At 46.5% G+C, this 243,793-nt stretch overlaps 7 protein-coding genes, 3 long non-coding RNA genes and 1 pseudogene across 27 annotated transcripts; 3 read left to right on the top strand and 8 right to left on the bottom strand.

The window, feature by feature from the left end:
• Window positions 1–1,121: 1,121 nt before the first annotated feature.
• On the bottom strand, window positions 1,122–2,426 carry LOC109549740 (uncharacterized). The gene is made up of 2 exons (XR_002176133.3): window positions 2,063–2,426; window positions 1,122–1,525 (listed from the first exon to the last, which is right to left on the bottom strand). It is a non-coding gene; the product is annotated as an uncharacterized lncRNA (long non-coding RNA).
• Window positions 2,427–11,296: 8,870 nt separating this feature from the next.
• Window positions 11,297–13,824, bottom strand: LOC141279590 (uncharacterized). The gene is made up of 2 exons (XR_012334132.1): window positions 13,008–13,824; window positions 11,297–12,730 (listed from the first exon to the last, which is right to left on the bottom strand). It is a non-coding gene; the product is annotated as an uncharacterized lncRNA (long non-coding RNA).
• Window positions 13,825–13,925: 101 nt separating this feature from the next.
• On the top strand, window positions 13,926–29,200 carry EPHA1 (EPH receptor A1). 4 transcript variants are annotated; one of them, XM_033863399.2, is made up of 18 exons: window positions 13,926–14,079; window positions 15,111–15,178; window positions 19,409–19,690; window positions 20,683–21,091; window positions 21,545–21,700; window positions 22,293–22,367; window positions 22,492–22,619; window positions 22,883–23,033; window positions 23,555–23,651; window positions 23,883–23,950; window positions 24,783–24,908; window positions 25,774–25,959; window positions 26,120–26,181; window positions 26,301–26,507; window positions 26,687–26,836; window positions 27,083–27,276; window positions 28,627–28,782; window positions 28,866–29,200. In XM_033863399.2, the coding sequence occupies exons 1-18, from the start codon at window positions 13,998–14,000 to the stop codon at window positions 28,942–28,944; spliced, it is 2,676 nt and encodes an 891-aa protein (XP_033719290.1). In that variant the 5' UTR covers window positions 13,926–13,997; the 3' UTR covers window positions 28,945–29,200. The 4 variants fall into 4 exon arrangements, with proteins under 4 accessions (XP_033719290.1, XP_033719286.1, XP_033719289.1 ...); XM_033863395.2 differs by having other exon boundaries at window positions 22,023–22,367; XM_033863398.2 differs by having other exon boundaries at window positions 14,061–14,079; window positions 19,345–19,690; window positions 22,023–22,367.
• Window positions 29,201–29,277: 77 nt separating this feature from the next.
• Window positions 29,278–38,886, bottom strand: ZYX (zyxin). Of its 3 annotated transcripts, XM_033863401.2 has the most exons (11): window positions 38,746–38,886; window positions 38,534–38,646; window positions 37,667–37,880; window positions 36,984–37,183; window positions 36,741–36,833; window positions 36,101–36,625; window positions 31,994–32,114; window positions 31,679–31,848; window positions 31,353–31,531; window positions 30,451–30,571; window positions 29,278–29,855 (listed from the first exon to the last, which is right to left on the bottom strand). In XM_033863401.2, exons 3-11 carry the CDS (start codon window positions 37,866–37,868, stop codon window positions 29,751–29,753), a joined length of 1,716 nt encoding a protein of 571 aa, XP_033719292.1. In that variant the 5' UTR covers window positions 37,869–37,880; window positions 38,534–38,646; window positions 38,746–38,886; the 3' UTR covers window positions 29,278–29,750. The 3 variants fall into 3 exon arrangements, with proteins under 3 accessions (XP_033719292.1, XP_033719291.1, XP_033719293.1); XM_033863400.2 differs by lacking the exons at window positions 38,534–38,646; window positions 38,746–38,886 and adding an exon at window positions 38,011–38,268; XM_033863402.2 differs by lacking the exons at window positions 36,741–36,833; window positions 38,534–38,646; window positions 38,746–38,886 and adding an exon at window positions 38,011–38,271.
• Window positions 38,887–54,402: 15,516 nt separating this feature from the next.
• On the top strand, window positions 54,403–63,672 carry FAM131B (family with sequence similarity 131 member B). Of its 2 annotated transcripts, XM_033863392.2 has the most exons (7): window positions 54,404–54,618; window positions 57,149–57,258; window positions 57,562–57,597; window positions 57,911–58,004; window positions 58,317–58,514; window positions 59,961–60,104; window positions 60,322–63,672. In XM_033863392.2, the coding sequence occupies exons 1-7, from the start codon at window positions 54,591–54,593 to the stop codon at window positions 60,792–60,794; spliced, it is 1,083 nt and encodes a 360-aa protein (XP_033719283.1). In that variant the 5' UTR covers window positions 54,404–54,590; the 3' UTR covers window positions 60,795–63,672. The 2 variants fall into 2 exon arrangements, with proteins under 2 accessions (XP_033719284.1, XP_033719283.1); XM_033863393.2 differs by lacking the exon at window positions 57,562–57,597 and having other exon boundaries at window positions 54,403–54,618.
• CLCN1 (chloride voltage-gated channel 1) lies at window positions 63,321–96,652 on the bottom strand. Its single transcript, XM_033863394.2, has 23 exons — window positions 96,439–96,652; window positions 93,147–93,267; window positions 92,618–92,749; window positions 91,891–92,019; window positions 91,523–91,656; window positions 90,251–90,328; window positions 89,151–89,229; window positions 82,881–83,006; window positions 82,466–82,550; window positions 82,142–82,243; window positions 81,726–81,810; window positions 81,302–81,451; window positions 76,845–76,914; window positions 76,548–76,658; window positions 73,916–74,129; window positions 73,548–73,681; window positions 71,055–71,293; window positions 70,659–70,770; window positions 70,162–70,238; window positions 69,889–69,927; window positions 66,079–66,183; window positions 65,891–65,977; window positions 63,321–65,352 (listed from the first exon to the last, which is right to left on the bottom strand). The coding sequence occupies exons 1-23, from the start codon at window positions 96,616–96,618 to the stop codon at window positions 64,981–64,983; spliced, it is 2,961 nt and encodes a 986-aa protein (XP_033719285.1). The 5' UTR covers window positions 96,619–96,652; the 3' UTR covers window positions 63,321–64,980.
• A 4,654-nt stretch (window positions 96,653–101,306) lies between these two features.
• CASP2 (caspase 2) lies at window positions 101,307–118,597 on the bottom strand. Of its 5 annotated transcripts, XM_073810027.1 has the most exons (12): window positions 118,431–118,568; window positions 116,970–117,827; window positions 115,060–115,210; window positions 114,567–114,755; window positions 114,349–114,430; window positions 113,662–113,756; window positions 113,212–113,388; window positions 107,477–107,605; window positions 107,237–107,327; window positions 104,132–104,281; window positions 103,882–103,991; window positions 101,307–103,721 (listed from the first exon to the last, which is right to left on the bottom strand). In XM_073810027.1, exons 3-12 carry the CDS (start codon window positions 115,189–115,191, stop codon window positions 103,590–103,592), a joined length of 1,287 nt encoding a protein of 428 aa, XP_073666128.1. In that variant the 5' UTR covers window positions 115,192–115,210; window positions 116,970–117,827; window positions 118,431–118,568; the 3' UTR covers window positions 101,307–103,589. The 5 variants fall into 5 exon arrangements, with proteins under 5 accessions (XP_073666128.1, XP_019789420.2, XP_004314997.2 ...); XM_019933861.3 differs by lacking the exon at window positions 116,970–117,827 and having other exon boundaries at window positions 118,431–118,597; XM_004314949.4 differs by lacking the exon at window positions 116,970–117,827 and having other exon boundaries at window positions 114,588–114,755; window positions 118,431–118,597.
• Window positions 118,598–118,868: 271 nt separating this feature from the next.
• Window positions 118,869–123,134, bottom strand: TMEM139 (transmembrane protein 139). Of its 5 annotated transcripts, none has more exons than XM_073810028.1 (3): window positions 122,163–122,845; window positions 120,690–120,939; window positions 118,869–120,472 (listed from the first exon to the last, which is right to left on the bottom strand). In XM_073810028.1, the coding sequence occupies exons 2-3, from the start codon at window positions 120,920–120,922 to the stop codon at window positions 120,079–120,081; spliced, it is 627 nt and encodes a 208-aa protein (XP_073666129.1). In that variant the 5' UTR covers window positions 120,923–120,939; window positions 122,163–122,845; the 3' UTR covers window positions 118,869–120,078. The 5 variants fall into 5 exon arrangements, 3 of the variants coding, with proteins under 3 accessions (XP_073666129.1, XP_019789425.2, XP_004315000.3); XM_019933866.3 differs by lacking the exon at window positions 122,163–122,845 and adding an exon at window positions 121,908–122,092; XM_004314952.4 differs by lacking the exon at window positions 122,163–122,845 and having other exon boundaries at window positions 120,690–121,409.
• Window positions 120,982–121,913, top strand: LOC141279589 (uncharacterized). The gene is made up of 3 exons (XR_012334131.1): window positions 120,982–121,007; window positions 121,288–121,336; window positions 121,475–121,913. It is a non-coding gene; the product is annotated as an uncharacterized lncRNA (long non-coding RNA).
• An 11,065-nt stretch (window positions 123,135–134,199) lies between the features above and the next one.
• On the bottom strand, window positions 134,200–138,818 carry GSTK1 (glutathione S-transferase kappa 1). 4 transcript variants are annotated; one of them, XM_019933859.3, is made up of 8 exons: window positions 138,664–138,818; window positions 138,059–138,140; window positions 137,731–137,859; window positions 137,319–137,419; window positions 137,125–137,160; window positions 135,230–135,346; window positions 134,803–134,952; window positions 134,200–134,524 (listed from the first exon to the last, which is right to left on the bottom strand). In XM_019933859.3, the coding sequence occupies exons 1-8, from the start codon at window positions 138,733–138,735 to the stop codon at window positions 134,312–134,314; spliced, it is 900 nt and encodes a 299-aa protein (XP_019789418.2). In that variant the 5' UTR covers window positions 138,736–138,818; the 3' UTR covers window positions 134,200–134,311. The 4 variants fall into 4 exon arrangements, with proteins under 4 accessions (XP_019789418.2, XP_019789417.2, XP_004319394.3 ...); XM_019933858.2 differs by having other exon boundaries at window positions 138,595–138,750; XM_004319346.4 differs by having other exon boundaries at window positions 134,265–134,524; window positions 134,803–134,896; window positions 138,664–138,817.
• Window positions 138,819–194,529: 55,711 nt separating this feature from the next.
• Window positions 194,530–195,608, bottom strand: LOC101321509 (taste receptor type 2 member 39-like; annotated as a pseudogene).
• Between the last annotated feature and the right edge of the window lie 48,185 nt (window positions 195,609–243,793).

The following is a 243,793-nucleotide window of genomic DNA, read 5'->3' as shown; positions in this document are numbered from 1 at the left end:
ACCTGTGAGGACAACTCAGTTGAAATCGCTTGGGGATCTATCTTGCCCCCAAGACCTGTTCTGACATGCATGTAAAAAGGCAAATATAAAGATAGTCTTTGCTACTTTGTTTATAATAGCAAAAAATCTAGAGAAAAAAATAAAAGCATAAATGTCCTCATTAAATCATTAGTTCTCAGTGCCACCCCCCAAGAGATACCTAGGAAATTTATGCAGGTGTTGACTGTCATGATCTTTGGGGTTACCACTGGTATTTACTGGTTGGTAGCCATGATGTATCTCATGCAAGGAAGAATTTTCCCCATCCAGCAAGGACTCTTGGTGTCCTGCCACATTACTGTTGGTGAAAAACATCTAAGCCAAGAACTTAACTCCACTATATATAAACACAAAGCAAATTTTGCACAGTTTTAATATATGTTGATTTCTAAGAATAGAACCACCAAATAAACTGGGGCACATTGGAACTTTGTTTAGTTTGAATCTTTACCACGAGTTGTTCATCATCTCAGAAAAATCATGCAGTCCATGGCAATGTCATCCAGGGTGTTTAATTCAGCAACAAATCACACCCAGATCTGTCTGCATTTGGGAATGTAGCACTCACTTGAGTCTATATTGGTACAAGCATCTGTCTACTTGATGATGTCATCTGCTGCAGTGTGCCCAAGTCATTTATATATCAAAGTACATGTTAATTTATTATAAATGTTTTTTCTTTATATCCTTATATTACAATTAGAACATTATATTGATTTTTAATCATATTTTAAGTAATTTGTATTGTTTATGAATTTCATTTCAGGACAGTATGGGGGTATTCTCCGATGTTTTTATAACAAAGAGTCATTGGTCCAGACAGAGTATCTTGAATAAAATATGATACATTATATTATGGAAAACTCTGCAACACTTAGAGGAATTAGCTAAATCTGCATATATTGATATGGAAAAATCGTTAAGACAGTTGAGTGAAGAAAGCTGATACGGTATGTACAGAGACATTGATACGGTATATGTACAGCTAATACCAATTAAACAAAAATACACGCACACAAAACCACACTATGTATGATGACACGTATATACAGAGAAAAACTACATGGAGGAAACATCTGAAAGTCTGTAAAATAAACTTATATTTTATTCAGCCACGGGGATGGAATCAGGAATGGCAGTCAAAGTGGATTCCCACTTTATTTGTAACGCTTAAATGTGTACAGAGAATATATGCAGGTATTCATTACATAATTAAAAACTGCTAACATTAAAATTTTGGAAAGAATTGCTGGGAAAAAAAGCTAAGCTTGAGTTCTCACAGTTGTCACTCCCTATTCTTGGCTTGAACCTCAGGGAGGCCGTCTGCACGAGCAGCCTGGGTATAGCGAGGCCACTGCCCCTGGAGCCAGCTCTCCTGCGGGAGGAACTTCACCGGCGCCAGGCAACCCGAAGGCTCTCTGAGCCCCACCTGCAGTCCCCCAGCAACAGTCAGCCACGTCTGGATTCCTGCATCCTGCACAGGAGACTGGAATAGAAAACACTTTGACCCGGGTCTCCACTGAGCGCAGGTGGAGCCCTCCACTGAGCGTGACACCCTGGGAAATGGGCTTTCCAATTCAAAGGTCTGCCACTCCAGGGAACAGCCCTGCATTTTCACCATCAGCCGTAAAGGTGGCCCTTACGTAAGCCTCCTTGCTTTGGGGCTTTACACGCAGGAGAGGAGGGCCAATTTCATGCAGCCGTCAAGACGGGACTGCGCCAAACTGGGCTTCCTCCCTCTGTTTCAGACCAAGACTCAGTGAAGCATCAGGATACCCCAGTCCCATAACAGGAAGGAGACAGGAGCATCAGAGAAGGGTTACAGTGAACCCCTGGGCCTTCTGCCATCACCATAGGATCAAGGGCTCAATGTACTCTGAGAAAGAAAGTGGGTACCTGATCCCACAGTGCCATGTGACTAAGTCGTAATGATTCGTGGTTATGGTCAGCACGAAGGGCCCCCTCTCTGAAGTTCACTGGGCTTACTGTCCATATTAAATACAACAGAAAACTTGGAACTCACCTTTTGGAAAGGCAGCTATAGCAGTAGAAGAGTACATTTAGACAGCCTAGTTTGGAGGAAGACGTTCTAAACATAACAGATCCATCTACATGCATGGTAACAGTCATTTCCCCAAGTCCCAGCAGCCTGGAGGACAGGTGACGCATCACAGTGGCACTAGGCTCCGTGTGCCCCAGCCTGCTCTGAGGATCTCCACACCCGGCCCCCCAGGCCTCCACACCCCCACACAGCTGTGCAGGGCTCTGCTCCCACGGCTGTCAGGCTCCCCACTGTTGCTGTCCATCCGGTCGCTGCTCTGCCTGCCCATGTCCTCACGTCACCACCACGCCCTGCGGTTCCCAGAGGAATGTTCCTGCCTCAGAGGAACATGCTCTTTCCTTCAACCTTCAACCTTAGACACACCTTAGACAGATAGGTCAGGACCAGAACACCTGAGAAAACTTCCCTGATGGCAAGACCCGAGTGCTGTGAGAGGTCACACACCTTCACTCTCTCCAAACCCCAATGGGAGTTCCCTGCCTTCCAGGCATCCAGTTAGGTGACATTCTTTACTGCTTTATTTTTTACCCTCAAGTCCCCAGAACCTAGCCATCACTAACAAACTCTTCACAGACATAAGATTCCTGGTGTCTACACAGGCAAGCATTAAATGTGATTTAGAGTGTGAGTTCTGGCGTCAGGCCCACTAGGTTTGAAGGTCACCTTTACCATCACTTAGCTTGAGCTAGTTAACTTCCTGGATTTCAGCTTCGTCATCTATAAATGAGCGCACCACACGTTTCTTCCAAACGTTAAATGGCAATATACGCGAAGTGCCCAGCACAGTCCTGGTTCACATAAGACTCCAAAAGAGCATCAATGCTCTGTCCCGGGGCCACCTGGAAAGAGTGCAGATGAAACCCCCACTACAACTTCCCAACGCAGAGATGCACATTTTAGAGAACTGTATTCTGATGTATATACTATCTCCTTTCTTTAGCACTGTTTTCTTATCTCATAATGCTTCTGTGGAGAGTGGGAATTCTAAAATTATGCTGGATTGTGACTTTGTTTGGGGGACTTCTGAATTAAGAATATTCATAGGATTGTAGCTCTTAGTACCCAGGGGCCTTCAGAGATGATGTGGTCCTGCCCCTGACTTCAGGTAAGAGCTTATTAGCCCCAGTGGAAGCCAAGAGAGCTCAAGAGACCTGGCTAGGGTCTCACAGTAAAGGATGAGGGATCAAAGGCAGAAAGAAGTTAGAATCAATCCAATAAAATTAGGATATTTGGTCACTTCCATTGTATGTGAGTGTCCATGGTTCTTGGTGTCAAACCCTCAACTTCCTAAGAACCAAGGGCATTTCTGTACAAAAACTGTGCTTGTTCACTGCTGTCCCCAAAGGCCAGTTACAATTAGATGCTTCCTCCAGACTTTGCTATAAAAGGAACAATAATTATGACAATATTAGGTTAATGCCATTTTTCTATTTTCCTACTGGTTTTCTTTCCAGTTCTGAGAATTGCAAAATGACAGCGAGGGATGTATTTCAAGCTGGAAAAGTGACAAAGGAAGAGGGAACAGAAACAAACCCTCACCAGGAAATAAAAGACAAGTAAAGGGGCTTCTCTGGTGGCGCAGTGGTTAAGAATCTGCCTGCCACTGCAAGGGACACGGGTTCGAGCCCTGGTCCGGGAAGATCCCACATGCCGCGGAGCAACTAAGCCCATGCGCCACAACTACTGAACCTGCGCTCTAGAGCCCGCGAGCCGCAACTACTGAAGCCCGCGTGCCTAGAGCCTGTGCTCCGCAACAAAAGAAGCCACCGCAATGAGAAGCCCGCACACCACGAAGCCCACGCGCCGCAACGAAGAGTAGCCCCCGTTCGCCGCAACTAGAGAAAGCCCGCGCGCAGCAAGGAAGACCCAACGCAGCCAAAAATAAAAACAAATTTTTTTTAAAAAACACAAGTAAAGAACAAAGTAAGCTTTGGTGCCTCTCGGGACAAATCCCCGCTCGGGGCAGAAGACCCGGCCCACGGGGAGGATGCTGAAGACCCGGCCCGACGGAGCGAGCTGGAGGGCAAAGGGGCGGCAAAGAGTGACCTTCATTTTCAATCCAGCTGGGCTGCTGGGAGACAGAAGCAAAACCTCCGCCGCAGAGCAGCAGCAGAACAGGACACATTAGACACAGAACATATCATTGTGTGCCTGGAATTTCCACTCGCTTCATTCTCCTACCAGGCGCACAGCAACACGGCAAACAAGACTGGCCTGCTCACGGGTAAGCGTCCTCGGCACCGGCACCCGCTCCTCCCAAGAAAACTGAGGTCTGACTCCAGAGCCCCACAGCATGACTTCGTTTGGACAGAGCCTCTCTGGGGAGGCAGAGGCGGCGGCTACATCCCCCATCACACCTCACTGCACAGCGTCACAAATGTCCCCTTGAAGTATCTGGGCCGTTTTTAACCAATGTTCTGCCCCAGAAGTGTCACGTTAAGCTCATTTACTATTTCCTGGCAATAAAAATAAAATCTGGGTAATAAAGCCTCACCTTTTTTTTTTTTCCTTTGTGCTTGGTCGGGTTTCACTTGCTCACAGGGGACTACGTGCTGAGGCCTCGCACCCGGCCCTGCGGAATGACTGCCGCCGGCACCTCGCCTCAGGCGGGCGTGTGCAGAAGTGAGGCGAACGACACTGCATCCAAGATGGCGCCCGGGGCCGTGTGCAGAGAGGCTGCACGTGACGGTGCTATCCAAGATGGCGACCGGGGCCGTGTGCAGAGAGGCTGCACGTGACGGTGTCATCCAAGATGGCGACCGGGGGCCGTGTGTAGAGAGGCTGCATGTGACGGTGTCATCCAAGATGGCGGCCGGGGATGTGTGCAGAGAGGCTGCGCCTGGAGCTGATATCTGGAGCCGTGAGCATCACTGCTGCGCTGGAAGGGGGAGAAGTCTGTCCCGTCCCCTCTCCTCCCCGCTGAGGACATCCCTATAAAGCAGCCCCACCCACGGCCTAGGTGGGGAACACTGTGCTCTAAAGCAGAGCTTGCATCTCTCCATTTTTTGACCAGATAATAAAGCTTTCCTTTGTTTCTGAACCAAACTTGGTCTCATTCTATGGGCTCGAGCGACACCAGGCAGGAGGACCCTTGTTGGGTCCTGACTCGAAAGGGTCAGTAACAGAAGGCACCTGCCGCATGTCCGCCAACTCTCTTGTTCTCTCTCGAGCCACCTTCTTCCAAGGCCTCTCTGGTTCTCTGCCTCTCCGTCGCCACCGCCAATCCCGTTTCTCAGTTTCCCCAGCCCGCACGCCCCACTCAGCCAAACAAAATCCTCATTAATGATTCTGATTCCAACTACGGTCCTGTTCCCAATTCCTATGTTTTTTGCCACAGCACCAAACAATTCCTCAACACTGGCTGAGCATCCTACAATTCAACAGAATTCTGACATTATCTACCCCAGGTTAAGGGCTCATTCCCACCAGACTGCCCCCACTTCCAACACCAACAGCGAGTCTATAGATCAGAGGCTCCCATGACCCCCTCCTCGGGTTGGATTAATCTGCTAGAGCGGCTCACAGAACTCAGGAAAACAGTTTACTTATTAGATTACTGTTTTATTATAAATAACAAAAGACACTTTTTATCATTCTCATCAGAAGAAATTCCAAGAGTTTTAGGTGCTGGTCAGAAACAGGGACAAAGACCAAATATATATTTATTAAATTACAATATCACATTGATTCATCACCATTATCTCTAAAGCATTTAACCCAGGGGGAGGGGGAGGAGAAGAGCAGACATTCATTCCAGAACACCTACTTCCACAATGAGATATGTCTTAAAAATCAAAAATATGGGACTTCCCTGGTGGTGCAGTGGTTAAGAATCTGCCTGCCAATGCAGGGAACCCGGGTTTGAGCCCTGGTCCGGGAAGATCCCACATGCCGCAGAGCAACTAAGCCCGTGCACCACAACTACTGAGCCTGTGCTCTAGAGGCCGCGAGCCACAACTACTGAAGCCCACGTGCTGCAAATACTGAAGCCCGCACCCCTAGAGCCCGTGCTCGGCAACAAGAGAAGCCACCACAGTGAGCAGCCCGCGCACCGCAACGAAGAGTAGCCCCCGCTCGCCACAACTAGAGAAAGCCCACGCACAGCAACGAAGACACAACACAGCCAAAAATAAATAAATAAATATATACATATATATATATTTTTTTAATTCAAAAATATGCCTCGGGCTTCCCTGGTGGCGCAGTGGTTGAGAGTCCGCCTGCCGATGCAGGGGACACGGGTTCGTGCCCTGGTCCGGGAAGATCCCACATGCCGCGGAGCGGCTGGGCCCGTGAGCCATGGCCGCTGAGCCTGTGCGTCCGGAGTCTGTGCTCCGCAACGGGAGAGGCCGCAACAGTGAGAGGCCCGCGTACCAAAAAAAAAAAAAAAAAAAAAAAAAAAAAAAAAGGGAAGGAAGGAGGAGTGGGAGAAAGAAAGAAAAAGAAAAGAAACAGTGCTGCCACCTTTGCTTAGTCGGTGCTCTGTCCAGATGATGGGCAGCTTGTCAACAAGAAGGCTTAAGCAGAGTGAAGCCTCTCTCTCTAGCTTGTATCAAGAGACACTTTCAAATAATGGTCATTCTTTTTTCCCAGCCAGCACCTCCTAGACGATTTGGTTTCTGCTTTTCTGTCTGTGTCTAGAACTGAAGCCAGAAGGTAAGGCAAACCCTTCATCATACCACTATGAGCCCCTCCGTCTCTTCCTTTCCCCCCAGGGTCTTACCTTCCCTCCTCTCAGAGGCTGTCATTACTGGGATGACACCGACAAGCTAAGAGAGCTACTTTCTAGCCTAAAGCCTACCCATTATCATTATCATAATAATTAGAATTTTTAAAAAATCACTGTCACCTTCACATCATGCTGATGAATATCCCCAGGACATTCTAAAATTTTATAAACAGTAATTATCTGCTGATAGCATACCTGGAATTTGAGGATACAGATGCAGCTACCCACTTTCCTCACCAGGTGGCGCTCACACTTTATGACCTGTGGCCTGGGTACCTTCTAAACCCAGGGCTGTATTTGGAGAAGTGTACATTAACGTTTTAACAAAGGTGGTTGGTATCTACCATTCAAACATGTATGTTTCTGTGTGTATACATTTATAACAGTAATCTCCTAACTAGAACTTGCTGGAAGAAGTTATAGATTGTCCTATTAGAATCCCTTTATTAAAAACTTCAGGGTTTCCCTGGTGGCGCAGTGGTTGAGAGTCTGCCTGCCGATACAAGGGAGACGGGTTCGTGCCCCGGTCCGCGAAGATCGCACGTGCCGCGGAGCGGCTGGGCCCGTGAGCCATGGCCGCTGAGCCTGCGCGTCCGGAGCCTGTGCTCCGTAACGGGAGGGGCCACAATGGTGAGAAACTTCTTCAAAGCAAAATTTAAAAGGAATCAAATTTATGCTCAATTAAATAGGCCCCATACTTATCTAATACTTCTTTTATAAGACAACAATAACTATTGCCTTCAGACCATAGGACCAGTAAATGAAAACTGTAAGTGTGGGTTATAACCAGCTACATCTCAGCCCTCTCTAGAGGTTAGTTCCCCAGAACTCCCAGCCTAGACTAGCAATAAAATTGGAAGCTTTACAAATAATCTTGGTTAACCAAAGCTGACGGTTTATTTCGACCTTCTCTTCTCTCATACTAGCTAAACTAAAAATGACTTGGAAACATAGCCACTTTACCTCTTTCGCTTCTCTTCCATCGGTCTAATCCGCAAACTTTTTTTTTTTTTTTTTTTTTTTTTTTTTTTTGCGGTACGCGGGCCTCTCACGGTTGTGGCCTCTCCCGTTGCGGAGTACAGGCTCCGGAAGCACAGGCTCAGCAGCCATGGCTCACGGGCCCAGCCGCTCCGCGGCATGTGGGATCCTCCCGGACCGGGGCACGAACCCGCGTCCCCTGCATCAGCAGGCAGACTCTCAACCACTGCGCCACCAGGGAAGCCCCCGCAAACGTTTTTTGATGAGGACAAAGCGATCTCTCTTCACCCAAGGAATTCTGGTTTAACAGTTGTCTCAACTTGTTCTTATTAAATTTCTGACATGCCTCAGTTCACTGAGACTCATTTGTTCTCTTCCTTCTTTTCCTCCCTCCTACCTGCCCAAGCATTTATGCAGCGTATTAATTTCTCAGGTCAGCAAAAGCAAACAGGTTAAGGTAGAAACACAACAATTTCTCATGAGACACACACAAATATCAGTATAAGGAATTCTGAGTCTTCATGTGACTGACCCTTCCACAATTTCATGTCACTGCTCCAGAAACCAAAGGAAATAACAGGATGGTTGTGAATTGGTTTTATTTTTACTTTTGAGTGAGATCAGTTAAGAATGGGAATGAGGAAGGTGTGGTCAAGCTTGTACCTAAATGCATGCTTGGATGTAATGCATAACCCCAAGAGAATTCCCATTTCACCCCCTTTGTGTCTCCCATCAGCACCAGAAACAATCTGACTTCCTTCTCTGTGTCTGCTACTACCCATTCTTCAACTCAAGTTTCCACTTCTCTGTGGCCCGTGCTGCAATGCAATGGAGGCTTACAGCTTCTCTGCCACCTTCTTGCCTCTAAGACAAACAGAATGCTTTGGAGGATGTTAATATTGCAAAGAGAGACAGGATTTTTTTAAGTGCAGGGAGAATTGCAATATGACCTTACAGTGTTAGAGTGGTTTTATTCCCATAGTGCCTCACAGTCTAAATGGCTCCAGAGCGATTTCTCCCAGCTCTTTCTTTACTCTTCTCTTGCTTCTTCTTGAGATCTGAACTTCCACATAACATCCCTTTTAATTCAGGGGCTGATGCTACTCAGACTCCGCCATCCTTCAGCAGACTTTTCCTTTGATTCTCCCAAATCTGTCTTGCAAATAACACTGTGTAGGAGGACACGAAAATGAAAAGGAAGTGGCATTAAGTTATGTGGGGTACCAGGAATATCTGTTTGCACACTTGATCATATTTATACTCTCATTTACCGTGAGGTAGGTGTTTAGGACCAACATCATTCTCACCATTTCCCCCATTTTGTAGATGAGGAAGCTGAGGCTCAGGAAAATTAGATGATTTGCCCAAGCTCGCACGGCTATGAAGTGACAATATTAGAGCTTTCTAATAGCCAGCTTTGCTCCTAACATCTCAGAGAAAACTTCAAACTGCCTTTATCTCAAAACAGTCCTACTTCTGGTATGAAGAGTTGCAGCTACTTAAACATCAGGTGTTTTCCTCTTGGCAAAGTGACAAGGAAGAGGGGAGGCACATGGTGGGGGGGAGGGAGGTAACCAGGTCGGCAGCATTGCTCACAGGCCACCTCTGCACGTATTTAATTAAGGAGCCATGGGGCTAGCAAAAAGTCTCCTTAAAAAACGGACATACCGGGCTTCCCTGGTGGCGCAGTGGTTGAGAGTCCACCTGCTGATGCAAGGGACGCCGGTTCGTGCCCCGGTCCGGGAAGATCCCACATGCCGCGGAGTGGCTGGGCCCGTGAGCCACGGCCGCTGAGCCTGTGTGTCCAGAGCCTGTGCTCCGCAGCGGGAGAGGTCACAACCGTGAGAGGCCCGCGTACCGGAAAAAAAAAAAAAAAAACCGGACATACCTTCTGGGCAGGTTAAGCAGCTTTCAGAGACATCCAGACAAGCCCGATCAACTTCGGGGGGTGCCCAGTAGATAATTCAAGGACAGTACTTTAACCACCAATCAAGAGGTCTTTAAAAATAAGGTGTTCTTTATACAATGGAATACCACACAGTGATAGGAATGAATCAGTACACAACTACGTGAATAAATCTCACAAACAGCAGAGGAAATGAAAGAACTCAGACACCAAAGAACACATATCAGGTGATTCCATTTTATGAAGCTGGAAAAAGGCAAACCTAAACCATGGTGTTTTAAGGGGTGGCGTGGGGAGTAGGGGGGGTAATAAAATAAAATGTAGGTGTCCCTTACCTTCTTTGCTTCTGGAAACCCTGAGTAGAGGCCACGGGCCCCCGAGTCAGACAGACCTGGGATCAAATCCTAGTTCTGCAACTGAGTGATTTTAAACAAGTAACTTAAATCCCTGTGCCTCAGGTTTTTGCATCTATAAAATGGGACTAATAATACCTTCCTCAAAGGGTTGGTGTGAGAAGTAAATGAAATAATGTATGTGAAATGCCATGGCAGCGTGCGTAGGTGCTGTAATTAATGGTAACGATGAAGATCCTGCCCCTGTCACCTGATGGTAAAGCAGGATCAGAGAACAGTTGGGTAAGAGCACAGACAGAAGGAAAGGGATCAAAGATGTGCAGAATCCACTCGAACGCCACATGGACAGTGCTGTTTCTTCTCTTCCCACTGCCCACACAGTCTCCTGGATAGGGCTGCCCGCAAGTGCAGGCCAGCCGGATGCAGCCAAAAGAAAGCTGCTTTGGTCCCATCCATGCTGGCCCTTGCTAGGGACCTGATACTAATCTGATAAACCGAATTGTATTGATGCTCTCATAGTGGTCGCTGGCAGCTTACTGGGTTACCCTCCTGGTTAAGCTGCATGTTATCCAGCGACTTATGGATGTACAAGGCCCTGACCTAGGCTGGGTGGATCTCATCTTATGCCAGGTCAGCAAGGAACCGGGTGTGATGGGGTGCAGTGGACAATTTCAACAGGGTAGTACTAAGGTTGGTGCTGCAGGAGAGGAGCCAGAGCCCAGAAGCTCCAGGATGTAGGGATGTGCAGGCTTCCCTTCCTGACTACAGAATGAGAACAGAGCCAGAGAACTTGGGTTCCCTCCACCTGAGAGGGGAGACAGCTGTCCCTCTGGGAAGGCCTATCAGCTAAAAGATCTATGGCTCCTGGGAGAATAGAGCTGGGGAAAACTCTTTGATTTGCATTTTGTATTGTCAACTGACATCCAAGGGCATCCCTACAGGAGAAGCAAACCGCAGTCGCCCACAACATAGATGGACTTGGGGGCGTCACGCTGAAGGGGGAAAGCCAGACTCAGGAGACTGCATGAAGTTCTGAACCAGGCAAAACAGAAAGCCTGGGGCCAGAGGTGGGATTGACAGCAAAGGGCACGAACGTTTTTGGGTGGTGACAGTGTTCTGTTACTTCACTGAGCCAGTGGTTACCAGGGTGTATGCATTTGTCAGAACCCACTGAACTGTACACCTGGGATGGGTGCGATTTATGCAAATTATCCCACAATAAAGTTGCCTTTTTTAAAAATACATTTATTTATTTATTTATGGCTGTGTTGGGTCTTCGTTGATGCACGCGGGCTCTAGGCACGCGGGCTTCAGTAGTTGTGGCATGTGGGCTCAATAGTTGTGGCACGCAGGCTTCAGTAGTTGTGGCGCATGGGCTTTGTTGCTCTGTGGCATGTGGGATCTTCCCGGACCAGGGATCAAACCCGTGTCCCCCGCATTGGCAGGCAGATATTTAACCACTGTGCCGCCAGGGAAGTCTCTAAAGTTGCTTTTAAAAGAAAAAAAAAATTGATATCTTAGTCCTCGTGGTTGTTCCACTCTGGGAGTAACTGGGGAAGCCTGTAGGAGAAGGTCAGGAAAGTGCTGGCCTCTATCATTCTTCCAGCACATTAATGTTTGCTGTTTGTTCAGTACCTTACAGTTAGCAAAGCACTTTCTCCTCTTTTGACCATCACACTCTCCCTATGAGGCGGGCGTGATGATTAACCCCATTTTGTAGCTAGGGAAACAGAGACACACACATGCTAAAAGGGCTGGCCTACGTCTTCTAACTCCGTATCCCAACATCTTTCCTGGAAATGGCCTCGGAGATCACCTAGGTCCAAGAAAACTAAGGTTCAGAGAGTGGAAATAACTCTACAAAGCTGCACTCTTCGTTAAGGAGAGAGGCCAAAATTGAAGGCGTGCCCCCTCCTACAACAAAGGGAATGAGGAATTGTCCAGTTGGGCTCATCCTGAATACAGGTGGCCCTTTCCTTCCCCTTCTGCAACACTTCCAGACCCGGCACAAAGAGACAGACGGAAAACAAGAGCCAGGCTCCTCTGGGCTCCACCTCTCCCTGCATGGGGCTGCCCCCGCCCTACCCCCTTGAGTCCCAAGGGCCTTGTTACTGTAACGAAGCACAGCACCGAGCCCATGCATTACCTCACCACAGTCTGGCTTATTTCCTAGGACGATTGTCCAGAGCTTGCTCCATTTCCCCCCTCTGTTGGCTGGGCACCCTTAGCCCATTCCTCCCTGCTGAAATCACAAAGCTCTGCCCTGAGTGAGCCTGCAGGAGCCTCCCCCTCCTTCCCGAAGTCCTTTACTTTAGAAAGAGGCCCATGGGGCAGAGCCTGTGTATCCTACCGCCCCTCTGTATATACATTCTAAAAACATGCGTGTGTGTTGGGCGGGGGGAGAGGGGGTTAGAGCGAGACATATATGATGGTGTGTCCATAGGGGAAAACATCCTGGGTGAATCACGATAGACGATTGATGGTGTGTAACTTTGGGGACAGGAATTGGAGGGTGGGAGGAGGGAGGATTCTACTTTCCATTTTGTTTCTTTGCTGTTCAATGTGAATTTTCCAACTAATGTACTTGGATTACATTTATTTATTTATGCCAGTGAGGCTAGTCTGGGCCGGGAAACTATGAGCCATTTTCTTCTTATACTTATCTGTATATAAAAAAAGAAACACGAGAAGGATTAATTTTTGAAAATAAAATAAGCACCTAAAACGCATCACCTCCCTTCCTCCAGGGTGACCAAAACATGCAACAATTTAAATGAGAGAAAAACTATGAATAATTCACCCAAATGAGATGGAGCCAGAGAGGGCTGTAGGAAGGAGAGGCCCCAGGAGTGGAGCTGGCCGCCGTTCCTCAGTGGACGACCACTCCCCTTGGAGCCACTGTCACCCCTGATTTGCACCTCTGCTGGGGTCCTCTTCTACCTGTCATTTTAGCCATCTGTGTGCTTGCCTTACGCCCTGGCCCCCGACACTCCTCAGACAACAATTTGTTTAGGGCCAAGACTGTCGTACTCTTCTCTGAAGCTTTCAAAGCTTGCTGCACGCAGGGTAGAAACTGAAGAAACATGTATCGAATATACTGGAAGCCAGTCTCCAACAGGTGGGAGGGCCGTGGGGTCTACACCACTAGCTTCTCTACCACTCGCGCTCGGAAGCCCTCACCCGTTTCTCATGTTGCTTCGTAAAGGGCATGGTAACGTTCAAACTCCTTAACATGTTTACCGAGACCTTCCCTGCCCCGGCCCACACCTGTCTTTCTGCCTGGTTCCCAAGACAATCCTGAGCCCCAGCAGTCAAACTGGTCCCTTCACTCCCGGAGGCCCCTTGAGGCTCCCTGGCTTCAGGCCCTTGCTCGCGTGTTGCCCAATCTCTACCACCGAAACCCGGCTCACACAGTCTACTCCCTGGAGACTCAGTGTGCGCCCGGCTGGGCCTGCTTCCTCTGCCAACCAACCTCGCCTTGCATTATGGTCATCCAAGCCTCCCCGACGGGAACATCAAGATGTGTCTCTTACCCGGCCTTCCCCTGAGTCTATTACAGTGCTGGGCCCTGAAGAAAGGGAGAGGGAGGAATACAAATTCGAGGTGGAATTAGGCGAAAGGCTGGATCGAGACAGGGTTGGGTTTAGGGTTAGAATTAGCACTGGGTGAGTCAGTTCCCGATCCCACCCACTAGGCGGCGCCCGCAGTCTCATTCCGGTCAAGACGCCTCCACTTTTTGAAGTTTATTACCTGTTTTACAGGTTTCCTTCCTGCCCTACTGTCCCTTTAAGAAGGTGATCCAGGTGAGGCCTGGACTCCGCCCCGGGCTCTGGCCCCGCCCCCCGCCCCTGTCCGGCCGGCCCCGCTCGCCCAGTCCTCGCACCCAGGCCCAGCCGTCCGGGCCTCGGTCCCAGATCCCGACCCCGTGCCATGGAGCGGCGCTGGCCCCTGGGGCTCGGGCTGCTGCTGCTTCTCTGCGCCCCGCCGCCCCCGGGGGCGCGCGCCATGGAAGGTACCGACCCCCGCCCCGCCCCTCCCCCTCCTCCTGGAGTCGGCATTCCTGAGGAGGCCCTCTCCAAGAGCCCCTCTCCAGCGCTCTTGTTTTGCCCGGCTGCCAGGCGATCGACTGGCCAGGCCAGTCTTTGGTCTTTAACCCCAAACAGCTGCTTTCCCGGGTCAGTCACCCCCGCCCCTGCTGGCCAGCAGTTTTCTCCTGGGGGTGGGGAGTGAGTTTCTGGCGGAAGCAGCGTCCAGACCTCCTACCCCAGCAATGGTGAGGACCCCTCATTCCCAGGCAGCCCCGGCCTCAGGCGCCCAACCCAGAGATCTGAACCCTCTGAAGTCAGAAATGGAAGTCGCTTTATGCCAACCTAGGCTGGGGGACAGAGGGACCTGCCGCTGGGGGATGGGTTAGGACTCGGGAGGCAGGGGCTCCGGAAGGCAGGGGTCAAGCCTTCCATGTGGACACTTGCATGCTCTCTGACCCTACTACCCCCGCTTCCTGGACTCTCCGCTGTGTCTCTACCCCCGGTCCACACCCCCAATCAGGGGCAAGGCAGGCCCTTTGCCAGGGGGAGGGAGCCCCTGCACCCAGGACCCCCCTCCCAAGTCCCCTGTCCACACCCAGCCCACTCATGACCCCCAGAGGCTGAGCTCCTCTCTCGCCCATCCGCCCTTCCAGTTCTGCGGCTGATGGGTCCCCCAGGCTGCACCAGCCTCGCCGAGTGAGAGGCTGCCCGTCCTCTCTGGGGCTGCTCTTCCTAACGCTTCCTGCGTTGACTTTGGTCAAAGGTCCAGCGCTCCAACCCTTGCCCCACTCTGCTTTCCTCCCTTCACACTCGGGAGAAAGACAGACTAATCATCGTAGCCCTTCACTCCTCCTTCCTGGGCCGGTTTCCTCCCCTAAATCTCAGGAACTCACAGCTGTTAACGGGATGCTGAAGGCTTGGGGCTGGGGGGGCCCAGGAAGAGGAATGTGGGTTGCACGTGTGCGGGGGGCCTTCTCCCCCAGAGATGACAGGCTCCCTTTCTCTCCACCTTCAGTCACGCTGATGGATACTAGCAAAGCACAGGGAGAGCTGGGCTGGCTGCTGGATCCCCCAGAGGATGGGGTAAGTGTCAGGGGAGGGAAGGACCTAGGGTGGCTCAAGGCTGAAGGCCAGTGTGAAATGGGCCGGTGAGGTGGGTGGAGGAACGTAGAAAAGAGCAGGAAAAACTGGAAGTGTCTCCTCTGGGAGGGGGAGGGGAGGGGAGGTGAATCAGAGCCTCCTGAATGTGTGGAGCCTTGGGGGGGGGGGGGTGTCAGGCTTCACCCCCTGGGGACCGATTCAAAGCCTGGCTCCTCCTCTCCCTGTCCCAGCGAGGGAGGGCTGAATACTTGTGAGGACCTGGGGGAAGATGAGAGTGACACCTCCTGGGAAGAGAATGGACCATCCCTGGGATGGTTGAGAGCTGAGACCCAAGCATAGAAGAGTGTCCTCAATCTGGGGTCCGTCCATCCCAGTGGAGTTGCATAGACAGGTTTCAGGGCGTCTGGGAGCCCCATAAAAGAGTATTCGAAGTTGTGTGGCTGTATGTGGACTTTTTTGTTTTTTTCTGGAAAAGAGAGCCAGAGTTTTCAACAAATTCTTCAAAGGGTCTTTGACTCTCCCAGAGTTAAAAGCTGCCCCATTAGAGGTCCCTCAGCCCTTGACACCTCCCCTGCCTTCCCCAGCCCAGGCACACCATGCGTTTCAAGCCCCTTCCCTCCTTGGATATTCCAAAGACCCAGTGAGCAGAGGTAGGATCTTGTGAGTCCCATAGAGCACCTTTCTGTCACTCAGCAGAGCTGGCCCTGGAAACACCGGAGCCTCCGCAGGTGCTGCAGCCTCCAGGACTCTGGCCTCAGGCCTCTTCCCTCTGGTCCTAGACCCTGTCCTCTGGGGGTTCCCTTTTCTCTTTCCTACTCCAGGAGGAATCCAGCCTGTATTTCTGGGGTTGGGGTTACTTGCTTTCTTTCCCTCGGAGTCCCAGGGCCCTGGCTCCACTCTCGGCTCTCCCACGGAGTGGCCTGTCATTAGAATGAATAGACTAAACCATAATGTATCCCACAGGAGGGGCTGCTCAGAACATCCTGGATTAGGCCAGCTCTGACAGGCACCTTGTCTCATAAAGCAGCTGATCACTCCACAGTGAGGGCTGCAGGTCCGTCTGCTGGCTCCCACAGGCCTCCCCTGCCACCCCACCCACATAGCTCTTCCCTAATTGGGCTGCAGTGGAAGCAAGGCCCCTTTTGCAGCTCAGGCTCAGCAGCTTTGTACTAGGAAGGCGAGGAGACAGCAGCAGTCACATTCCCACTGTCTGCCTTGTCCCCCCCTCCCCCTCCCCATCTTTTCAAAACACACACACACACATTCAGATTCACGCTCCCCAGAATGTATCTATGTAGCAACCAGAGCCGTAAGTGAAAGGATCCTTGTTGCTGATCCTGGGCAGCTGCTTCTCCCCCATCTGTCACTGCTGGAACTGGGGGAGGCGAGTCATAGCTGGGAACATCTGCTGCCCCTGGTCCAGCTGCAGCCCTGGTGGTCTAGCTAATGAGCTGCGCATGAAACCCCCACCACCTTTCCACCTGACCTTCACCCCAAGCCTTCCACTCCAGCTTCCCCGTCCCAGCTTCTTCCTAAGAAGAGGCTCTAGGTGCCTTCTATCACTGCAGCCTGGACACCCCTTGTCTGATCTTTGAACTCCCTAACGTAGTACAAAAATACGTGCCTCACAGCAACATATACTTCTGCCCCTGCCCCCATGCCACCCCAGACTTTAGTTAAGGGTGCTTTTTCTCGCCTTTTCCCAAAGCTGCGAGTAGCAATGAAAACCCTTGGGAAAGTGAACTTTCTATGGGCCTCAGTCTTTTCTTTATAAAATAAGGGGGTTGCAACCAAAATATCAATGGAATATTTTATAGAATTTGAGAGCTTCTTAAGTTCATCTGGCAGAGAATATACTTAAGAATGTCTGAGAATTCTTTTGAAAAAAGAAGAAGAATGAAATAGGAAACTTGTCCTACCAGATATCAGAACGTACCATACACTACATCAATTATAATTAAAACATTTGGCATTGCACGAGAATATTCAGGTCAATGGAACAGAATAGAAAGTCCCCAAACAAACCCGCATATTAGAGATTTTAGTATGTGATAACACTGGAATTGCAAATCAATGTGGAAAGTATAGAGTAGTCAATAAACTGACAATTTGGTGTCCATAATTTTTTTTTTAAAAAAGGAAGAAGGTCAAGTTATATCTTCACACTCTACAGACAACAAAATTAATTCTAGGAAGATTAAAGTCTAAACCTAAAAACCAAACCTAAAAGAATGTTAGGAGAAATATAGAAGATCTTTATAAGTTTGGGATGGGAGAGCTTCCCAAGCAAAATACACAACACAAAAAGGAAAGAAGATAAATGGTATTATGTAAAAATTTTTAAAGTATGTCAACATCACAGACATCATTAGCAAAATTAAATGGCATGACGGAGAAAATATATGAAATATGCATTTCGAGCAAATGATTAATGTCTATAATGTAAAAAAAAAAAAAGATCCAAATGAACACTCAGAAGATAGCAGTAGAATATCAGGCAAAGTTATAAATACATAACTGCATAAAAATACAAATAGATAATGAACAAAAGAGAAACGCACAACCTCCTCCTCAAAGAAAGGTACATTAAAATGGCCAGAAGCTGTTCTGTCCATAAGATTGCCAAAAGTAAAAAGCTCATTAATATCCCCTGTTGATGAGGTTTTGAGAAAATGCGCCCTCCTGCATTGTGAAAGTGTAAATTGATAAAGCCTTTGTGGAGGACAGTCTGGCAGTATCTTCTGATAAAATTTGTACTATATTTACCCTTTGATACAGCAGGTCTATAGAAATCGTACAGGAATCTACATGTTTACTTAAAAAGTAAACAATCACTAGAAGTTACTTAAATGTCCAACAATAGATGAATGATTAAATAAATTATGGTACATCCGTACGGTGGGATACTAGTTTATGGATTGCTAAAAAAATTCGGTAGAGCCATATACTCTTGTGGACATCTTTCAAAGACTTTTTATTCGTTAAAAAAAAAAAAGTTATAGAAGAACACGTATATTTTTTAAAATTATGTTAAAAACACACGCACACGAAAAAAAATTCAAATGTTTCTCTAGAGGCACTGAAAATGATCTGGAAAGTTTTACTCCAAGTTGTTAAGAATGGGTGGATGGATGGGAGGACTTTCACTTCTTGTTATATGTAAGTTTTTGTTCTTTGACTTTTTGTAATAAGCACATAGAGGCATAATGATTAAGAGCATAAACTCTGGAACTTAGAGTGTCTGGGTGCACCTCCCAGCTCCTCCTCTTAATAGCTGGTGCCTTGGGCAATGTGTCCTTTAACCTCACTGTGACTCAGTTTCCTCATCGAAAGTGCTTAGAATAGTGACTGGCCCATGGTAAGCGCTACGTTAGTGCTGACCGTTATTATTATTAAGATTAAATGTAAAAGAAGTTAAGGATGGTCTGGATGGTATCTAGGGGTCCAACCAACTCTTTCCGTTGTTGATTTTTAAAATTTTTTTATTTATTTTTATTTATTTACTTATTTTTTGCGGTACGTGGGCCTCTCACTGTTGTGGCCTCTCCCGTTGCGGAGCACAGGCTCCGGACATGCAGGCTCAGCGGCCATGGCTCACGGGCCCAGCCGCTCCGCGGCACGTGGGATCCTCCCAGACCGGGGCACGAACGCGCGTCCCCTGCAACGGCAGGCGGACTCTCAACCACTGCGCCACCAGGGAAGCCCCCGTTGTTGCTTTTGATAGTGGCTGTAACTGGAAGGAATTTTGTAGAGAGTGAGATTCCCTCCTACAGAAGAGTTTTATGCTTGTTCTCACCCTCCAAAGGTCAGAGGCCTTAATATTAAACGCAGTCTCCTCGTCTCTGAACAAATAGGCAGAAAGTTTTTGTGCATGAGCTTTTGCTACAAAAATCTGCCTTTGGGGTACCTGACAGCCCTGCTGAGGGTAAAAATGGTGTTCATATTCTTGCAGTTGGAGGGGCTCATTGAAGGGTCCAGAGCTGGCCAGGGTTGTCAAGCGGGTGTTGTCTTGCCCATGCTATATCCGAAGAAGTCTCCGACCCTAAACATTTAACCTACTATCCTGGGGCCGTGGGGTGGGGAGAGGGCAGGACAAGTAGCGTGAACCTGGGCATCTCTGACACCAGCTTCCTCGCCATCCATTCTAGAAATTGAGCATTTGGGGAACAGGTGATGATGGCTTGGAGGCTGACGCTCGTTTTCCTCTCACAGTGGAGTGAGGTGCAGCAGATACTGAACGGGACACCACTGTACATGTACCAGGACTGCCCAGTGCAAGAAAGCAGAGACACTGACCACTGGCTTCGCTCCAATTGGATCTACCGGGGGGAGGAAGCCTCGCGTGTCCACGTGGAGCTGCAGTTCACTGTGCGGGACTGCAAGAGTTTCCCTGGGGAAGCTGAGCCTCTGGGCTGCAAAGAGACCTTCAACCTCCTGTACATGGAGAGTGACCAGGATGTGGGCATTCAGCTCCGGCGGCCCCTGTTCCAGAAGGTGCTTCTACCCCTCGGGGCCATTTCAGCCCTGACACTGATCCTTGCCCCACTCCCTTCCATGACCCCACTCCACTCAGAAAAAGAGAAGGTGGCAGAAACAGGAAGAGAGCGTAGGCGTGGAATAGTGGAAAGAATGTGGGACTAGAAACCAGAAGGTCTGGATTTGAGCACCTTTTCAGCTGCGTCCTGACGTGGGGCGTGTCACTTAACCTCTCTGGGCTGTTTTTCCTTGTCTTAAAGGAGTGATAATAATATTTTATTATTAATAGTATGACTGTCAGCCTCATCTACTCCAGAGGCTTTTACAAGCATCCACTGAGATAAGAGCAGGGCATGGTGGAGGCAGGGGAGAGGTATTTGGACTTTTCCCGTCCATGCTCACTACATTCGTGTGTGACACACGCCCATAAGTATCCCTAGAGTTGTGTAGGAAGACAGTTCTCTGCAGGCTACTTTTTAATCCCTTCCCTCTCTTTCCTACTCAAGAAAACATACTGGAATGCAAAAGAGAAGGGAACATATTATTATAGGACGGACTCTCATTTTTTTCCAAAGAGCAGCTGTTGTGAAGTTTGTTATTAGTCATAAATGAATGATGACACACTTTATAACTGATCACCTCGTTGGCACTGAGGTTGGGAACACCTTTGAAGAGTGGAAATTATCTGGGCTGTAGCATCCCACAGCTGGGCTCCAATCCCAGCCCCACCATGTAGTAGCTGTATCGTCTTGTTCGAGGTCTTCAACTTCTCTTAGCCTTAGTTTCTTTATCTGTCAAATGAGGAAGGTGATGCATCCCACCTTGTAGGATTATTGCACGGACTCGACAGTGTAATGCACGTAAAAATGCTTGGCTCGGTAGCTCCCGTGTAATCAGCCCTCTGTTTATGCCCGTGTAAACTGCAAAGTATTAAGCAAACAGTCGTTTCTGTTACGTGGGAAGGAAGCACGACTCTGCCATTTTTCCCTCTTCCCCACCCTTCTTCCCAGGTAACCACAGTGGCTGCAGACCAGAGCTTCACCATCCGAGACCTTGCGTCTGGAGCCGCGAAACTGAACGTGGAGCGCTGCTCCTTGGGCCACCTGACCCGCCGAGGCCTCTACCTCGCTTTCCACAACCCGGGTGCCTGTGTGGCCCTGGTGTCTGTCCGGGTCTTCTACCAGCGCTGCCCTGAGACTGTGCACGGCTTGGCCCAATTCCCCGACACTCTCCCTGGACCAGGCGGGTTGGCCGAAGTGGCAGGGACCTGCTTGCCCCACGCCCACGTCACCCCTGGACCCTCGGGTGTACCCCGCATGCACTGCAGCCCCGACGGCCAGTGGTTGGTGCCAGTGGGGCGGTGCCACTGTGAGCCTGGCTACGAGGAAGGCGGCAGCGGCGGTGTCGAGGGCTGCCTCGGTAAGGAGACTCAAGAGGTGGTAAGAACTTGGAGGGACCACTCGGGGGAGGGTCTACCGGGTGCCAAGGGAAGGAAGGAAGCCGACGCTCCATCTCAGTTTTTTTGTTTTTTTTTTTGCGGTACGCGGGCCTCTCACTGCTGTGGCCTCTCCCGTTGCGGAGCACAGGCTCCGGACGCGCAGGCGCAGCGGCCATGGGTCACGGGCCCAGCCGCTCCGCGGCATGTGGGATCTTCCTGGACCGGGGCACGAACCCGTGCCCCCTGCATCGGCAGGCGGACTCTCAACCACTGTGCCACCAGGGAAGCCCATCTCAGTGATTTTTAAACGGAGTGTCCCAAGGCCCTAGGGAGACACACGCGGGGGTGTTCCCAGCACAAGCGATTTGCGGGAGGGGTGTGATTCTCCCAGTAAAACACTGGACAACCTTGGCTCTGTGTCATTCTCTCTCCAGCCTGCCCGAAAGGCTCCTACAGGGCGGACGTGGACACACCCAGTTGTCTCAAGTGCCCCCAACACAGCACATCCGAGTCTGAAGGGGCCACCGTGTGCACCTGCGAGAGCGGGCACTACCGCGTTCCTGGGGAGGGCCCCGCCAAAGCATGCACGCGTGAGTCCGGGGCCGGGACCTGGCCGCCCGTGACGAGGTGCAGGACCTTGGCTAAACCTGTGTTGGGGTCCGAACTTTCCAGAGCCTATCAGATATCGGGGACCATCCAAGGTGCCGGCCACTTAAAGGCCCCAAACACGCACCACTGCTCTCCCTGGAGGAACGCAGAGATGCGGTTAAGCTACCTTTTCCCCACTAGGAATCGAATCTCCGGGCAAAGGCCGCGGAGGACTTGGAGAATCGGGGTTGGGAGAAGGCTAGGGGCCAGCAGCTCCGGTGAGGGCCGTGCTGCTTCCTACTGATGGCCTGTCTTCTCCCACAGGCCCCCCCTCAGTCCCCCGAAACCTGAGCTTCTCTATTTCGGGGACTCAGCTCTCCCTGCGCTGGGAGCCCCCAGTAGACCTGGGGGGACGCGAGGATGTCAGATACGATGTGGGGTGTTCTCAGTGTCGGGAAGCAGCGCCGGACGGGGAGCCCTGCCAGCCCTGCGGGGAAAGCGTGCGCTTCTCCCCGGGGCCCAGCGGGCTCACCACGGCCGCCGTGTGCGTGGATGGCCTCGAGCCCGACGCCAACTACACCTTTAACGTTGAAGCCCAGAACGGAGTGTCGGAGCTGGGTACCTCCAAGCCCGCCAGCGCCTCACTCAGCATCAGCATGGGGCGTGCAGGTGAGGGGTCTGGGGGGCCAGCAGGGCCTGGAGGAGGCCAGAGGGCATAGGACCCCAGGAACACACTGACCAGCAGGAAGCAAGGAGAGGCTTCTTAAGTGATTTCCTCCCTCTGGACTCGTAGTGACCCTGTCAGGCTTGTCCCTGAGGCTGGTGAAGAAGGCGCCACGGCAGCTGGAGCTGACCTGGGCGGCGTCCCGGCCTCGCAGCCCCGGGGGGAACCTCAGCTACGAGCTGCACGTGCTGAACCAGGTGAGCTCACGGCGGAGCACCTCCAGCGTTCCTCTCCTGGGGCGCCGGATGGGAGAAAGCTTCCCGCAGTGAACCGTGTGGCTTTCTCAGGACAGAGCCCTCTGAGGAGCCCTACCCCGATCACTCCGCAGCCCACCCCAATCACTCCGCAGCCCACCCCGATCACTCCGCAGCCCACCCCTCCCACGTGTTCCCAGGGCTGCCCTTCTCCTCCACCAGGTCTGGTTTGGCGCGGCCCAGGTAACACGAGTCCCCATCCACAGGATGAAGAACGGTACCAGATGGTTCTAGAGCCCCGGGTCTTGCTGACTGAACTGCAGCCAGACACCACGTACACCGTCAGAGTCCGGATGATGACCCCTCTGGGCCCTGGCCCCTTCTCCCCTGACCATGAGTTTCGGACCAGCCCACCAGGTGGGTGGGTTACTCCGTGTTCTGTCCCAAACACACATACGACTGTCATCCCCCTGAGGTTTCTCAGACCCTGTTCCAGTCAGTGATCTTCCTTCCTCGTCCACGCACACACACACACACGCACACGCACACACGCGCACACACGCACGCAGGCACACACACACGTAGACGCTGCCTGGGCGGATGGCCCCGTGCAGTCACACCACACCTCCTCCTCAGACGCACATTCTGATGCCTATACCGCCAGCCAGCATCCTGTCCCATCTCCTAACCCCTCAGGTTAGTGTCCATTGACAGACAGAGCAGGTTGGTGCTCCCTGGGTGGGGCCCTTTCCGCGGGCTCTCTCACCCACGCTCACACCCATCTCCCTGGTTGGGGAATGCACACCCAAAGCCACCGAGAGACCGCCTCACACACACACACACACACACACACACACACACCCCGTGTGCCCTGCCAGCCTCCATCATCCCTGGGGGCTCTGAGCACCTCCAGACTTCTTCACCCCACGTGCCTATAGTTTCCAGGGTCGTGACTGGAGGAGAGATCGTGGCCATCATCTTTGGGCTGCTGCTGGGTGTAGCTCTGCTTCTCGGAATGCTTGTCTTCCGTTCCAGGTGCTGTTCCTGCCCCCCCACCCCACCCCCTGCTTCCACCACCCTGGGTCCCTTTGCCCTGGCAGAAGCTGCTGAATGCTGCCCAGCAGCCCTCCCACCCCTAGTACCAAAGTGTCCCCGCACCACCCGCTCCCCACCCCCTGCCGTTTCTGGGGAAATCTCAGCTGCAGCACGTCTGGGCCCCGGAGGTGGTCCTGGGCCCCTGAAAAACCTGGTCCCCAACCCTCACAGGAAAGCTCAGCGGCGACGGCACCAGAGGCGGCAGAGGCAGCGTGATTGTGTCGCTGATGGGGACAGAGGTGAGTCAGGAGCACCTGTGTGTGCACACGTGTGTGTGTTGGGAGGCACCACTGGGACGGGACCAAGGGACCCACATTTGCTAGGACAACTCTGGGGGCACAGGTGGGCTCTCTCGTCCCCAGGGCTCTTGTGTTTTGCTACTTAATTAACTTTGGTTAATTAACTTCGTACTGACAGTCCCCCGGAGGCTCTGTGCAATCGCCCGTTAGCTGTTGGTGCCACTGCACCGGCACCCGGGCTCCGGGCAAGCCTTCCTCATCCTCCCTGGCTGGGTCTGTGGGCTGAGGCTGGCTGGGAGGGTGACTGCCCGCAGGCTCCCTGAAGCCCTCCCAGGCATGTGGGCTTCCTGCTGGTCACCTCTTAGGTGCCCCACAAAAGGGGGAGTCTAGGGGCCGTCCAAGTAACAGAGCGGGAGCGAGGCTTGTCTGGAATGCGAACGAGCTGTGAGTGACCGAGCTGTGAGTGACCGGAGGGAGTGACCGGAGGAGTATGGTGAGCAGCGGGGGGGAGGGAGGCGAGGAATTAGGGTCAATGAGCCATGGGACGATTGGGTAACTTGAGGCTGTGAACACTTTCGGGTCTGGGTTCCGGGCCCCAGCTCTGGGCCCTGGATGGTGAGGACACACGAGCTTTGCATGTAGACGGCAGGAGGAATGACTGCGCTATGCAGACGTCGTTGCTGAGGATAGAGACTGTCTTTCACTTCAGCCAGGACAGGACTCCTCGGGGAACAGAAGAATGAGCACCGGGGTCTGCCGGCCCCTCCCTCCCCCTCCCCCCAGTACTCCTGAGCCCTGGAGTTGGGCTGAGCCCTCTCTGTTCTCCCCGCAGAGGACAAGCTGTGGCTGAAGCCTTACGTGGACCTCCAGGCATATGAGGACCCTGCCCAGGGAGCCCTGGACTTCACCCAGGAGCTCAACCCGGCCTGGCTGGTTGTGGACACCGTCATAGGGGAAGGTGAGCCCTGTGGTCCCCTCTGCCTGTGTGGCAGCGCAGAGCGGCCAGCAGGCCCCTTCCTTCCGGCCCTTCCCAGTGGAGCCCAGCCGGCCTCTCCTCTGGCCCAAGAGCTCCCAGATGAGTTTCCTCCCTGCTCTACCCCGTGTCCTGCAACCACTGTGTTCATGTTTTAACCCCCTTATCAGGTGTCCTGGAGCAGCTCCCGCCTCCTGCACCATCTGCTTTTGTGGTTATGGAATTTCTGATAAAGAGCGTTAAACACATCATCTTTGTCAGGAGAGGGGGTCGCTGTGCCCAGGCTCAGGCTGTTCTCAGATGGTTCCCAAACATGGGAGGGACTCAGAGCCTCCCTAGCCCCACATTCCACCCCACCAGGGGCCCAGTGTCCTTGGGCTGCCCCGATCCCTTGGGTCACCAGGGAAAATGGATCTGAACAGAGAACAAAGCTCAGCAGTGTCTTTGCCGATTGTGTGGCCAAGTGACCGGAGGAGCTTGCGGAAGAGAGGCGGCAGTGGTCAGCCTCCCCGGCCACTTGTGTACTGGCCCTGACCAGCCTGCCCTTCGCGAACAGAACCTAGCCCCACTGCATGACCCCCACTCACCCAGCACCTCCTGAGTATCAGGGCTCTGCTAGCTGGGGAGACAGTGCTGAACAGTTTGCAAAGCTGCACTCCTGTTCCAGACTCCCGGCCCCTGGCCCTGGGAAGTACAGCCAAGCCCTTGTCTCAGGGAGGAAGGTACACCATGTTTCTGATCCTCTGGTCCAGAGAAGAAAAGGGAACTGGAGGACTGGAGATATCGCTGCCTCTCCCCCTGGGGAGCCTGACCATGCATCTGGCCATGACCCTGTTTTCTTTCCACCCAGGAGAGTTTGGGGAGGTATATCGAGGGTCCCTGAGAACCCCCAGCCAGGGTTCCAAGACTGTGGCCATTAAGACCTTGAAAGACACATCTCCCGATGGCCAGTGGTGGAACTTCCTTCGAGAGGCAACTATCATGGGCCAGTTCAACCACCCGCACATTCTGCACCTGGAAGGCGTTGTCACAAAGAGTACGACGAGGGGTGGTGTCCAAGAGCGTGCGGGGAGGGAGTGGTAGAGGAGGGGTGAGGCCACCGGAAGTGGAGGGAGACATGCTGTCAGAGGCAGGAAGTGTGGTTCTGGGTGGAGACGGGGTGGAGGCTGCCGTGTGATGTGTGCTTTGTGTCTCAGGAAAGCCCATCATGATCATCACGGAGTTTATGCAGAACGGAGCCCTGGATGCCTTCCTGAGGGTAAGGAGGGCGGAGGACCAGCTTGGAAGGGGGATGAGCCACGGAGCCCTGGGCATTGGCTCTGGGTCCAGGAAGAGGAGACCCAGCCCATCCCCTCACTTGCCCACTCCCTGCTGCAGGAACGGGAGGACCAGCTGGTCCCTGGGCAGCTGGTGGCCATGCTGCAGGGCATAGCATCTGGCATGAACTACCTCAGTGACCACAGTTATGTCCACCGGGACCTGGCCGCCAGGAACATCTTGGTGAGTCAGAACCTGTGCTGCAAGGTGTCTGACTTTGGCCTGACCCGCCTCCTGGACAACTTTGACGGCACCTATGAAACCCAGGTTAGAGCCTTGTACTAATCACATACACACACACACACACACACACACACACACACACACGCCGTACATACGGTCAGTGTGTGCACAGTACATGATGCATGCTCACGTGGACACAATAACTTCCCATGCCCTTCTGTGCCCTGAAACACATCAGCCTTCTGCCCCACGTGCCCTATTAGGGAGGGAAGATCCCCATCCGTTGGACCGCCCCCGAAGCCATTGCCCACCGGATCTTCACCGCAGCCAGCGACGTGTGGAGCTTTGGAATCGTGATGTGGGAGGTGCTCAGCTTTGGGGACAAGCCCTACGGGGAGATGAGCAATCAGGAGGTGAGCCCAGGTGTTTCCCTGCCCAAATCCTCCACGGCCCTTTCCTGCCAATGGCCTCATTTCTTCTTTCTGACCCACAGTCTGTCTGCATTCCTATCCACTCTCGTCCCCTTCACCTCATGCCCTGTTGTCTTGACTATGGCCATCCTGGTCAGGGGGTCTAGAGGCTCCACTACGATGATCTCGTGTGAACAGAGCTTCCTCGTGGCCTGCCGGGTTAGCTTCTTACCCTCTTCCTCGCTGCAGGTAATGAAGAGCATCGAGGATGGGTACCGGCTGCCCCCGCCCGTGGACTGCCCTGCCCGCCTCTATGAACTCATGAAGGACTGCTGGGCCTATGACTGTGCCCATCGGCCCCCCTTCCACCAGCTGAAGGCACAGCTGGAGCATCTGCATGCCAACCCCCACTCCCTGCGAACCATTGCCAACTTCGATCCCAGGTAACCACCCCGGGGAGGGCAGATCTAGGAGAACGGAAACGGACATTAGGCCACATCCACCGAGCGCTGGGCCTGTGGAGCTCCCAACAGAGTCAGGCATAGGAGGCAGCCCCAAATCTGCACCTTTGGGAAGACAGCGCTCTGATGGAGGAGATGCAGTGTCTCGCCCTCGAGAGCTCTGGTTTGATGGAAGATGGGAAGCAAACACGCTAAGATGCAAAGTACATATAAGAGCTACCAACCTGATACCCGCTCCAGTGAGCTTGGCCACTTAGAATGGGGTGGGGAAGACAGAGAAACCAACAGGAGGCAGACGGGGGGTGCGCGTCGTGACTGAGAAAGGGCAACCTTGTGGGATCTGGGAAGGCGCCCAGATGCCGTAGCCATCAAGGGTTGGGGAACTGAGGGCATGCCAATTGCAAATAGCGCAGGGTGCAGAGAAGTCTGGACTTTATCCTGAGCCTAGAGAACTACTGACCAATGTTTTAAAACTGTCCATGGGAGGGACATGATCATTGTGTTTTACCAAAAACATTGCCAGAATATGGAGAATCAACTGTTTGCGGGGGGGGGGTAAGATGGGAGAGACGGGCAAGGCTTCAAATGCTTTATCGGGTAAAGCAGCCCTGGCGTGCTGGCCTCTGTATGAAACCACCATATATAACCTTGTTTCTGGGAGAAAATGTGCTCCGAGTTCCAACTTTTGGAACTATCTTTTGGAGCACAACTCCCTTATCCACTGGAGACCGCATGTGCTAATCTTTCTGGAATGCTGGATATTTTCCCCCAGCAGATTTACTTTACTAATGGTTTCTGGCTCTGGCTGGCTTTAGGACAGGAACACTCATTGTATTGTCGGTGTCAGAGAGCAAGAATAACAGCCAGGGTTGGAGGTGGCGAGCAGGGGGCTGCTCCCAGAACTCGGGGGGCCACCCTGAAAAAAGCCGAGACCACGCTGGCCTTCCAGGGCCTCTGCTCACCTCGTCTCCCTGCTTCCTCTCAGCTGGGATAGTCGATACTTCATGTCTTTATTGGCCCCCATCGGTTGCCCAAAGCTGGCCACTGCAGTGCACGTGGGCTGGTGGTACCTTCCGTTTGGACCTGCGAGGCTGCCGCTTGCCCCAGGTCTGTCAGCGCAGCGGGACTGTCAGCCTGCCCGTTGCTGTTGCCAGGAAACCGGCCAGGAAGTGGGTTCACTGACAATGGCCGGGCTAATCCACAAAGTCTAGATAATCTCTGTGCTCAGACAGCCAACTTGAATGCTGCCTGCAGATGCACAGAGGCAGAGCCCCGGGTTCAGGAAAGCCCTGCATCCCCCTGCATGGGACTGAGGCAGCCCATGTCCCACAGGGTGACCCTTCGCTTGCCCAGCTTGAGTGGCTCAGATGGGATCCCCTACCGGAGCGTGGCTGAATGGCTGGAGTCCATCCGAATGAAACGCTACATCCTGCACTTCCACTCCGCCGGGCTGGACACCATGCAGTGTGTGCTGGATCTGACGGCCGAGTGAGGACCCTGGGGGCCCGGGCGGGGGACGCCTGCTGGGGCTTGAGGCCCAAGACTCACCGATTCCCCCTCCTTGCCCACAGGGACCTGGCGCAGATGGGGATCACACAGCCCGCACACCAGAAGCGCATTCTCTGCAGTATTCAGGGGTTCAAGGACTGAGCCTTCCCCTCACCCACCCTGTCCTCAGGGAGCACGGAGGGACCCTCGACCTGTAGGACTTTGGTGCCGCTGCTGTCCACCCTTCCCTGAGGAACTGCCTCTGGAGCCAGGAAGCCTATTGTTTTAAAAAGGCTGGGGTGGGGGGGCGGGTAGAAGTAAAAAGATAATTGTGGGAGCTGGGGGAGGGTTTAATATATATTATATACATATACATATATATTTTTGTAAATAAACAGAAGCTGAATTTTCAACTTTACCCCAGGGTTTTTATCCCTCTCTCTCCTCCATCTCACCCTCAAGGGCTGTAGGCACAAAAGAGTCAACTGCTAAGAATTCTGGAAAACACCTTTTATTTGTAGCTGTAGCCACAACCTGGCAGCACAGGGGTGGGTGGGAACGTCCAGGCTGGTGAGCCCAGCCCAGCCTCCCAGCAGGTCAGGGCGTTTCCTGGCCCTCAGCAAGCAGAGTAAGAGGCTGCTCGAGGGCCAGCTGAGGGCATCGGTGCAGCAGTGAAAGCAGCAGCGCTCAGTCTGGTGCCCCCTCAGGTGGGGTACCTAGACGATGGTGGGTGGTCCCTGCAGGATCGGGGAGGACTGGACCCCAGGGCTGGGACTCTGCAGCCCTAGGCCATGTTGGGTGGGGCCCTGGATCAGGGCACAAGGGATACTGGGGTGGGGTCCGGCATGGAGGGAGGGGCTCGACATCAAAAATTAACTGTGGGGAGGGTGAAGGGGGGAGGTGTTCTCATTGTGGGTGGTCTGCTAATGGGGAATGGATTTGCAGTCAAGAAGGGAGCCAGTCCTCACTCAGGTCTGGGCTCTGGTGGTGTGGCATTTCCGGCAGAGCACGTGGCCATCCAAGGGGAAGCAGCCGTTGTCGTCCGCCTCGATGGACAGTGGCTTCCCACAGTCCTGGGAGAAGGAAAAAGAGTGCACTGGCGGGGAGGCCCCCTAAGCACCCCACCTCCCCTCTTTAAATTAGGAAGGCCGGATGCTTCATGGCTCAGCCATGCCCTCATTGTCTGTGTCCCCCAGATCACAGCCGCCTCCACTCCTATCCCCGCCTCCATCACCACACTTTCACTGTTGTCCCCTAGGACTCTCCCCAGGAGGACGGGCAGTGGGTAGAGCCGCTTCCGAGGCGCCCGCCCCAATAAAGGATGTGCGGCCTCTCCCACCTGTCTCACCTCTATTCTGACTCTCCTTTAACCTCACTGAGACCCCCAGCCCTACCAAAACAAAACAACACGCTTCCCTCCCATCGTTCCGTCCCCTTTCTTAGTTTATCGGCAACTCAGTGACCTCACACCTGTGGGACCAGAGGACCCACACCCTGCAGTCCTGGAGTGACGGGGAAGCATCTCTGCTGGGTGGGCGTGGATGCCGTCTCTGTCGACCCTCAAAATTGCAGCACTGATTTACTCCAGCGCCCGGTGCTGTCCATCGCTCAGTTGGTGAGCAGCGTCCCACCACCTCCCATCCCCAGGGGGCCGGGGTGATGGCCGACCTCACACTTGTAGCACTTCATATGGAAGTTCTTGTCCAGAGCGACCACACGCACGGTCTCCTCTCGGCCAGGCTCGGGCATGATGGGCTCTGTGCAGACGGAGCACCTGGGGGCATACTGCCTGCGGGGCAGAGAGCCGGGTGCGAGTCAGAATGGGGGCGAGGGGCACCGGCGCTGCCCCCAAGAGTGCAGGGAAATGAAATGGCAGACTGGTCCTTACCTCCTGCCACACCCACCCTGCCGCTCCTGCAGAAAGCACCCCATACCTGGGACCCCACACCTGGAACCCTGCCCCTCGCCTACCCCGCACCACGTGGCTGCCTCTGCCCAACTGCTGAGGGGCACAGAGGGGTGTGACGTGCTGGCCACCCAAGGTGGAGCCCCGAAACGTACACCTCCCACACACTCAGAGGTGGGAATCCGAGTCTGCAGCGTCCCTGCTCCCGCCCTTTAGCTACGTCACGGGATCCTGCCAGTGGCCTGAGCAAGTCGCCACCTTGTAAACACCGTTTCTAAGGGGAAACCCGAGTTCCAAACAGCTGATCTCCAAAGGAACTTTCAGAATCCAGCCTGTGTGCGAGGTGAAGTCACTGCAGCACACAGTGCTGAATGCAAGACCACACCCAACATAAAGAGCTGGGCCGGGGGAAGGGGACGAGCCGGGGGAAGGGGACGGGCCGGGGGAAGGGAACGAGCCAGCTGCAAGGCTCGCCATCCAGGCCAAAGGCCGCCGGACAGCTCAGTCCAAAAGAACTGGTGTCTGCTGTCTACAGACAGGACGTGGGGACAGAAAGCAAGTCCAGGCGTTTGGAGCCGTCTTGGGGTCAGGGGGCAGCCTGGCTCCCAGAAATATGGGAGCTGGCGCCCAGAGAAGAGCCCGGCGGGGGGCGGAGGATCCCCACCTGTGGTAGTCGGGGACGCAGTGGGGCCGGCTGGCCGGGTCCACGATGAAGGCCGTGCCCTCGAGGGGGCAGGCGCAGACGACACAGGTGAAGCACTGCGGGTGGTAGGCCCTGCCCGTGGCCCTCAGCATGCGGTCAGTGATGGGCTGCCCGCAGGCGCTGCACTTCTCCAGGGTGTCCTGAGGAGGCAGCAGCAGGAGGCTGGCCGGGAGCCGGCACCCACGGGCCGGCTGCCAGGGCACGGCTGCCCCACGCTCGCCCCCCACCCCACCCCCACCCCCACCCCGGGCTGAGCCCCGGGGGTCCCCAGCCCGACCCTGACTCACAGTATAGCAGCCCTCACAGTACGGCGCCCCCTCCAGGCTGTAGAACTGCTGTCCCTGCAGCCGCTGCTCACACTGATGGCAGGTAAAGCAGGCGATGTGGAACAGCTGCCCCAGAGCGCGCACCGCGGGTTGAGCACGTGCCAGGGGCTGGTGACACCGGCCACAGGACTCTGGGAAAGCCGCAGAGACGGAAGTGAATGGGACGAAGGGCGTGAAGCTTGCAGGGGCTGAGCTGGCCTGGGCAGGGAGTGGAACCACAGACAGCGGAAAGCACGGGAACGGAGGAGATGTCCCTGCGGGCGGGCGGGGGCTCACCGCTGGCGGCCACGTTCTGCCTCTGAGGATGCTCCATGTCCTGCATCAGCTGCTGCGTCAGCTGCTCCAGCTCCTCTACCTCTTTCAGAGTCAAGGCTCCTGGGGCCCCAGAGGAGCGCACCTGCAAGCCCAACACTTTCCTCACACTCTCTGACGGGTCATGCCCTCCAGGGACCCGCCCCAGCGGCCTTACCCACTTCCTTCCAAAAAGGACCAGCTCCCCTCCCATTTCCCAGATACTCAAGTTGGCTGGACCCAAAAGGCTGCTCGTCCTCCCTCCCCAAGGCCCAGCACCACACAAGGAAGGGGAAGAGGACGAGACTTCCACCCGCTTTGCCCGGAGCCCCTGGGCAGTCACAGGCAGGCCAGAAGGACGGAGCGGACGCAGGCCACGCACACAGCAGCGCAGGTCACCGAAGCACTGAACACACCAGGCCACGCGTCAACTCCACAGAGCATGCTGGGACATGGCCCCCGTGAAGAGACCGGCACGCGAGGGCGTGTGCACCCACACGCGCGCACACACCTACCCGTCCCGCCGGCTGCCGAGCAGCCCCTGTCAGCGTGAGGATACAACACAGGCGGGAGTCAGGTTAAACCGCAGGGCTGTCTGCAGGAGCCCAGCCCGCAGCTCCCACGAAGAGGTCCTGGGGTCCCTCCTTAGAGGGGGTCCCTCCCCAGTAGGCCTCAGAGAAGGGCCACTCTCTAGGCCAGCCTAGCCCTCCTGTTAGGGGATCCTGAGACAGCTGGAGACTGGGGGTGGGGGTGAGGTTAGGGGGGCAGTGCCAGGAACCCTGAGATCTCCCGGGAGGAGGCGCTGCAGGGGCTGTCCGGCCTGTAGCAGCATTTCCAGGACATGGTCCCACGGGAATGCTGGGTGGGTCTCCATTACTAAGTCCACCCGGGACCGAGGCCCCCGATACTGAATGCTCTACCTGCCCATGCCTTCACCCCCCTAACACCCGGAACTCAAAGCCTCCCAGCCCCCTCCTCCCGTGGCCACCTTCCCCTCAGCCCTGGCTCTACCACCCTCACACCTGTCTGCGTGGAGAGTTGCATCCGCCCGGGGAAGCACAGATCCATCGATGCTCCGGCTCTCAGCCATTTGCCCCGCGGACTCCTGCTACCTCCTGCCTGTAGCTGACTGTGTAAGTCCCCTGTAAGCCCCCGCTTCTATGTAAGCTTCCCCTTTTCCTCTCCCGGTCATCCCTTCTCGGGGACAGACAAAGAGGACACAGCCAGCCCTTTCTCTCTGGTGCCACTTAAATGCCTCTTCCATTCTTTGGAAATATGAACCATTCAAGCATCAGCCCTCCTTGGGTACCCACGCTCCCCCACGACACACCAGTCTGGCCACTGTTTTCCCTCTCTGCCTGCGAGCACCGGTGTCCCAGCTTCAACATGCATGGCACTCAGACCTCTGCAACTCCAACAGCTCCCAACGTCCCTCCAGCTCAGGCACCTTCCACCATGGGACACCCTGGACCTGAGATTTCTTGGTCTCTGCCTCCAAGACCCTGGGCGTGACCTCCCAACCATCACCTCCTCCCCCTTTTCCCATCCACATCTACTGAACGAACCTGCTCAGAAAGGCTTTGGTTCCTCTGCCTCGCAACCCTCTCCACGCGCCTTCTACATCCAGCCATTCTGGCTTGCCTCCCCTGAAGCCCAGCCCCTCAACAATCGACTCCTACAAGGCTCTCGTGGCCACTCTTGCCACCTTCAGCCACCACCACTTATCTGATCCAATCTCAACCCTGGGTCACGCCACCATCCGCTTCCTGCTTCTGCCTCCCAACTGCAGAAAGTAGGTGGAGAGATCCCTGAATGCTGCAGAGGGAGTTCACCAAACACGGCAGCGCCCTCCGGCCCTCCAGCCTCAGCTCGGCTGTCTGGTATCTGGCTCCTATGGGTTCCCAGTCGCCTTCCCCATGGCAGCTGTTCCAAACCCTTGCATCTCCTCCAGCCCCCAACTGCGTCGTCGCGCCCTGGCTCTCACGGATGACCTCACCTCCTACGTGAGCGAGGAACTGGGAGCTGGCCGGCTCGAGCTCCCTCTCGCTCCTCTCTGCCCAAGACTGCGGCCACACAGTCCAGGGTCTCTGGGCTGGGAAAGCCCTGGGGGCGGGGCGGTCACCAGCAGCGCTCTGCTCCCCGCTCTCAGGCAGAAGAACCCCTCTTCCACGGGCTTCTTCCCCCTGGTTCCCCCCCCCCCCCACACACACACACGCCTTCCCCTCCCTGCCAACCTCTGAGAACAGGCCACTCTATCTCCGGCCTTATTTTAGTCATCATGCTTCTCAGACCCCCACTGAAGAGCTCCTCGGCCATCATCCTCTTCTCTGAGATGCCACCCTGATCTGTGACTCTCCTCCTCCTGCCATTCTTCCCCCTGGTCCAAGGTTCTTCCCAGGGACCCGGCCCCTCCTGTGTAAGTGTCCCCGGGCCTTCAGTATCACCACATACAACCAACGCACATATGCGCACCTCAAGCCCAGGCCCTCTCCTGCCACCCATCCCCCATTGCTAACTGAATGACAGTTCCAGCTGAAAGAAGGTCCTCCTGGAACCTGTTGCTCAACATGCTGACAGCTGGACCCACCTCTTCCGGTCCACACCATTTCCCCTTCTGGACTTCTCTATTTTGTCAGCAACACTGTCATTCCCCAAAACACCAGGGCTTTTTTTTTTAACCCCTCCCCCTCCTCTGGCAACTGTGTCAGTTACTGAGCCTGGAGGCTCTTCCTCCTCTCCGGGCCTTATTTTTCATTTCCACTAATGTTACTGCCGCCCAGGAGTGAATCCCCACACGTCGCTGACCTCCTGCGTCTAGGCCACACCTCTGCTGGAAAAACTTTTCCAAAAGCACGGCTGTCACCAGACCTCCCCACCCAGACACACACCACCTCAAAAATCATTACTGCCTCTCCAGGACCCACAGGCTCCCTGGGTGCGCTATTTCATCTCCTTCCCACTAAGCGCCCTCCCACCTCTCTAAGCATGGCTCTGTAATTTCCCCACAGGGACCTTCCACTTTCTATCCTCCAGACACCCCTGGTGCATCTGTGCCCTTGAGTTTTGTTCATGCTGCTCCCACCCGAATGCCTGTCCCTCTCCTCTCTGGATTCTTAAGTCCCACCAGCCTTCGAGGCACAGTAGCACCATGATGCCTCTTCCTAACTTCCCAGCCTCAACAGTGGCTCCCTGTGTGGAGTTCCTGTAACGTAGGATTCTGCACAACTCATTGGCACTTAGCATCTCTTCCTACCCTGTGCCTGTACACACACAGACATCCATGCGGTCAGTTAACTCCGTGGCTGGCTGGACTAGATAGATGACTGGCAGGGTCCCTTCAACCCAGAAGATCAGCCTCCTGAACTGGAAGGCAGGAATGGTCAGGCAGGAGTGATAACTGTTCTGCGCTGGGCGTTCCTGTGCTGGATACAGACCCACAGCACTTTCCACACTGTAGCTCACTTAACCTTCCCAACCATCGTAAGGATGGATAGTGAACTGAGGCTCAAAGTTCACCTAACTTGCCTGGGGTCTTGGGAGCCACAATTCTATTCCAGGTCCACTGACGCCCTCGGGCTCAACCTCTTTGCCATCTCTTCCCTCCCGAGTACAGAGCACAGTGCCTGGCACTGAGCAGAAGCTGGCTGGCTCAGCCAGTGTTTACCAGTGGCTCTTATCACCAGATGGGCCCTCAGGCAGTGAAAGCACTCAGAGGAGCAGAGATTAACTCAAGACTCCAAGAAGGGGGAAGATCTGAAGTTGGACTGCTGATGATCTCATCCCTCCTCTTCAACTTTCTGGGGCAGGGCGCAAGGGAAGGTCGACCAAATCCTCCTCCTAACTCAGAGCCTGTGTGCTCCCCCTGACTCCCAGTCGGGCCCCACCCAGCCCCAGACCCTGCCAGGCTCTCCTCCAGAAGCGCTTTCTCTTGCCATTGTCCCACCATTCCAACCGCAGAGGCTGAAAACTCCTATCCCACCACCCCACATCCACCCCACTTTCCAGGACCACCTCCCTCCTCATTCTCGGGCTCCTGGCTTAGCCATGCCCCCAGCCCCCTGGTGTCAGCCTGGTCTTCCCACCCTCCCTCACCTGGTTTTGGTTTTGAGCCGGTGGGGGCACTGCGTGCTGCTTCTCCTGCACTTGGGGCTTCTCCTTCTGCTGAGCATAGGTGAAGCTGGGGGGCTGAGGGGAGCCTGTGCCAGTGGAAGAGGGAGCTTCAGGGGGCCCCAACTTCTGAGTGGGCTGTGACCCGGGTCCACCTGGAGCTCCAGCGCTGAACTTGGAAGCCACAGGAGTAAACTTGGGAGTCACTGGAGAAAACTTAGGAGTTGGAGATGGGGCAGGGGGACCTCGGGGCTGGGTGTTAGCCAAAGGCACAGGCTGCGGCTGGGGCTGGACATGCATCTGGACCTGAGGCTGGGCCTGGGCCTGGGCCTGGGGCTGGGACTGCACGTGAATATGTGTCTGGCTCTGAGGCTGAGCCTGCGACAGAGGCTGGGAGCTAGCAGGGGACTTCCAGGGAGGCAGGGGAGCTGTGCCCCCAGTTGCAGGCTTAGAACTGGACTTGGAAACGAATGGAGTGGTGACCGGTGGGAGTACATATCCAGATGACACCTGCAAGGGAAGGCAGAGGGGAGAGAGGAGTGCCTTAGAGAGGCTTCTGCCCTCCATAACTCCATCCCCATGCCCTTCCTCCCTGCCCTGCCTTTCCTACTCTCCTGCCCCTTACCCGGGCTTTGAAGGGATCATTCTTGGTCATGTCATCCAGCAATGAAGACAGAGAGTCGATCTCCAGATCAATACTGCTCACCTTCTCCCTGGGCTAGAGGGTCAGGGGTCAGAGCACCCATCCCAGTTCTCCACTGCCACCCCACCCCCCATGAGGGCAGAGATGCGGGGAGGTCAGCGGAGAGGATCCTCCTCTCCTTTCCTTGGGGTGTCCACTGTAGCTGCCTCTCCCAGGCCTCCATACCTGTGGTGGGAGCTGTATGGGGGCCTCAGGCCCTCCCTCCTCCACTAGCGGAGGCGGTGGGGAAGGGAAGATCTCCTCCTCCAAAGGCGCAGGGGGAAACGGTTCCTCGATCGGGGGAGGGGGAGGGGGGAAGGCACCTCCCAGAGCGCCCTCGGCGTCGTCGGCCTCCCCAAGCACAGGAGGAGGCGGTAAGGGAAAGTCTGGTGTTGGAAGGAGAGAGAGGACAGTCAGCAGGGACCCCTCTACGCTTCCTTCAAGTTCCCTTCCTTGAAGTAGCAGCTCTAACCCCCAACCCAATAACTCTCTCGAGGGTCCTGGAGCGTACGGGAAGTTAACGGGGTGGGGGGCTGGGCGCAGGACGCCCTGGGAGCACTGGGTCAGGAAAGGCCGGGGCTCAGCCGAGGAGTGGTACATCTCCCATTACACTTCGGAAAACGGACCCAGAGGGGAAGATTCGTGCCCCACATTCCCGCCTCCCACCCCTAGGCGGGGGACCTGGAACAGTCCCAGGAGCCCTGGCCCCCAGCCATGAGCTCCACGATGAGGTAAGAACATCTGCTCGGGACTCGGTGGCTGCGCCCAGCCCCCTCCGCTGCGACCTCTCCAGACATCCCCAAATTCCCGAAACCACTCCCCCCAGGCCGGCGCCCGCCGAGGTCCAGCCCCCAAGCTCGACCACATACCTTCCGGGGGCGGCGGGGGAATCTCGCCCACGCGGCCCATCTGTGCGCGTTGGGCCCCAGCGGCCGAGGAAGGCTCGCCGTCCCCGGGCCGGAAAGGATTCACTTTGGGCTTTGGGGCCACCACCGGGCCGAACTTCTTCTGCGGGGCGTAAAAAACTGGAGCCGAGACGGAGATCGCGCGAGGCGGGCGGGGGGCCGCCATGGCCAGGCCGTGCTGCGGGGGGTGGGTGGCCGGGTTACGCAGCGCCGAGCCGGGCAGAGGACCCCCTCGCCGGCCCGGCTCCCCTCTGCTCCCCCGTCTCCCGACCCCGTGGGCGGCCGCGGAGCGGCTCCCCGCGCCTCACCGCGGGTCGGAGCGTGCGCGCCGCGTCTCGGGTGGCCGCCTCGCAGCCGGGTCCGCGGACTCTGCGTCCCGGTCCCGAGCCGCCTCCAGCCCGGCGGGGAGGGACGCGGGAAGAGGGAGGGAGGGAGAGGGCGGGGAGAGAGCGGCGCCGAGACCATACAAGGAGCGGCCCGGGGAGGGGGCGGGGAGAGGCGGGGAGGGCGGACGGGGCAGGAAACTCCCCCAGGAAGGGGCCCTGATCCTGCCCCGGGGCCGGAGGCTTCAGCAAGGTCCTCCCGCCCCCGCCACCCCCCCCCGCCCCCGCCGCCCCGGCCGGGCACGGACCGCCCCTCCCCAAACACAGGCCTCTGATGTCATTTCCTGACTTGACCCCCTCCACACTCCCGCGGGTGCCCGAGATCTGACTCACTGTCCCCACTCCGGGCTACGCCGGCGGAGGTCGGGCGGGGGCCCCAGAGGTGCCCAAGCAGCCCGGTGGCGCCTCCGCCCCGGCCCAGCCCCCTCCTCTCCGGGCCTGCAGTTACCTGCCTCCGCCACCTCCAGCGGCTCCTCCGCCTTCCCAGCCAGCGGCCAGCCCCGCGCCCCAAATCCCCTCCGGGTCAGCCCAGACAGGCGGGACTGGGATGGAACTGGGCTCCTAGGTGGACGGGGATGGTGAGTGGGGGGCGTCCTCCCCGCCCACGGCCCCCTAGGCCCTCTGTGCCCTGGGGCAGGGGTGGGCGGTGTGGGCACGAACCTCAAGGATCCTTTGGGGGATCCTAACCAAATCCTGGGCAGCTACTTAAGGCTTCGAGGAATTCGCATCACCCGCGACCCGCCTGCGGATCGGTTAAACATTGCAGGAGGGAGAGTCGCGGCGGGTGGGGCCGGGCAATGAAGGTGGGAGGGCGGGGCGGAGGCGAGCGCGGCCAGCGCGCTTGGGGCGGGGGAGAACCGACGTGGGCGCGGGCTGCAAGTCTGCGCCCGTCCTTTTTCGCCCACCGTGACCCACCCCTCGAGGAGGCGGTGCGCGGCCGGGCGGCCCTCGGGGGATTCGGAGACTGCGCTCGGTGGAGCCCCCCATTGGTCCGACCGGATTCCTCAGCCTTCTTGTGTCCTAGGTCACAGGAAAGGGACAAACCTGGGTTCGTTCTTTCTTTCTCTTGTCTTTTTTTTAATTGAACATGGAAACTTACCGAATTGCCTCCTGAATCCTTCCACACTCACTACCTACAAACTATGAATTCACATGGCCTTTTGGCTTGTAAGTCCAGCGTATCACCCTCAGACGCTTCCTTTTCTCTCACTGTACTGCCAGACTGCACTGCCATCTAAGGCAGTCCCCTCGTGCACACTCTACTCAGTGTTTCCTTCCAAATTGGCTACACCCTACGGTCAACGAGCATCTGTGCTACGCTCTAGAGATTGTCCAGACTCACTCCTTACATTTCCCATGAGAAAACAGGCTGGGAACTTAAGAGGTGGGCCCAGGGTCACGCCCAGTAAGCTGCAGGATCTAGACTAGAACTGTGTCTCTTTGAGGGCTCTGATGTCAGAGCTCATTCCTCTCCACCCTGGTGTCAGGTGAAGCAACCCTGGGTACAGGAGAGCAACGTGAGGCAGCCGGAGTGCCCAAACTAAGGGACAAGTCTCTTTGTTCTCTCCACATCATTTTCTCCATGGATAAAAGAGTGATGATATTTAATCCACGTACCTTATTGAATTATATAAAGAAATAAATGCAATATCATATCTGAAAATGCTGTGTAATACCCAGTATTATTATTCAATTCGCAGTTCTGACAGGTTAACCTAAGGCCATTTTCCCCATATGTCCCCTTCCAGGTTTCCAGGCACGTCTCTCATGGGCCCTGGTTTATGCATGCCATCTCCTTCCTTCAACTTGATCAAATATTTAATCACACCTAAGACTACCTCTTTGTCTCCTTCTCAGACCCCACTGATCTTTCTTTTCTCTGGTGTCTTATTGCCTTTGTCACCGGTATTTCTCACAGCCACAAGCATGTGTAGCCATGTGTAACATAAAGCATGCAGTGCAGACCTTCTCTGACACGTATAAGCTGGTCCTGGGCCTGTCCCTGTGAAGATCTGCTAGAAATTCGATACTAGATTTCCTGTGAGACCAAAAGTCTCATCGCCAATCCTTCAAAACATACCCACTTAGGAAAGTTAGGAAGATGGTTTCCAGAAAGCATCACAACAGTAAAAGCCATCTGCCCTCTCAATGTCTCCTTAAGGAATGTGCATGTGCAAAATATAGTATATTTAATTGTTAGGCAGCTGAACCTATTTATAAATCAAGAATAGACGAGTGCATAGGCAAGCGCAGTTTGACTGACAACTAAGAGCATTCGGGACGCAGAATGCTATTCGGGAAGCTAAGAGTTTTAAGCCAGGCATTCTAAATACAGGTAGAAACACACAGAGTGTCCCAGAAGGACAGATTCACTAGGCCAGGATGTCTCAAGTGGAGTTGCAAGGTCAATGCTTTTAAAATGCACACGACCAAAATAAATTAATTAATTTAATTAAGTGCACACAATGAATAAGAGCAGTCCTGATGATTTTTAGTTATTTTTCTTTTTTTTGTTTTTTGTTTTTTTGTTTTTTTTTTTAGTTATTTTTCTTAAGTAAGCAATTCTAATTGATCTCCTCAGGTAGTGTGTGTAAAGTGTAGTGCATAAGTACACGTTCTGCCTAATCGTTTCCAACAGCTTGAGGCCAGACAAGAGAGAGGAAGAAAATGGGCAGTGACCTTTGCTACTTAAAACATCTCTACACACCTCCAAGGATTTATATCCACCAGGTGCCAGAAAGTCTTCTTCAAGGGCGCACAACATAAAGTAAGAAGTTAGAAAGTAGTAAAGAAAAAGAAGAAAGAAAAAAAAAGGAAGGAACAAGGGCAATGGCAAAAAAAAAAATTCTGAAATGAGAAGAGGGATGCGATCACGAGGTTCTTTCCATATGCTGGCTGCAGACGGACTGAGGGTCAATTATGTGCCAGGTGCTGTGCTAGGCACACAAACAACAGCAAGGACAGCAACCACCGTAACAACCACAACAATAACAGCACGCACTTAGATAAAGCTCAGCATGGGGTGCTAAGCACAATACCTATTACCCCACTTAATCTTCACAATAAACCTGTGAGGAATGTACATTATTATCCCATTTTTCAGTTAAGAAAACTGAGGCCAACTGGGTGTTAGATTTTCCACCTCCTAAACTGCAGAAAGTTTCTTGCAATGCAAGTATTTTATTATTTGAATACAGCCCTGCCCCCTACTTACGTCCTTGCAGTGCATCACTTGCTCCCTCAGGAGCCCCCGCTGGTGCATCTACAGCCTCTTCAGGTCAGCCTCCAACTCCATCCCCCACTTTAAGTCCTTGGGCCACCATTTTCTTCTTCCATTACATCGTATCATCAAATTCTGTCTGTCTGTCCATCTGCATATGTGTATACACACACACGTTTTGTGTATGTGAGATATATATATGTATTATATATTTGTGTAATAGAACATTTCCAGAGGCTTCTCTAAGAATTGTTAACAGTGGTTGGTGTTAGGACATAGAATTGGGGGAATGCAGAGGTCTTTTATAACTGTCTTTTTCTCCATGAATATGTATTACTCTTATCATTTAAAAAAAAGGAAAAGAAAGGAGAGAAATGACAGAGACATCATCTCTTTTTCCTTATATCAGAGTGTTTTCTTGCACTGAATACTGGGTGCAAGTGGTCTACAGCTTTCCCAGATTTACTCCTCTCTTAGTCCCACTTGCATCTGCTTGTCAGGACAAAAGAATCTCTCATCCATGGGACTGCAGGCATGATGGAGGGTAGGGTGGGAATGGAGGTGGGGGTGGGTGAAGTCCCAGCAAGGCCCAGGGATGTTTGTGGCAAAGCCAAGGAAGAGCAGCTCCCTGCTCTGCCCAGGGGCACCCACACCCCGCGCCCCACCCCTCCAGTCTACCCCTCATCCCCCTCCCTACGCCCACCTCCACAATGGAAGGGATGAACTTAAAGCCACAAATAACCCCCCTTTTCCTCCTTTCTTCCTGACATCAGAACATCATCGTCTGTGCACTTTCTCTTCCATTCCCCAACCTCAGTTTAACCAATATTTACCAATAACGTCTATGTTATAGGCACCCGGGATATAGAGATAAATAAGCCCAGTTCTTTCCTTCAAGGTACTCGATCTAGAGTAAAAACACTTGAGCAGGTATTTTTAGTATAATCAAGTAAGTGCTAAGATGAGATAACAAAGTTTTCACCCACCCAGTAGTGCTGGCTTGGTGTGGCTACACTAGCTACAATAGCTGGGTGGACTTCTCATTATTTAAACCTCATTATTATACCTCACCAGGTCTGAAGCAGCAGTGAGGATTCCAGGACTAGGGGAGCAAAGCCTGCATAGGGCGTTTAGGGAACAGAGGTCCAAAGAGACACGGGGGCTACCCTGGTGGCGCAGTGGTTAAGAATCCGCCTGCCAATGCAGGGGACACGGGTTCGACCCCTGGTCCGGGAAGATCGCACATGCTGTGGAGCAACTAAGCCCACGGGCCACAACTACTGAGGCTGCGCTCTAGAGCCCATGAGCCACAACTACTGAGGCTGCATGCTACAACTACTGAAGCCCGCGCGCCTAGAGCCCGTGCTCCACAACAAGAGAAGACACTGCAGAAGCCCGCGCACCGCAAGGAAGAGTAGCCCCCGCTCGCCGCAGCTAGAGAGAGCCCGCGCGCAGCAACGAAGACCCAACGCAGCCAAAAATAAATAAAGAAAATACATTTTTAAAAAGAGAAGAAGAGGCACAGAAGTCTCCATACACCCCAAGGTCTGAGCCAGATGGGCACCCAAAGAGCCTGCCAGCATCAGTCAGGCAGAGATGTGTGGTGGTTACAGGGGCAGAACGAGGCAGATGGTCAGATGGCAAAGAGTCAGCAGCCAGGGGAGCTGGGAAGGGCAGACAGGAAAAGAGGCCCAGGGTACCAACAGTAGCACAGGCAGGTTGCTGGCGCTGAGGCCACCGCTAGCGGAGCATCTGCTGCTTCCCTTCCCCCTGAACCCAGGGGAAGCCAAAACATCAGAGAGAGCCAGGGCTAGAAGCTAGATTGTTTGTCACTGAAAATAGCCGACTAAGTCACTACAGGAAGTAGACATGTCAGGGAGTGGGGACGTTAAATACAGATAAATAACCTAGTTGCCTCCCCACCCCGGTCCCTTTAATAAGGTGGTCCTAATGTAAAGAAACCCACCAGGCTAGCCTGACGCAGGAACTGAGTGCCCCTGAGCCAACCCTCAGCGCTCACTCAAGGTTCCTCAAGTGCCTTCCTGCCACCCATTTAGTTGTTGTTGACCTCGCCATCCAGATATATGCTGCTTCAGAACGTGGCCAATGGGTGCCCAGTCTCAGATAAAGGGACGGGGACCCACCCCGAACAGCGGGTGGCTTCATGACGAGGCTTCTCAGCATGCTTGAGAGAGCTGGAGACGGGCCTTCTGTTCCCATGTGTGAGACGCTCCCGGAGGACACTCAGGCCACAGAGCAGCCTACCCATTTCCAGCACAGCAGAGGAGGCCTGCCACCAAGCCAGGACCTCAGATACACTTACTGACTGAAATAGAGTTCCAGAACCATCGAAATCTCGTACTAGATCAAGGGAGATCCTGCGTTTGAGAAAGCTTAAAGGCTTTCTATAACATCTTCGATCATTCGTTTACTCAACAGGTATTTATTGAGGATCTACTAGGTGTGGGACACTTTGGTAGGTGCTGGAAATGTAATATTGAGCAAAACCAGACGTGATCTCAAGCTCTCACGGAGGGTCCGTGCCCTCAGGGAGTCGGCCAGGGGAGATATTAATCAAATAATCACAAACAAAATGTAAAACTGCCACTGTTACCAGAACCTCAGGAGAAAGATTGATGATGCAAGTGCTTGAGCACATAACTAACTGGGAGATATGTCCTGGCTGGGGAGCTCCAGGGAGGGATGTGCAAGCTGAGATCTGAAAGATTAGGAGGCCTTAACCAGGCAAAGTGGGAGGGGAAGCATTCCACGCGGAGGGAGCAGCATTTGCAAAGCCCTGGGATGGCGATGAGCACAGCCTGTCCCTTGCTTGCACTGAAGGAGGCAGGCATGACTGGGGTGTCTGAGAGCGAGGTGTAGACACAGGCTGCAGCAGAGCTGGACAGGTGGTTGTGCAGATGCTGATCGCGTTAAAGCATTTTGACTTTGTCCTGAGAACAGGGAGGAGTTGCTGCAGAGTTTCAGGTTGAAAAGAATGGCATGAAAAGGCTTGAGAGCTTTGAAAATCTCCCAGGATTTCCAATCTTGGGACAGTGTGGAGAATAACAGAAAGGTCCAGTACAGATGTGGACAGACCAGTTCAGAGGCGATGGTAGAGCTCTAGGTGCAATGGGGAGGCTTGTGGAGGTGGATAGATTAGAGGGCTATAGAGGACATGAAATCGTCGACGGAACCGAGTGATGGATTGAGTTCGCGGCTGGGGGTTGGTAGGCGGGGAGAAAGAGACGTCAGGGATCCAGCGCAGCTGCTGGCTCAGAAGGTGGTGCTCTCTGCTGAGAGGAGCAGGTCTGAGAGGAAGACTGTGTGTTTGGCTGTGGACGTGCTGAGAAAAAGAGGGTGTATGGTAAGCAGTGGGATATCCAGGTCTAGAGCAGAGAAAACAGGACTGTGCTGAGAATCCACATTTATGAGTCATCGGCCTCCAAGTAGTTGTTCGAATCTGTTATTGGATGACAAAGTCGCCTAGCGAGTATTACCTGCGAAGCTGAGAAAGCTTAGGATGGGCTCTGATGGATGATAGTGTTTGATGGATAGCTGGAAGAGGTAGGCCTGACTCTCACAGTAAGGAAGCCCTTCCGCAGACTCCACAGACTACGCTCTCCAAGCCTCCGTGTCTCCTCCAACAGGAGTGAAGAAAGGACCCCTCTTTCCCTCTAATCCTCTTACACTCACTGCCTTGCCTCCATGTGCCCTGCTCCGAGACCACCAGAACTAATTACATTAAGCCCCTTAACCCCGATTTGTCAGTCAGCCTTTCCCTCTCTACTTGTTCCTTCTCATCAGTATACTGATAGGCTATTGTTTGCCCCACCTTAAAAAAAATTTTTTTCCCCTCCCTGCCACTCCATTTCTCTGCTCATTTTTGCACAAAACTTGAGTTTTCTATACTCGCTATCTCTGGTTTCTCTTCTCTCATTTTCTCTTAACTTGCTGCAATTATCTTTTTTTATATAAATTTATTCATTTTTGGCTGTGTTGGGTCTTCGTTGCTGTGCATGGGCTTTCTCTAGTTGTGGCGACTGGGGGCTACTCTTCGTTGCAGTGTGCAGGCTTCTCATAGCAGTGGCTTCTCTTGTTGCGGAGCACAGGCTCTAGGCTTGCGGGCTTCAGTGGTTGTGGTGCGCAGGCTCAGTAGCTGTGGTGCATGGGCTTAGTCGCTCTGCGGCATGTGGGATCTTCCTGGACCAGGGCTCAAACCCGTGTCCCCTGCATTGGCAGGTGGATTCTTAACCACTGTGCCACCAGGGAAGTCCTGCAATTATCTTTTACCCCTACCACTTCACCGAAATTACTCTTCTCAAGGTCAGCAATGACCTCCATGTTGCTAAACACAATAAACGCTTGGTTCCCACTTTTCTTGACATATCAACTATATTTGATTCAGTTGTTTGCTCTCTCCTTTGTGAAACAGTCGTTGGTTGCCTCATTTTCTGCACATCACATACTCCTACTTTTCCGTCAACCTCACTGGTCCATGTTTCTCAGTCTCCTTGTTTGTCCACAACTTCTCTGCTAAGCCTGTAAATGTTGGGGTGCCCCAGGGTTGAGTCTTGGTACCTCTTCTCTTCTTTTACTCTTTCTTTACTGATTATACCCAGTCTTAAGCCCCTAAATGCCATCTATATGCTAATAATTCCCAAATTTATATCTCTGTGTTGGACCTTTCCTATGACCTAACAACACATATATCCAAACTCTTACTCACAATTCCCACTTGATTATTTTTTTTAATATTTATTTTATTTATTTATTTGGTTGCACCGGGTCTTATTTGTGGCTTACTGGCTCCTTAGTTGCGGCTCACTGGCTCCTTAGTTGTGGCACATGGGCTCCTTATTTGTGGCATGCAAACTCTTAGTTGTGGCATGCATGTGGGATCTAGTTCCCTGACCAGGGATCGAACCCGGGCCCCCTGCATTGGGAGCACGGAGTCTTAAACAACTGCTCCACCAGGGAAGTCCCTCCCACTTGATTATTGAATAGACATTTCAAATGAAATATGTCCAAAACTTAATTCCTACTCTTTCCCCCTAAAACTTGTTCTACCCATAATCTTCTTCGTGTCACTACTAGAAATTCTATTCTTTGGCTCAGGCCAAAAACTTTGGAGTCATCATCAACATCGCTCTTTCTTTGGCGCTCCAAATCCATCCCATCCTGTTGATTCTGTCTTCAAAACATTTCCAGAAACTGACCACTTCTCACCATTTCCACCACTGCCTTTTTGGTCAAAGACTCCATCATTTCTTCTGATTTACTGCAATAGCTCACATCCCTACAATCTACTCTCAGTATAGCAGCCAGTGTTATCCTTTCATCTTACTTAAGAGCATGTTATTCTGATCAAAACTCTTCTTCCCTATTTCACTCAGAATGAAAACCACAGTTGTTTTTTTTAACATCATGTCTTTTTTCATTTTCATTATTTTGGAAATAATAGGTATGCATAAGTGCTTTGATGTATATTTTCTATAATATACCTATGTCATATATATTAGCATATATATAAACATATATATGTGTGTATATATATGAAGTAAATATTTTAAGTATGATTCAAATTTTCAATGTCTGTTTTAAATTGACTGCAATTTTTTTCTTTGCCTTTTGACCTCCTTCACCCTTTTCTCCCACTCCTTACCCCCCACCTCTGGCAACCACCAGTCTGTTCTCTGCATCTGTGAGCTTGTTTTTTGTTTTGGGTTTTTCTTTTTAGAGTCCACATATAAGAGAGTTCATATGGTGTTTGCCTTTCTCTGTCTGACAAATTTAACTTAGCATAATGCCCTCAAGATCCACCTATGTTTCCACAAATTGGCAAGATTTCCTTTTTTTTGGCTGAATAATATTCCATTTTATATATATATATATATATACACATACCACAATTCTTTATCCAGTTATCTATTGATGGACACTTAGGTTGTTTCCATATCTTGGCAACTGTAAATAATGCTGCAATGAATATGGGGGTGCAGATATCTTTTTGAGCTAGTGTTTTCATTTTCTTAGGATAAATACCCCGAAGTGGAATTGTTGGGTCATATGGTTGTTCTATTTTGAATTTTTTGAGGAATCTCCATACTGTTTTCCATGGTGGCTACACCAGTTTACAGTGCTCAGGGGTTTCCTTTTATCCACATGCTTGCCAACACTTGTTATTTCTTATCTTTTTGATAATAGCCATTCTAACAGGTATAAGGTGATATTTCATTGTGGTTTGGATTTGCATTTCCCTGGTAATTAATAACGTTGATCATCTGTTCATGTACCTATTGGCCATCTGTATGTCTTCTTTGGAAAAATCTCTATTCAGATCTTCTGCCCATTTTTCAATCGAGTTTTTTGTTTTCTTTGCTATTGAGTCGTAGGAGTTCTTTATATATTCTGGGTATTAGACCTTATCAGATATATGATTTTCAGATATTCTCTCCCATTCCAGAAGTTGCCTTTTCATTTTGCTGTCTGTTTCCTTTGCTGTGCAGAAGCTTTTCAGTTTGATTGACTGAAGTTGACTACTTGTCAGTAGTCCCACTTATTTATTTTTGCTTTTGTTGCTTTTGCTGTCAGATTCAAAAAATCATCTCCAAGACCAATGTCAAGGAACTTAAGACCTGTGTTTTCTTCAAGGAGTTTTATGGTTTTAGCTCTTACATTCAAGTCTTTAATCCATTTTGAGTTAACTTTTGTGTATGGTGTAAGACAGTGGTCGAGTTTCATACTTTTGCATGTCACTGCTCGGTTTTCTCACCACTATTTATTGAAGACTGTCCTTTCCCCACTGTATATTCTTAGCTCCTTTGTCAGGGAGCAAAGTTACAGCAGAGTACAAGGCTCTCCCCAGACTGGCCCCACCTATTCTCTGAGCTCATCTCCTATGACTCATTCTGCTTCAGCCACATTGTTCTCTCTGCTCTCCTTCCAATGTGCAAAGCACACTCCCACCTCTGAGCTTTGCACTTGCTGTTCCCTCTGCTTGGAAGGCTCTTCCCCAGACATCTGCCTTGATCACTCTAGTATCTCCTTGATCATTCTATTATCTCCTTCTTGTCTTTCTTCAAATGCCACCTTCTCGGTGAGGCCATCCCTGACCACTGTATTTAGAACTACATATACCAACACGCTTTACTGGTTATCCTCCTTTCCTTCACTTTTCTTCATATCATTTATCACCTTAAATATATTATTCAGTCCTGGGTTTCAGCACCAAAACCCACTACATCACTTATCTAATTTGTTTATTGCTGTCTCCTTTCCACTACTTCTCACTAGACCCTAAGCCCCATAAAGGTATGAGTTTCAGCCTCCACCACCTAGAATAGTACTGGTATATAGTAGAAGCTCAATAAATACCTGTAATATAGAATGAATGAATGGATGGAATGAACTAATGAGCAGTCAGAAAGGCAGGTAGAAAACCAGGAAAGAGTGGGGACAAGGGAGTGTGGAATGCTCCTGGTGTGCAAAGATTAGAAATGAACAAAATCTACTGACATAGAGGATAGAGCCGACCCCTGTGCGAGCTGTTTCAGGAGAGTGAAGACGCCAGACTGGAGTGGGATGAGGACTGAATGCAGGTGAGAAATTGAAGATGAATGTCAGCAGCTCTTTCAAGAACGTTGGCTGTGGAGGAAACTTGAGAGATACAGGGAGAGAAAGATCAAGTGGCAAATTCCAGCTCTTACCTCAGAATGCAGAAATTACTCCTACTCCTTCCCTAAACCCAGTTTTCTGGTCACTGTGGCTAGAAGAAGCGACTGCCTGATGTTACCTATTTGATTCTTCCTTGCTCTGTCAGTGGCTCTGGGATGTATGAGTGCTGAGAACTCACTTGATCTCCAAAGATCCCATCTGGTCCAGCTCTCTGGGATTGATGAACTCCAGTGTTGATTGCCTACCTGGCCTCTGACTTATGGTTGCCCAAACTCTAGGCCTGCTTCCTTGGTCCTGGCATCCTGCCTGGTCTGCTGCTGCCTATGACCAGGACGTGATGATGGTACCCTGAGCCCCTGCATATGCTTTGGGGCAGGAAGCAGTAAAGCACTGACACCGTTCCAGGTCCTCTGGGTTAAACCCTCCCCTTCTCTGAGAGAGACGTAGGAGCCCATCAGCCCAGAACCCAGGCTTTTCTCATCAGAATGTTTGGATAATACCCCCAAATATGAAGTGATTCTGTTCCAGACTTTCCCACAGTCCTGTTTCTCCAAGAAAAGACAGGGCAAATGCATTCCCTTGATAATCTAAAGAATAGACTGTTAGAGTCACCGGGGAAACATTTGTTCAAGCATTCTTCTCTGCTGAATGGGAATCTTAGGATCCTTCCTTCGAAATGTGTACTCAGGCATGCTGACCCGCCCATGGAAGCTTTAGCTCATGCGTGGAGGTGTATATCTGGGGACAGAACCAAGGTGGGCAGGGGTGAGTGGGGAGCCACCACTGCCCACGTTACTAAGCTTCCTTTTCGTACTCCACACTGGAATGAGCTCACCTTAAATCCCTAATATTTTGCAAAGGTTTCAAACCTCATCTAAAAAGTCAAACGCACAATAACCTGTGCTGGTGTAAAAGGTTTTATCTTCCTTGATTGATTGATTGATCAAATTGATTGATCAGATTGATCAAATGAGACCTTTAGGCTCATTGGAAACCAGAGAATTTCTGCTATGGAACATGTCATTCTGCATAACTAGCTGCCCTGAGAAGTCCTTCCTTCCTCAGTAAACTTGTTCTGCTCAGGAAACCCCCTGCCCCAGCATAACAGCCAGGAACCTCATCTACTAATTACATTGGAAATCCAGAGGACGGTGGGTGTGGGAAAGAGAGCTCCACAGACCACCAGCACAGCTTCTGTGGCCACTTCCTACTCTGTGGAAATACAACTTACACACTACCAACATTCCCACCGTGGACCCATCCGTGACTTAAGTCTGAGTCTTCCTTGATGTGTCAGCAACCCAACGCCCAAGCCCCATTCTTCGTCTTCCTGTTCACCGGGTATTGAGGAAATTAATCCCTTTTAAAAGAATACAGACTTCCATCACCTTTCTTAGACTCTTCTGATTTCCACCCAGACCCCATGCTATTCCAGGCAACTCAGTGCCAAACAATCTACCCCAGCCCTGTTACAGAGCTCCTCTAGTATCAGCACACCCACTTCTGGTGTCTTAAGCAAATAGGGCCTCCCATGAGCCACTAAGGGCTTCCCACAAGCTGACTAAATTTGGAAGCAGCCTGAATCACCTGCTTGTTGCGTCGAGATACAGACCCAGATACGATACACAGATGTTTCTGTGATAGTACAGGTCTTTGCTGTCATGTTTTAGAGCTGCCTCTCCAGTTTTGGGGGGCAGGCCTGCCTTTGGTGTGTCTCTTTCAGTCCTGCAGATAAAAAGGGACATATCTTTGTTCTTGGGGACCCAGTCTTCAAAATGGGATGATGAGTATCTTGCTTGGTCCTTTAAGTTGGCACTATTAACCAGACTATTAAGCTCTTGCAGAATTAGAGACTTCCACCACCACTATCACCACCAAATATGTACTTAGAGGCCAGGGGTTCTTAAATTTTTTGTGCCCTGGATCCCTTGTCAATCTGGAAAATCCATGGTTTCCCTCTCAGAATAATATTAAATGCATAAAACAAAATACAGATTACAAAGGGTACCAATTATATAAAAATAGTTATAAAATTGTGGTATAGTAGTATATCTGCTTCTTTATAAAAGCATTAAATAAGTAAACGTAGAGGCAGGTTCAATACTACTATAATTTCAAAGTAGTGATGAACATAAAGAATGTTGTAAAAAATCTGCCACAACTGTTGTATAATAGAAACATCTGCAATTTTCATGGCTGATAAAGACACAGTACAATACCTCTGATACAACTGTGGTTTGCTGCCTACGTGCCTAATTTAAGTGGATGGGGAATTTCGGTTACAAGTTAGTGAACGTAATTTTTTTTCCCATCCAAGGTTATGGATTCTGGATTCCGTCCATGAATCCTGGGACAAGAGTCCCCATTTTAGGCAGTACTGGCTCTCAGCTTGGTTTGTCCTTCTGTCCAAGACCTGTCCACAGGAGATTAGGAGCACGAAGCAGCAACCACAGAGAGGATGGAAGCATAATTTCACCTTGGTGTTGTGTCCCAAAGAGAGCCAATAAGGAAGATGCCAGTGTCATGCTGGGGCACTCTGCCAAAGTCCTATATTTTTAGACTTTGGAAATGGACTGATTAATATTGTAATTTCATTGAGAGTCAATCTGTAACTGATGAGTGGAACTGGACGTTTGTAAAATATAAGCTTTCTTCAAGGAATCCCATAAATTATTTGGGATGGAAAGCCTGACAAAAGGCAGGAGAAGAATCTATGTGTGTGTGTTCGTGTGTGTGTGATTTTCAAACAAAAATTGATACACTGTAATTCTTATAGCCTGCTTTTTTATAATATCACAATGTATCATGAATAATTTTCAACAAATACAGTTATAAGATAGTATTAATGGCTGCAAAATATTCTATTATAGGCATATAGCATAATTTATTTAATTAAGCCCCAGGTTTGAACATGTGGGCTGTGTTCAAATAATCTGTGTTCATAATAATCTTTATAATTATTATGAAATTGTACTCTGATGGATGCTGTAGATTTCATCTTCGTCCACATTCTATTTTTATTTTCTTAGACTATTTCTATAAATGGAATTGCTGTGTCACAATTTAGTAACAATAGTAATGCATGTTTTGAAGATTTTTTGATCTGTAGTGTCAAATTGTCCTCCAGAAAGGTTGTTCCTGTTCATAACAGAACTAGAATCTTTGACCTTGGCTCACAACACAGCAAAGAGACTGGAAGAATCTCTCTAAATGGTGAGAAGTAAGAAGATTCAGTACAAGAAGCAGGAAGGAAGCATGCCAGTGTTGTGCCTATGATAGTCTCCTTTTCTCTGATGCTGGAAATACCTTTAAGACAGAATATGGGATGGGACTGAGTCTTCCAGACCTGGGATCCCTTGTGTTGACTTGATTTAAACCATTTGGATAAATCCAGCCTTATACAGCTGTGCTAAGGGGACCCAAGGAAGGGTTTGTATCCATGTTTGGACCAGATTAATACTGAGAATAGTGGAATCAGAAAGCACCCCAAGGGCTTCCCTGGTGGCGCAGTAGTTGAGAGTCCGCCTGCCGATGCAGGGGACACGGGTTCGTGCCCCGGTCCGGGAAGATCCCACATGCCGCAGAGCGGCTGGGCCCGTGAGCCGTGGCCGCTGAGCCTGCGCGTCCGGAGCCTGTGCTCCGCAACGGGAGAGGCCACAACAGTGAGAGGCCTGCATACTGCAAAAAAAAAGAAAGAAAGAAAGCACCCCAAGGGAAGAGCAGTTTCAGGTGAGAAGGCATGAGCAGAGCTGGCCACCTGGTCCATTACTGCTGACCTGGAGAGTCAGCGCCTTCTCTGCTCACACAGTAGGGGTTTGGGAGCATTACTATAGTAATGGAGGCTGTTTCTTCCTTTTATCTTTTTTTTTTTTAACCATCTTTCCATTTTCTTTCTTTTGCAGCTAGACGCTATATTCCAGGAGGGCAGAAACCACTTAGTACCTCTTTTGTATAGCCAACAAAAGCTGATCTGGGGGGTGGAAAATACTTTCTAATTCCCTCCACTGTCAAAATAAGAGAGCAGATCCTGCCACAAAGTGTACTGGACAATTAAAATCTAAGCCCACCCGCCACTGACCTTTCTCTCTTCTCTCTCATGGTTCTATAGATGTAGACTTGGTTTGTTTCTTCATGCACAGAGACCAAAGATTAGTTCCCTTTCCATCATCCTATCTCCTAGATCTGCAATTAAATTATTAGTATCTCTCATCTGGGATTCCACAGAAGGCAGTGGTTACCACCCTAAAGTTTAGCTTCCTATTCATAATCTAAAGATCAAAAAATTTCATCCGTTAAGACTTGGTCTCTCTCCCTGTTCCAGGTCCTCACCAGGGCCCCCTGGCCCACTGCCCTACTACTCCCTGTCCAACCTCAGGAGGGACATAAGATCAGGTGGGCAGCAAACAGATCCTAGATTAGCATTTGCTTCTGACATTGGTGCTCACCAGGTAGGCTCCCTCGACCTTTGGGGTACTGCTTAGATAAAAGGGTCTCCTTTTCTCATGCGACTTTTCTGGATTCCACTTCTTGCCTGCTGTAACTGTAGTGCCCACCTAACCCTTGCCACTTAGATGTCTCTCCGTCTCTTACCCAGGGGGCCCTTGGTACCTACCCCATCCGACCCCACTAGCCTGAGGGCAATCCACCCCGCTCTTGCCCGCCTCTGACATCCTTGCGCTCATTTGTCAGAGAAGGTCAAGGCTCAGAAAAGTTACACTGGATATAAAACTGTCTCCTAGCCAGCCTCGGGCCCTGACATTTTTATTTCCCTCGAGATGGGATCGAATTATCTTCTATCCCCATCCCCGATCAGAACTGGAGTAAGATTATCTGCACCATCCCCACACCCATGCCCGATTTTCCCGCGAGCGCCGAGCACCGGCAAGTCTAAAACACGATCCACTTGCGAAGACTTCGCGATCTGTTTGGGTGGATAAAACAGCGCACAGGAAACGCAGAGCAACCGGAGCTGCATCCAATCACGCTCCCGTTTGGGTCCCAGATGCAGCCCCAGGAAGAAAACAAGTGTTTGCGGAATTTAGCGGCCAAGGCCCTTCATCCAGGCTTTATTCTCACTCCTGCCCCACTTTCTCTCTAGACATCCCCAACCCCGAGCCTCAAAATCAATCCCCCAGATCCGAAGGGTGGGCCCGGGGTTCTTTACCCGGCTCCTGAGACCCAAGGCGGGCATCCTCCGGGTCTCCAGCAGCCCCCGGGCGCGAGCCCAGCGGGGACCCGGCGAGCAGCCCCCGAGCGTCTCTGGGGAAGGGCGAGAGAGGCAAGCGGCGTCAAGGCCCCCAGACAGCCCGGCTCCCCGAGGGAGCGCCGCGGCGGGGTCAGGGGCAGGGCGGGGAGGCGCCGGCGCAACCAATCCCCGGGCCGCCCCCTCCACGCCGCCGCGAGCCGAGCCGGGGCGGGGGAGCCAGGCGGCGGCGGCGGCGGCGGCGACGACGGAGGCTGCCGTGGGGAGGGATGGAGAGGGGAGGGGGGAGCGGAGCCGAGCGGAGACAGCCGCGGCGCTGCAGAGCGGCTGGGGCGGCGGCGCGGCTCCCGGTGCTCCCCCCGGCGCCCGCCCCGCGTCGGTGAGGGCCCGGCCTGGAGGCCCGGAGCCATGGGCTGCATCGGCTCCCGGACCGTGGGTGGGTACCGCGGCGGCGCGGGCGCGGGCGGAGGCAGGACTCGGCGGGGTCCGGTCCTCCGGCCCCTCCCCCACCAATCCCCGCGCCCCTCCGGGTCCCTCTCTCCGCACCGCCCGGCCCCGCCGCGCTCCCTCACTTTCCCTCTGTGCCCTCGCGGTCCCTGCCTTCCTCTCTCCTCCCCGTTCTCCCCTCGCGCCTCCGGGCCTCGCATCCCTCTGGACTCAGTTCTCTCCGTCTCCCTCCGGCTTCCTTCCATTGCCCTTGCCCAGGCGCGGTCCCTCTCCATCATCTCCCCGCCAACCTTCTCTCTCCTCCGTCGCCCTCCCCGACTCTCCCGTTCCCACACCCTCCATCTCCAGGCCATCGGCCTCGACTTTGCCTTCCCCAGCGCCTCCTCGCCCCCCCTCCATTTCTGGAGCAGCCCCCGTTTTAAGGACCCCCAGTCTCAGTCTCAGCCCCGAGTCCCTTTCGCACGCCCCCGCCCCCGCTCCGCCTCCATCTGGCTTGGGTGTTTTGCCCCCATCTCTTTCCCTCTCCGTTGCCTTTTTCGGTCGTTTCTGCCTCCCCCGATTTGCTTTGTTCACGTGCATTTTCCCTCCGGGGCGGGGGCGGGGTGAGCCTGGTGCCTCGGGGAGGGGAAGGGGTTCCACGGCCGGAGGCAATGGGTCCGGGCTGGGTTGGGGTGGAAGAGCCGGGGACGCCGGGGGGAGGCCGGGGGTTCGCGGGCTGGAGAGGGGTCGGGAGCCCGCTCCCAGGAGGGTGGGGCTGGCCGAGCGAGGGAACCCGGGGACCTGGCTGCACCTGTCGGCGGGGGCTGGCGGGGCGGGGCCAGCTCTTTATTTACCTTTGACGGGGGGAAGGAAGAGAGGCGCCTCGGAATTCTTCTCCCCTCAGCATTTGCCTTGCTACCCAGTGCCTTCTCCTGCACCCCGTACACCCACTCCGCTCTCACAGCTCAGCAGATTGATTCAACCCTCTCCCATAACCCCCAATTTTTCCCATTCCGACTCCCAATTTCTCCCGCCTACATGCCCCAGTGACCTCAGGCGGAGAGAATAATTCGTATTATTATCACAAACAAACTCACTCTCCGGAAGCCTGATGTCTCTGAGACCCGATTTATTTCCATGGATACCCCCACTTCCTCCTCTGCTTTCACCTCTTCTCTGGGTTCTTTCCCTCCCCCTCCCTGCCCCCCATGGCTCTGACTCAGCTCTCCCTCTTCTACAAAGGCCACCTCCCCTCACCCCTCTCTCCCACTCTGCCCTCGCCATCTCCCTTCCCCTCAGAGGTTGTCCTCTGCCTGCCCATTCCTGCTCTGTCCGCCCAGATGTCCATCTTTCCTCTTCCCTTCCAGCCACTGGTCTGACCCATCTCACCATTCCCCTGTAGCCCCAAGGGAGAGTGTGCCCGCTTCGGAGGGGCCTTACCTCTCTCAGACCTGTCAAGCACAACCCCTTCCTCTTGCAGCAGCTATGCTGTTGCATGCCGAATGCCTCCTGGTGCCCAAGACCCCATTCACTTCACCCCTCCTCAAGAGTGGACGCCTAATCCTAAATTCAGAATCAAAAAACTTTATGTGTAGAAAAGATCTATAAGGTCAGGTGGTTCACTTGGGTCTACCACCCAAGTGATTCTTCCCCAAGGCTTCCAGCTGGCATACCCACCCCTCACGGCAGCAGCCCCCCTTTATGAGGAGCTGTGGCCTCGGCTGCAGAATTACCATCTTCCTAGGTCCTCCAGTTTGCCAGTCAGCCCTCAAACCCTGTCCACCCTCTCCCATTGTCTTTTGTCTTCTCTCTGACTCGAATTCCTATTCTTTTAGTTCCTATTTTAAAAAGTCCCCTGCTCTCCTCCTGCTGTCCCCCTTCTCTCCTCTTTAATCCATCACTTGTCTCCCAAGAGTCAGGTAAAATGATTCCATCTCACTCTTTGCTTTCTCTGCTTTCATTGCTTCTAGGTGTACACACCCAGCTCTTGCCTCTATCCCCACCAAACCTCCTTCCTGTCAGACGAATCCACCAACTCCTCTGGGGGATCCACTAGGGAAGATGCAGTCCTTGCACCTCACAAATAATAAGGCCAACACTTAGGGAAGCTTGCCCCTGGAAAAGTTCTGCCCTTATTTGTAGGAACATAATAGAGGAAAAGCACAGCTCCCGTGCACTCCCATACAGAAAGCCTCAGAGATTCCTCAGGATAGAATGGAGACCTGTTTTCCTTCTAAAACCCAGCCACTGACCCTTCCATTTAAACAACAACAAATGAGGCCATAGAACACTTTTTCCGAGTGTGCTATTCCTGACTGAGCTCAGATTATTATCTCTCCTAACAAAAATTTGGGGCGAGTGGGGATGTAAGTGAAAATAGGCAATCAGAAGAGGGAGTGGTAGTGCGAGGGCAGGGAGGGGTCTGGAGGGCCTGGCCCCCATCTGTGGCCTCAGCGTTGTGAAGGAAAAGGACGAGGACGGGCCTTCGTGTTGGGCATAGGGAGGTGAAAGGGAAGCAGCTAACCATCTGTCCATCTCAGGAAATGAAGTGATAGCCGTGGACTGGAAGGGCCTGAAGGATGTGGACCAAATCAACATGGACAGCACCAGCTCGCTGCACGGGAGCAGCCTCCACCGGCCATCCACTGAGGTGAGGCCCTCCGTGCTCAGCCCCCCTCCCAGAGGACCTCGAAAACACCCCCAGAACCACCATGCATAAGCCTAGTCCTTCGGCCACCTTCCTAAATTCCAGGACAACCTCCCAGACACACCTTCAGACTGACGCCCTCACAGAACATTTCTCCTCCTTTCCTCAAACACAAGCCAAACGCTCCACGCGGAGATCCCAGTTCCCTGTGTTAATCTCAGGAAAGCCCTCTCTACCTCACGCTCTTCTGGAAGCCCCTCTGAGGAAGTGCCCCGGGTACCCACTCCCTCTCCTCTTTCCTCACAGCAAACCCGGACTGACTTCTCCTGGGATGGCATCAATGTGAGTGCAGCTCCCCCCAGGCCTCTGCAGCCCACCCTACCTCCTCTTCCTTGGCCTCTCCCACCTGCTGCCGTAGCACACAGCGCCCCCTTCCTCCAGCGGGCACTGGGAGCCCTCACATTCTTTAGCCACCCCCAAACTCTCAAGGGTGGTTGGGGGATAGGCCTCCTAGGGACCCCCCGGGTACAATGGTAGCCTGATCGCCCGCCCTGGCTCATATCCTTACTCCTGGAAACCGTGGACTGTCCTCCACATATAAAGCACCTCATAGCCTCTTATTCCTCTGCCCCTCCTCCCACATTCCCTGTCCCAGCTCTCCATGGAGGACACCACTTCCATTCTTCCGAAGCTTAAGCGAAACTCTAACGCCTATGGCATTGGGGCCCTGGCCAAGTCATCGTTCTCAGGTGAGACTCCGACCTGGGGATGCGTGCAGACAGGAGACTCCCTAGGGGCTCATGCTTTCAGTGTCCCTGCCCCTTCAGGCCTGAAGAAGACCCTCATCCCCAGACCCCGGACCTATTTGCCCTTTCTGTCAAGCCTCTCCCATCCTCCAGGCGGCCCCTCATAGACAGAGTCTTAGGACATACCTGCCCCCTTCATGGGGTGGAGTCCCACGGGGACTAGGGTGGGGGTGATGGCGGGGGCGGGGGAGGGACAGATCTGGTGCAGGTATTGTGTGATGTTCTGGAGCACCTGGGGAATGTCTGGCCCCTCAGGGATTTCGCGAAGCATGAAGGACCATGTGACAAAGCCCACAGCCATGGGGCAGGGCCGGGTGGCTCACATGATCGAGTGGCAGGGCTGGGGGAAGGCACCAGCCATTCAGCCGCAACACAGCCACGAGGCCGTGCGCAGGGATACAGATGCCTACTCCGACCTCAGCGATGGCGAGAAGGAGGCACGTTTCCTAGCAGGTACTTGTTCCCCAGCCCCTCAAGAGACACATGTTCAGGATGGCCAGAGACTGACCCTTCAGCCTGATCCCCTATGGCAGGATTGGCTCTGTTCATGTGATACCATCAGACTTAATTTCCCAACTAGCTCTAATTTCAAGGACTCTGACTTGTTTATTCTAAGTACCCTCAAACTTATTTTTATTATCGCCTCAGAAGTTGAGGGGAGTTAACACGGGATTGTGGGTCCACCTGATGCCTTCTCTCCTACATGGTGGGACTGTCCAAACCCTGGGTTCCCTCAGTACAGGAGGAAAAAAAAAAAAAGGCAGGTATCTTAGGCTTCAAAAGTCTGTGCTTCTACTCATGTTTTATGATGAAAATGAAAGAAAAGCCTTGGGGTTCTCTTCTCGCCTTTGCCCATCAGCACACTGCAGTCATGAATGCAATTACAGGTCACATTACTCGTGACAACCACCAGATCAAGGGACCTGGGTGAGGAGAGGGTGTGTACAGAAGAGCTTTTAAAATTCAGTATAGGTACGAGACAGGCATACGGTGTACCTACAACCCTGCCTGAGCCCTAGTGGCAGATCTCGATAAGATACCTAGGAAAAATGATAGATCTGGAATAGACAAGAGGGTTCTTTGGTTGGTGGTGTGGGTGGTGGAAGAAATATCAGTGGGGAGGGGAGACAAACATGTAGTGGGTAGTGTAGGGCAGCTAGCAATGTAAGCTTCAACTTACTCATGGCTTTGACCAACATGGGAACCCCAAGTCTACCCATCTTCATTATTCTATCCTTCCTCCCTTGTCCTTCCCAGACCTTGAACTTGATACCACTGTGGACCTACAATCCCTCCCATTTAGACTCCTCTGGCCTTGACTACCTAGCACTAGCTACCATTCCTAAAAAATTCCAAAGCTAAACTTCTGGAAATCCCCAATTTCAATCCCTTAGGATATCTCACCAGAAGACCCCCCCAACTCTTTCCCCTAGGAATCCTAAATCTGACCTTCTGGGAAGTCCCCCACGATTTTGCCTTGTTTCGGGGCATATACCAAGGCTGTGCTGTCCAATACAGTAGCCACTGGCCACATGTGGCCATTGAGAACTTGAAATGTGGCTAGTCCGAATGGAGATGTGCTGTAAGTGTAAAATATCGACTGGATTTCAAAGATTTCGTATGAATAAAAGAATGTAAAATACCTCAATAGTTTTATATGGATTCTACATTGAAATGATAATGTTTTATATAGATTAGGTTAAATAAGATGTATTGTTAAAATTAATTTCACCTATGTCTTTTCATTTTTTTTTAATACGGCTACTAGAAAATTTAAAATTGCATAAGTAGCTTGCGTTATATCTCTATTGAACAGCGCTGCACTGACGTCCCCCTGCCCCATGCATGTGTCTCAGGCTTCCCCGAGGTATCTCGTGCTAACTACGTTTCTTCTCCCAGGCGTCATGGAACAGTTTGCTATCTCCGAGGCCACTCTCATGGCCTGGTCCTCCATGGATGGTGAGGACATGAGTGTCAACTCCGCCCAGGAGCCATTGGGCTGCAATTACAGTGACAACTACCAGGAATTGATGGAGAGTCAGGGTGAGGGATGGTTCCAGAATCCGACCCCAGAGGCCTAAGAGGCCTCCTCAACTATCCAGGCTACCTCCATGCACCTCTGTTCTAAGACTTTCTGTTCATATAGGCTTTCCTACTCCCCCCCCCACCCACCGCCCCACACCTCACCCTCAATTCTCTGTGCTGTTGTTACTGCCTTTGATATTTGTGACCCCACCAACCGCCGTGATTCTCTTTACAGATGCCCTTGCTCAAGCCCCAATGGATGGATGGCCTCACTCCTACGTGTCCCAGGGCATGTACTGTCTGGGGTCATCGGATGCCTGGGAAGCAAGCGACCAGTCCCTCATTGCCTCTCCGGCCACAGGATCCTATCTCGGCCCCGCATTTGATGACTCACAGCCTAGCTTGCACGAAATGGGACCTTCCCAACCTGCTTCGGGATACGCTGCTCAGGAGCCTCCAGCCTTGCTGGGGGGAGACACTGACTGGGCTCCAGGGGTGGGCGGGGTGGACCTGGCCAGGGGCCCCGCCGAGGAGGAGAAGAGGCCATTGGCGCCCGAGGAGGAAGAGGATGCGGGATGCCGGGACCTGGAGTCGCTTTCCCCACGAGAAGACCCCGAGATGCCCACCGCTCTCAGTCGGAAGGTGTCTGACGTCACATCCTCAGGTGTGCAGTCCTTTGATGAGGAGGAGGGAGAGGCCAACAACTAGCTTCCTCCCACTGAATGCCCCACCTTCCACTCCCACCTGAGGGGCACGGCTGCAACCACACCCTCCCTTCCCCCAGCAGTACGGCCGAAACCTGGGCAGAAGACTCTCACGAGCCCAGGAGTCCTGGCCAGCAAAACGGAGGGCCGGGGTAGGATTTTATCCAGGCTTGCACTGTAGAGACCACAGGTCCAGGAACTGAGGCCCAGGCAAGCAGATGGCCATGAACTTCGCTTGGCTGCGGGCTTCTGGGTCTGTGGTGGTGGAGCTCCAGTGTGTGTCCTGAGCACAGGAGCGCAGAGCGGCCCGTGGCCGGCCCCTGGATCTCAGTTCTTTGCTCCCTGATCTCGTCTTCCAGGAGCCTTGACTGTAGCTGCCTGAAGGCCTCCTTTGTCCACGTCACTCTTGCTTTTCCCAACTCTGTTTTCTTGGCTGTGGCCCAAGCTCATCCCTCCTATGAGGAACAGACCTCAGGGGCTGTGGGACATGGTTCGATGGGCACAGGGGAAGCAACGTACAGACCCCGTCTCCTCAGAGTGAGGTGGCTCTGCCCTCAGAGGTAACTTGGCTTCTGAGACCAGGAGTCACGGAGGAGGTGGACGTGGCCGCCGGGATGCACAGGGGCACAAGGCCTGTCCAGAGACCAGGCGGTCACTGGTGAGACCGAGGACAAACATGGCCACTTGTTCTGGGATCTTGACTATCCTGTGGCTGGAAGGAGGACCCTAAGGATATGGGAAAGGACCCCGCCAGGGCTGGCGACTCCAGCTCTTGCTTCCTTTTTCTGCCTTCTTCTGTCTCCTGCTCTGGGAGCCCCGGGGCCCCGAGGCGGTGGGGGGGGAGGGGGGTGACACAGGATGCAGGTGTCTTGGCTAGATGGGGAAGCATGAGGCTGTGTCTCCCTCCATCTACCCCTAATTCTCTGGAGCTGTTTACACTTTTCTCTCTGCCTTTTCTACATTTTTATAACTTCTTGGGGACTCAGGGGTGAGTAGGGTGGAGGGAGGGGTCCGGTGCTGTCAGGCCCCCAGCCGGGGCAGGGTGTCTGCCAAGGAGGAGCGTGGGCTCTGGGCTCCCTTGGCCCCTCTTCACCTCCTCCCAGGACTCCCAGGAGGGCCTCACAGGTGTCCCCCCACCCCCGCCGCCCTCCCCAGGCCTCCTGAGGAGAAGGAGAGGAGGATCTGGGTATTCTTCCTTCCAGGATGTTGTACAATGAGGCATAAGCCCCTGAAACTGCTTGCCCTCCGCACCCACTCTCCATCCTGGTGGGGACTTCTGCGCAGCCCTGGAGCCCCAGCACTCCTGTAAGACGTCCTGAGGGCAGAGAACAGGGTCGAAGGGTAGAGTGAAGAGACGGCAGCACCCTGCCCCTCCCCTGCTGCAGTGGTGTCCCAGAATGAGGAGGTTGAGAGTTGGGGTGCTTCTGTCCATCTGTGACCCCGCTTCCATCAAGCCCACAGTGTCGTACACTTGCGCCCCTGAAACGCAACCGAGGCCAGGTCCACATCTTCTGGGGAGGGGGAGGATGGCTACCTGAAGTTGGTTCTTGGAGGAAACAGAACTAGGCATGGCGAGCACAGGTAGCTGAAGTCACCTCATTTAAAACTGTTAAAGGGTTGTGCGTGCTCACGTGGCCTCACTCAGGCCCTCGCTGCTGGCCTCGCCCTGCACTCCTGCTGCAGGTCCTTGGGGTTTTGCATGTCACAGTTCCCTCCTCTCACGGGGTCTCCGTTTCCTTATCTTGTGCAAACTGCCCTCTCTAAGGCATCATCCTTTTCTCTTAATCTCACCCCCTTCGTGTCCCATATTCCGCCCCCGGACCACAGCGGACGTCCAGTCCAGGGAGCGGGTTCACGCAGCACGGTTCCTCTTTCGCTCAGGGCTCTGTGGAGTTAGGAAAGGTCATCTAAAGCAGTGTTCTTTCCTCCCACCTTCACTGCGGAAGCCAAACGGTCCCTGCTGGTCCCTGCCAAAAGACGACTAAAACTCAAGGGTTCTAGCAGAGTTCGGACGTGAGCGTGAGCGTGGCCCAGCATCCCTGGGTGCTGGCATCGCTGCTGACCAGAGGTCGGGCGGGGGTGGTAGGGGGAGGCGTCTCCACTCTGAAGAGGGAGAAAACCTGAGGAGCTGGCCTGAGACCCTCTCAGGACTCTTCTGGAGGGAGGAACTGCCTCTCTGGTGCTGGGGGGGGCCAGGGTGCATGGGGTTTGCTTATAGCCTATTTTAGGGGGAGGGGAGGGGCATGTGCAGGAAGAGGCTGTTGGGGGATGGGGGAGGGTTGCTTTTCCCTTGGGGTTAAAGGCTGTGCCGCACGTTTTACAGCAGTCCCAGAACGGGGCTGTTTTCATATCATGGTGAATGAAACTTCTCTTGCTAAATGATTTTCTTCTGGTGTGTGGGGGGGGTGCCCTTTCATTTTGAGTTCACTTTATTAAAGGAAAATCCAAATCTTCCATCCCTCCCCTCCCCCCACCCCCGCCCCCCCCCCCCACCCACACCTTCCTTCTTATCCTTGTGTCAAGGAGGGAATCTTCGTGAATGAGTTTATTACCTCTTCTCACCCCCACCTGTACATCCCATACTCCGTCTTCCAGGTCTAGGGAATATCCATTTTTATGGCCAGTCTTAGCATGTTTTCTTAATGTGACATTTCCACCCCAAGCCCAAGAGAGATTCTATGACATATATTACAGAGAGAATTATATATAAATATATATATAAATATTATAGATTATATACACATGGGCTTGGGCTCGAAGGCCCACTGCCAGCCCCCCTCCCCAGGCTACAGCCTCTCTCTCTTGGCCTGGGGAGGCGGAAGGGCTGTATTGCTGGAGAGGGCTCCGGGCTGTGTTCAATGGCACTAAACGACGTGGTGGCACCTTCGGCTATGAGTGTCTTATTTGGGGGATGATGGAGGCCGGGCACAGGGTGGGGAAGGAGGAGAATGCTGGGGAGGGGGCACAACTGCAGAACTAAACGAGGCATAAAAGAAGGGATGGACAAAAGCCCTGGGGGTGGGAGCAAGGGTCTCTGGCCGCTCAGAGCACCTGGGACCACTTATAGAAAAGGCAGGGTGATGGCAGTCTCCCTGTCGCTGGCTTGGGGACGATAAGGATCTGACTTCCCAGGTGTGGGAAGCATGAAAAAGGTCTGCCATCTTGACGCTGAACCCCTAGAAGAGAAACACAAAGAACCAGTCCCTAAGAAGGTATAGTCTCTGGGTGAACCAGCGGCCCAGCTGCCCTGAGCTCCCACTCTTGGAAGGAGAAGCCCCAGCTAGAGCACCTCAAGGGCAGAGCTGACCCTTGGGCAGGACAGATCAAGGACTACAGCAGAGAGGGAGTGACCTGGAAACTGGAAGCTGTGATGTGAGATGGGAGGAATTTCTGCCAGAGGGAGTTAAGTAAATCCATTGGCCGCAGGACGGTTGGGTACTGCCCCTTTCACACAGAGCCTTCCTGCGACCTTTCCTCTTCCAGGCTGTTCCCCACAGGCTCTTTATCCATGCCTCACTGCTTAAATGGAGGACAAAGGAGGGGCAAGTGGGACTGGCCTTTTCCCGCCCTGGTAATGCCTCTGCCCGGGGACAGATAGTGGGAGCCAGGATGGAGTCTGGAGGCAAATTTCAGGGAATGGCTGTGGGCAAGTGGAGGACGGGGTGGGGGGCTCTGAGAGAAGGGGCTGTGGACAGTTCGCAGGTACACTCTGGTGTCATCAGTCCATGAGGCCATGAGGTGACCCCGTCTCCTCCTCCCACCAGTCATCCTGGGCCTGCGTTAACCCCACCCGCCCCCCGGGAAACTGATGGGGGATGGGCAAGGCCAGGAAGACACTGGGACAAGAACACTGGGGAGTGTGGGGGAGTGAGGGGGGCCAGGCAGAGGCAGGCATTCCCCACCCGCACACAGGCAAACTCAAGAAGCCCGTGGACTACCAGGGGCCCTTCGCAGGGGTTACAACCACCGCCTGTCTGGGGACGGGGGGACACGCCCAAATGATTGACCAAGGCTACTCCTGCCCAGATCCTGGCTCCTTCTCCAACACGATCAGGATGACATTTAAAAATTCCTAGCAAAGGCCGGATATTGGTGCGATCTCTCCGGCTTCAGGAAATACCCTCTTCCACACAGGTCCACCCTCTAGCCTGGGTCTCTGGCTGGTCTTTATGCGGCGGTCTGGGAGGCGCTCAGAGGACCATTTCATCTTCATCCTCATCATCGGTGGATCGCAGACTGGGGCCCTGCAGGATGTCGGCCAGCTCCCCCTCCGGCCCCGGAGCCCCCGCCAGCTCCAGTTCCTCCAGCTCACTCTCTGCCTTGGCCGGAGCCCAGGAGAGAGGGGGCTCTGGGGAGGCGGATGGCACAGGGGTCTCTGGGGAGGCAGGGGCCACATCCCCTGCCCCAGTGGCCCCACTTCCATCCTGAGGCAGGCTCCAGGCCTCTGCAGCAGGGAGTGGGCCCCCAGGAGTCTTTCGAGTCGAAGTTGCACTCCGGAAGCTGGCAAGGGGAGGGCGGAGCTGCACCCCAGACTTGGTGTGCCCCTCAATGGCCTTCTGCAGCTGCGGGGCAGAGGGAAGGGGAGAGAGGGTACAACATGGGGAGGAAAAGAAGAAAGGGGCAGTGAGAGAAACAGACACGAGAGAGGAGCAGACGATAAAAGGAAAAAGCATGGGAAAGCAAGGTGCACGGCGAGGATGGATCAAAAGGAGACAGAAAAAGGAAAAAAGGGGCATGATGGACAAAAAGCCCCACCTACAGAGCAGTGAATCTCAAGACCCCTGACACAGGACCTCCTTCAGCCCCTTCCTAGCAACGCTCAGGCCTTCTTCAGCCACTTCCCATCTCCTCCCCCTTCCATGCACCACCACAGCGCACCCCTATGAAACCATGACTCGGGCCCTGAACCCCCATCCCAAGCCCATGCCGTCCTTAGAAGGGCACAGGGCTGCACTTCCGCCCCCCTCCAGTCTCTGCATGAAAAACAGGAGGGGAATCTGGAGGAACTTCCCGGATGTTAAGGCCACCCCTGCCCCCCCCCCCACCCTGTATCCTGTGCCCCACTCTTCCTCACTGCTCAAATGGGACCATCGCTCTTACCTCCTCCAAGGCCAGCACCCCCGTGAGCTTCCCCATGCTGGTCACATACGCAAGGTGGAGGCCGAGCAGGGAGAAGAGCGTGTGAGTCTGCGAGGAAAGGGCGGCAGGTCAGCACGCAGAGGCCCCGCACGTCCCGGCCCTCCCAGCAGCCCTGCTCGGCGGGCGGTGGGCATCGGGCAAGGACTCGCCTTGTGCAGCGACGTCTGCTCCACCAGCTGGAAGGGGGACTGGTCAATACAGCAAGAGTCAAAACAGACAGGCTGGCTCAGCTGCTCTCGTTCCCAGGCCTCAATCTGCCGGAGAGGAGGGCCGTCACCCAGTATCAGAGCCCCCTCAAACCTCAGATCTTGACCCCAAACAGCCCTCCTCGCCCTGGCCCAGAAGCCTGAAATATACAGTGAACCGTCACAGCTCCTCCAGACCACTAGCCCTCTTCCCTTTCCCCCAGGGAGCCGCACTGCTCTCTTCCCTCCTCCAGCCCCAAATCAACCTTCACCCTCAAGGTGCTCAGAACACGCTCCTTCTTCCTGGTGCCCCAAACACTTATTTCCAACCCATCTTTCCAGCCTTATTTTCCACTACTCCTGTAACACCCACAGCTCCAGTGAAGCCAGATGTGCTTCTGCTTCTGCGACTGCTGTTCTGGGTTTCCCCAAGAACCCCACCCTGCGCCCATACCCTACGCCTGACACTCCGGGTCAGACGTGCTCTGCCAGGCTCTCCTTTTCATCTTAGCTGGCGTTTGTCTTAATTCTGCCCCCTGGGCGGAACTCCTGTGTGCTGTGTGCTATCAGTTGCTGTGTGTCATGGAGAAACCAGTACACTGACCTTTTACACAGCAGATCATGGCAAAGATTTGTTGGATTGGAAGAGCTGTCCTGGGTCACGTGGCACTTTGTTGACTGAAACAAGCCGTTTCTGTGTGTTTGGTTTGGTTTACATTGTTTTGTCTATGACCGAAGCGTTAAGGCAAAAGTTGAACTTTCCTCTGGATTTTAGGTGTGCACGTCAAAAATCCCCAAGGTTCTGAATAATCCAGTATCGCTCTGGTTCTCATAAATGACGTTTAAATTTTCCGTAATCTCTTTTCAGGCAGTCCCTTCCGAATGAGGTACTACTTTGTTTTCCTGTTTGCCCAAATCTATACGTTTCAAGCTTCAGAGGACGTCACCGAAGGCCATCCCCTAGTTCTCGTGTCCCGTGTTTGGTCCACAGTGCTGTGCTTTCCATCTGTCCCGTCCTGCTCTTTCTGGACTGCAATCACACCTCCTCTAAACTCTCACCTTCCCTGACTATAGGTTCACACAAAATTCTCACAGGATGGATGACCACTTAGCAGGTATGTTGCAGAAAGGATTTACTTATAGGACGGGGGGCAGCCCCTTGCCAACCCGGGTTTGGCTTGTCCTGTCTTCCTGGAGCATTCTATGATCATTTCTGGCCTCCCTGGTTCCTTTTTTGCCTGCCCTTAGGGAACAACACTAACAGAACCATTTCCAGTGCATATGCACCAAGCCCTTCCTCGGTGCCAAGCATTATTCTAATTGCTTCACTCATTGAATCCTCTGCAACAACCCTATCATTATCCCCATTCTACAGATGAGAAAACAGAGGCATGGAGTGCTTAAGTGTCTGCCCAAGATTACACAGAGGTGGGCTTCTGACCTTGACTGCTGATCGTGTTCCTGGGACCCCCAGCTGTTTTCTGCTCTTTGTCTGATGTGTTCCATGACTTGAAAACTCTCAGCATCAAATACAAACCAGGGCTCTAACTGTGTGTATCCCTAACAGAGCAGCAGAATTAAACAAGACAGAGGACTTCCCTGGTGGCTCAGTAGTTAAGAATCTGCCTGCCAATGCAGGGGACACGGGTTCGAGCCCTGGTCTGAGAAGATCCCACATGCCGCGGAGCAACTAAGCCCGTGTGCCACAGCTACTGAGCCTGCATGCCGCAACTACTGAAGCCCGGGCGCCTAGAGCCTGTGCTCTGCAACAAGAGAAACCACCGCGATGAGAAGCCCATGCACCACAACGAAGAGTAGACCCCACTCGCCGCAACTGGAGAACACCCGCGTGCAGCAACGAAGACCCAACACAACCAAAAATAAATTAAAAAAAAAAAAAGCCATAGCAAGGACTTCTGGCAACCTAGAACGGAATTCTTTGACTATTCCCCAAGGTATCATCTTGATGTTGTCAAGGGTGTCATCTTGATCTAGCCTGAAAACTGTGTTAAAATATCCTGAAGTTTGACTCCTACTGAATCTTATCCTTTCAAAAAGTCTTGGTGGTTCCCATGGGAGTTGAGAGCTGCTTAAAATCTTCCTTGAGAAAGATATCACCTAAAAATGTATGATCTATCTTCTTTTGATCCCTAGTTGCATTTTATTTCCAGCGGTCATTAAATAAGCTCACTGATCAGCTAGTTGGCTTTCTTCAGTGTATTAAAAATAAAAAGTATTGGGCTTCCCTGGTGGCACAGTGGTTGAGAGTCCGCCTGCTGATGCAGGGGACACGGGTTCGTGCCCCGGTCTGGGAAGATCCCACATGCCGCAGAGCGGCTGGGCCCGTGAGCCATGGCCGCTGAGCCTGCGCGTCCGGAGCCTGTGCTCCGCAACGGGAGAGGCCACAACAGTGAGAGACCCGCGTACCGCAAAAAAAAAAAAAAAAGTATTATTGGTTTGAGCACCCTAGTAAGGCACTCCTTAATTGTAGTTATGGCCTATCTGATTCCTGCTTGTGGGCAGAAGGAATAGTTCGATTTTTTCCTTCTGTGATCATCCATTTGATTTTTTAGGTCATTTATCAAAAATGTGTGTGTCTCGAGGGGTGTCAAGGGGAGAAGGGGAAGACTGCCTTTCTCTCTTGTCACTCACCACCCCCTCCTCCAACCCTGAGTACTTTTAATTCTTAGCACATATATATTCTGGATATCCAGTGGATGTTTATTTAAAGATAATACACATTATGGTATTTTGTCAGCTACATACTTTTTTTCTTTTTTTGCAGTACGCGGGCCTCTCACTGCTGCGGCCTCTCCCACTGCGGAGCACAGGCTCCGGACACGCAGGCTCAGCGGCCATGGCTCACGGGCCCAGCCGCTCCGCAGCATGCGGGATCTTCCCGGACCGGGTCACGAACCCATGTCCCCTGCATCGGCAGGCGGACTCTCAACCACTGCGCCACCAGGAAAGCTCAGCTACATACTTTTAAAGCTCTACCTTTCAGCCTTCGAAGCAAGCTGCATTCCTTTACTAAGTGGAATAGTTGCTAATGGATGCTGTCGGTGTCTCTCCACACGCCGGGGTAGTTCTGATGGGCACAGCTCAGCCACCTGCTCCCACTCACTGTGCCACGTTCTGTTCACTCGGCACAACCAAACCCACTCAGTGCTTGATTTTCCCTCTCATGGATTCTATAGGGGATAGTGATTTGTCCCAATGAGGCGCCACTGTCAAAATCTGCCCTCAGTTTGTGGTTCTTCCCAGTCTCGCTTCCTGGAATCTTCTCATTGTCCACTGTCTCAGGACCCTGGTCAATCCAGCAGAGTAACCTCACCAGACACGGAATGCCCCATCTTAGTTTCAATGCTGTTCTTCCACATTGGTTTGCGTAAGTGCTGGCAGCCAGGCGCCATTTTCCTGCAGGTAAATCTCACCCATCCCGCATAGCCTCTGCCTGGTCTAGAACTTCCCTAATGTCTAAAAGCTCTAAGGGTCATCCTAGCACCACGGGCGCATCTACACACAGAGGTTCAAAACTTCCCTCTCCTGAAATGACGCCGGTCCCCATGAGGACACCGCCATGTTCCCCTACCTCCGAGCAACGTGCTCAGTACTGTCTCCATGGTCACACCTCATTTCCAACCTCTCAGAACGCTTTCCTGCCTAGACTCACATGTTACTCTTACAACAACACAATGAAGAAGGTCGAAAAAAGTGAGCAATGTGTTCATGTGACAAAACAACCCACCCCAGGTTCCTGTTTCCTTTACTTACCTCTTCAGGTGACATGTTATCCACTAAATCCTCTGAATCCTAGAGAAGAAAGACATAGGTCCAAGTTCCTTCCCTTTTCTTCCAAGTGGAACCACAGCCATCTCTCCCTGGCCAAGCCACAGATGCCTCTTTCCAACCCATCATCCCTTCCATATGATGAAGCTTCTTCTTGGTGGGACCTCTTCTCTCCTGATTTAAGGATCATGGGTTTCTTGCTCCTCAAAGACAAGCTCCCTGTCCCATGTCCCCCGCCCCCAACACATCTCCTCTCACCTGGGTCATTTTCTTTGTGGGGCGAGCTCTGCCCAGCAAGCAGCGTAGCAGGGACTGAAAGATGGAGGGTCTTTGACCTGAGAGGAGTGGTGAGTGAATGGAAATGGAAAGAAAGCAATATCCATCCTGGGAGGAAATGGTCAGGGGCTTCAAGTGGTCCTGACACTTCACCACAAAAGGTCCATACTTCTAGGTGCTTCACCTCCACAGGAACTCTCCCCTTCCATCCTCCTAATCCAGCCCTTGCCCCCATGCCTTGGGATGGTAACACGGAGACTCGAAGAATAGAAACCCCCTCCCACCATCCTCAGGCCTCACCCCTCCTCATAGTAGGAGCCCTTAGGTTGAGGAGTGCCCAGACACAACCACAAGGCATGAGGCAAGGGTGAGGTGCATGATGGGAGAATCTTTACCTGCAGTCTCAAGGGTGAGGTGCATGATGGGAGAATCTTTACCTGCAGTCTCAAGGGTGAGGTGCATGATGGGAGAATCTTTACCTTCAAGCTCCGGTGCTTCCAACTGCTGTTTGTGGCCGGGCAGGGGCCCGTTGGGCTCTTCGGGGGGCAGTGGAGCAGTAGGAAAGGAGTGAGGAGGAGGAAGAGGAGGCAGCTGTAAAGAATAGAAAAAGTTCTCAGTCCCAGAGAAGAGGCTACCTTTTCCTGTCTTTACCAGGTGGTGTCCTGGGAAACCCATCTACCTCTATTCAGTTCAGAAGTCCTTATAGCACTTTGAATTCTCACGGTACCATCAGTTGCAAATTTATCTCCTTCAGTCCCTGGACCCAGGGGCACTTGTCTCTTTGACTTTGTCAATAATCAGCATCTTCCCTCTCTCTTCCTATTTTCCCTTTGCCCCATCTATCCTGTTCACCCGGCCCCTCCCAGCCCACTCACCTCGGGCTTCCCATAGAGGTCCTCATCTTCATCCTCATCCACAAAGGCAAAAGACTCAGGTCGACCCTGGACGCCACGGCGCCCCTCCCCAACCTGCCGCACCTTCCCGTCGAAGGGCAGCTCTGACAACTTCCTTGCCATGTCCTGGGCTAACTGCAGCCTCCGTTCAGGACACAGGTGATGCTGCAGAAGGGACTGCAGTTCTGAACGCTCCACGGAGCCCAGCAGGATCATCGAATCTGGGGGAGATCCAAGCTCAGCCTGAGGGCCCGCTCAATTACCCTCCACCCCCACCCTGCTCGGCAGGATGGAGTCAGGGACAGAAGCCCAGCACCAATCTTTTTTCAGCTCTTACCCTCTCTTCCTAAAAACTCATTTCAAAAGTCTTCCAGGATTGATCTCACTCAATCCCTATTATTTCACCCATTTAGCACTTAGAGCCCCAACTGGTAGTACACTAATTGGTGCTAATTTGTACTTATTTTGATGCAGCCCTTACATAGATTGTTTGTAAATAGGTGAACCTGGTATTAAAATAGGCTAATCAATACTGTCTCCAAAAGAAGACACATTAAAAGCCATTCATACTGAGATGAACGAATATACTTTGAAAGAAGTCTACAAGGATATCTGATGTTTAATCACTTAAAGACTCTGGGTCCTTGTAGGTATAAACAGAATGCCTACTTTTCCTGGGAAGGTCTTTTATGTATTTATCAGAATTCTGCTACTATAATTAACATTTTCATTAAGTTTTGAGGCCATAAGATCGCAGCAGTGTTACTGAGACAAATCTTACCATGAGGTCTTAGTCATTATTATGAAAACCCTGCAGCCCGTCGGCTGTACCCCTATTCCAGTGAGAAACCACTGCGTTAGAGGCCACTGAAAGGTGTTTGGGATTTGGGAAAATATTAAAACTAAGCTAATTTGAGTAGTTTGGATACTCTGATGATCTGAACTCAGAGCTAACAAGTTAAATGGCTCCAAATACCCCTAAATGATTCTATTACACTAATACAATCATTAGACACGTATTTATTTAATATCCAGTAAATACCTATAAGGAGACAGTCTGAGTGAGACAGGTGTTATAGTCTCTGCCCTCAAGGGATACACAATCTACTGAGGAAGATAAGACACAGATATAGAAACCACAATAAGAAATAATACAAAGCAAGATTAAGTGCCAAAGGTGGGCAGAAAGGATGGTGAAGGAGGTGAAATCACTGCTCATTAAACACGTTCACTCCTTCATATGGAACATCTGCTCCTCAAATTGGGCATTAAAGAACAGCTATCACTTAGCTAGGTAGCAATGAGAACCACATAAGGGGCCGTAAGATTTCTAGCCAAGCCTCATTATTCTCGGATTCCCTATTTGTGAATTCACCTACGGGCTTAAATATCTTTGTAACCCAAAATCAATATTTGCAGTACTTTTCCCATCATTCATAGACATGTGCAGAGCAGCAAAAATTTGAGTTACCCCATGCACACATTCCAAGCTGAGTCTGAACAAAGTGATGCTCTGCCCTTTTTTTTTCCAGCTTTCATATTGTAAAAAATGTTCTTTCGTGGTCCATTGAATGCCATGTTTTTTGCATTTTTTGTGTTGGTGATTTTGCTGTTTTTTAAGGGTTTTTGTTTTTTAAATTTATTTATTTTATTTATTTATTTTTGGCTGCATTGGGTCTTCATTGCGGTGCGCAGGCTTCTCATTGTGGTGTTGCGGAGCATGGGCTCTAGAGTGCAGGCTCAGTAGTTGTGGCACATGGGCTCAGTAGTTGTGGCTCATGGGCTCTAGAGTACAGGCTCAGTAGTTGGGGCACACAGGGCTTTGTTGCCCAGCGGCATGTGGGATCTTCCCGGACCAGGGCTCGAACCCGTGTCTCCTGCATTGGCAGGCAGATTCTTAATGACTGCGCCACCAGGGAAGCCCAATTTGGCTGTTTAAAATAGCCCCTAAGCAGGAAGGCTGTGCTGTGCCTTATGGAGAAAAGAAGTGTGTTAGATAAAAGCTTTGTTCAGCCATGAGCTAACCTTCTGTTGGTCATGGTGAGTTCAATGCTGATGAATTAAATAAGGTGTCTTTAAGGAGAAACACACCTAAGACAAGTGTATGCTTTGATTACTTGAAGTAAGTGTTGTGACCAGAGGCTTGCAGGAACCTCACCCTCAATTTCCTCTAGGAGCAATGGTTCAGTATAGTGTCCCTAATTCAGTGTTCTTGGAAACTTTATAGAACATAACTACAAGGACTAATGAGAATCAACTGTATTTCTTTCATTGGCTTTTTTAACTGTCTTCTTGTGCTTGTGTTATGGCTGTGTTTTTCCTTCCTTGAAGACGACCATGTTCCCTAAGGCTGAGCGTTCTGCAGCAGCCTGGGTGGCCCCTTAGACAAGCCCACACCACAGTGCCGCCTCCACTTCTGTGGAGCCCTTGTTCAGGTCACTAGCTCAGGAATCTGCTTCCTTCCCTCCCACTGACCTTTTGAATCGACCAGTGGTAAAGTCTTGACTGTGGTGGTCTGGAGCAAGTTTCGCAACTCCCCATAAGTGCAAGAAGCTGAAACAAACTTCACGTCCCGTACCATGATGTCCTCAACAAAGACTGTAAATTTGCTGCAGAGGGAGAAAGCACAGGCAGGGTTAGCCTTACCCCATGCCTGTCCCTTCCACTCCTCCTGTCAGGTCTGCCATGCATTTGATCACTCATAATATTTATGAAGTGCGTGGGAATATAAAAATAAGTAAAAAGCAGTGCTTCCAGACGTTGACCTTAACCTCATGCTCAATCTCAGAACCTCCCACACCAACCCCATCAAATCTGAACTAATTCCAGCTGGTGCCTCTGACCTGAGCTGGTTCCAACCAAGGTCAGGCAAGTAGGGTAGCTTCTTGACCTGGATGATGCTGTCATAAAGGGAGGGCTGCAGGCTCTGAGCCACCATGTTGGCCAAGATAACAGCCACCATCATGGGTAGGATGTGAGCGATCTGACCCGTTAGTTCGAAGCAAATCACGGCTGTGGAGACTGTGTGGGATACTGCACCAGTCAGCGCTGCTGCTCCTAGAATGAGACACAGGAGCGTACCGGTGGGTTAGGGCTCCCTTTCTTGTCATGGGGGCTTCATGGGGATGCGACGGGAGTGACACAGGGTGGGGACACATGATCCTGGGCAGTGCCAACACTCCTGAGATAACCATTTGTCAGGAGTAAAGGGTTAGAATGCTGAACTGTTAGAAACTCGTCGTTTTGATCTCATTCTATGACCTTCGGCAATTTACAAAAATTTTGTGTGTGGCCAAAGTTTCATTTATAAAATAAAGATGGTGATGTGGCATCTATTCCTTGCTTTGAAAAGTTTGGATCACTCTTAACTGAGCATTTAAAAACCCATTTACAGTGTTTTCCCTTGGACCTCAGGTTTTGTTCTGTTTTGTTTATAAGTTTATTTATTTATTTTGGCTGCGTTGGGCCTTTGTTGCTGCGCGGGCTTTCTCTAGTTGCGGCGAGAGAGCTACTCTTCGCTGTGATTCGCGGGCATCTCACTGCGGTGGCTTCTCTTGTTGCGGAGCATGGGCTCTAGGCGCACAGGCTTCAGTAGCTGTGGCACGCGGCGGGCTTAGTTGCTCTGCGGCACGTGGGATCTTCCCGGACCAGGGGTCAAACCCGTGTCCCCTGCGTTGGCAGGCAGGTTCTTAACCACTGCACCACCAGGGAAGCCCAGACCTCAGGTTTTGATGCCAACAATTTATGAGTGGATAGAGTCAAAATTCAGGAATCATGCTGTAGACTTGGATCAATGAGATCCTGATTCTACTATTTCTCAATTGTATGAATAGAACTTAATTCTTCTGGAATCCTATGCTCTCATCTCTAAGGTGAAAGGGGTCATTAGATAAGTTCTAAGGCCCTTGCAGATCTAAATCATTATGATTCCATAAGCTCTTAGACAATAGAATCTGTCTTACTTGTTTTTGGTTATGTTTTCCCACCAACCAAAATAGTCCCTAGTGCATTAACTATATTTGTTATTTAAATATGGGAAGAGGGCTTCCCTAGCGGCACAGTGGTTGAGAGTCCGCCTGCCGATGCAGGGGACACGGGTTCGTGCCCCGGTCCGGGAAGATCCCACATGCCGCGGAGCGGCTGGGCCCGTGAGCCATGGCCGCTGAGCCTGCGCGTCCGGAGCCTGTGCTCCGCAACGGGAGAGGCCACAACAGTGAGAGCCCCGCGTACCGCAAAAAAAATAAAATAAAATAAAAAAATAAACATGGGAAGATATTCTATGAGAAAAGATGCTGGGGAAGCCATACATCAAAATGGAACAAGAAAAAGTCACAAAAGGGAAATATTGGGAGGAATGATTCTCCTGGATGGTATACCCAGTATCCTTCAGAACATAAACTAACACAGGAGCTATACTGGCAAAGGTCCACCAGGGAGATTGGGGGGATACCTGAGAGGCATGAAGATGGGGAATAAGAGCAGATGACTCTTATTGATGAAGGAGGTTTTTGTAAAGAACTATGACGGGGGAGTAAGGTCCCTGTATGCACTATAAAGCTGGTTAGTTCTAAATCAAAGGGAGGCATGGCCGTAGATGTTACAGGATTTCAGTGAGGAGGGGAGGGAGGGAGGAAGCATAATAATTCTGGAGCATACACTGGTCATTTTGTTAGACATGGCTTTTGGTTGGAAGGGACTATAGATTTAACGGAAAAAGATTATCTCAGACTCTCAAAATGTTAGGGCTGTAAGACACCTCAGAAGTCATTTTAGAATAAAGAAACTAAGGTGCAGAAAGGCCACTAACTTGCCCCATGGTTATCCAGTGACAAAAGACAGGGATGAGTCCAGAGCCCATGTTTCTTAGCTCTTAGTCATGTGCTCTTAAGTCCCATTAACAAGAGCACATCTGCAGGTTAAGAGTATTCAAGCCAGTCACCTGCACTGTTGTTTCCACGATTCTTTGGGGAAAAAAAAAGCCCTTACCAAGCATTCAGAGGTGGTCCTAGGTGCTCTCACCCTTGTTATCTCATTTAATCCCCATAATCCCTTTTCTACATGAAGAAACTAAGGCTCTTGGGCTTCCCTGGTGGCGCAGTGGTTGAGAGTCCGCCTGCCGATGCAGGGGACATGGGTTCGTGCCCCAGTCCGGGAAGATCCCACATGCCGCAGAGCGGCTGGGCCCGTAAGCCACGGCTGCTGAGCCTGCGTGTCCGGAGCCTGTGCTCCGCAACGGGAGAGGCCACGACAGTGAGAGGCCCGCGTACTGAAAAAAAAAACAAAAAAACAAAAAACTAAGGCTCAGAGATGTTTAATAAGAGCTAATGAGAGTCAGAGCCAAGGGTTGATTATGTGAATAAAAGTTGAATTAAACAGCATTAAATTAAAACCATATTGTGTAGCCTGGAATACAGATATCATGGGAGAGTTCGAGTGTGGGTATTTGGGGTGACAGGAGGGTGGAATGTGTCTCACCAATTACTGCATAGCCCCCAGGTAGGATCTTGTAGATGATGTCATCAAATAAGATACCATCTGGGAAAAGAATGGCCATGATCTCTCCTACCAGCCTTCCAAATGCAGCTCCTAGGGAGAGACAAAAGGAAGGAAGGTGTTGAGAGATTCAAGGTCTTTATCCTCTTTCTTCAGAGCCATACCTCCTTGGGCGTTAAGACTAAATACAAACCCCCAGCCTTCCAGGCCTTTCCTTATTTTCTCAGTACACTAGATTGCAGCCATCAGTAAGATCCCAGGTTTCCCATCAGAACTTACCGAGCACAAACACAGGCATGAAGCCTCCGCAGGGTATGGGCATAGTGGTGGCCACGATGGACATCCAGAACTGGGGTAAAAAGAGGCGTCAGGACACCCTCTCAACTCTGCCCAATACACACACACACACACACACACACACATACACACACACACACTCTCAACCTCCTTCCCCCTATCCTCCTCCTTCTTGCTTCAAGAGTTACAGACATCCTGGGATAGCTAATCCTTCTGGAAGCCATCCTGTCTGTCACCCTTCCTCCAGAACCAAAACCACATGGGGCGCTCAGGCTAAGAGCTCACCAAAGACAACACTATAAGAAGGTTCAACCCAAATTGTTCCTACCTGGAGTGACAATATTTGCCTTTAGGCAATAAAAACAAGGAGTGAGGCCCCAGAGGACTCCTCTGTCACTGCCCCCAAAAGGGCCCTAGCCTACTGTATCCTCTTAGCCCACAAAGGTCACCTCAGCTAAGCAGCCTGAGCTCTTGAACGTGGAGGATACCTTTTCCTGGCCAGACTGTTTCTGAAAAAAAAGCCCCAGCTCTAAGTGGCAGACACCTTAAAGTCATAGTGACTTACTGCATGATTGCTTTAGTTCACTATGAACATTTACAAAGCCATCTATATGGCAAGCCTCACAAGGGAACCCGGAGTGAAGAGAGTCCTGCCTGAGCATTTCCTTTAACATCAAATCACCTTCAACAAAGGATCAGAAAATCAGATCTGTCCTGACCAACCTGCAAGAGCCCATTGAGAGAGCCAGCTAAACCAGCCAGCGTGATAGAAAGGACCTCCAAGGCCAAGGTAGTATTCCAACAGGAATTGGGATGATTTGAGCAAAAGCAATATGTACATTCTGCAGCAAAGAACGCAAAGGAACTGAGAAACCGAATGGAAAAAGGAGGAGTGGTTGACCTTTTGAAATATCTGTAAAAGAAATAAACATATGAGACATGATATGAAAATTAAGCAACAGGTTTACATATCATTTCCCAAATAAGTAAGCCGATCTTAGAAAATGGTCTCAAACTAATCTGGTGAAAGATGACAACAGCTAAAGGTCAAAAAAAAATTCCCAGGCTCAAAATATTTACAATTTAAACACTGCACGAACTTTATTGTAAACTAATGAGAAATAAGTTTCCTAATTTTCTGAACCTTAGAGAGAGAGTCTTTTGAGCCAGGGCTGTCCTCAAGAGACAATCTCTGAGAAGAGGCAAAATACATATGTCACCATTTCAGAATAGGACTGTTTAAAACAGTGGAGAGCAGCAAAGTTAAACGTACAATTGAAGAGGATACAGATTGCAAATTCTTCGAGTGTGTAACAACAGTGTATCTTGTTGTGTTTGCCTTCTCTCAGCACTGGCACAGTGCTCAGTAAATGCAGGCAGGATGTAGGTAGGTAAGTTAAGTAAGTAGGTAGGAAGGAAGGAAGGATGGAAGGAAAGAAGAGAGTTTGGTCAAACAGTATTCATGCAAAGCAGAAACATGTAGAGCTAATATTTGCTTAAAACATCCAACAGTAATGCTTTCAGGGGAACTTGTTTAAACTGCGGATGACCAGACACCACTGGAAGCTACCCCATCAGACTGTCTGGAGACAGAGTTCTAGGCGCTTGGAGGCGTTTCTTAAGTGATCCTGACATACAACATTTTGAGACCCCTTGAACGATTCTGTACTGTCTCTTAGGAATAAGTACATGAAAGCCATAGGGTTTTTGTAGGCTCAGGTTAATCTGAAAGCTCCAGTAATAAAGACAATAGGTGGCTGACTGGTCTGATTTCAGAGGATGAACTTCAGATTATCCTCCAAGATAAGTGTAAGAATAGCAACAGGATCAGGGGACACTGAAGTTATCAACTCCTATAGCACAGAGAATGACCCGAGACTAGCATTCTTTTTGAGCTGTTAGCACATGAAAGGGAAGATCCAGAAGCAGGGTAAGTGATCTGGAATACCAATAAGTCCCAAGATTTTAGACAGCCAGTTCTAGAGAACTGGGAAACTAGAGACCCCTTATCACAGATTCTACTTTATTTAAACCCTTCACAGGAAGGAACCATAGGAAGATTAGGCAAGAATGCTACAGAGCCTCAGGCAGTACTGAGAACTCAGGGATCTAGGTAATAATGTTAGACTTATTAAAAAGGAAACTGAGATGTTGTAATTATATTCATACTCATTAGAAACACTCCAGAGTTACAACATGGTGATGCCTTCCATGTCTTAAAATTGAGAAGATGGAAGTTCCCTTCATCAATGTTATAAAGAGCTGAACTGAGAATCTTATCCGTGAGCACTGAGACTGCCAGAAGACCACATAAGCTAAATTTCAAATCAAACTGTGGACAAATAGTTCTAAGTCACTTGTATGTTTTAATGTGCCTACGCACCCTATTGTCCACACTTTGGAAATAACAAGGGTATGGTTATGCGTCCAATGAGAAGACAGTGAAAATGCTGGAAACAGTGATTACTAGGTAATATCATGGATTTATAGCAGTGAATGGTTTCACATTTAAAATATTATAGAATAGCATAGGCCTGCTTCAATCTGTTGGGCTTGAAATACAGCCCAAGAAATGTGAGTTTCTTCTCGATTCACTTATTATGTAGACATTGTTGAGGATGTGATTCAGTGAGAAATTAATAAGAATGACATAGAGTTGAGTCCTGCTATATAATCCAAGTAGGTTTCTCAGAATAAATTTTAATCTGTACGGTGAAATCCAGAGATATACTTGGGAATCTGAGGAAATGAGGTCAGGTGGGAAGGAAATGTTGAAAATACATACAGAATTTTGTTTCTCCAAAAATTTTCAAACGCTTAACATTTCAAAAGTATATATGATCCCAAAGTAACCATACAGCTCAGTCTAGAGGAGTATCAGAAAAACACCATTGTTATCATTGAACAAGAAATTCTGAGATGCCATCAAAACTTGGACTTGGTTACTGCAGATGGGTTTGTATGCTCAACAACCAATTACAGGAAGCCGGGGTTTATAAATTAGAGACGATAAGCTCTATAACGAAAGTCCCAAAATCAGACCCCTAACAAGACACTGAGAACTTCTTTATGATAAAAATATCAAATCTTTTGAAGGAAGAAATGAAAATGATCTAATTAATAAAGTGGGTGTGCAAAATATGGAAGCCACAGACCCAATTAATCCCCCTGGAATGGAATGAAAAAGAACATACATAAATACAGCCTCCAGAAACCCCACAGCAAATCCTGAGAACGTAAGTGACAGAATTGGAACCTGGTATGTCAAGCACCTGGTATCTCTAAGGATAAGACCATTGACAAGCACATTAAATGAGCAGCAAAAAACCATGAAGGAAATTTTAAAATAATTTTTTTCAACCATAAGCGTTAGATTCACCAAAGATCAATAATCAAGTATTACATATTTGGCACACAGTAGGTTCATGAGAACATTTATTGAATAAATGAACCCACTACAGCTATTACAATATAAATATAACTTAGTGACTCATATCCTGGGGAAATATAGATTCACAATAAATATCAAGAATAAGTTAATAGCAAGGTATGAAAAAACATGAAAGATTAATGTGGACAGACTTTCAAATGAAGGCCCTAATATATAGAGGAAAATGTTGGGTTATTCAAGCAAGACATACTATGAATAATCAGGCAATCATCAAAAAAGAGAAAAAAAAGGCAATCAGCAATTATAACAGATGTCACAACCAGTGATGGAAATAAAAATATACTTGTATAAGGCAGTAATTGAGAAGTCTATAAACACGTGATCCTTAATGGGCAAATATGAAAAAGAACTGTTATAAAAGAGATCAGCTTTTGTTTCCTAATTGAAGTTAGAAGAAAATGGTTTAAGAATGGCAAAATCCTCACAGCCTCACTACCTAAATAGAGAATAATAACATTTATAAAAATTATTTATAGTCACTAATAAAGTGGATTTAAATATTTTATCCCTTTTGTAATTCTAGAAAAGAGATCATCCACTAGACTGGGGAAAAAATGGATATGCAAATCATCTGAAAATGGATAATCAGATGCATGGAGAATGAAGTACCTAATTATCTAACATGTGGGGGGATTTGGTTAATTTATCTGAGGTCTTTGCACAGCTATCTGTATTGCTAAGCTCTGTATCGCTAAGCTCTTGTCCTTACTTCCTTGGCTGCTGTCTCAATAATTTAGAAAGCGGAACCTTTAGAAGGGTTATAATAATTATGGCAACATCACTAAGCTGACATGAATGGAACATTAACCCAGATATTGGTTCACTTCTCTAGATGAGCAACTTACTTACGTTCTGGTTTCCAAACTGTTTTTTTTTTATTAGGTTGGACGAAGACCAAATGAAGTTTTGCCGTTCCCTACCCTATGCACACCCCGGTTCCTAGGTTGAAAACAGAAGCCCAGGGAGCCAGGAATGTAGGGAGAGGTACCTTCATGATGAAGAAGAGGATGATGATGATGACGACATTGACTTTTGGGTGGATCCACACAGCTGACTGGCCCAGGCTTTCAGGGTCCCCTTCATGCTTTACCCACGTGTTGTTGTCAAACAGGGTACTGATGGCTTCGCGAGGCATCAACTGTGAGAGGAGGAAGCAAAAGGGAGCAGTTCTCCAGGGATGTTCGGTACTTCCATTTTCTTAAGAGAACCAATTCCCCAGTTTCATTTTTCACGGGACCCTTTTGCTTTTTTCTCAGGGAGAGAGTCTATCCTTGGGCAAAAGCACATATGCTCAGAAGCCTGAGGGACACCTGTGCTCTTTCCTCCTTTCCATGTGGCCCCGTCCTGGCTTTGTCCCAGTCATGTGCTCAGTGACCTGACTCCCACCCTCAGAGGTCACCCTTGGAGCTGACCTCTCCAGCCATGAATTGTCCCATTCCTGGTGGGAAGGTGAAGGAGGCGATGACAAAGGTAACAATTCCAGGATAGAGCAGGCGGCTGAAAAAGAAACAATTAATCCTCACCCTAATTTAGTCAGGCCATAGTGGACAGCTCTCTGGACTCTGGTAAGCCAAAGTTTTACTGTCGTCTACTACAGTAAAACTGGAGTCTACTGTAGTCTCAGGCCATTAGACAGAGAATTCTCTCCACCAACAAGCAATCTTTAAAGGGGAAACTACATCATTTGTCCTTGTACAGTATCAGGGCTTCTATATTGTATCACAAGCCACCTAAAGGCATTTAACGCCTTCCACAAAGATTAAAAGGGAGGAACTCTTGGAGAAACCACAAGGTAAACAGGTAGGGCAGAAGACGGGCGGTGACTCACTGCTTCGCCAGAAACTGGCTGAGGGCCTTGTGCTTTCGGACACCGAGCATGACTTGGCGATGCAGGTACACAAATACAGCTCCCAGGAAACCACAGCAAATCCTGAGGGTGTAAGTTATGCAGAAATGATACCGTCATCCCTCGGACCTGGCTACCGCAGGGAAACAAATACCAGGCACACACCTTCCCTTTCTACCCACCTCCTCCCAACAGTTTACACTTCACCCACACCAACCCCCACCTTCCCAATTGGGTCCCTTCCAATGCAAAGCCACGCCCCAGCCCTGGTTCCCCACTGTCCTCCGAGCAGACAAACCCACTGACCCGATGGCTGCAAAGGCTGGGAGCTCCTGCAGGTCAAAGGGGAAATCCATTCGGAAATTGGTTCTGAAGAGAGCTGTGATGGTGACTATAGGATGGAAAGGCCAAGGATTACGGTGGGAGCATCACAGAAACGCACCGAGAAGGAACCAGGGTCACAGGTTTTAAGGATTAAAGCTTCCTCCCATCCCAATGTCTCCTCTTCTATTTGATTTCCTTTTTCTAACACTCCTGGCTGAGACACTCTCCCCTATTCCATGACCTGTATCCTTGCCCTATATATACGCTTGGGCCTTGGTCTCACTTCCCAGATGATGCCATCCACTCTTTTTCTGCACTGCCCCACAGAACTTCCCTCCACGCCCCATTACCAGCCTCCCTATTTCACTCCGCCTCCACCCCAGGGCTCCCCTGTTACCAGCATCCTTGTTCCACACGGCTAGCACTCGGAAAACAAAGGCGCTGAACGTGGCCGCAAAGAACCCTCGCCAGTAGTTCCTCACGGCGAAGTAGGTAGAGGTGACCTCGATGCTAAACAGCACTCCTGTAGGGGCCAGGAGGTAGGGTCAGGTGCAGACAAAAGTGCGAGGCTGTCTCCCGCGCTCCCACCCCGTGGACCCAAGGAGCTTTTGCTGAAACTTCAATGACAGGGGGAGCAGAACTGGGAAGTGATGATCTCTTAGAGTGCACCATGCTCTAAACCATATACCTGCTCATGCTAGCAGTTTTCTGCAGGCCAGGGATGTGGTTCAACAAGATACAGAGAGGATGGGAAAGGAGGGGGTTTAACCCACGAAACCTGAGGGTCAGGTGGTCGTGCCCTTTCCATCCCTTAGAAAGCAAGGTTGGGTGGGATTCACAGTTGTCTGGTATCCACAGGGATTTGAAAAATTTCTGCAAGAAAAGTTACAGAAGAGAAAGCTTCCAGGGCAGGTGCTCACCGGAGTGCCAAGATTTACAGGGACTCTCCTTAACACCCCCCTCAATCTCTCCTGCCTTCTCCCATGCACCACGTACCATGCAACTTTTAGGGAAGAAATGAGAAAAATGAATAGGAAAGGGCTTTGTGAGAGCTGACAATACTCAATATTGCAAGAAAGGAAAGAGGATTCATCCACATTTTTTTAAAAAATTAATATTAAAAACCTGACTGAAAAGGACCAAATCCAGGGGGAAAACCAAGAGGCCAGAAGAAGCTATAAACAATTATGCTTAAGAAAGGTGGGTGATGATCCCCGGTCAGGGAACTAGATCCCACATGCGTGCCGCAACTAAGAGTTCGCGGGCCACAACTAAGACCTGATGCAACCAAATAAATAAATTTTTTTTAAGAAAAAAAGAAAGGTGGGTGAGGTAGAAGGAAACCTAATTAAGAGTCCTAAGTTGTACTGTTTCTGAGAGTAGTTGCTGGAACACAAATGAGAAGGTAAATAGATAGAAAAATAGCAAGAGTTGGTGGAGACAAAGTAAGGAAGCTAATAAGGGTATAAAAGATAGACTTAAAACATGCAAAGAGGGCTTCCCTGGTGGCACAGTGGTTAAGAATCCGCCTGCCAATGCAGGGGACAGAGGTTCAAGCCCTGGTCTGGGAAGATCCCACATGCCGTGAAGCAACTAAGCCCGTGCGCCACAACTACTGAGCCTGTGCTCTACAGCCCATGAGCCACAACTACTGAGTCCACATGCCACAACTACTGAAGCCCGCGGGCCTAGAGCCCATGCTCCACAGCAAGAGAAGCCACCGCAATGAGAAACCCGCGCACTGCAATGAAGAGTAGCCCCAGCTCGCTGCAACTAGAGAAAGCCCGCGTGCAGCAACGAAGACACAAAGCAGCCAAAAATAAGTAAAGGAAAAAAAAAGATGCAAAGAAAATAGTCTTTAAACATACCAAGAATCAGGGAATAGACTGTGATTAGATGCAAAGAAAAAACTTACAAGAGAATTACCTAACACCTGGCTAAGCCTCATTTTTATCGGAAATGAAGAAGGAAAACAAGGAAATGCAGCCCATAATTCGATGAATGGAGAAGAGGCCCAGACCTAGGAAAGCCCGTGAACTAGATAAGGTTCGTCTCCCCTTGCTCTCTGCGAGAATGGCTGCTGGCCAGCCCAAGACCCCCAGCCCTCTCCTCCGTAGGTGACAGTCAGCGATGATAGGAAGTCATTTATGCCAAGGGAGTGTGGTTACTTCCTCGTGGAGGAGCTGCTGCATCTGGACAGGGATCCCTCATGGTTAGCTCAATGGCGCCTTCTCTGGGAAGGTATCCCCCATCCCCCTCCGCAGGTAAAAACAGTCCTTCCCTTCCCTTGTTCTCTCGGAATTCTGGACTATCAGAGCACTTAGCACTTTCAGGTATAGTTATTTATTTACATCTCTGAGTTCCCCCAGGATTGAAAGTTCCTTGGAACCCAACACCTAACACAGTGCCTGGTACATAATCAGGGCTCGAGGCCTGTTCTACGGATGCACAGAAAGGAGAGGGGAGAGGGGGACGGGAAAGGAAGAAAGAGAGCAGAAGAGAATAGATGGGGGGCATTTCAGAAAGCAGGGAATCTGAGGGACAGAGCTTTGCTAACCACCTCTTGCCCCTGCTCCCCAAATCTTATCCGGTAAGGCAGCTGTTTCCTTGGCCTAAAAGGACTTGACACAGTGGGGAGTCAGGTAGAGCAAGTCTCTCCTTTTCTTTTCTTTCTTTTTTTTTTTTTTTTGCGGTACGCGGGCCTCTCACTGCTGTGGCCTCTCCCGTTGCGGAGCACAGGCTCCGGACGCGCAGGCTCAGCGGCCATGGCTCACGGGCCCAGCCGCTCCGCGGCATGTGGGATCCTCCCGGGCCGGGGCACGAACCCGCGTCCCCTGCATCGGCAGGCGGACTCCCAACCACTGCGCCACCAGGGAAGCCCCTCTCCTTTTCTTTACCAGTAACAAAACCAAAGTCGGCTTTGATTTGTCAGATGTAAACTATCCAACTCATGAATGGTTTACGACCAGTTTTTGAAATCCTAGGCTAGATTTTCTTTCCTGCGATGTGGTTCTGGGACACCTTCTCTAACAGTCTGTCACTGTGTACTTCGGAGCGAGAGCTCATTTTCATATTCGCCTGAGCCAGACAGAAAATGTGCTGCTAAGAGGAAACAAAGCATTAAAAACACAAACAGCATTTGGAAACTCTCTAGTCTCCTAGGTTCTGTAATATTGCTCTCTTTCCCACCCTGAAGGCTCCTCTCTGCCTTCTCCCTGGCGCCTTTGCCTCTGCCCAGCCAGCGCCTTGTCCTTGGTCTCCAACAATTGCTACTCATAGACACACTTTCTCGATTTCATTCATGCCCATGGCTTCAACTACCACCTCCATGCTAACCTACTGGTTAACAAAGCAATGCTTTCAGCTCAGTTCCTGAACCTCAGACTCATCAAGCCAGCTGCCTATTTGGTATCACTTGGAGACACCACGGGAACTTCAAATGCAACGTATTCAAAGTGAAATGTATCAGCTCCCCCAGACCTGTTTCACTTCCTATATTCCCTATCTTTTTTTTTTTTTTTTGCGGTACGCGGGCCTCTCACTGCTGTGGCCTCTCCCGTTGTGGAGCACAGGCTCCGGACGCGCAGGCTCAGCGGCCATGGCTCACGGGCCCAGCCGCTACGCGGCATGTGGGATCTTCCCGGACCGGGGCTCGAACCCGCGTCCCCTGCATCGGCAGGCGGACTCTCAACCACTGCGCCACCAGGGAAGCCCCCTATATTCCCTATCTTGCTTGCAGCATCACTATCCACACCATTTCCCTCGTTGTAAAATTGGAAGTTAGCGTAGATTCCTCCTCCTTTCTTACCTTTCACATCCTCACATAAATCAGCCACCAGGTCCCATCGATTTTATTTTCTATCACCCATATATATCATCCTGTTCTCTGTCTCTTCTGCCTCTGCCCAGTTCAGTCTCTCATTATCTAGCATCAGGACTATGACAATAGTCTTCTTGTTAATCTTGGATAAATCCTGTTAATCCACAGGCCAGTTCTATCCTGCACAGATTTGCCAGAGTTGGCCACGTCACTTCCTTATTTGAAATTCTTCCATGGCTCCCCTTCACCTGTGACAGCGTTCCCCAAAGTCAGGTCCATGAGATACTATGAGTTCCATAAGAAGGTCCTTGCAAAAAGAATTCTGTGGGAAATGCTACACTTGGGATATTCACAATACATGTCAGCATATCAAACGTTCTGATAACTCTTCCAGTTTAAAAAACTACCCTTTGGGGTTTCCCTGGTGGCGCAGTGGTTGGGAGTCCGCCTGCCGATGCAGGGGGCACAGGTTCGTTTCCCAGTCCAGGAAGATCCCACATGCAGCGGAGCGGCTGGGCCCGTGAGCCATGGCCGCTGAGCCTGCGCGTCCCGAGCCTGTGCTCCGCAACGGGAGAGGCCACAACAGTGAGAGGCCCGCGTACTGCAAAAACAAAAAAACTACCTTTTGAACCCAGTATTTTTCAACTTATCTTATCTTGGAACACTGTTTAAGGGTTATGTCTGTTAACACCATGAACTGTGTTCCATAAAACACATTGGGGCTAATTCTAGCCTAGAGAATGAAATTGACATTCTTGTGCATTTCCTAGGAGGACCTTCATGATTCGGCCCCCAGGTACCTATCCAGACTCATTTCCTGTCATTCCTTCCCCTGTATCCTCTAGAAATGCACATATATGTTAATTTTAGTCCCTTACATCTTGACTTTGCAATGCTGTCTCCTCTCTCTCCAGAATATCTTCCTCGCACTTTGCCCAGGCTGCCACTGGGACGCTTCTTGAGTGAAGTGTGATGGTCTGCTTGCCTTTCTGTCCACCCTTTCAGCCGTGGGTACCTGAGAGCACAGGAACCAGCACAGCGCCCAGAGGGCTCACGGCAGAGGGCACATATGGAAGCTAAAACATATTTGCCATTTTAGCCAAACAGTGAAGCAAATTTCTTTCATCGGTGTAAGGAATTAAGAGTTGAACATATAGTGAATAAATTATTCTAATTTTTAAATTTTAGAATTAGTCTATGTTCATAAAATAAAGGCAATCAAGTAATGTTATCTGCAAATTCATTTAATATTTGCCACTTATTACAAACATCCTGAAAACAGCATTTTGACTTTTCAATGCTTCACATTTTCTCAGGAGCCACGTTTTATCTGTAACTTTTCTATTTGCCTCTCCCGTTCTCTACACGGGATCATGAAGAACCTTCCTCATTCACCCCAGAAATTCTAGTTTTATGCAAACAATTCATATTCTCTTCACTTTAAAAGAATCTGATTAGAAACAAAAACAAAACAAAATGCTACCTTTCTAAAAACGTTCTTCAGACCTTCTGGATTTGTAAGACAAAAGACCAAATAAAGGTGAAAGCGGGTATAAATGCAAGTGTGAACATTTAACGTGTGCAGAAATTCAAACACACGACCCTTCACTGGCTGATGACTATGACTTTAATGACAAGAGCTGACAACAAAAGTGCAAACAGGATGCCAGCTGACGTGTTCGCTGACATTGGTTCAGTGTCAGTTCAAGTGAGCATGGTACGTTTTCATTAACTGTACACGTTTATCCATATATCGTTCCTGAGCCAAGTCATCTTAGTTTCCTGAAGACTCCTCTGTGCAAGGACTGATTACGTGTTCATAATTGAAAGACACCTCTAACAGCTGGTGCGTTTAAGAAGCATATGCCTTTCCTGCAGTTTTGCTTCTCAGATTGTCAACATGATGTCTTTTTTATCACCAATGAATCCAATGAATGATCTTTATAATCCTTGCTCTGTTAATCTGGTTATAACTGTTATCAATGAGTAAATAAACAGATACAACAGCTTTCTCTGACCATGCCCACTTGTTAGTTATTCAAGACAAGGAAAATAATCTGAAAGGTTACCCTATGTCTAACATTAGTAGAAAGAGCTAAACTCAATCTTAAATTGCTGGCAAGGAAAAACGACACTTTACTTCCACCTGTAGTCCTCATTTAAAGCTGATTATTGGGACTTCCCTGGCGGTCCAGTGGTTAAGACTCCACGTTCCCAATGAAGGGGGCACAGGTTTGATCCCTGGTCGGGGGACTAAGATCCCGCATGCCCCAAAGCGCGGCCAAAAAATAAAAATAAAGCTGACCATTAATCTAAGTAAGGTCCGCCTAAACTTCTGTGTCATTAACAACATACAACCAAAGGTAAGTCTTCCCTTGGAGAAGAAAATACACAGAGGTGTCAATTATACTTCAATTAAAAACAATGACAAAAATGAATTATTCAAGAGCAAAAAACCAAGAGGAACATCCACAGGAGTCCCCTGTTAGAAGATGTAATAAGTGAAAGGCAAAAATATCCAACAATACGAAGGGTTTTAATATAAGTACGGGACCCATAAAGGCTGCCTCGTTTTTCCTTCCTGGCTCTACCACTTATTAACAGGATGACCTTGCTCAAGTCACTAACTCTCCCTCTCTTCCTTAATGTAGATCTCATCCAGCTTTGGACAGGAAGGGATGTAAAGTCCTTAGAACACTGCCCGCGCATAGTAAATGCTCACTAAAAGCTATTCTTGCTTTACTCTTGTTTTCACTGCTCATAATAGAACTTGGGGATGCTGACGAAAACTGTTTTGGGAGTAAGACCAGGCAAGTGGACAGACGCAGGCGGGGGTAAATCACTTGCCTCCAAGCGGTGTCCCAAAGCAACAGCCGACTCCTACTGCACAGCCCACGGTCAGCATGTCAGTGTAATAGTATGGCTGCTACTGGGGGAGACACAGACAAAGAGCCAGATGGGAAGGATGGGCAGGGGGGCAGAAGAGGAAAGGACAACAGGCAAGGTGGGGAATAAAGAAGGAGCGGCTTAAGTCACAGGGAATCACAGTGGCCCCGTCTCCCCCCTGCGATCCCAGGCCAAGAGAAACTCAAGTTAGTTTGGCAAACAGGAAGTGATCTCCTAGCACAAGGTCAAACATAGAAAATGAAATAAATGTTAGGCAAATATATGGAAGGAAGGTCAGCCAATCAATGGTCACCAGAGAGGGGCTGGAGATGGGGACAATCACGGCAAGAAGTGTCAATAGCAAGAGAGACAGGAAAGGACTTCAGACAAACAGCACCAATAAGGCCGGCAAGAAACAGCCACCAGCCTCAAAAGAACAGACAGCTCTCTGGTAAAAAAAAAAAAAAAAGCGCGGGTGCCTGGAGTCCAGGGCCTGTGATCCAGGGTCACACCCTGAAGGCCCACCCACCAGTCCCTTCCGCGAGCACCCCTCTCCACCCCAAAGCTTGTGGCAACCGCTCCAACCCCTCGGGCCACCGGGGTAGGGAGGAAGTGGGACTTGCCTCCGACAGGGGCTGCAAAGCAGCATCCCACGCCCACCGCGCAGGCCGACACCAGGAGATCAAGCTGCCCAGGCACAGTCTGCAACAGAGAAGCTCGCGGCCAGGGCGGGGGAGCGCGCACGAGACGGGGTGGAGGGGCAGAAACAACAAAGGGACGGGGCGGCACCGGAGGGGAACTGACACCCGGGCGGCTGAGGAGCGGACCACGTGCCGAGCCCCGATGCGGGGGCAGGGATCGGGGTGGGGGTGGGGGGCGTCAAGGAACGGGTACAGGCTAAACAGCGGCATCGCGTGGCTGCAGTAGGCGGGTGGCGCCACGTGTGTGGGGACGAGGGAGCGTGGGTTAGCGCAGTGCCCGGCTCAGCATCACGGCCAAGGCAGCCCTGCCCCACCCGCCAGCGCGCACAGCCCCAGCTCCTTTTGCCTTCTCAGCCTTACCTCGTACACCCCACAGAGCACGGACATGAACTTGCTGAGGACAGCGGCGCAGATGCTGGCAATGTGGACAAAAGGGCCCTGAGAGAGAGGAGGGGGACGAGGGGTCAGGGGCAGGGGGCCGGATGGGGGGCTTGGCGGCATTCTTGGACAGACATTGGTTGCTCCAGGCACTGTACCAGGGGCTGGAAATACAGACGTGAGCAAGATAGAGGTTCTGCCTTCGCAGAGCTTCATCCCAGGGAGGAAGGGGGGTGATACACCAGCATATTATCATTTCAGAAGATGTCCCCCGCTCGCCACGAGAGAAAGCCCCCGCTCAGCAACGAAGACCCAACGCAGCCATAAATACATATATACATACATACATACATTTGTTTCAAAAAAAAAGGGAGAAAAAGGAAATGCTAGGGGCTAAGAAGAAATTGAGGGAGGGTCAGAGGAGAGAGACAGAGACAGGAAAACTGAGGGTGGGATGGGGAAGGTCACAACTGAGTAAGGCCTTGATGGAAATGAGGCATGAGCCGCTTGGGCACCGGGAAGGAGAATGTTCCAGGCTGAGGGGACAGCAAGTGCAGGAGCCCCACGGGGGGGGGGGGGGCAGGCTCGAGCAGTTGAGTGGCAGGAAGTGCCTGTCACTCAAGTTCGGGGGAAGAGGGGCAGCCTGATCCCCACAGCCCCCCTAGGCCCCAGGAATAAGTGTGGACCTCATTTGAAGAGGAATGGAAAGCCATTCAAGTTCCTGACCAGAGGGCAGACATTCCTGATTCCATTTTGAAAAGATAACTCTGGCTGCAGGGGGGGGCGAGAAGGTACAGGAGCATAACCTTGGAAAAAAACAGCCTCTTTTAGGTCTCAGTTTTCACAGAATGTGTCTGGATTGTCTCTAAGGCAGTGGTTCTCAACTGGGGGAGATTTTGCCCCCAGGGGACCTTTGGCAATGTCTGGAGACATTCTGATTGTCACAGCGGGGGTTGGGGGCGGGGAGAGGACGGCTGCTGGCATGTAGGGGGTAGAGGCCAGGGAGGCTGCTAGTCGTCCTACAATGTACGGGACGGCCCCCCAGAACCAAGACTTACTCAGCCCCAAATGCCCACTGTGCCCAGGATGCGAGATTCTGCTCTAAGGTGCTCCCAGCGCTGATGAGGACCTTCCCATGTATCTCTCCTCCGGAATCCCCATGGTCCACGGCTGCCCCCGGAGCTCCCTCTAGACTCAGTGCCGCCCTCTGCCTGAGGACCTGCCTAGCTCACCCCACAGTAACTGGAGTCCTACCTCTTTCCCCACAGGGATGCCACTGCCCAGCCCCGCAGTCAGGGCCACAACCTTGGCCACGAAGGCCTTGAGGGTGAGATATTCCTTCAGGACAACCCCGCGAAGTATTGTCTTCATTTCAGGGATTCCAGAGCCTAAAAGGGTTTTTAAAAAAACGATTGTGTGCAGGTTCAAGCTGGAGGTTAAGGGTAGACGGACATCCAGATAGTGGACATGGGGGTGGGGCGAGAGGTCTATGGGGGGAGGACAGTAGCAAAGCGGCAAAAGGACTGGCAGGGGGGTGGGGGAGGGAGGGAGGGGAGCGCGAGGTCTACAGGCCAATGAGATTCTGCTGGATTATGTTGATGGCATGATGGGGAAGTTCTCACCGACAGCCTGGGGAGAGATGAGGTGGCAGAAGAGGGCACTGAAGAGGATGAGGACGAGTGGGAAGCTGACCCAGACCAGGAACTGCAGAGGCAGGTTGGGCTGCATCTGGTAGTAGGTCCACTTGTAGGCTGCAGAGACAGGCGTCTGGGCTTAGTCCTATGTGGATGGCATGTTGCTGCCATCCCACCCTCGCGGCATGGAACAGCGTGCTAGGAGCGTGCTCCCGCCATGGCTGTCCCGTTCGACCTCAGAGATGGCACTGTTCTCATCTGACACAGTGGGGGGGGGTCTAAGCTGGGGGATGAGACGTGACCCGTTCAAGTTCCCACCACTTGTAGGAGGTCAAGTGGGCGCCAGTGCAGCAAACCACACTCTGTGGGCACGTCATTGGAGGCTGTGGCTCACCCAACCACCCCGGTTAACCTGGCACTGAGCGGCTCCTGGGACTCCAGGTGTTTCCAGTTGCCTGAACTGAAAAGTCCTAGGAGAGCTAGGACAAGTTGGTCACCCTGTGAGAGGGGTCCCCACAGCTTGGCTGGTAGCAGGTGGGAGGGGCAGAAAAAATGGATCTGGGTCTGGGTCTGGTCTCATCCTGGGCCAGAGCTACACCTGATCTCCTCTGTGCCCCATCCTCCTCCCAAAGCCCCCCCAGCTTACCCTAGGTCGAAACTCTAGAACAACTGCAGTATGGGGAGGGCTGAGGGCAAAGGGCCAGGTTAAACCTACCCTGAAGGGTTTTGGCACTGACATAATCCATGCACCAGCTAACCAGAGCCATAAGCAGCCCCAGAAGCAGCAGAAAGATCCAGTCTTCCCCTAATTTTCTTCTCATCACGAGTCCCAGACGGTGGATACAACCTAGGAAAAGAAAGTAAAGGGGAGCAGGTAACCAGTCACTACTGTGTGTGTGTGGCTGAGGACGGGACGTGCAGGGCCCTCGGGGTCTTGTCTCTATGTCTCATTCCCTGAGTTTCTTCTCACTGCTCTGCCCTTCAGAAGGCACCAAAGTCCAATTCCCCATTGGCTACTTGATTCCTTTCTAAACCCTAGTTTCTTGGGGCTGCGTGGAAGGGATAGTAGGAAGGCAGAGTGAGAAGGACATGGGAGCCATGTCTTCTCCTTAATACCTGGAGGAGGGCTTTGGTGTGCGTGTGGGGATGGCGAGCCAGAAATATGCAGCACGTCTTCTGAGCTAGTGTCCTAATCCCTGTACCTCCTTGCATTGCACATTCCTTTATCCCCCGGTCCCCATCACCTTGACATTTAGAATAGTGATCCTCTTCCGTGCTGTCCATGGAAGCACTGGAGTCCATCGTCTTGGGCATCCCCGTGTCCTGCTCGTTGTCTGAGAACTGCGCTTTGTGATGGCCATAGATCTGGACAGAGGGAGATGGGAAAGGTCTGTCTTGTTGAAGAGTTAAAAGAAATAGAGGGAAGCATATAGATCCACAGATAAAACAAACAAACAGCTTTTAAAAATCCTGGGTGTTGGGCTTCCCTGGTGGCGCAGTGGTTGAGAGTCCACCTGCCGATGCGGGGGACACGGGTTCGAGCCCCGGTCCGGGAAGATAACACACGCCGCGGAGCGGCTGGGCCCGTGAGCCATGGCCGCTGAGCCTGCGCGTCTGGAGCCTGTGCTCCGCAACGGGAGAGGCCACAACAGCGAGAGGCCCGCGTGCCGCAAAAAAAATAAATAAATAAAAATAAAATAAAATCCTGGGTGTTGAGGGCCTTGGGCAGGGTCACTTTGTGGTTATCCGTGCCCTCCACTCCCCATTCTCCGCCTGCACTTTTCCCACTCCTCACCCTTGTCTATCCATCCACACCTTTGCACATCTGTAGTCATCTTGGTCAACAGCAGCCTTCATCAAGGGGACCAATTTCTACTCTGAAGTAGGGATACAAAAACTGTGCTGAGGGCTTTCCTGGTGGCGCAGTGGTTAAGAATCCACCTGCCAGTGCAGGGGACACAGGTTCGAGCCCTGGTCCGGGAAGATCCCACATGCCGCGGAGCAACTAAGCCCATGCGCCACAGCTACTGAGCCTGCGCTCTACAGCCCGCGAGCCGCTACTACTGAAGCCTGCGCGCCTAGAGCCCGTGCTCCACAACAAGAGAAGCCACCGCAATGAGAAGCCGGCACCACGACGAAGAGTAGCCCCTGCTCGCCACAACTGGAGAAAGCCCGTGCACAGCAATGAACACCCGATGTAGCCAGAAATACATACATACATACTTATATACATAAATGTATTTTTTTAAAAAACTGCTGATACTGGGCATCTGCATCAATTACATGTTTTTGTGTCACTGCTTCCTGTGTCTCAGCCTCTCTCTTGTTTCCCCAGACCCCTCACACTGATGTGGACGGGGTAAGGAAAGACCAGCAGGTGACTCTTCGTTGCTCTTGGCCTTGCTGTGTCTAGCTTCAATGAGGCCCCTCAGTTGCCCTGCCAGGCTTAGAGAAAGCCCATCTACCTCCCCTTCCTGTGCTCAAATGCACAAACTGGACTCAGCCCGGATAAAGCAAGGCAGTCCGCTTCCTCCTGAAGTAGAGCTTGCGTGTTTGGGGTGTGCGTGTGTGTGTGTGTGTATGTGTGCAAGGTCTCTAACTGCCCCACCTCCACTGCACTAACTACGTCCTCTGGAGCCAGGGTCAGGCCAGGCCATGTTGCTGGTTCTGGGAGAGCCTGGGTGGAAGAGATCTGATTTCACAATACAAGAAGTAGAGTTTATGCCTGAGTCCTGGACAGGCACGCACTAATACCCGGCTCATGGCTCTTTCGTCTTCTGGGATGTGACTGAGAGAAGCCGTGTTTCCCTCTGTGCCCTACCTGGCCCCCGAGAGAAGACATTACCCACGGGGGGCCAGCACACGGGCTGCCTCAGCCCCCTTGGTTCCCAGGCTGGCGGAGACGAGAAGAGGGTGCTCCATGCCAAACTGGGCTGGGAAACACTGAAAGAGCCGGATCTGTGCTGGCTGGACCAGTGTGCACCAGTCGAGCAGGGCTGGGGGGGCAGGGAGAAGGCAAGCCTGAAAGCATTCGCAGCGTCCAGATTCCTTAACAAAAACACCCGTGTGTGGGGGGCTGGGGCTGGGGCTGGGAGGATGGGTGAAGCGATGCTGACAAAATACTGATGACTGACCGTCGGGCAAGGGGTACTTGGGCATTCATTACGCCGCTCTTTCTGTTTTTGTATGAGTGTGAAATTTCCATAATAAAATTTAAACAGAGGAAAACTTAAGTCCAAACTCCCCTTCTTTGCTTTCAGGGCCCTTTGGAACCCTACTTCCCAAGTCACCTCAGCATTCCGTTGCAACAGGAAGCTTCGCGCTAGTGTACCTGGTTTCCTCACTGTCACCAGAAGATCCCATAACTGCACCTTTACGCAAGTCGTCATCCCACCCAGACCGCCTACACGGTGACAGTGAGCCCAGGGCCACGAGCAGAGGTCTTTCTGTCCAACCCCACACAGTGTTCCAGGGTCCCCTCCTCCAGGAAGCCCTCTCTGACTCACCATTGGAGCCTCTGCTGGCTTTTGTGTCCCGGTCCCCACCTGATTCTCCGGGGCTGCCCTTACCCACCACCCTCGGGATGGATCCGGGCTGAGACGCGGATCCTCTTGACCCCGGCGCTGAGATCACCAGCCCAGGCCAGCCCTCAGTTTCCCCGTCCTGTCTAGACCCCGTAAACTAGAGGAACCACGGTCCACCCCCTCGTTGGCTAAAACACTGTTAAATCTTGATTTCCTGGTCCTCCTGACAGGTTCCATCCTGTCGCTCTCTGCATGCACAGCCACTCGCTAATCCTAACCTGTGTATTTATCTGCGACAAGCTCCCAGCCTGTCTTTCAGCGGTGCTCATCCCATTGCCCATTCCTAGATGTCTAGAAGCCCTGGGGGATATCTATCCCTGGACATCCCTAATTAGTTCACAAGCCCCTCTCTCTGGGTACAGATCTCTGTACCTGTCCAGGTGCCTGCCATTTCATTGGTTCTTAATTAATCCTCCCACCTGAAAGTTTGATTATATTTCTTCTGCTCGTTTGACACTGGTCTACCTTTGATCACTGATATGCAATTCAGTCCATTTTCTCCACTCATCCCAACTCTTCTGCCTTCTGCAGAAGTGCTGATTTGTGTGTGTCCTGCCGAGGGTGGGGAGGGAGAAATCCGGTGGTGTCTGCGTGCGGGTGAGGGTGTAAGGACAGCTCACGCACACAGAGGTGTGGTCCCCTCTGCCACTCACCTCGTGTGGGTTACGTAAGCACGAGCTCGTCATGCATGTGTGGCTCTGCCCTCTCCCCCCAGGATTCGGGGGTTCTGTTAGTAAAGCTTGTGTTAAAGTACCCGTGTATCTCTGTATAAGGAGCTCACAAGGCTGAACCCAGACTTTTGAAGAATGTTCATATTTTGAACACATGACTGTGTACTTTTTCAAGTTAAAAAGATCACAGTGCTCCCTCTTTTCACCTGATTCCTCTTTGCCCCCAGTCCATGGTACCACCGTCTCCTCGAATCCACCGCCCCCTCCCCTTAGGACTTTACCTGTGTGGGGCGGGCGTTGGGACGGGAGCCTGCATCCCTCCGGAGCCTGTGCTGCAGGCCGCCACTCTTGGAGGGCAGTCCGTAGCTGGTGCAGTGTTCAAAGGGCATGTACTGGTACTGGGGGGCGCTACCCCACCAGCTGGGCTCGGCCCCATGCCTCTGGGACCCAGATGGCTCCATGCTCCCTCCCCCAGCCAGACCTCTGCCTGCTTGTCCCTGCCCTCCCCCCAGTACAGCTCCTTAAGCCTGCCCTCCTGCCTGTCCCCAAGGCGTCTGGGGCAGCGTGCCCACCCCCAGCTATTTATAGCCATCTCTCCGTCACATGACACCCCCCCCCCCCCAGCCACATTTGATCTGCTTGGGGTCGAAGCAGGTGTGAGAGCCGTGTGGGGGAGGGGTTGGGATGAGAACCTGTGGGACAGCCCCGCAGGGAATTCCCTCAGCAGGGCCAGCACTGTCCCCCTCCTTAGTCACTAGGAGGCTCCCAGCCCCAAGCCACTGGTCCGGCTGTAAACACTGCCCAGACCAGGATGGAAAACGGCTTCGCATGCTCTCAGACCTGTGTGCTGCCCCGGGTCTGCCTCCTCTAAGCAACCCACCTCTTTTCTTCAGTCTGTGGGGACATGAGGGCTGAGGAGCTGGATGGAGTGGTCCTAGGGTCCCGAAGCACCGGGGGGCAGCTCACCTGGCAGAGTAACCGGCGCCTCTCTGCCATCTTTCCCTGCGGGCTTGTTCCCGGCTCTGTGTCTTCCTGAGGTTTAGTTCTCATCTGTGGAACCAGCTCTCCCCCAACCCAGCCAGTGTTCGGCTTTCTCCTCCAGCTCTGCCTTTTCTGTCTGCCAGAGGCTGCTGGTGATGCTTTGGGGTCATCCCCTTGACCACACCTTCATCACCCCCTGGGTGTGGGACACAGGGGTAATAGCCTCGCGTTCTGGCATTTCTCCCACGTCCCAGACTGGTACACGTCAGCCACACCAGCAGCCTGGATGTACAGGGAGGGACTGAGCCTCCGTTTAGACCGTGGAGCATCCCTCGGAGGTCTATCAGGGCAGGTTAGATAACGGGGGAGAAGGGGAAGTGGGCCAGGGGAACGAGGGAGGCCGAGGAGGGAAGGGAAAGGGCGTTTCTCGCGATGAGCCCGACACACGTAAAAGATGACAGGGAAGTACTCTGATATTCTTCCCTTTTCAGGTCAATAAATAATTTTTGGCCAAGGCCAAACTACTCTATCTGGCATCACACTTTTTTTTAAACCAGTTTTCCTAGTACAGTCCTTCCCCTCTGAGCTCTTCACTATAGAAAAAAATTGATAAACGTGAGCCAATGTGTGGTTTAGGATTCATCCCCAAGTGAGGTCTGTCCCAGGACAGCCAACGTTCAGGGGCTGCAGGGTAGGCACACCAAACATCTGGGCTGCAATTACATTTTGTTCTAGGCTGAATGGGACTGTCCAAAGCAGGTGAGAAAATGAATTCCATTAAAAGTACCTTTTCTAACATAAATCTGAAGGCCTATAATCTACCCACGAAGATTAAAAATGTGTGATTTGAGGGCCTGGAGGTTCTGTAATATCTCACTCCTCTGCAGGCAGAATGTAAGAAAAGAGATCTAAGGGGATGGCGTGAGATGAAAGAAATACTTTCTTCATAAAGAAGATAGAATGCCGAAGTGCAATTATATTCTTTGCGGGGGGCTTCAGAAACAGAAAAGGTTTCCACGCCTTTGTGGAGTATGGCTCCCCTGAAGGTAGCCAGTTTCTGTAGGGGCGTCATAATCCTAAGAAACAAGTATCTAGGGCAATTGCAATTTCTTCACCGTTCCTGAGAAAATCAGGTCCTGGTTGTGGATTCCAAAATTTGAAGGCAGGGTTTGTTGGCACTGAGAAAACCCTCATACTCCACCAAGCCACCTAGAAGAACGAGCAGCAATTCTAAAAACCAGATTCTGAAATCACGAGGGTCGAGGAAGTCTGTAGCCGCTCGTGCTGGAGGGCAAGGATTTGAGAGGAATGATCTTGAGTCTGAGATTACAGCTAGTTAAAATCTCATGGGCTATCAGCCTGCAAGAGAGGAAAATAAAATGTAAACGGTGCCCCCCTCCATGCCAACACCCCATGGGTGACAGCGCTTAGGCTCTTAGTTGGAAGGCCAAAGATGGGTTTCTGGGGAGTTCTTTGAAAAGCTCCTAAATTTGGAAACAAATTCATAAGCATGCATTTATCTATGAGATATGTATACCGTATATGTATTCTTTTGGGGTTTTAAGTAGACTTTCTTGAGGTCCATGAGACTAGAAGGTTAAAACCTATAGGCTTATAGAATTTCTATTTGAAGAAATGTTGTTGAAATGACCATCTGGGTCACAGGTGCAAGGGAACGTGTGTTAGGGTATAGGTGGTCATGAACAAGCCAGCCCCTTGGCATCCCCACATCAATTTAAGCAGGAACTTTCTCCCTGGGTTAAACCCTTGTTTTCAGACTCCCACCTCTTCAAGTCTGGCCTCTCCAACCATTGCATGATACACCATTACATTCTCTCTAAGGCGCTTTCGGTCATGACTTCCCCTCTGCACATCCAGTCTAGCATGGAACCCATGACCACCTACTTGCTGAAACTTCACCTAGGCAACTGCAACTTCCTCTGAACACACTTTCCCTTTACAGTTGTCCTCACTGGCAGTCATTTCTCCTCTACTGCTTCTTGGACCTTGCCTTCCAGATCCTTCAAAAATCCCTGGTCCCTTCCCATACCTTGCATATGAGGCCTTCCCGAGAGCGCTGGACAGGGCTCTTTCTTTCTCCCCTTCTGTATTTTTGAACACGATACAGTACACTTTTTCCCTATTCTCTACCCCAAAAGGGCTAAGATGGAATAAAGTCTTTGGTCTCAGGCTCCTTCTCCCAGCTCAGTGGGAAAAATCTCTGGCCCCAAAAAGTGAGGAGGGAGAAAATCTCATGCTAAGAAAAAAGTCACAGAAGCAATATTGTTAGCTGAGAGCATGAACTCAAGTTGCCAGATTGTTTCCCATCCTGGCCTCCGTTTCCTCAGAGAGGCAGTAACTTAACGGGGTTACAGAGAGAAAAGAACGCACGTGAAAGTCATAGTGCCTGCCCCAAATGTTAACTTGTGTCATTAAACTGAAGTTTATTCTGTGAGATGGTTAACAGCCATCTCAGATGTCCAGAGAGGTAGGTGTACACATGCAGGTGGGCTATGGGGTTAACAGATGGTTAACAGATGTGTAATGTGCTAACCCTGTGGGATCCACCATGCATCCTCATAGGGTAGCATCCTTCATCCTTTTAAGGTAGCAATGATTTCCCTGTGTTTAGATAAGGGTGAGATTAGGTACCTTAGCCACGGTCTCTGATACCTTAAAAGGCCAAGCCACCATTTGCCATCTATTTAATTCTAGAGTCCATGTCCTTAAAGCTACATCTTTTTTTTTTTTTTTTTTGGATAATTGAAGTCTCTGAGCCTCATTTTCCACTTCTGAAAGAGAACCAGGGAGATGACGCCCTCCTGGCCTGTGGGAGGATGGTGTAGAGCTGCACAGCGCCTGGGAGATGCACTGAGCGCTCGGGCAACTAGAGCTGTTAGGAACCTCTTTGCCTCAGACCACTTTCCCCCTCTGCTCATATCCCATCTGCCCCATTTCTTCCTGTTTTCCTCTTCCCTATTACAGGAAACAGGATGGGGGAGGGCAGCAAACGGCCACCCCCAGCTCAGGGATGGGGTATAATTTTAGAAAATCCCCTGGCAGAGGGGACAGAGCTCTGAAATTCAACCTGATACCCTTATTCAAGGGTGGGGCAGGACGGACGTGGAATCCGGCTCAGCATATGCTGCTCTCTAATCCCCAACACACCGGCCTCCCAAACTGTTTCCTCCCACTATTCCAGTGCCCCTCCCTGGGGCTGTGTCTCCACCTCCCACCCCTGGAGAAGGTCCCTGGGTCCAGCCCGCTCCGCAGGTCAGTGCCCCTCCTCCACCCAGTGGTGTTTCAGCTCAGCTTCATCCCTGTTAACCCTTCCTCCTCTGGATTCCTGGACAAGCTTCCTTCCCCCAAGGTCCACGGCAGCTTCCTACCACAATGCTCCAACAGGACGTGTTAGCCCCCCGTAGCCCATCTGCATGCGTACACCCACCTCTCTGGGCGTAGACACACCACACACCAAGAACTCCCAGGTTACACAGCCCACTACTTAGACCTCTTCCATGCTGCCCGAGAATTCTCTTACGACCTATGCCCACCCTGGAAAACCTTAAATCCAAATCGGATCACGTGAGATCGGAAATTCTAGGATCCTCATCCTATTCTAGCTCAACCTGTTTCTCCAGCCTCCATCCCATAATCTAAGCAATCCAGAACTAACACTGCTTGCCAGTGACTCTTCCATCTCTTCTGACCATGAGGAGTCCCAGTGCTGGTAGCCATATTTTGGGGTTGCCTGTGGCCATGACAATGGAGATGGGCTCATCCAAGGTGTGGATCTGGTTGTATAAAAAAGATGTGGCAGGGCTTCCCTGGTGGCGCAATGGTTGAGAGTCCGCCTGCCAATGCAGGGGACACGGGTTCGTGCCCCGGTCCGGGAGGATCCCGCATGCCGTGGAGCGGCTGGGCCCGTGAGCCATGGCCGCTGAGCCTGCGCGTCCGGAGCCTGTGCTCCGCAACGGGAGAGGCCACAACAGTGAGAGGCCCGTGTACTGCAAAAAAATAAAAATAAAAAAGATCTGGCAGCAAAACAAGAGGTGTTCGGCTCTGGGTATGCCTTGTGAGGTGGTGAGAAACGCTGTAAGCTAAGGCAATGGAAGTAAGTGGGCTTTAGACACAGATTATCTACAGCTACAGAGACGTCAGGCGCACATCGGTAATAAACATGAGCGTTTATTTGGCACCAGATGGCAATACAAAATCCTGGCAGTGGGAGGAGGAAAGGTTCTGTCACCCAAACACTTCCATACGATACCGAGCCCAGGGCAGGACCTGGCACCAAGTCTCCGACGCCCTGCAGAACAAGTATTCACCGAGCACCTGAACCACGAGAGGCTGAGCAGTGTGCCCAGAACCACACGAGGTGTGGAAAAGGTTGTCCTACGTGCGACTTCTGTCTTCAGGAGCTAATAATACGAGTGGAGGAAACAAAACATGTGGGAAAATACAGAGTACAAGTACTAAACTGGGTATTTTGCCAAAAGGGAAATTTTGTCAAAAAGTAGGAGTCTAGCTAGGGTCGCTTCCTTCCTTCCGCAAACATTTATTGAAGATCCAAGACATGTCAGGCACTGGGTACATGTTAGTGAACAAAAGAGACAAGGTTTCTGCTCTCATGGAGCTTAAAGTGGAGACGGGAATGAACAAGTGAAGCACGCTAATTGATGATTACGCACTGTGATAAGTGCAATAAGGGGGATTAAACAGGACACAGTAATAAAGAAACATGATTCTTAGAGACAGAATGGCCTGGGAAGGCCTCCACAACAAGGTGGCATTTAAGCTCAGACTTGAAGGATAAAGAAAGAAGCCACCAGAGACAAGAGTGGACTCAGTGGACCCAGGAGTGTCTGATGGCCTTGGGCAGGAAAGGCCTCAGAATGTCTGAGAAACTGAGGACAGCAGTGGGTTACGGGGAAATCAGCACTTAGTGAGGCCCTGCAGGCCAAGGTAAAGAGTCTGGATTTTATTTGAGGTGTGATAGGAAACCAGAGGATTCCAAGCAGGGGAGTAACAGCATCAGATTTATACTTAAAAACCCAAACCAATGGGCTTCCCTGGTGGCGCAGTGGTTGAGAGTCCGCCTGCCGATGCGGGGGACACGGGTTCGTGCCCCGGTCCGGGAAGATCCCACATGCCGCGGAGTGGCTGGGCCCGTGAGCCATGGCTGCTGAGCCTGCGCGTCCGGAGCCTGTGCTCCACAACGGGAGAGGCCACAGCAGTGAGAGGCCCACATACCGCAAAAAAAAAAAAAAAGAATAGGGAAGTTTCATAAAAGCACAGATAAAGATGGCTTCTAGGGTGAACAAATAACATATACAGCAGTGGTCTCCCTGAAATGGAAAGTCATAACAGGAAGGGGAAATTGGCCACATAAAATCAAGAAGGGATTTAATACTGAAGCAGAAAGAGGGAACAAGGTACTACATCACATCCTTGAGCAGCCAAATGATCCAATTAAGCAGTATTTTAGACAGAGCTGGTGGCAGCAGTAAACAGGATGAGACGAAGGTGAAGAGGGGAGAAACAGGAAGCAGGGAGATAACTAGGAAGCTTTTATAGAGGGGACACTTCATAGGAAGAAAAACGAGGATAAGGTGACAGATTACAGAGTATGAACAAGCGTACCACTCTTATCTGCCTCTGCTGACACTCCCTGCAGGGCTCATTTCAGGTACAAAGCTCGGAGAAAGGACAACCAATTAAAAGATCTTTGAAACTTCCGTGGGCAAAGATCAACAGGCAACAGATACAAGGCATCCAAACCCTAACCTCTGCTGAACGCTGGATTCCCTGAGCCCCAAGGAGCCAAGAGTGGAGTTGAGAAGACAGTCCTTCCGGGGGGTGACATTCTGGAACCGAAGGGAATGAATGCACAGGTACGGGCCCACCCACAGCAGCAGAGAGTGACTCCTGTCCTGCTTGGCCTTTTGAAACCAAATGAAAAAGGTCTATGTTAAACCAGGACACCTTCCAAACTCACTCTGAGACAAATGGGGCTGGGATGTGACAGAAAAGATGGGAGATGACCTCTGAGACATCTCAACTAAAGTAATAAAAGCAATCACCAAACGCTTCCTACAAGAGCCCTGGGGGCAGAAACTGAACACGAACATGGAGGAAACCCACATGCCCTCTCCCCACCCATCGAGACACTATGTTCGTAACATCACTTGCCAGGTCCCTCAACTGAGGCCAAACGCTCCAGGCAACAAGTCCAGCCGGAGCTGGTTCCACAGGGAGAGAGCCTCCCATGGGAGTAGCCGGCCTGTAGTCCCAGGTCAAAGATGGAGACGATGGGCGTGTGAAATGAGCCTGGGATATTCCCAATCCCTGAGGGGGAGGGACAGAAACCGTGCGTCCTGGAGACAGGAGGCTCTATCACACCTCCCGTGGTCCAGCGGCCTCCACGTGGCCCAGGTGATGGGAGGTGGCATCACGTGGGAGGGTGTCCCGGGAAGAGATAGAGGTGGCGGCACAGAGTGCTACAGTACTCGGACATCTCCTTGCATCGGTGGAACTCCGTGCCCGGGGCGTAGCCTTCACGCTCCTTGATGAGCGCGTTCACCTGCAAAGGCAGAAACCCAGGGCCCATGGTTTGAGAATCAGGTGTTTCCATGATCCCAGAAGAGGAAGGGTAGGGAGACTGTGAAAAACAGGGCAAGGGCGGAGGAAGGTAGAACAGCGTGGGGACGTAGAAGGTTCCTGGCACCACTGAGCCGACTTACCTCCACGAGCATGTCGGCCACATGCTTGTCACAGGCCCTCTCACAGAACACCTGAGTGAGGGCCTCCACGTACCAGGAGCCCCGCTTGGTGTTGCGCATGGCAGCGGTCCCTGCAACCAGGACAGCAGTGAGCACACAGGGAAGGTCCCGGGCACCCTCACACAGCTGGACGGACCTCGCCGACACCCGCTCCCTCCGCAGTCAGAGAGAGACACCACCTTTGGGATCTCTCCTTTGGGACTCACGATACCTCTGAGGCAGGCGTAGCCACAAATCATGTCCGAGCGAGTGGGCAGTCGCATCTTCAGCCCCTCCTCTTTACTGGCATCGCTCTCCTCGCACTCGAGGGATCGCTCATGGTTCTTCCCGTCTTGCTGGTCGACCCCACGATCCGTCTCATCTGTACAAAGGCAGACAGAGTGGACAGAGATGTTATTTCCTCTCTTGGGCCTGTCACAGGCAAGCCCGAGTTCCCTGCAACCTTGACTGGGAAGAACCATTTCCAGCTGTTGCCTCCAACCTGTGGCTGATGAATTAAAAAACAAACAAACAAACAAACGAACACCATTACTCCCATTCCTCCGCCAGAGTACACCGATCACACAGAGGGCGCCCATGACAGGCCGGACACCACGCCCAAGCACACGCACATACACACAGTCCGAGCTCTGTCCACGCCGTGTAAGACAGGGCAAGTGCTGAATCAAATACTCCTCGTAAACAGAGTGAAAAGCCATCTGTGTCCATGATTCACTTGTTCAATTGTCAATATTCCTGGAAGTCAAAGTGCTCCTTATTGCAATACACAATAAAATATTGATATATTTCGTTTTATTATGTAAAAAAAACCAAGAAACCAAAAATATGATTACTACATTTATGCCATATGAAAACTACAACCTCAAATCTATCAATAAACAAATTATAAAACTAAGCATGATCAGCTGTTTTCAGGGTGTTCTGGGTATTTTTAAATCATTTATTGTTTATTAATTTCATAAGCCAAGTTGTAGCTGGCGTGCAAAATTTGAGAAATTTAAAGAAACTTAAAATTGGGATAATTTGACTATTTTCTCCTACACAATGTAAAAAGAACACTATTATTCAATATTAGCAGTAGATTCTCAACATACCCTGAGCACATGTCCAACCTCCTGACCTAGGCCTTATCTACCCCAAGACATGTTCTCTTTCTGATGCTGTTGTCGTGGGGGTGGTAGGAGAGACACAGGACACACGGCTGTCACGCCGAAGGTGAAGGAGTAAGTATGCTTTCTTATACCTCCCTCTCCATAGGACCCCCAAGACAGCCTGAAACGGGAGTGAGGCTTGAAGGTCTGTGCAGAAAATGACCAAGGTTCACTGATCCAATAAAAATGTACTGAGCAACTTCCATATGCCAGGCACTGTTTTTGTTTGAGGCCCTAGGGATATAGTGAAAAGTCCCTGCCCTTCTGGAGCTTACACTCCAGTTTAGGAGCCAGTCATCCGGGGTGGGGCGGTCCTTCTAACAGGCATCAATTATGTTAACTGAATAGAGCGGAAGACAGTTGAGCTCAGGCTTTCAAAGGAAGAGCTGGCTACTGGTCATGCCTTGAAGGATTTAATTGTAGAGAGAAGATTCACGTTAGCCCAGAAGAGCGCAATTCTCCCCTATCCAGGTCTAGTATTTGTATATAATCTCTGAACACAGGAGGAGAAAATGATCATGAACATGTTTATTTCCTTTTACTTTGCTAGTGACACCTCCTAAAGGAAATCGGCCAAGCTGAATGTGTCCCTCAAGAGAAAGGAGCCTCCTCCCTTGTCTTTGTGTCTCAGATCTGTTAATCAATAAATGTTTTTTTCACAGTATCCCCATATATGTTTTTTATATCATTGCTACGCTTTTTAGGCAGATTAATTTCCATCCATTCGTTCAATATTTATGAAGTGCTACTACATATCAGGTAGTGCTCTGAGACTGGGGATACAGCAGGTGCATAAAAAAGCAAGCTCCTGCCTGCACATACTCTTTTCTTAGCACTTTTCCCTGCCATGGTAATCGTCCTGAAAAAAAAATTTATCGCATTATTTCTTACTTAAGCTCCCAATAGCTCTGTACTATTATCTGTCAAAGTCCGAAGTCCAAAATCTGAGCTGTAGCTAAAGGTCTATGATCACGTGGTCAGCCACATCCCACTACATATGACTGATGCAGACGCGCAGTTTTTAAATTAGATTCGGGCATACCTCTGGCTCAGCACACCCTTTCTTTGGCGGGGGGAAGGGGATATCTTTTTAATCTTGGTATGCGTGTCATTGCATTCCCCCCTTTTCCCTGAAAGGATCTATCTGTTACTCCACACCCATGTAAAAAATGTATTATGTGAATGCTTGGACAAAGTGACCTTTAAATCAAACTACAACCCCTTAGGGGCACGGATCATGTCCTAACAGTCAGAGCTGGTACTTTCTGCGGATCTCCTATGGGCCAGGTACTGTGCTAAGTAAGTCCTTCATACGAACCATTTCACTTAAGCATCACAACAGCCTGACCTTATGAAGTAGGTCTGACGATTATCTACATTTTATACTGAGGAAACTCAGGTGCAGGGACATCGAGCAACTTCTCTAACCTGACATAACTAGTCAGTGGTAGAGGCAGAATTGGACTCCACATTTAGAGCTTTTAGTTATTACTGTTTTCCTCCAAGATGAGAGGCAGGCCTCCATGTCTTCTGAGCCTAGTCGGGGAGTCCTGGCTCTTCAAGGGGTAAAAGAGACTGCGTGCAAGAAAGAAGAGGGGCGGCAGCAGCTCACGGAAGAGCACGAGCCAGAGGCTGACACGGGGCTTCTGCGCTGCTTTCCTGTGTGACACGTGAGTGACACAGAGAAGGGAGGAGACGAGAACGCAGTGTAGCTGAGACGAGAAGTAAAAGGAGAAGGTGGAAAGGGGGAGGAGAGGTGGAGAAAAAAAAGAGGAAGAGCATAAAGTGAGAGGGCTAGGAAGCAGAGACAGCCGGAAAATCCTTAACTGGAATAAGTAACCAAAAAAGTGCATCAGCGTTAATAAGCACAGAAAGAAGGAAGCGTCCTCAGGAAAGAAGGCGAAGACACTGGCAGAGAGCGTCTGGCAGGACAGGATGTGGCAGGTGCACAGGGCTGACCAACCTGAGAGCCAGGGGCTGCCCAAGTCCCAGCACACCCCATGCATTGGGAGACACTTACAGAGCAAGAGAGGCGGTGGCAGCAGTGAACAGAAGGAGGTGCCCAAGGGATCCGATAGCACCTGAGAGGAGCAAACAGGAAAGTGAGAGCTGGTGGGAGGCTGCCCAGGAGCCACACCCAGGTGCTGGTCTGCCAGGGCACTCACCTCCACGGCAGGCCTGGATGAAGAACATTTTCGGTTTGTTCTGTAGGCTCGGGCAGTTGGCATTGTCAAACAGCCGGAAAACCTCTTGTAGCTGCCAGAAACAAACAAGGGAGAAGGGAGGTTGGTGGTCAGTGGGACCTCCTGAGTCCTACACGCAACAGCAGCCGTCACTGGAGAGAGGGGCAGGCGGGAGGTGAAGCGGCCCAGCTTGCAGAGCTGCGGCCACGGGACGGCACGCACCTGAAGCAGCATGCCGTCCACGCCATAGACACCGCCCTCCATGCCGTGGGAGAGGAGCGCCACTATGCAGGAGTCCATGACACGGTGAGCGGGTAGCTGGGCAAAGTCCCGGAGCTTCTCTTGCATTTCCTAGAAGAAAGACACCTTTCAGCGTTGTTCACTAGTCAGCACCAATGTAAGCTTTTCTTCAGTGTCTGAAACCCTAAGCTATTAGAAGGTACAGTGTGTTCCCTACATTCCTGTGGTCGATGGTAAGTGAAGTCAGAGATGCACCAGAAAACTGCATGACTTCAGACAAAATTCTGAATATAATTTTACAATTCACAGGCTCACTGAGGTATGTTAAGAACTCCTGGATTAAAGCAAGTTATTAATGAAGGAGCTAGCTAACTTTATCCATTCTCCAATCATCAACCCGATCCTTCTTCAGAGCATATGCCCTTGTATATAAATGGCACAAGGGGGACCGCCAGGTAAACTGTAACAGCTACAAGAACTGCTGTGTGACAGAGGGCTCACAGGATCGTGAGAGTAGAGAACAGCAGTACTCCTTTGCTGTTGTCTGTCCGAGAATTTAAGTTCCCGGAGACAGTGATGATGTCTGTATAAAACGCTTTGTCCATGGAAGAACACACTCTATGGAGGATTCTGTACAGGGTCATGACTACATATATGGGCCAAGGGATCAGAGAGACCTCAGCTGGATCCCTAGGTTCATAAATTAGAACAAGTTATTTAGCCCCTCAAAGCTCTAGTACCCATTTTGTAAGACAATTAAGCGTACATTTCCTCCAAGTTTGTACAGATTAAATGAGATATGGCACAGAAAGGACTTATCACTGTGTCTGGCACATACTGCAAAGATCTGCCATTGCAATGTACTTGTCTAATGAAGGGTAACAATATTATTTTTTCAAAGAAACCGTGTAGTCTAACTTAAGAATCTTTTTGATCTTGCACTAGACTGACATATATGAATAACACTCTAACTGAAGCATTATACCTAACAGTACAATAATATGATACCAACTTTTAAACCTATGTCTCCCTCTACAACTCTAGATGTCTGGATTGTCTCTGAGATGAGCAGAGAGAAAACAGGCTCATTTTACTATGAACTTGATCAAAATATAATGAAGAATATGCTATCTAGGCAGAACAGTTACAGTACACATATATCTAACAGTCCATACACAGCCCCCAGTAAAACACACACTTGTGTAATACATTGCGGTGGTTCTCCAAGTGCGGCCCCTAAAACAGCAGCATCAGCGTCACAGGGGAACCTGTAAGAACTGCAGAGTCTTGGCCCCCAGCAAACTGTTTTCACAAGCCCTCCAGGTAATTCTGATGTGCTAACGTTTGAGAACTGCTTATCTGTTTGGAATAGTTCTGTTTGCACATAATTGAGACTTAATAAGAGACTTGAAAGTCTGCAGTTTCACTGGGAATGGAGAAACTGGCTGTGCTGAAAGAGCATGTGTATTTTCTGAGCAAACAGAACCCAACCATAATACTGGAGATCTTAAGGTAATAAAAGATATCCAAAATTCATTCATTTTAAGAATATATCATCTCAAGAGCCTACTGCCCCTCTGGAGTTGACTGTAACAGAATTTAACGTGTAATAGGTGAAGTTCATTTTGCTCCAAGGAGGGAATATACAGGTTAGGCACTCAGGAGCATTTTGCACTTAAGTGAGATTACTAGGTCAGTAAATAGAAGACAACAAAGCCCGAAGTTAAGAACACATGGGCTTTGTAACTGAATTTAATAAGATTAAACCATTCAATCAATGGGGGTTAGTCATTTGGGGAAATTTTTCCGAAAGTAGCGTAGCTTAAAATAGGATCTCTAGATCTATTTCTGATAAAATTACAGAACTTCTATAAATAGCAGGGCTCTTAACACTTCCAAGTGTTTTTGGCTGGGGGACACAGAAGAAAAGAATAACCTGTGAACTCCCTGAAATGATACCCCAAATTTTACTGGCAGCTGTATTTTCCAGAGATGACCCACAGCTTGCCCCTATACCCTCAAATCCGTCTGTGACCAAATGCAAGTTACAAACCAATACCACGACATGGTGAAAGGAAACCTGCCACTTTAAAGTGTATCTCATTTCCTAATATACAATAAACTGTAATTCTAGAACTAGTAAAACTCATGAGGTAGTGCAAGAAGAAAAGACTCTGATGATGAACAGAAGCACTGAACACCTACATGAGCGGTGAGGATAATAGCGTGCTCTCCAGCACTGTCAGGCGAAATGGTTCTCTGAGACTACACTGTCTCCAATTTTTCAATGGAATTATCTCTAAAGCAAAAAGGAATAATATGGGGAGAAAAAGAGGATCTAAATTTTCTTGGTTCTGTCTCTTTGCTCACCAAATAATTATATAAAAGACTTGAGGGACTTCCCCTGAGGTCCAGTGGTTAAGACTCAACGCTTCCACTGCAGGGAGCACAGGTTCAATCCCTGGTCGGGGAACTAAGATCCTGCATGCCTTGTGGCATGGCCAAAAAGTTTAAAAAAAAAAAAAAAGAATTGAGCCCCTTGAGATGTTCTATCAGAAAAATAGTATCCTGTACAGATGCCTAGCGCACCAAATTATCACACCCACTGTCACTACCTGGTTTTAACTGCATCTGAAAGTTCGATTGGCCACTGTCAGAAACTGGTCCTGCAATGTCCTCCTCCTGCTTCTGAATCTCCAGAGCTGAGGACTAGCGTACATGGAGGGTGATATCCCGAAGGTTCAGTCCTAGCCCTTTTGCTTTTTCTCAAGGATCATGATCTCTCATTACTTGAAGTCTTTTTCCTATACAAGTAGTCCCCAAATTTACATCTTTGGCCCTGACTTCCTCTGAGGCCCTCAATTCCTTACGTTCTCCATCTTCTTCCATAGGTAGTTATTTAATCACAAAGCACTGACAGTACAATCATGCCATTATACTATTTTTCACATATATTCTTTTCCTTTTGGTCCACTATCCCGTCCAGGCCCCCACCATCTCATACTGGCATTATGATATTAACTCCAAACTGTATTCCCTGCCACTGGTCTCTACCTCATTCATTACTGTCATATTAATCTTCCTGAATCATCACTGTGAATGCGTTACCTTTCTATTCAAAAACCACTAACGATGTGCTAATGTCAACACAAGGAAGTCCAATTCCTTTGGGAAGACATTCAAGGCCCTGTGCATTCTGGTCCCTTTTTCCCCAATCTTGTTGTTGGAACTCCTGTGCCCTAGACATTTGGTTCACCCACAAGGTCCCTAACACACACATTTCTAATCTGTATGCTGTTCTCCTTGTGTAGGACCCCTTCACTCCTCCTCTCTTGCCTCAGTAGCTTCCATCCTTCACGGGCAGCTTAAGTCTCACATCCTCCACTTATCCTTCTGACCACATCTACCCAGGTGATGGTTTCTTCCTCTTAACTACTGTAGAAGACACTGTCTCTAGTCTTTTGTTGTCCTTAGGAAATAAGGGGATGTGCCTCTTTTTTTTTTTTTTAAACTGATGTCAAGACTCCCTCATCTAAATGAGGTCCCTTGAACTCAAGGTCCACATTAAAAAAAATCTCTGGCAGCTAACATAGTTGCCCCCTGTTATAAGGTGCTCAAAATTGAACTCCACTGCGATTCAAGTTATAGAACAACGTAACCAGAGAATCAGAATCCGACAGGTCCTGGAATCTGCATCAGGGAATGGCATTTGTGAAGTGGGCCCGTAGGCCCATCCAAGCTACTGTCTCTAAGATAAGAATCAGTAGTACACAGCTGACCTGCTGCTTAGTGATGCATCTTTAACTATCAAGCACATAAAATCCCTTATCAACTGCATAAAATTTGGAAAACCGTGACATAATAAATTCCTAGTAAAAAAAATGACTAGACCAAAAGCTGTAAAGAAATGTAAATCGCATTCATTTTGTTAAGTGACCTTCTAATAGGATTCCCTCTGTAAGAATTACAGCTGTTGTCCCACGTTTATTCCCTTCATGCCCAGCAGATCTCTCAGGAAAGCATATAACCTACGTGAATACTTGATGTAGAAAGGAGCTGTTCCAGCCATGGCTTTGAAGCAAGGGTGGGTTTACTTCTTTGCCTGAGCTATTATTGGGAAGCTGGTAATAGCATGTAAAGAACAACATTCAGGTCCCTACCAATGAATCTGGCCTTATCCCAAATTTAGCAAATACACAATTATTCTCACAGAAGCAAGACAGCTGAGAAATAGAAATGAAGACCACAGACAATGCTGACCACCCTACCTCAACAGACCAAAGAGAATCTTCTAGAAACCTTAATTTTACCATGGATATTCCCAAAGGCAAGTTTAGGAAAGCACTATTATTCTGAATCAAAATAAAGAATTAGTATTAATTTACCAATGGACTATTTTCAATTTCAAAACAGAACTACCTAAAGGTAACAAAGTCAGTGGTACAGCCCGGTAACTGAGGCTGAAGGGGACTAACTCCTAACAAGAATGCTTAGGACCTGCAGGAACCTAGCTCAGAAGTAATCTACGCTAAGCTCTGTCTTGTGGCCACACAACTGATGAGAATAGGTTATGTTAGGGACTTCCCTGGTGGCGTAGTGGTTAAGAATCCGCCTGCCAATGCAGGGGACATGGGTTTGAGCCCTGGTCTGGGAAGACCCCACGTGCCGCGGAGCAACTAAGCCCGTGAGCCACAACTACCGAATCCCGCGCACCTAGAGCCCGTGCTCTGCAGCAAGAGAAGCCACCGCAATGAGAAGCCCACGCACCGCAACGAAGAGTAGCTCCCGCTCGCTGCAACTAGAGAAAGCCCGCGCGCAGCAACAAAGACCCAACACAGCCCAAAGAAAAAAACAGAATAGGTTAATTCATGAAATGACCACAAAACAGTATTTACAAGGACAATTCTAGCAAACTTTCATTTGTAAGAATTTTATCTGCCAACGTAATCTTGAGAACTGGACTCCTAGGCAGCAACGTCAACCAAGAAGTCACTGTCCTGTGTAACCCTGACTTATAAATATCTTTTCTTAGTTGGTTGGGTGCATATCAGTATCTCACCTCCTGAGGGACTGGGAATCAAGTTGCTGAGCATGTAAAAGTGAGAACCCGACCCTGGACTATTCTTACTCAGGGAGCGCACAGCCACCCTGAGAAGTCAACACCCAGGCAGCTGGCTGGCCTGAATCCTTTCTCTCTTTTCTTTTGTTTTCTTTTTATTATTTATTTTTTGGCTGTGTTGGGTCGTCGTTGCTGCGCATGGGGTTTCTCTAGTTGCGGCGAGCGGGGGCTACTCTTCGTTGCGGTATGCGGGCTTCTCATTGCAGTGGCTTCTCTTGTTGCGGAGCATGGGCTCTAGGCACAGAGGCTTCAGTAGTTGTGGCAGGCGGGCTCAGTAGTTGTGGCTCGTGGGCTCTAGAGCACAGGCTCAGTAGCTGTGGCGCATGGGCTCAGTTGCTCCACTGCATGTGGGATGTCCCCTGCACTGGCAGGCGGATTCTCAACCATTGTGCCACCAGGGAAGCCCTTTTTTTTTTTTTTTTTTTTAAAAAAAAAACTAGATTGCAAGATGGGCGGCAGAACACAGCAAGTAAAAGGTAGGGAGAGAACATAACTCTAGTAAGGCACAACCCAGCAGGCAGAGGAGCATGGACGTTTCTGGCCCCCAAGTGTTGTCCCGTTCTCTAATGCACACGTCAGCATGTCCTGCCTCGGGTACCTGTGCAGTCTGGTCAAGAAGAACATGAACTTTGTAGCCCAAGAGCTTGAAGAGGGTGACTAGAGTGCTGTGGTCCACATCCCCTCCAGAGCGGAATTCCAAGTCTTTCTCGCCAGTGAAGTGCACGTTGCTCAGCACCAGTGCCAGGCCACGAGGCCGAGACTGCAACCTATAGGCCTGGGGAGGGGAGGCCGATTAGACCGTGAGCTTCTTGAGGACAGAAACTATGCCTCCCCCACTAGACGAGGCATTTCAAGAAAACACAGACATCACGTTCTTCTTCTTAATCCCACCAGGTCAAGTATAGAAATACCCACAAAACACAATCAGCAATTATTTTCTGACTAATAAAGGCAGGAAAGAAATGTATATACACAAACTAAGTTCAGATGCCCAGGAAGGGTATCTCATTTCCCAACGCTTTTCCTCTTGCCATTTTGCAAGACTTACCAGCTGGTAGTGTGCTTGATAAAACTCAGGAGTGCAAGACTTCACCTGAAGGCTGGGAGGCCCATCTCCATGGTCTAGGGAGTGTTCCACTGTATCTGCAGCATAGAGAGCAGAAAAGCTAGCACACAACCTACACAGCAATCCTAGTGCTTCACTGTAACTTCAGGCACCCTTTTCGTAATTACTGGTCTGGCTCACGTCCCTTGTCTGTAAGCTCTATGGGGGCAGAGACCCTGTTTGCTTTTGTTCACCACTGGATCCTCTGCACTTAGCCTGCGTATAGTAGTAGGTGCTCAACTCAGTAAATGACTGAATGGGGTATATGATAAAACCCTTGTTCTAATCACTAGAATACTCAGTCAGCAGGGTAGAGGCCCATGATGTAGTCTTTCCTCATCGTAAAATAACTAAGCTTTACAGAGGAGATAGGCCAATTATGTGCAGGAACTTCCTACCTGCACAAGTTGCTCCAAGGGCCGATCACCATTAAAAAACCATCTATGACGGAAGAAGAAAAACAGGCCCAACCCAGAGCCCATCTGAACTGTCCTGCTGGTCCCTAACAAATTCACTGAGGAAACCGTTCCAATATGAACAAAAATAGGTTTCACACTGGGGCAAAGTCAGATGCCAGTCAAGGAAGCGGAAGTCGATCTGCGGGACCCATTTTACGCCATCAGTTCTCACCTGGGGACAGGCGGCGCTGCTTGCGGGGGGGGCAGGACTCACACACCGGGAAAGGGAGACGCAAGTGGTAGTCGCAGCGCAACTGTAAGAAAGCAGGACCCCCCGTACCAGGCCTTAGGGAGCTGGTCCAGCCCAAATAATACAGAAATCTAGTCCCGTTCCCCACTTCACCAGTCTCAAAAATGCCCTTCCTACCAAACCAACCCTTCCTAACATACCACGTGTCTAGGGCTCCATACCGGTGGGGGTATGTGCTGAAGACCAGCCAGGGTTGTGAGCAACAGGTCCTCCAGGTGACCCTGCTTGGTCTCCCTCAGGGCCACACAGAAGGCATCAAAAGCCTGGGGGCCCCTCTTGGGCAGCAAGTTGAGGAGTTCCACATTCTGGCTGAAACTGCACACCCTGGCCTACGATACAAGAATAAAACATGACATCACATTTACTTATCCAGCTGTAATTCTGTTTCTCCAGATGAGCTTCCTAGTAACAGCATCATCCATCTCAAGAACTCCTTTTACAGAAAAATATGTACGTGGGAAGCCCTTCCCCCACTATTCTTGAATTATATGTCTTTTCTGTTAAATGCTCTAGGGTAGAAGAGCATTTTCATTTCCTTAGTAAAGCACTACATTTTTTCACACTTTACTATGCTCTGTTCCTCTTCCTACCGCTAATATATTCACTTGGCTTTTCTCTTTTGCCTTCAGATACCTGAATGTGCTCCCTCATTTCCAAGGTGATAATGTCCTTCTCCAGGAGATGTTCTAACAGTTCGCTCAGCAACAGCTGTTTGGCCAGCACCACTCGGTTCTTTTTGAGAGCTTCCTGATGGTCAGGATGCATGCCATACACTCCCAGTATCCTACAGATAAAAGACAGAAAAGCTGTCAAGTACAAGATCTGGCAGAGAAGTGGAACAGAAGAGGTGTGGGTAGGAGAAATATAAAGAACAGGACTTACGATAACTAAAATGAGACATATTTTATTGAATGTGCTTAAAATCATAGAAGTGTTAAGCAGTAACACACTGATCATAAGGAAATGATATACAATCCTTTATGGAGGATGTTCAACTGAGACCATCTTCTGAGATGAATGGTCTGACGAGGGGAAATATCTATCGTGACAAAAATAATACACACACGAGTAGACATACTCACAAGAAGGAACATTCCTCCATCTGACCGACCAATTTTCATTAAGGAGTATTCCAGAAAACATTTCACACTACTTATCTAAGCTGCTGACAGTGATATGAGTCTAAAATAATCCTTTTTATATATATATATAAATTTATTTTATTTATCTATTTAGTTTTGGCTGTGTTGGGTCTTCGTTGCTGCGTGCGGGCTTTCTCTAGTTGCGGTGAGCGGGGGTTACTCTTTGCTGCAGTGTGCGGGCTTCTCATTGCGGTGGCTTCTCTCGTTGTGGAGCACGGGCTCTAGGGGCTTCATTAGTTGTGGCATGCGGGCTTCATTAGTTGTGGCTCGCGGGCTCTAGAGCACAGGCTCAGTAGTTGTGGTACACGGGCTTAGCTGTTCCGCGGCATGTGGGATCTTCCCAGACCAGGGCTCGAACCCATGTCCCCTACACTGGCAGGCGGATTCTCAACCACTGCGCCACCAGGGAAACCCCACAACTATGGTTTTTAAAACGGTAAGTTCCTGTGACAAAATAACACTAGAAATGACCAGGATCCTATAAGAACCGAAAGTAAAAAATCTGACGGAAAGTCACAGTAGATAAATGCCAATGATGAAAACAATCAACATAACCTGAAATCACTCAAAGAGTTAAAGCATGTAAAGGCGAAATTATTTTGGGAATTTAGTTTACGAGGGATGTCTTCATTTCAAGGATTCCTTAGTTTTGCTATGCATTTGGAAAGAGTTCAGCTTCTGTTGATGAACTCAAAGAATCCCATGTCCAGGTGAGAGGGAGACACAAGAGGGAGGAGATATGGGGATATATGTATACGTATAGCTGATTCACTTTGTTATAAAGCAGAAACTAACACACTATTGTAAAGCAATTATACTCCAATAAAGATGTTATAAAGAAAATAAAAGAATCCCATTTCCAGTGTGTAACATCTATGTGCCTAATTTATATAAATCCAGGGTGTGCCAGCCTGCTTAGTCACAGTTTCCAAGTACATGACAACAGTAAAGACCTGATGGCAGTGAGAAAGGAATATGGTACCAGCTTCAGATTATAACTTAAAAAACCTATTTTAAAATGCATTCCGGGGGTTCCCCTGGTGGTGCAGTAGTTAAGAATCCGCCTGCCAATGCAGGGGACACGGGTTCGAGCCCCGGTCTGGGAAGATCCCACATGCCGCGGAGCAACTAAGTCCCTGCACCACAACTACTGAGCCCGTGCTCTAGAGCCTGCGAGACACAACTACTGAGCCCATGTGCCACAACCACTGAAGCCCGCACGCCTAGAGCCCGTGCTCCGCAAAGAGAAGCCATGGCGAGAAGCCCGTGCACCGAAACGATGAGTAGACCCCGCTCGCTGCAACTAGAGAAAGCCTGCATAGCAACAAAGACCCAACGCAGCCAAAAATAAATAAATTAATTAATTAAAACAAAAACAAAAAGAATCACCTTGGAACATACCAAAGCAGTTAACAATGACAACGTGTATGAACTCTGGTAAAAATAAGTGTTGGGCTTCCCTGGTGGCGCAGTGGTTGAGAGTCCACCTGCCGAGGCGGGGGACACAGGTTCGTGCCCCGGTCTGGGAAGATCCCACATGCCGCGGAGCGGCTGGGCCCGTGAGCCATGGCCGCTGAGCCTGCGCGTCCGGAGCCTGTGCTCTGCAGCGGGAGAGGCCACAACAGTGAGAGGCCCACGTACCGCAAAAAAAAAAAAAAAAAAAAAGTGTTAATAGTTCAATCGCAAAATAACATCGTAGCTGGATTCTGGGTATTTCCTCAGGATACACACCAATGGTGGGGTGGGTTTACTCGACTTTTTCCCCTTAATTTACCAGTAGCATTTTCTCCTTAAAACTTTCTCCTCCCTTGGTTTCCATGACACCATTCTCTCCAGTTTCCCTCTCTGCTTACTAGGTCCCCGTTTCCTTCACAGGACCTTTGGCCTGCCCTTAAATGTTGACATTCCGTTAGGAAGCCCCCTCAAAAAGCCTCTCCCTACTCAGTATCATCCACACAATTCACTAATCGACTCCCCGTTCTTAACTCTAAGTTGTAGACTTGAATTTTCAATCAATAACTTATTAGGTTTAATCTGAAGCAGTATCCATTCTACACACACCTGCTCCTTGCAGGATTCCATACTACGGGGAGTCTCAAAGGTGGACTTTCCAAAAGTAACCACAATCACCTAGAACTTTAGAACACATCGGGAAAGGGGGGAGCGGGTGGAGGAAAGGACACAAAGACGATTCTTAAGTCTTGATTCTGTGTCCTTCTGCAGGTTCTGGTTCCAAAGTCCTCAATTCATCACCTGGGTCTGGACCGGGAGGCATTAAAATATGTTATCCTGGGCGATGTCTGCCATGATACGATTTAACTGGGGCAGAGGCTGAGACACTCGGAGCCTCGGGAACTTCCTTGTCTCAGAGTACACCCAAACCCCAAAATCTGTGTTGACTGCTGTGAAAATCTGGTCATTACACCCAACGCAATACGGATCATGATATATTCAATCCGAAACAAATGCACATCAGGCAGAATTCCGAGATCTGCAGGTCTCATCGGTGTTTATGAGTACAGAGTTTAGTTCCTCAAAAGGGAACCGAGGAAAAGAAAGAATCAAGAATCTTTTAAGAGAAACCGAGATTTGACAGGACTGGAAAGAGCTCGCCTGGTTCAGAGCCTCCGGGATTGGAAGAATGGAGGCTGGGGAATCTTTGCTCGAGAGGGACGAGGCCCAGAAGAGATTCGCCCGCCCGCGCTCCCCTCGGGGGCTCAGCCGGCCTCCCACCCTTGGCTGGAAGCTTGGACACCGCGGCTTCCAGGGGCTCCGAGGGGAGGGGCGCCAGGGCCATACGCCTGAAACCCGCGTCTCCCTCCCTGGGTCCCATTACGGACCCCTGGGACCCTCCCCACTCACCTGCGCCCCCTATCAGCGGTCACCAGCCCCTTTTGCTGGAGGGCGGACCGGGGGCCTGCGCTCGGCGCCGCCATTTCCCGCTTTTCCCGGGCTGTGCGCGCACCGCCCACAACCCAAACAAACCGCGAGCCCTCTGGTCCACCGCATCCCTCCCACGTCCGCCGGCGCGCAAAGCGCCTGCGCGCTGCTATCCCAGCTCCGCCCCCACGCGAGGCCGGCCGCGCCGTCGCCGGAGCGCGCGCAGGCGCAGAACCCACGCGGCGGACTCGCTGTCCAATGGGATGAGCGAGCGCGCTCGGCGGAAGGGGAAGCGAGGAGCCGCCCCGCCCTACTTGGCCATCCGATTGGTCGTCGGTTCCCGCGGAAATCACAGCTCCCTCCCCGGAACCGCCCACCTCTCCTCACCCGCCTGTTGCAAGAACTGTATGGAGATGGGTGTGGCCGGGCTTTTCACTTTATTAAAGTTAACTGTTGGGACCAGGGTAAGGAGGACAAGGACAGAACTAGAAGGCGCTAGACAGATACCCGCGCAAAGAATGAGCGTGGGTCAGCGATGGTTGGCTCAAACCTGCATCACAGGCACAGCACATGATTAGAGAAGCTGGTGTTCTGTTTGGATCTGAGGAAGCAGGGCAGGGGGTCCTCGGGTAAAACCCAGCGGGGTCAGGCGCAGGGGTGAGGCTGAAGCTATTGCAGACAGTGCAAGTGTTTCCAGTGCTTCATAATAGATGATGCAAGAGGGATCCTTAGATGCTCCACCACCCCTCGCAAAGGACCTCGGGTTTTCTCTTTTCTGACCGTCATATCCACCCATCCTCAGAATCAGATGTCCCTACCCCTGGGGCAGTTTACTCCACTGCTTCTAGATAGGATGGGATCCTGCACTGGGGACTGCTGTCTAGCCCCCCGGGGCAGGAATTTCCCATCTGGAACAGGGGCCATCACAGTTTTGATCAGCTCTGCTCCCCTAGGAGGCTGGGCACACTCCTGGTCCCACTCAGCACTCCCTGTCTGCAGACACAGCTGGTCCCCCATTCTGTCTACACGAAGTCTTCTACCCCTCACCAGCCATTGACCAAGACAGAAATTGACAGATGTGTGCATGAACTGGCTTCTGTTGCCTTGTATTGAAAACACAAGGGCTATGGGATCAGAAGAGCAGAATTTAAGACATTTGTGTGTTATTTATTAGCAGTGTGCCCCTGTGCAAATTATCAATTTTTTCTGACCCTTAAGATCCTCGTTTTTCAAATGAGGACAATAATACCTCATTTTTGTGATCTAATAGAGGCAAAGCACCTGGAACAGAAGCAACAGAGCTGTCACTCAGATATTGTTTCTTTTCTTCCTTCACTAGATTCTCTGGAATCTCCTCATCTCACCCTCAGTCTAACTCTGGAAATACCAGGTATGGGGTAGGTCACTGAATATTGCCTGAAGACTCAAATTGTGCCGCCTACATCCCTGGAATGTGCCACTGTAAAACTGGGAAGGGCTCACCATAGCCTCACTCCCCTCTGGGTTAAAGTCATCATTTGTGACATCCAGGTGGAGACGCAGTTCCTGACACATAACAGGCACTGGGAAGCATTGTTCGAATGAATGAGTGGGTCTGGTGCAGAAAGACGACATATCCTGGGAAAGTCCTTTAGGGGGGTGTCCAGTTGTTTCCATAGAAAACATCATCATCGAGGTGACCAAAGCTGACATCGTAGGCAGGGGGTGGAGTAAGAGGTTCCAATTTGGGGGGCGCCCACAAGCTCTGCAGATCAGGAACAGTGGACGCAACTCGTGGTCCCCGAAGCCGCAGGCTGACTGGAGGTCTTCCAGGGCTTCCTGAGATCACAGACCCCTCTGAGCCCACTCGCCTGTCCAGTCTGGCTCTCCTGGGCTCCTCTGGATGGCTAGGCTGTCTCACCTCAAGTTCTGGGGGGATTACAACACTGGTGTAGGAGGGTGGTTGATCCGCCCCTGGGGGGTGGCACTGTGATTCCAACACTGTGGCCTCTTCGTAGGTTGGCACCTCAAAGGCTTCATTGTCCCTGAAGGGGGCGGGGGAGAAATAAGGTCATTAGTAGCTTCCTGAAAGAAGCCTTTTTTCCCTTTTCTATCTTCTACCAGCAAAAGACCCCTCCACTAGCCCCTGACCCTGATACCAGTGACAGGGGGAAAGCAGAGGCTGTCCACCTAAAGTCTAGAGGGACACGGGGAGAATGGGTCCACATGTAATCCTCCAATCCTGCCCACCCCTTAACTCACCGTGCATTGCTTGAGGCCCCTGGGCTCTCGGTCTGCACTGATCGAGACCCCCATTCCAAAACACAGGCCAGGAGGCAGGCCAACAAAAAGAAGCCACCCAAGGTGAGAAAGAAATAAGCAACAGGGGCGATGTCCGGCCGTATCCCCAGCAAAGCCAGCCCCAGGAGGAAGGAGGTGCAACACAGGAAGAGAAGCGGCTTCTCCAGAGTCCCCCAGAATTGGCTTGGCACCATGGCCCCTCCCCAGGCTCCTGCAAAAAGACACACAGCTGTTGTGTCTAAACTAGCAATTGGCATCACCGCTAGGTTAGATTTCAAAGTAAGCATATCAGACACCTTTGTTTGGGTTTGCTTCTTCTATCTCAAATCAAATAAAGGGCCCAAAGAAGTGATCTGCAGGGTCCCCTTCAGCTCTGGGATTCTCTCTAGGATCACACTGTTGTCCCAGGGTATCAGTATGTGTGGAATAGCCAGGAACCAGCCCGGAAGTTCTGACTCCCAGCCCTCATGTGAGTTTACTATGTCAGAGCCCTACGTTCCTTACTTTTAACTTCTTCCCTATGGTCTCCCTTCCGTCTCTGTATTTCTACCCATTCCAGGATCCAGTCCTAGTGGGGCCTCAGGACTAACGGCATCTCTGGAATCCAGGTGATAGGCGGGCCTCGCCCTTTATTATTGCTTGCAACGAACGTCCACCCCCCACCTGCCCAGTCTGAGTCCCTCAGTCTGACCTTGTAGGGCGCCACTTACCCTGTTTGACCCCGTCTTCCCATTTGCTCCCGTCAGCCCCACGCTCCAGTTGGAGGGAGAAAGTGCACATAGACACAACAAAGCCACAGGACACAACTACCTGAGAATCTTACAGACAGAGGTCTAAGGCGATAGAGGTCTAGGGCAATGGACAGAGGCCCAGATGATTCTTGACCTCTCCGTGCCCCATGGCTGTCACGGTCCCCCGCTCTCTACCGGCCCTCACTCGGTAAACTCGGATTTCAAGTTTCCTGCCTGGAGTTATTAGCACAGGGGCTGGGAGGCTGGTGGGGAGAAGCCTTTTCATTCCCCTGCAACACAACAGCAGCACCTAGGCAGCCACTACCCCCAGCCAGCCTGTCAGGAGTTCCCTGAGCTCTGCAGAGGAAGGAGTCACCGATTCTACAAAGGGGCCAGACCGCCTCCTTACATGCCAGCCCCAAAGCCACAACCCTCCTGCCCCTCTTACCAGCGTTAGGAGTTCCTCCCTCACCTGTCTCACCAGACTGCAAGGTAGGTAGGTTGTAGGGGGGGTTTGGGAGGAGGAGATGGGGTGGCACCCACTGGTTCCACCCACTTTTCTGCCCCAATCCTGCGCGAGATTCCTCCTCCCCCTTTCTGCTGAAGGCTGAACTCCTACTACTGCCCCACCTTGATTTTTCTGCCTCTTATTTACTCCACCCATCCCCTACAGCGCCCTAAAGAGAGTCCTCCCCAAACTCACCCCCAGTGATGTTTGTACTTCAGACCAGAGTGAAATTCACATTTCTTCTCCCTTCTTCTCAATGCGCTTGGTATTCTGAGCAGTTTGCATTATATTTAGGTAATACGTTTTGTGCCTGGGAGCAGAGGCCACGGTTTATTTGATCTCTGCGGATCACGCAGTGCTTTGCACACCGTAAGCACTACCGTGGACGTGGAATGATGTGTCCTACTTCTGCTGCCAAAGTACCATTTCTGTAAGTTCCTTGTTTTCTGCAGACCTGTAAGACGTGTTGTGTATGCTTCTTGGCCCAGTTAACTCTTGATTCCTCACAGGCCACCTCCGAGGTGACGCCTGCTGCAGAGACTGTCTCCACTGCGTCTGCACGGCGTTCCTTCCTCCCCTGCCCACACCTTTTCCTGCTATATAGTGACGTTCTGTTTACATACCTTCCTTCTGAAACTGAGCAGGACCCTGAGGAGCCCTCCTGGGTACAAAAGCCTTTCTGGGTCCCCTGTTTCTTGTTGGTAGGAAAAAGCCTTTAGCCTCCGAGACTTTCCCTGAGTTTCAAAGGGCAGATTTAAAGAGTTTCTAATTACGGAAGGAAGGCAATGTAGACACCGTGGAGGAACAGTCAGGAAACAATAGTTCTGCGATAAAGCCAAGTCCCGGTTCCTCCTCAAGGGATATAGTGACATCATACCCTTGAGTTCTTCTACCGGAGCTAAGGCCTCCTCCCAGGTGGAGGATGGTAACTTCAGGCTGTGCACGGAATTCCTGGAGCACCGCCCTGTTACCTTACCACCAACCAATCAGAGGAAGGTCGCACACCTCACAGCCCTCACCTCATATTTTGCCTTTGAAAACCCTTCCCCCAAACCATCGGGGAGTTCAGGTCTTTTGAGCAAGTGCTGCTCTTTCTTCTTGCACAGCCCTGGCAATAACTTTTCTCTGCCCCAAACGCTGACGTTTGGGCTTCTTGGGCCTCACTGTGGAGCCGACAAGCGAACCTGTGTTGGGCAACACTTCTGTTGTGAGCTTCTCAAGATGAGTGATCAGTGTCAACCATCCTGAATCTTTGAAGCTAACACAGTTCCTGACACGTGGTAGGTGCTCACTGAACACAGCTGAGTGCTCTCATTGGAAGGCTCCCGTTCCACCTGGGCTCACCAAACACTGGAGATCTGGAACCCACTCTTTTCAGTTATAGATCTAGTAGTAAGTCTGGGTGAGGCAGGTGCTGGAGGCGTACTTTGTTCTTGAGACGGGGCTGGACTCTGTGCCTTCATAATGTTACTAGTGGACAAACCGAAGGGGTAGCAGTCCTGGGGTACAGCCAGGGCTACTGCAGCGGAGGATGTGTGGAGTTGGGGGGGTGCGGAAGAGAGAGGAGGAGAACAGAAATGACATGGATGAGAGTGAGTGTGCCTGGGGTTGTGTGTGTAAGTAGTGGTGGGGTGTCAGTGTCGATTCTCTGCCCCAGACAGACAACGGAGAGGGAGGTGATCGACGTAACAGGAAGGCTATGATAGTCTAAATGAGCCGTGTCTCTCTCGGAAGTGGGAATGCAGGGTGGGAGAGTAACAGGGAAGAGAGCCAATTTTGACTCCGTGTGGGATCTGTTTCTTTGACTTTAGCCTTTCTCATTGCTTTTGTTATTATAATCATACATAATGGCCTGCCTCTGGGAACCCTACCCACCTGTGAATGGCTGCGAGAGAGAAGAAATCAACACATCCCCTCCCCGAGGCTGGCCATTCCAAGCGATGTTTTGCGAGACTGATAGTCCTTTTTACTTTACTTCCTCCCCGCCTCTCTCTCTCTATTCTACCTTTTTACTTTACTTCCCTCTCTGATTCTATAAAAGAAACTGGCATCCAGACCCCAATAAGATGTTTTTTGGGGGGACCCTAGTCCGCCATCTTCTTGGTCTACCGGCTTTCCGAATAAAGTCGTGTTCCTTGCCTCAACACCTTGCCTCCCGATTTGTTGGCCCATCGTGTGGCGAGCACAGGGAGCTTGCACTTAGTAAGAGGAGGAGAGCTGGTTGTTATGAAACCGGAGGGAAGGGGTCAGGGCACAACCTTTGAAAGCATGACATAGCCCGAGGACGTGACATAGACTGATTAGAACCAAATGGGTCCAAGATGGCGGACAAGTCAACTTCCACTAGACCTGAGCCTCACAATACACTCACTGTAACAGATCAGCAAGCTAAATGACACCACCCACAGGCGCCATGACAGTTCCGAGACCCACCGTAAGGATCAAAAAGTGGGCGGTGGCCCAATGCCTGGAAATCCCCGCCCCTTCCCAAAATAGCTGGAATACTCCTCCCACTCATTAGCCTAGGAAATTACCCACCCCTACAAAAACTGACAACCCCATAACCCGGTGCCTTTCTCACCTTCTGAGATGGCCCACAGCCTATGGAGTGTGTTTCTCTCTAAATAAATCCACTTCTTATCTATCCGTTTGTCTCTCACTGAATTCTTTCTGCGATGAGACATCAAGAACGGAGCTTCATTAAGTCCTGAAACCAGGTGTGTGATCTCAGTTGGAAGACTGTGGGTTCTGGCCGGGTTTGAGTCCCAGCTGCATGGGTTCGAGTCCCAGTCTGAGGGGCATGGTTTCAGTTGCAGCTGGCCCTTTAAATCTGCGGGTTCCGCATTGACTCACATTCATCCCACTTCACATAGAAAATATTCATAAAAAAAAAAAATCTAGAAAGTTCCAACAAGCGAAACTTGAATTTGCTGAGTGCTGGCAACTGTTTATATAACATTTATATTGTATTTACAGTTATTACAAATCATTTACATTGTTGGGTATTATAAGTAACAGAGATGGTTTTTTTTTTGAAGATGTGGGGGGTAGGAGTTTATTAATTAATTTATTTTTGCTGTGTTGGGTCTTCGTTTCTGTGCGAGGGCTTTCTCTAGTTGTGGCAAGTGGGGACCACTCTTCATCGCGGTGCGCGGGCCTCTCACTATCGCAGCCTCTCTTGTTGCGGAGCACAGGCTCCAGACGCACAGGCTCAGTAGTTGTGGCTCACGGGCCTAGTTGCTCCGCGGCATGTGGGATCCTCCCAGACCAGGGCTCGAACCCGTGTCCCCTGCATTGGCAGGCAGACACTCAACCGTTGCGCCACCAGGGAAGCCCCATAGAGATGGTTTTAAAGTGTACAGGAGGATGTGCTGGGTTGTATGCAAGTACTACACCATTTTATATAAGGGACTTGAGCATCCTCAGATTTTGAGCATTTGTAGGGTTTCACTCCAGTGTGTACTCTATGATATCCAATGAGATGTGAGCTTTGAATGAAGGCTTTTCCACATTCATCGCATTTGGGGGTCCTGGAACCAATCCCCTACCAATACTGAGGGATGAATATCTTGTTTCCACCAATTTTCTTACTATTCAGCTCATAAGGAGAAAGTATGGCTGGGATCAGAAGGACCTACAGTGAATATATTAATAGAAGGAAATTGGCCAAGAGTCACTGGTATGCAATGATAACTAAGAAGGCTTAGTTAAGGAGTGAGCTCTGGGGGGTTTGGGGAGTGTCGGCTGAGAGGTAAGAGGGCCAAAGGGTGAAGGCCTGAAAGTCTACAGTGTGAAAAGTCATGCAGCCTGGGTGAGGTGGGACCTTTGTAGCTTAAGGCTCTTGGTTGCTAGAAGGAGCCTGCACTAGAGAGATTTGTTAAGTACGAACTGGATCCAAGTCATAGGGGCTGGACTGCTGTCTGGCTGTGCCCTACAATATATTCTCTATTTCAATAACTTTAAATAGATTTTCTAAAAATTCCATTTTTAAAAAAATATAAAATGTTAAAAAATATTTAAAAGCTAAAGAAAAACTTGTCCACAATCTCATTGCCCTAACATGGCCACTTAAAATTTCTATACATTTCTTCCAGTCTGTTCACACAAACCAGAATATACTCTAGTTGAGATCAGAGTATGTTCACCATTTTGTTATCTTTAAAAAAACTTTAAACATTGTAACAGAATTGCCTTTTGATATAGTTTTTCTTGTAGTAATTTCTAACAGCCAATAAGATAATATTTTATTGAATGGATATACCATAATTTAACAGACCTTTTTATTATGTTATTCAATAACATTGAGTTTATTTTATTCAATTTTTCTTTTTTTTTCCTCTTGGTCATCAAAATTAATGCTTTAAGAGACAAAAAAATAGATTAGTGGTTGCTAAGGGCTGGAGAGAGGGAGGAATAGGAAGTAACTGTGAATGGATTTATTGCTTTGGGTTAATGAAAATGTTTTCTAATTAGGTAGTAGTGATGCTTGTACAACTCTGTGAATATACCAAAAATACCCCACAACGCATTGAATTTTACACTTTAAAGGGGTGAATTGTACCTCTATAAAGCTGTTTAAAAAATATAATTCTGAAAAAAGAAAAAAAAAAACGCACAACAAAAAATACAATTCTGGGCTTCCCTGGTGGCACAGTGGTTAAGAATCCACCTACCAATGCAGGGGACACGTGTTCGAGCCCTGGTCTGGGAAGATCCCACGTGCCACGGAGCAACTAAGCCCATGAGCCACAACTACTGAAGCCCGTGTGCCACAACTACTGAGCCCGTGTGCCTAGAGCTCATGGTGCTCCACAACAAGAGAAGCCACCGCAGTGAGAAGCCTGCGCACCACAGTGGAAGAGTATCCCCCACTCGCCACAACTAGAGAAAAGCCCGTGCGCAGCAACGAAGACCCAAAGCAGCCAAAAAAAATATATATATATATATATATATATATATATATATATATATATATATATATATAATTCTATCTTCTTGGGTGTAATTTTTCCTTCTTTTGGGGTTATTTCCTCCAGCTGAATTCTAAAGGATGTCATTACTGAGACAAGCATGGTGAAAGTTTTTATTGCCCTGAATGCATGTGGCCAAACTCCTTCCCAAAGTTTTTACTTTCCTTTTTTCTTTATCAACTTAGTATCCTTAGCAGAATATGAATTCACCACTTAATTCAATTGTCTTTCCGCTTTCTACTTGCCAGCTTCCCACAAAGCACCAGGCTAGAGGTTGGAACTCTCCTCTTGGCTGGTCTACCACACTGCCTCATCTTGGAGGATAATGGTGCAGGGAAGTGGGTGGTCAGGGGAAAAGGGAGAAGTGCAGATAATCCACAGACTTCCTGGGAAGGGTCACGGGCGTCTACCGCTGTGTGCTGCTGTGTCTCCAGATTTCTGTGGTTTTGTGTTTCTGAATCTGGATCTGTTTTATACTTACAGCCAACATGTGTGGAGTGTTTTGTACGTACTGCTCATTGTGCTAAATGCTTTACACAAATTAGGTAACTTAAAATATAATGTAATAAGGGGTAGTTATTATATCATTTTGTAGGTGAGGTCAGAGACTTGAGAAAAATACATAGCTAATCGAGGGTGGGTCAAGATTTGAACCCACAGTCCCAGTCCAGAGCACTGGCTCTTAACCACTATGTCATCCAACTCTTAACACTTTTTTTTTGGCTGCCTAATTTAACACAACACCTATGACATTCTAAGATTGTTACCCTGGTCTTCCCTGGAGGAGTGGTTAGATGCCATTTCCCCCATTGTTTGTCGTCTTAAGAAAAGACTGATTTTCAGGTAGCAAAAGGGAATATCAGAAGATAAAATAAGGTTATTGGCCTATAAAGCAAGATTAGGAAATTAAGATTGTAGTCTCTATCAGGATGCTCATCTTTTATGAGCTAATTAAGACTGATTATAAAAAGTAACATTTTAACTGAACAGCTCTTAGAAGCCTCATGTGCACGTGACTTCTTCTAACACAGTGTTGGTGGGAAACAATTTGGTCCACATCCACAATCTCATTTGATCCTTAATAACAATCGTGGGGTAAATCTGATTATCATTTTCACGTTACAGAGGAGGAAACCAGCTCAGAGAAAGCCCATGATTTGTTTAGTTAGAATCAAACTCAGAATCTTGATCTTTGAACTCTGTTGAGGGTTTTTTCTTCTGTGTTAGTTGCCTTACAGCTCCTCCAAATGGGTAGGGAAGGTGGTTAAATGATATAACAGGAAGTAAATCAGAAACATTGCTATTTTGGGGACGGAAGTGCTTTCAAAGAATCCTCAAGTATGTAAGGATAAATATTACCCTCACCAGCTAGTTGTAACATTGTACAAAGCTCACTGGGAATGAACTGAGTGAACAATGGTGTTCAGTGCTGTCAGGTATTCAGCACTATGCCACAAAAAGCAACCCTGAAATTTAAGAAACTGAGTGTGGTTTTTGCCAAGTAACAAAAAGCATTGTTTTTATTAGAAAATTCTACAGATAGTGGCAACAGTGTCCCACATAACTGTGTCCCCATACATGAGAAAATAGGGCTGTATTGTGGTTAATCACATATTTTTTGGAGATGGCCAAGCCAGGTTTCAAATCTCAGCTCTACCACTTAACTGTGTGACCTTGGGTAAGTACTTAACCTTTCTGGGCTTCAGTTTCTAATTTGTAAATTGGTGAAAATAAGCCCAAGCTTATCACCCCTTTCCCACCCCGCTCCTGCAGCCCGGCTCTGACCCAGGAGCTACAGCCAAAGTCTGAGTGTAATGGCCACACCAGGGACCCACCAACAGGGCCACCATCCTGTCACAGGGACTGGATTTCACTGTGGAGCACTTGTTTGTAACTTACATTGTACATCGTCCTCTGCTAATCTCTAGTTATCTATGCAGGAAATGTAACACTTTTGATCTTGGTCTCCAGGATTTTCTGAGGTGGATAGAAAGATGACAGCCTGACACGCTGTATGAAAGAGTTAATGATTTAGTTTAGCTTAGTTTAGTTTTGTTTTGCGGTACGGGGGCCTCTCACTGTTGTGGCCTCTCCCGTTGCGGAGCACAGGCTCCGGACGCGCAGGCTCAGCGGCCATGGCTCACAGGCCCAGCCGCTCCGCGGCATGTGGGATCTTCCTGGACCGGGGTACGAACCCGTGTCCCCTGCATCGGCAGGCGGACTCTCAACCACTGCGCCGCCAGGGAAGCCCAAGAGTTAATGATTAAACACAGTATCTGAGATAGTATCAATGTGTGAAAGTATCAATGTGTGGATATTAACACTTTTTTTTTTTTTTTTTTTTTGCTGTACGCGGTCCTCTCACTGTTGTGGCCTCTCCCGTTGCAGAGCACAGGCTCTGGACGCGCAGGCCCAGCGGCCATGGCTCACGGGCCCAGCTGCTCTGCGGCACACGGGATCCTCCCGGACCGGGGCACGAACCCGCGTCCCCTGCATCGGCAGGCGGACTCTCAACCACTGCGCCACCAGGGAAGCCCATATTAACAAATTTTTTTAAACATAAAACTTAAAGATATAGATTACTAAAGATAATTATTTTAGTTAAAAAAATAATCTATACTCATAGTATACATTTCAACAGTTAAAAAGGATTAGAGGGGCTTCTAATTTCATTATACTTTATTACATATCTATCCATCACTTTATCCATCAATATATCTTATTTTTTGATACATTTCAAAGTAGGCTGCAGACATCAGCACACTTCCACCTAGCTACTTCAGCGTGCATAAAAGTAACAAGAATTAAATACTAGTTTCCAGTTAACTTTTTTTTTTAAAGTAAAATTTGCATGCAGTGAATTGCACAGATTTTAACTGGACCATTCCATGAGTTCTGATAAAATTTACATTGGTGTAACCCAAACTCCAATCAAGATAGGAAACATTACTATCACCCAGAAAGTTCCATCATTCCCCTTCCCACTCAACCCCATAGGCAAAAAGATGTTCAATATTATTAGGGAAATGGAAATTCAAATCACAATGAGATACCACTACACACCAATCAGAAAAGGTAAAATAAGAAATTGTAATAACACCAAATGCTGGTGAGGATGTGGAAAAATTGGATCACTCATGAATTGCCGGTGTGAAGGGAAAATGGTATGGCTACTCCGGAAAAGTAGGGCAGTTTCTTTACAACACTAAACATTCGCTTACCACATGACTCAGCAACTACTCCTGGCATTTACCCCAGAGAAATGAAAATTCATGTGCACACACAAACCTGTACATGCATGTTCATAGCAGCTTTACCTGGGATAGCCCCTGTGAGATTGTGATTGATAGGATATATATATATATATATATATATATATATTTATATACACATATTTGGATATTCAGATGACCAAAATATATTTCTCATATATATGTGGTTTTAGTCCACAGTTCCTGGCTCACAGCTTCCAAAAGCCTTGTAATTTCCTAAGCGTTGACAGTGATAAGGGTGTCTTTTGTGAATGAAGTGACTTTTAGAAGCACCTGAAGATCGGGGGGGGGGGGGGGCTGGTTGCCAGGAGAACCAACCAAGTGATTAGAGGGTTGGAATTTTCAGTTCCACTCCCTGATTTCTGGGGAGGAGAGAGGAGCTTGAGGTTAAATCCATTGCCATTGGCCAGAGATTTAGTCAATCATGACTATGTAATGAAGTCTCCATAAAAACCCCATTTTCGGAGAGCTTCCACAATGGGAGACCAGGATGCTTCCATGTGCCACCATGCTGGTCACCAAGCTCCAGAGGACAAAAGCTCCTTTGTTCAGGACCTCACCCTATGTATCCTTCATCTCCATGAGGACAGAAGCTCCTTTGTTCAGGACCTCACCCTATGTATCTCTTCATCTGGGTTTTGAATCATATCCTTTAATATACTTTTATAATAAATCAGTAATCTAGTGAGTAAATGGGTTTTATTGAGTTCTGTGAGCCGTTCTAGCAAATTAATTAAACCCGAGAAGGGGGTCATGGGAACCTCTGGTTTATAACCAGTCTGTCAGAAGCACAGGTGATGACCTGGACTTGCACCTGGAAGTGGAGGGTGGTCTTACACGTGGAATGTAATGCTATCTCCGGGTAGATAGTGTCAGAATTGAGTTGAATTCTTGAAAACCCTGCTGGCATCCGAAAATTGCTTGCTGGTGTGGGAAAGCCTACACACACACAAACACACAAACACACTCACGCTGGAATTTGAAATTTTTCAGCCCCAAAGTGGAAACAACTTAAATGTCCTTCAACAGGTTAAACAAACTGGCACATCCATACCAAGGAACAGGACTCAGCAACAAAAAGAAAAAAGCTACAAACTACAGAGACACATAGTACCTTGGGTGGACCTCAGGGGGTTATGCTGAGTGAAAACAAGCCAATCTGATTCCGTTCATACAGCCCTCGTAAAATGACAACTATGTGAACAGATCGTGGTTGCCAAGGGTTAGGGAAGTGGGGAGGGAGGGAGGGAGGTGGCTATAGCTACGAAAAGGGCAGTATGAGGGTTCCCTAAGCTGGAAGCATTCTGTGTCTAGACTGTGGTTGTGGTGACATGAGTCTACAGGTTATAAAATTATACGGAATTAAACACAGACACACAAATGTGTGCATATCAAACTGACGAAATCTGAATGAGGTTGATGGATTGTATCAATGCCAATTTTCTGGTTGTGTTATTGTACCAGACACGCAAGATGTCACCATTGGGGAAACTGGATGAAGGGTATATGGAATCTCTGTATTATGCCTGACATTTGTGTTAAAAAAAAAAAAAAGGGCATTTCTCAAAGTATACACAAAAAAGTGAAGAGTGGGAAAGGGAGAACTCTTCACTTTTCATTTCACACCTTGCTCTGTTTTTTGTTTTTGTTTTACCACACGCATGCAATACTTTGTTGTCTTTAATTACCACTTGTGTTTTGGTTCTGTAAAAAAATATCACTTTTGGGACTTCCCTGGTGGTCCAGTGGTAAAGAATCCACCTTCCAATTCAGGGGACGTGGGTTTGATCCCTGGTCAGGGAACTAAGACCCTACCTGCCGTGGGAAAACTAAGACCACGTGCCACAACTACTGAGCTCACGTGCCTCAGCGAGAGAGCCCACGTGCTGCAAACTACAGAGCCCACAGCGCCCTGGAGGCCGCACGCCATAGCTAGAGAGAAGCCCGCACACCACAATTAGAGAGAAGCCCGTGAAGCTGGCACACTGCAACAAAGACACATGCAGCCAAAAAAAAAAAATATATATATATATATATATATATATATATATATAATTTTAAAGAATTTTACCTAAAAAGTTGTGTTTTAGAAGCATAATATTATTTGGTAAGCTTGGAATTTGAATTACAACACAAGGAAGTGGTTCAGTATTGAATTCTGAGCATTGACATAATTGCAAATTTTATATTACAACTGTTGATCAGAAGGAGAGGAGAGGAAGCAACTAAGCATGAAACGGTTTAAATTATAGAAAAGAGTGTTCCTTAACTGAAATAAAATATAGCTGCATTTGGAGGCTTTTCCTTTTCTCGCTGTGATGGTTAGTTTTATGTGGCAAGTTGACTGTGCTAACGGATGCCCAAATTGCTGATAAAACATAATTTCTGGGTGTGCCTGCGAGGGTGTTTCCAGAAGAGATTAGCATTTGAATCCGTAGAAGAGGTGGTTCTCACCAATGCGGGTTTTCATCATCCAATCCATTGAGGGCCCGAATAGCACAAAAAGGCAGAAGGGAGAATTTGCTCTGTTTGAACGGAGACAGCCATCTTCTCCTTCCCTCGGACATTGGCTCTCCTGGTTCTCAGGCCTTTGAACTTGGACTGGAACTGACCCCAGCTTTCCTGGGCCTCCAGCTTGCAGATGGCAAATGATGGGACTCCTCAGCTTCCGCAGTCATGTGAGCCAATACCTCACAATAAATCTTTCTATATATTTATAAACATCCTATTGATTCTTTTTGGGAAAACCCTAATATAATCATTTTTTATTCTATTTGGCATAAGTTCAGACATTAAAATCTAGATCACACGTGTTAAGGATTAGTCTAGAAATTGTCTCATTCCTTCAGTGAAGATTAAATTCTTCTATTGGATTAGAAAAATAGGATGCTAGGACTTCCCTGGTGGCGCAGTGGTTAAGAATCTGCCTGCCAATGCAGGGAACATGGGTTTGAGCCCTGGTCCGGGAAGATCCCACATGCCGCGGAGCAGCTGAGCCCGTGCGCCACAACTGCTGAGCCTGTGCTCTAAAGCCCATGAGCCACAACTACTGAGCCCACATGCCACAACTACTGAAGCCCACGCACCTAGAGCCCGTGCTCAACAAGAGAAGCACACGCACCGCAACGAAGAGCAGCCCCTGTACGCCGCAACTAGAGAAAGCCCGCCTGCAGCAGCGAAGACCCAACGCAGCCAATAAATAAATGAATGAATGAATGAATGAATAACTGTAAAAAAAAAAAAAAAGAGTACTACTCTTAAAAAAAAGGAAAAGAAAAATAGGACGCTAGAGCCTTTAAAGGAAGAGTGGCCAGGACTGGGGAATCTGCCTCTACAGTAAGAGATTATACCACGTTAGTCTGGGGGCGACAAAGAAGTCCAGACCCTATCGCAACACAAGGCATCCTGGTGATCGTACAGTGGGCACAGAAAGAGCAGGGACTTTGGATTAATAACTGGGGGAGTGGGAAAGCTATCGGTTTGTGTGGGAGGGAACAGGGGTCATAATAAGCCGGGAGAAAGGCCTGAGTTTTCCTTGGGATCTGCTTTGTGGGTGAGGGGAAGGAACCATAAGGGGACGAGCAAGGTCTTCAGGCCATGGCAGCTCCGGCCAGTCTCCTTGCCTGGCCTTGTCCTGGTTAGAGTAGCTGGACCCCGTTTACATATCTGGATGCAAGCTCAGTCATGCTCTGGCTCCCTCCAGCCTTCATTCCCCAGGGGCTTCTGGCCCCAGCCCTGTCTCAGGCACCACGGCTGGTCAGAAGACAGTGCCCAACTGGTTAGGGGCAAAATCCATCCGGCTTAGTTTTCTGTCTCTGACAGACTCAGGAAGCTTCTGTAGAAGAGAAAGAAGGACTGTTTCCTGCTCCCTCCACATAAGCTGCCCCAAGGTGGGCAGCGGGCTGGGAGCACACAGTGAGCTGCTCTTCTCAAACACCTAGAATGGCCAGGTGTGATCGCAGGAACAAGAACACACAAACACCAGGGAAGTCACAGACCCAGAAATACGATGCCTGATGGCATTAGGTTTATTTTGTGGGAAGCAGAGTTTGGGGCTCTCGAAAGGCACTCGTGAGGCACAGAAGTAACGGCAGCCGTGAGACTAACGGTAGACGGTGTACTGCAGAGCCCCCCGCCCGCATCCCCCAGGGCCGGAGAGGAACCTCTGTGAGACAGGAAACCAGAGTCCCAGGGCCCCACGGTGGAGGAGGGGTAGGAGATAGTCTGCTTTTTTATACCAGTAACTCTGCTGCTTCTGGGCTTCCTTAGAGTCTGGCAGTTGCAGCTGGAGGCACAGGGCCCATCCACTTCTCTCCTGGATGGAGAAAATCATGCCAGAGGCTGGCCGCATAGGCCCCTGGGGGTTCTCTAGGACGAGCTCCGCCTGGCTTCAAGGTACAGAGGCTTCCTTCTCTCCTGTGGGAGAAGGTGGCCCCCTCCCCATTCCACCTCAGGCACACCTGTGTCTGTATGAGGCTCCATTACTGGAAGGGCCTAGAACATTCTTTTTTGTGCTCTGAATCCATCCTTCTGGGCAACTGATATTACGCAGCGGTGGGGTCCAGGGCAGCTCAGCATGAACCTGCAACTTACCCAGAAGGTGTGCCAGCAGCTCCATCCGGTCAGAGCCAAACAGCATGTAGGTTTCATCATCCAGGTGGGCCACAGTGACAGGCAGCCCAAAGGCCTGGAGAAAGCAGTCGGCGTGCAGGAAGGAGGGTGATGGAGCAGGTGGTTATTGGGCTGCCATTGAAGGCTGCACGTCAATACTGGTCTGAGGTCACAGACACAAAGCAGCCAGAGGCGTCCGATAAGAGGCTCCGGGTCTCTAGGGAGAGTTCTGTCTCCTCTCTCACCATCTAGCTCCCTCCCTTCCTTTCCTGGGGTCCAGGGAAAGGAAGGGAGAGGGTGAGGGTGGCCTGGGAGAGCCAGGAGGGCTCACGGTTGGTGAGCAGCTTTTGGACAGGAGCATGGGGACCCTGTCTCAGCACTAAGGCTGGGGACACACAGAGTTGCTCACCCCGTATTTGCAGGCTGCATCAGTGGTCTCCTTGAGCTGGTTCTTCACCTGTGGTGTTGAGACCCTTTCCAGAAGTTCCCGGGCTCGTCCCGTGGACATGCCAGCCTTCTCTGCAGCCTGAAGGGATGGGGTAGGGAACACAACTGTGTCTGCATTAGTGGGGGAGGGGAATCTCAGGAAAAAACCGGTTTTTTAAATTTTGTGTCCCCACGTTATCCTGGCAATGCCTTTACCCACCCATGAGTGGAGGTCTATCCTTGCCAACGGGGGCTGTTTTTCCCTTCAAAATCATGAGATGGGTGGAAAGAGTGGGTGGCAGAGGCAGAGTTGCAGAAATCTAATGCCAGAGGGCATCTTAGAGACCAGCTTCCCAACCACTTTGTCAACAGATGAGCCTGAAGTCCAGAAACGTACATATCTTGGTCAGTGTTGAAGAGCTTGTTAGTAGCAGAGCCAATGCTAGAGTCTGAGTCCCCTGACAGTAAGTCTGGGGCTCGTGCCTTCCTACTTCTTAGAACTCCTGAATCAAGGGCTGGGCTCTAATTCCTATAGAATTTCCTGCGGACTCTGGACAAGGCACACGGCTACAGCTATGAGTGTCTGGCTTCAAGAGAACGTTGAAGGCTTCAGTTTGGGGTTTGCTGGGATCGGTGGCTCTTCACTTTAGCTGCACATATGAGAATCTCCTGGCGGAGCTTTTGAAAATCCCAGTTTGCATGTCATCCCTGAGTACAAGTACGTCGGAATTTCTGGGCGGTGGTGCGCAGGTGATTTTAATATACAGCCAGGGTTGACAACCACTGGGACCTGACCTCCACGACCTGGACTGGGAAATGCAAAGTCATCCATGACGTTGTCTTTGACCACATGAGGGAATTGTGTTCTGACCAAGGGTTCAATAATAGGGCAGTGGTTAACTAAACAAATCCACTGAATGGAATGCTATGTGGAAACTAACAATTATACTCTCCGAGAGTTTTAAATGGCATGGAAAAGGACTGTTAAATATTAAGTGAAAAAGCAAGCCTGGGCATAGACTTTGCAAGAATAAAAACATGAAGGATACATTGGCATGCTTTGTATGTTTAACTTTTTTGTGACTTGTCGTTTTATCTATTACATTTGAATATGCCTCAACTGTCTTTTGTAAACTTAAGGGAAAAAAAAATATGGTGTTGAATTTTCCGATTCAATCCTGCAGAAACACTTACTTGTCATAGCCCTATCTATGGCTGGCACACATTTTAACGTTTTGAGCTATTTCCATTTTTCTCACTCAGGCTTCTGCGTAATTTTGGCTTGAGTCAGTTATCTCTTTTTGTCTTTTTTTTTTTTTTTGCGGTACGTGGGCCTCTCACTCCCGTGGCCTCTCCCGTTGCGGAGCACAGGCTCCGGACACGCAGGCCCAGCGGCCATGGCTCACAGGCCCAGCCGCTCCACGGCATGTGGGATCTTCCCGGACTGGGGCACGAACCCGTGTCCCCTGCATCGGCAGGCGGACTCTCAACCACTGCACCACCAGGGAAGCCCTCTTTTTGTCTTTTTAAAGCCTGTTTTTAAAGTCTCCTGGATGTGATGGTGAGGTCTGTGTTGGAGTCTTTGGGGCCAAGACTTGCCAGTACTTCACATCTGCAGGTGCCAACATTCAACACCTCTCTCCCACTGGCTTCTTGCATCAAATACGTGCTACCCATGTAGAATGGTGCACTTCCTCTTTCAACCATGGGATAGTCTTTCGCGAGTCCTCTTACTTCCAACCCTTTAGTAATTTCGCCTATCAAAGATCCTTTCTCCCCTAACTATGACCTCTTCTACCCAATAAGAAAACGATGTTCTCTTTGCCCCCGGAGGTCAACTATCCTCAGACTCCCCACGGGAGGAGTGGGGACACTCACGGCCAGGATGCTCTGGGGCTCCGTGATGTCTTCGTCCTGGAAAAAAGAGGACACTCAGTACAAGGTGAGGGGCGTGATGGAGGACACTAGGTCAGTGAACGATGGGGAAGGCAGGACCTGGACTGAGCCTAGGACAGGGTCATCGAATCATCCAGGGTCTCCCTGCAAGTGGGTTCCCAGAGCCCCGCCCTCACCCGTGACCAGACGCGCATCCACAGTTCCCTGGACACTTTCTCCAGCAACTCCGGGTGCTCCAGTTTCACGATGGTGAGGAAGCGCATGGCTGTCAAACTTCCTGTGGGACAGAGGCACTCAGAGGTAGGGCTCCTCTAGCTTGTTTCCCCATGGAAGACCAGCTCTTTCCTGCTTCTGACACCCCCCAGTGCTCCAACGCCCTCAGGCTCCCACCCACGTTTCTTATAACCCGTTTGTCCTGCTCTCCCTCCCCTGACATCCTCAAACCTTCTGCTCCCTTAACTCTGATCCTGAGTTTTCCCAAGGCTTGTTTCACTTCATGGAATCACCCGAACCCCTCCTTTCTGGTCCTGCAATCTCCAAATCCACTCCTCTCTACTTGAGGCCCCATCTACATCCCACTCTCTTCACCTTTTTCAAAGATCACAAAGAAGAAATCCTTGGGTAAGTGGATGGGAACCTGGAGATACCGTCCCAGGCGCCTAACGTCATTTTTCAAGTATAGGGCTTTGCGGGGAAGCAAAGCTGGCGGCTGGTTTCCTGCAAGCAGAAAGTTGGGCTCACTGGCGAGGGACGACCTAAGGGTCCCAGGACTGGGGGACCCCTACCGGGGCTTCAGGTAGAGGGCATGTTACTAGCTGCTGCCGCCAATATGAAGACCCAGTGGAGGGCCACTCCCCTGGGCCTTTGCAATCAGTCTTCCCTCAAATCCCTGCCGGAAACGCTGCTGCCTTCATACCGCTGTCTTTCATGATTCCTGCAATTAAGGTCGGGCGCAGCTGCAGGCTGACGTTCCAGATGTTCTTATACCGGCACAGGACCTGCAGGGCGGGGGCGAAGATAGAGAGTGAAAATGGCTGAGGGAGGGGAAGGGTGCTTCACGGCAGTCATCAGCCAGAAGCTATAGGCGCAGACAAGGGGTTATGAGGACGTCCTAAATTGTTTGGTTTGAAAGGGCAAAACCCTCTCCACTGCTAGAAATCGACCCCAGGACCTTTGCTCCTGTGGACAGTTTTTAATCTGTTCTTCACTCCACACACACCCCCACCAAACGGAAATCGGAGGGCTACGAAGAGGGCTTATATCCTGATTCTCTGAAGTTGATCATCTTCTTAACCACTGGGGGAAGCCCCTGCCTTAGGCTATAAGGGTTCGACCTGGAGCCAGCGATCGTATCCGGTTTACCAACAAAGTGACCTTCAGCCTGGCTCTCTATCTGCTTGTCCTAAACCGCGTCGGGCAGCGCCAGGACTTTCACGAGATTGCGGTCCCTACGCCCTTCGCTCGCCCTTCCCTCTGCCCTCGTCCTCCAAGCCCCGGCCGAAGCGGCTCCCCCGGCGTCACCTCGAAGGCCAGCCAGGAATAGGGGGACAGCACATCGTAGAAGAGTTCGAGAGTCCGCGGCAGCGGTCCCATGGTGCAACTGGGCGCAGGCGAAGCCACCACGGCCCCGGAAGCGCGCCGGCTTCCTTCCTCCTGCGCGCGGCGACCCCGCCCCGGCGCCCGGCGGCCCCGCCCCGGCGCCCGGCCTCCCCGGAGGACCGCCCCGCCCCGCCCCGGCCGCGCAGCCTCGCAGGGGAAATCCGCCCCCGGGACAGAGTCAGGTGGTTGGTCGGAGTGTGGGGGGCCACCCGAGGGCGGCCGTGGAGGGCGAGGGTGAGGGGCGTCCCCTGGGGAGCGCGCCGCTGTGGTGACCCGCTCACCTCGTGGTCACCGCCCTGCCCTGGGGTGGAGTCTGGGGCAAAGGGGCGTGGTTTGAGATGCACTTGCCTCTTGCTTAGCTGTGCACCTCTGGCAAGCCTGTTGACCTCTCTGAACCACAGTATCCTCGTCCCTCGTAAAAATAGGCATAAAAATACGGGATATATAATGGTAACCCTACCTATAGACTTGTGAGGAGTGAAAGAGTTCCTATTCACGTTAGTTATTAGTGTTAGTTGGCAGTTACAAGAACTTTCTGGGACTGGGGCAGAGTAAGAAGTGCCCCAATGATACTTTTGTTTGTTTGTTTTGTTTTTAATTTCTCAAGAGTTTAGGACGATGTCTGGAATATATTTGGTAATCAATACATATTGTGAGTGAGTGAAGGAAAGGAGACCTTATTGCAACGATAATTGGAGGGATAATGGGAATGGTCTGCCCTACTTTTACCGGTAAGTATGTCATGTTGTCTTATACTGGGATTACATTTAATGCAAAGAAACAGAACTTTCTAAGTTCCATTTAATTTTATTAAAATTATTTTTAATATTACTAATTTTATGAATTTTAAAACATAATAAACATTTCACTTCTCATTTGTACGCTTTGGAAAAACAATCCTAGGCCTTCAGAACACAAGGACACAGTGGAAACCTTTACATAGAGTAAAACAAAGAAAATGGAATGAGAAATGAGGTTATCTTCACTCACTTTCACATTAAACTAATTTCTTGATGATCACTGAAACTAAAAAAATTATACTTTGTTTTCCTCCAGTAATACTGATATTAATTTAAAAGTATCCAAGAGCTAATTTAGCCCGGTAATAAGATTTTATTTTGAAAATACCTTTATATTTGGAAATAATTTTAGACTTACAGAAGAGTTGTAAAGGTAGTACAAAGAGTTTCTGCATATCCTTCAACCAGCTTCCCCTAATGTGAACATTTTACATAACCATGGTATAACATCAAAACTGAGAAATTAACACTTAAAAATTAACTAGATTACAGGCTTCATACTGCACCCGTCTTTACACTAATGACTTTTTCTGCTCCAGGAACCAGTTCAGGGTACCCCACAGCATTTAGATGTCATGTCTCTTTAGTCTCCTCTTTTTTTTTTTTTTTCAAGTTTTTATTTATTTATTTATTTTTGGCTGCTTTGGGTCTTCGTTGCTGCACACGGGCTTTGTCTAGTTGCAGCAAGCGGGGTCTACTCTTCCTTGCGGTGTGTGGGCTTCTCATTGCGGTGGCTTCTCTTGTTGAGGACCATGGGCTCTTAGGGGCGTGGGCTTCAGTAGTTGTGGCTCACGGGCTTCAGTAGTTGTGGCTCACGGGCTTCAGTAGTTGCGGCACACAGGCTCAGTAGCTTGGCGCATGGGCTTAGTTGCTCCTTGGCATGCGGGATCTTCCCGGACCAGTGATCTAACCCATGTCCCTGCGCTGGCAGGTGGATTCTTAACCACTGCGCCACCAGTCCTCTTATCTATGAAAGTGTTTTGGCCTTTTCTTGTGTTTCGTGATCTTGACACTTTTGAGAAGTATTGGGCAAGTATTTGGTAGAGTGTCCCTCAATTTGGGTTTGGTGTTTTCTCATGCCAAGGCTGGGGTTATGGATTTGGGGGAAGTATACCACAGAGGTGAAGTGCTCTTCTGCACTTGAGTCAGGGGGTTTCCAACATAAACATGATTCATTGTCAGTGATGTTAACTTTGATCACTTGGTCACTGTTGATCAGTATTTCCCTCCTTTCCATGTTGTATTCTTTGGAAGGAAGTCACTAAGTGCAGCCCACTCTGGGGGGTGGGGTTAGGGGTTGGGTAGATTAAACCCACCTTCTGGAGGGAAGAACATCAAAGAATTTGTGGACATATGTTAAAACCATCGCAGTAATTAAGACATATTTTGGGGGGAGATACTTTGAGGCTTGCATAAGTCTTGTTCCTCCTTAAAGTTTCACCTACCAGCTTTATCATTTATCAGTAGAACTTGCCTGCAGCAATGATTACTGTGGTGTTCTAATCGAGATTTTCTATTTCCCTCATTTCTTCTACATTTATTAATTAGAATTCTTCCGAAAGGAGAATTGTCCCATTCACTCGTTCATTCATTTGATGATTTATTTATATCACTGTGGACTCGTGGATATTTATTTTAAGAGTCATAGAATGGTAAACATTGATCTGAGTCTCTGTATCCTGCCTCATGCACCATTATTATTATGACTATTATGAATTAGATTGGGCCCTGTTGTGGGTAATATGGAGTGTGAACAACAACAAAAAATATGTACACTTCTGTGCAGAATGATCTGCACTTTGCTGAAAAGAGTGTCTTGGTACTGATTAGTTGGAACTAGAAATAGTGGTGTAAGTCAATGATTTAAGGTAGCTAAAGTAACTAATAGTACTTAGTAACAGAGGAACTAAACATGATGTACTTATCAAGCTTTGGAGGAGGGAGAGAAAGGGTAGCGTATGGAAACTAAATCCCAGCTTTCACACACAAGTCAGTGAAGTAGCCTGCGTTCAAAACACCGCTACAGCTTTAATCATGTGATTTCCAGTTACATATTTGAAACCAGAAATGCTTTAAATAAGTTGCTTTTTAAAATCAGTAAAAGATGGATTATTAAATGGTAGGGGGCAACTGGTAATTTTAAACAAAATGTAACCGGGCCCATACCTCACACCTTACACAAGGAACATCTCTAGATGGATCAAATATTTAATGTTAGAGAAAGAAACCAATAAAGTACCTGAGGAACTTAAGGGAAAAAAACCTTTAAAAAAAATTCTGGGAGTAGAAACAGCTTTGCTAACTAGTACCAAATGCAGAAGCCTTAGAAGAAAAAATTTATATATTCAATTACATAAAATTAAAAAAAAATCTGTTTGGCAAAATCCAGCAAGTCAAAAAATAACTGGGAAAAATATTTGGGTTCATTTCACAGTCAGAAAGGTAGTTATCCTAGTGTAGAAAGAGCTAAAACATCAATAAAGTAAAAGAACAGAAGCCCGGTGGAAAAGCAGGCAAATGATATGAACAGAACATTCACAGAAATGGACAAATAGATTGCTGTAAAACACAAACCTGCTTGTATACACTTACGAAAACTGTGAGCTAAAATTACATTATGATATGTTTTCATCTATCAAGTTGGCAGAGATCAAAAAGGGTTATGACTCAGGTAGTTGGCAGGAATCCATGGAAAATCATTGTCTTATGTAAGTGGTGGGAGTGTAAATCAGTACAACCTCTAAGCAGGGCAGTTTAGCAATATCTCTCTGTTTTAAAAATGCACACACCCTTTGACCTAGCAATTCCCTTTTTAAGAATTTATACTATAAACATGTTTACCTACATGATGTACTATGAGGTTATTCCAGCGTTGTTTGTCATAACAAAAGATTGGAAAACTACCTAAAGCTTCACCCATGTGGGTCTAATTCAATACACCAATATTTATAATATTTTCAACTTTAAAAAGAATTTGGAAGCTCTTTATGTGTTAATATCGGATAATAGCCTGTATATTGAAAAGTGAAAGACAAGGTGTAAAACAGTGCAAATAATTTGCTATCTCTTTCTGCAGGGTTTAAATACTCTCTAAGTGTGTGGATATACACATACCCATATATGCTCATTGATGCTGTTGATGGAGAGCTAAAAAACTGATAAAACCAGTTGCATTTGAGGAGGGAAGCTAGGTGACTGGGGGCAGGGCAGGAAGGAGACTTTTTGTTGTATATCATGTTTACTACTTTTTGATTTTTGACCCAGGTAAATATATTATCTACCCACTAAAGGAAGACAGGAAAGAAGGACAAAGAGAGGAAGGAAGGAAGAAAAATTATAAAAGGAAGGAAGGAAGGTGCCTTTAGGAATTTGTACTGGCAGAAAGCGGGGGGAGGGGATTTCAAGGAGATTTACTTATATGATTTATTAGCTTTTGTATATTTTACTTTGATTTAAGGAAAATGTCAATTATGAAGGCCATGTGGCAACACATGTGACACAGTTTTAAGATATAATATTTTCCAAGATACAACTGAGTATTTACATCACTGGTTCTCAGCGCCTGACATTTTCCTAAGGAGATGCCAAGGGTGATGTGGAATTCTGTGTGCTAGCTTCCACACATAAGAAACCATCCCAAAATGCAAGAGACTCAAGTTGACATTATTATGGTTCTAATCTTGGAATATGCTGTGCTATATTAAAAGAGGTAAACCTTGGCAAACCAGGTTTTTGTTTCTTGCGGTACGCGGGCCTCTCACTGTTGTGGCCTCTCCCGCCGCGGAGCACAGGCTCCAGACGCGCAGGTTCAGAGGCCATGGCTCACGCGCCCAGCCGCTCCGCGGCATGTGGGATCTTCCCGGACCGGGGCACGAACCCGTGTCCCCTGCATCGGCAGGCGGACTCTCAACCACTGCGCCACCAGGGAAGCCCCAAACCAGGTATTTTAAATACGATTAATAACAAATTTAGTTGGAACATCTTGTAGCTCATCAGGACATACCAGTGTGACAACATCGCAGCTGAGAACAGCTAATATATGCTGTCATTATACCCTTGTAAAATACGCACATATTGGACATAGGGACAAAACCAAAAAACAATGGAAAAAATGAAAATAGCTGTATTAGGGATTATACATAATTTTCTTAATTTCTAAGACTCCCTTTCAGGCTTTGATAATTTCTTTTTCTTCCCCCTTCTAAAACAGCTTTTTTGAGGTACAACTGACAAACGATAAACAGCACGTATTTCACGTGTACACTTTGCTAAGTTTCGACATATGCATACACCTGTGAAAGCATCACCACAATCAAGATGTGAACATACCCATCATCCCCCACGTTTCCTGTGTCCCTTGGCAATAACCACACCCCAAACAACCAGTGACCTGCTTTCTGTCACTAGAGGTTAGTTTGCATGAATCTTTCTGTCACTGTTAGATTAGACTTTTATACATTAAAAATACTTATATTCCAAAATAAATTTTAGAAGCCAGAGCCATTGTTTCCAGTTGTCACGATTGGGAGGTTGATTCCTGGAGATTAGAGAGAAGGAGCTCTATTAGGGATTGATTTTATGATTGACACCTGTGGAAAGGAAGGGACAAGAAGGGGAGGAGAGAGATGCTGGGCTGTGATGCTGTCTTAACAAAGGCCTCAGCCAACCCCCAAGGAATTCTGAAGCTGAGTTGGCCCTTCAGAGTTACCCCGAGTTGGGTGACTTGCTGGCCTGTTACCTGCCACCCCCCTCCCGCAATAAACCTGGCATAGGATGTAAGCTGCCCTGGGAAGAGGGCTTGACCTTGGCTGAGATGACTTCCCACCTACAGGCTGTCAGCTGGCAACACCCCACGAGATGGGGGTCACGTCTGAAAGGTGATCTGTGCAGAGCATCACAGCGCTCCTGATATAATAATTCTGACATTTTGCCCATCCTGGGGACTTCTTTAAAAATATTATTATTAGAGCAACAAATGTCAAATCGTGGAAAGGGAAGGGGTGTTGAAATATTTTTAGAGATTTTTCTTAGAATTTGAGAGGACAGTCCTTAAATTCAAGTGTAAAAAACGATTCATTGGTTCATCGATTCACACTTTCATTCCACTCGAGCAGGATTTCTCAACCTCAGCACTACTGACATTTTGGACTGGGTAATTCTTGCTGTGGGAGCTGTCCTGTGCATTGTAGGATGTTTAGCTGCATCCCTGGCCTCTACCCACTAGGTGGCAGTAGCATGCTCCAACCCCAGTTGTGACAAAATATATGCAAAGTGAAAGAAAACAGATGCAAAGGACTCCATATCATATGATTTCATTTATATGAAGTTCTCAGAGAAGACAGAAAGCAGATCATTGGTTTCTCCTGAGGCTGGGAGTAGGAGTGGGTATTGACTGAAAATTGGCACAGCGGAACTTTCTTTTTTTAAAAATTTTATTTATTTATTTATTTTATTTATTTATTTTTGGCTGCGTTGGGTCTTTGTTGCTGGCGCGGGCTTTCTCTAGTTGCGGCGAGCGGGGACTACTCTGTTGCGGTGCGCGGGCTTCTCATTGCGGTGGCTTCTCCTGTGGAGCACGGGCTCTTGGCGCGTGGACTTCAGTAGTTGTGGCTCACGGGCTTAGTTGCTCCGCAGCATGTGGGATCTTCCCGTGTCCCCTGCATTGGCAGGTGGATTCTTAACCACTGCGCCACCAGAGAAGTCCACAGCGGAACTCTCTGAGGTCATATAATTACTAGATGTCTTCTCAGGGTTTGAATCACCCCACTGCATGGATGGACCACATTCTGTTTATCCATTCACCAGTTGATGGGCATTTGGATTATTCGCAGCTGTTTACCATTATGAACAACGCTGCCAGGATTATTTGCATACAAGTTTTCATGTGAAAAAGTTTTTATTTCTCTTGGATAGATACCTGGCAGTGAAATTATTGGGTCTAACAATCAGTTTATGTTTAACTCTTTGAGAAACCGACAAACTGTCCGCCCAAATGGCTGTTCAGGTAGGTACTATTATCACCCTGGTCCCTGTTTTATTGATGGGGACACTGAGGCATGGAGAGATTCAGAAACTTGCATAAAGTCATAGAGCCGATAAATGGTGGAGGTGGGAATTGAACCTGTGGAATTTGGAGCTGGTCTCTGTGAACGTGACCCTAAACTTTGGTGGCCACTTCCTGGGTTGGAAACTGTTCTCAGTTTCAAAGAATGCACCTTGTGTTCTTTCCCTGACCAGATTTTGGTTTCAAAACTGCTAGAGAACATGTTATTCAGCTCTGTCCATGGGAATTGTGCCTGAAAGAATGTCTGTGATGTCCTTTTCCTTCTTTCCTTCCAAGGTCATTCCCTAAGCAAATTTCAGGCCACTCAAGTATTTCTGTCTTCGTGTTCCTTCCATGAGAAAAATGAACAAAACTAGCGAGTGTTTTGCAAATGGGATTTGTAAACTCTCCAGTGATCGAGTCCCTTTCTTGGACCAAGAAACACATCCTTAGGACAAAATAACATTCTAGCTACTGACTCAATGTGTGTGTCTGGTGGATTTTTTTTTTTTTAATGCGGCAGCTGGTAGCCAACAGTACACGTGCCAATGATGGTGTGTGGGCCGCCTTGCAGCCACTCACGGGCCAGTTGCTCAAAAGACCCTTTGCAGCTGACTGATTACGCCTCCTGATTTCAAAGGCCAGCACAGTCATCACTCCGTTCTGCTTCCAAGATTTGATATGATCACCACTGTCTGTTCCCTTCCTTTGCTGAAGACTGCAAAAGAATGCCACAGCCCTGCCCCCCTCCATGCTCTAAACAAACCAGGGAGGAGATGCATATTTAGGCCTTCAGGTTACTGTACACATGCTTGACAATATGCACTTTTAGGGATTGTTCTTAAAGAGATGTGAACTGCCTTGAGAGAGTGTTGATCACAGTTAAGGTTATGGTGAGGTTCCGCTGGGGTCTTTGAGCTCTAATAATATATTCTTAGGGATGGGTGTTTTCTAGGTGTCTTTACTCTGGGAATTTTACTTGCCAAAAATCATACAGGCTGGTAGGAGGCACAACTGTGATCCTAACTCAGGTGCCAAATCTTAAGCCCTAAACCATACTGCCCATCAAGACTCCTATCCTCCAGAATCCCTTTGTGAACCTTCAGGTTATGCTAAATGTCTCTCTTCTGGGTTCTTGTACTGCCCTGTGCATTCTGTTACCATGTCTTTGCCATAGTGTATTGAAATTTTCAGTTTCTCCCATTGTACTGCAAGCTTCTGCAGGGAGGAAGACATGTGTGTTGGTGTGTGCGTGTGGATGTGTGTGTGTGTGTGTTTTAACTTCAGGTACCAAGTTAAGTTAATCGTTCCCTTCAATTCATAGCTCACTATGATCATACATACAAGTCCCCACACTTTTTTTTTTTTTAACTTATTTTTGGCTGTGTTGGGCTTTGTTGCTGCGCGCGGGCTTTCTTTAGTTGCGGCAGGCAGGGTCTACTCTTTGTTGCGGTGCGCAGGATTCTCATTGCAGTGGCTTCTCTTGTTGCGGAGCACGGGCTCTAGGCGCGCGGGCTTCAGTAGTTGTGGCATGCGGGCTCAGTAGTTGTGGCTCGTGGGCTTAGTTGCTCCGCAGCATGTGGGATCTTCCCGGACCAGGGCTCAAACCCGTGTCCCCTGCATTGGCAGGCGGATTCTTAACCACTTCGCCGCCAGGGAAGTCCACACACTTGTTTTAATTTAATTTTCTCTTCCACTCTTGCTCCGCCACTCATATTATTATGGCTAATAACAACATCACCACTCAGTACTTGCTGACAGGCATGAAGTGTTTTTATTAACTCTGCTCATGAACCCCACTGAGTAGTTAGTTACTATTATTATCTCTCATTCTTCAGATGAAGCTGATTAAACACAGAGGTTGAGAGACTTGCCCAAGGTGACCGAGCAAGTAAGCAACAGAGGCAGAATTTGAAGCCAAGTGGTCCGGCTCCAGAAGCCCTGTTCTGTGCTTTTCCCAGACGCGCTGCTGTGGGTGATGACATCCCACAGCTGTCCTACCGCTGTTCTGTGTGGGAGGTGTTTTCCACATGCGTAGGTGGTGTTGGGCTACAGATCTTTTCTTTGTTTGTTTGGCATACAGTTTATTTTGACCATGAAGATATGGAACAGTTCCATCACCGCCCGAAATACCTCCTGCTGCCCACCTGCGGGCTACAGATCTCGTTCGCGTCTTCCACTTGTCTGTACACCCTCTCCGCGGTGCTGTTTGTCCCTCTAGCTCACTGAGTGTGACCGCTCCAATGCCATCCTGCACCGGGCACCCACTGTACCTTGCTGACCCGTCTCCTCTCTAGGGGTGCCTTCACCTCTGACCTCCACAAATCATGCTGTGAGGGCCATCCTTATCTCTGTCCCCCATGAACTTGTGCTGCAGTTTCTTTTTTGGAATGTACCCGGGAGTGAGTTTCTGAGTCAAAGCATATGTGAATCTTTTATTTCACCAAGTCCTGACGGATTGCTCTCCAGAATGACGGTGCAATTTCACACCCCTTCCAGCAGCACCAAGCTTTCTTTTCTTCACATCCTCGCCAACATTTGGTAATTTTTGGCCATTCTGATGAACGTGAAGTAGTATATTATTGTTGTTTTAACTTGGATATTTCTGGTTACAGGTGAGGATGAGGACCTCTCCTGTTGTGCGTTTGAGTTTCCTCTGCCTCTGTGTGTGTGTGTGTGTTCCCCAGTTTTCCTTGTATAGTCTAGCTAGTGGTCTCCTATGTTGTGAATGTTTTCTCCCTGACTGTCATCTGTGCCTTTCATTGAATGGAACTCCAGCCAATTTTTTAGCTTTTGGGATTTTGCCATTCCTCACCCTTTAGTCACAAAATTATTCTGTATTTTCTTCTATTAATTTTACCTTTCACATTTAGGTCTTTTATCCATTTGGATTTACCTTTGTATAAAGTAAGAGGAAGGGATCTAACTTTATTTTCTTCCAAACAGTGAGTCTCATTCATGGTACCACTTAATGAATGATCTATCCTCTGCCCACGTATATGTGGTTCACATGTTATCATATCTGAAGTTCCCGTGGATGAATGAGTCCATTTTTATGCTCATTTTCCTGTGTATTAGTCTCACTATAACTCAGTAGCATGCCTTCATACATGGTTGAGGTTACTATGCCTTACGATCTAGTAGATGCCTCTATTCTTCTATATAAGTTTTAGAAATAAGTTGTTGAGTTCATTTAAAAATTAATATTTTATTTCTGGGAAAATCTTGTAGATTTGTTGATAAGTAAGTTCCTTGCTTCTGTATGATTCTTATTTACCTTTATATCCTTACTGCTTGGCCTAGTACCTCACATATACAGTAGCTAAGTAAATATTTATAGAACTGAACTATTGTTCAATTGATTTAGGTCTCCTTGCTGGGCAGGGAAGCGAGTGATGTGGTAATGGACGTCATATTTGAAGCCATCTTGTTTTCTTTTGAGCAAGGGGAGAGAGATGAGGAGAGCAAATGGCAGGGAGTTGACCCCTCTGTAATAGGGACAACTGCAACTTTGGTTTGATTTCTTATAAGATTGAAAATATTAATAGCTTCTGCCTAGAGTTGTTTTTTTAATATAAATTTATTTATTTAAATAATTTATTTATTATTATTTTTGGCTGCGTTGGGTCTTTGTTGCTGCGCACGGGCTTTCTCTAGTTGCGGAGAGCGGGGGCTACTCTTCGTTTCAGTGCGCAGGCTTCTCATTGCAGTGGCTTCTCTTGTTGCGGAGCACGGGCTCTAGGCACTCGGGCTTCAGTAGTTGTGGCTCGCGGGCTCTAGAGCGCAGGCTCAGTAGTTGTGGCGCACGGGATTAGTTGCTCCGCGGCATGTGGGATTTTCGCGGACCAGGGCTCGAACCCGTGTACCCTGCATTGGCAGGCGGATTCTTAACCACTGCACCACCGGGGAAGTCTTGCCTAGAGTTTTAGAGGTGGCTACACTCAAGGGTCAATAGCTGGGTTCCTAATGGATTTTCAGAGGAAAATATGAAGCTTAAACTGGGAGATGAAAGGGGAACATTTTTGTCAGTTCATTCCTATGATTGAATTAATGACTTGTTTCGTATCGAATTGCGAATACCTCTGCGGAAAGGGTTTTTGCTACAGAAATGAGGAGGGTGCCATCTAGTGGCAATAAATTTATACAACACCATTTGATTTTCAGTCCCAAGTAATAACAGGAAATGCGTTACTGTACAGTGGCTGCAGTATGTTAGGCACTATTCTAAGAATTTTGCACGTTACGACAGTAACCCCATGAGACAGACATGTTATTATCCTTATTTTAAAGATGAAGTAACTGAGGCTCAGAGGAGTTAGGCACCTTGCCCAACGTCACAGAGGTACTACTGTGTTAATATCTGGACTGTGTAGCTCTGGAATCAGTAGGTACAATCTTTCTGCTATTTTTCCCGAGAGGAAGAGGGAGTGCAGGGCTGTAATTGGCTCCTACCGCCAAGAGGGCGTAGGTGGTGTGCATCTCTTCCCCGCGATCCATCCACTGACATCTCCTTGGTAGTTCAAAGTCCATCATGGTGGGAGAATTTACCCAATGGAAATCAGAAAATTCTACACATTAGGGATTTCTTTCTTTTTCTTTTCCTTCCTTCCCTCCTCCCTCCCTCCCTCCTTCCCTCCCCTCCTTCTTTCCTTTTTCTCTCTCCCTTTCTTTCTTCCTTCCTTCCTTTTTCTTTTTCTTTCTTTCTTTCTTTCCTTTCTTCTCTCTCTCGTTCTTTCTCTCTTTTTCTCTTTCTTCCTTTCTTTCTTTCCTTCTTTCTTTCCTTCTTTCTCTTTTTCTTTCTTTCTTCCTTCCTTTCTTTCTTTCTTTCTCTTTCTCTCTCTCTCTCTCTCTGTCTCTCTTTCTTTCTTTCTTTCTTCTTTCTTTCTTTCTGTCTTTTCTTTCCTTCTTTCTTCTCCCGAGAACCAATTTGCCTATACACCCTAGGTGAAAATGTCTGAGAAGGCACACATTGCAGCACTAAGCTTTCTTTGAGAAAGCTGGAAAAGAGATTTGGAAAGTAATTAAAACCTAGTTTGGCGGGGGCAGGGGGGGATAAAGAGATCTTAAGACTTTTCTTCTTGATTTTTTATATGAGAACAGAAACGGGTAGTTTATGACTAATGTAGAACTCCTTCAAATGACGACAGACATATTGAAGAGTAATGTGAAATTGTTCAACTGCTTTATGAGAAGGGAAAACAGAATAGTTGCAGGGTCTGTGTTGCATCACAAATGGCCAAAGAGACAGAGGAGTCAGGAAGAACAAGCAGAACCATTTTTAGAGGAACTTAAGTTAAATACAGCGGGGCCTACTTGACCATTGTTGAAACAGGCAAAGTAGAATTGGAAGAGCGAAAATTCAGAGAACACACGTGTGGCGATCTGAAGGCAAGCAAATCACAGACTGAGGATGGTCACGGCATTTAGGGGAAGTGACACAACGTTGCTACAGTTTTCGACTTTAGAACCCACAGAATCCTTTGGGCTAAAGCTACTAGAAATATTTGAATCATAGAATAACCCTACTCAAAACTTTCAATAGATGGGGCTTCCCTGGTGGCGCAGTGGTTGAGAGTCTGCCTGCCGATGCGGGGGACGCAGGTTCGTGCCCCGGTCCGGGAGGATCCTACATGCCACGGAGCGGCTGGGCCCGTGAGCCATGGCCGCTGAGCCTGCGCGTCCGGAGCCTGTGCTCCGCAACGGGGGAGGCCACAGCAGTGAGAGGCCCGCGTATCGCAAACAAAACAAAACTTTCAATAGATGGTACTGACAAAATGTTGACAGTACTTGAGGCTTAATACATAGAGGATCCTCATATATTTCTTCTCCTTTCTGTATGTTGGAAATTTTCCATAATTAAGATTTAAAACGAGAACCAAGCCCTTGTAAGTGATTATATTCCGTAGAGTGAATGAAATAAAGCATCAAGATCTGTCAGAAAAAGTAGGCCTGAGATGCAGTTTGCAGGGCTTTGCGTGCCAATCTGAAGACCTGTGGGTAACGGGAACCCATTGGAGGATTTTAAGAAGGTGGCATGTATGTGCATGTGCAAAGTTCAAGTGTGTTCATATCTGCTTGTAAAGGAAGGGCGCTGGAGAGAATAGCATGACTGCCGTTGGAAGGTAACACTTGAAATCTGAATATCGCCTCAGTCATTTGGGTGATGCTATAGGGTGACCAACCATTCTGGTTTGCCCAGACCCGAACGTTTTTCTGAGATGTGGAAATTTCAGTTTTGAAATCTGGATGGCTCGTCGCTTTAGCGTTGGCAGCAGATGAAGTGTACAAATTGTGAGTGACTTCTGTGTTTGAAAGGTGTTGATGGATAAGGAAACAGGAGAAGAACCAGGCAGCTGAACAGATTTTGAAGCCAAGAATAGAGCGTTTTAAAAGAGGGATTGGGGGCTTCCCTGGTGGCGCAGTGGTTGAGAGTCCGCCTGCCGATGCAGGTGACACGGGTTCGTGCCCCGGTCCAGGAAGATCCCACATGCCGCGGAGCGGCTGGGCCCGTGAGCCATGGCCGCTGAGCCTGCGCGTCTGGAGCCTGTGCTCCGCAACAGGAGAGGCCACAGCAGTGAGAGGCCCGCGTACTGCAACAAAACAAAACAAAACAAAACATTCCCAGGGACCCTGTAGGGACTGGTTTGCCAGTCTTTACTCCTTGCTATCGATTGAATAGCTTCAGGGTGGTATCTCTCAAAGCTTTAGATAAAAACTCACTTGGAGACTCTGTGTGTGTCCTTAACAGAATCGTGGTGGTGGCAGAGAGGGGACCAGGGCATTAGATGTCTGTTTGTTTTTCACAAAGAATTAAAGGGTTCTCTGCACTGTTGGTGGGAATGTAAATTGATACAGCCAATGTGGAGAACAGTATGGAAGTTCCTTAAAAAACTAAAAATAGAAATACCATACAACGCAGCAATCCCACTACTGGGCATATACCCTGAGAAAACCATAAATCAAAAAGAGTCATCTGGGGCTTCCCTGGTGGCGCAGTGGTTGAGAATCTGCCTGCTAATGCAGGGACACGGGTTCGAGCCCTGGTCTGGGAGGATCCCATATGCTGCAGAGCAACTAGGCCCATGAGCCACAACTACTGAGCCTGTGCGTCTGGAGCCTGTGCTCCGCAACAAGAGAGGCCACGGTAGTGAGAGGCCTGTGCACTGCAATGAAGAAGAGTGGCCCCCGCTTGCCACAACTAGAGAAAGCCCTCGCACAGAAATGAAGACCCAATGCAGCCAAAAATAAATAAATAAATAACTTAAAAAAAAATACTCCTGTTCTCTGTTTAAAAACAACAAAAAAAAACCCAGTCATCTACCACAATGTTCATGGAAGCTCTATTTACAATAGCCAGGACATGGAAGCAACCTAAGTGTCCATCGTCAGATGAATGAGTAAAGAAGATGTGGCACATATATACAATGGCATATTACTCAGCCATAAAAGAAACGAAAGTGAGTTATTTGTAGTGAGGTGGATGGACCTAGAGTCTGTCGTACAGAGTGAAGTAAGTCAGAAAGAGAAAAACAAATACTGGATGCTAACACACATATATGGAATCTAAAAAAAAAAAAAACCATACTGATGAATCTAGTGGCAGGGCAGGAATAAAGACACAGACGTAGAGAATGGACTTGAGGACACGGGGGTGAGGGGGGAAGGCGAAGCTGGGACAAAGTGAGAGTGTAGCACTGACATATATACACTACCAAATGTAAAATAGATAGTTAGTGGGAAGCAGCTGCATAGCACAGGGAGATCAGCTCTGTGCTTTGTGACCACCTAGAGGGGTGGGATAGGGAGGGAGGGAGGGAGATGCAAGAGGGAGGGGATATGGGGATATACGTATACATATAGCTGATTCACTTTGTTGTACAGAAGAAACTGACACAACATTGTAAAGCAATTATACTCCAGTAAAGATATAAAAAAAATTAAAGGGTTGTGCTTTAGGGATTGCAAAGATGTGGACAAAACCTGGAGAAATTATAAGTGGCAAAAATATTTGGAAAGTTGCAATGTTCAAAACATTGCAAAAACTGTCATGATAAGTGTCTCTGGTTTACGGTGAAGATAAGTGGGGTTTGATGGTAGGTTTTGATGCCCCCTTGGGTTGGAGAAAGTACCAAGTGCAGGGTTGGTAAACTGTGGTTTGGGGGTCAAATCTGACCCACCGCCTGTTTTTGTAGAGCTTATGAGCTGAGAATGCTTTTTGCATGTTTAAATGGTTGAAAAAAGTCAAGAGAATATTTCATGATGTGAAAATTATATGAAATTCACATTTCAGCGCCAGTGAATAAAATGTTGTTGGAGGACAGCCAGACCCATTCACTTACATGTTGCCTCTGGTGGCTTTTGTGCTACCGTAGAAGAGTTGAGTACTTGTGACAGGGACTGCATGTGGCCCACAGAGCTTAAAATAGTTACTATATGGCCCGCAACCGAAAGTTTGCTGCCCCTGACCTAGTGCCCTGCTTTGTTCAAAATAGGGACTTGAATAATTTCCAGGTGGCTATAAAGCCTGGAGTCTTTCTGATGTTGTCCGGAGTGGGTGCAGGAGCGGAATACTTCAGGGCACCCCCTCTCCCTCCCTTCCTCCCCGCTGGAGTGACTGAGCTGCTGCAGATTGAACTGTGTTTTCCCGGAGCCCCTGGTATGGGCCTAGCCCTTTCTGTGCATCCGGCCCAACCTGAGCACTGGCTTTTCACATCTGACCTGCTCTGAATGTCCTCATTCTAGACACCTACCTCTCAACCTCACATCCCTTACCTTCAGACTATAAATGGCTAACGTTTATTGAGAGCTTACTCTGGACCAGACAGTGTTTTATCTCACTCATTTCTTAGGGTGAGATAGATAATCCTAGGAGGTAGGTGTTATTATTGTTATTCCCATTTTACAGATACAGAAACTGAGGTTCAGAGACATGCACTAACATGCCTGCGTCACACAGAGCCAGGACCCCAAGCTTAAGTCATCTGGACTCTGGGGACTGCAGAGCAGCAGGGCGAGGGGTGTGGGTGGGGAGTGGGGCGCAGCTGCCGCCCACATGAGATTTTTCCATTCATGTTCCACCTTGGAATTCTTTTCTCAGGTCCCCTCTCACTGCTGCTGCCACACCGAACCAAACCCAGCCCAGGGGATTATTGATTCTTTTTCTCCTTGAACTGTCTTCAGAACCACTTTTCTCTTATTTTCTCCTGATGCAACTGAGAGAGGGCAGAACATTCTCTAAACACTTTACTGAAAACAATGAGGAAGACCAAACGAGAGATAAACCAGAAACTTAAAAAAAAGTCCATTTCCCCCTCAGTGAGGCTGGTTGACGGGCTAGCTTTGCAGACACAGAGCACCTCTGCCATACTGCACCCCAAACTGTGAAGGGTCCCACCCAGAAAGTTCCTCTGGAAAGCTCTGGGAAGATGTTCTGTTTGGTTGCTTGCTTGCAGGGATAATCCCCAGAGGCTTCTCCCAACGAGACCGGCCAAGTTTGTCTTCCGTGCTCAGCACCTTCACACCTTCCCTTTCCCAGTACCTGCTGCTCTGTTCTCCACCCCTCACTGCTGTGCTGCTGTCTTCTGCCTGGGCCTGCCCTGTGTGGGCCACCTGAGCTGTGTCCCAGGCTCCAGAATGCTTCCATCTTCCTTCCACTGATAGAAACGTCTAACTGCCTGTAACCTGTGACCTCCCCGCAGAGGACCCCAGAGATGGGCGTTTCCCCCCATCTTTCACCTCTCCTGTAGAAGGCACTGCCTTCCGGTCTAGAGGAGGGGTCCAGAGAGCTCCCCCAGCCTTCACACGTTGGGGACTGGCCCCCCAGCTTGTTTATCCCTTCCTCTTCCCACAAACCCATGTTACTGAGTGTGGAAGAAATTTCCATTCCTCCACCTTCCTCTAAGGAGTCCGCTTCTCTCCAGATGGATGAGGGAAACAGGAGCTGGGTGGAAGGCTCCCTCCCCCCTCAGCGTCTTTTCCTTTCCTGCCCCGATGGCTTCAGATTTCTGCCCTTGGTTTCTGTCCTCTCTCAACTCAAGACTTGTAACTGGTTGATTGAACTTATGGTGTCTTGTCTCTTAGTCAATAGATGCTTAGGAGCCCAAAAATAAAATAATGTAGATGTTGGCCTATAAGATAAAACTTGATCCCTGGTGGACTAACGCTGTCCAACATTAGGCAGTACAAGACAAAACACAACTGCGGGCCACATTTTGCTTTATGTTTCCAAATGGTAAGAGACAAAGTGAGAAGAAAGGAAAGGGAGAACAAAGTAAAAAGAGAGAATAATGAAAGAGAATTCCAGCGGAATTCTCTCCCAGTAAAGCAGGAACCACAGTGGAATTTAGCAGACACTGAGGCACTAGAAGGGGAAGATGGTGCTGGATTGTGGGAAGATCTGGTGCCTCTCAAATCCCTGCCCTTGGCTTGACCCCAGCTGCTAGTTCAGTTCTCATTTGCAAGGACTCAGCCAGGTCTGAGACACCTGGCCCTGCACTGGGCCTTCCAGACTGGACTTCCACGGCAGCCAATATCCCCTTAGCTGCTGCACGTGGTGGATGATGTCTGGGATGAATTTGCGGGTAAAGAAATCCTTCACACTAACTTTCAACATCTCTCAGGGGACAAGGGTGTTGTGTAGAGTTTGCAAAGTGGATCCCTTAGGAATTCTGTTTTCTGTCCAACCAATTCAAAGACAGGGTATTGTGGCCCATTCTGGAAGTTTAGGTGTGTTTTACAGAAAGAAAGGAAAAAAAAAAGGGGGGGGGAGGGAAGGAGGAGTGGAGAGAACTTAATCTGGTTAAAGTAGGGCAACATACAGTATTGATGAGGATGTTATCATCCTTAAAGCCGTTGTTAGCGCTCTGCTGCCTTCCGCTTTTGCAAACAATGAGATAATATTTCTTTATAATCACGGAGAGAGATTATACAGTTTATTTTCTTGGCAGGGTTCATATTAATGACATGATGACTTTAAATCAATTTTCTGTTTTTCAGTGGGTATGGATGTATGTAGTATTTGGAAAAAATGTATATTTCTCTATTCTTTAGGAATTAAAATGAAACCTCAAAATCAGATTTGTTTTGCTATAACAGTTATGCCAACCTTAAATAGTCCTAAATAGGTATCACTTAGGAAACCTATCAAAAGAGTGTGTTTTCATAAACATTTTTCTTTACAGCTGAGTAAGTCCCAAGTTGTCTGAACTATAAAGGGACAAATGTGAGAGAGGGAGAGTGAGAGAGAGAGAGAGAGAGAGAGTGAGAGAGAGAGAGTGTGTGTGTGTGTGTGTGTGTGTGATTTTTTTGCCGTTTAAGAGGTGAGGGACTCTCTGAAATATGTGCTTGAGGACCCAGGAACTCAGAATTTAGTCTTTGCTGGTGACCTTACAACCAGTTACAAGCCCCTTAAGCTTGATATGATCAGCAGCCTTCTTTTCAGTTAGCTCCGTAATTCTGATTTTAAAAATACCAAATACAAGAAAACCCAATCTCCTAACTTGTAGTTCCAAGATGTCTGGGAGGTGGGGTGTCTCACTTTGTGACCAGCCTTCTGAGGCCTTGCTGACGTTCTCATTCTGGAGAGTGACAATGAACAGTAAGGAGTGTTTCCTTGTCAAGCAACCCCTCCCAGGTACCCTGCCCCACGCCCCTGGTTACCCAGAGGTGACCCAGAACTGGAAAAGCCCGAGGCACGGGTGTCACGTACATTGTCACAAACCCAGGAGTGAAGCCAAAGAGACTATTCGCTGGTCTGGTCTCTTTCTCTCTATTTTCTGCTTCTCGCACATGTCACTCTTGTTACTTTGTTCTCCCTTCCCTTTCTTCTCACTTGGTCTCTTATCATTTGGAAACCTAAAGCAAAATCTGGCCAGCCGTTGTGTTTTGTCTTGTACTGCCTAATGTTGGACAGCATTAGTCCACCAGTGATCAATTTTTATCTTATAGGCTAACATCTAAATTTAGGAGATTGCATATATGTACACACAAAAGTCTGTCTTCTCTTGAAAAATTAGAAGATTTGGCAATATTGGGTCTGCATGGTGAATTGTTTGAAGTAGAATAGTGGCTGCCCATTTTAAACAGGTAGATATGCACTTTTCAGTGTTATAGTACCCACCAGTTCCTCTTGACCCTGAGGCCTCGTGCCGGTGTGCTTGCCCTATTATAATTGTTATCATATAAATGGAAGGCTGATAAAATGGATTTCCCTAATCGCACATTAATTTTATTTCAAATTAAGTGAGAGATTTATTTTTATTATAAAATTGTATTATTAAATCATATTTGTTTAAAAATAGCACCAGACAAAGCAGTATACTGCCAAGTTAAGAAAGCATTGTTTAGAGACATGAAAATTCAGGCAAAATTCAACACAAAGACTGGTACAAGAATGACTTTATTCATAGTCGCCAGAGACAGAAAACAAGGTTCTTTGACAAATTCCGCATCTTCAGTGAGAGAGTCATGTTACTTATGTTACTTCTACTAATAGAGGAGAATGGCATTGGTCAGCAGCTTTCATGTATGACAAAGCAGTGAATTCACCTTTCTTATTTTGTCCCAAGTTATACAAGTTTGTAATAAATAACATCTCCCCAAATTTCTTGCCCATAATTATTGATTTCCATTGATTTGGTAGCATCTTCTATTGGTGTTCATTCACGTTTATCTCTGATTTTTTTTTTTTTTTTTTTTTTTTTTTTTGCAGAGCACAGGCTCCGGACGCGCAGGCGCAGCGGCCATGGCTCACGGGCCCAGCCGCTCCGCGGCACGTGGGATCCTCTCCGACCGGGGCACGAACCCGTTTGCCCTGCATTGGCAGGTGGACTCTCAACCACTGTGCCACCAGGGAAGCCCTATCTCTGATTTTAAGAGGTGAAAGCATAGGGGTCGTGTGGGCAGGCACCGTATTTATAGGGATGGGGGGCCGGTTTATTTTTTGATCCTTTCTCATTTGGGGAGCTAGAATGGAGGCACCTGTATTTTGGGGAGACTCTCATGGTGGAACCAAACACCAAAGGTTTGAAATTCTTAGCTATTAAGTTCAAAAACTTTGGTCCAGGTGTAGGATAGAACAGATTTGGAAGAATATGTGATTGGGGAACCATTTTCCTTTCACTTCTATCTCAAGCACCACCATGCAGACTAGAAAATGCTTTTCCAAGTTAGGGAGGAATGAGAGAAGTGGGAGGGAAGAGTTGGAGAGGGTAAGCATCTCTCTGAAAGGGGCCCTACGTCTTGGCCCATCACTCATGGCTGCGTGGAGGTGTCAGTGGCAGAGGGGGCTTTGCAAACTCGCTCCCGAGTCTCCCACAGCCCATCCACCCTTGGGAGAATCCCTGTATCTTCCTTGTGTTCGCAAAAAGGGTTTGGAAATTTGCTGATGGAGTTAGTAGATTCCAAGGGGGTCTGGTGGTCGGTCATACCAAGGAGGCTTTGCCAGCTTGGGTTCTGATGAAGCCAGTGCAAGGACAGAGGAACATCCACCTCCTGCCCCCTCCAAGTCTCTGTTTGATCCCCAAACACAGATACCTCACCTCAGGGAGGATAGGAAGGAGGACTCCTAAGAAAATCTTGTAATCCTAGGGTTCAAGCCTACTATGACTGAGAAAACACGAAAGAATAATTGGTTTAGGGAGCAGTGTCAACTCAGTGAGGGGGATAAACATGAACAAGATTTCCCCTTCAGTCATAGCGCTCAGCTCTGTGCTGTGGAATCTATTCCCATCCTGTTGTCGAACCCAAGTTCACGTGCCCGATGCACAGTGAGCCCAAACTGAAACAGAGTTTGGAGCAGAGAAAGGTTGATTAGTAGAGGAGGTGCCAACTCAGAAGATGGAGACCTAGATTCATCTCAAATCCAACCTGTTGGCTGGCTGGGGTGCGAGGTTTATTTTTTTGTTTATTTTTTTTGCAGTACGCGGGCCTCTCACTGTTGTGGCCTCTCCCGTTGCGGAGCACAGGCTCCGGACGCGCAGGTTCAGCGGCCATGGCTCACGGGCCCAGCCGCTCTGCGGCATGTGGGATCTTCCCGGACCGGGGCACGAACCCGTGTCCCCTGCATCGGCAGGCAGACTCTCAACCACTGTGCCACCAGGGAAGCCCTGGAATGCGAGGTTTTTAAAGGCAAAAGAGGTAAAGGGGAGGGGGTCTTTGTGATCTCACCTTCCCGATAAGGCCTCCGTTGCAGACTTCCTGGCACCGTCACGTGACTCGGGGTGTCCTTGGTGATTATGATTGATCTGTGAGCGCCTGCAAAGCAAACTAGTAAATCATGGCCTTGTGATCCCTTAACTTCTTTCCAGGAGAGAGCAAAAGCCTTGGCTGAAGCATTTCATTATTTACTCAGAGCTTTTGTGGTGGTTCAGAAGCTTCATTTCTTAATTAGCCCTCCTGGTGTCATCAATTTTAAGTTCACTTGGGGCAGCTGGTTGAAGCCACAGGACATTATCTCCACAGTTTGGGGTCATAAATCAAGGCATTAGTTTAAGCTAACCATCATGGAAAAGATTTTGTTGGGCTTGCTTTTCCTTTGTTTCTGCATTCCCTCACCTCCCTAGTTGTAACTGTTTGAATCTGCGCTTTGGAACTCAAGGAAAGGTCTAGGAGTCTAAAACCTTTTTCTACAAACAAGAAACAGGAGACATGGAAAGGTTTTTGTACTCGGTGGGACCCCACAGGGTCCTGCTCGCTTTCAATCCCGTAGTGATATCTTGGGCAGGTTGCATCTTTCCTAGTCTTTTTTGGTTATTACTACTCAATCCAAGTTAGTGTCATATTTGGTTTAAACCTTACCTTCTCCCTTTGTCCCAAGCACAGTTTGAGCTGAGACCCATCTGCTTGGGTTGGATGGGAAGGGGGTAGGCTCTGAGACACCGGTCTCTCCTTCCTCTTCCTCCAGGGTGCTGGTGTGGAGGGGGGGGGCGGAGGATGTCTCATTATTTTACTGGCTGCTGTGGTAAATGTGCTGTCTTGCGGGTGCTGCTTCCCCTACACCATCTGGCCATGGTGCCTCTGGGGGCCAGGCATCCCTGTACTGGCTATCTCCTGAGGAGCACAAGTGAGTTCCTTGAGAGGGCTTTGTGGCACTGTCCAGCGTGCTGCCCATGACTCATGTCACCCTCCTTTTCTTTCCCTCCCCTCCCCTTTTTAAAAGTATGACCGAGGTGGAGGGTTGCTGTTGGGATCCTGGCTGGTTACAGTAGGGCTGGCATTTCCCCATTTTGGTAGACTTTCAGGGTAAGTACGTAACCTTAGTTCTTGGCCGCTTTCTTTAATCTGTCCTTCTTAACCCTGTCTACATACCAGAATTGCCTGAATTACCTGAAGGGCTTAAAAAAAAAAATCCACACCCAGGTCTCCCACCCTCAAAAATTCTGAGCCATCGATCTGGAGAAAATCTAAGCATTGGCATCTCCAAAGCTCCCCATTGCAAGTCTGATTTGGAGCAGGGGGTGGTTGAGAATGACTACAGGTAAAGGGTACTTTCCTGTGTGGTTTATAGTGTGGGCTCTAGGGTCAATTCTGGGGCAACAGGAACCAAGCCACCCAACATCTTCGTGGAAGTGACTGACTGACTTCCTGGAGGAAACTAAGAGGACAACTCTCCCACCAGGTAGAAGGATACCAGATACAGAGGTTGAAAATTATAATATTTTTAAAAACTGAGATTTGAGCTTGTGAAAATCACTTCTACTACATAGTGTTAGGAAAGCAAAGATATTTCTCATATCTCTGTGAAAAGGAGGAAAAAGAAGATAAGCCTAGAGGGTCAAATGTTCTTTATAAACTGAAAACCATTCCTATGTGCTTATTTGGGAAAGGATATGGGGACAAAAAAATATTGCTTGGATTTTAGTAAACAAAGAGTGTTGCCTGCCATTACAGTAAACAATGAATTATGCCCACCATCGAGCCGTCAGTCACTGTTGCCACCCCACTGTGTGCCCTGAGAGGAAATTCAGGATGGTGAAAAAAACTATCTGGCCCTAGATATTTAAGATGCTTATCAAAGGAATAATTTCAATGGACCCAGACTTTTGCATCTTCCTATATGTAGAAAAGCACTAAAATCATTAACCTGACATGTCTGTTTTTTTGTGATTAGCAGTAATCTTCTGATGTTCAGCTACATGTTTTTTTGTTTTTTGTTTTTCCCCAACAAAAACTATATATCCTGGCTCTTCCCTTACCTCTTTGGAACAGTTCCTCAGAGCCATATGAGAGGCTGTCTCCCAGTCCATAGTCCTCAGTAATGTCCCTGAATAAAACATAACTCTTTAGGCTGTACCTTTTGTTTTTTCTTAGTTGACAAATGTAATTAAAGAAAACAGCCTAGATGCCCTATGAAATAAACCGCTGTAAGAACAAAGACCAGGGATGTGGAAGCGATGTGATCAAAGCCTAATGCGCTCCCAAGAGAACTGAAGTGACAGCAAGGTTTGTGCTGGTTGTTCAAAAAATAAGCAGTTATGTGTTTAAGGGAAAAATCTGCCTGGGACATCAAAGTCTTCACAGACCGCAAGTTGTAACAGAGTATCTTTTGAATGTAGCGGAAATTGTGTGTCCTGAAAAGACGGAAGCCCGGGCAAATGTAAGCATAACTGGAAATGCTGTTGTTCAATGTCCTGGAAATATGGCTAGGAAACGAAAAGATAAATTGTGTGAAAAGTTTTAAACATTGTGACGTTTGCTATTACAGCTGATGAGGTTACATATTTAGTAGTATTTAGATGTAATAATTAGCTCTATTTATTCACTCTGGGTTTGAGGGTTTTTTTTTAATTAATTAATTAAAAAATTTTTATTTTTGGCTGCGTTGGGTCTTTGTTGCTGCGCGCGGACTTTCTCTAGTTGCGGTGTCCCCTGCATTGGCAGGCGGATTCTTAACCACTGCACCACCAGGGAAGCCCCAAGGGTTTGAGAATTTTTTTTTTTTTTTTTTGCAGTACGCGGGCCTCTCACTGTTGTGGCCTCTCCCATTGCGGAGCACAGGCTCCGGACGCGCAGGCTCAGCGGCCATGGCTCACGGGCCCAGCCGCTCCACGGCATGTGGGATCTTCCCGGACCGGGGCACGAACCCATGTCCCCTGCATCGGCAGGCGGACTCTCAACCACTGCGCCACCAGGGAAGCCCTGAGAATTTTTATGATTGAAAATATTTTGGACAGCATGCCCATGACAGGCACAATACAAGGAAGTGAGTAAGAAATTCATTTTTGTAACAGAGGAAACTTTCAAACAATTTTATGTAGCTGTTGTTCCTGGGATAGATGATGCTCATATTGGACTTGCCATTAAATGTAAGTTTCATGTCGTAAGTTACATGAGGACACAGCTTTTACATCTACTCATTTGCATCATTCAGCAGAAATTGCTTTCTGCTGGAAGTTAAAAATGGAATGCATCACAGACACAGAGTTCACCACCTGTAAGCTGGATCTCCTCCTAGGGTTTGGACCACAGAGTGTTCCAGGTGCTGTTTGATGAATTGGACACGTAACACAGCAGTCTCCTCACGGCAGGTAGGTTGAGAGGCTTAGTCATGGCTGAAGCTAAGGAGTATTATTGAACTGTCGAAACAAACTCATTCACATCATCTGAGGAAAAAGAAAAATCTTTGCTTATGTTAAGCAGCAAAGATTGTTGTCACATACTTGGCCCTTTGGGTTGACAGACACTTTGAATATTTCCTACAAAGCCATCCACAGTAGTTATACAGCATGATGGAGACAGTTATCTGGCACAGTGTTACCTGGTCCTCTTTTCTGTGCTAGAATTAGTTTCTCGAACTGTAACTGATGGCCTGAATTCCATGATGGATACACTGACAACTGACTTTCCAAAGTGGTTTATTGATCTCAAACTCTGGAACTAACCTCCCACTGCTCTGTGCTCCTTTATCAATTCTTACCTATAATGTGGAAGATGGTCCATGGTGTCATACAGGATGGAAAATTTAGTACAGTGACACTAGAAAGTCAGACTCCTGCAAATACCTTAGCAATTGTGCAGAGACTTTTGGAAAATCTTTGAAAATGCCTACGTTTTTCAACAGCTCTTTTCCAATGTCAAACATCACTTCTAGTCAAGACTACCTGTCAAGGCTGAATTCTGAGTTCATATCAAACTTAAAACAAGATTTAACAATGAAATATTCCTGCCAAAGAAAAAGTTGCAGATTTCTGGTTCCAAAATAAAAGTCAACAAATTGTGAAAGAAAATATTAGAAGTAAAATATTCCAATTTTTATCTTGGTTTTTATTTATTTATTTATGGCTGTGTTGGGTCTTCGTTGCTGTGTGCGGGCTTTCTCTAGTTGCGGCGAGCAGGGGCTACCCTTTGTTGAGGTGCGCAGCCTTCTTCATTGTGGTGGCTTCTCTTGTTGCGGAGCACGGGCTCTAAGCGCATGGACTTCAGTAGTTGTGGCACGTCGGATCAGTAGTTGTGGCTCACGGGCTCAGTAGTTGTGGTGCACGGGCTTAGTTGCTCCACGGCATGTGGGATCTTCCCCAGCCAGGGCTCGAACCGGTGTCCCCTGCCTTGGCAGGCAGATTCTTAACCACTGTGCCACCAGGGAAACCCTTTTATCTTGATTTTTTTTTTCAATTTTGAATTTGAGATACAATTGTCAGTATCACACATGCACATATTATGTGGTTTGGTTGCAGTCATAGTTCAGAAAAATACAGTTTGATTATTTTCCTGGCACTTGGTTTGTTTTTCTTACCCAGAAAATAGACCTTTATGTTCCTGGCTTCTGTAGTCCCTGGAGTTTTCAATGATCTCTTCAATTCACCTCTCGTGCAGGCAATGAATTATGTGGCTCTAAAGCTTAGCTAACAGTTTTCACCATAAGATGAAGTCAATGAATCCTTCTTGGAAAATCAAGCAATTACTTAATTCTTCCACTAGTGGGCGGGCATGCTCTTTCTTTCTAAATAGGAGCCTCAGGAAAGTCTTTTTTTAACATCTTTATTGGAGTATAATTGCTTTACAATGGTGTGTTAGTTTCTGCTTTATAACAAAGTGAATCAGTTATACATATACATATGTTCCCATATCTCTTCCCTCTCGCGTCTCCCTCCCTCCCACCCTCCCTATCCCACCCCTCTAGGTGGTCACAAACTACCGAGCTGATCTCCCTGTGCTATGTGGCTGCATCCCACTAGCTATCTATTTGACGGTTGGTAGTGTATATATGTCCATGACACTCTCTCACTTCATCCCAGCTTACCCTTCCCCCTCCCGACATCCTCAAGTCCATTCTCTAGTAGGTCTGTGTCTTTATTCCCGTCTTGCCCCTAGGTTCTTCATGAACTTTTTTTTTTTCCTTAGATTCCATATGTTGGCATATGGTATTTGTTTTTCTCTTTCTGACTTACTTCACTCTGTATGACTCTATAGATGGAGAGATATACCATGTTCTTGGATTGGAAGAATCAACATTGTGAAAATGACTCTACTACCCAAAGCAATCTACAAATTCAATGCAATCCCTATCAAACTACCACTGGCATTTTTCACAGAACTAGAACAAAAAATTTCACAATTTGTGTGGAAACACAAAAGACCCCGAATAGCCAAAGCAATCTTGAGAACGAAAAACGGAGCGGAGGAATCAGGCTTCTGTACTTCAGACTATACTACAAAGCTACAGTAATCAAGACAGTATGGTACTGGCACAAAAACAGAAATATAGATCAATGGCATAGGACAGAAAGCCCAGAGATAAACCCACGCACATATGGTCACCTTATCTTTGATAAAGGAGGCAAGAATATACAGTGGAGAAAAGACAGCCTTTTCAATAAGTGGTGCTGGGAAAACTGGACAGCTACATGTAAAAGTATGAAACTAGAACACTCCCTAACACCACACACAAAAATAAACTCAAAATGGATTAAAGACCTAAATGTAAGGCCAGACACTATAAAACTCTTAGAGGAAAACATAGGCAGAACACTCTATGACATAAATCACAGCAAGATCCTTTTTGACCCACCTCCTAGAGAAATGGAAATAAAAACAAAAATAAACAAAGGGGACCTAATGAAACTTAAAAGCTTTTGCACAGCAAAGGAAACCATAAACAAGACCAAAAGACAACCCTCAGAATGGGAGAAAATATTTCCAAATGAAACAACTGACAAAGGATTAATCTCCAAAATTTACAAGCAGCTCATGCAGCTCAATATCAAAAAAACAAACAACCCAATCCAAAAATGGGCAGAAGACCTAAATAGACATTTCTCCAAAGAAGATACTCAGGAAAGTCTTTGAGAACCTTTTCTATTTTAGGCGGTTGGCCAAGAGTTTTATCTACTCACTTTTAGGGAGAGCTCTGAATCTTTATACTCATGGTCAGAAATACTTCAGAAAGCTTTTATAAGAAAATTCATATTGTCTCTCCTTTTTTTTTTTTAAATATGAGATTTTGTTGTTGTTGTTGTTTTTGTTTGTTTTGTTTTGGCTACATCGTGCAGCATGTGGGATCTTAGTTCCCAGACCAGGGATCAAACCTGTGCCACCTGCAATGGAAGCATGGAGTCTTAACCACTGGACCATCAGAAAAGTCCCTATATTGTCTCTTAATAGTGTATCTTTTAATTAACATGTTGGTTAATATTTATTTTTGAAAGACATATTGCAAATAAAAACTATATTCCTTAAATAGACTAACTTTAGGTGACTACAGAGGCTGTTTCTGAAGAATTCAAAACATCAGAATACTAGAATACCAGTAAACACTGTGCTTGACCTGAGAGCTGGTTTAGTACATCGAGCTCACCATTCAGAGGTAAGTAGACATTGTTAGGCGATGAGGACGTTGTTGAATATTAAGTACTGCATCTTGGATAGCCCCTTTACACTTGCCTTTGGATTTCTACTGAAGTTCTCTGCAGACTCTCTCTTTATCAGTGTGTAGTTACTTGCCTATTTACTTTCTTCACACCCAGTCCAGGAAGTGGTAATGAAATCTCATTTAGGCCCATCACACAACAATCTTTTTTTGCCCTAAGTTAAATGATTTCTTGCACTCAGGAAGTGTAGATACATACAATGGCCATTTTTTTTTCCTAAAAAAAAAAGTGGAGTTTCCTTTATTCATTCATTCAACAAATATTTATTAATTGCTGACTATATCCCAGACGTTGGATATAAACAGTAAGTGAGACAATTTTGTCTTTGTGAAACTTAGTTTAGTTTGTGTGTGTTGGTGGGGGGAGAAAATATGGGGGGAGAGGAGTGAGGGAGTTTGAGAAGGGCAGATGATATAATTTCAGATGGTGATAAGCACCATAAAGAAAATAAAGTATTGATTTTCAACAAGGGTGCCAAAACTGCTTAATGGGGGGAGAAGAGTCTTTTCAAAAATGATGTAACAACTGAATATCCTCATGCGAAAGAATGAAGTTAGATTCTATCTCATACTATGTACAAAAATTAACTCAAAATGGGTCAAAGACTTAAATGTAAGAGCTAAAATTATTGAATTCTTACAGGAAAATATAAGTGTAAATTTTTGTGATCTTGGATTACACAAAGGTTTACTAGATATGACATATAAAGTGCAAGCAATGAAAGAAAATTTATTTCAAATATTTCAAATATTTCAAAATTTTCAAATATTTCAAATATTAAAGCTTTGTGCTTCAAAGGACACTATCCAGAAAGTGAAAAGACACCCCACATAACGGGAAGAAATATTTGCAAATCGTATATATGATGAGTCTAGGACCCAGAATATATAAAGAACTCTTACAGCCTCAGCAATAAAAAGACAGCTCAATTAAAAAACAGGCAAAGCCAAACTATTATATTCAGGATGGATAAACAAGGTCCTACCGTATAACACAGGGAATTATATCCAGTCTCTTTACCATAATGGTAAAGAATATTAAAAATGAGTGTGTAAAGCTGAGTCACTTTGTTGTGCAGCAGAGATTAGCACAACATTGTAAATCAACTGTACTTCAAAAAAAGGAAACAGGCAAAGGATTTGAAGATATTTTTTCCAAAGAAAATATACAAATGGCCAATAAGTATGTGAAAAAAAGCACTCAGCCCTATTTGTCATTAGGGAAATGCAAATCAAAACCACAATGAGCTACCATTTCACATCCATTCGGATGGCAAAAATAAAAGACAATTACAAGTGTTGGCAAGGATGTGGAGAAATTGGAACCCTCATACATTGCTAGTGTGAATGTAAAATGGTGCAACCACTTTGGAAAACAGTTCAGCAGTCCTTCAAAAAGTTAAACATCGAGTTACCATATGATTCAGAAATTATATTCCTAGGTAGGACAAGACAATTGAAAACATATGTCTACACAAAAACTTGAATGTGAACGTATGTAACAGCACTATTCATGATAGTGAAGAAGAGAAAACAACCCAAATTGTCTGAGAAATTTTAAAAATGTGGTATATCCTTTCAAAGAAATATTATTTTGCCATGAAAAAGGAATGAAGTAGAGATGTATACTACAACAGGGATAAACCCTGAAAGCATTATGCTAAGTAAAAGAAGCCAGAAACAAAAGGCTGATTCCATTCATATGAAATGCCCAGCATAGGCCAATTCATAGAGATATAAAGTAGGTTGGTGATTGACAGGGACTAGGGAGGGGAAATGGGGAATAACTGCTAAAGAAACAGGGTTTCTTACTGGGGTGATGAAAATGTTCCAGAATTAGATAGCAGTGATTGGTTGCACAAATCTTGTAAATATACTAAAACCCACTGAATTATACACTTAAAAGAGTGAATTTTATGGCGTGGGGTTACATCTCAATTAAAAAAAGAAAGAAGAAGGGTGAGAGGATGGAAAGTGGGCATAGGGTGGTAAGTGGGTTATTTTAAACACTGGTCAGGGAGAGTTTTGATGGAAAGGTCATGTTTGAGTAGAATATTTGTTGAATTCATGAATGACTAGATGAAGCACACAGACCCCGCCATGCTCTCTATACACTTTTCCTTCGTTTGTACATGTCCTTTCTCTGATACATACAATATTAGAGTGTGTCTCTACCCATTCCAATTCTACAAATTTGTGTGAAAGACACATTCAGGAAATGAAAATCATCGTCATTTCATGGAAATGTTTGCTTACAATGCTTCCCTGCAGAATCGGTTAACAGGAAAATCTCTAAACTCTAACAATGCCTTAATTGTCTTAAGGAAGGTGTGTTAACAGGATGTTAAATGAGGCTCTTGAATGTTTTCTAAACCATTCAAGTGGAATACAATTGGTGATAAGCGGCCACATAATCTGGAGAGAATTCTTAATTCATCTCTGTTGGAGGATGGAGGGAATGAAAAGTGCCCACCAACTGAGAAGTTATCTTTTTTTTTTTAAACATCTTTATTGGAGTATAGTTGCTTTACAATAGTGTGTTAGTTTCTGCTTTATAACAAATGGAATCAGCTGTACATATATCCCTGTATCTGCTCTCGAGACCGAAAAACAAAGCAGGCAGCTGCATAAAATCAGTGGATCAGTTTCTTTTTTTTTTTTTTTTGTTCTACGTGGGCTTCTCACTGCTGTGGCCTCTCCCGTTGCTCCGTGGCCATGGCGCACGGGCCCAGCCGCTTCGCGGCACGTGGGATCCTCCCAGACCGGGGCACGATCCCGTGTCCCCTGCATCGGCAGGTGGACCCTCAAGCACTGCGCCACCAGGGAAGCCCTGGATCCATTTCTTATAGGGTGACTTACTCACAGTGTGTGACCAGGAGACAACAATCCAGAAGCGTTAGAAGCTGCACTCTACAACCCTGAGGGGCCACTGGGACAACTTTATAGTTAACCTATAAGAGGGTATGGGGGCACGTGCTTGGAAAGGAGCAGGATGTGCATTCCTAAGTCAAGATTTATGAATGGGTAACTAGTCTTTGGGAGTTGGGAACACATCAGCACAGTTCTTCATTGTTGGGGTACTAACAGAGCATAAAGGCCACTTGGTCTTAATGATTATTAAAAAATGTCTATTAGGGCTTCCCTGGTGGCGCAGTGGTTGAGGGTCCGCCTGCCGATGCAGGGGACACGGGTTCGTGCCGCAGTCCGGGAAGATCCCACATGCCGCGGAGCGGCTGGGCCTGTGGGCCATGGCCTCTGAGCCTGCGTGTCCGGAGCCTGTGCTCCGCAACAGGAGAGGCCATGGCAGTGAGAGGCCCGCATACTGCAAAAAAAAAAAATGTCTATTAACTACAAAGCCCTTGATGACAGGGGAGTGATATGCCACACAGCCCTGGGTAGGGTCAGCGTAAGGACTGGAGCAACGGTATGGAACCGAGATGGCATCAGTTATGACAAGAGCCATACAACCTCCCACCTCTAACCTACAAAAGAGAGGATCCTTCAGTAGGGGCTGCATGAATTGGGGATGTTTGGTGAGCCAGGAAGGCTCATTACCCGCCCCTCAGGCACAGGTGGTAGAAGTGAATCAATCTCAAGTTATTTTGAAACGACCCTCTTGGAGGGGGGCCGTCTGTTGCACAGGAGAGAGATTTCTAAGAAGCCAAAGAGTTCATTGCTTGCTTTAGAGTAGGATTTTTCAGCCTTGACACTACTGACGTTTTGGACCTAATAATGGTTGTAGGAGTCTGTCCTGTGCATTGTTGGCTGGTCAGCTGTATCTCTGGCCTCCACCCACTAGAAATCACTGCCCCCCTCCCCCTGTGCCAGTTAATGTAATTGAAAATGTTTCCAGACTTTATCAAATACCCCCTGGGGGTGGGGGGCAAACATTGCCCCTGGTTGAGAAGCAGTGCTTTCAAGAAAGGTACGTGTTGTGTTGTACCCTGAAGGCCTACAAGGCCTGTGCGCATGCCCAGCTTTAAGACCGAAGAAAGAGCCCGGAGTCAGCAACAGAGACGTCAGTGGTTTAATGGATGGGGGATCTTACATGTTGGAGGCAAGGTCCTGGAGCCACACCCCACCGTGTGCGGTGGACCACAGGCTGGACAAGGTGGCAGTCGTCCCTCCGGGGTGGGGGTGGTAGAGGTAGGGGGGTGGCCACGGAGGGGGAGAGATTGCTAGTTAAGGGGGAATTGATGTCAGGTTGGCTCATCGGTTACCACGGAAACTAGCAGAGGGGCAAGGTCAGTCGTGTGAGTAGGTGTAGGTGAAGCAGGCGCTGGTCGAGTAGGGGATGTACAGAGAACAAGAGAACAGCCGCCTTGAGCAGCCTGGCCATACAGTACATGCCAAGATACCCACTGTGGGAGTCTGGAAAGTTCTCCATGAGTCAGCATATTAGTTTCTTATTGCTGCTCTGATAGATTACCAAAAACTTGTGGTTTAAAACAATGCACATTCGTGATCTCATAGCTCTGGAGGTCAGAAGTCTAACATGGGTCTCGGGGGGCTAAGATCAGGGTGCTAGCAGGCTTGTGTTTCTTCTGGGAGCTCAAGTGGAGAATTTCTGTCCTTGAACTTTCCAACTCTTTGAGGCTGCCCTCCTTCCTCAGCTCCCAGCTCCCAGTCAGCAATGATATCACCTGACGTCTGCTTCCGCCATCACACCTCCTTCTCGGATTCTGACCCTCCTGCCTCCCTGTTATAAAGACACTTGGGATTACATTGGGCCCACCTGGATAATCCAGGCCAATCGTTCCCACCTGAAGGTCCTAAACTTCATCACATCCACAAAGTCCCTTGTTCAATGGAAGGTAATGTATTCACAGGTTTCACAGATTAGAATGTGGACAGCTTTGGGGAAGGTATTTTCTGCCAATGACAGTCGGTATTTGGGCATGGAGTAGCCAGATGGCATCAGCACTAGTTAAGTAATATTCTGTGCTTTCTGCAGTCCTCCCTTGGTATCTGCAGGTGATTGCTTTCAGGATCCTCGCGCACCTGCCTGCCCCACGCCCCCAGGATATCTGCAGATTCCCAAGTCCTTATACAAAATGGCAGAGTAATACAACGTAAATACTTTGTAAATAGTTCCCGGGTGCCCAGCAAATTCAAGTTTTAGTTTTTGGACGTTTCTGGAAATTTTTTCCCCGAATATTTTCCACCTGTAGTTGCTTGACTCTGCAGATAAGGAACCTGGGGATACCGAGGGCTGACTCAACTTCCTTCTTTCCTGGCTCCTCCCAGGAATGGGAGGTGCCTGAGCTAGTGGGAAACGAGGTTGATGAAGAGATCTCACCCAGTTCTTCCCCGGCCGTGGGGCGGAGCGGCTGTGTAGCTCAGGCCTAGCTGGAGGGAGGACGGACTTTAAATTAAGTGGAAGATAATGGTTTTGTTTACAATAGAGCTGAATTTTTTTTGTTTTTAACTGAAGGTTATGCTGTTTTAATTCCTGACTTGTCTGGAAAGCCACGGGCTCTACCTGGAAGGTTGCTCGAGGCTGGAAAAAGAACTTTTAGGCTGTAAAACCAAAGGCAATGATGGGGTGAGAGAAAATCGCTTTTCAGGGTCCCTTGCAGACTCCGGCTCGTTGAATAAACCTGCTACAAGATGATTTTGGGGGAGAGGGGATTTCAAAATTCTACTGATTCACCCCATGAACTAAAAAGACCCTTTTCCTAGAAGGGGAGAGGCGGCTGAGCGTGGAGCTGTCTGCAGCCGGAGGCCGAGCAGTGGGGAGGCCTCGGGAAGCCCGTGGTTTTCCCTATTTTCTCAGGAACGCCGGATGATTTTTCTCTTACGTAGAAATTTGTGGGAGGAAGTAGAGGAAGGAGAGAAGAGAAAAGAGTGGGAAAAGGCTGGAAGGACCCGGACAGAATTACTGGCACTCACATAGGGAAAAAGATGTAGACGGTCTTTCCAGTCTGTGCTGGCAGGAAAAGCCAGGGCATACGGCTCCACAGGAAGGGGCGCAGCTCACACCTCTGCAGCTCCGAATCCGACCAACATGCTTCCCAACGTGTAGATGTATGGCTGCCCAAACCCAGAAACTATCGCCAGAAAACTTCCGTGGGCTTCTTGAGGACACCAAGGAGATAGCGAAACCCCAGTTTGTCCCCTTGTGGCTGGACAAGCCTGCTTCCTTCACTCCTGGGACCTGCAACACAGTGGACCAAGCCATAGACAAAGACAACTGTGAGTGGCGACCATTATTAAAACCAAAGTTACCTATTGTTTTTTATTATATGGGGTGTGTTTATAGATAATTATAATGACTATTTGAAGCATTCAAACATGACAGCTATATTCTATTCACAGTTCTTTCTGAAAGAGAGAGGTGATGATTTGGGGTGAGATGGCTTTGTTTTGCTTGTTGTTGTTTTGGAGATCATGGAGTCCCAAACGTGGATGCAGGTTTCATGCGTGAAATGAGGTGCTGGTTTGTTTGAATGGAGTGGAGTAGTCACGAGAGAGTGCAGCAGGCAATGAAGATAACGCAATAAGATAAACAAATGTTGTGTGCCTTCCACATCAGTATAGGGCCTGGGGAAATGCGAAGCAGGAGAAGTGGGCCCGGCCCTCGTCAGAGCCCCAGGTCCAGAGAGAAGAAACACGCTCAAAAGTGATGTGGGGAGAGGCAGGGAGCAGTTAAGCAGAATTCACCTTTCTTTAGGTTCTAAATAGGAATGAACTTTGTTTTTCTTTAAATCAGTTTTTGGTTTTGAATGTATTTATTTTTTATTTTTGGTTGCATTGGGTCTTCGTTGCTGCGCGGCGGGCTTTCTCTAGTTGCGGTGAGCGGGGGCTACTCTTCGTTGCAGTGTCCGGGCTGCTCATTGCGGTGGCTTCTCTTGTTGTGGAGCACGGGCTCTAGGTGCGCGGGCTTCAGTAGTTGTGGCACGTGGGCTCAATAGTTGTGGCTTGCGGGCTTAGTTGCTCCACGGCATGTGGCATTTTCCCGGACCAGGGCTCAAACCCATGGTCCCTGCCTTGGCAGGCGGATTCTTAACCACCGTGCCACTTGGGAAGCCCAGGAATGAACTTTTAAAGCTTTACTCCAGGTGCTTGGCAGGTATTGGAAGTAGGACGTTTTTTATGTATCTACCCCTGTGGGCGTATGCTGCTTTCATGCCCACAATACTACCCAGGATGGGCAATGAAAGAAACCTGGATTTTTTCTTTCTCCTCAGGTGGGTGGGCAGAAATATCCAGCCGGAGCTGGATTCTGTCTCTCTGCATGTATTTCTAGCTATCTACCTGGGAACAGGTGCTTCTTACTTTTAAATTGCACGTTGTAAAGTCTCATTTTCTAAATTAAGGAGATTGTGCCTGGCCACACGTTAGGATCTCGGTAAGTAATTTGTTGAAGGAAGGAGAGTAGGGAGGAAAGAGGGAGGGAAGGAAGGAAGAAGGCAAGAAATAAGACTTGCCTTAGGTGTGTGCTGGGTGTGTTATCACACGACTTTGCTTCAGGAGGTGGCCCAGGAGATGATGGAAGAGCTAAGCTCTGGGAAGCACACTCCGAGGCTTAGGGCTGTGACTAGAGGAAACAGGGGGGTTACTCTGGTGCCAGATTTTCAAGGTTTGTGGTGGGAGGAGTAGAACCGTCCTTATTCTGTGACTATGGGTAAGAAATGTTACCGTGAAGGTGGGATGAGTTACCAGTGAGCTCGGGGACCCTTGTAACTCGATTCTCCCTGAAGAGCTGCTTAATTGCCTTTCTCTCGGTGCAGAAATCAGTAAAACCCAAGCAGCCCTGTGCTTTCTTCATTTACTGCCCTGCTTTAAGATCACTCTCTTCTCTCCCTGGAGCCTCGTTCTCCCGTATCTGTCTGGGTGTTTGATGCTGTTAGCCCTGTGCTCTGCACTTGTGGTTTTTGTTTCTTTAAATGGGGCGGTGGGGTTGTTATCTACCTTCTGTGGTCGCAGCGGAGTTGGTGTTGCTCTGGCCTCACACACACCTTTTGTGCTGTACTGTGACCTCCAAAATTTGTCTGTTCCAAGGTGGCTGGAACTTGGCTGGGTGTAAACAAGCTGTTGAGAATATTAAACGTGAAGAGTCCAGGTGTATGTAGAGTGGATGTTCGTCAGTATTTGTGGATTTGGGAAATTCTTACACGCTTAGTGTTTACTCTTTGCCTGTCTTTATTCTCAATGCTGTCTTCATTTGTTGTCCAGTCAAGACCCCACGTCTGTGATACACATGATGGAGAGCATTGTTTTCTGTTTTGACAAGAGTAAGCCACTACATTTCTGAACAGGGGTGGCCTGATCTGGGCCATCCCTAAAGGAGGCGATGCTTCCTGCTCTATTTGACTGGGGGTCAGGTAGGGAGTCCAAGTTGGAGCATTGCGAGGTGATTAGAAGAGAAATGAAGGAATAAAGTAAGATATATACCTTTCTTCTCCTTTTCCTTTCCCACATATATTGAGAAATACAAGGGTTCAGCAGAAAATGGGAACTCGAGGAGTTACTGGAGCAGAGACAGGAATGCTCCACGATTATGGCCTGGAAGTCCCTGCACTTCCTGCCCCCCTTACAGGTAGGCGGGGCTGTGTCATTTGTTCTGGCCCTGAGTGGAAGGAGATTTGTGACATCCTTACCAATGCACAGAAAAGCAAGGGCAGCAGCTCACAAGCTCCCTTCTCTTGCTAAGGTGACCCCTGGGCCTCATTTGAGGTGGTGGAACATTAGCTCCAAGCAGCTTGAATGCCTGAGATGGAGAACAGCTGCACTTGGAGGGCGTGGGCATGTAGAAGGCTTTGAAGGAGCAAGAAATAAATGTTACTGAACCAAAGTTGGGTTTGTTCGCCCACGCGCAGTAAAGCCAATCTACGGACACTGGATTGTGGTGAAGGAAAGTACAGTGTTTGCTGAAGGGCACCAAGCAGGATGGATTTCAGCAAAGTATTTTTAAAGGCAAGGTTTGGGGGGGGTGGGGTGCATCCCAGGGTATGTGATCAGCTCGTGCACAATTCTGATTTGTTGATGGTGAGGTAACAGGGTGGTGTCACAGGGGTTAACAGTCTTAATCCTTAGGTGCCAGTAGGTCTGGGGGCTACGTGCTCGTGGTCATCAAGCAGTTAATTTGTTCCATTTGGTGGGAGTTTTAGCATCTGTGAAACAACTCAGGAAATGTGCATCAGATACTATTATCTAGGTACTTCAGAGAGGAGCTAAAGCAGAGGATATGGGGGAGGGGTCCATCCGGAAAGGCCCCATAAAGCCCTACTGCTCTGTTACAAATACGTGTTTTCTTAAGCCACTGAAACTTTAAAATTTTTTTTAATTTTAATTTTTTAAATTACATCAAATGAATTTCATTGATGTAATTTTCCAGTTTAAAAACACTTATGTAGCAGTTTATAATTTATAGAGAATTTTTTCCATAGATATTATTTCCTTTAAAGCTCACAGTGCTCTTCAGGTAATTTTTCTTTAACTTTTTTTTTTTTTTTGGCTGTGTTGGGTCTTCATTACTGCTTGTAGGCTTTCTCTAGTTGCAGCGCAAGGCTCTAGGATGTGCGGGCTCAGTACTTGTGGCACACGGGCTTAGTCGCTCCGCGGCATGGGGGATCTTCCCGTACCAGGGAACGAACCCGTCTCCCGTGCATTGGCAGGCGGATTCTTAACCACTGCGCTACCAGGGAAGTCCCTCTTTTAACTTTGATTTTGACTTAATTTCAGACTTTTAGACAAATCGCAAGAAGAGCACAAAGGATTCTTGCATATCCTTCATCCAGATGATCGAAATGTTACCATTACTGCATTACTTGATTCTATTTTAATATAAATTTATTTATTTATTTTTATTTTTGGCTGCGTTGGGTCTTTGTTGCTGCGCGTGGGTAAACGGCGAGCTGGGGCTACTCTTCGTTGAGGTGCCCAGGCTTCTCATTGGGTGGCTTTTCTTGCTGCAGAGCATGGGCTCTAGGCACCTGGGCTTCAGTAGCTGTGGCACGTGGGCTCAGTAGTTGTGGCTCGCAGGCTCAGTAGTTGTGTCTCATGGGCTGTAAAGTGCAGGCTCAGTAGTTGTGGCGCACGGGTTTAGTTGCTCCGCGGCATGCAGGGTCTTCCCAGAGCAGGGCTCGAACCCGTGTCCCTGCATTGGCGGGTGGATTCTTAACCACTGCGCCACCAGGGAAGCCCACATTACTAGATTCTTGTCCTTCTCTCTAAATATGTATACAGTTGTCCCTTGGTATCTGCAGGGGATTGATTCCAATCACCCCCCATTCCCCTGTGGATACCAAAATCTGAGGATGCTCAGGTCCCTTTTATAAAGTGATGTAGTGTGTGCGTACAACCTTCCACATCCTCCCCTGTACGTTAAATCATGTCTAGATTATTTATAATACCTAAGTAAATGCTTTGTAAATAGTTGATAGTTGCCAGGAGCTGGCAAATTCAAGTTTTGCTTTTTGGAACATTCTGCAATTTTTTTTTTCCTTTTTCAATATTTTTGATCTGTGGTTGGTTGAATTCGAGACTGTGGAACCGACGGATACAAAACGCCTACTGTACACGTATTACTTTTTTTCTGAACTGTGTGAGAGGAAGCTGCAGATGTGATGCCCCTTCACCCCTAAAGACATCAGTGTGTTCCCTATAAACAAGGACGGTAGGACCATGGGTTCTGCAGCCTATTCTAGACTAAAACAGACGAATTTTGTGGAATTCCTAAGTGGGGAAGGTTGAGTACAAGTTCAAGCTGCAGACCAGAGGTCACAGCCCATTAGGGAAAGCCAGGTCAGAACTTGGAAGCATAGAATCTTAAAGAAAACAGGTTTTTAATTTTGTAACTGATATTTTGATATGATATGGTATTTAGGGGGCCAGATAAAGAGTTAATGGGATTCCTACCTTCAGGTGTGTGGGTAGAAGTGATTTCAGGAAAATCTGTTTCCTAAGGAAGATAAAACTGGACTTGCTTTTTTTTTAACATCTTTATTGGAGTATAATTGCTTTACAATGGTGTGTTAGTTTCTGCTGTATAACAAAGTGAATCAGCTCTACGTATATCCTCATATCCCCTCCCTCTTGCGTCTCCCTCCCACGCTACCTATCCCACCCGTCTAGGTGGTCACAAAGCACGAGCTGACTCCCTGTGCTATGCAGTTGCTTCCCACTAGCTATCTACCTTACGTTTGGTAGTGTATATATGTCGGTGCTACTCTCTCACTTCGTCCCAGCCATCTTGAAGGTCCCCCCTGGACTTTGTTTCTACTTTGTGTCATGGTGGGCTACTATTATCACTGTTTATTGACACGTTTTCAGTAAAATCACTTCTGTCTATTCCAGGTCTGAAAATGTGTCCCTGGCAATGATGACATTCTTTAAAAGGATGTAGTTAATGAAAGTATAGGAAGGTGTCTTGGGGGTGGGTGGGAGGGAGGGAGGGCTAGCAGTTGCAAATGATACCCATTGAACTAAAGGAACATTGTCGATACAGTTCAAAGTCAGGTTAGGGTTAGACACTGAGGAATGTGCTGCCCCCTTCTCTTCTGACAGTGACTTGGGCTCGTTCATCCCAATTTCCAGAGCTGTGTCCTTTTCACTCCTTCTTCCAAATCCACCTCCACATGAGCTTTCAATCTGTGCCTGGGTTCTGGTTTGAACGAGCCACTGATTTATTTGCAGACATCCGGGACCTGGTGTGCAGATGCAAATGGCAGTTTTCTCAAGAAGTGTTGGTGGCAATCGGATCCTTTTCTGATTTGCATTCTCAAGGCCTGCAGGTTCTCAGAAAACCACATCTTACAGGCAGTCTGGTGAGGGTTATTTTTAATCTCAGATGTAAATGCCAGTCCGTAATAGTTCTTCAAACGGAAAGAGCTTTCGCTTGCAAGGCAGAGGATAGTTAGAGACAGTTATTAGTTTAGCAAAAATCTTCATCCAAAAAGGAGATGGGAGAAAGGACTTTGGGGACACAGAGGGCTTGGGGTTCCAGAGTGAGATATGGGACGACACAACTTTAGAAGTCATTGGCTTTTTGAAGCTCTTACTGAACAGTGAGAACAGAGGGGTTTGCTCAGGGAGAGAGAAAAAAGTGCAGTATGGCTCTACCTTGGGCTTCTCAAGCATCTGTATTTCTCTTTCAAAGTCAGTCTCATTATAATTCATCCCCATTTCTGATATCGGCAGTGCCTTCTGAGAGTCCGTCTCATCTATTCCCACCACTTCTCAGCCTCTTGTCCTTTGCCTCTCACTGGTCCTGCCTGGAGACGACGTTACTCCAATTTCTAGTCCAGCGATTGGAATTGGTTTCTGTGCAGATGTATGCCCTGCGAGGAATTTTTGAGATCCCAGATGAGATAAGATAGGGATGAATTTTTACATTTGCAAATCAAATGTGTGAAAAAGCAGCTTACATTTTAAAGTAATTGGTTTAGTATTCGAGTAACCCCCCCACCCCCCAGCCACCTGGTGGGTGAAAACATAATTCTGGGAAAACTCACTCACTGCATGTTACACTCATCCCACTCAAGATAGTCTCTCGTGCTTTGCGCCTGTCTGCTAGTTAAAGGTAGAAGGTGTTCTCCAAGCCAAATAACTATCCAGTCACCAGCCCATCTTTCCCATCTGCAGAGTTACTACCTGTAACCCTCTTTCCTCTCGCTGTGACCACTGTGTCCAGTATGTCACCTTTTCTTCTCTCTTAAACTGCCCCTTCTCTTGCTCATTCTCCTGGCACTAGTACCTCCATCTGTGTGTTCAGCTAGGTTTGTTGTACAGAATCCCATTACTTGATGGCTGGAAGAGTGTCTCCATGGTGAGATAGGCACAAGACTTCAGGGAATCGGCCACCATGCCTTCTTATATACTTGGCGGGCAAGTTAGAGTCGGCTGGGATGGCCTGCATTCTACTTTTATCTTTTCTCTGTTTGTTCTCAGCTCCTATGAAAAAACTTCCCAAGGTAGTGGTGAGGGACATGCACATTGCTGTGTAGAGTACATGCTAAGAGGTCCCATATGGATGTTTTTCTTTATTTTAAGGAAAACAACACTTAACTAACAACTTACTGATAAAACCTCTCATCTCTAGCCCAACAATCAGCTTTCATGAATTTAAGCTTTCTGGAAATTTTCTATGAAACTACTGAGAAAAGGGAATTGGAGCTGCCACTGTTTCACCAACTTAAAGGATTGATAAACTTTCCAAAGAGGGGAGTCACAAAATGGAATTAACAGGGCTTCCCTGGCGCAGTGGTTAAGAATCCACCTGCCAATGCAGGGGACACGGGTTCGAGCCCTGGTCCGGGAAGATCCCACATGCCGCGGGGCAACTAAGCCCCTGCGCCACAACTACAGAGCCTGCACTCTAGAGCCCGTGAGCCACAACTATTGAGCCCGCATGCTACAACTACTGAGCCTGCGCTCTAGAGCCCGTGCTGCTCAACAAGAGAAGCCACTGCAATGAGAAGCCTGCGCACCGCAATGAAGCCCCCGCTCACCGCAACTAGAGAAAGCCCACGTGCAGCAACGAAGACCCAAAGCAGCCAAAAATAAATAAATTAAATTAATTAAAAAGGAATTAACAGGTCTGTTAACAGGTGATTAAAACACTGACATAAAACAAAAACAAGATCAGCCTGTTATCAATGGAGTTAATGTTCCAGTTCAAAAATTTCTTTAGAAATTTCCTGTAGAAAACGAGTTTGGGGGCATTTTTATGATCCAAAATTAAGATATGGGCCATACAAGTTGGTCCATGATAAAACATTGTAGGCATCAAAGATTAAGCTTCTGTAATATGCTTAGAGGTTCTTGCATAATAAAAAAGTTTGTAGAAGGTTTCTGATTTTAAATGTTAGACCAAACAGATGCATTTGCCTCCCCTTTTGAGACTCCATTGGCAGAAAAATCTTAATGATGAAGAGAGAGGCGTGGGGATGGCCAACAGCAGACTAGAGAATTCATCTCATTTCTTGGATGTGGACCATCAATGAAAATGTATCATAGGCAAAGTGGAGTAGAGGGTGCTCGGAATAGGCACGTGGTTGACCTCTGGGAACGTGCAGAGTTAGCTCATCAACTTGCCACATCCAGGGCCCTGGATTTAGGGTTCCTAGCTTTGGAGAGTGAGAGTGAGGTATGGTGCAAAACCAGAGGTATCATTAAAATTTTGTGTGCCAGATAGCTGCTTCAGTGATCCCTTCCAACTTTTCCCCACCCCTGCACACAGAACCATTGGCAGCCCCCATATGGACAATTCATTTCTAGAGAAATTGAATACATTTCCCAGGAAGAACTAGGGCTTCTAGTGCCGGTGTGTGCACATAGATTAGAGTCCTTCTTATTGTGACATTTTAGATTTCCAGGCTAATGTCAGATTCCTCACTCTCATACCTCCAAGAAAAGCCACTTGTCAGAAGCCGGTCCTGGTGAACCGGATGGATGACCCAGTTACAAAGCAGAGCTCTCTGTCAACCGTTCTGTTCAGGAGACTGTCTTACTAGGGAATAACACTTTTTATGCAAAACAGCCTTTCATTTTCCCTCATGAATTAGTAATCAGGGATTATCAGAAATAGCAAAATCCATAGCTTGCAAGAGAAAGCCAAGATAAGCTTTCAGGGTAAATGACCCCTGAAGAAATAAAGATCAAAGGACACTTAAAAATTCAAACTTATATCCTCAGAGAAGATATTGTATCCATAAAAGAAGAAAAGGATGCTATTACAAATAAAAACAAGAAGAAGCTTTTAGAAATTAAAAATATGATTTAAAATTACATTCAGTTAATATATGACTTCAGTAAAAAGAAGAAGAAGTTAAGGTAATTTCTCTGAATGTAGAGCACACATCAGTGATAAAAACGAGGACAGAAAGGATAAGAGACACAGGTGTTTCATCCAGGAGGTCTGGAATCTGACTGAGGAATTTCAGGGAGCAAGATTAGAGAAAATGGAGAGGAAGCAATTATTTTTTAAAAATAGAAGAAAATTTCTGAGTGCTGATGAAAGACATGGTCTTTTGATTGATAAGCCCTGAATTAGTCTTACGTAAGTTTCATCAAATGGAACATTTGAGACTAACTACCTAAGCCATGATCATTCTCCCCTCTTTCTCATTATAAGTACCCTGCTTTTCTTAAGAGTACAAGCACACACAATGAAAAATAATTTCTTCTGCAGATTTCCTTGCAGGGGTGTCCCTATACCCAGTTTTGCACGTGATGTAGAGGTGATACCTCAGTGTGTCACAGCCACCCTTGTGGCCATGAACAGGAGGTTCAGAAACATGATAAGTGGATTGCATAAGAAGCTGGAAGGATCCAAGCTCTTTAATAACTTCCTGGAGCATTTTGTCCAGCCTCTAGACTTTAAATTACATTAAAAATATTAGGCATGGGCTTCCCTGGTGGCGCAGTGGTTGAGAGTCCGCCTGCCAATGCAGGGGACACGGGTTCGTGCCTCGGTCCAGGAAGATCCCACATGCCGCGGAGCGGCTGGGCCCGTGAGGCAGGGCCGCTGAGCCTGTGCGTCCGGAGCCTGTGCTCCGTAACGGGAGAGGCCACAACAGTGAGAGGCCCGCATACCGGAAAAAAAAAAAAATTAGGCATTATATGGTTACTGTAGTTACATCCAGATGAAGTGTAATGCTGTGAGCCACTAAGGACAAAAAGAAGATCCTGAAACCTAGAGAAAGAAAATACAAAAACCAACAAAGGACACAGGTCCATGTTGCATTCTGATTTCTGATTAGTAACAATGAATGCTCAAAGATAATGAAATTTCTTCGAAGTACTTAAGGGAAATAATTTTAGACCTAGAATTAACCAAACTACCAATCAAGAGTGAGGGCAAGAAAGAAACAACAAACAAACCCCAAATCCTTTCCATACATTCAAGGACTGAGAGAACTTACTTTTTTATGGTAACCTTTCTGAGCAAGTGACTTGAGAATATATTCTAATAAGAAAGGTAGGAAATAAGAAAAGGTTAAAATAGTGGCTACCAGGAGATTGGGGGTTGGGGGGATTGAACAGATGTTGTTTAAGGGTACAGACGTATAAGGGGTCGTAAATAAATCCTAGCGATCTAATGCATAGTGTAGTGAATATAGACAACAGTACTGTATCATAATCATTAATCTTGCAAAGAGACTAGAACTTAATGATTCCAACCACTAAAAAAGGGATAATTCTGTAACATGATAGAGGTGCTAATTATCACTACAATAGCAATCATATTACAATATATAAATGTATTAAGTTAACAGCTATATCTTCACTTTACACAATATGTCAAATATATTTCAATTAAAAAAAGAGTAAGACATGAGATCTAGGAAACAGTTGATGGATATAACCGAGACATTCAGTGAAGGAATTTCCAGTGGGACATGCAGTGAAGGAATTTCCAGTAGTGATGAATATGAGTCAGGGTTAGGAGCTATTTGTCAAGAATGGAATAGGAGGATGAAGGGCTTTGAGAAAGCTGCTTCTGGGAAAAAAAAGTGGATTACATCTAACTGATAGTAACATGGTCAAAAATCTGAATTCCTTTGAGGAAATGGTAAGGTGTATACTTATCATTTTTTGGAGTATGTATGATCTAAACAACATAAAGGAAGACAATTGAGCAGAATTACAAACCCAAACTAGACTTTGCCTGCTGTTGAGTCAATGATGAAGTGTAAGAAAATAAAATGCATTCGATTTTTATGTTGGAAACAATCTCCTTTTATCTGGGTCTATTGACTGTGTCACTGAACTTAACGGAAAGCTCTTTTTGGTCCTAAGTCCAATAATACTTTTAATAACAACATTAGCAATGCTGCTTGTTGGTTTTCCACATTTAAAATAAATTCATAGATAAAGCATAGAAGACTGAACTATAGTTACAGAACAGCATATTCCAGTGCAAAAGGAGCATGTTGCTTTCAGAAGTTAGAAAGTAGAAAATGGGAGAAGTCATTGGAAGTCAAGGGGAGCTAATATAGTCTTTTTGTATCATGTGGAGTTGATAGTCATTAACTATAAATAGTAGAACAAGAAATTGCAACTTAAAATCATTCAATAATTTTGAGGCAACAAGAATAAGGAATACAAGTAGTAATATAACTCTTAAAATTTGGGAGGAGGAGAGGGGGGATTTGAGGGCAAAGGAAGTGACGTTTCAGTCCTCATCTTTTACGGTGATGGGTCAATGGATATTGTTTACAGATGGATAAAGCAATGTACGTATATGTGTGCATGTATTGGGGACCTATGACAGTAACCACCCCAAAACTAAAGCCAGGAATCAACAAAAACATAGCTTCTGGGAGGTGGAGATTGAGGTGAGGAGGGAGACTGACTGATGGTTTTCACAAAACACCTTTTCAGCATTTGATTTTTTTGGACCAAAAGCTGGTATTACTTTGATAATAATAATTTTTAAAAAGTGAAACAACTTTAATTTCATTTCTGTAATTTTTGGGGGGGAGATTTATAAATGAGGAACATTGTTATGTTTTTATAAGTATTGGTAATCTAATTAAAAAAAAGCCATACCTGAGAATTTGAGTTATGAGGCTTTTAATAGCTTTCTAGCAATCAGGCTATTTCACAAGAAAGTAAAACCTCACAATATTACCAGAAACAGTGACAAACAATCGTGACACGTGACATGTACTTCCCCAATTATCTATTACTTACTTTGGGGAGCTGCTTGATGAAGAATCTAATTGTTTCCATAAATATTTTCTCACAGGTGATGGCTTTTTTTTTTTTTTTTTGGCCGTGCTGTGAGGCATGTGGGATCTTAGCTCCCCGGCCAGAGGTGGAACCCGTGCCCCCTGCAGTGGAAGCCCGGAGTCTCAACCACTGTACCGCCAGGGAAGTCCCTCACCTATTTCCAGCTACCCATAGCTATGTTTTGATATTTATTGACTTAATGTCTTCATTAAGACATTAAGAATAATAAGATGGGAAAAGGTGTTGACAAAATTGGCCTACCAGTTTTCTCGGCATCCAGTATATTATTCAAAATTCATTTGCTAAGGGGAAAAAATACCATGCCATCATTTTGGATATCAAGTACTTAAAAAAAATAACAGAATCTTTAGGAGGGATCAAATCACAAATAAAGATGAGATGTTTCACACCTGAAACAGTCATGTTCCTTCCTGGACAGCTTTCATGGTGTCAACAAAAAGTCGTATTATTTGTTGGTAGCTCTTAAGGACGGTACGTGTGAGGAATGCTGTCTAGTGCAGCTAAGTCTTTGGCCCAGTGAGGACTCCACCCAAGGTGTCCATGTTTATCTATTGTCCTATAGACTGGTTATGAAATGGGGAAGGGCAGTTTCACCCTTTTTTTGTCTCAGGACGGTGGCCCTTTCTACTCCAGGTCATGAGCAATGACTACATCTAAAGTCCAGCCCTGCTCTGAATAGATTCAAGTGATCTATAGGATCTCTTTCACGCTTGAGAGTTTCAAGGTCTTTATTGATTTTGCTCTTTGCCTATATTTTTCCCTTCTTACAAGTCCATGGACGTTGAAGTTCAGAAAATGGGACCTTTAGGACAAGCTTCTGCTTCCTCCTGATAAGAAAAAGAAATAGTGCTTCAATTTCAGAAGGAATTTAACCTAATTCTTTGCAGATAGGAAGAGAAGGAGGAATAAGTTTTATTTGGTGAATTTATTATAGATTAAGCTCTGGAGATTGGTGATTCACCATTAGTTGCTACCCTTATATGGCTTTATAAAAAAAATAACGAAATGGCCGTCTTGTATCATTCATTTACCATGTATAAATTATCTTAATTATTGTTCTGGACTCCCTTGTGACATCAGCATTATTACCCCTCTCACTTTTAGATGATGAAGTTAAAATTTGGAAAGTGTAGTTGTTTGCTCAAGGATAAACAGGTTATTCTTACCATTCCTTGCACTTCCCACACTTGTGGTTATTTTGTTGTCATTGTTGCTACTATTGTTGTTAAATAATTCCGTTTTTTAAAAGATTCAGCCCAGTTTTCTTCTCTGAGCCTTCCCGTAACTACTGGTTCCTCAGATTTTGTTTTCAGTTGATTTTTAGTCTCTAGTTCTTTACATCTCTTTCTGGCCTTCTCAAGTTGACTGTAGGTAACGTTACCCTTGCTCTAGGGCTGAGTGAAAGAAATTCTTTCGTTAAAAAAGTCAGCAGATGATATGGGGGATGCTCCTTTATCACTAATGTACTAGAACTTAGAGAGGCGGCTTTCTAGGGCTTGTCATACCAATAGTGATGGTAAATTAGAAACAATTTTTTCGTGTATAGAAAATAAAGGACTCAATTAGAGAGATGTTTTACATTTTAGATTTATACATGTTGACCGAAAAACATGCACAACCTAAAAGTTGAGAGTTCTGTTCTATTCGGCAGACAAAACTGAGGCCTTAAGCCCGGGACGCAGCATCTCAGCTAACTCTGAGAGACTGCTCCGAATAGGTAAAGGGGGTGGGGGGAAGCCAGGATATAGGAGTTTTTGCAACAAAGACCACCTAGTCGGAACATCAAAAGATTACTATCAATTAAAGCAAACCAGATATCTCAAGTTAAGGAATTTAGCACTTTTCTAGGTATGGGAAGATGCAAGAATCTGGACTCACTGAAGTCATTCCTTTGATGTGCACTGAAGCTGTTGGGGTCAGTAGCCTGTGCTTTCTCATCCTGGGTTTCCTCAGGCTGCACCGTCAGGGGGTGCCTGCGGTATCTGATGGTTTGATGGCGGGCATTCTGTTTCCATCCTGAATTCCCTCAGGGCTCCCCATCTGGGTGGCTGTAATGCGATGGCTCGATGGCTGCAACATCCTTTGTTTACTGATGACGGCAGGTAATATTTTTCATTCACGTAAGCAAACACTATCAAGCAGACAAAGATTTTACGTTGGTAGAAATCTCACTGAACATTCTTCAGTATGAAAAAAATTTATTTCTAGTTTAAGAAAAGGAAGGAAATCTAAAAAAAAACAATTCAACAAAGCAGACTTAAACCACTTTATAAATGTAAGCATAATGAAGAAAGCATAGGAGATCAGAAAGCTCAAAAGGGAGGGATGTCAATAACAAAATTGATTTATCCATCTAGCGATAAACAATCCCGTTCAAAACGCATAAAATAGGAACTCATTCTAAAACTTCCAAATGGAGTTCTCATGCATCTTGGCAAATTAAAGGCTCTGAGGAGAGCTGTGGTGATAAGCCTGTTTGCTATGGTTAATACAGCATTTCTTAAATTTATTGGACCAGAGACACATGCCCTCATAACCCGGTTGACACACATTGAGAATATTCCTGGCCTTCAGAGAATGGCCATCACGTATCATATGCTAGTTCTGGATAACTTGAGAAAAAAGTCTTTTTTGCCACTTGTGGCTGAAACAGACCAAAGATGGGGAAACACACGAGTGGCAGTGGCCTTTATAGTAAGCATTTTTTTTTCTTTTTTTTTTTTTTGCGATACGCGGGCCTCTCACTGCTGTGGCCTCTCCTGTTGCGGAGCACAGGCTCCAGATGCGCAGGCTCAGCGGCCATGGCTCGTGGGCCCAGCCGCTCCACGGCATGTGGGATCCTTCTGGACCGGGGCATGAACCCGTGTCCCCTGCATCAGCAGGCGGACTCTCAACCACTGCGCCACCAGGGAAGCCCTATAGTAAGCATTTTATAGGAAGCCTGGTGTGCGTTATACAGTAAGCATGACTTCATTCTCAACATTTAGTAACACATATCACAAAACACCTCTGATTTTATTTTTATTCATTTCTTGAATAGATTATATGTTTATACCGTTGAAAATTCAGAAGATACAAAGATGTATACAGCAAAAAATTCCCCTTCTCCTCTTGTCTCCTAGCCACACAATTAACTTCTTTGAAAGAAAATAATGTTATTAATTTCTTATTAAAATCTTCCAGAGAGAATTTATATAGGAAAGCAAACATACGCTCAAGTATTTTTAAAAAACCCTTTTAAATACAAATGATAGTATAGTAAAGGCACTGCTTTTTATTTTTTAAATTTATTTTTATATATTTTTTTGCGGTACGCGGGCCTCTCACTGTTGTGGCCTCTCCCGTTGCGGAGCACAGGCTCCGGACGTGCAGGCTCAGCAGCCATGGCTCACGGGCCCAGCCGCTCCGCGGCATGTGGGATCCTCCTGGACCGGGGCACGAACCCGTGTCCCCTGCATCGGCAGGCGGACTCTCTCTCAACCACTGCGCCACCAGGGAAGCCCAAGGCACTGCTTTTTAAACTTGTTTTTTGGCCCTAATGATACATTTGGAAGCTGTTCCCTATCCACATATAAGCACATTTGTGTCTTTCTTTCTTTTCTCTTCTCCTCCTTGCCCTCTATTCTTTCTCCTTTGTATGGATGGCTGTTAATGGATGTTTTGATTTTACTGTTTTTTCTATTATAAAGAATATGGCAACAAATGTCACTTTTTGTGTATTCAAGTATATTTGTAAAATAAATCCCCCAAATAAAATTGCTAAGTAAATGTATGTACCTCCATAATTTTTTTAGCATTTCCTTTTTCTTTTTGTAAATTGAAGTCTATTTGCCATATAGTGTAAATTTAAGGTGTGCAACATGTTTATTTGAAACATTTATAAACTGTGATTTGATTGCCATTGCAGCAATAATTAATACCTTTGTCACATTACATAACGATCCTTTCTCTTTAGTGGTTGCAATCATTAACTTCTAGTCTTTTAGCAAGTTTGATGATTACAATACAGAATTGTTAGCTATATTCACCACTGTGCATTAGATCTCTAGAGCTTACTTACTACTCCTTGCAAATTTGTATCCTAAACAATTTCTGTCTTAACCTCCTACCCCGCATCCTCTGGTAACTACCATTTTACTCTCTGTTTTTACAAGTTTAGCTTTTTTTGATTCCATATACAAGTGATATCATAACAGTACTTCTCTTTCTCTGCCTGACTCATCTCTCTTAATGTAATGTCTTCAGGGTCCATCCATGTCGTTGCAAATGGCAGGATGTCTTTCTTTCTCATGACTGATATACCTTCATAATTTTCATAAGTCTTACTAAACTGCATTTGAGGAAGTAGCAATTAACACTCCATCCGTTTGTGAGATTGCGTGGTCCCTGTAATCGCCAGCACAGTGTGTGACCAAACTTTTTGATCTTTGCTAATCTGATGACTGAAAATTAGAGGAGTCTTAATTTTTCACTTGTTATAAGTTATGCTTATGGCTGAACATTTTTAACTTTTTTTGTTTCTTAGGTTTTGGAAAGCAATTTAAAATTGGAAATAAACATCAAGATGTTAAGTAAAAACAAAATGTCACAGAAATTTATATTCAGAGCCCAATTTTCTTCAACCACACATACGCACATTTAAAAAATATTAGCAAAAGCTGTCTCTGGGTTGAAGGATAATGGGTGATTTACAATTTTTATTTCTGTATACCTTTTTGCATTTTGTAAGCTTTTAATTTTAAAAAGCCATCTTCATTTTCTGTAACTTCCAGATCATATTCTTTGCCAATGTTTAAATTTAGTAATTGGTCTTATTGATTTATATGAGCCCTTTATATATTAGCAAAATTAGGGAGTCCCCTGGTTGCCTAGTGGTTAGGGTTTCGGGCTTTCACTGCTGTAGTCCAGGTTCAATCCCTGGTCGGGGAAGTGAGATCCTGCAAGCCCCATGGCGTGGCCAAAAAAACCGAAAAACAACGCCCCCAAAAAACTAAGGATCCTTAATAAAAAAAAAAAATTAGCAAAATTAGCCTCTATCCAGGATGTGAGCAACAGATACTATTTCTCAGTTTTTTATTTGTCTTTGCTTGTGGTAGTTTTTGCCATATGGAATCTTTATTTTATGTAATCAGGTTTAATAAACTTTTATGTTTTTTTCTTGTTTTATTTTTAGAAAGGTCTTCCCCAACTCCAAAGATAATTTTGAAGTCTCCAAGTTTTCTTCTAGCATTTAATTTTTTTAACATTAAGTCTTTGATCCATTTGGAATTTATCCTGGTATAAGATGTGGGAGATGCATTCCAATTTGTCTTTTTCCAGAAGGCTGTCTAACTGTTCTAGCACCATTTATTTGAATAGTCCATCATTTCCTTACTGTTTTGCTATACTACTTTTATCATATACTAAATTCTCATATTTCTGGACTTTCTACTTGGTTTCATTGGCTGTTTATTGTCCTGTATCACACTAGTTTGATTATGTTAGCTTCATAACATGTTTATCTCATGGGATTAATCCTCCCTCATTTTTTTTGATTCGTATTCAGAATGTTTCTAGATATGCTTACTTTATTTTTCCACATGATGTTTGTAATCAGTTGGTATAGAAAAATTTTGGCATTTGTGTATATCACACTGAATTTTGATTCATTTATGGAAATGTTACATTTAATGACATTGATTCTTTCCACTCAATGACATGGTAGCTGTTCTGCTTCTTCAAATTTCCTGTTGTGTACCTCTGGGGCATTTTATAGTAGTCTTCATGTAGATCTTGCTTATTTTTTGTTAACTTTATTGCTAATATTTTATCTTTTTTTTGCTCTTATAAGGGTTTTTTTCCCTTCCATATTTCATGCTATTATTATTTGTAATAATTTTTTCAGTTGTTTGAGTTTTTATTTATACCATTATATATTCTACATATAATACTTCAGTCTTTTCCCTTCTAATTTTTAAAAATCCTTTCAAATTATTTCTCTTTTATAATTGCATTGGGTAGTATCTTGGGACAACATTAATTAATAGGGTGAAAGTGAACATCTTTGTCTTTTTCCTGAATTTAATATAAATAATAGTGTTCCCTCCTTAATGATGCTAACTGTCAGGTTAGGGTAGATATATTTTATCATATTAAGAAATTATCCATCTATTATTTTATTAATATTTTAAAAATAGGAATTGATGTTGAATTTTGCTCGTTTTTAAAGTATTTATAAAAATTACTCTATGATTTTTCTCCTAAGTGTTAATACGTTAAATTGCATTGACACATTTTCTAATATTAAACCATCTTACTTTTATGGAATAAACTTGTATCTTGGATCTCTTTGAGTTTTATTTAGCATTTTTGCCTAAATATTGGTAAGTGAGGTTAGTTTGTAGTTTTCTGGGAGACAGTTTTTTTTGTGTTTTGATATCAAAATTATATTGATTTTATAAAACAAATTTGGAAGCTTCTCTTAATTTTTATTCTGTGAAAGAATTTACATAGGCTTGAAATTATCTGCTTTTAAAAAGTCCTTGTAGGGCTTATCTGGTGGCGCAGTGGTTGAGAGTCCGCCTGCCGATGCAGGGGACATGGGTTCGTGCCCTGGTCCGGGAGGATCCCACATGCCGTGGAGCGGCTGGGCCCGTGAGCCATGGCCGCTGAGCCTGCGCGTCCGGAGCCTGTGCTCCGCAGCGGGAGAGGCCACAGCAGTGAGAGGCCCACGTATCGAAAAGAAAAAAAAAAAAAAAGTCCTTGTAATTCCCTTGTGAAGACATTTATTCTTAGCACTTTGGGGGTGTGGTTCTTGACAACTTTCTCTAGTTCAACTACAATGACTAATTCTGTTGGAGTCAATTTTAGTAAACTACATCTTTTCTAGAAACATCTATCTTATCTTGGTTTTCAAACTCTTATTATAGTTCAACAAAATAGATTCTTAAGAATATTGTAATTTTTCCAGTTTGTGGTAAGTTTTCCTTTTTCAAAAATTTTGTGTATTCCTTTGTTTTTCTTTCTCAATTATATAAGTTAACACTACTAATTTTGTCTTTTTGCAATGAACCAATTCTTATATTCATTTTTAATTCTCTACCTTTTGATATTTCATGAAATGAATATTTAATGAATTATGTTTATAAATCGTGTTTTCCTTATGATTTCCTTAGATTTATTTTGTAATTATTTTTCTAAATTCTTGATTTGCGTTTATCATATTTAAAATTATTTCTTTTTTTTTTTGCGGTACGCGGGCCTCTCACTGTTGTGGCCTCTCCCGTTGCGGAGCACAGGCTCCGGACGCGCAGGCTCAGCGGCCATGGCTCACGGGCCCAGCCGCTCCGCGGCATGTGGGATCTTCCCGGACCGGGGCACGAACCCGTGTCCCCTGCATCGGCAGGCGGACTCTCAACCACTGCGCCACCAGGGAAGCCCTGTTTAGGATTTTTAAAACCTTTTAATTGAAGTATTTATACACAAATACATATATACATGTATAGCCACTTACTTTTTTAAACTCTTCATTGAAGTTATATAACTCATCAATTTTCACAAACTAAAAATAAGTAACTTTCACCCAGATCATGAAACAAAATATTACCATGGTACCAGTGCCCCAGAAGTCCCCCTTTGCTCCTTTCTAGACAGTAGTCACCCCACATATCCTGTCTTAAAATTGCAGAGAGCAGTTTCGGTAATGCTTATATTAAAAATGGTACCGTAATATCCATCCTCTCTTATATCCGTGTTTATGAGATTTCATTTTTGTGATTTATCTGAATTTGTTCTAGTACTATGTAGTATTTCACTGTGTATGAAAATACAGTGAACTTTATTGGAAAGCAGTTTGGGAGCATCTATAAAAGCTGAAGATACACACATTCTGTAACTGTGAAATCCCGCTACTAATTATATATTGACCAGAAATGTACACGTGTTCAACATGTATATCTTGAAATTGGACATTGAAAAATAGCTCTTAGAATTTTGAGTAACACATTCAAATTCACGATTATGATCTGTTTGTAATATCTCCTTTTGCCTAGATCTATTTATTTAAAAATTTTAAATTTTATTTGAACTTAAAAATAAAACCAGTCTACCTATTTTTCTCATCCCTCTCACCCCCACCTCTTACAACCACCAATTTGTTCTCTGTATCTATGTTCATAGAAGGGCACTCTTTCTATTGAAACATTAGAAATGTAGGAGAAAATTAGTGGTTTTATAGATTCGCTAATGGGAAGGTGAAGGAATGACCTCCTAATGACTTCCTTCTATCAAAAAAGAAAATGTAAGGGCAACTTCATCAGTTGAAAATAAAGCAGAGAGATGATAGACTGGAGGTTTAGGACTGAGGAAGAGATATGAGATAGTCATCATGGGTAGTTAATGAATGACTTCTTTAGGGAAATACAGGATAGAAATGCCCAGTGATGTTGCTCATTTGAGGCTGAAGAGCATGAATCTGTAGGAACATAACTTCAGTTGTGAGAGATCTCAAGCAACACCAGGCTGCTTAGAAATAAATGTGGGGGGCTTCCCTGGTGGCGCAGTGGTTGAGAGTCCGCCTGCCGATGCAGGGGACACGGGTTCGTGCCCCGGTCCGGGAAGATCCCACATGCCGCGGAGCGGCTGGGCCCGTGAGCCATGGCCACTGAGCCTGCGTGTCCGGAGCCTGTGCTCCGCAACGGGAGAGGCCACAACGGTGAGAGGCCCGCGTACCGCAAAAAAAAAAATTAAAAAAAAAGAAAGAAATGTGGGGTGTTAAATAGTTGGGTTCATCTAGATGTGCAGTTATTCCACATGATGGGGATGATGGGAAACAGGGACCAGGAAATGAAAGTGTTTTATAATTCATTTATATAAAAAATATATTAGGGAAAATTTCAAACATACCCTGAAATAGACTAGTATAAAGTACCACCATGTACCTGAGACCTTGTTTGAAAAAAATCATCAACATGAGACTCATCAAAACCTCTCTACCCCTTTGCCCTGCTGAATTATCTCAACGCAAATCTCAGACATCATCTCACTTCATCTGTATATGCTGAAAACATTTTTAAGGGTGTGGGTATGATTAACCAGTATTCCAAACTGCTATGAAGGAAAGTGAAGAGGGGTTGATAGAGGGACAGAGAATCTAGACATGTCAGTGGATTGAAAGCTGGCGATTTTCCACGGCAGCCCTTGAGCTAATAAAATGAAAAATACGAGGTAGTGATAGGAGTGGAGATGTTTAACTTAGGATTTTGAAGGTTTGCATTTTCATAAAAAGCGATGGTTTCAATCAACTCATTAAGATACATGGTTCTTTCCCTCAAACGTTGCTCACTTACCTAGTTTTCTTTGTAATTAAAAAAAACTATATATGTTTTAAAATTTTGAAATTAGTGCATACACGTTCTAAATGGTTCAAACGCAAAAAGCTATAAAATGAAGTGTAAATGTTTCATTTATCCCCAGACACCTGATGCCACTATTCAGAAGTCCTATGTTAAATCATTTTTGGTACATCCTTCTAGAAACATTATATATACATATATATACACAAGAAGCATTTATATTGCATTAAAAACATAAATGGAATCACAGAATATCTGCTTGCATTTTGTACTTAACAACATATTGGCGATCTTTTCATTTCAGGACACATGCATCCGTCTCACTTTAAAAATGTTTGCATAAGTTTCCATTTCAGATATGAGTTCCCTCATTAATGAATAGTCCTGCAGTGAACATCGTCATGCACATATTTTTTTCCATATATATATATATATATATATATATATAAACCATATCTTATCTATGGGAAAAGTTCTTAGTAATTTTTAGGTTGAATGATATTTTATGTACTGTTAATTTTGATAAATATTCCAAATTATTCAGATTATGTCTTTGGAGGATGGAGATAACATGCATTTCCAGCTGTTACTCAGAAAGCTTCCCGAATAATCTGAATCTGTTTAAAAGACATGTGGATGGGGAAAGAGAGGAGTTGCCAGAAGTTCAAGTTGCAAAGCCTTCCTTTATTTTGGTGGCTACATCAACTCTGGCTACACATCAGGATCACCTTGAGAACTGAACAAATTGTCCAAGTTCAAACACCAGAAATCCTGGCTTCACTGATCTGGGGTCGGCCTGGACATGGGTGTTTTTTAAAAAAAATTTCCCCTAGAGATTCTAATGTGTAGCCAGTGTCCAGAACCACTGCTTTAGATAGAGAAAGGGGAGGTAGAAATGGAAGACTCAGGTGAAGCATATGTCAAGCATCACTAAGATTGTGCCCATGAAGCAAAAGAGGAATGAAGGTCCAATTCCAATACAAAAAACACATCGAGTGAAAGGATCAGATCAGGTTTGGGGAAGAAAGGAGGCAGGAAGAGAGAGATCTAGGTGAGGGAAAGGCAGAGCTGGTTGGGGTAGGTGCTTTGGGTGTGGGTCATAGAGTCCACTCTCAAGTAAAGGTGAACTCCGCTTCCAGGCTGAAGCCGCTTCCAGGCTCTTCTCAACCCAGGGTTGTCCTGTATCAGTAGGATGGAGTGGTCAGCAGGATAGGCAGCCATGATGATTTTGCACAAAGTATTCTAGGAACTATTGATATCAAAGATGTCGGACATGGAAAGAAATAGAGCATCTGCATTGAAAATTTAGAAAATGAGAAAATAGCTGATAGCTTTGATGGTCCCCACATGAGCCTCCATGCTGGGGTCCCTGGAACCAGTGGCATTGCTTTCCATGTGTAGGGTGTGTCTCTTTAGAGAGATGATCAGCAGGGTGGCAGGTAGGATGAACGTGATCAGAGGAACGAAGATTCCCACGTTAAAGAAAAGAACCAGGCTGATCACGTTGGTCTCAGTGAAGTAATTTTTCTTAGTGGAGTTGAAGGAGGGGCTAGAAAAAGGATGGTTGCAATGCATAGTGTAGATGTTTTTGAGGAAGAACACACTGTGGCCCAAAGGAAACAAACACTGATAGTCACAGAAACCAGGGCATCCATCCAGAAATTCTCTACTTCGGCTTGAGGAAAAGGGGGTAGGAGAAATCCGCCATCTTCACGAAGTAGAAGAATCTAAGCCAGGCAGCAAACCAGAGGCTACAATCATTTAAGAACATGAAACTTCCTTTGAACGTATCATATACGATGAATGTCTTGATTATAAAAGTGTGGGGATGTTGAACTGAAGGTGAGTTCTAGCATCATGAAGCTTTGTAGCACTCTTCCGGATACGCTCAGGAGAAGCAGGATCTTGCCACTTGTGGAAACTGCCTTGTTGTGAATCCATCCTGCTGTATTTATAGCCACAATGAACCCATTTGCAGTGAGACCAAGGACGCATTCGGTGCCTATAACGATTCACATCAAAATGATGCGAGATGGTGACAGTTGATTTTCTGGGGGATTGCAGGTTTCAGTCATCCTGAGTTGTTGCTTCTCTTTGGTGTCTGGAGGAAAATGTCTCCCTAGCATGTGATGGGCAGATCTCCCACTATTCACGACAAAAGAAGAAGCAGTGGATGCCTCGTTTCCAAATCTACTCCATTTGTTTATTTTAGGACTCTTAGTTCTAAATCTGGAGATGCAAATGATGGAAGGAGTTGTTTTCTAATCCTCTCCCGTGTGTCCTTTGGACGCACTGTGTGTGAGTTCAATCCTGGGGCCCAGGGAGGAACTTGAGTAGACGCTCCTTTATAAATCACTAACATAGTGTTGAGAGCTGTGTTCTTTAATAGCTCTAGTTAAGTCAGCCATCTGTCCACTAAGTCACCATATAACTGCGTTTCATGTGTGACCTCAGGGAACTGATTGAAAGTAATAATAACTTCAGATATTTATAGCTATGGGCTAGGCCCTGTCCAAACACTTTATACCTATCATGAAATTTAAGCCTTACAACAACCCTCTGAAGAAGGTACTTTTATTATCTCCATTTTGCAGGGGAGGAAACTGAGGCTAAATAACTTGTCCAAAGTCAAAGAGGGAGAGGGAGACGGAGAAGGAGAGAGAGAGAGCTGGGATTCAAACCTGAGTCCCATGGTCCCAGAGTCCTTGTTCTACCCACTATGTTACACTACTTACCCCTGTGGATCCTGTTGTGTGCACCAAAGACTGAAGGCAGGGTTGGCTTAACTGTAACTTTTTATCCTGATGGTCTTTTGCGATGCCCTCAGGGCTTAAGGGAAGAATAATTGAGTTGGGAAAAAAACCCACCTGTGAGATTTTTTTTTTTTCACTGCTCACACAGAACACTTTCCTTTGGACACTTCTGGTCATTAAACACGTGTGGCTTTTTTTCCCCACAGCAAGCAATTCTGCAACGCTGTCTCGGTGCCCTACAATTTAACTCAATTCTGATACTATCTACCTGGAGATGACATCAGATCCACAGGTTAAGGGCTCAGTCCCGCCAGACTGCCCTCCATTTCAGATGCCAGTCCCAAGTCTAGGTTGTCACCTAGACTTATTGGCTATAAGTTAGAGTTATGACCCTCTTGTTGGTTTCAGTTAATTTGCTGGAGTGGCTCACAGAACTGAAGAAAACAGCTTATTTACATTTACTGATTTATTATAATAGGTTATGATCATAGATGAACACCCAGACGGAAGAGATGCATAGAGCAAGGTTGTGGGAAGGGACATGGAGCTTCCACGCCCCCTTTGGGGTGCCACACCCCGAGCACCTCATGTGTTCACCAGTCTGAAAGCTCTTTGGACCCAGTCCTTTTGGGTTTTAATGGAGGCTTTGTTACTTGGGTGCAGTTGATTAAATCATTGGCCATTCGTTATTGTTTGAACCTCCAGCCTCTCCCCACTTCCTGGAAACCTGGGGGTGGGACTGAAAGTTCCAACCTCTATTCACAGTTGGTTTTCCTGGCAATCAGTCCCCCTCCTTAGGTGTGTTCCAAAAGTCACCTTGTTAACATAACAAAGGCATTTTTGTTGATCTCACTGAGGAAATTCCAAGGGTTTTAGGAGCTCTGTGCCAGAAAAGGGGGCAAAGACCAAATGTATTTCTTATTATAAATCACAATATCACAATAGTAAAGCAAGAAGACAGTGATTTTCTGAGACAAGCCTCTTTTACAAAACAAATTGAGAGATAATAAATCTCTATATAAAAATGATTGTACACACACACACTTGTGGGCACACAAACACACATTTACCTTTCATTTTAAACAAATCACTGGGAAAATAAGGGTTGAAGGAAAAGTTCCTTGTTCCTTTACAAGGTAGGCAAATCAACATAGGGTAAAAATAATACCCCAAGTCACCTAGTCTCTTTTGGAATATTAAAACCAAAAGAGATGAAGAATCAGTTTTATCTTGGGGAAGTTGTTTCTGATTTTAAAATGTAAGCACAATACACATGATGAGAAAATGGACTTCTCAACTCAGAGTAAAGTAACTTTTATGAGTGAGCATAACTCTAAAGTAATGATAATGAAGTAATTCTAATAAAGGGAAGGTTGGTGTGTGAGATGTCTCCAAAATGTTTCATAATATGTGGTTTTCCCTTTACTTAGGACTTCTTTTAAACAAGGTGAAAACTTAAGGTTTTCTGGCCTGTTTTGGACAAGTTGTTATGATATTTACCATCTCATCTTTAAATCTCTATTCTTGAACTCCAAATGTTTCCCTCGAATACAGTGTACAATAATAAACAACTGCTCCTCTCTGCTTGTTCCCACCCACTTGTACAAGTCAGTCTGTAGTGTTTCAGGACCTCTGATTTGGTTTTCAAGAGGCTTTTCCTTGCCACTGGCTCTCTTCCATTTCTGCTGACCCAGGCTTCCAAGAGTGTGAGGGATCATGGGATACACTCTCTGAAGAGTTCGATGCCTCTCTTTTTCTTTGTTTTGCTCATCACTGTATTAAAAAAATACAATTCTAACTGAGTAAATTTGAAGATCGCATTGGCTTTATTCAATGATTTATGAATTGGGCAGCATCCCATCGAGGAAGTAGAAAGGAGCTCGGAGGAGCTGTAAAAAATGGAAGAACTTTACAGGCAGGAGGGGGCAGAAAAGGGAAGTTTCTACCTAAGAGTGGATTGTTTCAGGCAGGGTCACCTTCCTTTTGTGGGGGGAAGGTGGGGGTCACCCCTCTAGTGCTGACCAGGTAATTCCAGATCTGTTGGTTAAAGGTCACATTCGTGCGAGAGGCTGAAACTGCAATTAGGTTAGATATTAAGTCTTGGTTTGCTGATGTGGGACTTAGCACAAGTGACTCCGTTTGGGGTTTGTTGTTTCATTATTAACAACGGTAGCTCATTCCTAGCTCTTAACCCCAGTACCTAGATACTTGCTGGTGAATGAATGACCAGACCAGTGAATTCAGAATTTCAGAGAAGTTCTTTATAATGAGAGACAGGCAGAGAAATGGCAGTTCCACCACCCAGTAAGTGTTGAACTCTTGCGGGTCTGATGCCCAAATCAAGTGTGGGAACGTGAACAGTGAGACTGCATGAAAACACAGCAGTTCTGTTAGAGAAACACTGGTGGGAGACAGAGGACAAAGGAAGGAGACACAGGACTGGAGTAACCTCAGCTGGGGGCCGGGTTTCACAGCGTTGGGTGCTGCTGAGAGGTAGTCAGCAGGAGCACGGGCTGTGTACATCATCAAAGGCATCTTTTTAATTTTATTTTTTTTATTGACGTATAGTTGATTTACAATCCTGTGCCACTCTGCTGTATGGCAAAGTGACTCAGTTATACACATATAGACATTCTTTTTTTATGTTCTTTTCCATTACAGTTTATCACAGGATATTGCCTATAGTTCCCTCTGCTATAGAGTAGGACCTTGTTGTTTATCCCTCCTGTATATAATAGTTTACATCTGCTAATGCCTTACTCCCAGCCCTTCCCTCTCCCACCCCCTTCCTCCTTGGCAACCACAAGTCTGTTCTCTATGTCTGTGAGTCTGTTTCTGTTTCATAGATAGGTTCATTTGTGCCATACTTTAGATTCCACATGTAAGTGGTATCACATGGTATTTGTCTTTCTCTTTCTGACTTACTTCACTTAGTATGATAATCTCTAGTTGCATCCATGTTGCTGCAATCATCAAAGGCATTTTAGAAGAGGCTGTGCTTGCCATAGCTGCTGGCAGTGTTGCTTCCTGCAATGGAAAGAAGAATGTTGTTGATGGGAATTCCCAAAGTTAGGCTAAAGTTGGGGGGAAGTAACGTTTCTAGGCGAAGAGGTGATCTTTTAAAGTAGAACTGGTGGACCAATACCTAAATGGCATATCCAGTTTGCTAAATATATCCTGATGTATTCAAGTGTATTTCTAACCAAGGAAAACTCATGAAGAAAGCTGTAGCGTTAAGGACAGAAAGAATGGCTTTAAAAAGTCCAGTTTATTTGGTTATATTTTTAACTTATGATTTTGAAGTTGTTTTTGACGCAGAGATGCGTTGTAAAGACAGTACAGAGAATTCCCATATACCCTTCTCCCAGCTTCCGCATATGCTCACATCTTACGTAAATAACCATGGTACAAATGATCAAAGCTAATAAATTAGCCTAGTTACAATACTCTTAGTGAAACTGTAGGCTTGATTTGGATCTTCCAGTTTTCAACTAGTGTCCTCTTCCAAGATCTAATTTAAATTGTCAGTGTTCTGTTTGTTTTTAAGTCATTTAAAAAAATGTATAGTGGTATTTCATTGTGATTTTAAGTGACGTTTCCCTAATGACTAGTGATGTTGAACATCTGTTCATATGCCAGTTGGACATAAGTATATCTTCTTTGGTCAAGTGTTTACAGATTTTTGCCTGTTTTTTAAAAATTGAGTTGCTTGCTTATTGTTGAATTTTTAAAATTCTTTATATATTCTAGTTATAAGATCTTTAACACCTTGTGCTTTGCAAATGTTCAAACCTGAGTCCATGGTTTAGCTTTTCATTCTCTTAATAATGTCTTTCACAGAATGAAAGTTTTCAACTTTGATAAGTTTCAATTTATTAATTTTTATACCATGAATTATGCTTTTGGTGTTATATTGAAAAACTCTTTGCCAGTCCCAAGGCAACAAAAAGTTTTCCCCTTGGTTATCTTTGAGAAGTTTTATAATTTACCTTTTATGTTTAGGTTGATGATCCATTTTGACTTAATTTTTGTATAGAGTGTGAGGAATGTGTGGAGGGTTTTGTTCTGTCTTGTTTTTTTGTTTTGTTTTGTTTTGTTTTTGCGGTACGCAGGCCTCTCACTGTGGTGGCCTCTCCCGTTGCGGAGCACAGGCTCCGGACACGCAGGCTCAGTAGCCATGGCTCACGGGCCCAGCCGCTCCACGGCATGTGGGATCTTCCCAGACCGGGGCACGAACCTATGTCCCCTGCATCAGCAGGCGGACTCTCAACCACTGCGCCACCAGGGAAGCCCTCTGTCTTGTTTTTGTTTTGCTTTTTGCACACGGATAGCCAACTGTTCCAGAACCAATTGTTGACAAAAGTATTCTTTTTTCATTGAGTTGCCTTGGCACCCTTGTCAAAAATCAGTTGTTTACTGAGATTTTAGAGTTACTGTATTGACTAATACAATGATTATTTATTAAATCTCACATCAGTGAGAAAGAAGAAACTAGGTAAGGAAAAGAAAGTGTTGAAAAATTTAGAGTAAAATGGAGTTAGCCTTCCTTCATATAATACAAAAATAAACTCCTGATGAAATTGTTAAAATAAAAACAACTCAGTTGTCTATATTTGTGTGGGTCTGCTTCTCAACTATTTGTTCTGTTGATCTATGTGCTTATCCTTTCGTAAATAACACACTATTATAATAAGTTTTATAACTTTATGATAAGTTTTGAAATTGGATAGTGTGAATCTTCCAAATTTATTCAAGCTTTGCAGAGTGATTTTGCTGTGAGTAGCGACTCTGGAAAAAAAGTTTGAGCAGATTCTTTTCAGCAGTAAAACCACCATAGCATTTCAGAGGAGCATTTTCTTCCTGTGGTTTCTGTTTCCTGCCACAGAAACTGCCACATCTTTCAGCCGTCTTTTGTACTGAAGTAAAAAGCAGAGGGACATTCTCTTCTTTCTTTCTTTCTATTTTTATCATACTAGATCCAGAGGCAAGTGGTAATCTAGACTGATTATTACAAGATCATCAGGATTTACATTTCAAATTTATTACACTCTAGAGATCCCCATGGTTGATTTTGTTAAGATTTTTGTTTCCTTCATGTCACCATGACCGTTTCATCATGTAATAAGCTCTGTGTTTCTTTTCCCCCCAGTGTGCATGCTATAACTCTGCTTACTTGAGATTCCATGAAAATATACTATGTGGTCAATTATAGTTTTTATATTAATAATGATTTTTATATGAAAAATATAGAACATTTTAAATAAAAAGGACTCATAATTCCATGACTCAGCAATGACCACTGTACTCAGTATTTTTATATATCTAATTTCTACATATGTTGTTTTAAAATTTTTTGTAAAAGCAAAGAAGGAATCGTAAACATTTTGCACCAAATAAAAGCCCTTTAGTTGTATTTTATAATTGGTTCAGATATGCTATTAAAGAAAACCTTTTCTGACATTTTACAGTTCTTAATGGTAATTATCTAAAGTCATTGGTTACATAATAACAATGACAGCAATAACAAGCAGTGCTTAAACAAGATAGAGCTTTAGTCTCTATTATATTAAAGTCTGGTCCGCGATGATTAAGTGGTCCATGATGACGATAACTTTGCTTCACCAAGTCCTCAGGGACAATGCTTCTTTCAGGTCATTGCTCCTCCATCTCTAGGGTGTGGCCTTCAGCCTCAGATTCAAGGCGGTGGCATCTGCTGTCAGGGTGGTAGTGTAGAAGAAGGGCAAAGAAGAAGAGACGAAAGAGGTTGACATGACCCTGAAGTAAGACTCCCATACACTACAGAGTAGCAGTTCTTGCATACCACTGGCTGGCTTTAGTCATATTGCAACATTTGTCTGCAAAGGAGGCTTAGAAATGCCATCTGTTTGTAGGTAGTTATGTGTCTGGTTGAAACTTCTTTTACATTGGATAGAGGAAAATGAATATTGAAGAAAAACTAGCAGTGTTTGCTAGAATCATAATATATTAAAAATATACTGATGAATTCAATTCATTAATATTCTATTTAAATTTTTGCATCTACTACCTCAGATTTATTTTTAACTTTGTTTTCTTGTACTGTCATTGTTTAGGACATAATTATTTCATAAAATGAGTTGGGTAGCTTTCTCTCTTAGTCTCTGAAACTATTTATTTATTTATTTAATAATGTTTATTTATTTTTACTTGTTGACAGTTTTGCTTTATTTATTTATTTATGGCTGTGTTGGGTCTTCGTTTCTGTGCGAGGGCTTTCTCCAGTTGTGGCAAGCGGGGGCCACTCTTCATCGCGGTGCGCGGGCCTCTCACTATTGCGGCCTCTCTTGTTGTGGAGCACGGGCTCCAGACACGCAGGCTCAGTAATTGTGGCTCACGGGCCCAGCCGCTCCGCGGCATGTGGGATCTTCCCAGACCAGGGCTCGAACCCGTGTCCTCTGCATCGGCAGGCAGACTCTCAACCACTGCGCCACCAGGGAAGCCCTGAAACTATTTATTTAAAGTAAGGATTATCTTTTCCTTGAAGATTTGGAAACCTCACCTAGTAAATCTCTGCTGTACTATAGTTATTCCATCCTTTTTTTTTTTCTCATATTGTCTGTGTCTTTTCTTGTTGCTTTCTGTGTAGAGGTTTGCTTGTTTAAGTAGATATACGACCCTTATCCTGAATATTCAATTTTGGGTTTTGCATATCATCCATTGTTTCCTTGATTCCTGTTGCATTAATTTCTTCAATATCTTTTTTTAAAATTAATTTATTTTATTAATTTATTTTTGGCTTCACTGGGTCTTCGTTGCTGTGCACGGGCTTTCTCTAGTTGCGGTGAGCAGGAGCTACTCTTTGTTGTGGTGTGCGGGCTTCTCATTGCGGTGGCTTCTCTTGTTGCGGAGCACGTGCTCTAGGTGCGTGGGCTTCAGTAGTTGTAGCACATGGGCTCAGTAGTTGTGGCTCGCGGGCTCTAGAGCGCAGGCTCAGTAGGTGTGGCGCATGGGCTTAGTTGCTCCGAGGCATGTGGGATATTCCTGGACCAGGGTTCGAACCCGTGTCGCCTGCATTGGCAGGCGGATTCTTAACCACTGCGCCACCCTTCTTCAATTATCTTTAATATAATTTTCCATCTTCCTTTAGTTTTATTTTGTCACCTCTTTAAAGTTTCTTGAATTGAACACCTAACAAACTGATTTTCAGTTTTTCTTATTTTTTTCAACAAAGAAGTGTATCATTTACTGCTAAGTACCATGTTACATGAACCCTGTATAATTTGATGTGTAGTACATTGTCACGTGATTCTAAATATTTTGTAACTTTATGATTTCCTCTTTGAGAATGTTTTTGCGTAGGTAGAATACGCACACATTGATACATTTTTGGGCGCGTGCTGTATTCCAGGCACGTGGGATACAGAAATGAAACACAGGGGCCCTACCTTCGAGAAGATCAGTGTTTATAGCTGTCACAGGCATAAAAGGTGTTTCCTCTTAATGGCATGGTATGTTTTTTCATGTTAAGTAGGCCTCTGACTGAGTCAGCCTGTATGTTTACTGATCAAGTTGCCTACAGTGGTTGGGTAGAGGGCCCTGGCCGGATGAGGCCAAGATTAATGTATAGTATGTATGCCCATAAATCCGCCTCTCTTTGTTCCTGGTACAGCTAATCTCATTTAGTGATCTTGTAAACAGTTACCTTGACACAGGAAAAAATAATGTAATTAGGTCACGTTTTTTAGTTTAGTTTTTTTTTTTTTTTTTTTTTGCGGTACACGTGCCTCTCACCGCTGCGGCCTCTCCCGTTGTGGAGCACAGGCTCCGGACGCGCAGGCTCAGCGGCCATGGCCCACGGGCCCAGCCGCTCCGCGGCACGGGGGATCTTCCTGGACCGGGGCACGAACCCGTGTCCCCTGCATCGGCAGGCGGACTCTCAACCACTGCGCCACCAGGGAAGCCCTAGTTTAGTTTTTCTCAATGTACACATAGTTTAAAGAATCATATTTCTACATGGTTTTTCATTTACAAAAAACCCCGTTTTCCCTCACCATCTCATTTCCCCTACTCAGAGGAAGCCATTTTCATCTCTTTTATGAATTTTTAAAAAAAACTTATTTATTTATTTTTGGCTGTGTTGGGTCTTCGTTGCTGTGCGCGGGCTTTCTCTAGTTGCAGCGAGTGGGGGCTACTCGTCATTGCGGTGCGCAGGTTTCTCATTGCGTTGGCTTCTCTTGTTGCAGAGCACGTGCTCTAGGTGTGCGGGCTTCAGTAGTTGTGGCACGTGGGCACAGTAGTTGTGACATGTGGGCTCAGTAGTTGTGGCTTGTGGGCTCTAGAGCGCAGGCTCAGTAGTTGTGGCTCATGGGCTTAGTTGCTCTGTGGCATGTGGGATCTTCCCGGACCAGGGCTCAAATCTGTGTCCCTCGCATTGGCAGGCGGATTCTTAACCACTACGCCACCAGGGAAGTCCCATCCTTTATTTTATTTGATATTTTTGTCCGTGTCTCTAAATAACTTAGTTATTCTGCTACCTCTTGATTTTTTTCCCCCAGTTTTGGGCATTTTTTTTGACTTCCAGTTTGGAAGTTGAGGATTTATCTCTATTTCATTCTCCACACCCCAGCTTAGTATACACACACACACACACACACACACACACACACACACACACACACTCTCACAGATACTTCCTAACCTTCATGCTGCCCATACATTTATAACATTGGTTAAAATGATATTCAAGTTTTACATTATTATGACAATGCAAATACAGTTTGTAGTTGAGCCATGTGATACCCTGTGATTACTTTTTGTTTCACATGCATATTTTTGTTCTCCTTAGAACAATGAAAAGGGACTTTGTTTCTTAGTTTTTTATGTATTTGTCACCATCTCATTCCAGATTTGACCCTAAACTTCCACATGTTTTTCAATATGCTCAGTTACATCAGGTGTTTTATATTTTGTAGACACATCTCCTTGATCCTTTCTACCTGCTCCAATCTGGACTGGTTCTCTCTAGGCTTGCTCACACCTGCCGTTTTAGACTCTCCCCTACTCATTATCTTGATTCTCTTTGCCTCTGTCTTACGGTGAATTCTCTTTCCTGGTTCCCATGTTTTCTTCTTTCTTGGTTTACTCCCTTATTTTGGCAGAGCACATACTCCAATAGCTTCCTGAGAAAGGGTTGTAAAAATTAATGAAGAGAATCCTCAATTAAAATAGAGTCAGGAGGCCAGAAGGGGGCGCTCGCATACCCCATGATGATAGCAGAGCCCAACAGGAAGAAGAAAGACTTCCTCCTCTTTCTTGGCAAGAGCTTAGTCAATGAGAGGCAGTCACAACTCAGCCAATGAAAAGCCAAGGACTCTGTTTACTATAGCCCTCCTAACTTCCTCCCCCCCCACCCCCCCACCCCGCTATAAAAGAGTTATCCTCTCCATTTTTGTGGGGGCTTACACGTGGCTCACCATGGTTGTAGACGTTGAATTATAATTCTTTGGTAATCCTGAATACTGTAAATTCATTTTTGCTGGAGAAATAACTGGCTGTCTATTTGTATTAGGTCACCAGTTTGCATGGGAGATCCTTTTTTTTTCTTTTTTCAAATTTGCATGTTAAAAATATCTTTATTCTAACTTCCTGATTAATGGTATGGCTGTGAATAGGACTCTACGTTGGGATACGTTTTCCCTTGGAATTTCTTCCAGCTTCCACGGTTACTGTTGAGGAGTCTAACCCCAATCTTGTTCCTTTGCGTTTAATTTACATTTCTTTCTCTGGAATTATGAAATACCTTCTCTTTGTCCATAGTGTCCTGAATTTTCGTTTCATGATATTCTTTGCTGCATGCCTGTTTTACCCACTGGATTGGGATTTTAATCTGGAAAATTACATCTTCCAATTTGGGCAATCTGTTGATCATTTATTTAATGATTCTTTTTACTTTATTTTCTCTCTTCTCTCTCTTCTGAATTCCTAATGTTCAATGTTGGCCTTTAAAATTTTTTCATCTCTCTAGCATTGTGTTCTCATTTCTGGAGGTATCCTTGACTTTGTCTTCCAACCATTCCATTGAGTGTTTTCATTTTCACTATAATACTTTAAAATTCCTTGTGTCGTTTTCTCCCCTCTGAATGCTCCTTTATAATAATGTCCATCTCTTGCTATATGCATGAAGTTACTATTGTCTCTTCAAGTTTCCATCTTCCATACTGTCTATTTCCTGTAAGTTCATGCCTCTCTGATTTGGTCTTTATATGTTTTGGTAAAGATTTTCAGCAGCTATCTATTAATCTTCAGATGACTGTTCCTGCATGAGTAGGGTTCTCTTGGTTTTTGTATATCTGAATATATTTTTATTTTGCTCTTATTTTAATGAGAATTTGATTAGGTAAAAGAGACACCTGTTTTCCCTTAGCACTTTAAATATTTGGATTTGTCAGTCTCTTGTTTCTGGTATTATTGTTGATGAGAAATACACTGTCATTCATTAGTAGTTATCCTTTTTTATTGTGTCTTTGGTAAGTTTTACGATGATCTCTTTTTCTTTGGTTTACTGAATTTTTTTCTACTATGTGTCTAGTTTGGACTATAATTATTTTTAAAATTTGTCCTGCTTGACATTCAGAAGGGGCTCTAGATATGATATTTTATATATTTTTAAAAACTGGAAAACTTTCAGCAATAATATCTTTAAAACTGTCTCGCAGACTTTTTAAAAAATTAATTAATTAATTAGTTTATATTTTTGGCTGCATTGGGTCTTTATTGCTGCGCGTGGGCTTTCTCTAGTTCCAGCGAGTGGGGGCTACTCTTCATTGTGGTGCACGGGCTTCTCGTTGTGGTGGCTCATTGTGTTGCGGAGCACAGGCTCTAGGTGCGCAGGTTTCAGTAGTTGTGGCTCGTGGGCTAAGCACTCAGGCTCAGTAGTTGTGGCGCACGGGCTTAGTTGCTCCATGGCATGTGGGATCTTCCTGGACCAGGCCTCAAACCCGTGTCCCCTGCCTTGGCAGGCGGATTCTTAAGCACTGTGCCACCAGGGAAGTCCCAAAAAGTGTTTTAAAAAAGTCTTTCTAAAAACTACCTATCCTTGATCTCTAAAGCAAAATAAAAACTACTTCCTTGTATTGATTCACTGAATATTAAAAATAACATAAACAATTTTCCTGTTGTATATTCATGTACTTTAATGAACTTATTAGTCATATATATTTCTAATACTATGTCACTGGTATTTTTCTGAATAATATATATTTCAGTATGTTTTTATCTCTCTTATCTTCATAAAATTGCCTGCAATATTATTTGAAGTTGCATTTTATGGCTAATACATTTGAAATTGTTGACACCTTCAATTGGTTTTCCTCTGAATATTAAGAAAATAGTCTTTATAGATGCTGAGATAATTAGTACATGCTGAGCATTAGCAAATTCTGTTAAAGGGAGGATATTCTCAATTCCAACTTTTTTGGTAGTGAATTATGTAAATATTTTATCTTCCATTCAGAAAGGGTTTCTTCAAAATATTTTATAAGACAAAACTCAAATACTTTTTTTTTCTGTCCATAATTCTTTGAATATTCCACAAAATGCAAATTCTGCATGATTCCATTTCTTAATTTTATTTCACTGAGGGTATTTACTTTATTTCATTGGGTGAGTATACACTTACCCAATCAAAAATATTAACTCTATTAAATATTCTTTTTAGAAGTTGAGATATTCTAAAGAATAATTTTTAAGTTTTGAAATTAAATCTTCTGTACTATTGAGTACACGTGGTTTAGTTTTTAGGTTTTCTCCCCTTAGTTTTGTAGGGTTAAATGACAGTGTTTTCCTATTTTTAAGTTGCGTTTCAATCATTGTAATTTACTAAAACCTTTATAGGCTGAAACATTTTTTTGCGCCATTTGTTTAATCTTTTGATTATACAGTGTATATTTTCCACAAAAGTAATCAAAATTTACAGAAATTGCTTACCAAAACATTCAGCATAATTGTAGGCAACTTAGGTTCATTTATTAAGTAGTTCATCAAAGATTCAAACATATCGGCGGGGGAGAGCCGGCGGAGGAGGTCCAGCCTCTGACCGACGACGTGTCAGGGGGGAATTTGATTCAATGCATCCTGGAGAGGAGGAGGGAGACGCCAGCAGGGAGGATGGAGAGGAATTCCACTACGACAGCTTAGATCAGGGAAACGTTAGTTTTGAAGAAGAGGAAGCCAGACAGCCAGAGCTGCTGGATTAAGATGAAGCAGAAGCCCGAGTGGTAGGAGGTTGAGTCTTAAAGATGCTTCTGTTACCAGGCCTCTGCTTCCAGTTCTTTAAAAGTTACCTGGTTGGGGCTTCCCTGGTGGCACAGTGGTAAAGAATCCGCCTGCCAATGCAGGGGACATGGGTTTGAGCCCTTGTCCAGGAAGATCCCACATGCTGCCGAGCAACTAAGCCTGTGCACCACAACTACTGAGCCTGCGTGCCACAATTAATGAAGCCCGCGCGCTTAGAGCCCGTGCTCCGCAACAAGAGAAGCCACCAGCCCCTGCTAGCCGCAACTAGAGAAAGGCCGTGTGCAGCAATGAAGGCCCAACGCAGCCAAAAAAAAAAAAGTTACCAGGTTATTTTGCCATGATTTTTTTAGTGCTGTTTTCTCCTAGGAGAAAGAAAAACATCATATGACTGTAACTCTGCTAAAGATGGTTAATGGAAATGGAGTCTGGCTAAGTTAGCTGAGTGACTAGATAGTGAAGTCCTTCTCTCAAATTACCCACAAGCGAGCCAGGAAAACACCTAGAAAATAAGAATTCCTGTGTGCAATGCTCATAAAACACAACGTAAAAAAAAAAAAAGATTCAAACATATCTAAAGTATGACTGATGAGAAGGAGCAAAAGGAGAAATTGGGCTTCCCTGGTGGCGCAGTGGTTGAGAGTCCGCCTGCCGATGCAGGGAACATGGGCTCGTGCCCCGGTCTGGGAGGATCCCACATGCCGCGGAGCGGCTGGGCCCGTGAGCCATGGCCGCTGAGCCTGCGCGTCCGGAGCCTGTGCTCCGCAACGGGAGAGGCCACAACAGTGAGAGGCCCGCGTACCACAGACACACACACACATACACAAAGTCAAATAATAAATAAGTACTCATAAATTTATACTGGACAGAAAAATGACACAAGTACCATAGCAGGAGCATTCAGACGCCTCTCTACTTGCTCCATGAAAGAGCTGCTCAGCTTCTGTTTCCTGTACACTTTGCACCTAAGCTATAATTTCTCATTGCCCCCCTACTGTTCTCACCAACTGGTGGCCTGAAGCCCGCTTGCAAACCTCATGCCGCAGCATGAGCCACGCTCTGCCCGGTGGAGATGGCAAGAGCAGCAGCGTTGTTTTCTTTCCTACTGCCACTCAAGGCTGGGAGGAGCCAGTGGTCCCAAGCCACTCATTTATGAGTACACTTTGTTTTTGAAGTAAGTTCCCTGGATATTGTCCTTTAAAAAGAGGTATTAGTCCTGCTATTTCTGGAAACTGTAGGGAATAGCCGGCTGGGTTTTCAGTGGAACATCTCACTTTCTACTGTGACTTATGCCCAGAAGACCTTGGCAGAAGTCGGAATACAAAGTGAAAGTACTCAGCCCATCCTGGCATGTTTTAATGCAAATAATCAAAAAATTAAAATATGGGACAAACGCTAAATTGGACAGGGTCCTGGAGCAAAAGGCATAAATTGATACACTTACAGAGCTCTTCTGTAGCACTAGATGAATTCTTCAACACTGTCTTTTAATTTACAAATATTTAATTTATTGAGTCAACTTCACAGTTCCTTTGCACTTTGAAAACTTCGGTGAGTACATATATGTATTTGCAAGGTTTCTAATTGGTTATTTCTCCTGTTTAGCACTTATTGTTTCGTTTCTGCCTCTTTAGAAAACTCTGCCTCTTTCAAGATAGTTCTGTTAGTTTAATAATAGGTTGGCATTTGATTTCTTTTTTTTTTGTTTTTTGTTTTTTTTTTGTTTTTTTTGATTTCTTTTTTTAAAAAAATTAATTTTATTGTGGCAAGAATGCTTGAGATGTACCCTCTTAACAAATGTTTAAGTGTACAGTGTAGTATCGTTGACTGTAGATATAATTTGAACAGGAAGTCTGTAGAGTTTATTCATCTCGCTTAACTGACACTGTATGCCCGATGATGAGGGTTTTTGTTTTGTTTTGTTTTTTGTTTTTATTTTGGCTACACCCTGTGGCTTGCAGGATCTCAGTTCCCCCACCAGGGATTGAACCTGGGCTTTCGCAGTGAAAGGGCTGAGTCCTAACCACTAGACCACCAGGGAACTTCCTGATGATTAGTTCCTATATGTGTTTCACAGTTTGGGTTTGGAGTTTCATCTTGATCCCGGGAGTCTCTCCCCCCTCAGTAGTCACCTGTCCCCGTCTAGCAGTTTTATAGCATTTACGTCACTCGTTTCCTGGACCCCTGGCTTCCCGGTCCAGAACTAGAATTCTTGCGTGGTTCTGATATTGTTGGGTGTTGCAGGTATTTCGTTTCTGTGATTTGTGGCCCTTTTCATGTGTACATTTTGGGTAACACTTTGGCTCCAGGTTTTACATCGTTTTTCTTCAAAATGATTTCTCCTCTTAACCCTCACCCCACTTCTGACCCTAATAAATGACTAAACTTTTAGTGTTTTATTTTTGTTTTGTTGTTAGGTCCCATAAAAATGTGACCTTAGCTCCAGCGGCGACACCGAAAGAGTCACGTCAAAATGTTTTGGAACCATTTTATGGCGGAACTGTCTGATGTGATGCAACAGTTTTCTTTCTCTTCCTTTCCTTCCTAGGAGTTGTTGTTGGTCTTCTAGTCATCTGTCCTCATCCATCACTGTTCTTTAACACAGTGAAATGTTTACCTTAGTTTATGTTCCCCCACGGGCGGACTTTGAGATGAAGATTCGAATGGAAGTATTTTTTAGCTTTCTGGAAAATTTAGGGAACATAGGCAAGGGAGTGTGGTTATTAATAGAGTCAGAGGAATGTAATAAAGGGTCATTATGAAGCCAGTTACCACTGTGGAAGACAGACGCTTAATCCTGAGGGCGGGCGCTCATAATTATGACCCCCCAGAGAGGCTTAAGAGCACAGGTGATCTGTGTCAGTTTCCATCGGTCACTGGTTGAAGGTTGCTCCTCGGGGTCGTTAGAGTTCGCATTCCCACCCAGCGCTTCCAGGCTGCCGTGTGTGTGGGCGGAGTGGTCTTCTGTATTTCTGGAAAAAACCTACCAGCACAGAGATACAGATTGTAATACTGTGGTTTAGAAGAAAAATATATTTGGTCATTTAGATGAAAATGCATTTCTCATATATAATATATTATATAATTATATAATATATTTGGTCCTCCGTGGTTCTTGCCCTTTCAGTCCCACCTGCCATGACCTCTGGAGAGGGGAGAGGGGTTGGAAGTTGAATCAATAGCCAATGGCCAATGATTCAATCAATTGTGCCCGTGTAATGATGCCACCATGAAAACCCACAATGATAGGGTCTGGAGAGCTTTCAGGTGGGTGGTCACTTGAGGTGCTGGGGGAGTGGTCCCTGGAGACGGCTCTGCACCCCTCTCCACATACCTTGCTCTGCACATCTCTTGCATCTGAATGTTCATCTGTATCCTTTATCATATCCTTTTATAATAAACCAGTAAACATAAGTAAACTGTTTTCCTAAGTTCTGTGAGCTGCTCTAGCAAATTAATTGAACCTCTGATTGATAGAAGATCAGTCAGAAGCACAGGTGGCAACATGGGCTTGTGATTGGCATCTGAAGTTGGGGTGGGAGAATCTGGTGGAACTGATCCCTTAACCTGTGAGATGGGATTCTATCTCTGAGTAGGTGGTGTCAGTATTAAGTTGAATTGTAGGACACCCAGCTGGTGTCACAGAGAATTGCTTGGTGTGGGGAAACCCCCGCATGTTTGGTGACAGAAGTGTTCTGTGTGAGTGTGATAGTAGTGTAAAAATAAAGGAGACGCACAGGAGAAAAACAGAGGAGGAAACGTCTGGATTTTTCCCTACACAGGTGAAAAACTGAGTTTCCCCTATGTATACAGATAATGGTGGATGGAATTGTTCAGCACAGTCAGAAATGGTAGGATCCGAGGGATATGGACAAGACACTGGCAGTAACTCTAAGGCTTCTTGCTGCAGATACCTGCAACTTGACCCTTGGAGGATCTCTTGGAATGCAGGGGCACAGTGTGCCTGGGAGTTAATGCTCTGGGAAAACAGCTATCAGCCAACAGTGGAGGGGAGCCAATGGAAAAAGACCCCAACTCTTTGTCCTTCAAGTGGGACAACTTCAATGATTGGAGCATACTTGGGTTCCAGTTGTCCACAGTTGAAACCTATTCATCAGCTCACTCTGTATTTTCTTCCTCCTATTTCATATCTCAGTTCCTCACTTAAGGTGAGATTCCAGAGTTGTATCAATCCACCTGCTATAGGGCAATAAGAACTCCACTGTCAGTATTAAATGAGATGAAGATAGTTCCTGGCCTACTGTAGCATTAAAATATTTGGACTTTAACTTTTGGGAGGTTGGGATGCTGTATAGGCAGTGTTTGAATAATATGTGGATGAGGGTAATTGTAAGGGTGTGGCATTGGATGCCTGTAGTTATTATTTTTTTAAATATTTATTTGGCTGCGTTGGGTCTTAGTTGCGGCACGCGGGGCTCTTCATTGTGGTGCACAGGCTTCTCTCTAGTTGTGGTGCACGGGCTCCAGAGCACGCGGGCTCAGTAGTTGCGGCACACGGGTTCTCTAGTTGTGGCATGTGGGCTCTAGAGAATGTGGGTTTGGTTGCCCCGCGGCATGTGGGATCCTAGTTCCACGACCAGGGATCGAACCTGCGTCCCCTGCATTGGAAGGCATTTTTAACCACTGGACCACCAGGGAAGTCCTGGCCTGTAGTTACTGATCATAGGAACCTAGAAGAAGTGACAGGGTCAAGAAAGTTGATGATTAATTCAGCATATGATTTCAAAGTCAGAAAGTGTTCAGAGCAGTTTAAAGAGATCCTCATCTCTTGCAATTTTCAGTACACCTAATGAAAATCAGGTATACTGAAAATCAGGCCCAAGATTTTATTGTCATGGTTGCAGATTTTAAAAGAACTGGATTCACAACCCTAGCAAGATTCCTATGATAAAGTCAGGATACTCACAAGGAGTGAATGGATTCTAAGACTTGGGATGGAGAGATTTGGGTAGATGCAAATGAGAACATTTACCCCAAGATAACCCTGAACCTCTGAACGTTGCTAGAAAAGAGCAGACTCCTTTTGCCTAGAGGCTATGCACCTGAGATGGATGTTTTCGCCTTGTTCCTCTTGAAATCTACCTCTACATCTCTTCATTGCTTTTAGCCAATAACTATAGAGTCAGTATCAGCTTGGCCCAAGCAAAGAAGGACTGTCTCTGTTCTGGGAAGGAAGGATTACTCATCAAAGCGCTGACAGTGTCTATCAGCAGGAATGAGGAGAACGTGTGTGGAAATGCTTTTAACTGTCTTGTACCACAGAAGACAGAGTATAAGGTTAGAGTTTGTTGACATAGAGGGTGTGTTATCTATTGCTGCATTACAAATGACCACACATGTCATGGCTTTAAAACACACACACATTTATTATCTCACAGTTTCTGTGGGTCAGGAATCCTGGGCACAGCGTAGGTGGGTCCTCTGCTTTAGGATCTTTCATAGGCTGCAATCAAAGTGTCAGTCAGGACTCAGTTCTCGTCAGAAGGCTCAATTATGGGAATATCTGTTTTCAAGCATGTGTAGTTGATGGCAGGATTCAGTTCCTTGTGAGTTGTTGGACAGAGGGCCTTAGTTCCTTCCAGGCTATTGGTTAGAGGTTATGCTCAGTTCCTTGCCATGTGGGCCTTTCCATAATGGCAGCTTGCTTCGTCACCTCAGCAAGGGAGAGAGTCTATTAGCAAGGTTGAAATCACTATCTTATGTGACCTTTGTTGATAACTGACATCTCATCACCTTTGCTATGTTCTACTAGTTAGAAGCAAGACATAGTTCCTGCCCACTCTCAAGTGAAGGGGATTACACAAAGGCATGAATACCACGAGGCAGGGATCATTGGGGATCTTGGAAGCTGCCTACCATAGAGGCCTTCTGGCAAAGGATACTTGTAAGCAGTTTGAAACTCTGCTGGTATGGTTCCTTGAAGTCTGGAGATGTGGTGACTTAAAGATTATGTGGATACGGTCAAACTGTCTGGCCAGAGTATCTGGGAAGGATTCAGAAGACTCCGGGAGGGGCTTCCCTGGTGGTGCAGTGGTTAAGAATCCGCCTGCCAATGCAGGGGACACGGGTTCGAGCCCTGGTCCGGGCAGATCCCACATGCAGCGGAGCAACTAAGCCCGTGCGCCGCCAACTACTGAGCCTGTGCTCTAGAGCCCGCGAGCCACAACTACTGAGCCCGTGTGCCACAGCTACTGAGCCTGGGCTCTAGAGCCTGTGCTGCGCAACAAGAGAAACCACCCCAATGAGAAACTCGCGCACCGCAACAAAGAGTAGCCCCCGCTCACTGCAACTAGAGAAAGCCCGCGTGCAGCAGTGAAGACCCAATGCGGCCAAAAAAAAAAAAAAAAAGACTCCGGGAGGTGGACATGTCAGAATGGATATATCATATAAGGCCAGAGAATCAGGAGACATGGTTGCTTGAGAAAGCCCAGAAGACATACCCTTCAGTAAAACAGTTTAAAAAAAAAAATGTGCTAGCGGGAAGGTGGCTGCAGGGCAGGAAGAGAGCCCTCACTAGAACCTGGTCATGCCGGCACCCTGATCTCAGACTTCTAGCCTCCAGAACTGTGAGAAAATAAATTTCTGTCGTTTAACCCACTCAGTCTATGGTATTTTGTTATGGCCGCCCGAGCTAATATAAATCCTTTATTTTGGCCATACTGCTTGGTAGAACCTGTGGTGCTAGAGAGATCCGTGGTAGATTAAGGACCCTGAGTGTAGTCTCTGCTAAGCCTGAGGAGGAGAGTTGCAGAGCAGACCGATAGCATTCTGGAGCAAACCTGTACTCTCTGCAGCAGAAAACTAATTATTTGAAAAGCTGCACTTGGGCATTATAGAGACCCAATACCTGATCAGGAAACACCAAGAAACCAGAGTTCCCTCTTGTGACTTAGGCATTGGGAGGCCCACAAATGATATACTTGAGTCGGTACAGCAGCAATCCTTCATACAACGGAAATAGCACAGTTGAAATTGGACCCAACTGGCTCCAGAGGGCTTATGGTACAGAAACACGTGGTTCATACCCCATGTCAACTACTTTGGCTGCACTTAAACCCCCCCCTTCAGATTGGACCTACAGCCTCACGGGTGGGGGAGTTCCTATATCTAGGTTTCGGAGGAAATAAACCCAGGTGTGCTTCACAGATTAGTTGGCTCGGTTTGTTTTTGTGAGCTAAAGGTAGACGGTTGGCACGCCTGAACTTCACTCAGGGGTACTCTAGGAAAACAGCTGGGGGAGAATATTCTCAGTGGGCAAAGCTACAAGCAGTATACCCGGTCATCAATTTTGTATGGAAGGAAAAGTGACTTGAAGTAAAGATACACCATGGGCTCTTGAGCAGTGGTAAATCTCTTGGCTGGTTGGTCCAGGGCCTGGGAGGAACAAGGTTAGAATATCTGACCCAGCAGGTCTGGAGGAGAGCCATCGAAAGAACCAGTGGATGTGAACACAGAATGCTTGGTTCTTGGTGTCTCACGTTAGTGCTTGTAACAAAGGATCTGACACAGAGCAGACGCTGAACAATTAGAGGGTAGGATGACCTGTTCTATGGATGTCAGCCAGCTCCTGTCCTCTGCTGCTCCAGTGCTTGTGTGCTGGCTAATGAGGTGGGGATTTTTACTAAATAAGCACTTCCTATCACTGCCATTGACATTGACATTGACTCATGCCCTGAGATGTTAAAGTATATGCTAAAATCACACAGGGAACTATCCTCAATATTATGTAATAACCTGTAAAGGAAAAGAATCTGAAAAAGAATAGATATAACTGAATCTCTGTGCTGTACACCCGAAACCTACATGATACTGTAAATCAACTATACTTTAATAAAAAATAAAGTATAGGGCTTCCCTGGTGGCGCAGTGGTTGAGAGTCCTCCTGCCGACGCAGGGGACACGGGTTCGTGCCCCGGTCCGGGAAGATCCCACATGCCGCGGAGCGGCTGGGCCCGTGAGCCATGGCCGCTGAGCCAGCGCGTCCGGAGCCTGTGCTCCACAACGGGAGAGGCCACAACAGTGAGAGGCCCGCGGACAGAAAAAAAATAAAAATAAAAAAAAAATAAAGTATATGCTAAAATTAAAAAAAATACACTTCCTACCATAAGTGATTTAAATGTTGCAGCTGCCGACCTTTCAAAAGCAGACTAAATACTGAGACCGTTAATTGAGTACCGTCTCTCAAGGAGACCATTTGATAGAATAATGATTACACTGGATCCTTTTGACTCTTGAGCGGGCAGTGTCTTGTGTTTACTGAGAATGATACATATTCTAGATACGGATCTCTTTCCTGCCTGCAGTGTCTTAGCCAGCATCACTGTCTGAGAGCTCACAGAGTATCTGATTTCTAGACCCATCTAATATCTCTTAGATCAATGGAATCAATTTTTAAATGAAAGTTGCCGCAAGGGACACATGATCAAGGTATGTACTGATTTCTCAAATTAATTGCATTATCAGGAAACTACTGGCCCTATGGCATGCCAGGAAAAAAATCTCATAAATGAGCCGCTAAGGAAATGACTTGGCAGTCATATTCTTTAGGGGTATGGTGATGTCCTTCAAGATGTGGCATGTGTTTGGAAACAACGGCCATTCAACGTTACTTTGTCTTTGATAGCTAGAATAGATTGGCCCAGGGATCAAAATGGTCTCTCTTACCATCACTTCTGGTTGTGGAAGTGCTGGGTCAGAAGGTGTGTACATAATTAAAGTAATGTCAGGTGGCTCTCCAGATAGCTGCACCTATTTACGCACTCCCGCTAGCAGCGCCGAATGGTCCTCATAACCCCTCATTGCCCGCTAACAATTGGTATCACCTTGCTTTCTGAGTTTTGTCTTATTGTGAGGAAAGAGCATGGGCACAGGGAAGGGACATCATGGTGAGGAGCCTAGCAAACCTGAACTTCTGTGAGTCTTTTCCCTGCCACCAGTTGAAGAGGAATAAGATGTGATAATTTTAGGACTTCAGATGAGTTGAACTTTCAGATAACTGAGAGGGGCAGCAGGATATAACTGGACTGAAACAGGAGGGAAACTTAGAACCGTTGCTCAGTTCTACCCTTAATTTTAGCCCTAGGGACAGTTCTCTCTCTCTGGACATTTCCCCTCCTATGTTAAATGGTGAGAATACTTCCTGTCTTCTCTTTCTCCTCATTTGCTAGGGAGTGAATGCTCATGTGTTATATCTGAGAAGGTTTCTTGAAATTCCAGTGCCTTAGAACCCTGGGGTGTCTAAGCAGATACAGGACTAAGTTTTGGGGAAAGAGCACAGGTAGGACAGTGCGAAGTCAGTAGGAAGTTTATTTTACTGTCCACACAGATGCCTACAAACGCAGGGATAGCAGACTTTCCAGATCAGAGTATGATGACAATGCGTGTGACACAAACTTCATAACCAGCGGAGGGGTACGATTCCGCGTCAGAAGGGCATATATTCTCCTTTGACACAACTTGAGCCTTCCCTGGTATGATCGTATTTTCTGGAGAGAAGAAGCAAAGCTATGTCAGGCAACCGGACTCCACTTCTGGTCTTCTCACTTGGGCTCCACCCACAAACCCTCCTATCCTGCCTTTTTTTGGTGTGTGTGTGTGTGTGTGTGTGTGTGTGTGTGTGTACAAATGCTTACTTTTCTTTTTAAAGTTAATTTATTTTTGGCTGTGTTGGGTCTTTGTTGCTGTGCGCGGGCTTTCTCTAGTTGCGGCAAGTGGGGGCTACTCTTCATTGCGGTGCGTGGGCTTCTCATTGCGGTGGCTTGTTGCGGAGCACGGGCTCTAGGCAGGTGGGCTTCAGTAGTTGTGGCTCGTGGCCTCTAGAACTCAGGCTCAGTAGTTGTGGCGCAGGGGATTAGTTGCTCCGCGACATGTGGGATCTTCCCAGACCAGGGCTCAAACCCGTGTCCTCTTCATTGGCAGGTGGAATCTTAACCACTGTGCCACCAGGGAAGTCCCTGAATATATCTTTATTCATTGCTCTGCCTGCTTATTCTACCCCTTCATTTCCCTTTTCATTCCTTTGCACCTGACATTATTCATGTCATTCCTCACTTATAACTTCAGCTATTATTGTGATCACATGCTTTCTTCTTTGTTTCCTTTCCATGTACTCAAGAACAATGCTTTCATTCCACCTCGCCCTGGTCACAATGGCCCTCCTTCATAAACATTCTCCGGTGTTGTAATTTTCTTTACACCTGCTTCTTCTCTTATTTACTTGAATAATTTTCATCAGAGGGACATGCTAGCTGAGATCAGTGAAGTAAGGCAGAAGAATCTAGGAAGTGTCCATGTGGGAAAATCCAGGAAGAGCTCCTTGCTGCGGTTTAACTCCCTTTGAAGGACTAGCCACATCCTTGAGGACACACCTCTAGCATATTCTCACGGCAGTGCTCCAAAAGGTGCAGCTGACAATGGGTTGAGAGAATCTATTGAATCTATGTTCTCCCATAGGGCGGCAGGGAACTGCAGTTTTCAGAACCTTCAGTGCACATGACAAATCTTATGTATCGTGCAGGTCACGGCTAATTTGATGAATTATTTTGTATGTCAACTTGGCTAGACCATGGTACCTAGTTTTGGGTTAAGTACAAGTCTAGATGTCACTGTGAGCTATTTTTAAATCAATAGACATTGAGTAAAGCGGATTACCCTCCTTAATGTGGGTGGGTCTCATCCACTCAGGTGAAAGCCTTTAGAGAAACGACTAAGGTCCCCAACGAAGAGGAAATTCTGCCTCCAGAATGCCGTCAGACTTGACCTGCAACACCAGCTCTTCCCTGGGTCTTCAGTGTGCTGGCCTGCCCTGTAGATTTCAAACTGGCCAGTCTCTACAATTACCTGATTCAGTTCCTTAGAAAAATCTCTCTTTTTATATATATACACCCTGTTGGTTTTGTTTCTTTTTTGAGAACCCTAATACAACTGGTGTTTGGAAAGGGATAATATATGTTGAAAGGGTTGGAATTCATATTGGTGAATTGGTATATTTGAAACCTTGCGTTGAAATCGGTTTCTAAACACATGATATAGCAGACATTTCACCTGGGAAGGGCTGATGAAGAGTGGAGAAAATATACCACTTAGGCACCTTGGGCTGAATTCTCAGTGCTATTTCTCTGGGCTTCAGGATGTTTCAGTGTTACTTTATGATGCGGTAAAGTCCTGGGATGTAAGACAGATTATTGCCTATTGAGCATAATTTTGAAAGGCACTACATAATGATATTTACCTCTATTTTAGTTTAAAAATTATTATTTTTTAAATGAAACAGTGTAGGGGGAGGGGCTATCATTTTTTTTTTAATTAATTAATTTTTGGCTGCGTTGGGTCTTCGTTTCTGTGCGAGGGCTTTCTTTAGTTGCGGCAAGTGGGGGCCACTCTTCATCACGTTGCGCGGGCCTCTCACTGTCATGGCCTCTTGTTGCGGAGCACAGGCTCCAGACGCGCAGGCTCAGTAGTTGTGACTCACGGGCCTAGTTGCTCCGCGGCATGTGGGATCTTCCCAGACCAGGGCTCAAACCCATGTCCCCTGCATTGGCAGGCAGATTCTCAACCACTGCGCCACCAGGGAAGCCCTAAAAATTATTAATTTTTTAAAGTGATGGGGTCGCGTATTGGTCAAGGACATCATAGAAATTGATGGTCATGGAATAATGGAACATGGTGAGGATGACTTAAGGACCAGTATGAATGACCATCATTTGTCTTTCATTCCATCACATATGTTTGATTATAGGACTCCTGGGTATGTTAGCCTGATGTGAACGTTTTCAGACATTGGTTAAATAATTCTGATGTAAGCAGCAATGGATATCTGTTCTGGAAAGTGATGTGGTTTGAGAGCCATTAAGCCCATTAATCATTACAGCATAGTTTCCTCAACTGCTACCCAAACTGCATAGAAGATCTGGATGGAGGACTTCCCTGGTGGCACGGTGGTTAAGAATCCACCTGCCAATGCAGGGGACATGGGTCCGAGCCCTGGTCCGGAAAGATCCCACATGCTGCAGAGCAACCAAGCCCATGCACCACAGCTACTGAGCCTGTACTCTAGACCCGTGAGCCACAACTGCTGAAGCCTGCACTCCTAAAGCCTGTGCTCTGCAACAAGAGAAGCCTCCACAACGAGAAGCCCGCACGCCGCAACGAAGAGTAGCCCTCACTCGCCGCAACTAGAGAAAGCCCGCGAGCAGCAGCAAAGACCCAACTCCGCCAAAAATAAATAAATAAATAAATGTATATACAAAAAAACTTCCTTTAAAAGAAAAGATCTGGATGGAGATGAAGAATATCAGGCAAACCTTGCAACACCATGTTTTCTTTTACGTTTTCACTGGGTTTAGCTTAAAATCAGGAACTAGGCAAATACATGAGGCAAAAATCTATGTGTCCCAAGTCGGTTCCACAGTTGACACAGAGGTGTCAATATTCATGGGGCTACATATATCTGAAAAGATCAATATTTCAGGGGCAAGATAGAATCTAATTAGCGGCCACAGTTCTGTAGATGGTATGTACGAGTGTTTTCAAAATGTTATGACAAAAGTTTGGGGATACTAAAAATAGAACTACCATACGACCCAGCAATCCCACTACTGGGCATATACCCTGAGAAAACCATAATTCAAAAAGAGTCATGTACCACAATGTTCATTGCAGCTCTGTTTACAATAGCCAGGACCTGGAAGCAACCTAAGTGTCCATCGACAGATGAATGGATAAAGAAGATGTGGCACATATATACAATGGAATCTTACTCAGCCATAAAAAGAAATGAAATTGAGTCATTTGTAGTGAGGTGGATGGACCTAGAGACTGTCATACAGAGTGAAATTAGTCAGAAAGAGAAAAACAGATACCATATGCTAACACATATATATGAAATCTTAAAAAAAAAAAGAAAAGGTTCTGAAGAACCTAATGGCAGGACAGGAATAAAGACACAGACCTACTAGAGAATGGACTTGAGGACACGGGGAGGGGGAAGGGTAAGCTGGGACGAAGTGAGAGAGTGGCATGGACATATATACACTACCAAATGGAAAATAGATAGCTAGTGGGAAGCAGCCACATAGCACAGGGAGATCAGCTTGGTACTTTATGACCACCTAGAGGGGTGGGATAGGGAGGGTGGGAGGGAGACGGAAGAGGGAGGAGATATGGGGATGTATGTGTACGTATCGCTGATTCACTTTGTTATAAAGCAGAAACTAACAGACCATTGTAAAGCAATTATACTCCAATAAAGATGTTAAAAAAAAAAAGTTTGAGGATAATGCCATCTTCTTCTCCATGTTATTGTTCAGAAAGCCAAGCTAGCAGATGGCTCCTAAAGGGAAAAAATGAAACCAAAATTGTCATGTCTTTTAAGTAATGAACAAGTATAGTAGTTTAAGAAACCGAATAGAGGCTGATGAAATCAGATTGTAAACCACTCAGGAGGCTCACAGTGAAAATGTGCTCAAGTGCAAGGGGAAGGGATTAAGGATTAGGGACAGGTTTGCCACAGGCTAAATTTGCAAAGAGAAAGGTGATCCTGGACCTGACAGTGCTGAAAGAAGGAAGAGGAAGTTGAGATGACCAATGAAAGAGGAAGAAAGAGGACTTCCCTGGTGGCGCAGTGGTTGAGAGTCCACCTGCCGATGCAGGGGACACGGGTTCGTGCCCCGGTCTGGGAAGATCCCACATGCCGCGGAGCGGCTGGGCCCGTGAGCCATGGCCGCTGAGCCAGCGCGTCCGGAGCCTGTGCTCCGCAACGGGAGAGGCCACAACAGTGAGAGGCCCGCGGACAGAAAAAAAAAAAAAAAAAAAGAGGAAGTTAAGACCAAAAAAGGGAGTTATAGAAGCCAACAACGCATTCAGCAAGTACTGTGTGCATGACATTGTGCTAAGTATCTCACATATACTAACTCACTTAATCTTCATAACAACCCCATAAAGTAGGTTTCCAGTTGTATCCCGTTTTACAGGTGGGGATGTGGAGGCACATAGCAGGTAAATATATTGAGCCCAGGTCCCGTAGCCAGTACCTGGTAGAGCCAATTTTGGATCCAGGTTTTGTGGAATCTGGAAGTTTTGTTTTATAGTATCGGGAACCTCTTTCAGAAGCAGAGTACAGGCTTACACATATGAAATACAGATACAGGACCTTGGAAGAGGCTGTAAGCGAGGGGCCCTGAGTCTTCACATCATTAACTTTACTGTGAGTACATCTTTTGATGGAGCCAGAATTTGAACACAGGCCTTCTGGTTCTAGAACCTGAGCTTTTAGCGATTCCACTGCCTACTGGTAAGGACAGGGCCCCAGTGAGCCCTCCCAAACGGAGTGTCCCAGAGCGGGTAGATACAAGGCCCACTCTAAGCACACGTTTTCCCTTCCATGGCCAACCATTCTAGGGTGTTTCCCCATAAAGTTGATGTGAACAATCTCAGCATTTATCCTTTCTTCTATCTATCCGTCTCTCCACCCATCATCGTCCCAGTCCCTTCAGATAATCCATTCTACAAATACTGGTTAAGTACCTATCATTACAGAGAGGCTTTAGATGATGGACATGCAGAGATGAATATGACAAAGTGTAGTGGGGGAGAAGAGTCAAAATAACAAATTTAGTAGGTCATGATCAGCACTAATAATAGTTTCTGTTTATTGAGGACTACTAAGTCTTTTGCAGGGTTAACCTAAATGGAACTGACAGCCTTGGAACCTGTTTCTATATGTCTATATATATATATAATTTTTTTTTTTTTTGCGGTACGCGGGCCTCTCACTATTGTGGCCTCTCCCGTTGCGGAGCACAGGCTCCGGACACGCAGGCCCAGCAGCCGTGGCTCACGGGCCCAGCCGCTCCGCAGCACGTGGGATCCTCCCGGACCGGGGCACGAACCTGTGTCCCCTGCATCGGCAGGCAGACTCTCAACCACCGCGCCACCAGGGAAGCCCTATATGTCCATATATTTTAAAAAGCATCCAAACAAGCATACCTAAAAACAATAAAATACCAATGTGATCACAAGTTTGGAATAATATCATAGATTTTTCTTTTAGGGGAGATGGAGAAATTTTACACGTTATATTCCACAGACACCTTTCTTAAGGTCTTCCCTGATCCCAACATTTCTCTCTTAATGGTAGCTGCTGGACATTTCCCCTTGTCTCTCTCACCTATGTAGTGTGGCCACCGCCATGGTGCTTCCCCACTTTTATCACCTTTTTATACACTGAGTACTTTTGATGTATGACCCTCCCTCCCAGTGCGAGAGACCTCAGAAGTAGAGTTCAGTTCCTTTTGTCTCCTTTTCTCATGAGAATCACACACCCTGGAATTGCCATGAATAGCTTCTACAAACACCAAAAATAACAGCAAGAACAAATACTTACAGAGCGCTTACTATACGTCAGACTCTGTTCTAAGTGCTTAACATATTAATTCACCTATTCCTTAAACAATTGTGTAATTTAAGTATTTTCCCATTTTATGGATGAGGAAATTGAGGCCTAGAGGGATAAAGTAACTGGCTCCAGTTGGCAAAATTAGTAACGGACAGAGTTGGGGTTCAAAACTAAGTTATCTGATACCAGATCCTAAGTCCTTAAGTACATTAACTGTGTCTTAATGTGACAACATTATAGCTGAGGAAAGGAAACTCAGCAGAGGTTTAATAACTTGTACAAGTCATACAGACAACAGATAAAAAAGATGATATTCACATATGATATCACTTTTATATGGAATCTAAAAAGTGATACAAATGAACTTATTTACAAAACAGAAATAGGCCCACTGACATAGAAAACAAACTTGTGGTTACCAAAGGGGACAGGAGTGGGAGAGGGATAAATTAGGAATTTGGGATTAAAAGATACACACTACTATGTTTAAAATAGATAACCAACAAGGCCCTACTGTATAGCACAGGGAATTGTATTCAATATCTTGTAATAACCTATAGCAGAAAACAATCTGAAGAAGAATATACGTGTGTGTGTGTTTATATATATATATATATATATATATATCTCTGAATCACTTTGCTATATACCTGAAACATTGTAAGTAATCTCTACTTCAATAAAAAATAAAGATTAAAATAAAAAGGTGATATTCAAACCCAGATAGAAGCAGATCTAGAGTTGGTACTCATAATGACTATCTTAAATTGCCTCCTAATTAATAAAAGCATGAGTGCTATAAAAATTGCACAGAGGGTATTTAACTCATACTGAGGATGTAATGAATTTCCAGAGGAAGCTGCAACCAAGTTGAGTTTTGAAGTGTTGCAATGTGAGTCCTAACCAGCCTGAGATAAGCATAAGCGTGTGCGTGTGTGTGTGTGTGCACGCGTGTGTGTATCAGCAACTGTAGTGCTAGCTGCCTTAGAACCTATCAGAGGTGAGAGAGGGCAGGGGTGTGACTCTGTTATTAAACACTCTGTCATTTTAATGTCATTTCTAAGGTCATCTTGGCATTAATATCTAGCTGGTAAAAGGTGAGAGAGAGAATTGAGGATTGAGGGTTATGGAGGATTATTTTTTATGGGCCAGATTTGGAAGTAGTTTACGTCATTCATCCTATGTCATATGGCCACACCACACTGCAAGGGAGATGGGAAATGTAGACCACCTGTGTGCCTAGGAGGAAAAGGACATGGTTTTGGTGAAACTGCTGTGTTACTATATACATATGGTGTGTGTATCTTCATTACTAGTAGATAATACCAAAATGTTTTCCAAAGTTGTACCAATATGCACACCAGCAGGGTGTAAGAATTCCCATCTCATTACAACCTCAGCGATATTTGATATTGTCAGTCCTTGGCTATTCTGGTGGGTGTAGTGGAGCTCATACAAATTTTACTTTGACTTTTGTAATTATCGTATGTTTTCTGGGTATTGTATATTCCGTTTTTTAGGTGCCTGTTCCAAGGTTCTTCTCCATTTTTCAACTGGGTTGCTTGTCTTTCCTTATTGATTGCAGGATTTCTGTATGTATTGCCTTTTGCTCTTTTAATAATGTCTTTTGATGAACAGATATTCATAATTTGTACATGCATCAATCTTTTGCTTTATGGTTAATGTTTTCTCTACTCCAAGTTCATGAAAATACTCATTTAAATTATCTTCTAGAAGGTTATTGTTTTGTTTCTTTAGACATTTAGATCTACTATTCACTAGATGGCTTTTGTGTTTGATGTGAAAAGGGACCAAGATAAATATATTTCCATATTTTCAATTATCTCTCTACTGTTGTTGAAAATTTTATTTTCTCATGGCTTTGCAATGCCAAACTCTTTGCATATCAAATGTCCATGTTCTATCATTGTTCTATTTGTTTTCTTTATACCAGTTTTACTCTTTTAATGATGATAATGTTAAGACAAAAATTACTTATGTCACCTGCTCCAGTAATTCTTTCAGACCAGCTCTTCTTCAAGATTTTATCTTGTCCTTATTCTTGACCATTTACATTTCACGCGTATTTAAAAATCAGCTTGTATAATTCTGCAAATAAAAAGTTGGTATTTTGACTGGGAATACATTGATTCCATAGATCAGTGTTGGGGGATTAATATTTTCACAGTATTGAGTTTAGAGTCTATGAAGATAGTATATCTTTTCATTTATTTAGGCCTTCTTTAATTTCTCTCAGTAATATTTCCCGTGGAAAATCTTTTGTTAGATTTTTTTCCTTGGGTACTTGACATTTTATGCCACTGTAGATGGTATGGTTTAAAAATGTTCATATTCCAATAGTTTGTTATTGGTATATAGAAATACACTTGTTTTTTAAATTGATCATGTGTCCAGAAATCTTGCAATCACTTAGTAATTCTCATAATTTCTCATTAATTCTTTTGAGTCTTCAAGAGCCACAAATACATCACTTACAAATATAACAAGTTTTTTATTCTTACCGTATACTTTGATATCTTTTCCTGACTTATTAGACCACTCAGAATTTCCGGTCCAGTGTTCCATAGGAGTAACTATAAAGGATGCCCAGTGGTGTTTCTGGTTGCAAAGTGAAAGCTGCTAATAGTTCAATGTGAAATTTTAATACGTGGTGTGGTTTTTTGTAGGTATTCTTTGTAAGATTAGAGAATTTCCCTTTCATACTAGTTGTGGTAGGCAGAATAGTGCCTCCACCCCGCAAAGGTGTCCAAGTCCTCCCCCGCAGAACCTGGGAATGTGTTACACAGCAAAGGGACCTGGCAGATGGGATTAATGTTAAAGATCTTGAGATGGGGAGATTAGCCTGGATCTTGCAGGTGGGCCGAATATAATCTTGTGAATTGTTAAAATCAGAGAATATTTCTTGGGTCAGTTAGAAAGATGTGAAGATGGAAGAAAAGTCAGGGAGACGTAACATGGCTGGCTTTGAAAATGGAGAAAGGGAACCGTGAGCCAAGGCATCAGGACAGCCTCAGCTGGAAAAGGGAAAGAAATGGATTCTCCCTTCATGCCTCCAGGAAATAATGCAGGCTTTGGATACCTTGATTTTAACCCAGTGAGACCTGTTTGGGACTTCTAACCTACAACAGTCAAAGATAATACATTTGATTGTTTAAACCACTAACGTTGTGGCAGTTTTTCTGTGGTAGCAATAGAAAACTAATTCACTAATAAGAGTTTTAAAAAATCAGAGAGAATAAATTTTATCAAATATTTTTGTTTCAGTTGAGATCATTATATGATTGGCACCTTAATATGAAGCATTACATTGCTTTTTGAATGTTAAAGCAACCTTTCATTGCAGACAAAAACTCAGACACAATATGTTTTATATATAATATATATGCACATATATAGATATGTAAACATATATAGATACATGTAGGTGGATATAGATATATAGATAGGTAGATAAATAGATGGATTTAGTTCGATCGAATTTTCTTGGTATCTTTGCTTATCTGTCCATGAGTGATATTGACCTGTAATTTTACTTTCTCATAATTTATTTGTCAGAATTTGTTATGTGGGTTAGGCTGGTCTCATAAATTGAGTTGGGAAGTATGGTTCTTCTATTCTCTGAAATAATCGTGTATAATTGTTATTTGTTCCTAAAATACTTGGTGGAAGTGGTTGGTGAAGATAACAGGGCTTGGTGTTCTCTTTCTGGAAATATTTTATAGTTTCAGTGTTTTATAATTAAGTATTGGATTATTCAGACTATTCTTCACTTTTTAAAGCTATGTTTTATTAAGCTGTGTTGACAAAAAGAAATTGTCTATGTCATATTATTTTTAAGATTTATTGGCATAAAGTTGTACATATATTCTATTTTTAATGTCAGCAGGATCTTTAATTATATCCCTCACATGTGTATTTTTTGTCCTTTTAAAAATTAGTCTCACCAGGTATTTATTAATTTTATTAGCCTTAAAGAAACTCTTGACATTGTAAATTTTTTTTAGTTTATGCTTTTTTTCTCTCATTTATTTATTACCACTTTATGTTTAATTTGCTTTCCCCCCACCCAATTTCTTGGGATGCATGCTTGATTGGTTTTCATCTTCTTCTTTTGTTATATATATAACAACAACAACAAATATATATATATATATATATATTTTAAAGCTATAAATTTGTTTCAAAGCATAGCTTTAGCTGCATCCTGTAAGTTTATATGTTGAATTTTAATCATCACTTAGTTTAAAATATTTTCTAATTTTCATTGTGATTTCTTCTTTGATATATGTCTTATTTAGGAGTATGCCTTTCTTACTTTCCACATATAGGGTTTTTCTTAAGGTTTTACTGAGGTAATAGTTGATATACAAAAAATACTGCACATATTTAATTATACAGTTTTATGAGTTTGGACATATGCATGTACCTGTGAAACTATCACCACAATCAAGGTACTAGATATAGAATTTTTTATTTTTGACTTTAGCTTATTTATATTGAATTTGAAGGGTATACAGTAAGTGGCAGAAAGAATAATGGCACCCCCAGTTGTCCATGTCCTAATCTCTGGAACCTGTATGTTACCTTGTATGGCAAAAAGGACTTTCTAAATATCATTAAATTAAGGGCCTTGAGATGGGGAGATTATCCTAGGTTACCTTGCTGGGCTTATTGTGATCACAAAAATACTTATAAGGGAAAGAATGAGGCAGGAGTGTTAGAGTGAGAGCAGATAGGATGAGAGAAGCAGAGGTCAGAGCGATACAAGGAAGGGGCCACAAGCCAAGGGATGTATGTGGCTTCTATTGACAGAATCTGGAAAAGGAAATATTACATTCTCCAGGAGAGTCTTCAGAAGGAACACAGGCCTGCTGACACCTTAATTTAGGACTTATAAGTTCCAGACCTATAAGATAATAAATTTGTGTTGTTTTAATCCACTAAATTTATGGTAACTTGTTACAGCAACATTGGGAAACTAATATATGCTGCATAATTTCCATCATTTTATCCATATTGAAATTTTTTTTTTAGTTTCTATGATGTTATTTGTGTGCTTGAAAAGAATGTGTATTTTTGAGTATCATGTTTTTTCTGTATCTAATAGGTCAAGTTTTAGAAAATTGTCATCATCAAATAGTCTACTTGCTTACTAAATTTATATTAATTTTTTCTATAAATTACTAATAGTGGTGTGCTGGAATCTTTTTACAGTCAAAGATTTTAATTTTTCATTTCTTTTTATTCTATAAAAGTTTGCTTTATGCATTTTGAGCCTGTGTTATTAGGTATATATACATTCAAGATAGTTGTATTTTCCTGTTGAACTAAACTTTTGTCAATAAAATTTTATTTTTTTACTTTAGTAATTTTTTGGCTGTAAGTTCTGTCTATCTCATATTAACATAGTGATATAAGCTATATTTGGTTAGTTATTGTCTGTTAAGTCCTCTTATATACTTTCATTTTCAGTATTTTCATACTCATATTTGAGATGTCTTTAATAAGCGGTATGTCATTGAGTTTTGGAATGCTTATACAGTCTGAAAATATTAGTGTTCTAATTTAGGCATTTAATTAATTTACACCTGGCATAATAATTGATATATTTGGGTTTTAACTAGTATCAAACTATATAATTTATATTTTTCTATCTCCTCTATGTTCCCTTTTCCATTCTTTTTTGTTTTCTTTAGAATTGATAACACTTCTTATTATTCAATATCTCTTCTGTATTAGCTTTCATGTTATATAGGCTATTACTGTTTTTGTGGTTATGCTAGAAATTTTAACATGCATATGTAACAAGACAGAGTCTAATATTAATTACATCAACTTTCTCTGAACAGTACAAAGCCTTAGATAATTTTAATTCCTTTACCTGTACCTGCAACTTTGTATGCCGTTGTTGTGGTGTATTTTAATTCTCTTTATATATTTTTGAATACAGTTTTCCTGTAAACGTTTTTATTGAGGTATAACATATATAAAATGCCCAGATTTCAAGTAGAGCTTAATGAATTTTTTACAAAGGAATACCCCTCTGAAACCACCATCCAAATTAAGATATAGTTTATTCCTTGTACACTAGAAACCTCATTTGTGCCCCCTTCAAGTCAATAGCCCCAACGTTAAACCAAAATTCCTATTTCTATCACCTAAGACCTTTTTTTTCTTTTCCTGAGCTTCATATAAATAGAATCTATCTATCTATCTATCTATCTATCTATCTATCTATCTATCTATATCAGTCTCCACTTGTTGGCTTCTGGGCTTCTTTCTGTCAACATAACTTCTGTAAATTATTGCACTTAGCAGTAATTAAATCTTTTCCATTCTTGTTTAATATTACATTATATAAACGTACCATTATTTTTCATTCTACTCTTGAGGCGCAATTGAGATTTTTTTCCCCATTTTTTCTGTTTTGAAGAAAACTGTTATTTTTTTTCATACATGGTTTTAGTACACACCAGAAACTAGCTGCAACACTTACAGATCCCTGTGGCCCTGCCCAGGTCCAGCTCAGAGCTCTGCCCCAGACACAACTCACTACCACAGATCCACTCATTTATCTTGACTATATACAGTCAGAGCTACTATACTGTGACACATGGATTCCTAAAAATTACTACGCTATGCAAAATGTCACAACAAAACCCTTAAGACTTATGAGAAAAATGGGAGTAAGGGCGTAACACTCAAAAACATTGTCAGTAATACATAAAGGGAGGAACCTAATAAAAGAATGGTATAATATTACATATGTCAGATGGTTAAGAAATATAAATATAAACACTACAGTAAATATGACACAACCTTAAAAAAAGACATGATGTTTGCTTGTGGAAGTAGATATCAGAGGGTGGCAGCTTGTGAGTTATTGTGAAATCGTGGGAGGAGGATTATCTGAAATCAGACAGAAAGTTGTAACACTGGATGTGGGTGGGTAGGTGTGATTCATTTTCCTTTCTTTGGTATTGGCTCCTGATCTTTTAAAACCCTTAAATCCTTGAGCATGTTGTTTTTGCCTTTGGATTATAGGTCTTTTAAGGTTTATAATGGATGCCTGTTTCATCAAAATTGCAATTTTTGATCCACTATGTAGCCTCCTTCTTCAATTAACTTTAGTGTCACTGCTGGAAAGTGACACTTGCTTTTTTTGGCTTTTTTTAATCTGCATTCATGGTTTCACCTGAGAGCTGAAGGCTTTGGAAATTGTAGTGATATATGAAGTCATCAAACTAGCAACTAGTAGCACTAAAAGGAGCCACTTCTGCAGAATTTGGTAATTTCTGTTTAAAGTTCTCAGATATAAATAGTATTGTCTTTTTTTAGTTTGCATCGCTTGGCATTTTGAGCCAGGTCACTTAGATATGTTTGGGATGTTGAGTGTATATTTATTTATATAGAAAAGTTTGTGAATACAAAGGCATAATAGAATACAACCTTGTAAGATAACACACCCAGTGAACTGGGGTAGCTGGTAGACCTTTGAGGTATGTGAGTGTGTTTTGTGTATTCCTATGTGGATTGGTTCACCTGGGTGCAGTTTCTACTTCATCTCGTGGTTCTTGCTGGTGAAACTGTCTGCAAGGAAATGTGAAATTCTCATTATGCTCAAATTGTTTTCCAATAAATCAATCAAACTGAAAAAATTCAAGTTTTCAAAACAAGTGTTACAGCATAATTGACTGTATTTGAGAATGGAATAGACCGGTCATGAAGCATCCAGTATTCCAAGGGTATCCAGTTGTTCAACTTTAGCTATTGCCAAAGAAGTTTTCTAGTATTCATCCCAACAGCAATGTGTTCTGTGGCTCTACGTCCTCACCAGCAATATTTTGTCACTTTTTTCCCCCTTAGCTATTCTGTAATGTGTGCAATGAAATCTGATGGTAGTTTTTATTTGTATTTACCCAGGGACCAATAGTAATGAGGCCATTATCATAAGATTATTGCCCATTTGTACACACTCAATTGTGGAATCCCTATATAAGTCTTTTCCGTGCTGTTATATATTCTTATTCATTTGGGATCCGGCAAAGTAGCAGAGTAGTCAAGAACACAGGTCTTGAAATCAGACAGACTTGAGTTTAAAGCCTTGTTCTGCCTCTAACTGGTAGTGTGATTCTGTACTAATTTCTTTACCTTTCATATTAAGTACTCAAAAATGTTACTTATCCCTATTTTTAATGGAAGCTCATAGTTTCATCACATGGATGTACCATAATTTTCATGAGGAAATTATATCAAGGGATTTATCTCAGGTTGGAGCCAGAATAGTTATTATGGCACAAGGTCTTTTGGAACCTTTCTCAGATTTGAGTGTGTGGTCAAATATTTAATAGTGGTTAGAGGATTCCGACTGTGGAGGAGTTTGTAGGCCGGAATAATGCAGAGCTGTCCCTAGGTAACAAAATCATAGTACTTCCTTATTTGTAGAAGTTTGTGCTTCTATGAATGTTTTGTTAGAATTTGCAAGATTTCTTCTTGTACAGTAGATTTCCTAGAAGAAGATAGGCCATCATTCTCAACGCGACCTAACCCACAGAGATTTATTTATTCCATACAGCTGTTGACTAAGTCCAGGAACTGTTTGGCTTCAGGGACTTATATTTTCCTGAGTGTGACATTGACATTTCAGGATGCTACATATTTGGTGTTGTGTGAGAATAGGGTACCATCCCACCCCACAGATTGAGTATGTCACCCGTTCCCTCTTCAGTTATTAGGAAGCAATTTAAACTGTCAAACATTGCCTTTCGATTTGAGATGATTTTAAGTGTTTTTGATCTTTCCTTGGAATGATGATAGCTCCCATTCAGATGATGTTCCTGTTGGGTTAGTGATGCAACAGTCAGAAGGATTTAATGTAAGTCCTAGTTGCTCCTTGCCAGAGATGCCATATTCTTTGATTGGCTGACACTGTCCTCTCTTTAGGCCGTTATACTTATGTGTATCATTTGGCAATCTTCAAATTCCTCTCGAATTATTATTTTTTCATCATCTCGAAGAGATACAGTACCTCAAAGTTGATGTGACTAGACATGCTTATATAGTCACATTAAAAAAAATCTATTTACTTGGCTGTGTTGGGTCTTCGTTGCCGTGTGTGGGCTTCTCTCTAGTTGTGACGGGCGAGTGGGGGCTACTCTTCGTTGCGGTGCGCAGGCTTCTCACCGCGGTGGCTTCTCTTGTTGCAGAGCGCGGGCTCTAGGTGCGCGGGCTTCAGTAGTGTGGTGTGGGGGCTGTAGGGCGCGCCGGCTTCAGTATTTGTGGTGCACGGGCTTAGCTGCTCCGCATGTGGGATCTTCCCTGACCAGGACTTGAACTCGTGTCTCCTGCATTGGCAGGCGGATTCTTAACCACTGTGCCACCAGGGAAGTCCCTGTAGTCACATTTTTAATCAACCAGAGATTTTAGTGCCTGAGGTTGAAAAAACTGTATTCTTCACGTTGAGTTATACAAGGTACCATGTTCATGGAAGAATGAAAACTTCAGAATGAAGTGAATGAGATAATGAAGAAAACTACATTCTTTATGGGGATGGGAGCCTGGAAAGTACCTAGCTGGTTGAATCTGGAGAAGGTTAAGGTATAAATGGGTCATGGAGAGGTGGGCAGAGGTCAAATTAGAAGGATTCGGGGTTCAGAAAGGGAGAAGTCTGAATGGCTCAGGTCCCGAAGAACCCGTTTGGCAGACTCTGCGCCCAGAGTAGAAGCTGTTTAATACTATGGCCAGTAGGCAAGTGTTGTGCTGGTTGTATCTTTAAACATAAAACAGATTCCTGGACTCCATACACATTGATTTTGATTCGGGAGTTCGGTAAAATGACGTAGGAATTTGGTATTTTGATAAAAACCTCTAGGAGATTCTGATGTGCTACCAATGATATAGAAAACCTAAAATACATAGATTAGGGTGGGGGGTCATATTCTTAGGGAGCAGCAACTTGAGGGAAACCTGAAAGCTAAAAAGATAGCCAGGAAGATGGACATCTCCCAGCGTGGTCTAAAACAAGCCTAAAGATATTATAACCCTGCCCTGAGGTTCAATCCCTTCTCCCCTGATGATGTTTTTAAGGAGTTTTTAGTTACGAATTTAACCTGAAGCTCTAATGAAGTTGGAGCATTAGAATTTAATAAACCATAGGTTCTCAAATCCCCATGTGAGTAAGAATTGAGTGAGCAGTTAAAAAAAAAAAACATTGAGGCCCATCTTAGAGATCTGAATCAAAATCTCTGGGTATGCAGGGCTTTGGCATTTTAAAATTTAGACTAATGTACTTACATTTCAAATACGTATAGTGTTTGTTAAGGAAATAGTTTGACGTGATTATTCCATGATTTTATTGACCTTGGAGGAAGCCATGTGGAAGCAAGACTGAGAGATGTAGGGAGGGAGATGAGGGAAGTATTTTTGTGTGCTTCTCCCCACTGCCCAACACCGTCACACACAGGGACCCCACCTTCAGGCAAACAGCCTTGGGTGTTATCAACAGGATGTGTACGCGCCATAGACGGAATCTGTGTTCCAAACAAACCGAGCTTCTGAATGTCCTGAACGTGGTTTGGAGCCATCACTGATGGTGCTTTTTCTCTTGTAACCCACATCCAATCGACCAGCAAATCCTGTGGTTTCTGCCTTAAAAGTACCTAGAATGCCGTCACATTTCCCATCTCTGATGCTACCCCCTCCGTCAAGCCCTAAGCCCCCGTCACCCGGGCAGCATTTGCTAACAGTTCTCCTTGCTTCCACTTTTGCCCTCATATATTCTGTTCTATGGGTAGGAGCCAGAGTGTGATCCTTTAAAAAAAATAAGTCAGATTGTGTACTACCCCCTCAAAACAGCAACAAGACCCTTTCCTGATGGCTTTCCATTATACGTAGAGTAAATGTCAATTCCCCTCCCCTGTCATGGCCTAGGAAGCCCTAGGAGATCTGGTCACTACAAAATTTTCCAATCTCAACACCTATTGCTGTTCCTCTTCCTTACTCTGCTTCGTTTGCCTTGGCCTCTTGCTCTTTGTTAAACAATCCAAAAGCAAACGCTTGCTTCGGGGCCTCCGTCCTACATGTCAACCTCTCCCTTAGGTGTGTGAATGGCTGGCTCACTCTGCTCAAATGTTTCACTTTCTGGGAGCTCTTCCATCATAACCTTTTTAAAATGGTCACTTGCAGACTCTTCACCCTTTGCCTTACTTTATTTTTCTCCGTCGTGCTTATTTATTTTATTTATTTATTTATGGCTGCGTTGGGTCTTCATTGCTGCGCGCAGGCTTTCTCATCACCATGGCAACTGCCAACTCCTGGAAGTAGAGGGATGAAAGAGGTGCCCTCTGGCAAGTAAAGGGATATAAGGAGAAGGCTGAAAGAGAGAGGTGTATTGAATTAGGATTCTCAGCCCTCCACCGTGGCCAATGTTTCTCTAGTGGCAGGGATAAGAATTTGAGAAAGAAAACTTTCTTTTCATCAAAATGTCTGAGCCCTACTTCCTGCCTTCACCGTGTGGGTTCACTCTTGGGCTTCTCCTATGCCAGGAGGGGAGCTCCCCTTCTTCCCCTAGGTAGAGAGAAGAGCAATGGGACTGACTAGGTCATCTCCTAAAGGAATTACACTTCCTTCTCCATAGGCAAAGGCCTCACATCCCTGGATGTGTAGGATAATAGCTAAGGAGGTGAGACAGGAGGAGAAGTAGACAGCTTTAGTTGCTCACCATATCCTCCTCTGACACACATCTGTGCAAGTGTTGATCATGAGTCATGGAATGGGGGGCAGGGAATGATATTCTAGTACGTGTGTGTGTGACTTCACGTGTTAGCTGAGCGTGGGTGATCACAGTCTGATGTGCCTGTGCATGGACCTGCGTATTGATGTTTCTAATGGAAGTCAGTGTCTTTCTGCACATGGGTCTGTGAGTTCTGTATATGCCTGTGCGCCCCCAGAGCTGTCTTTCTGCTGCTTTGCCCCACTTCCATATGTTGACCCTGGAAGTCGAAGACCAGAATAGATACCCGGATGCTGGGCCAAGCCAGGAAACATTGGGCTAAATCACTTAGGACATTGGGTTAATCCTACAGTGTTGTTTTTGGGTGATTCGGGAGACATGAATCTTTGGGACAGAAAATTAACCTTGTGACTGCTGGTCCTGGAATAGCCTGGACAGGACTGAGTCACCCCAGGAGCTACTGAAGGAGGAACTGTTTCTCAAACTCCTAGAGGGTCATCCCAGGGAACATACCCACCCCCTATAGTATTCTTCAACCAGGCAGATAATCCAAACGGAGAGATGACTGTTTCTCTAACTTAATGACTATGTTAGGGGCTGGGGAAGAGTGAGATAAAAAGATGTCCCTCACTGAGCCTTGAAGGAACTGTTTCTGCACCAAAGAGGGAGAAATACTGAGGGAGGTGAGGTCATAGGGAGGAAGGGTGCTGCCTGTCAAGCTCAGCTGCCCCGGGATCACTGCGTAAGCCATATACATAGCTAATGTCACCACCGGTTAATAGAGTACAGGAAATCCACTGAGAATTTAACCTATCACACACTGTCCTGTCTTCTCCATTCGCTTATTCCCTATTCTATAATCTGCCATGTCTGCGTTTCTGAAGGGAGAGATATAAGTATGAGGGAATAAGCTGCTTCCTTCCCTCGAGGTAATACTGTCTGGTTTTGGCAGTTCTGTGCCTAAGGGATGATCAGCTGGAAGTTGTCAAAGAGGATCTGGGTACGGGGCTGATGACGATGACCAAAGTTGTAAGGACTTCATTAGTCGCTGACCCAGGAAGCTGATCGTCTCCTTTCCCACGGTGCACTAAGGTTCTGGTTCTTGATGTGAGTACACAATAGAGTCACCTGGGGAGCCTCACTCCATGACCAATTAATGACATCAGAATTTCTGGGGATAGCACCTTGGCATCAGTATTTTAAAATACAACTTAGAACTGGTTGTATCATGTAGCCAGGCTTGCAAAACACTGAAATTATGCTACCCCTTCGTATGGAAACATGAACCCAGAAGAATCAACCAGGCACCTCAATATTGAAGGAGGGATAGAAAGGGAGACTATGTCTCCTTTATCCATATGAGATGCTGGGTGAACTGTCCACCATGTTCAGTGGACATGTCTGAAAACAGAGTGGACCAATTAGATTTTCTGTCTCAGCAGTTTTAAGTCATCCAGTGGTGGATGACTGACCTGAAAGTTAGGATAAGTTGGGGCGTGGTGGTCTTTATACAAGTTTATGGTCATGAAGATTTATCAGGTAGAGAGACTCAGAGGAAGTTGGTCAGGAAAGGGAAGAGGGTGAAAGAGTAGCTGGAGGAGCAAAAGAGTGACGTGGGGGATGTAGGGAGGGAAGGATGGCTAGCCCTCAGAGATGCCTGATTTCTCACCTTGCTGAGGTCTTTTCCTAGATTGCATTGCAACCAGAAGAACCGTAACTAGGACTCTGATTTAGAACCTGAAGTGGGAAAGATGCCATTTCCTGTCATGTCTTCAAGCCTGGCATATACCTGTCCTCTATCTCAAATGCACTTCCTTTCCCTCTCTGTCACTCACACTTACTTCTTTTTAAAGAACAGTTTGAATATCACTTCTGCCGGGCTCCCTCAGAACAAGTTACAACCCTCTCTTTACTCACCTTTGCTCACCCAGGATTTTGCTCATATCTTTATTCCTTTCCACATTAAATTATAATTTTCTGTTTACCTGTCTTCTTTACTCGATTTTGAGCTCTTCAAGGATAGAGGTTATGTCTGATTTATATTTTTCACCAGTATCTAATGTAGTTCTTGGCATATAGAGTTGCTGAATAGAAGCTTGCTAATTGAATACATTCTTAAAGATCAAATGGGCCTGAGTTTGTTAAACTTTCTGTTTTCTCATAAACGCGGAAAAGCATTGATAAACCTAAAGTCTTCCCGGAATTCCAGATCTGAAGCTTGCGAGTGAATTTCCCCATAGTTTCTTATTTAAAATATCTACTAAAAACCCTTAGCAGAAAGTGGTCCTCTTCTGTCTTTAAACATAATGCTTTCACAGAAAATTTAAAAGAGAACTAAGACATAAAAATAATAAGATTAGTTTATAAACAACAAGGTCCTACTATATAGCACAGGGAACTATATTCACTATCCTATGATAAACCATAATGAAAAAGAATGTATATATATGTATAACTAAATCACTTTGCTGTAGAGCAGACATTAACACAACATTGTAAAACAACTATATACTTCAATAAAAAATTTTAAAAAATAATATTTATTAGGCTGAACCTGTTTTGTTCTTTAATGGCAGTATGCCTTTACAAATTAATTATCCAAACAATTAAAATGAGCCAGTTAACATCCTGCCCCAAACATGGGAAACTTGCCAACTTAATGGTTTCTGTAGTGACACAGTGACTCGAATTACATCAGTGGTTGTGTAAATACTTGACACCTGGAACCAAAATGGAACAGTATTTTGCATACCTATCTGAGCCAATTGTGTGATACCTATGAGTATATCTGGAACTCTGCGGATAGTGTATAAACCTCATAGAAGTATATTTTTTTGGCTGTGACCCATCATTTATGACTTTGGATGCATTCAATAAAGAGTTATAGGTCTTGTGTTACAGTCCACTACTGGCAAGTCAGCCTCTAATGAGCTGAACCAACTGAATTGAACCAACTGAATATGAACCAACTAATGAGCTCCAACTGAATTAAGAGTATTTTTTAAAATTTAAAACGTTTTCACCTATTAACAAAGTATATCCTTTACCCTCATTTCTCATTCCCATTTTCCTCACCTTTCCTACCAGCAAGCAATTTAATCTGCTCAGTTTCTATTTTCTATGTGTGTTCTTGGAAAACATATAATCATGCTTTGTGTGCAGATGTTTTTATTTATTCTTAAAAATTTTTTATTTTGAAATAACAGTAGATTCACAAGAATTTATAAGAAATAGTACAGAAGGATCCCATCTACTCTTAACCCAGTTTCGCCCAATGGTAACATCTTAAAAAACCATACAGTAACCGCCTCCCCAACCCCTGCGTACAGTTTTGCTTTCTATGATTTGTTACCCATGGCCTATTTGGTTGACATGTTGGTCTAAAATATTAAGTGGAAAATTCCAGAAATAAACAATTTATAAGTTTTAAATTATGCATTGTTCTGAGTAGGGTGAGCAAATTTTGCTCCATCTGACAAGATGTGAATCATCCCTTTGTCCAACACATCACGCCTGTTAGTCATTTAGTAGGTGACCTGGTTATCAGATCAACTGTTGTGGTATTACAGTGCTTGTGTTCAACCCTTATAATGTAACCCTTGTGCTGTAACCCTTATTTTATTCAATAATGGCTATAGCTTTTTACCTTCCCACCAGCAATGTACGGGTGATCCAGTTTCACCACATCCTCACCAGCATATAGTGTTGTCACTATTTTTATTTTAGGTATTCTGATAAGTAAATGTATGATGGGTTATATCTGATTGTGATTCCATTTTCCCAGTGGCTAATGATGTTGAACATCTTTTCATGTGCTTTTTGTTCTATCTTTATATCCTTTTTGATTAAATGCCTTTTCTTGTCTTTTGCTAGCTCTCTAATTGGATTTTTTGTATTTCTAATGTTGGGTTTGAGAGCTCTTTATATATTCTAGATATAGCCTTTTTTTGATGTTTAGTTTGCAAATATTTTTTCTAGTCTAGAGTTTGATTTTTCATCCTCTTAACAGATTAGTTTCCAGAGTAAAATTATAAATTTCGATGAAGTCCAATTTATCCAATTTTCTCTTTATGGATTTTGCTTTCCATGTCAAGTTTGAAGCCTCTTTATGCCTAGCCCTAGCTCCTGAAAAAATTTTCTCCTATACTTTTTTTCTATGAGTTTTATAGTTTTATGTTTTATATTTGTCTATGATCCATTTTGAGTAAATTTTCGTACAAGGTATGGGACTTGGGTCAGGGTTCTAAAGGTTTTTTGTTTTTGTTTTTTTTAAATCTATGAATGTCTAATTTCTCCAGCACTATTAGTTGAAAAAGCTATCTTTCCTTCATTAAATTGCTTTTGCACCTTTGTGAAAAATCGGTTGGACATATTTGTGTGGATCTATTTCTGGGTTATCTGTTCTGTTCCATTTATCTGTGTGTCTACCTGAATGCCAATACCACATAGTCTTGATTATTGTAACTATATAACAAGTCTTGAAATTGGGTAGAACATTTCCTGCCACTTTATTCTTTTCCAGAATTGTTTGCGCTTTTCTAATTCCTTTTCATTTCCATGTAAATTTTAGAATAATCTTGTTGATATCTATAAAAAATCTTGCTGGAAATTTGATAAGAGTTGTGCTAAATCTGTATACCAATTTGAGAAGAATTGACATGTTTACGATGCTGAGACTTCCCATCCACTCACATGCCTGTCTTTCTGTTTGTTTAGATCTTTTGATTCTTTTCATCAGTATTATGTAGTTTTCAGCATACAATTCCTATATGTATTTTGTTAGATTTACACCTATGTATTTTACTTTTTTAAGAAATTGTACATGGTATTAGATTTTAAATTTCAGTATCTTCTATGTGTTCACTGCTAGCATATAAAATATAATTGATATTTGCATGTTTATCTTGTATCCTGCAACCTCTGAACTCACTTTTTAGTTCTAGGTGGGCTTTGGGGGGAGATTTCTTAAGAGTTGTACATAGACAAATATGTCATTTGCAAGTAAGAGCATTTTAATTTATTCATTTATGACATAAATGCCTTTTATTGCCTTTTTGTATTGGTTAGAACTTGTATTTGGTGCTATGTTGAATAAGAGTAATGAGAGCAGACATCTGTGCCTTATTCTCAGTCTTAAGGGCAAAGCATTCAGTCTTTCACCATTAAACACAATGTTAGCTACAGGTTTTTTTCCTGCAGATGCACTTTATCAGGTTGAGGTAGTTTCCCCTCTGTTTCTATTTTTTTGAGAGTTCTTATTATAAATGAGTGTTGAATTTGTCAAATGCTTTTTTCTGCACTGGTTGATGTCACTTTTCTTTTTTAGCTTGTTAATGCGGTAGGTTACATTGATTTTTGAATATTGAATCTCTCTGATATCACTGGAATAATTCCCCACTTGGTCATTTTGATAATTCTTTTTACATATTGCTCAATTCTCTTTGTTAATATTTTGGTAGGGATTTTTGAGTATATGTTCATGAAGGATATTAGTTTATGGTTTTCTTGCACTGTCTTTACCTGGTTTTAGTATTAGGGTAATATTAGCTTCCTAGAGTGCATTGAGACATATCCCCTTTCCATCTACTTTCTGAATGAGGCTGTATAGAACTGATATTAATTCTTCTCTAAATTTTTGGTAGAATTATCCAGTTAAACCATCTGGGCCTGAAAGTTTCTTTTTGGAGAGTTTTAAAATTATGACTTCAACTTCCTTAATAGTAATTGGGTATTCAGAATTCACACCTATTTTGTATTGTGTGAGTTGTGCTAGTTTGGAAGAGGTCTATCTTGTATAAATTGTCAAATTTATGTGTGTAGAGTTGTTCGTAGTATTTTCTTATTATCCTTGTAAGTCTTCAGTGTCCATAGTGATATCTCTTGCTTCGTTCCTAATACTGGTAATTATGTCTTCTCTTTTTATTGTCTGCATTTTTAGAAATTTGCCAATTTTATTGATGTTTTCAAAGAACCAGATCTTCTTTTCATTGATGTTCTCTACTGCTTTTCTGTTTTCAATTTTATTTATTTATGCTCTTGGTTTATTATTTCATTTCTTCTTTTGCTTTGGGTTTATTTTACTTTTCTTTTTCTAGGTTCTTTTTTTGTTTTTTCCATCATGCTACTCAGAACCACACACAATATAAAACTTAGAAGTCTATTCAAGTCGTGTGCTCATTTTTTTTTTTTTACTTCTTTATTAGAGTATAATTGCTTTACAATGGTGTGTTAGTTTCTGCTGTATAACAAAGTGAATCAGTTATACATATACATATATCCCCATATCCCCTCCCTCTTGCGTCTCCCTCCCACCCTCCCTATCCCACCCCTCCAGGTGGTCACAAAGCACGGAGCTGATCTCCCTGTGCTCATTTTTAATTGTCCTGTCTATTTGTTGTTGAGCTTTAGGAGTTCTTTATTCTGGAAATGAAACTTTTAGTTTTTTTTTTTTTTCAAAAAACATTTTTCTTTTAATTGGGGTATAGTTGTTTTACAATGTTGTGCTAGTTTCTACTGTGCAGCGAAGTGAAGTGGAGTTCCCTGTGCTATACAGCAGGTTCTTTTTTTATGTTCTTAAGGTGGGAGCTTAGATGATTGATTTAGGACTTTTTCTCTTTTCTGGTGTATACATTTTAGTATAAATTTCCCTTAGCTATAAATTTCCCTTTCAGCACTGCTTTATCTGTGTCCACAGCTCTGTTCATTTTTTTTCTGTCCATTTTCTTTTTTGTTCTGTTTTCCAGTTCACTGCTTCGTTCCTCTGTTGCCTCCATTCTGCTGATGAGCTCATCTGCTGAGCTTTTAATTTTGGTTTCTTTATTTTTTTATGTCTAAAAAAACCTAATTGTTAAATAAATACTAATTAAATGAACAAATTGTTAATTTTAATGAAATAAATGCAATATCTATACATATTAAATTATTTCAGCAATATTAAAATAATAAGTAGAAATAAATACTGTTTTATTTAGAAATTAAAATATTTTTTTTCTAAAATAGTAAATTTCTAATATGTCCATTTAGTTCTTCTGTAGTGTTTTCCAGGTTGATTTTTTTTGGTCAGGGAGCTAGCATCAGTTCTCGTTCTTTTTCATAGAAAAAGGAAGCTAAATCAGAAACATAATCATAATAGAACAATATGCTGTAACACTGCCCTGTTTCTACTAGCATCTTTGCTAGTAGAAACAGGAGGACTTTGAAAAAGATAAGATTATATTTAGAGATGCAGTTGCAACACCATAGCTATCAGCAAAAGATTCTTCCGATAGCTGTCCTCTACTATTCATGCTAAAGAATTAACATAGGGCTACTTCCCAAAAGGATAGAGGAGCTTTCAGAGAAGGCAAAGTTCAAAGGTATATTACATAATAGGCTAGATGATGCTCTAGTAACAAACGTAATAGAAATAGGAGGGATTAACACACCCAAAGTCTCTCACTAGGCAAAATCTATCCTGAGTCCAGGGCAGCTATCTTCTGTGCGGATATGGCTCAAGATTCTAGGTGCCTTTCTTGTGCATCTCAATACAATTACATGTTTCCTTAGTTAATGTGGGAATAGAACATGGAGTCTCTTAAACGTGTGCACCATGATTGAGTCACGGCATTTCTATTGATATGTGCCTGGTCCGAGCAAGTCGCATGACCACGCTCAAATTCAGGAGTGTGAGAAGAGAGAGAGGGAAACAGAGGAAAAGAGACAGAGAAAGAAAACCCTACTGTATGTAATGCACCTTGTTAGGTAATTGTATACGTATTACAGTGCAAATTACTTTTAATGTATGCAACATTCTTGTGGTGTGTTTATTTTCTCCACTTCTACAGAGAAGGGAATGGAGGCTCAAAGAGGTTGCCTAAATTGTGAAGTCAGGATTTGACTTTGTAAAGCCACCCAGGGCTCTCCGACTTTGACACTCATGCTTTTTAACATTTACAGTGATAAATAACCTATAATGCTCAATCCAACATTCTCTCTGCTAATTCTAATTAGGTTGAGCATCATGGAATAGGTGAGGCGTGAACGTTAATCACACTAGATGGAGGCAGTACAGTATAGTAGAAGAGTTCAATTTAACAAATTTTTAGTCAGCGCCTTCTATGTACGAGTTACCAGGAAAGATCA

The sequence above is a fragment of the Tursiops truncatus genome, chromosome 9, assembly GCF_011762595.2.
Source record: "Tursiops truncatus isolate mTurTru1 chromosome 9, mTurTru1.mat.Y, whole genome shotgun sequence".
NCBI classification, from domain to species: Eukaryota; Metazoa; Chordata; class Mammalia; order Artiodactyla; family Delphinidae; genus Tursiops; species Tursiops truncatus.
Note: the sequence above shows the minus strand (reverse complement) of the source record. Positions and strands in the feature narration are given on the sequence as shown.

What these genes read in the sequence shown, in the direction of transcription:
- EPHA1 (XM_033863395.2), top strand. Translation starts at nt 13,998, where the DNA reads ATGGAGCGGCGCTGGCCCCTGGGGCTCGGGCTGCTGCTGCTTCTCTGC. An exon ending in GGGAGATGAGCAATCAGGAG is followed by an intron (nt 26,837 to 27,082) that starts GTGAGCCCAGGT and finishes TCCTCGCTGCAG; the next exon opens with GTAATGAAGAGCATCGAGGA. An exon ending in GTGCTGGATCTGACGGCCGA is followed by an intron (nt 28,783 to 28,865) that starts GTGAGGACCCTG and finishes CCTTGCCCACAG; the next exon opens with GGACCTGGCGCAGATGGGGA.
- ZYX (XM_033863401.2), bottom strand. Translation starts at nt 37,868, where the DNA reads ATGGCGGCCCCCCGCCCGCCTCGCGCGATCTCCGTCTCGGCTCCAGTT. An exon ending in ATGATCCCTTCAAAGCCCGG is followed by an intron (nt 36,626 to 36,740) that starts GTAAGGGGCAGG and finishes CTTCCCTTGCAG; the next exon opens with GTGTCATCTGGATATGTACT. An exon ending in TGAAGTGCTACAAGTGTGAG is followed by an intron (nt 29,856 to 30,450) that starts GTCGGCCATCAC and finishes TCCTTCTCCCAG; the next exon opens with GACTGTGGGAAGCCACTGTC.
- FAM131B (XM_033863392.2), top strand. Translation starts at nt 54,591, where the DNA reads ATGGGCTGCATCGGCTCCCGGACCGTGG. An exon ending in TCCACCGGCCATCCACTGAG is followed by an intron (nt 57,259 to 57,561) that starts GTGAGGCCCTCC and finishes CTTTCCTCACAG; the next exon opens with CAAACCCGGACTGACTTCTC. An exon ending in TCTCCTGGGATGGCATCAAT is followed by an intron (nt 57,598 to 57,910) that starts GTGAGTGCAGCT and finishes TCCCTGTCCCAG; the next exon opens with CTCTCCATGGAGGACACCAC.
- CLCN1 (XM_033863394.2), bottom strand. Translation starts at nt 96,618, where the DNA reads ATGGAGCCATCTGGGTCCCAGAGGCATGGGGCCGAGCCCAGCTGGTGG. An exon ending in CTTTGGGACACCGCTTGGAG is followed by an intron (nt 83,007 to 89,150) that starts GCAAGTGATTTA and finishes TGGCCCCTACAG; the next exon opens with GAGTGCTGTTTAGCATCGAG. An exon ending in CATGCCTGTGTTTGTGCTCG is followed by an intron (nt 76,659 to 76,844) that starts GTAAGTTCTGAT and finishes GTCTCTCCCTAG; the next exon opens with GAGCTGCATTTGGAAGGCTG.
- CASP2 (XM_019933861.3), bottom strand. Translation starts at nt 118,504, where the DNA reads ATGGCGGCGCCGAGCGCAGGCCCCCGGTCCGCCCTCCAGCAAAAGGGG. An exon ending in AAATGAGGGAGCACATTCAG is followed by an intron (nt 114,756 to 115,059) that starts GTATCTGAAGGC and finishes CTTGTATCGTAG; the next exon opens with GCCAGGGTGTGCAGTTTCAG. An exon ending in TGGCCGACATGCTCGTGGAG is followed by an intron (nt 103,722 to 103,881) that starts GTAAGTCGGCTC and finishes CTGCCTTTGCAG; the next exon opens with GTGAACGCGCTCATCAAGGA.
- TMEM139 (XM_004314952.4), bottom strand. Translation starts at nt 121,015, where the DNA reads ATGCTTACTTTGAAATCTAACCTAGCGGTGATGCCAATTGCTAGTTTA. An exon ending in GGGGCCTCAAGCAATGCACG is followed by an intron (nt 120,473 to 120,689) that starts GTGAGTTAAGGG and finishes CGCCCCCTTCAG; the next exon opens with GGACAATGAAGCCTTTGAGG.
- GSTK1 (XM_019933858.2), bottom strand. Translation starts at nt 138,735, where the DNA reads ATGGGACCGCTGCCGCGGACTCTCGAACTCTTCTACGATGTGCTGTCC. An exon ending in CTTTGTGATCTTTGAAAAAG is followed by an intron (nt 137,420 to 137,730) that starts GTGAAGAGAGTG and finishes TCTGTCCCACAG; the next exon opens with GAAGTTTGACAGCCATGCGC. An exon ending in GGATGCGCGTCTGGTCACGG is followed by an intron (nt 137,161 to 137,318) that starts GTGAGGGCGGGG and finishes TCTTTTTTCCAG; the next exon opens with GACGAAGACATCACGGAGCC.